Below are 288,358 nucleotides of genomic sequence, written 5' to 3' on the forward strand. Positions count from 1 at the left end.
TAAAAGAGAATGCAAAATGTGATCTATGTACATGTATGAAGAATCAACTCTTAGAAAACCTGAAGTCAATCAAACTAGATAAAACTCAAAGGTTCAAGTTTGGTCAATTACTAATTGGTTTATTTTTCTACTTTCAAAGATACTTTCCTAGAGTTAGTGTTGTTGAATGGTCAACTGATCTACTGGTTACCAGAAAAAATAAAGGAGAGTCTGCAAGTAGTAGGAACTGCATATCCAGAGACTTTGAACAAGTATTTTGGTGAATTCAAACTAAAAATGAACTAGAGAATGATAATATCTGGTGATTTAGTTAAAGAATATGAAGATGACATCTGTTTCACCATCAAAATAGATGAATGCATAATGGAAGCAGTTGAACCCAGAAAATATGTAGTTGGGCCTATGGCCTATGAGGTGGTAAATGATATATCGACATGATACACCTCAACCCTACTAGCCTCACCACTGGAACCCAAAAAGAAGAGAACTAGTACTTATTTCTGGGGAATCAAATCTAGTGAGGAACCGAAGGAGATAAAAGGTAAAGCAACACCATCAGCATTGGCACTAGTTACATCTACTGCTAAACCCAAAGTGACAAAAAGGTCACCTGCTAAAAAGAAACCGAAGGCTATTCCGGCAAAGGTGTTCAAACAAACATGGAAAACTAGGAATCACTCACCAGATCCAGAAGACTCTAAATCAGAGGTAGAAGTAAAGAAGACAAGGCAATCTACCAAGAAAATGAAGTCAATCGGTAATGTACCTACAATCTCTGCACCTGTAAACTTAGATATTTCTTCTTACAAGCCTATGACACATTGTCAAAGGACCATAAAGAATATTAGAAGAAAATTCCTTGATGATTTAAAGGATTATTTTGATGATTTCAATGATAATGAAAAGTAGGAGGTTGAACAAGAACTCATTAAATATCTATGGATAAATGATCGGTCACCTTCTGAGATTAAATCTGTTACATCTAAATCCTTGTATGATTCTTTGGACAACAAATGGCACATTGCTATTAACAAGGAGCAAGACATTAGGGAGAAACTTTTTTCTCAATATTTTCCAGATGTCTCTAATTCAAAATTGTTTGAACTCATTGATAAGAAAAAAGGCATTTTATTCATGCGAAGAAGAAGACTTTTGCTACTTGAAGGCAAATTTTCTAAAGTGGAAAAAGACACCCATTTGAAGGTGAAAACTATTGTCGACATGCAAAAAGTACAAGCAGCTAATCGACTGGCTGAACAAGAGCCTGATCTATCCACAACCAAACCTAATGTAGTCTTTGATTGCATGGGTGAAATAATAGCATAACAAAATGACCCCATTGATGTTGATGCACTAGAAATAGAAGATATCACTGCACATAAGGAGCAAGCTGAAAAAGAAAGATTAGAGAAAGAAAAGGAAGAGAAAGCGGAAAATGAGAAACTTGAAAAGGAGAAAGAAGAGAAAGAACAAGTGGAGAAAGTGCGACAGGAAAAGAAGAAAATGGAAGAAGAGGAAAAGAAGAAAAAGGAGGAAGAGGAGAAGAAGAGAAAGGAAGAAGATGCAAAAAAGAAAAAGGAAGAAGAAGAAAAGAGGAAAGAAATAGAGAAGAAGAAGGAAGAGGAGAAACAAAGAGAAGAAGAGAGAAAGAAACAAGAGGAGAAGGCTGTCAAGCTAGCCCAAGAAAGAGATGAAGAGGAGAAGCGAAGACAAGTGGAGGTCAAATCCAAAGAAGGAGAACATATTCCTAAGGCAACTGGAGATCAAGAAAAAATAGGATGTCATTAAGTTTTTCGTTGACACCCTCTCTAATATAATCCCCAGTACTAATCTCCCCAATACCAATTCCTCGTTGGCTGAGCTCAAACTACTCTGCACAGTAGTTGATGACCAGGTACAATGTTTGGAAGATGTTGGCTAGGCCACTACAAAGAAAAGCCATGAAAAGGCACTCATAGTTACCCTAATACAACACATGAATGATGACCAAGCAAAACTGGTTAAATAGAAAGATAATATAAGGTCACCTACTCTTGAGTAAAATCTGTCAACCTCACCTGTTCTATGAAGATGCTCTGAAGTAGAAGACACTATTACAAACAGAGTTGTAGAAGTACATCAACAACTTCAAACTGCCCTATGATCTGTTCATAGCCTGTGGACACTCCGTTCATCATTATCAGCTTCAAATTGCCAAGCTTGACTCAGAAGTCTGCAATTGGACTTGAGATTTGCAGGAGCTTCAATTGCTCCTATTGCCTAAATTGTAGGTACTCCAGAAATGCTTTCTGAACCTAGAAGCTATCATTGTGACACAGGAGCTTAGCACAATAGATGTGATGGAAGAAATAGCCTTCCAAATGAAGACCGAGAGTGAAATTGTTGCCTCACTTCTTGAGTCATGGTCCTCAAATATGAAGGACTTTCGGCAACACTTTATATCTCTTTTTGAGAAATTTTAATCTTTGTTGTCATAAACACATACTTTGTTTTTATGTTATGCAAACTGGCAATATTTTGTATTTGCTTTGTCATTGTTGGCAAAGGGGGAGTATTGCATCTATCTTCAAATTTTAACGAGTATTTTTGCACATACTTGTAATTTTTGCAAAGGGAGTGGTGTATATGCTTAGGGGGAGTAATTCTGCTTATGACATTTTCTTTTGTGTTAAAGCACTTAGATGTCAAAAATTTTCCTAAGTGTTGCCATCAATGCCAAAGGGGGAGATTGTTGGTATTTTCATGATGTTTAGTTGTGATTGTCATTGATGGACACACACTTATTTGATGAATGTATTATTCTCAACTGGTAGTTGTTCTAACAAGTATTGTATGTATAGTCTCTATTTGATTGAAGACTATCGGTGTTTTAAAGAAGAAGATTATTGGTCAAGTGGTATGAAGACCTCAAGTGGAATGGAGACCCTGAGTGGTAGTTAATCTTTTGATTGGATTGACTATGATCAAGTTTTCCAATCTTCACCTGTTAACCGGTGATTGGTATATGTAATTAACTAGTATACATGTAATGTGTGATGAGTTATCATCCACCGACACTTTAGCAATGTTTCTATGTCGTGTTACCAAATGTCTCTAGATGCACTGTAACTAGGATATTGTAATCTAATCCTATTGGACCGACATGAAATCAAGTTCCTATTTAAGGACATCATGTCTAGGGTTTTAGTAGGAGAATAGAAGTTGATATGTGTGAGTCTTTAAGAGGAATGGTATCTCATGACTAAGATTGAGAGTGCAAAGCATAGAAGACTGACGTAATGCTTGAATGCATTAACAAGGAGTTATCAAGGATCTAATCAAGAATTTTGTGCTACTATCTAGATCATTCACGCATTGATTACTAATATCTTTGAAAAGTCTGAAACCCTTAACTGGGTAGGCCCAGCCAAGCCTATTGTAAATCCTCTAACAAGGTGGTTCATAGTCATGGATCTAAAATCCTTTAACAGGGTAGTCTTTAACAGGACTTATCTCCTAACAGAGATCTAGATTCCTAATAGGATCTATTCTGGTGAATAACATTGTAAGGTGTTAACCAGTCTGACCTTAACCGGTCTAGTTACTATTTTGTAGATAGTTGAGTTGTGATTTTTACTCACCATGGTTTTTCCCATTTGGGTTTCCATGTCAAAATATCTTGTGTTATGGTGATTGTGCTTTTATGGGTGAATTATTTATTTGCTATTTGGCTTTTTTTTTTTTTAACCAGTTTATTGTTTAAACTACTACACCAGTCTGCTGGAATTTTTTTTAAGAGTTTGGTTAAGTTCTTAGGCATACTAATTCAGCCCCCCCTCTTAGTATTCATCAATGCAAGAGTTTGAACCCCTTTGATGAGGATCCTGCACAGTCTCATGGATTGACAGGTATAAGTCAATACACCCTATAGAAATAGTTTATTTTTAAAAAATTATTTGGAAAACAAACTTCCTCAGTTTTTCAAACCTCGACATTAGCAACAAATCTAATACAATTATCAACACTTGAGGCCCTAATTGGACTTATTCAAATTTTAATCTCAACATCAACTTTAGGTCTGACTTCTTCATCAACATTACCCTCATTTGCAAAATATCTCTCTCATTACCAACTAACTCTCTCATTTGATGGAGTGCAGGTACCACCAAATAGGTATTTTTCAAATTTGCCTTCCTCAAGTGAGGGAAATGCAGGAATAGAAAATGAAAGTGAGACATGTAGTAGGTCTACAATAGGGAGATCAACTAGAGATCAAAAGATTAGAAGAAAATTTAATAAACGTATGAAATTTTTCCTTGCTCAAGGGGGGTCATGTTCTTATGATGATGACACCAAAGATGACATTGAGGTGCCCTTGAGGTACAAACATCTAGAGAAATAAGGGTACCCAAGGAACTTCCTCCAATAAACACTGATTTTTGTGTTAACGATAGGATATATCGCATAGAACCTTTGTCGTTACATGGTTTGGGCCTATTTTCCATGGACGACATAAAGGTCTATTACAACAAAGTTGTTGAATTGATGGAGTTTGTCAGACCTTGTTACAATTACAATAATTGGATGCAGATTGTTTGATATTAAAAAAGTATGCGTAGGTATGTATTGTCAGCAAATTATATACAATAGAAAGATAATGCTCAAAGTAAACTAGTGGTTGTATACATTGATGGAAGGCCAAAAGAAACAAGGAATATTGCAAGTTTTATAAATAGTACATGACCTGGGTCAACTAATAAACAATCCAATTGCATATTTGAGGTGCGCAAGGGAAATCATGTATTCGTATGGCAATAAAATCAATAAATGCAGGGGAAGAGCTGCTAATCGATTACAATTTAAATCATATAGATACAAACAAAGTTACTATCATGGGGGTGGTACATACTATATACCATTTAAATTAACCAACCTCCAATTAATGACTCCAATATACCATTTTATTATGAAGTTTTTTTTCTAAGTCTATTGGTTTAATTTCACCAACGTTTTTATATTTTTTCTTTGTCACAGGGCAACATGGATCCATCACATAGCGTAGATAGGGATGTCGGTCATGACACTTCTACCAAGCAGGTAAACCTCATTGTAATTGTACAAATTAGATAGAAGCAAGCTGTTACATTATTATGTTCTTTTTTTTAGTGTTTTAGACTAATTTTGTAATTGTTAATGATATTCTTGTCACAAACAGATGTTCGGGGAAAGGGAAAGGGAGCTGCAGTACCTGAGCACCTCTCTAGGGATGTGGACTCAATAGGATTAAGCGATGATGACCCTAGAAATTCCAAAAACCTTATGGAATTGATAAAAAAGTCTATTAGAAAAATTAGTAGAGAGATTGTTGCTTTGGCATCTGTGGAGTCTCACACTGATGAGATACGAGAGAGGGTGCAAAAATTGATTTGGGCAGCAAAAAACATGCAAGTAGTATTGAAAGCTTTAATTATAACAAAAGTTGAATAATGGTTTATATTGTATACTCTTTTATGTCATTAACTAAAATATGTAAGTGTTGTTTTTACAACAATTTATGTGTCCTCATGAAACTAGTGGCCATGATCAAGGTGTTGTAGGTAGTTCAGGTGATGACAATTTTCTTGGCTTATCACTAGCTTGGATTATCACTTTGAGTACCCAAAATACATCATACTTGATACTGTCAATGTTCATAATAAAGGTTCATCCTTGTTTACAATTCTTGCAAGTCATATATTTAATGTTTTATATATTTAATATATTAATCTTCAAGTGTTGTCAATGTTCCTGTGCAATTATCATCGGTGCCTCATCAGAGGCTAGCCCCACCTGTATTGCCGACTATAATGTCGGCAACACGCAACATGAAAACATCCTCTACTGCACATTATATTGACCTGTCCACTATTGGTAGATCCCTATTTTGCTCTATCTTCTGTTATGTGTTTATTTCCCTTCAAGCATTCTTTCTTGGGGGCATTTCATAGTGGATTCATTTTCTACAGTAGGAGATGCACATGAGGATGTGCCAAAGGTGACTACTGTTGATAACATACCATCATTCCCTAGATCTTCTCATATTGCTAGTACATGAACATTGTACACCACATTGGTGGTGAACGGCGAAGAAATGATTCCCTTAAAGATACAGAAGGTTCCAGGTACTTTAAAATTATTATTATATAGTCTAATTGTAATTTACTTTCTGATCACTTGTTTTGGACTACTGATCCCATGAAATTTTTGCAGTAAATGATATTTTTTATAAAAAATCTTAATGACATTACATTGCACATATTTGGGCCCACCATACGTAAAAGGTGGAACATCATATGTGAACTAACCATAATCCACTATTTTGATTTCATATCATTGCTAGAATAGTTTTTCTTTGATCCATTTATTGAACTATAATAAATGTAGCTTCAGTTTATTTCTGAATCTAATAGGTTTGTTTTTGCTTTAAAAGGTGGAATGATCAAGAAAAAAGGCTAAAAGATGAATTGACAAACCATATGGTTGAGTGGTTTGGAAATGACACCTTTGACAAAACCAAGCTCCTTGAAAAAGTTGGCACATATCTAAAGTATGTGAGGGACCAATACAAGACCCATTTAGAGAAGAACGTAAAGTACGAGCATCCCCCCATGATTCCAGAGAGGGAGTGGAAGGACCTTATTTTGGATGCCAAGGAGAGGATTGAAAGGAAAAAAGGAAATACACTACCAAATGCCAAAAGAAGGTATGGGATACTATTAAGAATGTAATTATGTACTAATTAATTACTCTTTATATTTATATAATCTAACATATTTCAAAATTTTCATAGACTGAGTGACACGACAAAGGAAACCAAGGCAAGACAAGAAAAGCATGGGCAACACAAACTCATCTCTGGTGGTTATATGAAACTTTCCGCATGAATTGTAAGTATCTGTAAGTGAAATATCGCATCAAAATATTTATAAATTGCAAACGATTTTTTTTTCATCAAACAATGCAAGAAAAATTCATGATACCAAGCAAAAATACAGGGCTCTGAATTCAATAGAGCACCCACAAAATATGACAAGAGAATTGCCTACCAACAAGGCTATATAGTCATGGTTGATCGGCTATGAGAATTTAGTGGGCAAACACAAGATTTTGGTGCATCCATCACAGAGGTAAATAAGCTCAATGAAAATTATTTCAAATTGAATACTTTACTTGCAATAATCTAATTGATGTTGATTTCCAACATAAAGTGACTATATTTGTTTTAAATAAGCAAGCAATGATAACAATTTGCATGACATTGGAATGTAGCCTGCTAATCGTGAAACACCACCTACACATGAAGGTCTGGATGTGCATCCTAGTAGTGGAGGTATTCATTTGCTATTCAAATTTATTTATGTAAATATTAATACAATTAAACATCTTAATTTGTTATTAGAGTAGTAATTAATGTAACCTTTTTTGTTAATATTTTAGAGCATGTAGTTGGTGGTGTGAAGCATGATCCGGGTACACAACATGAGGAACCTAATGTTCCCTAATGAGGTAAAGAGGACCACTATTATTCCTTTAAATAAATTTAATTGAAATTGGTGTTCAACATTAATGTAACCTTTAGTATTTCAACTACAGAGGATCTAGAGGGTGTTCAACATGTTGAGGTTGAGGCTAGACAAAATGATGTGGCCCCATCAGGTAAAGAGCGCAATAGTTATGTTCGCTAAATTAATGAAATACTTGTAACAATAATAAAAAATGTTTTGAATTTAACCCATTTCTTTGTTATTGAAGAGGACTCCCCTTCGCTTCAGTGTCCTCATCCTCGGTATAGGACTAGGCATACATTGAGATCACGAGCAAAGGGCAGAACAACATGAAGAGGTGGGAAATGATGAAGAAAATGATGATCCACTTAGTATTTTCATAGTTTCAAAGAAATGATTGTAATCTACCTTATTTGATAATGACTGATTTTTAGGTGTTAATAAATGTAATTATGTGCTAATGAATGGTTATGAATGACATGTGCTAATTAATATTGATGAATGTTGTGTGTTAATTAATGTTAATCAATGTTATGTGTTAATGAACATTATGTGATATTAATGAATGAATGTTATATTTTATTAATGGTAGAAAGAATGAATGAGTGAATGTTAGATGTTAATGGGGAATTTAGAGTGATGTTAGGGGGGGGCAAGGGGCCAAATGAGCATCCACCTTCATGTGGTTGGCCCTGTTAAGTAGAGAATATTAAACTTTTCTCGAAACCAATCAAAGCTCAATAAGATAACACACTTTTCAATATTTCACTATGTTGCAAAGTTAATCTTATTGAATAATGTATATTGAATCTTAATTACAGGGTCCAACAGAGCCAACACAAACAACAACACCACAAGTTGTTGGGTATAATGACCTCCCATATTGTCTTGTATGTACACTAACAATATGAGTTTCTTCTAGTGTTGATATCCATGGCGGGACTAGAAAAGTTATGAATATGCCTCATCCTTGTAAGTTTTTTAATTACTTGACATTTTCTTTAGCATTTTTAAATTTTACTTATCATTTTAAGTCTAACCACTTTTATATGGAATTTATTGTTCTAGTTTTTATTACTTGACTCCATGGTTGCTCTGTGTGAGGATTATTATGACTATATGCTGCTATTACTTGGTGATTCATATGGACTATTATTTAGGCATTCTCCTTATCACTGGTGTATGATCTACATGGTTGCTATCTTATATTTGTCAACCAATCTTAGATTTTCCCTCGATGATCATGTATTTTATTGCTATTTGTATTCCCCATAATTTGTCTTTCTCATACTATTTTTTATACACTTTCTCATTGCCTAGACTAATGTATAAAGTTATATCATAAGCTAGATAGTCCCTCATTGTTGAAAACAAAACCTTTGAATAATAGCATACTATTTTACCATCTTATAACAAGATGGCTCCCATGACATCCTTAATAGAATTTGTATATTCTTCAATGAGCAACAAAGAATTAGGTAAGGTCAACATTGAAGCAATGTGATGTAGAGCATGAAAATTATATTGTCAAACGTAATTGACAATATTCAGAGCATGATTCTGCTGGCCTGTTAGATGAACCTGCTTTAACAGCTACTTAGTTAGAACTAATGATTCAACCCTCTTCTTAAATAAATCAAAAATTGAATTGATCTGGCCAGCATTGCATTCTTATGAGTATGCCTTTAACTGCTAAGTGTCTAATATATTTTGAGCATGCCTACTCCATGGGTGTTTTATATGTACACTTCCCTTGTGTGTACCTTGTGCTTGCACCATGTCTGTCATGTGTCTGGCATATGTGTTTTATATCGTATGTGTATTTATGTTACTTCATGAATGAGATGTTTTCAGATGTCTATTCCATGAATATCTCTCTCTTGTATGCTTCATGATCAATGTGTCTTCAGCATGTCCACTCCATGAGAACCTTTCTCATATATGCTTGTACCTTATGTGTATTTATGTATTACTTCATGGTTTACATGTATGATTCATTCCTTTCATGTATTCATATGTATGGTTTGTGATTTACATAGCTCCTTCATGCCTTATGATCATTACTTCATGCCTTGCATATATTCATGTATGGTAATTCTTTTCTTACATATATCCATTATCTTATGCCTTATCTGTATACTTCACATCTTATGGTATTTATATATACTTTATGCTACGTGTATGCACATCTTACGGTATTTATGTATACTTTATGCTACGTGTATGTTGCATGCCTTAAGTGAATTCATGTGTACACTTCATGCTTTACATGTATTTGTGCCTTATGTGTACACTCTATGTTTTGCATGAATGCTTCTTGCCCCAAGTATATTCATGTGTATGCTCTATATGTATTCTTTATGTTTTATGTGCATAATTCATTCTTTAAGTGCATCCATGTGCCTCATGTATATTTCTCCTAAATGCATGTTTTATGTATATGTACCTGATAAATTATGGATATTAATGTGTTTGTTGTGTCTTCAACATGATTTCCTCATTATATGATTTATATGTGTGCTTTTTCATATATGCATTGTACCTTAGGGGGTATTTGTGTGTATTACTTCATGTCTTGTGTGGACGCTTCATTCTCCTTCCTTGCATGTAACAATATGTATGTTTCATGTAAAGAGAATGCATGCTCTACATATATTCAACTATATGCTTTATGACTGAAGTGGATTCATTCAGATGCCTCATGATTTATGTATGCTTCCTTCTTTATGCGTTAGGTATATTCACGAGTATGCTTCATGATTTAATTATTCATTGTATGCTTCATAATTCAAGTATATTTGTTTGTATGCTTCATTCTTTAAGTTCCAATTATATGCTTCATGCTTTATGTGCTCATTGTATGCTTCATGCTTCAAGGTATTCATTTAATATATGTCTTATGACTCATGTGTATTCATTTGTATTCCTCAGTTTTTTAGTGTTCTTCATGCTCCATGTACAACATGTGTGCTTAAGTGAATTCATGGACACTCTACGTGATACAATGAACATCCCATGCTTTATAAAATACATATATTCACATGTATGATCCTTATTGAAATCATGCCTTAAATATATTCATGTATTTATGGAACCATCAATTCCTAAATTTGGTGGTATAGTTTGTATATTTCTAGAACCATCAGTGAGGATGACCTCATAAATTTGGTGCATCCATGGAAGTTGCCACATCTGATTTACTTAGATTGTCTTGTGCCACTGCAAATGTGCATGAAACATGTAATGAAAGATAGATTTGATGATCTTGAAGATAATGTAGACTTTGGGAGGGTGTTTAGCAATATAGTAGATGATAAACCATGGGCCAACATTACTATAGGTCATAAGAATGGGTATTAAAGTATTGTTGGAGTTGTATTTGGGAATTTGTGTGAATAAAAGACACGGGTCTTCAAACAATCCAAGGTCAAAGGGGTCTAGGATTTTTATTTTGTATGACGCATATTTTCTACCTTTTTGACTATGCAAAAATGAGATTCTATGATCTCAGTTTATAACTTTATACCTATCATATAATATGTTCTTCTTTATCTAAATAGGGAACTTGTGAATTCTTAAACAAATCTGCTATGCTTGTCTTTCTAGAACTCAGTTAACATGCTATTTTGAAACTCGTCATTCAATCAACTTTTTTGTTCAATTATAAAATAATTTTAACTCATACCATGTTTAAACATTGACATAGTTTGACTATGTAGCAAGCTTACAATGGAATGGTATGTTGGTTTAGAATTATCTTCAATGTAGTACCATTGCATCTCAAGTTTACTATTAGTGCTTTTTAGTTTCTTTTTCTCTAAGATTTAAAATCTACACATTACATATAAAGGCTACTCCTTTTCATATTTATAGGAGTGCTAATTTGTGTTTGCTTGCTTCACAATTAATAAGATTTCTAAAAGGACTTCAAATAATTTAATATCACTCTTTGAAGAATGAACTGCTCTTTGTATCCAAGTTATTGGAGTACAAGTGAGGTGGAGAGTTCTTTATTGAGGAGTAAAAAGTTGGCATGTTCTAAAAAGTAGTGTCTAGATTTAGGAATGTGCTCAGTTTGACTACTATGATGAAATGTGACTTATAAGAGAGCATCCAGTGTGCTTGACCATGAGTATTGGGATGTTCGAGCTTCTATATGGCTCATGGTTTTGACTTAGTTTTGGATACCACTTGTTTTTTTAGTTTCATTTTTTATACATTGGAGGCATGGGATAAAGGTTTGTAATCTCCTTTCATAGGTGCTCTTATGTTGTTGGATTATTGTCAAGGGAATAATTGATTGTATTGGCAATTTGGCATACACATCTTATTGTGATTAATACAATCTTGGGTCTCTTTGTTGGTGGAGTTTTTTTTCTATAAGAGTATCTCCATGTATATATGGCATTTGTATGGTTGCAATTTTAATGTTTGCTTCTTCATTAATACATGGATCTTATTAGTTTAATTAGGTTAAATCACTATTTTGTTAATATTTACATTGTGTCATTTACTTTGTTAATGCACCTCTGCCACTTTTATTTTAAACTTTGAAGTCTTTTGTCTTCAATCTCATTTAGTCACTAGCCCTTCGTCAATAAAATTGTGGCTCTAGTATCAATAAGAATTATCACCCTTTGCCCTTACGAAATTCCTCTGACATGGAAAGTATGATATCTACATGCCCCTGATAGTACTACAAGTGTGATTCTCACCTCCTTGTTCATCATTCTCATCCTCCACCAGAACTATCTTAGGTTTAGGCTTATCATCCTCTATATCCTTATTGGAGACCACCTCTATGTAGTGCATTTGTCCCTTTCCCAAACACCTATTTCTAGGTTGTCATAGCTTTTTTCTTTGGAGTTTAGTCTTAGATACCTCAATTTGGTTTGTCTTGGGGGGTAATGTATTAGGTGGAGGCATACTTTTCAGATGAAACATTTTTGGCACAATAGTAGGTGCCTTCTTGGAATATAATTTATCCTTAGCCACTGAATCCTGCAAGTTTAGAGCTCTCTTGATGGCTTCTTGCAATGTACTTGGATCAAATGCCCTTACCAATTATTTGAGGGGTTTAGATAGGCCCTCTACAAAAATGACTATGAGCCTCCTTTTATCATGTCTAAAACCATCATCAAAATCCTCTATAATTCTGCTACATAGTTTTCCACTATGCCCTCTTGATTCAGTTGTGCTAGCTTTTTGAAATGAATTTCTCTATCCTTTCTATCGAATCACTTTATCAATGTCTCGCTGAAATATTCTAAGGTAGTGATTGAATCTTTCCCATGGGCCATCATGCCATGATACCGCCATTTGTGAGTCATCCCCTCAAGATGCAAGTTCGAAAACTTGATGACCTCTTCTTCAAACTTGGGATTCAAAAGGAAACATGCATCCAATTTTTGCAACCAAGCTCTTGCTGAAGAGCTATCGGATATAGTAAAGGTGGGAATGGTGATATTTCCAAAGAAGTGTTGAATGTCCTCTTTGGGCTGCTCATCACATCTCCTCCTCCTATGCCCATTCCTTGTCTTCATCTCATAGTATTTTGTAAAGGAAGTGTCTCTTCATATGGCAGCGCTTAGGGCATTGTATTTATCATGAAATCTTGTCATTTCATCTCCCTAATTGGGTTGCTCTTCTTCCATTGGTGTTGTCCCTTCCTTTTCCAGAAAATTGGCTTTAAAGGCTCTTGTATTTGGGTTAGCTAATTCCCCACCAGCACCAGAACTGCTCTCTTTGATCCCATTTTTAACAGGTTTACTAGTACTCAGTGGTTGATTCAGTCCTCTTAGGAGTTGGACCATCTCAACCATGGTCCCCCTCATATTAGCTTGAAACCGATGCCCTCATATGTGTATTCTTTTATTTTTTAAAATAAATACCCATCGAAATTCAGATGGCAACACAACTTTGTACCGATGGCCAAACCATCGGACCAACAACATCCTCATCAATGCAAAGTTTTTGGCAGCTGTCAAAATTGTGATGCCAATTGAAGAAACATACGATGAGGATGTTGTATGTTTGATGACACTTTCTTGTTGGATGGTCATCAATTCATATTCATGGTGATTGTCAAAATTCCAATGTCCATCTGACAACATTTTGGGCTAGAGGAGTGATCATGGCCACCATGGGAAGAGTTCACGATGTCATCCAAATTTTGACGTTAGATGGCATCATCGAAATGTTTGACAAGTTTTCGATGACTTCATTTGACAACAGTCCGATGAAAAGGAGTCAAAATTCTGATGATAGGCCATTGGAAATTAGCCCTGCATGTACTAGTGACTTAAGGAACAATGTCAAAAATTGAGTTGGGAGAACATGGTTATGAAAAATGAAATGCAAGTGATAACTATGAGAATGTCTATGGAGATTGAGGACTGAAATAAAAAGGAAGAAAATCTTGTTGTACCCTTGAAGAACAAATTTGATGAATGTGGTAGGTTGGTTCATGAGAATGATATGTTGAGAACTGATTTAGTACAATCCTAGAGTAATGAACAAGAGCTTGAGAGACAAATGATAATTTTGAGAGAAGACTTAACTACTACAAGTGAGTATAAAGAAAAATTCAAGATTATCTCAGCACAACTAGATGAGTTTTTGAAGAGACAAAGGCAGATTGGAGATCCTAGTGGACTTGGATTTGAGCAAGGATAGAATTTTGATATAGCTAATGAAGATAAAAACCATAAGGCACTGATAAGGCAATTTAATGCTTATAAATTTAATGGTAGATGTTTTGTTTGCAATAGATTTGGTCACATGGCTAGACAATGTAGAAACAAAGCAAATTAGAACCCTGATTCTACTCCCAGTAAATGTTCTAAATGCAATAAGTATGGTCATAAAACAAAAGATTGTAGAATGAATGTTAAATGCTATGTATGTGGAAAGTTTGGACATATGGCGAATTAGTGTAGGTCAAGCAATTTCACCAGTTTTAGCAAAGCAATTGAAAGGAAAAATGTTACATGCTATGCATGTAATGAGGTTGGACATATTGCTAAATTCTATAGAAGTAGAAATCCACCGGTTGGTAATAGAGGATCAAATGAGAAAGGGAAAGAGAAGGTTAGTGAAATCCAGAAATATCATACTCACAGATAGGTTAGGAAGACTGAAGAACAATCATCAGATGGAAATGTTCCGATTACTTATCCGATAGAAGAGGCTGCTCTAGCACATGCAGGTAGCTCATCCGGTAACTAACATAGATGCCTTAGGGGTAGGCAAAATTTATGAAGATGTTGCATATGCCCCAGGAAGAGGTTCTGGAAGATGTTCCAGATATTGGAGATGATTATTCAACATGGATATGTTCTGTGAAAGATCCAGTATCTTTCACTGGTAGCCATTTATGTCAATGGAAGATTACGGTTTTTCTCAAAGGTTAAAAGGTCTAATTGACCTAATTATTTATCACCTTGCATTCAAAGCGATTTCAGAGTGATTAAGAGTGACTAAGAGAGATCAAAGGTGATTCAGAGCAATCAAATTTCTTCTTGAGCGATTTCATCGGCATCTGGAAGAATTTGTTGGAGGTTTTCACCGAGAGTGATCAAAAGGTATTTATCTTTAAACATGGAAGCGGGATCATCATCTATTCCTATTTTTGTTGTAAAGATGATTTTGGTAGAGGTCATGGACCGCCCCAGGCCAATTTTTAAGTGATATCCACATGTGGCTACCCTGGAAGATTTGGTTGGAGCATTTTCTCGCATTCCGGAGGGAGTTGTCTATGTACAAGATGTTAGGGCATATATGCACTATCACATTGAGGACTTGGGAACTTCTGATATTAAGGTTATGTATATCAATGAGTTGATGGGAGAATCTGGAAAGATCAAACTGGCATGCAAGCATATTGAAGACTTACGGTTTACTGACATTCTCGACATTCTAGAATTTGAAGATGAGATAATCAGATATGTTTTAAGCAGAGTACATGGGGAATTTATAAGGTTAGATAGACCTTACAAAATTACCAAGTAATTTGGGCAATCACTGGTTTACCATCGATTGGGCAACATCCAAATAAGAAGGTTTCAAATGATTTCATGAACAAGATCACCAACGCGATATCAGACGAGAGATCTATGAGAGTGAGCACTATTATCGACATGGACATCAGAGTCGGTAGGATGATCATTAGGTATAAGGTAACTCAGTCAAACTGACTGAATTCTATTTCTAGTTCTTGCATTTTAGCTACATACAAAATGATGAGAGAGAATTTGAAATTGGGTCTATGTGGTTAGATGCTAGATGAGTTGTTAATAAACCTAGGAAAAATTAAGGGTGAAAAGAAGGGTACCTTCTGGTATGGAAACTTGATAGTTTTCTTGATTTTATTTTTCATGAATGATACACCCAATTTTGGTAAAAGGCGATGGGAATTTGACATCCCGGTAGGGAGACAACTGAAACAATCAATTTTTACTTTAGGAAGTTAGAGAGATGATAAAGTTTGGGGATATTTCGAGGAATTTTAGAAATCTATAAGGTCTAGAATAAGGGTACCTGAGCATATTGTAGAAAAATATTCAACTGACATATGCTTCATGGTGAAGAAGGATGAAACACTTATGGAAGAAGTTAAGCCCCAAAAGATTTGGATTGAGGAATGGGCTATGAGGTGGATGCACAAATTCTTGATGCCTATGCAAAAATGTTTATTGATGCACCTATTAATGAGGCGGAGAAGCCCTGTAGTACTGCACAACAGAAAACATATGAGGTTGAAATAGAGTTCAACTAGAAGAAAAGAGAGAAGCCGGAAGAAAAGGCTAGCAAATTTGTTAAGAAAGTCTCACAGGACATCACAGCATTAATTGATGTTGTCCTGGAGAAAGGTAGGAGAGGAAGAATCACGAAGTACACATTGAGCCTATTAGTGCAGATTCTGAATCTAAGGATGACACACCATTGGCATTCAAGAGGGTTGTAAGGAAGAAAATAGAGGAAGCAAAAGTAGAAGCTAAAAATAAACTGAATAGAAAGGTTACACTCAAAATATTGGCACAAAAGCAAGCACCAAAGGCAACACCTTCAGCTGCATCCAGTACTACAAAGAGGAAGAAGAAGAGTGACATCAATTTAGCAATTCAATCTAGTAATGTGACTATCATACCACCTAAAAACTTGTGTAGATTTAGTAGATGATATCACAAAGGATGACATATTGAAGAATGTATAGTTTTACTATGAACATTTAGAGGATGATGAACAAAGAGGTAGAGGAAGTAGTCTTATTATACTTGGATATTTATAAGAAAGCCTTAATAGAAAGAGAAAATCAAATACCGGCTGAGTTGTATAATATGTTAGATGCTAGAAGACTGTCAGCTATGTAAGAAGATAAACATTTTAAAATTCAAGAGCTATTATTTATTTATGTCACTATTGCTCCAGATGAAATGGAAAAGACACTTGGGGTGGTAGATAGAAAAGTCTTTAATAGAAAACATAGGATAACTAGTCTAATGCTAGGAAGGGTAAATTAAATAATAAAGGAGACTAAAAAAGCATGGGTTAAATTCCTTGGAGAGAACAAAGGATTCTTTACTTCACCGAAAACCAAGACAGACACTGTAGATGCCCTAATTGAAGGAAAAGAAAAGGGGATTATGGGTACTTCACCCCCAGTTTTGAAAAATATTAAGATAGTGGAAATCCAGCCTGGTAAACACAGATGTACAAACAAATATTGAGATACCAGTTAACATAGAGAGTGAACTAGTTAATGTTGTACAAGATACTAATATTGAGGATAATAGTCCTCCAGATACAAATGTACAGGTTGAGGTTATAGTTCCTACAAAGGAACTGATAGTTACGCAGATTGCACCAATGGCAAAGCCACTGGTGCAAGTGAGGAAGCTATAAAGGATAAATCTTCAGAGGATAAGAAAGGTGAATCCAGTAGGGAACCGGTAGTTGTTTCATCATTGTTGTCAATTCACACCTCATAGGTTGAAAAGAAAAACATAAAAAAGATGAGTCCTACTGAACTCATGATGATGGAAGCACAAAAACTAATAAAGGAGGGATTTGCAGATAAAGGGATTATTGATCAGTCAATCACGGTTTTACACAGACTAGTCTCGAAGTGAAATATTGAAAATGAAGTGAGCCCATCCAACAAGCTTAAGATAATTACTAAGCATATTTCAAAGGATTTTTAATCCTTACAATAAATTTCAAACCGACAAGCATTGGAGAGGTTTACTTAGGCTAAGAGAGCTTCATTTGATCAAGTAATTGAATTTAAGAAGAAGAAGATTGATGAGAAGTTGAAACTAATAGAAAATTATTTGAAGCAATGTACAAATATTTATATGGTATGTTGTAACACTGATATACTTACAACTAATGTGGATAAGAAGATAAAAGAACTTCAGGAGAAAATTGCAAATATAGCTAATTCTTTTGACAGATTGATTTCATTGACTACATCCATTAATGGTCAAATTTTGATTTTGGAAAACCAAATTTTTGTTCTTGAGAAGGAAAGAGACAAAATAATAAGAAGAGCTAGATGTTTGAGAGGCTTGATGAGTCTCTAATTGGATTCACTCAGTATACATAACAAAGAATGCATGGATATGGTGGGAAAGCCCACATAGACAGAGGTAAATGAGAAAGAGTCATTTGCACATATACTAAGTGGACATGTATCTATTTCTGGCACATTCAAAATAGGTTGGTATACCTATCTTGAGCTACTAGAGAAGGCTTATCTAGAAATTTTGAAATTTGTCAAGCTCCATTAAGATATTTTTGGGATATTCATTGTACAGTTCTTTTTCTTTGACATTATTTTTAGAATTCTTGATGGAATTGATGTCAAAGGGGGGGTGGTATAGATGTGAAAAAGGAAAGAAGGAGTTGTAAACATTAGGGGGAGTTATTGAGATATGGGAGTTATAGATATTGAGATATGGAATGGATATCCAACTTAGGGGGAGCAGGGCAGGTTGAAACCGACAAATGAAACCTTGACCCTTTTTCACATGAGTATTGCCATCAATGCCAAAGGGGGAGATTTTCATTGATGGCAACATGATATTGTGTTTCAACTTCATATTTTGGTTCAGTTGTGTACCGGTAGGCACTTCACAAATACTAAACTGACACTGACACTGGCACCGATAGGACAAAAGGATTTCTTTGGTTATTGGCAATGTAGGTTGACATAGTTTAGTAAAGGTTATCAGTATTGGAGGTCGAGATATCTTGGATTCAGCATTGACAATTGATTTTAATATTTATGCATTTATGTTATTTGGCCGACATGTAATTTGATATTGGATATATCTTTGTAAGCCGACATAAGGCATGATTTTTTTTGTATAGGGTATATAGGTCAATTGGATTAGATCATTTTGATAAAGACATGAAGATAGGAGATTATGGATATGCAAATGTAATATGATGCGAAATATATCAGAGAGATTATGTAAGTGAGGATATTTATGTAAGGGTTATTCCAGTAAAGGGTTTAGGGTTACAAACCAAAATAGGTAGAGCTTAAACCAGAACTATATTTTGGCATAGAAGATGCTATCTTAGCAGTTCACACTTCTCCAGATTGTAGTCTAGATTTTTATGTAGTTAGTGAGGTTCCTTTTGTGATTGAGCAGTGTACTCTAGGCTGTAAGCCTTCCTGCAAGTGCAGGCCCCTCATCTTTTGTAATATATCTTCATACGGCTACTGGATTGATATTGTGGGTCACAAATCCCATCGTGGTTTTTCCTCTTTGAGTTTTTCCATGTATAATTTTTTGTGTTATGGTTCTCATTTATGTGATTGGCTTATTGGTTGCTTTACTTCTTTGAATTTTGTATGTACCAGTATACTGGTTGGTGTATGCATGTTTTAATAAGGTTAAAATTCATCATTCTCGTATAACACTAATTCACCCCCCCTCTCAGTGTTATTGGATTCCAACAATTCACCCCCCCATCTAAGTGATTTATAAGTCTATCACAACATGCTTAACCTTTTTGAGTTCTCTTCTTGTCTTAGTTAACTCTTGAAGAGCACTTATGATCTCACCTTCTAGATCCACTTCAGCTTCAATGTCTTCATCTTCCTTATCTTCAACAACCAATTCATCTAGTGTCATAAAGAGATTAAATTCTCTTTCATCCTCATGGAAGTCATCTTCTGATGCACTTTCTTCATCTATGACATCATCCTCAATGGTATATAGGTTGTTCTACTTTTGGTAGCTTCTTCTTCCTTGTCGATAAATTTTTTTCTCTTTGTCTTTACTAGAAGATCTACTAGAGCTCCTTCGCTCATCTCCATCGGTTTCACTATAGGGATATTTTGTAGCAAAGTGTCCTATTTTACCATAGTTGAAGCATTTGAGTGGCAGTTTTCCTTTATACTTACTGGATCCTCTCTTGAGCTTTCTAACAAATTTTTCCACCTCTGCATCCAAGTCTTCACTGGATCCTTTATGAGAAAACTCTTCCTTGCCCTTTTTGATGGAATTGAAAGAAGCCTCTTTCCTTGAAGATCCTTCTTTGGTTGTCCTCATCTCATAAGCAATTAAGGAGCCAAATAACTCATCCATTGTGAAGGTTTTTAGATCCTTGGCTTCCTTTATAGAAGAGACTTTAGTATCATACTTAGGTGTGACTGATCTAAGTACCTTTTTGACAATAACTTCATCAAAAACTTCTTCTCCAAGTCCCCTAATGGTGTTCATAGTTTCATCTACCCTATGAAGATAATTTGCAATATTTTCTTCATCTTTCATCTTCAAACCTTCTAGATGACCTCTTAGTGATTTCATCTTGGCCTCTTTGACTTTGGCATCTCCTTCAACTAATCTTTGTAATTTATCCCAAGTCTCCTTGGCAGATGAGTAGTGCATAACCTTAACAAACTCATTATCTAGCAGCCCACTAAGAATAGCATGTTTAACCTTTTCATTGTTCTCATACTCCTTCTTAGCATTTGGGTCAGTGGGAGGAACACTAGGAATAATATACCCATTCTTTAGAGACATCCAAACATCAAATCCTAGAAAGGAAAGATATGTTTCCATTCTTCTGCACTAGAATGCATAGTTGGTTCCATCAAACATGGGAGCTTTAGAAGTGGAGGACTCATTTCTTGCCATTATGTTCTAAGACTAGAATTTACCCAAGCTAGAAAAAGCTTATCTGACCGGGAACCTATGCTCTGATACCAATTGTTGAACACAATGTACTACTAAGACGGGGGTGAATCAGTGGTTCCCAATATTCTAAACCTTTGAAACCTAACTCCTGGTACCAGTTAGAAAATAAAACACAAGGAGGATATACCAATGAGATAAGGAAAGTGATCAAATGCAAACACACAAAGACACACAACACATAACATCAGATATATGAGGAAAACCCAATGTGGGAAAAACCTCAGTTAGAAATGTAGCTGGAGTCTACTACTCCAATCTTGCCTCATAATAAACATGGTTACAATGTTCAGGACACCAACCCAAGGAGCACCAACCCCTACACTGAGCTTCAACTCGGTGATTACAATAACATATATCAAAACAATAGTAATAACCTTGTTACAAATGAGTTTTGTAACACTTGCAATCAAAATACTTCATTGGTTTAACTCTTCTCAATCGGTTTTACTCTCCTTAGTTCTTTGTCAGTTCACTATCCTCTATTTATCCCCTTTCTACCCTAATTTTGTCTTGCATAACCTCCATCGGTTCAATCTCTTTTCTCCTTCACCTTCAACAACTTTTTTCTTGAATCTCTCTTGCCGACTCACACAACTTTTATCCTTTTTTGCAGCTTGACCGTTGCTCTAACCTTACTGATAAAATCTTTGATAAACCCTCTATTGGAATTACGGAGGAATTAATTATGTGTTACATTGATGTTTTGTCATTGATGTCAACACTAGCTATTATGGCTGGTTACCGATAGAAGAAACTATCGATTGGACACTTCTAGCATGTTTGGATCAATGGTGTATGTTTGATTTTATGTGTTACATGCTTTTGGTGCATATTTTGGTCAATTGGTATTGACTTGGTGATCTAATGCTATCATACACTCTTGTAAACCCATACCGGCATTAATTTAAGGTTTAACTGGCAGAGCTTTTACTGAGAATTCTTGATAGGATGCATAAGTGGTGTTGGTGCGACTTCTAGATGGATTTCAGGATGTTGAAGATGTTCCTTGATCGTGATTCAACTACTTGAAGATATTGCCATGGCATGGTGGACCTAGAATAGGTTTGGTACCTATCTAGGTTATGGACTGGTATCATGTTAATGTGTACTCTACACATTACTGGGATATTTCAAGATGTTTTTGGATTGCTTATTATTGTTTTGGTCTTAAGCCGACATGGAATATCATTGTAATATGGATTTATGTAATGATCTTATTGTAATATCTTTTAGGTGGCCGACCTAATTGGTTTAGGCCTTAGGTTTGGTATAAATTGATGTAATATCTCATTGTAGATCATGTGGAATATGTATCGTGGTCATGAAATGTAATATCATATGTGAAGGAGATTTGGTTGATCATAGGCGATCAAATTGATTTTAAGGAAGAGGTCAAAGGGCTCTAGTATTGAGCTTAACCAGGACTATAATCAGACATGGTAGATGCTATCACTGTAAGTTCACTCTATTAGATTGTTGTCCAATTATCTTGAGGTGGTTATAACCTCTATGTAGTTAGTGAGACTCTTTTGTAATGAGTAGAATGCTCTAGGTAGTGTTCCTTCCTGCATGTGTAGGGGCCTTATTGTATCACATACTTTCTACAGAAGTATCATCTGACTATGGGTAGGATTCCCACCATGGTTTTTCCCTTTCCATGTTTTCCACGTACAAATCATGGTGTTATGTGGTATGGTTGCATTGCTTACCGGTATTTGTTTCTGCCATTCTGGTACATAATGTTTATATGCTCTGGTTTAAGGTTGTAAAGTGGGTTAATTGATATAATCTGTTAACAACTAATTCACCCCCTCCCTCTTAGTTGTTCACTGGTTATCCTAACAATTGGTATTAGAACTTTGGTCCTCTTTTGTAGATGGTTAACCGCTTGAGGTAGATCCTATGATAGCTAATACTTCTAATCCACTGACAACTATTTTTAGAAGAGAAGTCCCTAAGCTTGATGGAATAAATTATGGGCTATGGGAAATCTGAATGGAGTCTCATCTTAAATGTCTTGGCAAGGATATTTGGGAGATCAATGAGAAAGGATACACACCTTATGATCTAGCATCTGGCAATCCTGCTCCTGTTGACCTGGACAAGAATATTGAAAATGATTGTAGAGCTAGAGAAGCCCTCTCGTGTGCACTTACTGATCAGAAAATTATGTGATTAACTGATAATTCATCGACAAAGGTTATGTGGGATAAATTGAAAAATTTGAATGAAGGTGATCCTACTGTCAAAATTGCTAAACTTGAAAATGGAAGATAATGAAAGAATTGTTGTATTTATGGAAAGAGTAAATGAGATTGTCATGGTAATTCAATGTTGTGGAGGATCTTTGAGTGAAGATGAAATAGTTTCCAAAGTCTTGAGAGCCCTTCCACTGGCTTACAAGATGAAGGCAACAGTAGTTAATGAGCTGAGAATAATGGAAAACACTTCAGTGAACAGAGACATTCTGATTGGGAAATTATCTACTTTTGAGCTTGAAGAATTTGGACCCTCTGGAGCTGCAAAATCTAAACTTGCTTTTCATGCATCAACTATTGGCATTATGGATGAATTGATTATGTGTAGCATTGATGTTTTGTCATTGATTTCAATACTAGCAGTTACCGATAGATAGGTTACTAGTACAAGATCTAGTGATACCAGCAGAAGAGATTATCTGTTGGACACTTCCAGCATGTTTGGATCAGTGAAGTATATTGGATTTCATGATTTATATTCTCCATGAGAATGTTTTGGTCAATTGGTATTGTCTTGGTAATTATATGTTATCATACACTCTGGTAAACCCTTACCGACATTGGTTTAAGACTTTACCGGCAGAGATTTCATTGAGGAATCATGACAAGATGCACAATAGGTGTTGGTGCAGCTTCTTCGAGGATTTCAGGATGCTGAATATGTTCATTGATCATGCTTCAATTGCTTGAAGAGATTATTTTTGGCATGGTGGACCCAGAATAGGTCTGGTACCTATCTAGGTTATGGACCGATATCATGCTAGTGTGTACTCTACACGTTACTTGGATGATTCAAGATGTTTTATGGATATTTTATTATTTTTTTGGTCTTAAGACGACATGGCATATCATTGTAATAAGGAAATATGTAATTATATTATTATAATATCTTTAGGTGGATGACCTAATTGGTTTAGGCCTTAGGGTTTGTATAAATAAGAGGTATCAGAAGAGGTATCATGGTTATTGGAAAGGTCATGGTCAAGGAATGTAATATGTGAATATTGTAATATCATTCAGGCATAGGAGTTGATCGATCATTGGTGATCGGATTGGATTCAGAAGAGGATTTAGTACTCCAGCATTGAGCTTAACTGGGACTATAATCAGGCATAGTAGATGCTATTTCCAGTAGTTCACTCTATTGGATTGTTGTCCATTTATCTTGAGAAGGTTGTAGCCTCTCTATAGTCAGTGAGACTCTTTTGTAATGAGAAGTACGCTCTAGGCAGTGTGCGTTCCTGCAAGTGCAGGCCCCTCATTGTAACACATACTTTCTATAGAAGTATCATCTGATTGTGGGTAGGCTTCCCACCACAGTTTTTCCCTTTTTGAGTTTTCCACATACAAATCATAGTGTTATGTGGTATGGTTTCTTTTCATTTATTATCTGGTTAGTTACTAAATTGTATTGTTTACCGGTATCTGTTTCTACTAGCATCTATTTGTGGTTTACCGGTACTTGATCTGTTTAAGGTTATATTGTGGATTAAAAGTTATAATATGTTAACAACTGGTTCACCCCCCCTCTTAGTTGTTCATCGATTATCCTAACAATTAGTTTCAGATCTTTGGTCCTCTTTTGCAGAAGCTTAACCACTTGAGGTAGATCCTATGGTAGCTAACACTTATAATCCACCGACAGCTATTTTTAGAAGAGAAATCCCTAAGATTGATGGAACAAATTATGGGATATAGAAAATTCAAATGGAGACTCATATTAGATGTCTTGGAAAATATATTTGGGAGATCAATGAGAAAGGATATACACCTTATGATCCGACATCCAACAATCCTGCTCTTGTAAACCTGGACAAGAATATTAAAAATGATTGCAGAGCTTGAGAAGCCCTCTTGTGTGCACTTACTAATCAGTAGATTATGGGATTGACTGACAAATCATCGGCTAAGGTTATATGGGACAAATTGCAAACTTTTAATGAAGGTGACCCTTCTGTCAAAATTGCTAAACTTGATGGTTACCGAGTAAGGTATGAAAACTTGAAAATGGAAGAAAATGAAAGTATTGTTGTGTTTATGGAAAGAGTAAATGAGATTGTTATGGGAATTCAATGTTGTGGAGGATTTATAAGTGAATATGAAATAGTTTCCAAGGTCTTGAGAGCCCTTCCACCAGCTTACAAGATGAAGGCAACTGCAATTAATGAGCTAAGAACATTGGCTAACACTTCAGTCAACAAAGACATTCTGATTGGAAAATTATCTACTTTGGAGCTTGAAGAATTTGGATCTTCTAGAGTTGTAAAGTTTGAACCTTCTTTTCATGTATCATCATCAACATAAACTTGCAAAAGTGATTAGAGAGTGCTATATGCAAAAGAACTGGAAGACATGAGGAAAGAAGATGAAGAGCTTGAGCAACTTGAAGCCTTACTTGCTAGAAGAGTACCTAAAGGTCCAACTAGAAGTAAGTATGAAGGAAAAGCACCTTTTAAATATTTTTCATCTAATAAGATTGATCATTTTGAATCTAGATGTCCTGAATGGAATGCAAGGTTTGAGGAAAGAGTTAAGAAAACTTTTAAGCCTAACCCAAACAGATATAGATTCAAGAAAAACAAACAATGCTACATAGCTAATGAGGAAGGAGTATCTAATGACTCTGGAGATGAATCGACAGAAGACTCTGGTAGTGGATCTGGAAATGGGAAGGAATGGGTGTTCTATGCTTTGAAAGAAGATGAACTAGAACCAGCTATCAAAAATGAAGAGAAGGCCCTATCAGCAAAAGTTGAAGATAAGGATGAATGGGTAATTGATAGTGAATGCTCACATCATATGACTGGAGATAAAAGAAAATTTCTTTCCCTACAAGAATAAAATGGTGGTCAAGTCATATTTGGAGATGACAAGGCATGTATGATCAAAGGTAGAGGTATTATTTCTTTGGATGACAAGCATAACACTGATAATGTCTATTATGTAGAAGGTTTAAGGCATAATCTTTCGAGTGTTGGTCAATTAGTTGATAAGGGTTTTCAACTTCAGTTTAAAGATAGATAATGCAAAATCATTGACAAGACTGGTTTGGAAATTGCAACCGGTATTCAAACAGGAAGTAACATCTTCACCTGAACACTAGTAATAAGACATGTTTTATTGCTCATATTGATGAGATTTGGCTATGGCATAAGAGGTTGTGTCATGTTAATTTAATTTGTATTGTTAAGATCAGTTCAACTAAGGCAGTTAGAGATATACATAAGATTATGAAACCTCATAATTCGGTATGTAAGGAATGTTGGCATTTTGGATATGTTGATATGGTTTTGTCATTGATGTCAACACGTGTCATCACTTGTCAACACTTATCAGCACTTGGAGATTTTGGTTATGTTCACCGGTAAGTCAAAGACTAATGCAAAGTCACTGGTATTTGGTTCACCAGCCGATTATATTGTTCACCGGCAGTTGGAATGACTTGGAGACTACTTGGTTATGTCAAAGACATTATTCGATCACTAGGTTTTGGCGATTTGGTTAATTTTTTATTTAGGTTTGCATATTTGTTGTTACCGACAAATAGGTCCAGGATAAGCACCGACAGACATATCTATTCTAGATTAGCACGACATGTTATTGAGATAATTTATTATTATTATAAATGCATTGAGCTGACATCATGCATCAGATATTGATTTACTTGTAATTAATTTTATTGTAATATCTTTTAGTGAGCCGACCTATTCAATTGGTCTTAGGTTATGGTATAAATGTAAGATCTCATTTGTGAGATTAATATGGGAATGCGGAAAGGATTGCAATAAGGTATATGTGAAAATAAGAAGATCTATACACATAGACGTCATTTCAAGGTTGAAGGAAGGATCTTGTGGAGGCAGTCAGAACTAAACTAGTATTGAATCTAGGATATGAAGATGCTATTTTATGTAGTACATTATCATTGGATTTAACAATCTAATTGTAGTCAATGTGACTCTCATTTTGTGATTTAGCAGTGAGCTCTAGGTAGCTGGCCTTTCTGCATGTGCAGAATCCATATTGTAAACACATACTATCTACAGTAGTATCATTTGATTGTGGGTAAGGCTTCCCATCATGGTTTTTCCCCTTATAGGATTTCCATGTACAAACATTTGTGTTATATGTTGTGGATGTTATTGTCTTTCTATTTCATGCATTAATCTTTACCAATATTGCAATTAATTGTTAAGACTATTTACCGCCATAAAGTTTGGTTTACTGGTATTAAGCATTAAGTTTTGGTTAAGTTAATTTTAGTTGAATTTATTTAACAACTGATTCACCCCCCCCCCTCTTAGTTATCTTTGAGACCTAACAATTGGTATCAGAGCATAGTCCTCTTTTTGGAGAAGTTTAACAGCTTGAGGAGAAACAATGTCTTCTAACTATTTCAGGAAGGACAGTCTGAAACTTGATGGAACTAACTATGGCATATCGAAGATCAGGATGGAGACACATTTGAATTGTATTGGAAAGAACATATGTGATGTTACAAATAATGGTTATACTGCTCCTATTCAAGGTCAACCTATTCCACCTAACTTGACTATAGATGAGGAAAATGATTCCAAAGCAAGAGAAGCACTTTTGAGTGCATTGTCAGATCAGCAAGTCATGGGATTGTCAGATAGATCTACTGCTAAAGCTATTTGGGACAAACTAGAAACATTGAATGAAGGAGATTCCACAGTCAAAATTGAAAAACAAGAATGCTTCCAGGTCAGGTATGAAAGTCTAAAAATGGAAGAAGATGAAAGAATTTCTTCTTTTATGGAAATAGTAAATGAAATTGTTTTAGGTATACAATGTTGTGGAGGAACCTTAAGTGAAGATGAGATTGTTTCTAAAGTTTTAAGAGCTTTGCCACCAGCATATAAAATGAAAGTTACTTCTATAAATGAATTAAGAACAATGCCTAATGCATCAATATCTAGAGACACTTTGGTTGGAAAACTTTTAGCTTTTGAGCTTGAGGAATTTGGTCCTGTTACTACTATCAAGACAGATCTAGCTTTTAGGCATCATCATCAACTACAAAATCATCATCATCACATGATAAATCTGATTGGAAAACCTTCTATGCAAGAGAACTTGAATAAAGTAGGAGACAAAATGAAGAACTTGAAGAACTTGAAGCACTATTTGCAAGGAAAATGCCTAAAGATCCAATTGGAAGTAAGTATGAAGGTAAAGCACCATTTAAATATTTTAACTGTAATAAGATTGGTCGTATGGCTTCTATATGTCTTGATAGACATGCAAGACTAAGAGAAGAAGCTAAAAGAACATATAAGCCTAACCTTGACTATTAGAAATACAAGTTTAAGAAGAATAGAGACAAATCTTGCTATTATGTTGATGAAGGAGTTATTGATGATTCTAATGAGGATCCGACAGATAATGGATGGGCTTTTGTTGCTCTAATAGAAGATCAATTGGCACCTATTGTTCAACCAGTAGAGCAGGCCCTGGTAGCTAAAGTTGAAGATAAGGATGAATGGATTATTGATTCAGGATGCTCACATCATATGACTGGAGATAAGAGTAAATTCTTAACCTTTCAGGATGACAATGGAGGTCTAGTAAGATTTGGAGATGAAAAAGTTTGCTTGATCAAAGGAAAAGGCACTATATCTTTTGATGGTAAGCACAATACTGATAATTTTTACTATGTTGAAGGTTTGAAGTATAATCTTTTGAGTGTTGGTCAATTAATTGAGAAAGGATTTTAGTTACAATTCAAGAATGGTAAATGCAAAATCTTAAACAGAACTAGTTTGGAAATTGCAACTAGTAATCAGACTAGAGGTAATATCTTTCATTTGAACAATAATGAGAAAGCATGTTTGATTGCACATATTGATGAAAGTTGGTTATGGCATAAGAGACTTTGTCATATAAATTTTGATTGCATTGTGAAAATCAGTACTACTAAGGCAGTTAGAGATTTACCTAAGATTGTTAAACCTCACAATCTGGTATGTAAGGAATGTCAATTTGGAAAGCAAGTTAGAGAAACCTTCAAGAGTATTCTGGAGAAGTCTAACAATGTTCTTGATCTAATTCATACTAATTTATGTGGTCCAAAAAGAACTAGAAGTATACAAGTTGATAGATATTTTATGATAATCATTGATGAATATTCTAGAATGTGTTGGGTTACTTTTCTCAGGGAAAAATCTGAAGCATTTGATAAATTCAAACTATTCAAGGTGATGGTAGAAAATTAAACTGGCAAGAAATTTTTTTTTTTGAAATTAGATAAAGGAGGTGAGTTCACATCTAAGGAATTTAATATATTCTGTGAAGTGAATGGGATCAGAAGACAGTTATTAGCACCCTGGACACCCCAGTAGAATGGAGTTGTGGAAAGGAAAAACAAAACTATCTTGGATGCAGCCAGAAGTATGATATTAGAAGAAAATATACCTCATATATACTAGAGAGAAGTCATCAATATAGTTGTTTATACATTCAACAGAGTTCACATCAGAGGAGAAACCAGTAAGACCCCACATGAACTATGGTTTGGTAATACTCCTACTCTTAAATATTTCAGAATATTTGGAAGTAAATGTTATATTAGAAGACATGAGTATATTGGCAAATTTCATCCTAGAAGTGATGAAGGAATATTTCTTTGTTATTCATCTAAGAGCAAGGCATATATATGTTTTAACAAGAGATTGCAGAAAATTGTTGAGAGTACAAATGTGAAGATTGATGAACAGTTTAGAGGAAATTTAAGGTACATAGACTTTGAACCGGCAATAGAGATAATCACAAATGAACCTATTATGAATACACTGGTACAGAATGGTGATCTAGTTACACCGACATCATCTGGAGATTCAACAGTCATTGAAGAACAAAAACAAGTAAAAACACCCCGGTATGTAAGATTGAATCATTCTGAAGATCAGATAATTGGAAACAAATTTCAAGGAGTTATGTCTTATTTCTCAAATTGAACCTACATCAATTAATGAGGCATGTGAAGATAAATATTGGATTAAAGCTATGGAAGATGAATTGGAACAAATTGAAAGGAATAGCACTTGGTCATTAGTTCCCTGGCCTAAAGACAAAAATGTAATTGGAACTAAATGGGTTTTCAAAAATAAACTTAATCAAGATTGCATGGTAATCAGAAAAAAAGCAAGATTAGTGTGTAAGGGATATTCTTAGAAAGAAGGAATTGATTATAATGAAACCTTTGCACCAGTAGCTAGAATTGAGGAAGTTAGACTTTTATTGGCTTTTACAGCACACAAGAACTATAAAGTATATCAAATGGATGTTAAATGTGCATTTCTGAATGGAGATCTTGAAGAAGAAGTTTACATTGAGAAACCTGATGGATTTTCTTTAACAGATAGCAAAGACATGGTTTGCAGGTTAAGGAAAGATTTATATGGATTGAAACAAGCTCCTAGAGTTTGGTATGCTAGATTGGACAAATATATTTTGAAGCTTGGTTACACTAAAGGTAATGCTAACAACAATATATACTACAAAGTGACTAATGATGACATCTTGGTTATTGAAGTTTTTGTTGATGATATAATCTTTGGAGGAGAAGATGGTTTGTGTAAAGACTTTTCTAACAAAATGTAGCAAGAATTTGAAATGTCTATGATTGGAGAGATAAAATTCTTTTCAGGATTGCAAATTTCACAGATTAATAAAGGTATATTCCTATGTCAATCAAAGTACTTAAAGGAATTGCTAAATAAATTTGGAATGGAAAACTGTAAACTGGTAAGCACACCTATGACTACAAATGATAAATTATCTTTGAAGGATGAATCAACACCTGTTAATCCGACTAGATACAAGTCTATGATAGGAGGTTTACTATATTTGACACAAACAAGACCTGATATTATGAATGTAGTATGTATTGTTTCAAGATTTCAGAGTAATCCTAAAGAAAATCATGATTTAGCAGTGAAAAGGATTTTCTGGTACCTACAATGCACTACAAATCTTGGTTTATGGTATCCTAGAGATGAAAATTTTGACTTATGTGCATACATAGATGCTAATTGGGCAGGAGATGTGGATGACAAAAAAAGCACCACTGGCAAAGCATTTTTTCTTGGTAGTAGACTAATTTCATGGTTGAGCAAGAAACAGAGTTGTACAAGTCTATCAACAGTAGAATCAGAATATGTTGCAGCAGCAACTAATTATACATAGGTATTATGGATCAAGAAAATGTTGAAGGACATAAAGGTAAATTTCAAGGAACCTATAACTATTTACTATGATAATACAATAGCAATTGATATATCTAAGAACCCAGTTCTTCACTCTAAAACTAAACATGTTTCAAGAAAATAGATTTTTCTAAAGGAGAATGTCAAAGCAAAAGAAGTGAAATTGGTTTATGTGAATACTAAAGGGAAGATTGAAGATATTTTTACAAAGCCCTTGCCTAAGGAAACATTTGAGCATCTCAAAGAGAAACTTGGAGTCCTACCCCCACCGATAGAGACTTAGATAGTTGATGTTTGTCATCAACCGATAGAATTAATAGAGAAATCTATTATTTCGGCTTTGATGAGGAGAGCTACTTCTCAGGGGGAGTAGTTGCTATAATAAGTTGGTATTTTGTATTTACTTTTGTATTGCTTTGGCATTTGTTGTCAAAGGGGGAGAGATTGATATGGAAAAACACATTATCTTTTTCTTTTTGGGAGACATTATTCCTAAGGGGAGAGATATTATGTACTTTTGATTTCTGGTTAATGATCTCTTTACGAGATTGTTGGTTTTTGGTTTTTGGCATTTCTATTTTTGCACTTTGATGGTTTTTCCATCTTGTGTTGCCATCAATGCCAAAGGGGGAGATTGTTGGCATTTTGGATATGTTGATATGGTTTTGTTATTGATGTCAACACTTATCAGCACTTGGAGATTTTGGTTATGTTCACTGGCAAGTCAGAGACTTATGCAAAGTCACTGGTATTTGGTTCACTGATAGATTATATTGTTCACTGACACTTGGAATGACTTGGATACTACTTGGTTATGTCGAAGACATTATTCGATCACTTGGTTTTGGTGATTTGGTTAATTGTTTATTCGGTTTGCATATTTGTTGTTACCGACAAATAGGTCCAGGATAAGCACCGACAGACATATCTATTCCAAATTAGCATGACATATTATTGAGATAATTTATTATTATTGTAAATGCATTGAGCCAACATCATGCATCAGATATTGATTTACTTGTAATTAATTTTATTGTAGTATCATTTAGTGAGTTGACCTATTCAATTGGTCCTAGGTTATGGTATAAATGTAAGATCTCTTTTGTGAGACTAAGATGGGAATGCGGAAAGGATTGCAATAAGGTATATGCAAAAATAAGCAGAGCTATACATGCAGACATCATTTGAAGGTTGAAGGAAGGATATTGTGGAGGCAATCAGAACTAAACCGGTACTGAATCCAGCATATGAAGATGCTATTTTATGCAGTACATTATCATTGGATTTAACCATCCAATTGTAGTCACTGTGACTCTCATTTTGTGATTGTAAACACATACTATCTGTAGTAGTATCATTTGATTGTGGGTAAGGCTTCACACCATGGTTTTTCCCCTTACAAGGTTTCCACGTACAAACATTTGTATTATGTGTTGTGGATGTTATTGTCTTTCTGTTTCATGCATTAATCTTTATCGGTATTGCAATTTACTGTTAAGACTATCTACTAGCATAAAGTTTGGTTTATTGGTATTAAGCATTAAATTTTGGTTGAATTTATTGGACAACTGATTCACTGCCCCCCCGTCTTAGTTGTCTCCAGGAACTAACAAAGAATTCCAATTGGGTAAGCAAGTTAGAAGTTCTTTTAAGAGAATACATGATAAATCTAATGATGTACTTGATTTTATTCACACTGACTTATGTGGTTCAACAAGGACTAGAAGCTTTCAAGGTGATAGGTGTTTCATGGTGATTATTGATGACTATTCTAGAATGATGTGGGTGAATTTTCAAAGGGAGAAGTCTGAAGCTTTTGAGAAATTCAAGATATTTAAAGCGAAGGTTGAAACATAAACTAGATTGAAAATTAAATTATTTAAGATCAGATCATGGCGGCGAGTTCACTTCTCATGAATTTAGCAGGTATTATGAGACAAATGGAATCCAGAGATAGCTATCTGCACCTAGGACTCCTCAACAAAATGGAGTAGTTAAGAAAATAACTATTTTGGATGCAGCTAGATCTATGATGATGGAAGCCAAATTGCCTCATATCTATTGGAGAGAAGCAATGAGTACAATAGTCTACGCATTCAATAGAGTTTACATTAAAGGTGAAACCGGTAAGACCCCTTATGAACTATGGTTTGGACATACACCTACAATTAAGTATTTCAAAAATTTTAGATGTAAATGTTATATCAAAATATGTGATTCAATTGGAAAGTTTGATCCTAGATGTGATGAAGGAATATTTCTTGGTTATTGAATTCAAAGCAAAGCATATAGATGTTATAACAAAAGATTGCAAAAAATTGTGGAAAGTGCTAATGTGAAGGTAAATGAATAGTACATAAATCATTTTATATCATATGACAGGAATCCGGTAGTGGAAATGATCATAAAAAAACCAGCAATGCCTCAACCGATACAGGAAGCTGAAATAGTTACACTGGCACTATCAACAAATTCAACTGTGATTGATGATCAGAATGGTGCACTTGAAGTTCAAAAGACTCCAAGGTATGTAAGATTAAATCATTCTGAAGATCAAATTATTGGAGATAGAAATAAAGGAGTAATGACAAGAAAAAAACTGGCAAATGAAGAGGTATATCTTATTTCTCAAATTGAACCGACAACTATTATTGAAGCTTGTAAGGATAAACATTGGTTAAAGGCTATGGAAGATGAATTAGATCAAATAGAGAAGAATAAAACTTGGTATTGAGTTCCCTGACCTTAAAATAAGAATGTTATTGGAACTAAATGGGTTTTTAGGAATAAACTGAATGAAGGTGGTCAAGTTGTAGGAAACAAGGCTAGATTTGTTTGTAAAGGATATTCTCAAATGGAAGCAATTGATTATGGTGAGACATTTGCACTTGTAGCTAGAACTGAAGTTGTTAGACTATTTCTAGCCTATGCAGCTTATAAGAACTATAAGGTTTATCAAATGGATGTCAAATGTGCATTTTTGAATGGTGAACTTGAGGAAGAAGCTTACATTGAGCAACTTGATGGATTTTCACTAACAGATGACAAAGACATGGTTTGTAGATTGAAGAAAGATTTATATGGTTTGAAATAGGCTCCTAGAGCTTGGTATGCAAGGTTGGATAAATATCTTTTGAAGCTTGGTTTTACTAAAGGCAATGTTGATAGTAATTTATATTATAAGATCGTTGATAATGATATTCTGATTATTGAAATTTTTGTTGATGATGCCATTTTTTGAGGAGAAGATAAATTGTGCATGGAATTTGCTAACAACATCAAAAATGAATTTAAAATGTCCATGATTGGTGAGATGAATTTTTTCTTAGGTTTGTAGATTACTCAAACTGACAAAGGCATTTTTATCTATCAAACTAAGTATCTGAGGGAATTGTTGAAAAATTTTGGTATGGAGAATTCCGAACTAGTAAGTACTCCTATGGCTACAAATGAGAAATTATCTATCAAGGATACTTCTTCATCGGTAAATCCAAAAAGGTATAAATCTATGATTGGTGGTTTGTTATATCTAACTCAGACTAGACCTAATATTATGAATGCAATAAGTATTGTTTCAGGATATCAAAGTAATCCTAAAGAAAATCATGAATGTGCAGTGAAGAGGATATTCTGGTATTTGCAAGGAACAACAGAGTATGGTTAATGGTATTCCAGAAATGATGATTTCACTTTATGTGCATATACTGACTCAGATTAGGTAGGTGGTACTGATGACAGGAAGAGCACTTATGGTGGAGCTTTATTTCTTGGAAAGAAATTGGTTTCATGGATAAGAAAAAAACAATCATGCATTTCTTTATCTACTACATAAGCTAAGTATGTTGCAACAACAACTAATTGCACTCAAGTTTTGTGGATGAAGCAAATGTTGAAAGATATTAGGGTAAGTTGTAGTGAACCGGTAGTTATATACTGTGATAATTCTACAAATATTGACATGTCTAAGAATTCGATATTTCACTCTAAGACTAAGCATATTTCAATTATGTATAACTTTATGAAGGACAAGGTAGAAGCAAAAGAAGTCAAATTTGTTTATGTGAACACTAAAGAACAGATTGCAGACATATTCACTAAATTGTTGTCTAAGGAATCATTTGAGTATTTAAGAGACAGGTTAGGGGTTTCTTCCCCTCTAGCAGAGACTTGATTGATGAAGTTTGTCATCAGCCCAACATGTATTATTAGAAACATTATTCATTCTGACACTGATGAGTGGTGCTACTACTCAGAGGGAGTAGTCAGCTTTGAGATTCAGAGGTTTATATCATTGCTTTGATATTTTTTTCAAGTTTCTAGCATTGATGTCAAAGGGGGAGAGATAGTAATGTGAAAAATCATTCCGAACTTTACAAAAATATCATTCATAGGGGGAGGAGCTATTGATTGATTGGTTGTCTTCCATAGGGGGAGACTTCTTTCACATCTGTTGGTACTTAGATGTTTTTCACATCTAGTGTTGCCATTGATGTCAAAGGGGGAGATTGTTGGCATTATGAATGAATTTATTATCTGTGACATCGATGTTTTGTCATTGATGTCAACACTAGTAGTTACCGGTAAATAGGTTACTGGTACAAGATCTAGTGTGACCGACAGAAGAGATTATCTGTTGGACACTTCCGACATGTTTGGATCAGTGAAGTATATTGGATTTCATGAGTTATATACTCCATGACCATGTTTTGGTTAGTTGGTATTGACTTGGTAATTGGATGTTATCATACACTCTAGTAAACCCTTACCAACACTGGTTTAAGGCTTTACCGACAGATCTTTCATTGAGGAATCATGACAGGATGCACAACTGGTGTTAGTGCAGCTTCTTTGAGGATTTTCGGATATTGAATATGTTTGTTGATCATGCTTCAATTACTTGAAGACATTGCTTTGGCATGGCGGACCTAGAATAGGTCTAGTACCTATCTAGGTTATGGACCGGTATCATGCTAGTGTGTACTCTACACATTACTTGGATGATTCAAGATGTTTTATGGATTTAGTATTATTGTTTTGGTCTTAAGCCGACATGGCATATCATTGTAATAAGGAATTATGTAATGATATTGTAGACACCTAAAATTGTCCTATCTAATTAAATTAATATTTTATTTATTTAATTATTTTAAACCTAATTCTTCTATTAATTAAATAAATCTTTATTTATTTAATTCATTCATTTACCCTCTTCTAGCCTTTTTCCTCATTTAAATAAATACTTTTATTTATTTAAATTATCCTTTTCCTAAATTCCATAAATATTTTACATATTTAATTGATCCCACTTCTTCTATTAATTAAATAATTCTTTATTTATTTAATTAATTCATTACCCTTTTCTATCCATGACACATGTCATTCATCTCTTTTTTCCTACACTACCTACCCTCTCATTATTTTCTTATTTCTTTTACCTACTCTCTAATCCTAGCCGACCATTTATCTTTTACTCCTCTCAATCTTATAACTCCATTTATTATAGTGTCTTCTATATAAGGAGATACTTCCTTCATTATCAACCCCCAACTACACTTTCGAACTTTCATATGCGATCAAGCCTACTTGCAACCATATTTTCGTTCTTTGTTGAGCTCTTGTGCACACACAAAATCTGAGAGCAAATATATCAAGCAAGATCAATGGAGATAGGAAGAATGGAGATCCAAACCCTATCGGACATGTGATGGAATTGTTTTATACAGGTTTGGATGGATATCACGAGTTTCTAGTAAAAATTTCAAATTTTTTGGATCAATTTTGCATTTTATATGAGTTTTTTATGATTTTTCATAAAATATTAATTTTGGGAGAAAATTATCAATTTTTTTGGATTTTCTTACATTTTTGGAAATGTCTTAAAATTTTATAGGTGGCATTTTTTTATGATGCAAAAGAACTCATGGAAAAATCAGATCTTTGAATCTATCAAAAAAACGTCCTGTCGAAGGCCCCTATTTCACAAAGTCTTTTGGATCTAAAATTTACCTAACTTGTGTGCTTGTAGGAGAGGTATTATTGAAAAACTACTAACAAATATTTATTGTAGAATTTTGGCAAGGGTTTTTTATCTTTATTTTGTGCCTTGTTTTCATAGATGACCAAACACTTCAATTGGTGTGCTAAAATTGAACCAGTGTCTTTTGTGTCTTGAGAAATAGGTTCTTTTTATTTAATCTCTAGAGGGTCTGTCTCCCCGTGTGGTCATTAGGACTACTAGTGAGGAGAGAATGATCCAAGCGGTAGTGAAGAAAACCACCTCTTCCAAACCACTATAAATAACTGTATCCATGGTGAAAGCCATGGGTAACATGTGCTGATTAGTTCATACCGACACTATGTCTCCCCATAAACCCATTTGATCAAATTTATTTGATCAATTGTAGGGCGTAACCCCTACCGGCTGGGATCCTTCTGTATTTACAAAGCTGAAAGTTTCGCATGCATGACCACACGAGTGAATGCCCTTACTAGCACCTTTTTGTTTTAGAAAGCCAAAATCCTTCTAGTTGTTGGGGCAAGAGGTCAGACCTCTGGAGTGGCCCACACACATACGGTTCTTAGTAGAGATACAAAGTTCACCATGGGGAGTTTTTATGGGGATTGATTCTTGGCTTCCCCGGAGAAGTGAGTGCCGAGGGTGGAGCCAGTGGGGTCAATCATCTAAGTATCCACTCTTAATAGCGTAGCCTTGGGGGAAACCCCATGTGGGATCAACAACTATTGTCCTTGCCAACCATAGGAATTGTGCTTGTCTTCTTTTAAACATTCAAACATTTAAGACAAAACATCAAAACATTGTGTCTTTTGTGTCTTCAAATGTATGCAAAACATTTTTACATAAAACAACACACTTTCTTTTGAGTCATTTTGAGTCCAAACACTTGCAAACATAGAGTCCTTGTCAATATTGTGTCCTCTTGTCACAAAAAATGGTCACAAATTTAGATTTGGTCACAACAACAACTTCACGAATTGGAAAAAAATGCATTCAAGTTTTGTAAACGCGTTCGTGTTATCATAGTAAACTGCATTCACAAGATTCTCAAAAACATATATGTGTAGTATCCATTCAAGTCTATGTTGGGTAACCATGTCTCTAAAGTATACAGGCATGTCTGTGTTCAGTATTGGAAAAAATCTACAGTCCAACAAACAAGAGCAATCAGTTTCTGAATTCTTGAGCTTCCTAGGTTATTTCTCTAGGTTTTCATCTAGAATTCAACCTATTTTTGGGTCTCACAAATTTCATCATTACTTTACACCTTGCATTACATTCACATTTGTCTAAACTTGTGTCAAAAGGTCACTTGCTTGTCCTCCTCTTACTTTGTCAACACACTACATACAACAACATTTTGCTAAGTGGTCCCTCATCAAGGTCTATCACCTTTGGGTCTCATTTGGTCTTACTTAGAGTCAAGTTCAACTTACCTCATCAAGAAAAACTATCATCTCTTTGGAAGACACACCTACTCTACTATATACATACTTGGTCTTACACTTTGGACATTGCAAGTAAACCTCAGATTCATTTACATTCCATCCAAATCTTGGTCTTCCATACTCTTTCCATTTTCATCTAGTCTCACACATCTTGGTCACAACTTAGTTCATGGTTTAAACCCGTTCCCAAAAATCAAGGAGAGAAGATAAAGAGGCTCAAGAGTCCGCAAACATGAGTGCCTATGAGTATGACAATGATGTCTTTCTCAATTCTGATCATACCACATTACCTAACATGGATGCTTATAGAAACATTCAAAATGTTGAGAACATGGATAACACAAACAAAAATGATACACACAATTACAATATGGGCATCTTTTCCATGCATTCAACAAAAGTGGAAGACTCCATTATGGATCCCCATTTTAATCGATTGGCTGAGGAAACAATGGGGAGAGATAGACAATATTTTCTACAAGTAATGGCACAAAGTGGAGCCAAGATTCCTCATGATTTTGACATGTCTCAAATAATGGAACATCAACCTTTGCAAGAACCTCAACTCAACACGGATCAAAGGAGGCCTAATAGTGGAGGTAATAAAGGACCACATTTTGTGCCTGAATCACCATCATCTTTGTTTCAAAAACCTGAGGTCCCACATACACATGGTCAAGCTTATGATACTCACCTTCGCAGACCATTATGGAAGTCCTATGTAGAAAAATATACTCAATCACATACCAATGCTAAGGACCAACCACCAAAGAAATTGGATATCAAAAGGCATGTTCAAAATTTGGACATAAGGAAACCCTGCATCAAATTTGGGGGCAACACACTAGAACAAACTCATGACATGCCTGTAGAGTATGGTATACATGGACAAAATAGTTATTCCATTCCTCACCACGATGTTGTTCTCAAGAATGAGAAAAATAAGTTCACCTATAATTGATCTATGAAATAGCCAATTTCAATCTATGAAACATTTTAGGACTTGGACAACATAACAACGATCTAAATCCTTCTACTCTTCAGGCTCTGCAAAACCTAGGTGGGTGTACCTTTGATGCATTGAATCAAACCCATGACACACAAGACAACATCAACAGAAGTAGATAGATCTCATTAAAGGTTCAAAAGCAAGGAGGGTACTTTAGATAGGCTAAATCTACATTGACAACTCAATAGGTTTGAACATGAGATAATTGGAAAATTTCTGCAAAATAGAAAAGAAAGATATTCTGAGTTGATTTTAAAATTGATGTTATGACAATCCTTCAACATTATAAAAGACTAATGCCTAATCTTGGCCACGAAGTCATGCATAAAACTGGAAGAGAGATCTCAATTACAAGTTACTTTCTACATTAAAATCTCATGTATTAATGCATTACATCGATACAATCCTCTGCTCTATCACAAAATCATACTTATATATATCCAATATACACACTCAAAATCATTAATGTTGGGTTTCAGGATTTAAGTCCTTCCTTGAAGAATACCCAAAAGACAAACAATACAGTTTCAGAGAAGACTGAAAGAGACAAATCCAAATTAGCCTTGATAAAATGAAATTGTATAAATTCAAATGGTATTTTGGAGAAAATTTTGTGGAAACTCACACATGCCTTGCATATGTGTAAACCTACAAACTAAAACAAAACTTACAGCAAAGACAACACTGAAAACCAAGAAGAAACACCCTGTCATTTGCAAAAACTGAAAAATGCCATCACTGGAACCTAGAATTTTGGAGTATTCTCACAAAATTTTTGGAACCCTTACAAATGAGAAGAATTGAGAATATAAAGAAGAGGGAAAAGATCAAATTTGCATCACAAATTGCCAAGTGTCCTCTTTCCCGAATTGAAAAATTTTCCTTGCATCCTTCCCATGGAAACTACTCTCAAAATATCTAATATTTGTTGAAATTGATAGTAAAACTGAATTCCTCATTTTGAGAGCTTTCCAACAGTATATAATACTTGTATATTTGTGCAAAAATACCCCTCTAGTGAATTAATCCTAGATGTAGACCAATCATTTAAATTTTTGAATTTTCCACTATAGCTGAAACTATACATTTAATTTTCATTTATATTTGATTTTCCCTCTGCGCCCCGCCATGTGGCACCTTGTGATTTGCTTGTGAGTCCACCTCACCTGCCACTAGACCATCACCTCACCTGCCACTAGACCTAGGCCCGCCTTGTCGCCAAATCGCGATGATTAACCGACGAGCTATTTCTCATCGCAGTATAGCGACAGCCGTTGGATCTTCTAGGACTTGCTCGATCTTTAACTTGCCTGAGTTTCTCTCTTGCCAAGTCCCACCATTTAGTCACCAAGTCGCAATGGTTAACCATCAAGCATTTTCACATTGCGGTATAGCGACGGTCGTCAGATCATCTACAACTTGCTCGCTTGTTAATTTGCCTTTCTACTACAAAATATAGTTGCCTTGGGATGTGTGTGCATGCGTGGGGTTGACTGGGTCGCTGAGCTAGCTCCTTGTCAAAAGAATTTTAAGCTTTGACACTATGAATGTGTGCAACTTTACATTTAAATACTGAAAAGTCCCTCCCCACTGTCAATATGGGATAAATTCTTTTGCCTGGCACTTGCATTTGTTTGAAAATTTCATGAAACTTACCAATGTTTTCAGCCTTGTTTGCCACACAACCCCTTCCATTGCAATTTTCTAAAAGTTTATAACTTCTCAAATGCCATCTACCAGGGAAATTTTATTTTCTTAAAAGTTTTTGTTTTAAAACCCTCTTCACCCAATGCAGGGGATGATTGGGCAATACACCTGCCAATTGAATTTTCTTGAAACTTTCTATGACCTAATCTACCACATGACCCCTTCTAGCTCATGGCAGGGAGGATTTTGGTTCTACGCCTACCCATTGCATTTGTTTGAGAATTTTCTTTTTAAAACTTTTTAAAACCACATAGGCCATACACCTTGGATTTGGCTTAACGCCTGTCAACTTGCATCTATATGAAGGCTTCTTCTGGCTACCACACAGGGGGAGATTGGCCTATACATCTGCCATATGCATTTGCTGAAGGTTTTAAATGGCTACTATTTACATTTGCTTTAACATTTCTCAGCCTCTTCATCCAGTGCCATGCACAATAGGGAGGAGCTTGGCTTTCTGCCAACAACATTTGTAGAAAAGTTACTCAAGCCTCTCCTCAGCCACCATGCCACTCACAACCAAACCTCACACGATGGGAAAGAAGACTATACTCCAGCCAATAGCATTTTGTTTGAATTTTAAAGCCTATTCCACACCATGCATTGAAGACTTTGGCTTTAACACTGCCAATTTCATTTAGCTAAAAACTTCATATCCCTTTAAAATCTCAATTGGTGCTCAAGAGGAAATCAGTTTACATATGTCAACTACATTTGTTGAAATTTAATGGGCCTCTCCAAACAGCACACACAACAGGGAGAATGCTACCAAATTTTGAATACTTTGGTTTTACAACCTTTCAGCTACCAAATAGCGAGGCATCTGCTTCAATGTACCATTAATGTACATAGTGCTCTTATAATATTCTCTAGCTTTTTCTGAATCTCTTAAATCATATAACTAATGATTTAAAATAACGATTTAAACTTTGCCTGAAAAGATACATGAAGCTACAAGTTAGGTCGAGCCCCAAAGTGGGTTCGGCTAAAAAAAATTTCGTTTTCATTCAACTGACCCTTGAAATGCCTCAGGAACCTTGAACATACTTCTAGAATTGGTCGACACAGTTTACTGATCACTAAAACTCAATTTGCAACTGCCAGGCAAATGTGTCACATTTTTACATTTAAACCCAAAGAGGCATTTCAAAAACTGGTCAGAACACCTTTTTGGACTTCACAAACTAATAGGCGTGTACTCTGATATGTTAACTTTCATCCTATAAAACCATTCCTCATGAAAAATCCTGGGTGAAGAAATATTAATTGTCAAAGATGACCATTTGGCTTTGTTAGCATTTGAACCTGGTAAAATCAATGTGCAGGGACTACAAAATGCCTTTACTAAAAATATCAAATGATCTCTATGGATCCCCAAATCTAGGGCATAGATACTTTGAGGTACAAGGAAGACCATGTAATGTTCAGTTTAACCGGGAATCTAATAGGGTGCAAATGGTGAGCTCGGGAAAATAGCCACTTTAACAGATGCAACAATTAAAGTGCAGAAAACTGAATAAAATGGCAATTATTTTGGAAAACTGGTCAAACAGACTGGTAGGAGCCTCAAACTGGAAACGTAGCTTTTCTTTCATACCAAAAATAGCCTGGAATAAACATTCTGTTATGAAACTCACCAGGGCATCTTTTACACGTGCAAAGTGAGGCTCTGACTAGCTGTTGAAATAGGGACTTATGCAAATAGTACAAACTGCAAATGGATTGGGCTTACCAAACTAAGCAAATAGATTCATAGGGACTTGAAATTTGGCATGTGGACACATCTATATGCATAAAATTCAATGCACTTTGAATTTCAACATGATGATCTACTGGTCATAAAATGCAAAGTCTCAAAGTAGGCCACTTGATAAAATCTGAATTTGCACCTATGAACAACTTTTTGCTTACCCCTTGAAATAGGTACTTGATAAACTAATCCAAACTAAATTTTGAAAGTTTTAGAACACTTCATAGGCCAAATGAAAGGTGTACAACAAGTTTCCAAAGCCTTACCACTTGATAATCAAGTAGCTCCATTTTACATGCCCTCAAAGTGGGCCTCTCAGGCTAACTCATTAGGTGGTCCTTTGAAAGTGCAGATGCAAATTATTGAAATGGGCCTGTCAAAATACTCAAATTTTATGAGTCCCAACAATGGCTCTGACTAGGGATGAGATCAACATAAGAATTCAGAATCTTTGGTTATCGAGACCACCCAAAAACAAATCACTTCTCTTCTTCTCAAAAATAGGGGTTCCTTATTCTACCCGAACAATAGGGCTCCGTATTGAAAACCACACAACTGAAAACAGAGCAACTGTACAATAGAAATTATTTACATATGTCCTCAGGCCACCAAAATTGAAGTCAATTCTTACCCCTATCAAACACATGATTCTCATTTCCATAAACTAAAGGTAAGCTGGAATTTTCACTGTCATCTGCCTGATCAATCACACTTCCATTTCTAATCAGCATATCATACAAAAAATAATCAGCATACTGGTAATCACCAAACAGTTGGAAATCCAACAAATGCTGAAAGTGGTGATCACTATATGACATAAGAGTGTCATATTCGTTACAATTATTTCCCAGCTAAAAAGAAAAGTAATCCAACTCCCTCTGAAAGCTAGGAACATCAGGAACATCTTGATCGCTAGTTTGCACAAGAGGAAAACATTCATCTGCAGCTTTGGCTTGCACACTAGAAAGAAACATTTTCAAATAAAATGATTGCACTTCATCTTGCTGATCACAATTTCTATCAACACTTTGCACAAGTAAAAACAAATGATCATCATTTATCAATGGTTCCTTTGCCACTTGTAGATCTTGGAAAATTACTTCAAATTTGTCATTTCTTGTGAAGGCAAGATCCACACAATGCATATCAAATTTTGAGTTCATATCAGCATATGAATCCACATTATCGCATCTATCAACCTTATATGCATTTTCACCTTGTCTACTTTTCAAATAAAATGTAGGGAAAGAATCAATAGCATATGTATCACACTTCACACCCTCAAAAATATCACCAGTATCAAAATGTATACTGATTGGGTACGAGAGATTGGGGACATTTCTGGATGCATACCTCTTAAGATCAGCAGCTAAGAGTTCTGAGATTTGTTCACTACTTAGTGAACCTTCCCCATTATTTTTATTTTCCTTGGCTCTACCTTTTGTGTTGTAAACATTGTCCCAATCTGATGCATGCATTAAATTTGTAGTGCTCATGTCTTCATGCACATTTATTCTATCATCACAACAACTTGTATTTGCATCATAACCTTTATCATGTTGATCATAAAGTGCTACTATATGTTGCAACATAGTTTCATAACCTTGGTTGCAAACACTTTGTGGATTGAAACTAACAACAAGATTATCTATATTGTTCAAATCTAAAACCTCAATAGGCTCACTATTATTTGAACAATAACTTATGTTCTCACAATTTTCTTCTTGCTCTGAATACACATCTGCACTGTCATGCTGAGAATAAGAGTAATCTTCAACATCATAAGAGATATATCAAGTCATGGATTCATCTCCATCACTATACTCAATACTATGTGCATTTTCAAATTTAGTCATTCCATTCTTTAATAGGTGCAACACTTTCTTCTCTCAAGGTTGTAGACCAATTAATTGAGTCGGGCTCATCAAGCTCTAAGAATAACTCAATCCAAATAGACTCATGGGGTCTAGCATCAGTTGGAAGCTCATTTAATGCAGCTATAAATCTTTCATAAAAGCCATATGATGACTCTTCCTCTTTCTTCCCTACTTTCTTTCTTAAAAACAAGATGGATTTATCTTGGATCTTTTGAAAACATATCTCAATTTCCCTATCAATTTCTTTTAGATTTGAAAACGGATTTTTAGATCTAGGAACCACATCTACTGAACCATTATTATGACCATTCATCCTTACTATTTTACAAACTCCTTTCAAAACACATGTAGTCATAATTTTCACAACCACATACTTCTCCCATCACTTAACTAAAATTTATTTCAAAACATGAAGTATGTAAACTGCAAATTTCTTTTCCTTTCTATGGTGACTTTTTCACCTTATAAGGAACATGAATTGTCTCATAAATACTTTGAGGAATACCTAGTAAAATAAATCTACTGCTGCTCTTCTTATTTCTCCTTGACTGGGACCTTCAATCTTAAAAATCCAAGCATATGCTAAATCTTTGCTACAAGCTCACCAAATCTTTTAAATTTTTGACAATAATGCACACTGGTGCAGAGATGTTTCAGAGTCGCCACTCACTGATGTGAGAATTTATAAAATCATTTATAGAACATGAGCAGATCTGGATTTACACAAAGGTAAAAGGATAACAAACTTCCAACACTTGGCACACAACACTACCAGGCAAATAACTACTGATCTGAAAAATACATTCAGATTTACAACACTTTAATGACTCTTTCCTCAAATGGACATGGCTAGACTAACTGGCTTTAATTTGACAAAAAATTTACATCATTCTCCCCAGTAGAGTCACCATTTTTATTGTTCTAAAAAATGAGAAAACCAAGTTCACCTGCAATTGACCTATGCAATAACCAATTTCAATCTATGAAACATTTCAGGACTTGGACAACATAACAAGGATCTAAATCCTTCTACTCTTCAGGCTGTGCAAAACCTAGGTGGGTGTACCTTTGATGAATTGAATCATATCCATGACACACAAGACAACATAAAAAAAGCAGATAGATCTCATTAAAGGTTCAAAAACAAGGAGGGTACTGTAGATAGGCTAAATCTACATTGACAACTCATTTGAACATGAGATAATTGGAACATTTATGCAAAACAGAAAAGAAAGATATTATGATTTGATTTTAAAATTGATGTTCTGACAATCCTTCAACATTATAAAATACTAGTGCCTAATCGTGGCCACAAAGTCATGCATAAAACTGGAAGAGAGATCTCAATTACAAGTTACTTTCCACATTAAAATCTCAAGTATTATTACATTACATTGATACAATCCTCTGCTTTATCACAAAATCATACTTATATATATCCAATATACACACTCAAAATCATTAATGTTGGGTTTCAGGATTTAAATCATTCCTTAAAGAATACCCAAAAGACAAACTTTACACTCTTAGAGAAGAGTGAAAGAGACAAATCCAAATTACCCTTGATAAAATGAAATTGTATAAATTCAAATGGTATTTTGGAGACAGTTTTGTGGAAACTCACACATGCCTTGCATATGTGTAAACCTGCAAACTAAAACAAAACTTACAACAAAGACAACACTGAAAACCGAGAAGAAACAACCTATCATTTGCAAAAACTGAAAAATGCCATCACTGGAACCTAGAATTTTGGAGCCCTCTCACAAAAATTTTGGAACCCTTACAAATGAGAAGAATTCAGAATATAAAGAAGAGGGAAAAGATCAAATGTGCATCACAAATTGCTAAGTGTCCTCTTTCCCCAACTGAATTTTTTTGCTTGCATCCTTCCCATGGAAACTACTCTCAAAATATCTGATATTTGTTGAAACTAACAACAAAACTAAATTTATCATTTTGAGAGCTTTCCAACAATATATAATACTTGTATACTTGCGCAAAAATACCCCTATAGTGAATTAATCCCAAATGCAGACCAGTCATTTAAATTTTTGAATTTTCCACTATAGTTGGAACTATACATTTAATTTTCATTTATACTTGATTTTCCCTCTGCACCCTGCCACATGGCACCTTGTGATTTGCTCATGAGTCCACCTCACCTGCCACTAGACCATCACCTCACCTGCCACTGGACTTGGGCCCGCCTTGTCGCCAAGTTGCGATGATTAACCAACGAGCTATTTCTCATCATAGTATAGCGAGAGTCGTTGGATCTGCTCGTACTTGCTTGATCTTTAACTTGTCTGAGCTGCTCTCCTGTTGGGTCCCACCATTTAGTCACCAAATCGCAATGGTTAACTGTTGAGCATTTTTGCATTGCGTTATATCGACGACCATCAGATCATTTGCAACTTGCTCGCTTGTTAATTCACCTTTTTACTATAAAATATAGTTACCTCGGGATGCATGCACATGCATGGGGTCCACTAGTTTGTTGACCTAGCTCCTTGTCAAAAGCCTTTTAAGCTTTGACAGTATGAATTTATGCAGCTTTACATTTAAATACTGAAAAGTCCCTCCCCACTATCAATGTGGGTTAAATGCTTTTGCCTAGCACTTGCATTTTTTTGAAAATTTCATGAAACTTACAAATGTTTTCAACCTTGTCTACCACATGACCCCTGCCATTGCAATTTGCTGAAAGTTTATAGCTGCTCAAACGCCATCTACTAGGGAAATTTCGTTTTCTTAAAAGTTTTTTTTTAAAACCCTCTTCACCCAACGCAGGGGATGATTGGGCAATACACCTGCCAATTGAATTTACTTGAAACTTTCTATGACCTAATCTGCCATGTGACCCCTTCTAGCTCACGACAGGGAGGATTTTGGTTCTACTCATGCCCGTTGCATTTGTTTGAGAATTTTCTTTTCAAAACTTTTTAAAACCACGCAGGCCATACACCTTGGATTTGGCTTAACGCCTATCAATCTGCATATGTATGAAGGCTTCTTCTGGCTAACACATGGGGGGAGATTGGCCTATACACCTACCATATGCATTTATTGAAGGTTTTAAATAGCTGCTATTTGCAATTGCTTTAAAGTTTCCGAGCCTCTTCATCCAACACCACACACAGCAAGGAGGAGCTTGGCTTAATGCCAATAACATTTGCAAAAAAGTTACTTAAGCCTCTCTTTAGCCACCATGCCACTCATAGCCAAATCTCACATGTGGGGGAAGAAGACTATACTCCAGCCAATAGCATTTTGTTTGAATTTTAAAGCCTGTTCCACACCGTGCAAAGAAGACATTGGGTTTAACCCTGCCAATTTCGTTTAGCTAAAAACTTCATATCCCTTTAAAACCCCGATTGGCACTCAAGAGGAAATCAGTTTACACATGTCAAATGCATTTGTTGAAATTTAATGGGCCTTTCCAAATACCATGCACAATAGGGAGAATGCTACCAAATTTTGAATACTTTGGTTTTACGCCCTTTCAGCTACCAAATAGCGAGGCATCTGCTTCAATGTACCATTAATGTCCATAATGCCCATAATATTCTCTAGTTTCTTCTATATCTGTTAAATCATATAACACATGATTTAAAATAACAATTTAAACTTTTCCTGAAAAGATACATGAAGCTACAAGTCAAGTCGGGCCCCAAAGTGGGTCCGGCTTAAAAAAAATCATTTTCAGTCAACTGACCCTTGAAATGCCTCAGGCACCTTGAACATACCTTTGGAATTGTTCGACACAGTTTTCTGATCACTAAAACTCAATTTGTAACTGCCAGACAAATGTGTCACATTTTTACATTTAAACCCAAAGAGGCATTTCAAAAACTAGTCAGAACACCTTTCTGGACTTCACAAACTGATAGGCGTGTACTTTGATATGTTAACTTTAATCCTGCAAAACCATTCCTCATGACAAATCTCGGGTGAAGAAATATTAATGGTCAAAGATGACCATTTTGCTCTATCAGCATTTGAACCTAATAAAATCAATGTGCAGGGACCAAAAAATGCATTTACTAAAAATATCAAATGATCTCTGTAGATCCCCAAATCTGGGGCATAGATACTTTGATGTACAAGGAAGAGCATAGAATTTTTAGTTTAATCGGTAAGCTAATACGGTGCAAATGGTGAGCTCAGAAAAATATCCACTTTAACAGATGCAACAACGAAAGTGCTAAAAACTAAATAAAATGGCTCAAGAAATCATTTTTGGAAAAATGGTCAAACGGATTGGTAGGAGCCTCAAACTAGAAAAATAGCTTGTCTTTCATACCAGAAATATCCTGAAATAAAAATTCTGATATGAAACTCACCGGGGCATCTTTTACACATGCAAAGTGAGGCTCTGACTAGCTGTTGAAACAGGGACTTATGCAAATAGTACAAACTGCAAATGAATTGGGCTTACCAGACTAAGCAAATGGATTCATAAGGACTTGAAATTTGGCATGTGGACACAACTATATGTCTAAAATTCAATGCAATTTGAATTTCAACATGACGATCTACTGGTCATAAAATGCAAAGTCTCAAAGTAGGCCACTTGATAAAATCTGAATTTGCACCTATGAACAACTTTCTATTTACCCCTTGAAATAGGTACTTGATAAAATGATCTAAACTGAATTCTAAAAGTTGTAGAGCACTACATAGGCCAAATGAAAGGTGTACAACAAGTTTGCCAAAGCCTTACCCCTTGATAATCAACTGACCCCATTTTACATGCCCTCAAAGTGGGCCTCTCAAGTTGACTCATTAGGTGGTTCTTTGAAAGTGCAGATGCAAAAAATTGAAATGGGCCTCTCAAAATACTCAAATTTTATGAGTCCCAAAACATGACTCTATACCAAGTGGTTCCTATATGCAACATCACTATAGACCTCCTCCATATGAACATGTGTCCCAACACATGACTCCATACCAAGTGGTCCCTATACGCAACATCACTATAGACCTCCTCCATTTGAATTTTAAAGCCTGTTCCACACCATGGAGAGAAGAAATTGGGTTTAAACCTACCAATTTCATTTAGCTGAAAACTTCATATCCCTTTAAACCCCAATTAGCACTCAAGAGGAATTTAGTTTACACATGTCAACTGCATTTGTTGAAATTTAATGGGCCTCTCCAAACACCATGCACAGTAGGGAGAATGCTACCAAATTTTGAATACTTTGGTTTTACACCCTTTCAGCTACCAAATAGTGAGGCAATAGCTTCAATGTACCATTAATGTCCATAGTGCTCTTATAATATTCTCTATCTTCTTCTATACATGTGAAATCATATATAACATGATTTAAAATAACAATTTAAAGTTTGCCCCAAAGTGCGTCCGGCTAAAAAAAAAATCGTTTTCATTCAACTAGCCCTTGAAATGCCTCAGGCACCTTGAAAATACCTCTAGAATTGATCGACACAGTTTTCTGATCACTAAAACTCAATTTGCAACTGCCAAACAAATGTGTCACATTTTTACATTTAAACCCAAAGAGGCATTTCAAAAACTGGTTAGAACACCTTTTTGGACTTCACAAACTAATAGGTGTGTACTCTAATATGTTAAATTTCATCCTGTACAACCATTCTTCATGACAAATCCTAGGTGAAGAAATATTAATGGTCAAAGATGACCATTTGACTCTGTCAACATTTGACCTTGATAAAATCAATGTGCAGGGACCACAAAATGACTTTACTACAAATATCAAATGATCTCCGTGGATCCCCAAATCTGGGGCATAGATACTTTGAGGTACAAGGAAGACCATGGAATGTTCATTTTAATCAGGAAGCTAATAGGGAGCAAATGGTGAGCTCAGGAAAATAGCCACTTTAACAGATGCAACAACAAAAGTGCAGAAAACTGAATAAAATGGCTCAAGAAATCATTTTTGGAAAACTGGTCAAACGGATTGGTAGGAGCCTCAAACTGGAAACATAGCTTGTCTTTCATACCAGAAATAGCCCAGAATAAACATTCTGATATGACACTCACCGGGGCATCTTTTAAGCATGTGCAAAGTGAGGCTTTGACTAGCTGTTGAAACAGGGACTTATGCAAATAGTACAAACTGCAAATGGATTGGGCTTACCAGACTGAGCAAATAGATTCATAGGGACTTGAAATTTGGCATGTGGACACATCTATATGCATACAATTCAATTCACTTTGAATTTCAACATGACGATCTACTGGTCATAAAATGCAAAGTCTTAATGTAGGCCACTTGATAAAATCTGAATTTGCACCTATGAACAACTTTCTGCTTACCCCTTGAAATAGGTACTTGATAAACTGATCTAAACTGAATTATGATAGTTTTAGAACACTGCATAGGCCAAATGAAATGTTTACAACAAGTTTCTAGAGCCTTACCCCTTGATAATCATCTAGCTCCATTTTACATGCCCTCAAAGTGGGCCTCTCAGGTTGACTCATTAGGTGGTCCTTTGAAAGTGCAGATGCAAAAAATTAAAATGGGCCTCTCAAAATACTTAAATTTTATGAGTCCCAACACATGAATCTATACTGAGTGGTCCCTATATGCAACATCACTATAGACCTCCTCCATATGAACATGTGTATGATCAATACCATCCATATATGCAACATGCTCCTCCTCCACCTGGTGGCGTAGGCATGGGATATGGTCCAAGAAGTTGGTCTCCACCTAAGAACAATTTGGAACAGCAAATTAAGGACTTGCAAAAGAAAATGGAGGACATAAATACACCAAAGTCAACTTACACAATGAGAGACATATGTCCCTATCCATTTGATAAAAGCATTACAGTGCCTCCTTTTCCTACACATTTCATGACACCAAAGTTTGATAAGTACAGACGCAAAGGAGACCCTAAGGCACATATAAGACAATTTTTCACAACTTGCATTGAGGTAGCATCAGAAGAAACATACTTGATGGGACTGTAGATAGGAAAATGGAAATGCATCAAAGCAATATTAAACTAGCTCAACCACAAAAACTAGATTGCAATGATAAGAAATCCTAATTACATTCAATAAAGGCATGAAGATGAAATACTACAATAAAAAAGAAAACCAAAGGCTGTATCTCCTTCATTGTTCCTCCATTGTCCTTCTTTCTCCTTCAAATTATCTTGTTTGTGGATCTCACCTACAAGTGCAAAAGCATACTATGAAAGCAAGATTGATAAGATGAAATGGCAGCATAAGGATACTAGAAGCGTGATTGATTCTGAAAATGTGATTTTTTCTGAAAATGTGATTGATCCCCTAATTGAAGAAAAATCATCCAATTTATAGACAAATTGGAGAGAGGACAAGATTAGCATGAAGAGATTTGAAAGGAAATTTCAAATCAAGGATGACAAATATGACAAATTATGACAAAATTGACATTTTCTATGCAAGATTGATTGATTGACAACAATTATGACAAATTATGACAAGATTAAAATGCCATTCCCATGACAAAAGGGAAGAGAGAAAATAGCCTCCATGATTGCAACAAATGGAAGCATAATCAGAGGAGAGAATGAGGGAATGAAATTAGGGGGAAAAATTAGAGAAATTGAAGAAAATAGGAGAAATAGAAATTAGGAATTAAGAGAAATTAGTAAATTGGAAAAATTAAGGAAAAATATGAAATAGAAATTAGGTGAATTAACTAATAGGTTTTCATCCATTAATTAATTCATGAAAGAGACCTAGGACTAAATAAATAGATTTATTTAACCCACAAAGAAGAAGAAAAGGATTAAATGAACAAATCATAAAACCCTAGAAATAAGAGGACAAGGAATTAGGTCAAGACAACAAGAAATTAATGTAGGTTCGATCATGATTCTGATTGACAAAGGACCAATGTTGATAAATGATTGAGACTGGTTGACAAAAATCGATGAGAAATTGACCAAGATTGACAAGGAGATCAAATTGATAGGCACCAATTGACGAGGAACAATGACTAATTGATCCAAATTGACATGATTGAAAAGGACAAGGATCGATGACAAATCGATCACAAAATGATAAGATTGGCAAGGACAAGGATCGATGACGAATCAATCACAAAAATGACGATATTTGACAAGGACAAGGATCGATGATGAATCGATCGCAAAAATGACAAGGCTGATAAGGACAAGGATCGATGACGAATCGATCGCAAAATGACAAGATTGACAAGTTGATAATCACAAATGATTACTAAAAGATGATTGAAAGATTGACAAGAGGACAAAACCCTAATTCTATCATTGATTAGGATTGATGATGTCCAAAATGATGATAAATGAGCACTCACCATGATGCGATAGGATAAGATCGACCAAAATCATGACTAAAGATTGCTATCGACAAGACCTAATTCGAAAGTGATAAAAATGAGGAATGTAGAAGAAAGACTCGATGCTCGCAAATGATAAAGACCAAGTGCGCAACATAGAAGAAATGTTAATGCGATGCAAGAACCCTAAAATAAGGCAATGTGCAAATGTTAAAGTATGATTTTGCAAGCATTGACCATTTTTAGACGTCTACAAAGACTGTTCCCACAAAGCCTAGGTGATCAAGCTATGGAATGGTTCTCCCAACTCCCACCTAGAATTAAGTCATGGGGTGATTTAGCAGAAGATTTTATCCAACATTTCTCATACAGCATAGAGACAGACATATCAGTCACTACTTTGTGCAACACCAAGAAAAAGGATGGGGAGTCTTTTTCATCATTCTTGCAATGATGGAAGAATTTAGCTAGCAGATGCTCTTGTGAAATTCCACAAAAACAAATGGTAGAGATGTTCACCCAGAATGTCAACAAAGACATTGGTTATGACTTGAGAAAATCTTGTTTGTCCACCTTCATGGATGTCATTGAAAAAGGCTTAGCAATAGAAAAGGTCCTAATTGAGCAAGGTGTCATCAAAATATTCAAAGAAAACAAAGAAGACTTTAAAGGAAAAGACAAGCCAAGATTTCGGAACAAAAACAAGAACATAGTCAATGATGGTGTTGTTGATGGTAATATAGTATAACCCAAAATCATTCTTTCTAGATCAATCTCTACAAACAACCAAGTGAATACTCAAACAACTTCCAAACCATGAAGGAAACACACTCCATTGGAAGAACCACTTGAATCAGCTTTCAAGAAGCCAGTGGCAAACAAGATCATAACAATTTCAGATGTGCCTCCATATGAGCCAAAGGTCAAACCAAATTGGTGGAATGATGATGAGTACTATGAGTATCACAAGAGCAAAGGACATAAAACAGGAAACAATCATCGCTTGAAGAACATCATACAAGATCTTATTGATAGAGGTGACATTGAGATCGAGGGACATTCATACAATCAAGAACATGAGATGTTTAAGGAACCATTCCCAAAACATGAAAAGGGAAAAGAAAAAGCCACATATGAGCAGACCAACTATACCAGAGCATCCTATAACTATGATTCAACTATCAATCACATTTCAATGGACAATTATGTCTCTACCATTATCATCAAGGACAAAAATGCCTAAAAAATACTGCTCAAAGACCTTAAATTGTCTTAAAAGGAATTGGATCTTCGTTTGAACCTACCTTTGAATGTAATGTTACAACTCGTCGAGGTAAATTAACCTTTCAAGGTTCTCTAGCTAAAAACACCACTTCCTCAGCAACCAAGCCAAAGTACAATCTAGTAGAACGGTTAGGGAAGACACCTGCACTTATCTCCATCCTTGAGATTTTATGCATATCTCCCGCACATAAGTCCATCCTTGAAAATACTTTGAGAGAAACTTTTGTCCCTACTGATCTAAACGTGGACCAGTTTAAAGCTACGGTGGGATACCTTTCCGTTTTGCACTCTCTTACATTCACTGAAGCTGATGATGCCTCTGTGAGCCAACCACATAATGCACCTTTACACATTGAATAAAATGAGTCCTGATAGATGGAGGAGCTGGTCTCAATATCTATACTTTGAATACAATAATACAATTGGGATATTCTAATAAAGTTGTGAATGCTACAAACAAAATTACCATCAAGGCATATGATGATAAAGAGTGTTCGTCCAAAGATACAGTCACCTTACCTCTTAAACTTGGGCTAGTTACAAAGGATGTGGATTGTCAAGTCCTAGACATGGATCTCACATACAACATATTGCTAGGACGTCCTTAGATTCATGAGATGAGAGAAATCCCATCTACATACCATCAATGCATTAAGTTTCCACACAATGGAGTTGAAGTAACAGTTAATGGTGATCCTAATCCATTTATATACTACAATAACTGGAGACCAAAAGCAGAGACAATCAGTCCAATTAATAGAGAAGTTATCCCTTCTTTTGCATACATTGATCCTGAATCATTAAATCCTTCAACATCAAAGCAAGGTGAGCTTAAAGGGAAATATCAGGACAAAGGTATGGATGAATACACTTTAAATCAAACCATGTGCTTACGAAAAGTTATGAGTTCATCAAAAGGATATGGATGACCACATCCTTCCAAATAGGTATCTATCATTACACTAAAATGGGAGCCTACTATCTTCCAAAAGTGGGGTGAAATGGAAGAAGAGGACTTATACAAAATGCTTTACAAAGACCTTGGAGATGGTACACAAAATCATATCAACATACCATGTGAAAAATATGGCAAAGGATTCAAGATCCTGCAAAAGTTTGGATATGATGGCAAAAGTCCTCTTGGCTTAAGAAAAGAAGGTATCACTCAACCTTTGCAACCAAAATTGACATTTAAAAGTCAATGGTCAAAAGGGCTTGGTTTCGTATCCTCTAGGGTAAACATTCACAAATAAGAAGAAGCATTAAAAATCATGATGTCCAATGATCAACAAGAGAACCACTATTCCACCAACTCTAATGAATGGGAATGGGGTTCAGACAAATCCTCCAGTGACTATGAACTCACTAAGACATTTAGAGAACTAGGTGAACCCACAAAAGAAGAGGAATTTCATAGAAAATTCAAAGTTGGTCAAGAAACAACTCCCGAGGATCCCACATAGATTGTGTCTCTAGGTTCTAGGTTGAAATCACAAAGGATGAGGACACCAGTTCCAAAATGTGCTTTTGGTAATGACAATTTGGACAGATGAGGAGAGTGCCAATCATGATCTCGACAACTACCTTGACATACCTGAATATAATGGTATTTGCACCCTAACACCTGCCAACTTTGAAAACATTGAAGGACTTCCCTTTGTTCGCCACCAGCTTATTGACTGTGACCATCAAGGACTTGTACAGTTTGACACATTCCAAAATGATGAAGCCTTTAATGACTATCTAGGCATATGAGATGATCTTCCGCTTGGGGACCATAAGGTAGGATACACTATAGAACTCAACAGCGTGGCATATTTTGGTGAGGGTGGGGCCTTCTAGTTGCAAAAATGTAAAAATAAAAACAAATCAAGGGTTTTACGGTGAAAACCACATTGTGGCACTGTCTAACCCCAAAAAAGTAAAAGGAAAGGACGTATCTGAGGGTGAAAACCTCTCTGAGGCACCTGAAGATGGAAGGCTCGACATTCTCTTGGCATCATATGAAGAAAAATCATCTATGTTAGTAGAGGAGACCATAAAAACAAACATTGGTACAGAAGAGATTCCACATAACATATTCTTGGCACAATCTCTGACAAAGGGAGAAAGATCAAAGTTCATAAGTTTCTTCATAGAGTGACAAATCAATTTTGCATGGTCATATGCCGATATGCCTGGACTGGATCCGGATTTAATAATGCATCATTTGACAGTTACACTGGGGGCAAAACCAATAAAACAAAAATTAAGAAAAATGCATCCACAAGTGGCATTATTAGTCAAGGTAGAGCTTAAAAAATTATTAGATGTTGGATTCATACACCCAATTGATTATCTTGAATGGATCTCCAACTTGGAACCAGTCAGCAAGTCGGATCATAGCATCAAAATATGCACAGATTTTAGATATATTAACAAAGCTTGTCCTAAAGATGAATTTCCATTGTCAAACATAGACCTAATTGTAGATCTCATAGCAGGTCATGCGATGTTATCTTCAATGGATGGATTCTCTAGCTACAATCAAATCAAATTCACATTCGAGGATTAGCACAAAGAAACATTTATTTGTCCCTGGGGAACTTTATGTTGGAATGTCATTGTTGGTATTTTGGTATGGTTTTGTCATTGATGTCAACACCTATCAACACTTATCAACTTTGGCACTTTGGAGGATTGGCAATGTTCACCGGCAAGCAAGTTACTTTATGCACAGTCATTGGTATTTGGTACATTGGTAGGATATATTATTCACTGACACTTGGAATGACATGGAAAACATCTAGCTATGTTGAAGACATCATTTGGAAACTTTGTCTTGGAGATTTATTCATTGGCATATTCATATTTGCATATTTGTTGTTATTGACAAATAGGTCCAGGTTATGCGCCAACAATCTTATCTATTCCAGACCAGCATGACACCCTTTTGAGATGATTTTGTTGTTATTGTAAATGCATTAAGCCAACATGTTGAACCAGATATTGCATCGGTTATTGATTTACTTGTAATTGTTTTATTATAATGTCTTTTAGAGCCAACCTACTAAAATTGGTCTTAGGTTATGGTATATATGTAAAATCTTATTTATAAGATTGATATGCGATTGGGATAAGAAATTGTAAGAAGGTATATGTGAGATTAAGCAGAGCTATAGATGCAGACATCATTTGAAGGTGAAGCAACATTTTTGTAAAGACAATTAGAACTACACTAGTATTGAATCCAACATATGAAGATGCTATTTTAAGCAATACATTCTTATTGGATTTAACTATCCAATTGTAGTCAATGTGACTCTTATTTGTGTTTGAGCAATGAGCTCTAGGCGCTTGGCATTTCTACATGTGCAGACCCCATTTGTATACACATACTATTTGTAGTAGTATCATCTAATTGTGGGTAAGGTTTCCGACCATGGTTTTTCCCCTTACAGGGTTTCCACATAAAAATATTGGTGTTATGTGTTGTGGATGTTATTGTCTTTCTGTTTCATGCATTAATCTTTATTGGTACTGCAATTAATTGATAAACTATCTATCGACATAAAGTTTGGTTTATCGGTATTAAGCATTAAGGTTGGTTAAGTTATTTTGGTTTTAATTTATTTGACAACTGATTCACACCCCCCCCCCCCTCTCAGTTGTCTTTGAGACCTAACAATTGGTATCAGAGCTTAGTCCTCTTTTTGCAGAAGTTTAACAGCTTGAGCAGATCCAATGTCTACTAACTATTTCAGGAAGGACAGTCCTAAACTTGATGGAACAAACTATGACATATGGAAGACCAGAATGGAGAAACATCTAAATTTAATTGGAAAGGACATCTAGGATGTTACAAAGAATGGCTACATTTCTCCTACTCAAAGTCAGCCTAATCTACCTACCTTAGGAAAAGATGAAGAAAATGATTGCAAAGCAAGATAAGCACTTTTGAGCGCATTATCTAATCAGAAAATCATGGGATTATCAGATAGGTCTACTACTAAATCTATTTGGGATCATTTGGAAATATTGAATGAAGGAGATTCCATAGTCAAAATTGCAAAACTTGAAAGCTTTCGGGTCAGGTATGAAAATCTGAAATTGGAAGAAGATGAAAGGATTTCTGCTTTTATGGAAAGAGTAAATGAAATTGTTTTGGGTATTAAATGTTGTGGAGGAACCTTAAGTGAAGATGAAATTGTTTAAAAATTTTTAAGAGGATTTCCACCGGCATATAAAATGAAAGTTACTACTATAAATGAGTTGAGAACAATGCCTAATACATCAGTAACTAGGGATACATTGATTGGAAAACTTTCAGCTTTTGAAATTGAGGAATTTGGTCCTGTTGCTACTATAAAGACAAATTTAGCTTTTAAGGCATCAACATCATTTGCACCATCTTTTGACAAATCTGATTGGAAAGCCTTTTATGCAAGAGAACTTGGGAAAGTAGGAGAGAAAATGAAGAACTTGAAGAACTTGAAGCACTATTTGCAAGAAAAATGCCTAAAGGTCCAATTGGAAGTAAGTATGAAGGTAAAGCACCCTTTAAATGTTTTAACTATAATAAGATTGGTCATATGGCTTCAAGATGCCCTGATAGACATGCTAGACTAAGAGAAGAAGCTAGAAGAACATACAAGCCTAACTCTGAATATCAGAGATACAGATTTAAGAAGAATAAAGATAAATCTTGTTATCTTGCTAATGAAGGAGTCACTGATGATTCTGATGAAGATCCAACAGACAATGGATGGGTTTTTGTTGCTATTATAGAAGATCAACCGCCACCTACTATTCAACCAGTAGAGCAGGCCCTTGGGAGCTAAAGTTGAAGTTAAGGATGAATGGATCATTGATTCAGGATGTTCACATCATATGACTGGTGATAAAGGTAAAATCTTGAACTTTCAGGAATATAATGGAGGTCTGGTAAGATTTGGAGATGATAAAGCTTGTTTGATTAAAGGAAAGGGTACTATATCTCTTGATGGTAAGCATAATACTGACATTGTTTACTATGTAGAAGGTTTAAAGCATAATCTTTTGAGTGTTGGTCAATTAGTTGAAAAAGGATTTCAGTTACAATTCAAGAATGGAAAATGCAAAATTTTGAACAAAACTGGTTTGGAAATTGCAACCGGTAATCAAACTAGAGGTAACATCTTTCATTTGAATAGCAGTGAAAAGACATGCTTGATTGCACATATTGATGAAAGTTGGCTATGGCATAAGAGACTCTGTCATGTAAATTTTCATTGCATGGTAAAAATCAGTACTACTAAGGCAGTTAGAGATTTACCTAAGATTGTTAAGCCTCACAATTTGGTATGTAAGGAATGTCAATTTGGAAAACAAGTTAGAGCATCTTTTAAAAGTATTCTAGAAAAATCCAATAATGCTCTTGACTTAATTCACACTAATTTATGTGGTCTAGCTAGAACTAAAAGCTTACAAGGTGATAGATATTTCATGCTAATCATTGATGACTATTCTAGAATGTGTTGGGTTACTTTTCTCAGAGAAAAATCAGAAGCACTTGGGAAGTTCAAACTATTCAAAGCAATGGTAGAAAATGAAACCGGTAAGACCCCTCATGAACTATGGTTTGGTATTACTCCTCTTAAATATTTCAGAATATTTGGAAGTAAATGCTATATTAGAAGAGATGAGTATATTGGCAAATTTGATCCTAGAAGTGATGAAGGAATATTTCTTGGTTATTCATCTAAGAGAAAAACATATAGATGTTTTAACAAGAGATTGCAGAAAATTGTTGAGAGTACAAATGTGAAGATTGATGAACAGTTTAGAGGAAGTTCAAGGTATATAGACTCTGAACCAGCAACAAAGATACTGACAAATGAAACTACGTTGAATCCACTGGTAAAAAATGAAGATCCAGTTACACCGGTATCATCTAAAAATTCCACTGTAACCGAGGAACAACAACAAACGAAGACACCCCGGTATATAAGATTGAACCACTCTGAAAATCAGATGATTGGGAACACGTATCAAGGAGTTATGACAAGAGGAAGACTGGAAAATGAAGAGGTATGTCTTATTTCTCAAATTGAACCATCATCAATTAATGAGGCATGTGAAGATAAACACTAGATTAAAGCTATGGAAGAGGAACTAGAACAAATTGAGAAGAATAACACATGGACATTAGTACCCCAGCCTAAAGACAAAAATGTGATTGGAACAAAATGGGTATTCAGAATCAAACTTAATGAAGATGGTAAGGTAATCAGAAATAAAGAAAGACTAGTGTGTAAGGGATATTCTCAGAAAGAAGGAATTGATTATAATGAAACCTTTGCACCGGTAGCTAGAAATGAGGCAGCTAGATTATTCTTGGCTTTGTAGCACACAAGAACTACAAAGTATATTAAATGGATATTAAATGTGCATTTTTTAATGGAGATCTTGACGAAATTTTTTTAACAGATAACAAAGATATGGTTTGCAGGTTAAGGAAAACTTTGTATGGGTTGAAGCAAGCTCCAAGAGCTTGGTATGCTAGATTGGATAAATATCTTTTGAAGATTGGTTTTTCTAAAGGTAATGTTGACAACAACTTATAATATAAAGTGACTAATGATGACATCTTGGTTATAGAAGTTTTTGTTGATGATATAATCTTTGGAGGAGAAGATGGATTATGTAAAGACTTTTCTATTGAAATGCAACAAACAAGACCTATTAATCCGACTAGATACAAATCTATGATAGGAGGCCTACTATATTTGACACAAACAAGACCTGATATTATGAATGCAGTATGTATTATTTCAAGATTTCAGAGTAATCCAAGAGAAAATCATGAATCTACAGTAAAAAGGATTTTTTCAGTACTTACAAGGCACTACAAATCTTGGTTTATGGTATCCTAGAGATGAAAAATTTGAATTATGTGCATACAAAGATGCAAATTGGCTAAGAGATGTGGATGACAGAAAAAGCACCACCGGCAGAGCATTTTTTCTTGGAAATAGATTAATTTCTTGGTTGAGTAAGAAACAAAGTTGTACATCTTTATCAACATCAGAATCAGAATATGTTGCAGCAACAACTAACTGTACATAGGTATTGTGGCTTAAGCAATTGTTGAAGGACATAAAGGTAAAATGCAAGGAACCTATAACTATCTATTGTGACAACACTGCAATAATTGATATATCTAAGAATCCGGTACTACATTCTAAAACTAAACATGTTTCTATCAAATTGAATATTTTGAAAAAGAATGTTGAAGCAAAAGAAGTAAAAATGGTTTATGTGAATACTAAAGAGCAGATTGCAGATATTTTCACTAGGCCTTTGCCTAAGGAGACCTTTGAATATCTCAGAGACCATCTTGGGGTCATAGCCCCACTGGTAGAGACTTAGATAGTTGATGTTTTTCATCAACTGATAGAATTAATAGAGAAATATTTTACTCCAGCTTTGATGAGGAAAGCTACTTCTCAGGGGGAGTAGTTGGCATACTGAATTGGTTGGTATTTTGTATTTGAACCTAGCTTTTTTATTAACTTTGGCATTTGATGTCAAAGGGGGAGAGATTGATATGGAAAAACACAAGGAAAACACATGTTACTCTCAAGGGGAGAGATTGTTACTTTGGGAGAGATTGATTACTCTTTGTATCTGAATTTTGATTTCTGGTTATAATCTCTTTTGGGAGATTGTTGGTTTTTGGTATTTGGCATTTTTATTTTGGCACTTTGATGGTTTTTCCATCTTGTGTTGCCATCAATGCCAAAGGTGGAGATTGTTGGTATTTTGGTATGGTTTTGTCATTGATGTCAACACCTATCAACACTTATCAACTCTGGCACTTTGGAGGATTGGCAATGTTCACCGACAAGCAAGTGACTCTATGCACAGTCACCAGTATTTGGTACACTGGTAGGATATATTATTCACTGGCACTTGGAATGACATGGAAAACATCTGGCTGCGTCGAAGACATCATTTGGACACTTTGTCTTGGAGATTTGTTCATTGGCATATTAGTATTTGCATATTTGTTTTTACCGACAAATAGGTCCAGGTTATGCACCGACAAGCTTATCTATTCCAGATCAGCATGACACTCTTTTGAGATGATTTTGTTGTTATTGTAAATGCATTAAGCTGACATGTTGAATCAGATATTGCATCGGTTATTTATTTACTTATAATTGTTTTATTATAATATTTTTTAGAGCCGACCTACTAAAATTGGTCTTAGGTTATGGTATATATGTAAGATCTTATTTATAAGATCGATATGCGGATGGGATAAGAAATTGTAAGAAGGTATATGCGAGATTAAGCAGAGCTATACACACTGACATCATTTCAAGGTGAAGCAAGGTTTTTGTAAAGACAATCAGAACTACACTAGTACTAAATCTAGCATATGAATATGCTATTTTAAGCAGTACATTCTTATTGGATTTAACTATCCAATTGTAGTCAGTGTGACTCCTATTTGTGTTTGAGTAGTGAGCTCTAGGCACTGGGCCTTTCTGCATGTGCAGACCCCATTTGTATACACATACTATCTATATTAGTATCATCTGATTGTGGGTAAGGTTTCCCACCATGGTTTTTCCCCTTATAGGGTTTCCATGTACAAATATTGGTGTTATGTGTTATGGATGTTATTGTCTTTCTATTTCATGCATTAATCTTTACCGGTGCTGCAATTAACTAATAAACTATCTACCGGCATAAAGTTTTGTTTATCAGTATTAAGCATTAAGGTTGGTTAAGTTGTTTTAGTTTGAATTTATTTGACAACTGATTCACCCCCCCCTCTCAATTGTCTCCAGGACCTAACAGTCATGCCCTTCGGGCTAAAGAATGTAGGTGCTACATATCAAAGAGCCATGACTACTATCTTTCATGATCTCATGCACGTAACTATAGAAGATTATGTTGATGACCTCTTGGGAAAATCAATAGATAGAGATACATATTTGGACATCCTTTTAGTTGTTTTTGATCAGTTGGAAAAATACAAAGTAAGACTAAACCCCAAGAAATGTGTCTTTGGAGTAACCTCTGGGAAGCTCCTAGGATTCATTGTCTCAAAAAGAGGAATCAAAGCCAATCCAGCAAAAGTCAAAGTGATCCTAGAAATGCCACCACCACAAAATATCAATCAACTTTGATCTTTACAAGGAAGACTCTAGTCAATACAATGGCTCATAGCACAACTTGCAGATAAATGTCATCCTTTTCAGCACTTGCTACACAAAAACATCAAATTCAAATGGGATAATAATTGTCAACAGGCATTTCAGATACTCAAAGATTATCTTTTGAATCCACCAATATTGATGCCTCTAGTCCCAGAACAACCCCTATTACTCTACATATCAGCTACATCAACAACACTGGGGGCACTCTTAGCATAACAAGATGCTAAGGGCAAAGAAAAGGCAGAATATTATATCAGTCATACTTTAGTTGGTTATGAGCTAAACTATACACCAATTGAGCATGTGTGTCTCACTGTGGTTTTTGCTTCGCAGAAATTATGAAATTACATGCTAACTCATAAAACTAAGCTAGTCGCAAGGATCGATCCATTAAAATACCTTCTCAATAAGGCAACGCTTACTGGCAGACTAGCCAAATAGGTTATGCTCTTGAGTGAATTCAACATTGAATATGCTGACAAAAAAGCAATAAAGGGACAAGCTATTGCAAATTAGTTAGTAGATGCTTCCATGATAGATGATGCTCCTCTAGATTCAGAATTTTCAGATGAATCCATTTTGACAGTATCACACACAAAGCCTTGGCAATTGTACTTTGATGGCTCATACACACAGCATGGTGTAGGAGCTGGCATCCTCTTTATCACACCTCAAGGGGACTCCATTCCAAAATCATACCGATTGTCATTTCCTTGCACTAATAACATAGCAAAATATGAGGCATTAACAACTAGATTACGGATTGCAATTCAGTGGAAGATCCAGGAACTTCATGTTTTTGGGGACTCTCAACTAGTAATTTGTCAAGAAACTGATGACTACCAAACAAAGGACAAAAAATTAATGCCTTACAAGAAAATGGTAGATGAATTCAAGCAACATTTCGTGAAGTTAGCCTTTGAGTAGATACCAAGAGAGAAGAATCAAGCTGCAGATGCCATGGCTACTATTGCTTCACTGATTGATCTACCATAGAATGAAACCCGCTATGAGTTCTTGGTGGATAATCTTTTGGTTCCCCCATATGAGATCACTCCTACTAAGATGATATGTGTTGTTGGTCTTGATTCTTAGTTATATGGTTCCATTTTCACATACCTTTGTAACAACACCCTTCCTCCTAACTTATCTAACAACCAACGTTGCACTTTCATTTGCCAATCTTCCTAATACATCATTTTAGCCAATATCCTATACCGTTGAGGTCTAGATGGAACTCTCCTTATATATTTAGAAAGGGACGAAGCTCAGATTATGTTACACAAAGTTCATGAAGGAATATGTGGTCCACATTCTAGTGGTCTTACCTTAGGTAAGAAACTCATCAGGACTAGTTATTACTGGCCCAATATGGAAAAAGACTCATATTGGTTTGTTAAGAAATGTAAGCAATGTCAAATTCATGGAGAACTTATTCATGCACTAGCACAAGAACTTCAACCGATTGTGACTCCTTGGCCTTTTTGTTAGTGGGGACTCGATCTCATAGGCAAGATTCACCCTCCTTCTTCCAATGGCCACAAATTCATTATCACTACCACAGAGTATTTCACAAAATGGATTGAAGCCTTGCCTCTTACACAAGTCACTGAAAAACAGATTGCTACATTCATTCTTAACTATATCATTTGCCGATACATTATTCCTCTCTCCATCATCACTAATAATGGACGTCCCTTCAAAAACCAAGATGTTCATGAACTTTGTGATCGCTTCCATATTAACCATCGTTTCTCCACTCCCTATTACCCCCAAGGTAATGATCAAGTTGAGGCGTCTAATAAAACTATTCTTAAAATCCTCAAAAAGATAGTCAATGACGCTGGCCGAAATTGGCATATCCAACTCAATCACGCACTTTGGGCTTGTTGCAAAGTGTTCGCACACCTATAGGAGCCACACCTTATTCACTTGTCTATGGCATTGAAGCTATCTTGCCTATTGAGGTTGACTTACCATCTTTATGAGTCTCTTTGCAAAATATTATCAATGATGAAGACTATAGGGTCTCTCACTTACAAGAACTAGAACTATTGGATGAACGAAGACAATTTTATTTTAATCATCTCAAGGCTTATCAACAACGGATGAGTCGCAAGTTCGAACCAAATTGGCTTGGTCCTTACATCATTACAACAGCCTATGGATCTGGTGCATATTAGCTCTCAACCATAGAGGGTGAACCTTTGGAGGATCCTATCAACAACATGCACCTTCATAGGTCTTACACATAGCTCTTTAGAGTATCCTAATTCAAAAATACAAAAAACAAAAAAAAATACAAAAAAATAAAAAAATTCAAAATACAAAAAAATCAAAAAATACAAAAAAAATCATAAAACATAAAAAATTGTTACTTGGTGAAAACCTGGCAAACAGGCACCTTGTGACACAAAAAAAATTGAAAAATCAAAAAAGTAAATTTTTTTTTTTTTTTTCATTCAACGGTGAAAACCACTTTGGTGGCACCCTGGGCAAGTACCATGGTGAAAACTGGGTCACCAGCACCATGTGTAGAGACATTTATCCTACCTCCTTTGGGATTCAATTCCATCCTTTCACTTTGCACACACTCACAACCTTTCCATCCATAATAAATCAACTCCTATCTATGGCTAAGGCAAATCCTATGTCTAGTGATGGGTGCGGAGCTGAGACTATCCCACGTTTTGAGGAGTACAATTTCTTCTGTTTTTCTCCAGTCTATCCATGCACAATCTACAATAAAGTAACACTTACATCGCCAATCCGTAATAATTTTTGTCTTCTCTGCAATAAAGTATCAACTTCATGGATTCAGTCAGTTTCAGATGAGACACAACAACAGCAATGGGCTTCCACAAATCAATCTTTCAATAGACTCAGACAACATTATTGTTCAGTGCTATCTATCCTTTTGTGAAAGTAAACATTGTGACCACAATCAAATAGACTTATACAAGTGACAAGAGACACTACACTTGAGGACTATAGTGGGCGTCGAGTCTTGGTTTTCTTTTGATTTTATCTTTTTGGTGACATGTCTTTTAGCTTTTCCGGGATGTCTCTGACTAGAGATTTTATCTCCAGGATGTCTTTGACTAGAAAGGCGAGGATGGGGTATCGTCAACAATTTTTATTTGTTGTTTGTGGATTGTCTCTTAGTAATTCTAAGACTTGTCGAAGGATATGAGGATGTTGTGAGTCTAGTGTGAAATGGGGCATTCCTTGTTTGCAATTGTCTGATCTTCATGCAAATGGGTACAATGACTTTCTGGGTCAAACATATACCTAGATTGTCATAACCTATTTTCCATAATAAATCTCAATGATGATAATAGCACAAGAAGCTCTTTCACTTCCATATCTTCTATCTTCCATCCCCCTTTCTTGATTGACCTCCATCGTCCTTCTTGAGTCGATGTAGCCTACTATCACATTACTGAGTATAATGACATGCCAAAAACATTTGCATTTCATATAGTTTGCACCTCCATTATCACATGTTAGCATTTTTCATTTCATACATACATATAGATATCACAATTGCACCATATCCTGCACACAACACATGTTAGCACATTTTACATTTTCATCATGTAAATAGTTATTATCATTTCATACATTCACATTTGCATAACATAAAAACATAAAAGAACAAAAATATTGCATTTGTACATATTTGTTAGGTCCCAGAGACAACTAAGAGGAGCGAGGTGAATCATTTGTCCAATAAATTCAACCAAAATTAACTTAACCAAAACTTAATGCTTAATACCGGTAACCCAAACTTTATGTCGGTAGACAATCTTAACAGTTACTTGTAATACTGGTAAAGATTAATGCATGAAACAAATAGACAATAACATCCACAACACATAACACAAATGTTTGTACGTGGAAACCCTATAAGGGGAAAAACCACTATGGGAAGCCTTACCCCCAATCAAATGATACTACTACAGATGGTATGTGTTTACAATATGGATTCTGCACATGCAGAAAGGCCAATTGCCTAGAGCTCACTACTCCATCAAAAAATGAGAGTCACACTGACTACAATTGGATGGTTAAATCCAATGATAATATACTACATAAAATAGCATCTTCATATGCTAGATTCAGCATCGGTTTAGTTCTGATTGCCTCCATAAGATCCTTCCTTCAACCTTCAAATGATGTTTGTGTGTATAGCTCTGCTTATTTTTGCATATACCTAATTGTAATCCTTTTCGTATTCACATCTTAATCTCACAAATGAGATCTTACATTTATACCATAACCTAAGACCAATTGAATAGGTTGGATCACTAAAAGATATTACAATAAAATTAATTACAAGTAAATCAATATCCAATGCATGATGTCGGCTCAATGCATTTACAATAATAATAAATTATCTCAATAACATGCCATGTTGATCTAGAATAAATATTGTATGCGGGAAAAGTGGGTTGATAGAACTTGAAATGCAAAAAATGGAGTTCTAGGAAGACTTGTCCACACACCCGTAGGACTTCTTGGTGCAAGCTATGGAGTCATAAAGTATGGCTCAGCTTCCCAAGGTTGGTTCCATGGTTCTCTATCTCACAAGGTCCCTTAAACCAATGTTTTTGCTCTCAGATCACTGAGCAAAATGGTTTAGGGATGACAAATGCAAGAACAAGGGATGCTTTGATAGATTTTAGAATGAAATGCATCCTAAGCTATGCATGATCTTAAAATGCCATAATGGTAAAAAGAAGTCTAGTGAATTTAATTTAAATAAATTGAATAATTTACTTAATTTAAATAGAAGATTGTGGGTGATTTAATTAAATTAGATTTAATTAAATAGAGAAATGAACATAAAATATTCATTTAGGAATATGGTCATTTTTATACGTCTACAAATATGTCGGTCGGTGCTTATCCTGTACCTATTTGCTGGTAACAACAAATATGAAAACTCAAATAAACAATTAACCAAATCGCCAAAACCAAGTGATCGAATAATGTCTTCGACATAACCAAGTAGTCTCCAAGTCATTCCACGTGTCGGTGAACAATATAATCTGCTGGTGAACCAAATATCGATGACTTTGCATAAGTCTCTGACTTATCGGTGAACATAACCAAAATCTCTAAGTGTTGATAAGTGTTGACAAGTGATGACAAGTGTTGACATCAATGACAAAACCATATAGAAATATCCAAAATGCCAACAATCTCCCCCTTTGGCATTGATGGAAACACGAGATGAAATGCCAAAAACCAAAAACCAACAATCTCCCAAAGAGATCATTAACTAGAAATCAAAAGTACATAATATCTCCCCCCTTAGGAATAATCTCTCCCCAAAAGAAAAAGATAATGTGTTTTACCATATCAATCTCTCCCCCTTTGACATCAAATGCCAAAGCAATACAAAATACCAACTTATTATACCAACTACTCGCCCTAAGAAGTAGCTCTCCTCATCAAAGCTGGAATAATAGATTTCTCTATTAATTCTGCCGATTGATGACAAACATCAACTATCTAAGTCTCTACCGGTGGGGGTAGGACTCCAAGTTGTTGTCTGAGATACACAAATGTTTCCTTAGGCAAGGGCTTTGTAAAAATATCTGCAATATGCACTTTAGTATTCTCATTAACTAGTTTCACTTCTTTTGCTTCAACATTCTCCTTTAGAAAATTCAGTTTGATAGAAACATGTTTAGTTTTAGAGTGAAGTACCGGGTTCTTAGATATATCAATTGATGTTGTATTATCACAGTAAATAGTTATAGATTCCCTACAATTTACCTTTATGTCCTTCAACATTTGTTTGATCCATAATACCTATGTACAATTAGTTATTGCTGCAACATATTCTAATTCTGTTGTTGATAGACTTGTACAACTTTGTTTCTTGCTCAACCATGAAATTAGTCTGCTGCCAAGAAAAAATGCTCCGCTGGTGGTGCTTTTTCTGTCATCCACATCTCCTACCCAATTAGCATCTGTGTATGCACATAAGTCAAAATTTTCATCTCTAGGATACCATAAACCAAGATTTGTAGTGCTTTGTAGGTACTAGAAAATCCTTTTCACTGTTGATTCATGATTTTATTTAGGATTACTCTGAAATATTGAAACAATACATACTAAATTCATATATTTAGGTCTTATTTGTGTCAAATATAGTAAACCTCCTATCATAGACTTGTATCTAGTCAGATTAACAGTTGTTGATTCATCCTTCAAAGATAATTTATCATTTGTAGTCATAGGTGTGCTTACTGGTTTACAGTTTTCCATGCCAAATTTCTTTAGTAATTCCTTTAAGTACTTAGATTGACATAGGAATATACCTTTATCAGTCTATGAAATCTGTAATCCTAAAAAGAGTTTAATCTCTCCAATCATAAACATTTCAAATTCTTGCTGCATTTTGTTAGAAAAGTCTTTACACAAACCATCTTCTCCTCCAAAGATTATATCATCAACAAAACCTTCAATAACCAATATGTCATCATTAGTCACTTTGTAGTATAGATTATTGTCAACATTACATTTAGTGTAACCAAGCTTCAAAAGATATTTGTCCAATCTAGCATACCAAGCTCTAGGAGCTTGTTTCAATCCATATAAAGCTTTCCTTAACCTACAAACCATGTCTTTGTTATTTGTCAAAGAAAATCCATCAGGTTGCTCAATGTAAACTTTTTCAAGATCTCCATTCAAAAATGCACATTTAACATCCATTTGATATACTTTATAGTTCTTGTGTGCTGCAAAAGCCAGTAAAAGTTTGACTGCCTCAATTCTAGCTACCGGTGCAAAGGTTTCATTATAGTCAATTCCTTCTTTCTGAGAATATCCCTTACACACTAATCTTTTTTTTTTTTTATTACCAAGCCATCTTCATTAATTTTATTTCTAAAAACCCATTTAGTTCCAAATACATTTTTGTCTTTAGGCCAGGGAACTAATGACCAAGTGTTACTCCTTTCAATTTGTTCTAATTCATCTTCCATAGCTTTAATCCAATATTTATCTTCACATGCCTCATTAATTGATGTAGGTTCAATTTGAGAAATAAGACATACCTCTTCATTTGCCAATCTTCCTCTAGTCATAACTCCTTGAAATTTGTTTCCAATTATCTGATCTTTAGAATGATTCAATCTTACATACTGGGGTGTTTTTACTTGCTATTGTTCTTCAGTGACTGTTGAATCTCCAGATGATGCCGGTGTAACTGGATCACCATTTTGTACCGGTGTATTCATAATAGGTTCATTTGTGATTATCTCTAATGCCAGTTTAGAGTTTGTGTACCTTGAATTTTCTCTAAACTATTCATCAATCTTCACATTTGCACTCAATAATTTTCTGCAATCTCTTGTTAAAACATCTATATGCCTTTCTCTTAGATGAATAGCCAAGAAATATTCCTTCATCACTTCTAGGATCAAATTTGCCAATATATTCATCTCTTCTAATATAGCATTTACTCCCAAATATTCTGAAATATCTAAGAGTAGGAGTATTACCAAACCATAGTTCATGTGGGGTCTTACCGGTTTCTCCTCTGATGTGAACTTTTTTGAATGTATAAACAACTTTATTGACTACTTTTCTCCAGTATATATGAGGTAGATTTGCTTCTGATATCATACTTCTTGGCTCCATCCAAGATAGTTTTGTTTTTCCTTTCCACAACTCCATTCTACTGGGGTGTCCAGGGTGTTGATAACTATCTTCTGATCCCATTCACTTCACAGAATATATTAAATTCCTTAGATGTGAACTCACCTCCTTTATCTAATTTCAAAAAATTTGTTTTCTTGCCAGTTTAATTTTCTACCATCACCTTGAATAGTTTGAATTTCTCAAATGCTTCAGATTTTTCCCTGAGAAAAGTAACCCAACACATTCTAGAATAGTCATCAATGATTATCATAAAATATCTATCACCTTGTATACTTCTAGTTCTATTTGGACCACATAAATTAGTATGAATTAGATCAAGAACATTGTTAGACTTCTCCAGAATACTATTGAAGGTTTCTCTAACTTGCTTTCCAAATTGACATTCCTTACATACCAGATTGTGAGGTTTAACAATCTTAGGTAAATCTCTAACTGCCTTAGTAGTATTGATTTTCACAATGCAATCAAAATTTACATGACAAAGTCTCTTATGCCATAACCAACTTTCATCAATATGTGCAATCAAACATGCTTTCTCATTATTGTTCAAATGAAAGATATTACCTCTAGTCTGATTACTAGTTGCAATTTCCAAACTAGTTCTGTTTAAGATTTTGCATTTACCATTCTTGAATTGTAACTAAAATCCTTTCTCAATTAATTGACCAACACTCAAAAGATTATGCTTCAAACCTTCAACATAGTAAACATTATCAGTATTGTGCTTACCATCAAAAGATATAGTTCCTTTTCCTTTGATCAAGCAAGCTTTGTCATCTCCAAATCTTACTAGACCTCCATTGCAATCTTGAAAGGTTAAGAATTTACTCTTATCTCTAGTCATATGATGTGACCATCCCGAATCAATAATCCATTCATCCTTATCTTCAAATTTAGCTTCCAGGGCCTTCTCTAAAGTATATCAAAAAGGGGAACATAGTCCCCTTTTTGCAAAAAGGGGACTATACTGATCTTCCATATTCCATAGTTATTTCCATCAAGTTTCAGACTGTCCTTCCTGAAATAGTTAGAAGACATTGTATCTCCTCAAGCTGTTAAACTTCTGCAAAAAGGGGACTATGCTCTGATACCAATTGTTAGGTCCCAAAGACAACTGAGAGGAAGGGGGGGTTGAATTAGTTGTCCAATAAATTCAACCAAAATTAACTTAACCAAAACATAATGCTTAATACCAATAAACCAAACTTTATGCCGGTAGACAGTCTTAACAATTAATTGCAATACCAGTAAAGATTAATGCATGAAATAGAAAGACAATAACATCCACAACACATAACACAAATGTTTGTACGTGGAAACCTTGTAAGGGGAAAAAACATGGTGGGAAGCCTTACCCACAATCAAATGATACTACTGCAGATAGTATGTGTTTACAATATGGATTCTGCACATGTAGAAAGACCAACTGCCTAGAGCTCACTACTCAATCACAAAATGAGAGTCACACTGACTACAATTAGATGGTTAAATCCAATGATAATGTACTGCATAAAATAGCATCTTCATATGTTGGATTCAGTATCGGTTTAGTTCTGATTGCCTCCACAAGATCCTTCCTTCAACCTTCAAATGATGTCTGCATGTATAACTCTATTTATTTTTGCATATACCTTATTGCAATCCTTTTCACATTCACATCTTAATCTCACAAATGAGATCTTACATTTATACCATAACCTAAGACCAATTGAATAGGTCGGTTCACTAAAAGATATTACAATAAAATTAATTACAAGTAAATCAATATCCGATGCATGATGTCGGCTCAATGCATTTACAATAATAATAAATTATCTGAATAACATGTCATGTTGATCTAGAATAGATATGTCTACCAATGCTTATCCTGGATCTATTTGCCGGTAACAACAAATATGCAAACCCAAATAAACAATTAACCAAATCGCCAAAACCAAGTGATTGAATAATGTCTTCGACATAACCAAGTAGTCTCCAAGTCATTCCAAGTGCTTGTGAACAATATAATCTGTCAGTGAACCAAATACCGATGACTTTGCATAAGTATCTGACTTTCCGATGAACATAACCAAAATCTCCAAGTGTTGATAAGTGTTGACAAGTGATGGCAGTTGTTGAAATCAATGACAAAACCATATCAACATATCCATGATGCCAACAATATTTGCATCCATATCATAAGCATTATCAAACTTGCATCACATAGAAGAAAGATCACATAGGTACACATGCATATAGCTACTGCAAGGATGAATCATCTCATATATATATCAAAATCATATGGCTACAATCACTTGAAGGTGTTTGTAACATTATACAAAATGGTACAAAACTCATACATAGGGAGCCCTCTAAGGCTATGATGAACTCCCTCCCTCTGATCCAGCTGGCCTTGATGGAGTTTGAGCCTTGAAATTCCCCGCCCTAGGATCATATCTCCTACCCCCTCTATCTAGTGGTGGTGGAGGACCCATGACCCCACTGCTAGACATCTGTCTCCTGTCTCTCCCTCTAGTGGTCATCACAATTTGCGATAGTCTCCAAAAGTTCCTAGCCCGCTGATCTAGAGGTACCACTCCATAATATAGGTCTCTCCAGTAAGCTATATCATCCCCTGCCTACAAAACATAGGCGTATCTAGCCCCTATGTCATCTACTACCTATCTCTCTGCCCTTAATGTTGTCTTAGCCTCTGTATAGCGCTGAATAGACCAATCTATCTCCTGCACAGTATCCCTCAGTTGTCTCCTGAGTCTAGATGTATCCCTCTCCAGATCCTGGATCTCATGTGCCTACCTGTAACAGATCTCCCTCAAGGCTAGTAGCTCATCCTCCTCCTCCCCCCCCCTCACCCTTTCCCTATAGCTACTCCTATGGTTGCTCCTATCCCTGTCTCCATCTAGGAGCCTATACCTATCTGGGAACATGTGCTGCTAGCACCTATAACAACAATCCACCTCTACTCCTCACTACATGAGCCTGTTGAGCCTATCTCTCCTCTCTACCCTCTCTCCTCTGATCCACTCTCCTCTCTATCATTGGGCCCCACTTCCATCATCAGCCCCTATCCCCACCATCTCCACTATCATCTCCATCTTCTCCACCATCTCCATCTATTGGCTCCCTTGGATCCATTAGCCATGGAAATGGAGGCTCTCCCCAATATGCGGTGTACTCTGCATCTATCCCTGCATCCTCCACATCTGCCCATATGTCCCAAGGCATGGGAAACATCCCCTATAGTTGTGTCACTACTTGATCATAAGACAATAACGGACCCAAATGCACTTGATCCCTCACTGTGCATGCATACAATCCCAAACCCCGTGGCATCCGATGTATCTTGCTGAACTGTGTGCATACCCTGTCTATCAACTGCCACTCAATAATATAGGGTGTCCTCCCTATCAGATATCTACTTTGGAATACGTATGGCAGCTCCACTACGTCATCCTCCCACTCCTCATAGTCTCAGTATGGCCTCCATACCACACTGTCTATCTCATCAATAACCCGATGCTAATACTCGAGCCTCCCAATTTGTGGTTGTGATCTAGTCATATCATAAAGGTGTACATAGTTGTGCCCATGTTCTCTGCCTCTAAAGTGTATCGGACATGTAATTGGAAGATGCTCATATGCCCATACCTACAACAGTGTCACTCCACATCCCAATCCTATTGATCTATGGTATACAAACTGATGCAGCTCATAATACAAGTGTGCTAGTAGACACGACCCCCATGCAAACCTGGTGTGCTCAGTCACTAATGTCTCCAGTGTCCTCCCCCATCCCACAACCAACCCTCATGTCGCCCTGTCCCAACATAGGAACCCATTGATCACTCCCACCAACACTGCTAGTAGTGCCAATCCTGTAGCTGTCATAGTGTCCCTCGCCACATGTCCTGTCCTCATCTCCAATCCTAGATCCTAAAACAATCATCTCAGTGCATCCCTATCTCTATCTCGATCATAAGGAACTAGCTCCCCGATGATCAATATCCTAAGTATCCTATATACATCCTCTAAGGTGACTGTCATCTCACCCATCGACAAATGAAACGTACATGTCTTTGAGTGCCATCTCTAAGCTAAAGCAGTCAAAAATCCCATGTTCACCCAAAACTCAAGCACATACATAATGTATCACAGTCCCATGACATCAACTGCTGCTCTATCCTTGAATGTTAGCTCTGCTCACAAACTCTGAGTTGAATGGAATCTCTTCTGTGACTCTAGCATAGGTAAGTCCTCCTATAGTCAAGAAAATCAAGTGTGTTAATCCTAGTAGCATTCCCTGTTCATCACAAAGTGTTGCTTTCTATCCTAGTGGTAATCCCTGTTCATCACAAAGTGTTGCTTTTTATCCTAGTGGTACTCCCTGTTTATCACAAAGTGTTTCTTTGATCCTATCTTTTAGGGAACCTACTTGAGTGTATCCTCTTGAGTAGCTTATCCAATTGACAACGTTTGTTCTATCACATAATTGTCAATTTCAGCCTAATCCAATTGGCAACATATGTTCTATCACAGAATTGTCAATTTCTATGGTACTCCTTGTTCATCACAAAGTGCCTCGATCTATCTTATCCTAGGGCCTCTGCTTGAGTGTACCCTCTTGAGTAGTTTCCTTATTGGCAACGTATGTTCTATCACAAAATTGTCAATCCTAGCCCTATCTGCTATCTTAGTCTTCCCTAGAGGACCTACTTGAGTGTATCCTCTTAGCAGCTTATCCAATTGATAGGCTATGTCTATCACAGAACTATCGATTTGACCTTGAAGACATAAACACGTTTGCATACTTCACAAATGTACCTGCTCTGCACAGATGTGCCTGAATCACACAGATGTGCCTCTGCTCTACCTAGACACGCTTGTCCTACATAAACGTGCTTGAAAGACATAGACATGCTCACATCTAACATAGATGCTTTTTAAATCATAGACACACCTACACTCGAGATAGACATGCCTACACTCGACACAGATGCGCCTAGCCTACCCAGACGCACCTAGCACCAATGCAGATGCACCTTGGCATTTTCCCCCCCGCTTCACATTTTTCTAGACCTACCTAGAGCGCATTTATTACCCTACTTAGCATGCATTTATGACAACAATTAATGCAACAAAGTACAAGGAGGTTCTACGGTACTAACCGGCTCTCCTCCATCTACTGGCCTCTGATATCAGTGAACGTGATTGAATCTATGCACCAATGCCATTGCTGCTAAATGCTCTCTGCCCTCTTTGTACTTTGATCTCTTAGATGTGTGGATGAAAATGAGGATGTTTTCCCTCATAGTCTATCTTATAGACTACCCTATCCCTTATTTCTCGAGTCAGTCTTCTTTATCTCATGACTCTGTCACTCTATCTTATCTTGTCAGTCCTTTCTCACCTTTCTTTCTTATCGAGAGATTGTCTGCGATCTTTTCAGACAAATTCATCGAATCTCTCGAGGGGGCATATCATTCCCATCTTGGGGCAACTTTGTATCAGTTCATCTTATCTTCTTTGAAACAACGCGACAAGCTGCATTGTCTCAAAGAGGGACAAAATGTAGACACCTAAAATTGTCCTATCTAATTAAATACATATTTTATTTCTTTAATTATTTTAAGCCTAATTCTTCTATTAATTAAATAAATCTTTATTTATTTAATTAATTCATTTATCATCTTCTAGCCTTTTTCCTCATTTAAATAAATACTTTTATTTATTTAAATTATCCTTTTCCTAAATTAAATAAATATTTTATTTATTTAATTGATTCTTCTTCTATTAATAAAATTAATATTTATTTATTTAATTAATTTATTATCTTTTTCTACCCATGACACATGTCATTCATCTCTTATTCCTACACTACCTACCCTGCCATTATTTTCTTATTTCTTTTACCTACCCTCTAATCCTAGCCGACCATTTATCTTTTACACCTCTCAATCTTATCCCTCCATTTCTTATAGTGTCTTCTATATAAAGAGATACTTCCTTCATTATCAACCCCTAACTATGCTTTTGAACTTTCATATGCAATCAAGCCTACTTGCAACCACATTTCCGTTCTTTGTTGAGCTCTTGTGCACACTTTAAATCTGAGAGCAAATATATCAAGCAAGATCAATGGAGATAGGAAGAATGGAGATCCAAACCCTATTGGACATGTGATGGTATAATCTTTGTGATTTCATTTGATTTTCATTGTCTTAGGTAATCTTCATATGTTATGGTGGATCTTTGTTGTTGTTAGTCTAGGGTTTTGGGGTTGAATTCATTTATTCTTTCAATATTGTTGTTTCCATTTTTACCATAAACAAATATTATTACAATATCTTTAGGTGGCCAACCTAATTGGTTTAGGCCTTAGGGTTTGTATAAATAAGAGGTAGAAACTCTTTGTAAAAGTATCATGGTTATTGGAAAGGTCATGGTCAAGGAACGTAATGTGAGAATATTGTAATGTCATTTAGGGAGAGGAGTTGATCAATCATTGGTGATCGGATTGGATTCAAAAGAGGATTTAGTCCTCCGAGGTTGAGCTTAACCAAGACTGTAATCAAACATAGTAGATTCTATTTCCAGTAGTTCACTCTATTGGATTGTTGTCCAATTTTCTTGAGAAAGTTGTAGCCTCTCTGTAGTCAATGAGACTCTTTTGTAATGAGAAGTACACTCTAGGTAGTGTGCCTTCCTGCAAGTGTAGGCCGCTCATTGTAACACATAATTTATGTAGAAGTATCATCTGACTATGGGTAGGCTTCCCACCATGGTTTTTCCCTTTCCAGGTTTTCCAAGTATAAATCATAGTGTTATGTGGTATGATTGCTTTGCCTTGATTATCTGGTTAATTACTAAATTGTATTGTTTACCGGTATTTGTTTCTACTGGTATCTATTCATGCTTTACTGGTACTTGATCTGTTTAAGGTTATATTGTGGATTAAAAGTTATAATCTGTTAACAACTGATTCACCCCCCTCCCCCTCTTAGTTGTTCACCAGTTATCCTAACATCAACTACCAGCAAGAGTAATTGGAAAGCTTTATATGCAAATGAATTGGAAGATGTGATGAAAGATGATGAAGAATTTGAGAAACTTAAAGCCTTATTTTCTAAAAGAGTACCTAAAGGATTGACAGGAAGTAAGTATGAAGGTAAAGAACCTTTTAAATGTTTTGCATGTAATAAGACTGGTCATTTTTCATCTAGATGTCCTGAAAGGAATGCAATATTTGAAGAGAGAGTTAAGAAAACATTTAAGCCTAATCAGAACATATATAGTCTCAAGAAAAGTAAACAATGCTACATAGCGGATGAGGAAGGAGTACATGATGACTCTGAGGATGAATTGGTAGCTGACTCTACTAGTGGATCCATCAATGGAAAGCAATGGGTGTTCTATGCTTTAAAGGAAGATGAACCAGCACCAACTTTAGAGAATGAAGAAAAGGCCCTGGTAGAAAAAGTTGAAGACAAGGATGAATGGGTAATTGATAGTGGATGCTAACATCATATGACTCTAGATAAAATAATTTTTTGTCCCTACAAGAATACAATGGCGGTCAAGTCAGATTTGGAGATGACAAAGCATGTATGATCAAAGGTAGAGGTATTATTTCTCTAGATGGAAAGAATAACATGGATAATGTCTATTATGTAGAAGTTTTAAAGCATAATATTTTGAGTGTTGGTCAATTGGTGGGCAAGGGTTTCCAACTTTAGTTTAAAGATAGAAAATGCAAAATCATTAACAAGACTGGTTTGGAGATTGCAACCGGTATTCAGACTGGAGGTAATATCTTTCACTTGAACACTGGTAATAAGACATGTTTGATTGCTTATATTGATGAGAATTGGTTATTGAATAAGAGGTTGTGTCATGTTAATTTTGATTGTATTGTTAAGATCAGTTCAAAAAAGGCAGTTAGAGATATACCTAAGATTATGAAACCTCATAATCCGGTATGTAAGGAATGTCAATTGGGAAAGCAAGTTAGAATTTTTTTAAGATAATACATGATAAATGTAATGGTGTACTTGATTTAATTCATACTAATTTATGTGGTCCAATAAGGACTAGAAGCTTTTAAGGAGATAGGTATTTCATGCTGATAATTGATGACTATTCTAGAATGACGTGGGTGACTTTTCTTAGGGATAAGTCTGAAGCTTTTGAGAAATTCAAGGTCTTTAAAGCTAAGGTAGAAATAGAAACTGGATTGAAAATCAAATGTCTAAGATCAAATCAAGGTGGTGAGTTCACTTCTCATGAATTTAATAGTTATTGTGAGATGAATAGAATTAGGAGATGGTTATCTGCACCTAGGACTCCTCAATAGAATGGAGTTGTGGAAAGAAAGAACAGAACCATTTTGGATGCAACAAGAACTATGATGATGGAAGAAACATTGCCTCACACCTACTGGAGAGAAGCAATGAGTACATCAGTCTACACATTCAACAGAGTTCACATCAAAGGTGAAACCGGTAAGACCCCTTATGAACTATGGTTTGGACATACACCTACTATTAAAAAATTTCAGAATTTTTGGAAGTAAATGTTATATCAAAAGGGATGATTCAATTGGAAAGTTTGATCCTAGATGTGATGAAGGGATATTTCTTAGTTATTCAATTCAAATCAAAGCATATAGATGTTATAACAAAAGATTGCCAAAAATTGTGGAGAGCGTAAATGTGAAAGTGGATGAGCAATACAAAAATCAATCTATATCATATGATAGGGAATCGGTAATGGAAATAATCATAATTGAACCAACAATGCCTCAACCGGTACAAGACACTGAGACAGTTACAATGACACAATCAAAAAATTCAATTGTGACTGATGATCATGTCAGTGAACCTGGAGTCCAGAAGACACCAAGGTATGTAAGATTAAATCATTTTCAAGATCAAGTCATTGGAGATGGGAACAAGGAAGTTATGACAAGAAGGAGATTGGAAAATGAAGAGGTATGTCTTATTTCTCAAATTGAACTGGCATCTGTTATTGAATCTTGTAAAGATAAACATTGGTTAAAAGATATGGAAGATAAATTAGATCAAATAGAGAAGAATGAGACTTGGACTTTAGTTCCCTGACCTAAAAATAAGAATGTTATTGGAACTAAATGGGTTTTTAGGAATAAACTAAATGAGGATGGTCAAGTTGTAAGAAACAAGGCTAGACTAGTGTGTAAAGGATATTCTCAAATGGAAGGAATTGACTATGGTGAAACATTTGCACCTATAGCTATAATTGAAGCTATTAGACTATTCCTTGCCTATGTGGCTTATAAGATATAAGGTCTATCAAATGGATGTCAAATGTGCATTTTTGAATGGTGAAATTGAGGAAGAGGTATACAGTGAGTATCCTATTAGATTTTCACTAACAGATGATAAATATATGGTTTGTAGATTGAAGAAAGCTTTATATGGATTGAAACAAGCTCCTAGAGCTTGGTATGCAAGGTTGGATAAATATCTTTTGAAGCTTGGTTTTACTAAAGGTAGTGCTGATAGTAATTTATAATATAAGATTACTGATGATGATATTATGATTATTAAAGTATTTGTTGATGATATCATTTTTGGAGGTGAAGATAAATTGTGCATGGAATTTTCTAATCATATGTAGAATGAATTTGAAATGTTCATGATTGGTGAGATGAGATTTTTCTTAGGTTTGTAGATTACTCAAACTAACAAAGGCATTTTTATCTATCAAACTAAGTATCTAAGGGAATTGTTGAAGAAGTTTGGTATGGATAATTCCAAATTGGTAAGTACTCCTATGGTGACAAGTGAGAAATTATCTATTAAAGACACATCTACATCGGTAAATTCAACAAGGTATATGTCTATGATTGGTGGCTTGTTATATCTAACTCAGACTATACTAGATATTAATGTAAGAAGTATTGTTTCAAGGTATCAAAGTAATCCTAAATAAAATCATGAATGGGCAGTAAAGAGGATATTCCGGTATTTGAAAGGAACAACAAAATATGGCTTATTGTATTCTAGAGATGATGACTTCACTTTATGTGCATATACAGATTCAGATTGGGTAGGTGATACTGATGACAGGAAAGAACTTCTCGTGGAGCTTTTGTAGACGTATAAAAATGACCATATTCCTAAATGAATATTTTATGTTCATTTCTCTATTTAATTAAATAATCCACATTCCTCTATTTAATTAAGTAAATTACTCAATTTATTTAAATTAAATTCATTATACCACTTAATGAATAAATCATTTTATTCAATTAAACCCCCCTATCCACTTTTAATTAAATTCAAATTTAATTAAATAGTTATCCCAAATTGAATAAATCTAATTTATTTAATTTCTCAAATTGCAACCAAATTGAATTAAATTATTTCAATTAAATCCTACTATCTCTCCATCCACTTGCAAAATCCCAAACCGCTTTCTAACCCTTCTAGAATCTTCTAATTAACCTAACCCCTCCTCTAAACTTTGTCACATCCCTAAGCAAAGAGAAGTCACTTCTCAAAACCCTTAAAGCCTTTGATAACCATTAAAGGTTTTCAACCTTCAACCACTAAAATCCTCAAAGTCTTTGAAAACCATTGAAGGCTTCCAACCTTCAACCACTTAATCCCCAAAGTCTCCAATAACCATTAATGGTTAATTCAAACCCTCCCACATGGTTAAAACATTTGTTTTGACTCAACCTCTATCCAACCCAAGGGTCTCATTAGGCCATTAATGCTTTGACCATGATTATCTCTTAATCATTTGCACAAAGGTTTATCCTTGGATTAACTCTTAATCTAGTGGGTAAGCCTAACTTAGACTTAACCCTTAGCCTTTAGATAACCACGAGGTCTTCTCAGGCCTTTAATGCCTCCAACCTCTTCTCTTAACCCAACCCTATGTTGACACTTGTCACCATTTCATTGGTGACAATTGTGCACATGGATCCCCAACTTTCAAACCTGGCCCTTGATTAAACCTTTCAATCTTGACCATCCATTGCCCTGTTTATGCTATAAATAGAGCTCTCATTCTTCCATTCTCAACAATCATCTTTCAAATTTGAAGCATTATACTTATGCTCAAATTCTTTCAAGCTTTCATATCATCTTTATGCTCCTCATTTAGCCTCTTTTAGATCAAGAATTAGACTAAATATGCATGTTTAGAATAATTTCTTTATCATTTTAGCTCAATCATAGACTAAATATAGTATGCTAGGATAGTATTCATACTAACCTCATCATCTTATCATCTAGTGTATTGCATTGTAGAGTCATACATAGCTTAACCTCTATTTCATACTGAAATCTATCAAAGCATCTCTCGTTCTCGCATTTGCCATCCCTAAACCATTTTGCTCAGTGATCTGAGAGCAAAAACATTGGTTTGAGGGACATTGTGAGATAGAGAACCATGGGACCCTCCTTGGGAAGCTGAGTAATATGTTATTACTCCATAGCTTACATCAAGAAGTCATGTGTGTGTGTGTGGACTAATTTCTAACCATATTTTCACAAATTAAGTTTTATTCGCCCACTTTTCCCGCATGCATTTTTGGTGCCCACCGTGGGGCATGACCCCAAATAAAAAATCGATTTTTGAAATTAATCATTTTTGCAGGTCCGCGAGAAACAGGAATCGGCGCGTGGGAAACATTCCCTAGCGCATCCAAATAATAGTCTAGCGCATCCCACTCACTGTTTAGCGCGTGAGGGCTATACTTTAGCACGTAAAAGCAATCATTTAGCGCACAACCCCCACTGATATATTTCCTGTAGGTCTTGATGCAGGCAAAACACAGAGTAGTGCATTCAATAACCAGAATAGTGCATACGATCCCCAGTTTAGCGCTTATAGTCCATAATCCAGCACATCATATTTCAAATTTCTTGCAGGACTCAGCACGGGAAAGAAAAAAAAAAGACAAAACAGCGCTTCCAACACACAGAGTAGCGCATTCAGAAAATAGAGTAGCACGTTGATCATTAATTTTAGTGCATCTGACTTTTATTGTAGCGCGTACAGTCCATTCTGTAGCATATCGCAGACAGAGGATTAAAATTTTTTATTATAACCGAATTGAAATTTTAGACTTGTAGAAGTCCCCCAAATCACCTGACATTTTATCTCTTTTGTTTGCTTGCAGGATTCTAACGGTTTCTTGCAGGTAGAGCGAGGACTTTTATTTTAAAAAAAACAATTTCTTTTGTTGACCTCCAAATCAAAAATTTTGCTTTGTTGACCATTTCCTTTTTATAGATCAGAAAATCTTTTCTTTTAAAGGTTAAAAAGAATATCATGCTTGTTGGAGCAACATCTCCAAATAGAAGTTAGAAAATCATTGTCTTAAAAGCTAAAAAGAACCTTGATTGCTTTGTCTCGAAAGTGGTAGGAATATGCTCTCCCCTTAACTGGGTGATCAAAAATCCAGACCATTCTTACACTTTATTTCATTCAAGCAATAAATCCTTTAGTAGGCCTGCCTTTCTGAGGAGTTGCAATCAACTCTTAAAGCCATTTATGGCCGGTGTTAAGGGAACGACCTAAGTGGGGAACGACTCTGATGCCAAGAATTCCAACCCACTATAATCAAATGTGGAAGGTGACGAAAGTCCTTTTCAATGGTTGCGCGCAGTGATTAGCCTTCCCCCAGTATCCTTGAGATATGTAAAGCCTTTGTTCTAAAGGTTGGGAAGCCTCCTGAGGGAGTTTATCACTGACGGCCGAACGGGAAGCCTGATTATGAACCATAGAATTAGAAGCTTTGAACTGAGTCAGTAACCAAACATTTATAACATCATAGTGCAAGGGTGGGGAAGAATCTTCCCCCAAGATTACTCACCATATATTTCCCACGATAACTACTCAACTGTGAAGCGATTCACTTTGGGTTAATTTCTGGCAAAAGGCAAAAAAATGAGCACCCTCTAGGGGGTGACATGGCTGTTTGAGCTGATGGAGTATCGAGACTAGTGGGCTATGATGTTATTTATGACCCTTGAATAAAGAGTCTTTCTGAAGTGTATTACTTGTATCCAAACCTGTTAAAACATTGGGGATTTGAACACATCCTCACAGAACATACACTTTTTGTTAGATTAGGCAAAATGGTTGTACTTTTTATGTCGTGCTTGCATTTATTACTTCAGAAAATCATCCTTCACACTTGAAAATTTTTCAACAAAATTCAAAAACTTCAAGAAATCACCCAAACAGAAAAATCAGGGCAGTCTAGCACATAAGAACAACATCTTAGCGCGTGGAAGACTTCTGTCAGCGCATCCAAACCTCAAATTAGCACGTGAAGTTAAAACAGTAGCGTTTTATCATAGGCAAAATAGTATACAATCCTTTAGCGCATCCGAAATACAGTCTAGCGTGTGGCAACAACATCTTAGCGCGTAGGTGCCAAGAATTAGCGCATAAAGTCAAACAGTTAGCGCGTATCAGGCCCAGTATAGCGCGTAGCTTTTCCAAACAAATTCAACAACAATTTTCAACAGCCTGAATTTTAGCGCGTGAAAGAAACAGCTTAGCACGTGGCATAGAAAAATTAGCACGTAGTAAATCCAGGTTAGTGCATAAACTTTTTCAATTGTTAGACCACCATTTTCACAAAATCCGAACTTTAACACGTGTCTAGGGGTAGATTAGCACGTGGGCCCATTATTTTAGCGCATCAAGAAAATTTAGTAGCGCATGTAGACTCTGTTCTAGCACGTGATCCAAAATAGGAAAACAAAGAGCAAACCAAGAGAAAAATTTCAAAATTTCAAAAACATTTTTAGAAGCCTTTTTCGTCTAACATCAGTTTTTATCAAACCAGAGTGACAAACGAACCACTAAAAACTATTTCTTGAGCTCAATTTGTGTTAAAAACCAAAGTTGTCAAAATCCTAAACAAATCACACAATAGAGGACGTCTCTCCTATCATAATCCGGAAATTTCATCATCAGTATCAACAAAATCCCTTACCATCTTACGGATTTCTATCTCAAAACACTTGTTTAAAATTCTCAAATCATCAAATCCAGTTTCCAGATCGGGAAGCTTTTATCCATATCATTTGACACGCTTTATCGTGAAGGGACATCTAAACCTTCACTCTGATAAAGTAAGATTTGAAAATTTCCAAAACAAGAATCAACTGAATCCAAACCAATCAAAAGAAATCATTGATCACTCATGCATGACTAATCCCCTTATTCTGAGAAGAAAGAACCTCTATCGTAACATCACGTTGAAGAAACAACAACCTAGTTTTTCCAAATTCATCAAGAGAAACAAATTTTTATACATCAATCGTCAACTCTTCACATCTCATCGGGTATTCCTTCATCACGTCAAACATTATATCCAAAACAAATCTAGCGAATTTGACAAAGAACCTTTGAAAACAAGAGCATACTGTCAAAAGTCTGCTTTTAATCAAACCATAAACCGCGGCGGAAAAATCAATCCAGCATTCTTGCTCGACGAGTGCATCACATATAACACATCTCGACCAGAACCACCAACACCTGAGCAACACATTGAAGAGGCTTTTGTCCCTTTCATCACTGAAAGCTTCTACTAAAATGCCTATTACTCGCTCTCAAAGTAACAAACAAAGCGAGACACCCGCTGAATCCAGTATGAATCGAAGATTATCAAATCCTTTTGAAGTTCCACCCATAGAAGAACCTGAAATTACTGAAGCACTTCTTCGGGAATGTCAAGAAAATCCTTCCTTCCAAAAACTTGTAGAAAAGCTCATGGAAAATGACAAATAAAAATATTTGTTGATGCTCACACGCAAGGGCATTAAACTTCCCGAAGATTTCAACCCAAACATTTTTCAAACCAGATCTTAGCAATATGCATATCAAGAACAACACAGAGAAGAAGAAACTCGCATACCTGAACAACATAACTTTGAACAACACATTCTAGAACAGCGCATACCAGAAATGCGTATACCTGAGCTAGAAACACTAGAACAACATATACCATTTACCACACCTTTTCAGCTGAGAACCAATACAAGGCAAAAAAAATTTCCTCGGCAAGACAATGCACCTTTGATTGCTCTTACTCAACAAATGCAAATGTTGCAAAGGCAAATACAAGATACGCAACAAGGGACAACAGTACGGTATTCTTTAAATGAAATCTGTCCTTATCCATTTGACAGAAGCTTGAACATGGTGTCTTTTCCTTCAAACTCAGACGTTCCCAAATTTGATAAATATGATGGGAAAAGTGATCCCCGGGATCATGTTCTGGAATTTTACACACTGAGCCTTGAATTTTCTTATGATGACACCTATTTGATGAGGTTATTCCCCAGAAGCTTGGGAGGGCAAACCATAGAATGGTTATCCAAAATCTCACCACCTGTCAGATCATTTGATGAGTTGGTTAACAAATTCATAACCCACTATTCCTACAACATCCAACATGCCATAACCATGCTAGATGTTTGCAATACCAAACAAAAGAACAATGAAACATTCATGGTGTTTCTTCAACGTTGGCGACACATGGTATCTAGATATCCTCGAGATATTCCTGAAAAGGAGAAAATGGAAATCTTCATCGATAACTTGAATGGCGAGATGAGTTACAGACTAAAACTTCAATGCATACCGTCATTCGCGAAATTGATTGAAAATGACATCCAAGTAGAAGAAGCCTGTGTCAAAAAGGGCACACTCAAGTTCTACAAGGAAGGAACAAACTCATCAAACTACAATAACCAAAACAACACCAACCTTGACAAATCTCGATTTTGGACTCGAAACAGAAACGAAGGCAACAACGAATCACATGATCCTAAATCAAAGCAACCAGTGCTTGCATTATCTGGAAATCCTCAGAACACGAAAAATCTTAAAAATGCTGCACCAAATGCTAACACATATGCACAAAACACTGATCAAGGACAACTCAATACAAACAACACCAATGATACTCAAAGCAAAAACATGAATCCAGGACCTAACAACAATTCACGCAACAACACAAACAATTTCCAAAAGTGTATCTTCACACCATTGGGACAATCATTAGAATCAGCATTCAGAGAACTTGTGGCAAACAAGATTCTTTCTTTGCCTCCAATCAAAAATTATGAACCCCCAATCAAACCACCTTGGTGGAATGATTCACACTATTGTGATTTCCATCGCAACAAGGGTCATAGAACAAATGAATGTATGACATTGAAACATATAATACAGGACATGATTGATCGAGGTGACTTAATGGTGGATGGTCTCAAAACAAATGGTGATCACGGAGCCTTCAAAAATCCTCTCCCAAATTACAACAAGGATGGAGCATCAACTTCAAATGATACACGCGGAGCTTGTATTAATCACATCTACAATAACACTATCAACCATATATCAGCTGAAGATCATCAAGTAAATGTCATCACCATCCGAGATCAACGTGATCATGAATCGGTCAATGTAACAACCCGCACTCAGAAATATGTCTTGAAGGGACATACTGCACCTACAACTGCCACACCAAAAATCCAATATGACTTGGTTAGCCAACTACGCAAGACTCCAGCTCAGATATCTATCCTGGAATTATTGAAACTATCACCTAAGCACAAAGACATATTGGCACAAGCACTATTGGAAACCAATGTACCTCAAAACCTGGATACAGATAGATTTCAAGCCATGGTCGCCCATATGATAGGACCTCATAACCTCACCTTCTCCGAGCATGACGATGCTTCCTTGATCCATCCACATAATACTCCTCTCCATATTGAAGTCATTGTTTGCAAACACCGAGTCAAAAGAGTCCTAATAGATGGAGGAGCTGGCCTTAATATATGTACTTTAAAGCTTATCCGTGCATTAGGCTTCTCATAAGAATCTATTGACCCTTGCAAGAAAATTACCATAAAGGCATATGATGATGAGGAAAGGTCCTCTAAAGGCACAGTGATATTACCTATTCAAGTAGGACTAGTACAAAAGGATACTATATTTCAGGTCTTAGATATTGATCTCACCTACAATATCTTATTAGGATGACCCTGGATACATGAAATGCAAGCAGTGCCTTCTACATATCACCAGTATGTCAAGTTTCCTTATGATGGACAAGAAATCTCCATATCCGCTGATCACAATCCATTTCAACATTGCAATGGGGGCAGCCCAAGACAGTTTGGTTCCTCATAATAGAGAAAAGCAGCAATCCTTGACATTAGATTTGCAAACAGCAAAGCCCAACTCCTTATGGGGAGACTTCAAGAAGAAAATGCACATCAAAGACCAAGGCATGGGAGAATACTCTTTGGAGCCTTTATGTTTGGCAAAATTGCCAACCTCACCTAGATCGCATGGTTTTCCTACTACATCAACACAACTGGCTACTCAGCCCATCACTAAATTTGATGGTACCTTCATCCAATTGGGTACTCTAGCACATGAATCAGAAGACAAGGACATTCTTAGCTGGTTATACAAAGATGAAGAAGAAAATCATAGAGCAACCGCTCTGGACATTGTTCTACCAACACACCTATATGGAAAAGGCTACTTAATCATGAAGCAAATGGGATATGGCGGTAAACAACCTATTGGCAAACGCAAAGAAGGAGTCACTGAACCTATAGATCTTCCTTCACAACCTAGTAGAAACAAAGTAGGATTGGGTTCTAAACTCATATTCCTATTAAAACGGCCGCCACACACAACTACGAAACCTCAATGGAAGGAAAAGAAGAAGTACAAAGAAGAATCCTAGTAGGAAGCACTTTTTGAATCAGCAGAAACAATCCGCAAGGCACGGGAACGTCAAGATCAGAAGTTACATCAAGAAAAGCTTCTAAGTCACAAAAAGGCCCTATCTGCAGCAGTAGCTCATATTCAAACACCAATATCTCAAGAACAAATCAGGTCATCTCCAGATACCATTATTCCTCCCCGAGGAAGCACAGTCTATGAACAAATCCAGCAAGTAGAAGACGGATCTGATACAGAATCTACAAAAACTGTCAAAATGGTATCCATCATCAAAGATTTGTTTTCACCATACAACACACCTGTTTACAGCACAGATCGAATCTGGGATGATGCCTATGAGACAGATTCCAATGCTACTACTGATATCCTGGATGATACTGATTCTATATCCCTTTCTCAGGAAGAACCTAATGCAGAAGATAGACCTCTTGAATTTGGACCGCAAAATATCTATGACGCCCAGGAAAGTGAACAGAAACATTATGAACAAGTCTATGTGGAAGATGATGCCATCGAGGACCTCGATGAAATCCTAAATTTCTTTAAACCCAAGACCCATCATGATGAAAAATCTATCCTAACACTTACAGTAGCCAAACTTGATCCACCCAACGATTCCTTACCACTTGTCTTTCCAGACCTCATCGACTGGGACGAACCTGAAACAAATGATATACCAATTTTCCCAGATGATGCATCTATTGTCCATTACCTATGTATTGTAAATCCAGAAACAAGCTCTACCAGTGAACAAAATAATGATATCTGTCAATCAGGGAGTGCCAAGTCTCTCAGTCGCAAAAATGAATCAAATAAAGAATCTAATGCTGAAAACCAATCAATGGCAGCTCTAGATCATAAAAAAGTAAAAATAAAGGATGCATCAGAGGGTGAAAACCTTTTTAAGGCACCTAACGATGGGAGACTTGACACTCTTCCTGAGCACTTTCATGAGCGATCACCCATTTTGATTGAGCCCACTCAATCAATCAACATTGGTACCACAGAAGCAGCCCGAAACATACACCTTGCAGAATCTTTGACAGAGGAAGAAAGATCAGCCTTCATCATCTTCTTTAAAGGACAGCAAATCAACTTTGCTTGGTCATATACTGATATGCCTAGAGTGGATCCACACTTAATCATGCATCATCTGTCCATTTCTACAGGAATTAAGCCAGTCAAGCAAAAGCTACAAAAGATGAATCCACAGGTGGCACTCATGGTCAAAACTGAACTAAAGAAGTTATTAGACGTAGGATTCATCCGACCCATTGACTATGCGGAATGGATTTCCAACATCGTTCCAGTATCAAAACCAGATGGTAGTATCAGAATTTGCACTAACTTCAGACACGTCAACAAAGCTTGTCCAAAGGACAACTTTCCTTTGCCCAGTATCGACATCATTATAGATCTCACAGCAGGCCATGCAATGCTCTCACTAATGGATGGTTTCTCAGGCTACAATCAAATCAAAATAGCACCTGAAGATCAAGATAAAACAACATTCACCTGTCCTTGGGGAACATACTGTTGGAATGTTATGCCTTTCGGCTTAAAGAATGCAGGAGCCACTTATCAAAGAGAAATGACCATAATATTCCATGATATGATGCACACATTTATGGAAGACTATGTGGATGATTTACTAGCCAAATCCTTCACTAGAGCTGAACATCTTGGCATCCTAGCAAAAAATTTTAATCGATTGGAGAAATTCCAAGTCAGGCTTAACCCTAAGAAGTGTGTCTTCGGGGTTACATCAGGCAAGTTACTAGGCTACATAGTCTCAGCTAAGGGTATTGAAGTTGATCCAGCAAAGGTACAAGCCATTATGGAAATGCCACCACCATAGAATATCAGTCAACTCAGATCTCTACAGGGACGACTTCAATCAATCAGGCGATTCATCGCTCAACTAGCAGATAAAAGTCTACCATTTAACCATTTGCTACACAAAAATGTACCATTCAAATGGGAGGCTAAGTATGCAGAATCTTTTTATCAAATCAAACAGTACTTGATGAATCCACCAGTTCTAGTACCACCAGTCACCGGAAAGCCACTTATTCTATATATCTCAACAACAAATATTTCACTGGGGGCATTATTGGCACAAGAAGATAAACAAGGAAAGGAACGCGCCATATACTACATCAGTAGAACATTGAATGGCTATGAACTCAACTATACATTCATTGAAAAGGCTTTCTTAACAGTGGTTTTTGCATCTCAGAAGTTTTGACATTATATGCTAGCACACACTATAAAGCTAGTAGCAAAAATTGATCCTCTCAAATATTTACTCAGCAAGGCAGCTCTTACAGGTCGATTGGCTAAATGGGTCATGATTCTCAGTGAATTCGACATCCAATACACAGAAAGACGAGCCATCAAAGGACAAGCAATTGCAGATCAGTTGGCTAAAGCACCACTCCCAGGCAAACACACCATGGAGATCGAATTTCCAGATAGGGACGTTCTTGCTCTTTCTACATACTCAACATGGTTCAGGGGCTGGCATTCTATTCATCACTCCTAAAGGACACACCATACCAAGATCATACAGACTTATGTTTCCATGCACCAATAATGTCGCTGAATATGAGGCACTGGTCATAGGCATCAAAATGGCAGTCGAATGGAAAATCACAGAGTTAATAGTCTATGGAGACTCACAACTAGTCATCAATCAAATCAACAACAACTATCAGACAAAGGACGACAAGCTACTACCCTACAAATGAATGGTGGATGACTTCAAATAGTATTTTATGCACATCACCTTCGAGCAAATACCAAGGTTGAACAACAAAGCAGCCGATGCAATGGCTACTATCGCTTCACTACTACAAATTCCAGAGCAACAGAGTCGTTATGAGTTCCTGGTAGAGCAACTGTTCTCCCCCGCCTATGACCACTCTGAATCCCATGTTATCTATGCCTTGACTGGTTCAGATTCTCCGTTATATGGACCAATATACAACTACCTCAAACATAATATCTTACCCCTTGACCAATCCCGTAACCAAAAATGTAACTTTATCCGATAAGCTACCCATTATATCCTTACCGCTGATACTTTGTATCACCGAGGTCTCGATGGTACTCTTCTTCGTTGTCTTGATCGTAATGATTCTGATTCTGCTTTACACGAGCTTCATGAAGGTATTTGTGGCACACATTCAAGTGGCACTACTCTTGCTAAAAAGCTTCTAAGGATGGGATACTACTGGCCTACAATGGAGAAAGACTCATATCATTTCGCCAAGAAATGTCCTAAATGCCAAATTCATGGCAATCTAATACATGCACCAGTGCAGGAACTGCAGCCCTTTACAACATCATGGCCCTTTTGCCAGTGGGGACTGGACCTAGTTGGCAAAATTCACCCTTCATCATCAAATGGACACAAGTTCATTATAACAGAAACAGAGTACTTTACCAAATGGATAGAAGCAGTTCCCATGACCATAGTGACCGGGAAACAAATTGCCTCTTTTATCCTAAATTATCTGATCTGCAGATATGGTATTCCAAGTTCAATCATCACAGATAATGGATGGCCCTTCAAGAATCAAGATGTCCAAGAACTATGTGAAAAATTCAAAATCCAACATAGGTTCTTTACACCATATTACCCACAGGGAAATGGTCAGGCAGAAGCATCTAACAAAATAATCCTGAAAATCCTCAAGAAAATAGTGAATGATGCAGGAAAAGATTGGCATGTGCAACTCAATCCAACACTTTGGGCATACAGGACCAGCATTTGCACACCTATAGGGGCAACACCATACTCATTGGTATATGGATCAGAGGCTATTTTACCACTGGAGGTAGAGATCCAATCTCTCAGAGTCTCTTTGAAAGGCTTAATCCCAGATGAAGAGTATCAAATTAACCAACTACAAGAACTTGAGCTACTAGATAAAAGATGCCAACATGCTTATACTCATCTCAAAGCATATCAGCAATGCATGTGCAGGAGCTACAATCACAAGGTCATTCCTCGCAACTTCAAGGTTGGTGACCTAGTACTCAAAGAAAATCCAAGAAATCAGCAAGATCGAGAAAAGAAAGGGAAATTTGAGCCTAACCGGTTGGGTCCCTCTGTTATCATATCAGTTTATGGATCAGGTGCTTATCAGCTAACAAATTCTAAAGGAGATGTGCTCGATGAACCAACTAACAGCATCCATCTAAAACAGTACTATACTTAAAGTAGCCTAGTGCACGAAAAAAGCCCAAAACAAACAAAAAAATAAAAAAAATCCAGAAAAAGCAAAAACAAAGGGTGAAAACCTGGTAAACAGGTACCCTTGTGAAAGCACGGCTCCTCCATCTATCTCCATACCATTTCATCCATCAAAACAATATCGGCCATTGCCCGACACTTAGCATATATTCATTCAGGATATACTTAACGTAGTCACTATCCTAGGTTATCCATCTATATCTATTCTCTTACCGCAATCCACCATGGCTTGGTAATCACTGTACATGGTCATATCGAGGGGCACACTCAGCTAGGGGCATTCATTGGTTCAAAAACTTACAAACATTCCAAACATCACAAAATATCGCCAAAATCAAAGGCATGACATCCAACAAACAACACTACGCTTCATCGCAAAAACCAAAATAAAGACAATTCACACAAATATCAAGGATGGATGATTTTCTAAAGTACTAGATGTTGCATTCTTGCATAAAGTTTTGACTTGATTTTGCATTTTGAACTTTTTGAATTATTGGATTCTCTTCCTTGTCTCACTACATGCTTCACAGCTGGAGGTCAAGAGGAATTTCCAATATTTTTTGAGTCTTCTGTCTGGGAGGCGATCACTTGTACTGTGTGAATACATGCCTCGAGACGTGATACGTCGAATATCACTGAAGGCCTGATTCCACTTCACGCATATAAATGATCTAATCTTGTCTGTTTACACAATGCGCACTCAGGTCGTCCTGGTTCAATTATACCTTGATGCTTGTGCTATCTTGCAAAATCAAACATCATGTAAATTTTACTCAGGTCATTATGGTTCAATTATACCATTATGCTTGTATAAATTTTCAACATATCCAAAAATCAATAAATGCTCAATGATGATATTTACAAAGAAAGCAAAATGGCTATATCGGATGGCAAATACAGAATGAGGATGCTACCAAAAACATAAGTTGCATATCATTTTACAAATAGTTGCATATCCTTTTACAATTTAGTTGCAGATCATTTTACCAGTAGTTGCATATCATTTAAGCATGTTTGCATATCATTTTAGCATCATTTACATATCAAGATTACATTTAGTTGCATATCAAAACATACATCTCATTTTCAAGATACATCTCACAGCATATAAAAGCATACATCTTGCATCATACATTACATCATATATTTAAGCATTACATCATCACATAAAATAAATGCATCCATATCAACACATCACATGATCAAAAATGGTGCCATATATATATCTCTCAAAACTAATCAAAATATACAAAATGTGTCCAAACACTGTGTCCAGTCCAACAAATAACAACTGCTCAAAAATACAACAGAGACCCTGTCTCTCAAGTATGACTATCTCTTGACGGAGATGGTCTCGCTCCAGATAAACCCGCCCCTGGATCTCCAGGAGGGTCCTGTCTCGCTGGCCCCATCACACCTCGGCTCTCAGATCATGACCAAGTGGCTCAAGATCAACTCGATCTCAACTACGCAAAACTCTCCACTCACCGCTCCCAGGGTACTACAGCCTCATAATGCCGCCTATAATACTCTACCTCCTGCACTCTCCATGTCAGCTCTCTAAGGGTGTCTCTCATCGGACCACCTGCCACTGCTCTCTGCACACTCACCAACATCTCCTCTACTCATCCTCGCCACTCTATCTCAGTATCTCTCTCAGTGGTCAACAGAGAAATCTGCCACTGATAGGTCAAAATCTGCGCCTACAGCTACTGAACGGTAATCTGCAAAGTCCGGATCTGCGCATCCTCCACATGACCTGGCACTCGAACCCACAGCGGTACCTGTGCTGGAGGAACCCCTCCCACTCGCCCTATCCTCAGTGCTGGAGGGGGGAGTACATCTACCCTCCTCCTCTGTGCTATTCTCCTCAGCTCCTCCTCACCACCCACTGTAGCTAACACCTCCCCCACTCTCCCCTCTCCACTAGCTCCGATAGCCAATCCACCTCTCCCCCTGTCTATCCTCCCCTGTCTGACTACTCTATCCACTCCTCTCCTCCCTCTCTCTCCCCACCTCCCTCTAGCTCCTCCTCCTCCTCCATCCTCCCCATCATCTGCATCATCTCCCCCATCTCCCTCCTCCTCATCTGAGTCAAAAGATGGCCTCATCTCCTCTGGATCTGAGATCCTAGCCATCGCCCGCACCACAAACAATCGAGCGAACTCGTCTGTCATCCCACATCCTAGATCTCTGGGGCATAGTCCTAGATCTACCTGGCCAACCCCACAAACTCCTCCACTACCACGACACTATCAATAGTCGGCCCCCAATCGGCCACATCCTGCTGCCGCCATGCATAAAGGCATGCTCCTTGTGGAACACCCTGCTGGCGCCCGAACTGCCTCAAAACTCAGGTCACCACAAACCGCTCAATGATGAATGGGGTCCTCCCAATCAGATACCTCATCATAAATATGAAGGGCATCTCCAGCCCATCCTTAGCCCATACCTCACAACCTGTATACGGTCTCCAGGTGATCGTATCTATGTCATCAAAAACCCTCCTCCAATGCTCTAGTTTGCCCAGCTTACGCAAGACAACTAGACCTCTATATTCGTAGGCATATGCTGCACCTACGGGCCTGTCTCTATCTGCCAATGGCCTCGCTGCTGGAATGTGCTCCCAGCACCATACCTATAATAGGGTCACACCAGCTGACAAACTGTCGTACCCGAGGTATACTACCTCATGCAAACTCCGGTATAAATGGGCCAACATTGCTGACCCCCATGCAAGTCTCTGGCCCTGTGTGACCATCTCCTCCAACACTAACCCCCATCCCACCGAGAATCCCTTTGACCTACGATCAGGATAAAGGAATCTCCCAATGAATCCTGCCAGTATAGATGGCAGCGGTGCATAACCCAAATCCAGAAACTCCTGCCAGGGGATCTCATAGCCACAAACTATGTCATCCTGAAATATGCGGCACAGTGCCTCTGTGCCACCCTCCTCTGACTGCTCATAGGGAAGTAGTGCCCCTACTACAGGAATCCACAAAATCTGGTAGCAATCCTCTGGTGTCACTGTCATCTCTCTAGTGGCAAAATGAAAGGTGTTCGTGTCACTATGCCACCTCTCTGCCAATGCTGTCAAAAGCCCCTAGTTCACAGTGAACCGAGGCATATCCAGAAGAGAGGTCAATCCACATCTCTCAATAATATCCAAATCTGTCTGCGACAACCGCGGTATCAACGTCCACGGTCTCGGGAATTTCTCCCTCGACTGTACAACACCCAATTGCTCCTGTCAACAAACAAAACATATCCAATATCAGTTTCCACATCAACACAAAGATATCAAAATACAATTTACATCAACAACATGAAACAATTTGCTCATCTACATCAAAGTTCAAAATCCTATCATTTCATATCAACCTGTAAAACAACTCAAGTTCTCAAAAATCATATCAAAACTTGTAATACAACTCAAGTCTCCACAATCACATAAACTTGTAAAACAACTCAAGTTTCCCACCCATATCAGCTTGTAAAACAACTCAAGTTTCCAACCCATATTGGCTTGTAACACAACTCAGGCTTTCACACACATTGAACTTGAAACAGAACACGCAAATACATCATATTTTGATCAAAACAATAGATTGATATCTATATATAACTTGAAAACTCACAAATCAAAACAAGTTATACACACACTCATATTGGAAAAATTCATCAAAACACGACAAGCACACAAAACAAATTTTCAAATTGACCAATTCTGCAAAAATTTTCAGATGCGCTAAAACAGATCTTCAATGCGCTAAAACATCCCCACACGCTAGGCTACTTTTCCTACGTACTAATCTATCTGTCCTATGCACTAGACTCTGTCTACGCACTACTCTTTTCCCCCATTTCACTACCTAACCCACCCTATGCGCTAGACTCTATCTACGCGCTAATCTATCCCTCCTAGGCGCTACCCATTTAGCCCTATGCGCTAGGTTAGTCCTACGCACTAAACCCCCTTCCCTATGCGCTAGGTCACCCCTACACGCTAACCTACTGACTAGAAGTGCTACCCAACACTTTCTATGTGCTATTATCCATGCACGCGCTAACTTAATAATTTTATGCGCTAACCTATCTTTTTCGGACACGACCCCTAAAATTGACCTCGATGCGCTACTTCACACTTCGTATGCGCTACTGTGGACCCTAGACGCGCTAAACTGAAACACTCAAACTTTGAAATTCAAAAAATGCCTAAAAATGACAAAATAAAAAATCAAAAGAGGGTCAAAAATGTTGACTTACTGGTTGTCCACGCGCTACAGGTCTCCAGTACCTCCGAACGCGCTCGAAACGGTGTCTGTGATAGGGAATAGGCATTTTCTCTCCAGAGCCAATTCTCTTTCTTCAAAGTCAACAAAGCACAAATGAACCTAAATCAAGCCCTTTTCCCCTTTTATAGGAGGAAAATGAAATTAGGGTTAACCAAATGGACCCGTAATATGGTCGTGGTCTCCCCTATATCAAAATAGTTGTAACTTATCGGGAGATGAATCAATTTGCACACTTTTTACATGCATGAAATCATACACATCATACGAACTTCATCAAATTAAATCAACAATTTCCCAACAAAATTGATTCATCTCCTGAGGGGGCATCACCATCAAATATCAAATCTGGGGCATCACGCATCAAATCAAATCTGGGGCACAACTGGCAAATCAAAAGAGCGACACAAAAATTGCATTAGATCATAAATCATGATAAAGCATCATTTTCTTTGAAATAACATGTGCACACACGTCACTTCAAAGAGGGGCAAAATGTAGACGTATAAAAATGACCATATTCCTAAATGAATATTTTATGTTCATTTCTCTATTTAATTAAATTATCCACATTCCTCTATTTAATTAAGTAAATTACTCAATTTATTTAAATTAAATTCATTATACCACTTAATGAATAAATCATTTTATTCAATTAAACCCCCCTATCCACTTTTAATTAAATTCAAATTTAATTAAATAGTTATCCCAAAGTGAATAAATCTAATTTATTTAATTTCTCAAATTGCAACCAAATTGAATTAAATTATTTCAATTAAATCCTATTATCTCTCCATCCACTTGCAAAATCTCAAACCCCTTTCTAATCCCTTCTAGAATCTTCTAATTAACCTAGCCCCTCCTCTAAACTTTGTCACATCCCTAAGCAAAGAGAAGTCACTTCTCAAAACCCTTACATTCTTTGATAACCATTAAAGGTTTTCAACCTTCAACCACCAAAATACTCAAAGTCTTTGAAAACCATTGAAGGCTTCCAACCTTCAACCACTTAATCCCCAAAGTCTCCAATAACCATTAATGGTTAATTCAAACCCTCCCACATGGTTAAAACATTTGTCTTGACTCAACCTCTATCCAACCCAAGGGTCTCATCAGGCCATTACTGCTTTGACCATGATTATCTCTTAATCATTTGTACAAAGGCTTATCCTTGGATTAACTCTTAATCCAGTGGGTAAGCCTAACTTAGACTTAACCCTTAGCCTTTAGATAACCATGAGGTCTTCTCAGGCCTTTAATGCCTCCAACCTCTTCTCTTAACCCAACCCTATGTTGACACTTGTCACCATTTCATTGGTGCCAATTGTGCACATGGATCCCCAACTTTCAAACCTAGCCCTTGATTAAACCTTTCAATCTTGACCATCCATTGCCCTGTTTATGCTATAAATAGAGCTCTCATTCCTCCATTCTCAACAATCATCTTTCAAATTTGAAGCATTATACTTATGCTCAAATTCTTTCAAGCTTTCATATCATCTTTATGCTCCTCATTTAGCCTCTTTTAGATCAGGAATTAGATTAAATATGCATGTTTAGAATAATTTCTTTATCATTTTAGCTCAATCATAGACTAAATATAGTATGCTAGGATAGTATTCATACTAACCTCATCATCTTATCATCTAGTGTATTGCATTGTAGAGTCATACATAGCTTAACCTCCATTTCATACTGAAATCTATCAAAGCATCTCTCGTTCTTGCATTTGCCATCCCTAAACCATTTTTCTCAGTGATCTGAGAGCAAAAACATTGGTTTGAGGGACATTGTGAGATAGAGAACCATGGGACCCTCCTTGGGAAGCTGAGTAATATGTTATTACTCCATAGCTTGCATCAAGAAGTCTTGTGTGTGTGTGTGGACTAGTTTCTAACCATATTTTCACAAATTAAGTTTTATTCGCCCACTTTTCCCGCATACAGCTTTCTTTCTTGGAAAGAAACTGGTTTTATGGATCAACAAAAAATAGTCATGCATTTCTTTATTTACTACAGAAGCTGAATATGTTGCAGTAGCAACCAATTGCACTCAAGTCTTGTGGATGAAGCAAATGTTGAAGGGCATCAAGGTAAATTGTAGTGAACCAATAGTTATCTATTGTGATAACTTTGCAACTATTGACATGTCTAAGAATCTAGCATCTCACTCTAAGACTAAACATATATCAATAAAGTATAACTTTCTAAAGGACAAGGTAGAAGAAAAGGAAGTCAAATTAATGTGAACATTAAAGAACAAATTGCAGATATATTCACTAAACCTCTATCTAAGGAATCATTTGAGTATTTGAGAGCTGGGTTAGGGGTTTCTACCCCTCCGACAGAGACTTGATTGATGTCGTTTGGCATTGGTCCAACATACATTTTCAGTGATACTATTCATTCTCGCATTGATGTGTGGTGCTACTACTCAGGGGGAGTTGTCAGCTTTGAGATTCAAAGGTTTATATTATTTCTTTGATATGTTTGTCAGACTTCTGGAATTGATGTCAAAGGGGGAGATATAGTGAAATGAAATATAAATTCAGAAATTTATAGAGTATTATTTAAAGGGGGAGACTTGTTTGGTATTTCTTGGTACTTAGATGTTTTTCACATCTAGTGTTTCCATCAATGCCAAAGGGGGAGATTGTTGGCATTATGGAGGAATTGATTATGTGTTGCATTGATATTTTTTTATTGATGTCAACACTAGATGTTATGGTTGGTTACCGACACTAGTTGTTACTGGCAGAAGAAACTATTTGTTGGACACTTTTGACATGTTTGGATCAATGGAGTATGTTTGATTTAATGTGTTACATGCTTCTCGTGCATGTTTTGGTCAGTTGGTATTGACTTGGTGATCTGATTCTATCATGCACTCTTGTAAACCCATACCGGCATTGGTTTAAGGTTTAACCTGTAGAGATTTTAGTGAGAATTCTTCACATGATGCGTAAGTGGTGTTGGTACAGCTTCTAGATGGATTTCAGGATGCTGAAAATGTTCTTTGAACGTGCTTCAACTGCTTAAAGACATTGCTTTGGCATTGTGGACCCAGAATAGGTCTAGTACCTATCTAGGTTATAGACCGGTATCATGTTAACGTGTACTCTACACATTACCAGGATGTTTCAGGATGTTTTATGGATTGGTTATTATTGTTTTGGTATTAAGCCAACATGACATATCATTTTAATATGGATTTATGTAATGATCTTATTGTAATATCTTTTAGGTGGCTGACCTAATTGGTTTAGGCCTTAGGGTTGGTATAAGATCTCATTGTAGATCATATGGAATATGTATCATGGTTATGAAATATAATATCATATGCGAAGGAGATTTGGTTGATCATAGGTGATTGAATTGAGTTTAAGGAAGAGGTCAAAGGCCTCTGGTATTGAGCTTAACCGGGACTGTAATCAGGCATGGTCGATGGTATCTTTGGTAGTTCACTCTACTTGATTGTTGTCCAATTATCTTGAGGTGCTTATAACCTCTCTTTAGTTAGTGAGACTCTTTTGTGATGAGTAGTATGCTCTAGGCAGTGTCCCTTCCTACATGTGCAAGCCCCTTATTGTATCACATACTTATTGTAGAAGTATCATCTGACTATGAGTAGGCTTCCCACCATGGTTTTTCCCTTTCTTGGTTTTACACGTACAAATAATGGTGTTATGTGGTATGGCTGCGTTGTGTTGATTATTTTTTTTATTTTTAAGTTGCATTTCTTACCAGTATCTATTTCTACCATTCTGGTACATAATGTTTATATGCTCTGGTTTAAGGTTGTAAAGTGGATTAATTGATATAATCTGTTAACAACTGATTCACCCCCCCTCCTCTCATTTGTTCACTAGTTATCCTAACACCCTCTTACTGGTTCAACTTTTCTATCAATAAGCTCCAACATTTAGATGCTTTTGATCTTCTCTCGTATCACTCTCTGCTCTCTCAGTTACTCTATCTTTTTCAGCATCTAGCATCACAATATTTCATCTTTGGTCTACATATTTATACTTGGCTTTCTCGCTGAGACCAGAGTTCAAATGGTGGCACACTAGGGATTTTCTCCACCAACTCAATCCATATTAAATCTGATTGGATCTCATCTCCTCAATTGATGATCTGTAGTAGATCAAACATCACCACCATTTCTAATGACATTTGTACACGCTTTCTATATTTAGCAACCTGCAACTTGTTTTTCGGCCTTTCTCTATCAATCACCATTAATGCCTCAATTATTTCCTTCAACCAATGAGCATGTAGATCAGATTTTCCTGCTTGATTTACATCACCAAAAATCTTCTGCATCATGATCCACCTTGAGTCGCACTTCTTTTGTCATTGACCTGTGATTTAAGGGTTCTTTATTTAAAGTCCACCTGCTCATCACCTACCACGTCGATGGACACTTCACTGACTTTTAGATTCTTGCCACTTGGTATCCACATGTTATCCTTGTCAACATCCACCTCTGCTCAATCCATTGAGTCATTTTAGATTCATTCATCGACCAGGACATACTATTGGTGCTTGCTAGTCGGTTCACTAACTATACATGTACATGTCACCTTACTGGTTATCCTTCATGCCTTCTTTCCTTTGTTTTGTTGGTGGGTCAGCCTGACTTGTCATCAAACACACTGATTCATCCACTAAGTCTATTTACCTATGATATTACATCTGCCTTCATACCAGTATTATCCTTGAGTAAAATATGTCATTAAGGCACATCTTGATAATCATGCCTACCAGTGGATTACACTCTTCTTTGTTGTCTTTTTCTTGCTTACTGGTGGTCATGTTTACTTACCAGTGAACATCCATTCTAGTAACATATCCTTCTTGCATCCTGCATACACCTTGCATAGTGGTAACCATCCATACATGTGACATGCTATACTTACCGATTGACATCAATGATAATACAATGTCAACAAAACTAATTTTCTACTGGTTACTGTGTTCCACCTTCCAGACTTATGTCTTATGAAAAAAATGGCTTCTGATAAACTAATTCTATGCACATCGAATAGGATCACTAGGCTAAGTTTCCATCAATGACAACCTCTAAGTTATCTCCATGCATCTAACATCACCAGAATAATGTCTCTTGCCAACACCCTTATAATCAATACCTTCCATTTGAGAACATCCTTTACATACCAATCTTGCATTATTTCTCACCACTTCATGTTAGCAATTCACACTCTATAGGTTAGGTTTCATTATGTTGTCATTGATGGCAACATGATTTTGGGTTACAACTTCATATGGTGTACTGATAGGCACTTCACAAACTCTACACCGGCACCTGGAAGATAGAAGATTTCTTTGGTCACTAACAATATAGGCCGACATGGTATAGTAAATGTCATCGATACTGGAGGCCGACACATCTTGGATCCCGCATAAGCAGCTTGTTTTAATGTTTATTCATTTATGTTATATGGCTGACATGCAATCTTATATTATGTATATCGCTATAAGCTGACATAAGGCATAAATTTATATAGGGTATATAGGGGAGATTGATTAGATCATTTTGTAATAGAAAGAGAGATAGAAATATGGATATGGTTATGGACATGGAAATGTAATATGATGTGAAATCATTCTAAGAGACTGTGTATGTGAGGAATTAATTGTAAGGGTTATTCTGGTACTGAGGTTTAGGGTTTTTACTGGAACAAACTGAGCTTAAACCAAAACTATATTATGGCATAGGAGATGCTATAGTAAGCAGTTCATACTTCTCCAAATTGTTGTCTGGATTGTTATGTAGTCAGTGAGTCTCCTATTGTGATGAGTAGTGTGCTCTAGGTTGTAATCCTTCCTCCAAGTGTAGGCCCATCATATATTGTAATATCTCTTCATATGGCCAGTGAATTGATATTGTGGGTCACAAATCCCACTGTGGTTTTTTCTCTTTGAGGTTTTCCACATATAAATTTGTTTATTATGTTTCTCATTTGTGTGTTTAGCTTATTGGTTGCATTACTTCTTTCAATTTTGTTTATACCGGTATACCGGTTGGTATATGAATGTTTTGTTAAGGCTAAAATATACTATTTTGGTATAACACTGATTCACCCCCCCTCTCAGTGTTATTGTTTTCCAATAATTGGTATTAGAGCCTTGTGCCTCAGAGGAAGTTTAACAACTTGAGGAAGATCCTAAAACCAAAATCATTGGATATGGCTTTGGAGAAGCAGCTTGAGATGGCACTTGAAGATTATGATATTGAAAGATTGAAGAAATTAAAGCTACAAGATGAGTTGAATTCTACTAAAGAATTTATTCTTGTCCTACAAGAGAGGCTATCATCTGTTCAAGATAGGAGAAAGAAACTTTTGCAAAATTAGGATGATGAAGAGAAAAATACACTTAAGGAACAATGTCAGAAATTGAGTCAGGAGAGCATGGTTATGAAGAATGAAATGCAAGCTATGACTATGACGATGTCTAAGGAGATTGAGGACATAAAGAAAAAGGAAGAAAATCTTGTTGTATCCCTAAAGAAAAAATTTGAAGAATGTGGTAGGTTGACTCATTAAAATGAGATATTGAGGACTGATTTGGCACAATCCTATAATAATAAGAAAGATCTTGAAAGACAAATGATAATATTAAGAGATGATTTAACTGTTGCAAGTGAGTACAAAGAAAAATTCAAGATCAGCTCAACACAACTTGATGAGTTATTGAAGAGACAAAGGCAGATTGGAGATTCCAATGGACTTTGATTTGAGCAAGGATAGAGTTCCGGTAGTGCTAATGAATATCAAAACCATAAGGCACCGATAAGGCAATTCAATGGTAGATGTTTTGTTTGCAATAGATTTGGTTACATGGCTAGGCAATGTAGAAACAGAGCAAATCAGAACCCTGATTCTACTCCCGGAAAATGTTCTAAATGTAATAAAATTGGTCATAGGGTAGAAGATTGTAAAATGAATGTAAAATGCTATTCTTGTGGAAAAATTGGACATATGGCTAATCAGTGCAGGACAAGCAATTTCACCATTTTTAGCAAGGAAATTCAAAAGAACAATGTTACATGTTATGCATGCAATGAAATTGGACATATTGCTAAGTTCTACAGAAGCATAAATCCACTAGTTGGTAATGGAGGATCAAATGAAAAAGGCAAAGAGAAGGTTAATGAAGTCCAACAAGATCATACTCAGAGATGGGTTAGAAAGACTGAAGAACTATCATCAGATGGGAATGTCTTGGTTACCTATCTGACAAAAGGGGCTTCTCCTGTACTGATAGTGAGCTCATTTGGTAAGTAAGGCAGACGCCTTAGGGGTAGGAAAATTTCATGGAATATGATACATGTGCCCTTGGAGGAGATTCTAGAAGATGTTTCAGATATTGGAAAGGATTATCCAGAATTGATATGTTCAGAGTGAGATCTGGTATCTTTCACAGGTAGTAATTTATGTCAACAAATGATTAGGGTTTTCTCGATGGATAAAAGGTCAATTACACTTCATTGTTAATCACCTAGCATTCAGAGTGATTTCCAGGCTATTCAAAGGTGATCAAATTTCTTCTTGAGCAATCACACCAACATTTGGAAATAATTTTTGAGGGTTTTCACCAGTGGCGTGATGGTATGATGAAAGAATAAGTATTTGATAGATTACTCAGAGGGGGCATGAATTAGTAAATAGAAAAACTGATACAAAACTTCCCAAACTCAAACTCAATCACTCAAAGTAAACTTATCAATTAAATACCACTTGTCAAAACTCATAAGAATACTCAACATCAACCAGTTAACTGTTATAGAAAATTAACAATAAAAAACATTCAACTTGTAAACATCCAAATGCTTCACCATATGTCAATACTTCATTTCTCAATGCTTTCAATTATCATGACTTATCATAAATAGGTATGTTGATAATCAAATTAACAATAAGATCATAACCAAAAAAAATTCACCACATGACACAAGTATTTATACGTGGAAAACCCAAATAGGTAAAACCCACGGTGAGATGGGACTCACAAAAAAATATTTGAACTCTTCTGAAGTTCGCCCTATTAGGAGCCAAGCCTATTAAAGCTTTTACAAAAGTCCTGTTAAGAACTGATCTTGTTAGGAATCACCCGGTTAAGGGATTGACTACAAATGCCTTGTTAGAAGCAAATACCCTATAAGGAGTAACCTCAGTAGAGGATTTCAGAATCCAAACTAATGGACCACCTTGCTAGAGGATTTAATAAGTAACCAGGCTTGTTAGAGCTTATCTGGTTAGGGGATTTCAATTCTACTATAATTGTTAGAAAACAATAGGAGTTTCTTGATCTATTTGAATAGCACTACATTTCCTTGATCAGATCCATTTAAGCTTCTATTTGCCTTTACTCAAACTGCAGACTCCTTGTCTGGTTCGGCAACCACACACTGAACTGATTTCTGTCAATTCTTGCCAACACATAAACAAAACAAATTCATCGACCTTAAATACAAATCAATTAGGTCGGTAACATAACAAAAATCTAATCTTCTCACATCGAGATTACAAACAAATCGGTACAAGCATGACCATTGGATTTCAAAGCAATCTCTACAGATCAATCAAGACAACCTCTACCGCTCCTTGATTACCGCTTCATCGAGCTCAGTAACTCATCATGCACTTTGTATTAGATACAATACAATTTGTTCATTTTGTAGACAAATAAACAAACATGCCAAAACAATCAACCTTGTCTTCATACAATGACCATGTGTGTCACCATCATTACCGCTCAACCAATTCAACAACCTTAATTAGTTAGGTTTTATCAAAAACAACTGATAGGGTTTACCGGTTACATAACATACAAAGGGTTTAATCTTATATACTGATTACCGGTTCAAATCACAAACTTATATACCGATTTACAATAACCTTAAAAAATTTCTTCCTACCGATTACAAGACAATATCAACCATAACAATAATATCAACAATATCATTACCAGTTCAATTGACATCAATGACAACATAACATATCATTAATGCAATCTTCATGCAAATGCCAACAATCTCCCCCTTTGGCATTGATAGCAATACAAATATCAATGCCATTACTTGCTTGTTATGATTGTGAATAGGAATCTTGGTTACATTACCAATTATCACAAGCTTTGTCTGTCTTCAGTCTGTCATTGGTTTTCCTTCCCATAATCACATAATTCTTCTCCCCCTTTGATAGCAATGCCAAATTGAAAGTAAAACATGTACTGTCAAATTTTCACTATGCATCAACAACATACTGCAACTTGATGCTCCCCCTATGGAATACATCCACTTCTACATCAACCCTTGTAAAATTTTGCAAGTAATTCAAGGACTGATGCAATCAGCATCATGCACAACTAACTTCATGAAGAGGGACAACCCCTCATTGACTTCTAAGATACTCAAAAGTAGTCTTAGGCAGTGGTTTGGTAAAAATATTTGCAAGTTTCCCCTTGGTAGAAACATGCTCTAAGATAACATCTTTACTTTGAAATTTTTCCCTCAAGAAATGATACTTCGATTCAATGTTCTTGGTTCGTGCATGCAAAACAGGATTCTTAAAAATATTTATGGCACTTGTATTATCACATAAAATCTTTATAGGTTCTGAAATCTTCATCTTAAAACTTTCTAAAATGTGTCTCATCTAAATAGCATGTGTGCAATTCATATAAGCAGCAACATACTCAGCTTCAGTAGTATATTGTGAAGTACAACTTTTCTTTTTACTACTCCATGAAACAAGCCTTCCTCCAAGAAAAAATTATCCACCGGTTGTGCTTTTCTAGTCTTCAACATTTCCTGCTCAATCAATATCTGTGTATGCCTTCAATCAAATTTTCCTCCATATGGATACCATAATCCATAGTTAACAGTACCTTTCAAGTATCTAAAGATTCTATTGGTTTCTATCAGGTGTGTTTCCTTAGGATTCTTTTGGAATCTAGAAACTATACCAACCGCATGGGCTATATCTGGTTTGTTGTGAAAAACATAGTGCAATTTTCCAATCATTGACCTCTATTCCTTCTCATCAATATACTTAGATTCATCTTCCTTGGATAACTTGCAACCTGTAACCATTGGTGTCCCAACTAGTTTATAGTCACTCATTCCAAATATCTTCAAAACCTCTTTCACATTCTTAGACCATGTAATGAAAATACCATTCTTCATTTGTTGTATCTGCAAACCTATGGAATTTTTTATTTCCACTACTAAAGACATTTCAAACTCATTTTTCATTTCATCTGCAAAACTGTTGCTCATGAAATCATTACGTCCAAATATAATATCATCAACAAATACTTCACTGACTAGTATTTCATCTCCTTCAGACTTGAGATATGTGTATGAAGCCTTTCATACCATGCTCTGGGTGCTTTCTTTAAACCATATAAATCCTTATGCAATCTGCATACCATGTCTTTCTCATCAGTCAAAGCATAACCATCTGGTTGCTCTATGTATACCTCTTCTTCCAATATCCCATTCAAAAATGTAGATTTAACATCCATTTGATATACCTTGAACTTCGTATGGGCTACAGATGCAAGTGAAGTTCTAACACCTTCAAGTCTTGCTACTGGTGCAAAAGTTTCACCATAATCTTCTCCTTCTTGAGCATAACCCTTGCAGACAAATCTTTCCTTGTTGCAAACTACAACACCATCTTCATTCAACTTGTTCATGTATACCCATTTAGTACCTATAACATTCTTATTTACTGGTCGGGGTACTAGGGTCCAAGTGTTGTTTTTCTCAATTTGATCCAATTGTTCTTCCATAGCCTCCTTAGAAATTATTGGTTCAATAATGGAGATCATGCAAGAATTCTCTATGATTCTTCTTCTGGTTACTACTTCAGCATCCTTATCTCCAATAATCTACTCAGGATTGTGATTCAGTCTCACATATCTAGGAATAACATGATCATTATCTTCAAGTTTAGCTTCTTTGTTGTCATTATCTTCTTCTGAATTTATCCATTCCAGTTGGATTGGTGCATCAGAATTTGCTTTGTCGGTTTTAGATTTCACAATTTCTAGTTCCAAAAACAAAATGCAAGGATCTTCATCCTTTTTCTCAAAATGGGTTCCTTCTGAAACTTCAGAAAATTTATCCACTTGAACTTCAATACTCTCCACAATTCTCTATGCCCAGTTGTTAAAACATTTGTAGGCCTTACTCTTGGTGGAATAGCCAAGAAATATACCTTCATCACTCTTAGCCTCAAAATTGCTAATGTAATCACCTCTCTTAATAAAAAATTTTCTTCCAAATATCTTAAAATAGCTAACATCAAGTGATCTACCATACCAATATTCATAAGGAATATTTTCCTTACCTCTCTTTACCAGAACCCAGTTAATTGTGTAGACAGTTGTACTAACAACTGTTAGGGTTTCAAGCAGATCCAAAGCAAATATGAACTAACAATTATATGCAGATTTAAATACAAAAGATAAAGAAATAAAACAGGACATAGATAACACAGAGATTTAATGTGGTTCACCCAGAATGGGTTACGTCCACCATACACAGTCGTCCAATCTTTCTTATTATCCAGAAAAAATAGTACATCAACCTTACAATGCCTTAAGCATCCTAGCCACTTATAACATGCATTTTTTAGGGCAACAAACAAAGTTAGCCTTTTTAGGGTTTTATTACAATGTCAATTTTCATCAATGAAAAATGGTAAAAAAAAATTTCTCGAGGGCTCCTGCCCCCGAACCCCCACTTTTCTCTGGGATTGCTGCCCCCGAACCCCTACCCGTGGCCCAACCTGACCCTCGACCCCAATGAGGATATGTGCTGAGTGTATAGTACTTTGCTGATCAGTCGCCACATTTCAACAATCTCCCACTTGGAGACTAATACTACATGACACCACTGTACATGCAGCATCCACTGGATAAAACACCAGGACTTGACTGGTATAAATTCCACAATTATCAATCAAGAAGACCAACAAAAACTGATGAAGAAATTAGCTTCTCCTATGGAACTACCTTCGTGAACATATCGGCAGGATTCTCACTTGTGTGAATCTTCTCAAGCCGTAACTAACCCTCCTCCAAAACAGTCCAGATGAAGTGGTACCTGAGCTGAATGTGCTTTGTCCTTGAATGAAAAGCAGAGTTCTTCGCAAGATGAATGGCACTCTGGCTATCAGTATACAATGGGCTATCATCTTGTGTCTGACCCATTTCCTCTAGAAAACATTGCAACCAAATCATCTCCTTACTGGCTTCTGTAGCAACAAAATACCGAAGAATCCATTTCACAGCATTCCAATGTTCCATACCTGAATTACTCATAAACCTGCTCACAACTCCCACTGCATGTGCAATATCTGGCCTTATGCATACCATTGCATACATCAAACTACCAACAGCTGATGAATATGGGATGTTAGACATTTTATTAACCTCTTCCCGTGCCTTTGGGCACATCTCCTTAGTCAATTTGAAATGACTAGCCAAAGGTGTACTAACTGCTTTTGCATCCTGCATGTTAAATCTTTTCAACACCTTCTTTATATACTCACTTTGGGACAAATTCAAGGTTCTATTTTTCTTGTCCCATGTAATCCTCATACCGAGAATTTGCTTAGCTGCACCCAAATCCTTCATAGCAAATGACTTGGCTAATTTCTGTTTAAGATCATTTATATGTTGCATGTTAGACCCAACAACAAGCATGTCATCAACATAAAGCAATAGGATAATATAACTGCCATTATCAAATCTCTTAAAATATACACAATGATCAGAATGATATCTATGATAACCGTGCTCAGCCATGAAACTATCAAATTTTAAATACCATTGTCGAGGTGCTTGCTTTAGGCCATACAGACTTTTCTTCAACTTGCACACCAAGTTCTCCTTACCTTTGACCTCATATCCCTATGGTTGCAACATGTAAATTTCCTCCTCCAAATATCCATGGAGAAAAGTTGTCTTGACATCTAATTGTTCAAGATGTAAATCATCTGTAGCCACAAGACTAAGTACAGTTCTAATTGAAGTCATTTTTACAACTGGAGAAAATATTTCATCATAATCTATACCCTTTTTCTGTGCAAAACCTTTTACCACAAGTCTGGTCTTATATCTTTTCTAACCTCCTTCCTCCTCCTTCACCTGATAAACCCATTTGTTAGGCAAGGCTCTTTTTTCTATAGGTAAAGGGACTAAGTCCCAAGTCTTATTTTTCATCAAGGAGTCCATCTCCTCTTTCATGCCTAGCTCCCACTGTTATTTGGAATCTACCTGCATTGCTTCTTCATATTCTTCTGGTTCACCATAATCCGTTAATAAAATAGAATACAAAGAAGGAGAAAATCTTTCAAGGGGTCCACCTGTCCTAATAGAATATCTAACACTTGCAGGAGTTTGTGGGACAATCTGTTGTTGTAGAGCATCAGGTACCTGTGGCATTTCATTTTCAGGAATCTCATCCAATACGATATATTCTTGTTTGTCTTGTTCATGCTTCTTTTCCTGCATCTGTTCTTTATACATAACCTTCTCATTGAATATAACATCTCTACTTCTAATTATTTTCTTATTTTCAAAATCCCATAACCAATAGCCATATTCATCTATCTCATATCCAATGAAGGTACATTTCTGTGATTTAGCATCAAGCTTGGTTCTGTTTTCTTTATCAACATGGAGAAAAGCTTCATAACCAAAAGTTTTTAGAAAAGAATAATTTACCTTTTTACCAGTCCATGCCTCCTCTGGAATACCACCATCCAAAGGGGTTGAAGGTCCTCTATTTATCAAATAGACAAGAGTATGTACAACATCTGTCCAAAAATGTAAGGGCAATCCAGCATGCAATCTCATGCTCCTCGCGTGTTCCATGATAGTCCTATTCATTCTCTCTGGCACACCATTTTCCTGTGGAGTTCCTAGAATTGTCTTTTGCTTTCTAATCCCATTTAAGGAGTAGTAATCTTCAAATGCTTTGCTGCAATACTCACCTCCATTATCTTATTTGAGACACTTCAACTTTTTTCCTGTCTCATTCTCAACCAAAGCTTTCCATTTCTTAAAAGTTTCAAAAACATCTGATTTTTGTTTTAGGAAATATACCCATGTTTTTCTAGTTGAGTCATCAATAAAAATAACATAATAACAAGAGCCACCAAGAGATGATACCTAAGCCGATCCCCATACATCTGAATGTACAAGCTCTAACTTCTCACTCTTCTTCTCTTTCCCAACCTTGAGAAATTTGACTCTTTTTTGTTTGCCATAAACACAGTTTTCACAGAACTCTAAATCAATCTTCTTTAGTCCTGCCAATAGATTTTTGGAGTGAAGGATTTTCATCCCTTTCTCACTCATGTGCCCAAACCTGTGGTGCCACATTATCGAATCTGTTCTTGCAACATCTATTGTTGTTGTCCCTATAGTAACTTTATCTGTAGAAGCTAAGGTAGAGTAAGTGTTACCAGTACACAAATATAATGTGCCTACCTTCGCACCTTTAGCTACTACTAATGATCCTTTAGTGACCTTCCACATACTGTCTGAGAGGGTAACTATGCAACCTTCACTACCTAGTTGCCCTGCAAAAATTAAATTTCTTCTTAAATTAGGAACATGTATTACCTCCTGCAGAAACTAGTCATTACCATTCTGCAACTTGATCTTTATCTTTCCTTTTCCAACAATTTGACATAGCTCATCATCACCCAAATATACCTATCCAAAGTCACCTTGAACATAATCTAGAAAATATTTTCTATGGGGTGTAGCATGAAATGAAGCCCCAAAATCTATTACCCAGGAATCATTAACATTATCCAAACATAAGATTAAAGCATCTTGTAAAGTATTACTTGCAATATTAGCTTCCTTACTGTCATTTTCATTTTTGTCTCCTTCTTTGTTTTTCTGAGACCAACAATTTTTCTTTAGATGACCAGGCTTTTCGCAGTACCAGCAATCTTTCTTTCCTCTAGATTGAGAGCGTCCTTTCTTTGACTTCCCTCATGACTTCTCATTCCTAGGGCCTTTTCCTCTTTCCTTTGATCTTCCTCTGTTCTCCACATTCAAAACACTACCCGATGATGTTGGAGTCTCACCTGTGTTTTTCCTTCGCATTTCCTCACTTAGGATAACACCAACAATATCATCAAATACCAAAGTATTTTTACCAGAGACAGAGTTACTTACAGTCATAACCAAGCTATTCCAGCTTTCTGGCAAAGAACACAAAATCAAGAGAGCCCTAACCTCTTCTACAAAGGTAATTTTTACCAAAGACAGTTGACTGGTAATTGTATTAAATTCATTTAAGTGCTCTGCTACAGATCCTCCCTCACTCATTTTCAAATTAAACAAACGCTTCATAAGAAATACCTTATTCAAAGCTGAGGGTTTCTCATACAACTTTGCCAATGTCGCCATCAAATCTACAGTTGTTTTTGATTTTGTTATATTGAATGCTACAGACGGTGCAAGGCACAATCGAATGGATCCCAATGCCTTTCTATCTAAAATGTCCCACTCTTCATTTGACGTTGTGGTCGCTTTCTTTGCCTTTCCTTCCAATGGCCACCACAAATCCTTTTGATACAGGTAATCCTCCATCTTTATTTTCCATAACTGATAGTTCTGGTCGTTAAACTTTTCAACCTTGAATTTGGAATCCTCCATTGCTCCCACTCAAATCTGAAAGTCCTGCCAATTTATAGAAAACCTGGCTCTGATACCAATTGTTAGGGTTTCAAGTAGATTCGAAGCAAATATGAACTAACAATTATATGTAGATTTAAATACAAAAGATAAAGAAATAAAACAGGACACAGATAACACAAAGATTTAACGTGGTTCACCCAGAATGGGTTACGTCCACCATACACAGTCGTCCAATCTTTCTTATTATCCAACAAAAATAGTACATCATCCTTACAATGCCTTAAGCATCCCAGCCACTTATAACATGCATTTTTTTGGGCAACAAACAAAGTTGGCCTTTTTAGGGTTTTATTACAATGTCAATTTTCATCAACGAAAAATGGAAAAAAAAAATTTCTCGAGGGCTCCCGCCCCTGAACCCCTGCCCGAGGCCCGGCCTAGCCCCGGACCCTGGTGAGGATACATGCTGAGTGTATAGTACTTTGCTGGTCAATCACCACATTTCAACACCAGAACCCGGTTCATTGTGTAGACAGTTTTACTGACAACTTCTCTCCAAAAGGTTTTCGCTACACCTCCTCGTATCAACATTGTCCTAGCAGCTTCAACAACTAACCAGTTGTTTCTTTATATGATACCATTCTATTGTGGTGTCCTTGGTATAGAAATTTTCCACTTGATACCATTCTCTTCACATTATCTAGTGAATTCCTCAGAAGTAAATTCTTCGTCTTGATCTATCACATTTTATGTTCCTATCGCTCTCTTTCTCAGCTAAGGCCCTGAATGCCTTGAACTTACCAAAAGCTTTAGTCTTATCTTTCAGGAATGTGCCCCATATCATCCTTGAGCAATCATTAGTGAAAATCATAAAATATATGTCACCTTGAATGAATTTTGTTCTTATTGGTCCACAAAGATCTATATGAACCAAATCTAACAAGTGTCCTACTAAAAAGGATTTTTTTTTGAAAGTTGAAGAAGTCATCTTTCCTAACTGACATTCTTTGCAAAGAGAATTAACCAGTTTGTCTAACTGAGGCAAACCTCTCACTATCTTGGACTTACTCACTTTAACAATGTTATCAAAGTTTATATGACAAAATATCCTATGCCAAAGCCAGCTATCATCTATTTTTGCAATAAAATAGTTGCTAACTTTAGAATTAAGATGAAATAGGTTACCTTTAGTTTATTTCCCAGTTGCAATCAATTAACCTTTGTTGTCAAGATTTTGTACCTACCATATTTAAACTCTAGTGGATATCCTTTGTCATTGAGTTGTGCCACACTCAAAAGATTGTTCTTTAGTCCTTCAACCTAGTAGACATCATCTGCACTACTTTTCACATTAAGAGAAATAAATCCTTTACCTTTAACCATGCAGGGTGAGTCATTGCCAAATCTGACAACACTGCCATCAAATTCATTCAAGGAAAGAAATTTGCTTTGATCATTGGTCATATGATGTGAACAACCACTATCAATGATCCTGTTGGGTCTCAAATCAACAAATTGGATAGGTTCTAAGGAAATGCCAACTCCTATGCTCAAACCTTCCAATTGACTTGGCCAACTTATAGAGTGAACCTATTTGGTTACTAACTCTCTCACTTTAGGCTCTGGAGGACCTAGGCAGGTATACCTACTCACTAGTTGTTTTCAATGACTAATTCTTTTTATAGTAGATTAAGTATCTTGATCTTTCTTCCTCCTATCTCAGAATGACATAAATTCCTAAGATGGAGATATAGTAGATGAGTTCAAGATTGTTGTTGTAGAAACTATTTGGTCTTTGTGCTTGAAATTTATATGTATAAACTATTGCTAATTTACTCTATATTTCCTACTCAGCTACTCCTATTACTTTAAATGTGAAATATGAACCGATGAGTTGTATTTTATAGATGACCAATGCCTTTCTTTGTTGTTTGGGCTACAGAGTCTTTATATTTCTTTAGGACTTATTGTGTAAACTTATGAGACAGTTTTTAAACCCACCCCGTCTTTGCGAGTCTACCAGTTACTGTTTCTTATGAGCTCTACTTCAATGTCTATATTGTAAACCACTTGAATGAATTTAACCCTAACTTTAAGAGACCATCCAAGGAAGAAATACAAGGAACAATTACAATTCACAAGTAAATCTTTTTTTATTCAAATCTATAATATGAAACACAGAATTTTACTGGAAGAACACAAATAACCTTATCTCCTTTAGATAATATCACAAGCAATTGCCTGCAGCAAATGCAGTAATCCACAACACATATGCAAAGGAAAAATGACTGATTATTTTATATATTTTCTTTAAAATAGTACAATGGTAAGCCAAAGGCTATAATCTACTTCTTGTATAATTATCCCCCTAATATTACAAAAGTTCCCTCATTTATATGAGAGTATACATCTTCACCAAGAGGTGTGAATTTTTAGTACATAGCTACTAACTACTGCTTTTGTTAACAAACTAAAAGATAAACAAATTTAGCATCCCTACATGTTCTATGTAGTTGTCATCCTTGTACATCACAATATCATTGTTCATCTTTCTCATGTTGGTTTCTATCAAGAAATAAATGGAGAGAATATGATTCACATAAGGTGACAAGTCTTTATCCCGATCCAATCCTGCCATTGCTCGATCCTTGTCATTAATGAACTCTTGTTTCCATTTCTCTAGCAACACCAGTTCACCATAATCGTAAAAAGAGGGCACCCTAGGGGTATTCCCATCATCCAATCTCTAAAGCTCTTTTCTCAATTGATCTACAAACCTATCATGAGACTTCAAGTAGGTCTCGGCTTCAGTCTTCTCACCAAGAGTCATCAAACTGTTATCATTCATCATTTCTTGCAACCGTGACCTGATCCTTTCATGCTCCCTCAAAGCTTTGGTTGTCCCAATGTATGTCTTCCAATAGTTCTCTGCGACCTACAACACACTTCTGAATCTATGGTCAATGATTTCATGAACAAACTTATCCATCTTTTGTTGCATTTTTTCTATTTGTCAACATGACCTTTCTGCCTTGCTCCTCCAATATATTACATCTGTCCAAGCATCCATAGCATCTCGATCCATACTGTGTCGACTTGAATTTCATCCTCAGAATGTTACTTGCAATAAGTTAGTTTCACAAAATACAAATTTAAATACTACAGAAAATCCAAACTCAACCAATGCAACTATATGAAGTACATATTAAATAAAATACTAATATCACCTCCATGGCTTATGTCTCATTGTGTCCTAACTCCACTATCCCTGGTTGTAGATGGTGTGCTCTCAGACAATGCACTAATGGATTCCAAGATGGCATATGAAGAATGGACTGATAACTTGTAGTTAACTGATAGTATGATATACAATACTACATGATTATGCTAAAATGATTATGCTATTACTATTTGCTTCAAAATTAAAACTCATGGATGCATATGATTAGCTTGCAAAATGCACTTGAAGTCTCTTGAAGTCTAGCTCTCTCTCAACTGAAGCTCTTGATTTAATAGACTTTGAGAGGATTAGATGATGTGGCTTAGATCAATGGTGCTAATCAGATCTGTAGATTTGGATGGTTGTGAGAAAAAGTGAAGGTTGAGAGAAAGGGGGAAGGAGAAGACAAGTGTCACTCATCTCACCTTGACTGGGTTCCTAACTGAGAGAATCTAGGGATGGTTGGAGGAAATGTAGGCATGATAGGATAAGTGGGCTCAAGTCCTTCCTAAGATGTAGGGGTGTTGGAGAGAATATAGAAGATGGTTATGAAATATGTGTATGTACACAACATCCATTAATTTTGGTGGTTGGAGATAAATGATGAATTAATATTTAAGAAATGTTAATTTCCTTAGCCACATGTTTGATGAGTTGGCAAAGGGAAGATGAAGTGGAGATGGAGGGTGAGTTGGATAAGAAAGATTAAATAATTCAAGAAATTATTTAACATTTGAGACTATAGGATAGGAGAATAAATATTAAATATTAGATATTTAATTGTTTGGAGAAGATAATTAAATATTAGATATTTAATTGACTTGGTTAAAAGGATAATTAAATATTAGATATTTAATTAATTAGAAGAATAGAATAGATGAATTAATTAATAAAATATTAATTAATAGAAAGAAACGAAAATGAATTAAATAAAGTAATCTTTTCAAATTAACTATTTAATAGAAGAAAAATCATTAAATAAATATAAAATATTTATTTAATTGGTCATAGCCATTTTTCTTGCACCATAGCAGGAATTGCCAGAGTAGGATGCACCACTACATGATATACCAAAGCATGATGTGCCATAGTAGGAGACCATTGACAATCTTAGAGCACAGATTGATCAGCTTCGAGCATAGGTGCAAACTCTTATGGTTGAGAGAGATAGAGCTGTTAGGAGACAACAGGATACTCAGGGTCTTCTTGATCATATTCAACAGGTTAGATCAGGAACTCTCTTTGTTGACACTGTTAGAGCACTAGTTCGGGCCGAGAAGGAGACTTCCCACTAGCGACGATGATATGAGGAGGTAGTTGCAGAGAGCCAGAGAGTAGGTAGTTATCATACCACTGTGTTGATGGATACTAGTAGTGGTGGGGTCATGGGACCTCCTCAAAGGAGTGGTGAGCATGGGAGACCAACATCTAGAGGATCTTCTCACCCATAGCCACAAAGATGGACAGAGTCAGGTGGTAGTGGTACAGGACAGCCGTGACTTGATTTGGAGTATTTGTATTGTTTATCTGATATCATTGTATACTTGGACTTTTATTGTTTTATAATGATCTATATGTAGACATGGATTCTATATGATGATGATTCTTATATGCTTTGATTATATGGATGATGTTCTATATGCATGTTACTCTTTTTGATGATGATGATGCTTTATATGATGATGCAATGATAAATGTTTTTATTTTAATTTTTGATTTTGATGACCTTGGATGCAAATGAAAATGATTACTTAACTTCAATGATATGTAAATGATGCAAATGCAATGATCTATATGGAAATTCAAATGAATGATTGATTTGGTTTTGTTTTATGATGATATAAATGCAAATGATCTACATGAAATGTTTTTGATTTTATATTTAATGCTTATAATGATTATGAATCTAAGTGCAAAGATGCAACTAAATGATAGTTAATGGAATGATAATGCAAATAATAATGATGATACACTACATGATGAATGAAATGCACTTAATAAAATGGAAACTAATGCAATGATAAAATGCAACTAAATGAAATGGATAATGATTAAAATGATTCTAAAAATGAATGCACCTATAATGATTAAATGCAAATTGTTTTTGTTTGTCCAAGTATACTCAATCTTTATTTATGACCATTGATTTGTTAATGAAATAAAATGCTTATAATGTAACTGACAATGAATGCTTATAATGCAGACGAATAATGAGCTAATGAAATGATCTAACTAAAAATTGTACTACCATTCTTCATTTGCTATCTTGTAACAGTGCTTTGATTTCATCATTGAGTTTTAAAATGTTGTAAGAAAATGCAAGCAACTTGACATAATGATTCAAGATGACTTGAGTATTCATTATATGGATTTTGATATAGCAAGTTAATACAAGCAACTTGATATAATGGATCAAGTTGACCTAAGTATTGCTTGCAGAACAAACAAGGATTATCTCCTTTCATGCATGACTTGGAATGTCCTCCTTGATCTTTTGCCGATCATATCCTGAGACAAGTTCATACTGTAGTAAGAGATAAACCACAGACAACAATTAAAGAAAAATAATCATGCCTCATCATAGCTTCTCTAGTCATGGGCATCCTTGAGTTGCATAGAGTACATGATTAGCAATAAAATCAAGATAGAAACATTGAATCTTGCATGTCATTCACATGTTCTAATGATCATTAACTGATATAATCATCTTAATGAATTATCTTTGATAGTCCCGTATTACTTGTTGATTGATTCTTCATTTCCTAAGTTTCATGATTCGGTTGTTATGAAATGCCTTGATTTTCTTTGCTTTGTTGCTTGTTATCTGTTTCAAAATCCTAGGTGTTTTTGGATTTTTCTAAGTTTTATGAATGTTTTGGGATTTTCAAAGATTCAAAAGATCACCTTAGCAAAAGGAATTAGGATTTTTCCCTGAGTGGAAACAAAAATTTATTATAAATATATGAATTGATCAAGATCCAAACCATGGTAGGATACAAATGCAGATATGATCGATTTTGATAAAATCTAAGATAGGGACTATGACAAGTATGTCAAAGATTGATAACTGTTGGTAAGCTGCATATTTCTTGCTAAATGGTTTAGATCAAATGGATGCAAAAAATGGAGTGGATAAGCTAAGATAGATGGAAGCGATAGATGTGGTAGGATGGAGTGTATAGGTGTGCAAAGTGATCTCATAGATGGAGGAACTTACTTTTTAGATAGTGCTTGTTTACCAGGTTTTCACTGTCTAAATTTATTGCATTTTTTCCATATTTTGATTTTTATATGCTTTTTGTTGATTTTTTCAGGACTTTATATCTCAAGCATAGAATTTCTTAAGATGGATATAATTAATAGGTTCATCAAACCAATCACCATCAAGGGTAGATAACTTGTATTCTCCTAATCCATATGCTGCTACTATGAAAAAAGGTCCTATCCAATTTGGTTCAAATTTTCGCTTCTTTTCTCGATCTTGCTGATTTCTTGGATTCTCCCTTAGAACTATATCTCCAATCTGGAAAATATGTGGCTTGACCCTGTGGTTATAGCTTCTTGCCATTCTTTGTTAGTATACTTTCAAATGTTCTATTGTATTTTGGTGACGTTCCTAAATTAATTCTAGTTCCTGGAGTCAAGAGACTCATTATTCTTCTTCTAGTATAAGACCTTGCAAGGGTACTCATAGAGAAGGTATCTCTACTTCTATAGGTAGTATGGCTTCTGATACATAGACCAAACAATATGGATTTGCCCCCGTTGGAGTACGGATGCTAGTTCGGTATGCCCAAAGAGGAGGATTTAGCTGAATGTGCCAATCTTTTCCAGCTTCATTGACTATTTTCTTCAAGATTTTCAAGATAGTTTTATTTGATGCCTCAGCTTGACCATTACCTTATGGATAATATGAGTAGAGAACCTATGTTGGATATGAAACTATTCACATATCTCTTTCACATCTTGATTTTTGAATGGTCTTCCATTATCAGTGATAATGGTCATAGGAACTCTGTAGTGACAGATTATATAATTCAAAATGAATGATGATATTTGTTTTCCTCTCACTGTTGTTAAAGGCACTTCTTCAATCCACTTAGTAAAATATTCAGTAGCAATCAGAATAAACTTAAGTCCATTAGAAGATAAGGGATTGATCTTTCCTACCAAATCAAGGCCCCATTGTGAAAATGGCCATGATCTTGTCATAGGATATAACTCTTGTGCTGGTGCATGAATGAGATTTCCATGGATTTGACATTGTTTAAATTTTCTAGCATATGTGAATGAATCTCTTTCCATAGTAGGCCAAAAGTAACCCATATGAAGAGGTTTCTTAGCCAATGTCAAACCACTTGAGTGTGTCCCACAAATACCTGCATGAATGTCATTAAGAACTCTCTCAGATTCATCTTTTTCAATACATCTCAACAAAGTACCATCTAGACCACACCTATATAAGATATCAGCAATAATAGTATAGTGAGAGGACTGACGGATAAAATTCCTTTTCTAATTATGAGATAAGTCAAGAGGAAGGATATGTTCTTTTAAATACTGTTAAGTTTGACCATATAAGGATTGATCGGTTCCTGATATATGTCAAATTCGGTAGGAATGCTGGAATTGAATGGTAGGGGTTAAGATATCTTCCACGAGACATTTGTAACGTTGTTGATTCTCCTTATTTTGCAAGAGAGATTCTATTGTAGCCATTGCATTTGCTACTTTATTCTCATTTCTTGGAATCTAGGTGAATGATATTTCTTTAAAGTGTCCTTTAAATTCCTCCACTAGCTATTTGTATGGCATAAGCTTATCATCCTTTGTTTGATATTCATCATTTACTTGATTGATGATAAGTTGTGAATCACCATAGACATGTTCTTTGACATTCCATTCAATGGCCATTTTAAGCCCTATAGCTAATGCTTCATACTCTGCAGTATTATTATTGCATGGAAACCATAGTCTATATGATTTCGGAATTTTGTGTCCTTGAGGTGTGATGAAAAAGATTCCTGCACCTGATCCATATTGTGTATACAAACCATCAAAGTACAATTCCCAAAAGTTTGTACTTACTGTCAAGATATTTGCATCAAGAAATTCAATGTGTAAAGGCATGTTATTTTGTAAAGGTGCATCAACCATTTGATCAATGATGACTTGTTCCTTGATAGCTTTCTGGTCAATGTATTCTATGTCAAATTCACTCAATATCATAACCCATTTGGCTAGTCTCACTGTTAATGTTGACTTGCTCAACAAAAATTTGAGAGGATCTATCTTTGCTATTAGTTTTACAGAATGAATCAACATATAATGTCACAGCTTCTGAGTTGCAAATACAACTTCTAGACATGTCTTTTCTATTGAGGAATAATTTAATTCATAACAAACAAGTGTTCTACTGATATAATAAACTTCTCTTTCTTTTCCTTCATCATCATGTTGGGCTAAGAGGGCTACTAATGATACATTTGTTGCTGAGATATAGAGCAATAATGGTTTCCCTTTGGTTAGTGATATCAGTACTAGAGGACCCATAAGATATTCTTTTATTTGCAAAAAAGCTTCTTCAGATTTTAGATCCCATTTGAATGGAACATTTTTATGTAGAATATGGGTAAATGGAAGACATCTATCTTCTAACTGAGATACAAATCCCCTGATTGATTGCAATCTTCCCTGTAAAGATAACAATTGACTTATGTTCCTAGGTGACTCCATCTCCATGATAGCTTTGACTTTTTCAGGATCTACTCCAATGCCATGAGATGATATAATGTACCCAAGGAGATTTCCAGAGGTTACCACAAATGCAAATTTCTTTGGATTTAATCTCAATTGATATCTTTCCAGCCTGTCAAAAAACTTGCTTAAAATGTTCAAATGTTCTTGTCTTGTATGATATTTTGCAAGTATGTCATCGACATAATCTTCCATAAATGTATGCATCATGTCATGGAAAACTGTTGTCATAGCCCTTTGATAAGTTGCTCCTGCATTCTTAAGGCCACATGGCATAACATTCTAGCAATATGTTCCCCATGCATAGGTGAAAGTTGTCTTTTCTTGATCTTCAGGTGTAATTCTTATTTGATTATATCCTGAAAAGCCATCCATTAATGAAAACATCTCATGTCCTACTGATAAGTCCACTATGATATCAATGTTTGGTAGCAAGAAATCATCTTTTGGACATGCTTTATTTAGATCTCTAAAATCGATATAGACCCTTATGTTTTTATCTAGTTTTGATACTGGTACAATACTTGAAACCCATTCTGGATAAGCAACAGGTCTTATAAAACCCACTTCTAATAGTTTCTTCAGCTCAGTTTTTACAAGAAGAGCAATGTGCGGATGCATCTTTCTTAACTTCTACTTATCTATTTTTGCTTTTAAATCCACATTAAGATGATGCATGATAAGATCTGGATTAAGTCCTGGCATATCTGCATAGGACCAAGCAAAATTTATCTGCCTTTGATTAAAGAATTCCATGTATTCATTCCTCTCTTTTTCTAATAACGAGGCAGCATATTGAAGTATTTTAGGATCATTTGATGTACCAATGTTTACTGCTTCTGTTGGTTCTATCAGGATAGCACATCTCTCCTGAAAATATGCAGGAAGAATGTCAAACTTTCCATCTTCTAGCACCTCAAAGAGGTGTTCACCATCAGATACGTCCTTTGTTTTCCTTTTTGATTGATCTAGTGTTGCCATGAAATGGTTTTCAACAATAGGTCTCTTTCCTTTTTTTATTTCACTTTTGCAACTGGAAAGTTTTGCGTTCTCCTGACTATAAGAAACATCACTTGATTCTGCAATGGAAGATATCTTAGGTGGGATGGGTTCAACATCGTTAAGGTACACAACTAAGTCATGATCATTGGAAAAGACATTTAGTTCAGGATGAAGAAGGGGTAAATCATAATCACTGCCATCATTAAGTGTTTCAATGTTCATGACATAATGATCATAACTTGGCATAGAATAGGTAGTGTCATAGATTAAATGTTTTTGAGATTTGTCTTTCTCAAGCGTCTCCAAATTAGTTCTAACAAAATCAATGTTAGCATTTTGTAGTTCACACTCAAGTGGTTCTTCAACTGACGTTTGTCCCTTAAATGAATGGATTATATCAACACACACATCTTTAATACTACAAATTCCTTCTTGATTGACCTCATTTGCATTTTGGAGTTGACATCCTTGTGTACATGATAAAGAGGATTCTTTTGCTAAATTTTGTCTCCTTTCAAACTCAACTTCTTCTAGACTGATAGTCAATCCAACTTGACTATCTCTTAATTCTTCTATGGTTTTGCCATATCTGGATACATCTTGTTCCTCTTTTGATGAAAATATTGTATTTTCAAATGCTTGATCTATCCTTGTTTGTACTTCTTGTGGAATTGCTTCTTTGTCTTTATCATTTCCTTTCCTTTTTGTATATGCCTCTTTTCTCTGAATTCCGAGTTTTTCTTGTCTTGTTTCTAACTCTATCTTTTGTTTTGCAATATACAAGTCTTCTTTTGTGATAGCTTCTTGGTCTTCATTTTGTTCCTTACTTGATGTGGTAGATAAGACATTTGGACCCCACTCATACTCATTTGAATCTATCTCTGAATCATGATCTAGGACTACTCAACTATACCATACAGGAATGTTATCTGGTGCAAAAAGTTCTTTGATTTCCGCCATCTCTATTTTTACTGCTTCTGGAATATCTTGTTCAAATTTTGCATTTGTTTGTATTTCCAGAACTTGTTGACAAGATTTCTCTTTACCCTTGATGGTAATCTCCTTGTCTTTCTTTTCATGTTCTTCTTGCTTCTTTTGTTTATTTGTTACTATTTATGTTGCTTGATGTAGCTTTTCTTACCAATTTTCTTCTTTAGGAACAAATTTCTTTTTCCAATTTTGTTGTTGATGATTATGTTTCTTTTGATTGGATTTTAGATATCCAAGCCCAGATTTATCTTCTTTGGATTGCTAGTGTGGACAAATAGGTTCTAAAATACCTTGATGTCACTCACCAATTGGTCCTTTTCCTTCATATCCCATTTTTTGCATGATTTCATATCCTTTGCCATATTGTTTTATGGGAATATTGACTTTTGCTATTGTTGCTATAGTTCTATCTTCATCCTTGTACAACCAACCAAGAATGTATTTGTCTTCATTTTCTTCTTCATGAGTTCCAACACTAACAAATTTCCCTTTAAACATATGTTTTGGTCTTTCTGATGTCTTTGATTAAATATCTATAGGCTTTCCATATGACTTAGGGGAAACTGGAAAATTATTCAAAGAATACTTTCCCATTCCTTCATCATTTAACTTGAGATTTTCTTCAAAAGTTTCCCATAACCTTGCTTGAATTTCTTTGGTAGGATATATTGATTCTCTATTATGTGGAACTCTTGTATCTTGTGTTGGCTTTAAATTATTGCAATATTGACTAGAATCTGCAATTATAGTGATCTCTTTTCCTTCATGAGGAAATTTCACACATTGATGATATGTAGAAGGAACTGCTTTCATCTTGTCAATCCATGGTCATCCTAGAATAATGTTGTAAGAGAGGTTCAAATCTAAAACCTGACACAATGTATCCCTTTCCATAGGTCCTATTCTTATTGGTAGTACAACAGTTCCTTTAGAAGAATGTTCTGCTTCATCATAAGCCTTGATGGTTATTTTCTTTTTCAGTTCCACTGCATTTTTTGAATATCCCAAAGCTTTTATCAAACTTAATGCACAAATATTTAAGCCAGCTCCTCCATCTATGAGCACACATTTGACACAAGTTTTATTAATGGAGACTTCAACATGTAAGGGAGCATTGTGAGGATGTTGTAAGGATGCATCATCATTTTCAGAAAATGATAATCAATGAGGAGCTACAAGGTATCCTACCATATTTTGGAATTGATCTACATCCAAATCTTTTGAAACTATTGTTTCCACTAAAGCTTTCTCTAAAATTTCCTTATGCATAGGTGAAACCTTAAGAAGTTCTAGAATTGATATTTGAACATGTATTCTTTGTAATTTCTCTACTAAATTGTATTGTTGTGAAGTGGATGTTGGGTCTTTTGTTATACCTCGAAAGGTAACTTTTGCTTTTCTTCTCGTGATAACATTGATTGGTTCTAAAGATGAATTATCTTTAACAATGATCAAATTTACCACATCATCATATGTATAAGTGTAATTCACTTTGGCTTTTCCTTTCATCTTTTAATTGGGATGATTCACCTTTGTCATAATTTGGAAGTGGAGTTTTGAAAGCCAAGTGTGATTCGTTTGTCTTATGGTTGTCCACTGTGATGGTTCCATTATCGATTAGATCTTGAATAAGGTGTTTCAATCTCTGACAATCATTTGTTAGGTGTCCTTTATTCCAATGATAATTGCAAAAATGATTGTCATTCCACCAATTGGGCTTGACCAATGGTTCATAATTTCTTGCTTTTGGTAAAACAATCAATTTGTTGGAAAGCAAAGTTTTTAGAGTTGATTCTAAAGGTTCCCCAATGTTTGTGAATTTACTCTGAGGATTGGAGAAAAAGGACTTGGCTTTATTATTTTTTGGATTGTTATTGTTCGGGATTTGACTTGATAGATTAAAAATTGGTTTTTGTTGTTTTGTAGTACTATTATCGTCATTTCCTTCATTGCTGACATTCCTATTCTTTGACCAGAACTTGGGTTTGTCATTGTTGTTGTTGTTGTTGTGGTTGTTGTTATTGTTGTTGTATGAATTATTGTAAATTTTTAGTTCTCCTTTCTTTACCATTGTGTTCTCTATTTTCAGACCATTCTGGATCATTTTGGCAAAAAAGGGATAACATTGCATCCTTAGTCGACAACTCCTTTCACTGATAAGATTATCAATGAATATGACCATTTTTTATTGATCAGGTACATCTCAAGGATACCCATTAAAAATCCATTTCCATCATTGCAAGAAGATCATAAAGGATTCACCATTCTTTTGTTTAACATTGTAGAGATCCAGCATTGTTATTTCATTCCTTATATTGTAGGAGTATTGTGAAATAAATCTATTCACAAGTTCTTCAAAAGATTTGATTCTGGATGGTAATCTTGCAAACCACTCCATTGATTGTCCATTAAGACTCCTAGGAAAAAGATGCATAAGGTAACTTTCATCATGAACAAATTCCATGCTCATAGTACAAAACTCCCTAATGTGATCTTGAGGATCAGAGTTTCCATCGTATTTGTCATATTTAGGAATCTCGCAATGTTGCAAAAATGGTATCATATTCAGTTTTTTATCAAAAGGATATGGGCATATATCTTCTAATGAATACTTCTTAGAGCTTGTTCCATTTTGCATGTCTTGCATCTGTTGTTGTAGAGTTTGTATTTGTTGACTAAGGTTTGACAATGGATTATCCACATAGTTTCTCCTTGTTTCTTTGTGAGTTCTCTAATCACTATGCTCTTTTCTTTTGTCATCCCTTTCTTTCCTTGTTTCTTCATTGCTTTATTTGTTCACATCTTCGTTATTTGGCTCATCTATGTTTTGGATGTTACTTGCCTCCACATCTTGTTTCAAGCTTTCTATGTTGAAGTCTTGTGGTAGTTTAGCTCCAGATTTTGCCAACATCAAGAGATATTTCTTTTTTTTCTTTGCCAACAATTTTTCCATTAGCCTATCAAATTTGAAATCTTGCTCAAGGTCTCTAATGGTGCTATTGACTGCTTCTTTGTCAATAGCCGTAAACCCAAAGTTTGAAATACATGATTATATTCTTCCCCCATTTGTTGTTGTTTTCTAAGTTGTTCGTATTGGGCTCTAGTCCAAACTGGCATGTGATTATTTCAAAGTTGTTAAAGTGACCAAAGGACTAAGTCAATAGATGATTATTGGTTTAGGAAGATATGCTTTGTTGATTTTACCACTATTGTTTGTTTGTTGCGATAAAGCGTCTCTTTGTTGGAAAGCATGTCTTTGCAAAATTTCACCATCAAATTATGTACTGTAGCCACATAAGTAGTGACGAAAATGGTGTAGGAATGTCCTATGTTTCAATAAGATCTTCCGATTGATATACAAGAATCTTATCCTTTTCTAAGTAGCTTTATAACTGGGTTTTCTTTTCTTAAGGTGATACTTAAAAGTCATATAAGCATTTGGCAATTTACAAGTTTGTTTGATTCCAATGTTGGTGCAATTCTAATTTTGATATAACCTAGGTTCAAAATAGGAAAGATATATCCAAGATTATGAACCTAATATAGATTGATCAAGCTTCATGATAGAGGATTTGATTATCCTGATGAGAGACTAGATAATGATGTTGATTTTTTTTTGCACTTAAGATGTTTGAATCAATAGCTTGTTGAATGTTGATGCTTATAGAACTTTTTGGGAATAACTTGTTGGATTAGTGGCCTAGTTGTTGAGCTAGTTTGAAAATATGTGATGGTATAGAGACAAACCTACTTCAAGAATAATTTTGATACTGACGTTTTGAACTTCGGTTTTGATCTGGTGTTTCAAGTGTTGGAAAGCTTTCGTATTACCCTTTTGATCAAACTTTTCAGTGATTTGTTGGATTTTTGCTCACTCTTAGATGATAATTTTCTTCAATTTTTGACCATTGGGAACATGTTACAAACATAGAAGACATAATGTCTAATAAACAAAATGCACAAGCAAGTACAAATCTTCTGGCAGGCTAAGACAATAGTTGTTGAATCTCACATGGGGTTTCCCCTGAGGCTACGCTATTCAAAGTGGATATTTAGATGCTTGAACCCACTAGCTCCACCCTCGACACTCACTTATTTGGGGCAGCCAAGAACCACTTTCCATGAAAACTCCCCATGGAAAACTTTATATCTCTACTAAGAACTATATGTGTGTGAGCCGCTTTAGAGGTCCGACCTCCTGTGCCAACAACTAGAAGGATTTTGGAAACTAGTACATGTGGTTTTTAGTAAAGGCTTCGGGTCATGTGGCCATACATGTGGCACTTTCAGCTCTATAAATATAGAAGGTTCCGAGCCTATAGAGGTTACCCTCCATAGGGTTTATGGGGAAACATAGTATTGGTATGAACTTATCAGCACATGTTGTTTGGGACTTTCATCACAAACACAATTTATTTATAGTGGATTGGAAGGACTCGATATTAGTCTGTTTCCACTTTAGGTCATTCCCCTCTCACTGGTCCCCTCAAGGAAGCTCAAGAAGGAAGACCCTCTAAAGGATTTAATTGCTTGAAAGTAAAGAAAGCATAATAGAGTGGGTTTGGCTTTTTGGTCACCCAATTAAGGGGAGAGCATATACCTACCACTTTCGAGACACAAAATATAAGTGTTCTTTTTAATCCTTTCAAAGCAATTGTTAGCTAAGTCCTATTTGGAGATGTTGCTCCAACAAGCATGGTGTTTATTTTAGCCTTTTTTAAGAAGCCTATGTGCAACTATTTTAGAGAAGTTAATAAAAATGCAAGTTGCATGCTGTCAATTCATCCTCTTAGTTAAACTAAATGAACAAGATATGATATGTTACTTCCCAAAATAAGGCTTTTAATTAACTAGATGATGAAATGCATAGAATTTGCCTTAAATACCATCCTACACATGCATGTTAGTAGTCTGAAAAATCTGATTTCTTAGACATTCAGACCTGCAAGAAATTTTTTTGTTAGTTTGTAAACATAAGCGCTAATCAAACATATGTGCTATCTTTTTGCTCAAAAGTGCTAACCTGTAGGTCAAAAGCACTAACCTAGACTGCAAAAGCGCTGCTCTGTGGATACAAAAGCATGATTTCTTTTATAAATGTGCTAACTTAGGACATAAATGTGTGAACCTGTGATGCAAATGCGTAGACTTTAAGACAAAAGTACTAACCTAAAATTCTTATGCGCTAACCTATGGTGCAAATACGCTAACCTAGAATGCAAATGCGCTAACCTGTGGAACAAAAGCGCTATCAGAATTCACACATGCATGAATCTGCATTACAAATGCGTTAATTTTACTTTTTGCAAGATTTTTAAAGGCCCCATGGTGGGTGCCAAAATGTGTCGACTTGAATTTCATCCTCAGAATGTTACCTGCAATAAGTTAGTTTCACAAAATACAAATGGAAATGCTATAGGAAATCCAAACTCAACCAATGAAACTACATGAAGTACATATAAAATAAAATACAAATATTACCTTCATGGCTTATGTCTCATTGTGTCCTTACTCCACTATTCTTGGTTGTAGATGGTGTGCTCTCAAATAATGCACTGATGGCTTCCAAGATGGCATTTGAAGAATGGACTGATAACTTGTAGTTAACTGATACTATGATATGCAATACTACATGATTATGCTATTACTATTTGTTTGTGCTATTACTATTTGCTTCAAAATTAAAACTCACGGATGCATATGATTAGCTTGCAAAATGCACTTGAAGTCTAACTCTCTCTCCACTGAAGCTCTTGATTTTATAGACCTTGAGAGGATTAGATGATGTGGCTTAGATCAACGGTCTTGATCAGATCTGTAGATTTGGATTCTTGTGAGAAAAAGTGAAGGTTGAGAGAAAGGGGGAAGGAGAAGACAAGTGTCACTCATCTCACCTTGACTGGGTTGCTAACTAAGAGAATCTAGGGATGGTTGGAGGAAATTTAGGCATGATAGGACAAGTGGACTCAAGTCCTTCCTAAGATGTAGGGGTGTTGGAGAGAATATAGAAGATGGTTATGAAATATGTGTACACACACAATAATCATATATTTTGGTGGTTGGAGATAAATGATGAATTAATATTTAAGAAATATTAATTTCCTTAGCCACATGTTTGATGAGTTGGCAAAGGGAAGATGAAGTAGAGATAGAGGGTGAGTTGGATAAGAAAGATTAAATAATTTAAAAAATTATTTAATATTTGAGACTATAGGATAGGAGAATAGCTATTAAATATTAGATATTTAATTGACTTGGTTAAAAGGATAATTAAATATTAGATATTTAATTAATTAGAAGAATAGAATAGATGAATTAATTAATAAAATATTAATTAATAGAAAGACACAAAAATTAATTAAATAAATTAATCATTTCAAATTAACTATTTAATAGAAGAAAAATCATTAAATAAATATAAAATATTTATTTAATTGCTCATAGCCATTTTTATGTGTATACACATACCACATGACATCCCTGTTTCACTGGTGCTTGTATCAATCTGCAGTAATCTTGCTTGCAGTCTTTGCTTCTCTTCATCGGCTTTTTCATATAGGCTCTTGTGTGTAGAGTTCTCTCTGACAAGAAACTCTATTTGATCTTGATTCAGTTTAGCCACATCCAAATTTAGTTTGGCAGTGGGATTAGTCTTTCCAACTTGTTGTATCATCAGATGTCCAAAATCTTCTTCTGTGTCAACCAGTGTGGGTCTTTTATCTTTTGGATAAATAGCTCATTGTAGAAGATCCTTTTGATCTGGATCATATCCTGATCCTTTGAAGAGTTTATCAATTTCATCTGGCATCATTTGCTTGTTTGGATCTTGTTTCTTGAGAAAGCCATCAAACAACAGGGCAGACTTCATGTCCCATCCAGAGTACAATAGCACACTAGCCTCCTTAAGCAATTGCCTCCCCTTTTCAGGTGTCATTTCTTTCATCACGAGATCCATTTCCTCATATAGATTTTGGACATGTTGATCTTCATCGCTATCCTTCATGATGTTTCTAATCTGCAGTCCCTTATGTTGATAGAGGAATGTGGTGAACTCTTTAGAGGCAATAAAGTCACTATCAACAATGAAATCCTCATGTTCCAGGAACCTAACATCAGCAACCACTTGAACATTGAACTGTCCTGTTGTCAAATCCATATGTCTGTCCCTTTCATAACCAGGCGGGTAGTCTTCTCTAGGAGTAAATGGAATAACACCAGATGTAGAAACATGGGACATATGAGCCAAAGGCTCTGTACTCCTAATGGTATCAATATACTCCCCAAAGACATGAGGTGGAACTCCTTCAAGTATTTTCAATTCATGCTCCATAAGTCTGTTGGCCAACTCCAAAGGGTCCTCAATATTTTGTAATACATTTACATCCATCTTACCCCTAAAAAGTTTCCATTTGTGGGCTTGCATTACCTTCTCAAATTTTATGCTTTTTGATCTAACCTCTTCTCTATCAATGTTCTTAATGAAATCATCTGACAGATATGACTTATGTTCTCCATCCTTTAGCCTCTATGATGATCGGGTTGTTCTTAGATATCCCTCAGGATCACAATTTGGCCTTGGGTCCCCCATTACCATGCCATAATAATCCAACTTTGTCTGTAGCAAGCCATAAATTTTGGAACTCTTCACAAGAAAGTCTAAAAAGACTAACAATCCAAGCACAATTGACTGGTACCCATGGTTTGTCAGATGCTCTGCACTCACAATTGACAATTGCCTCACAATTTCCAGGCAGACCACTTTGTTAGGTACTATAAGTGATAATAGATATGGTCTCCCTTCGAACGCATACACCCTAATTTGTGTGCAGTCTGAAAAACAATACCAGTCTCCCCAATTATGGTTAATTAAGGAATCTTCGCCAGAATCCTTAGGCCTCAAGAATCTCTGGTGCAAGGGCATGGTCATATGGACATCCTAAGAATTTGTACAATGTTTTAACAAAGAACTCCTGAAAGTTCCAATACTGATTATTAGCATATCTCTAGTCCCATGAGGAAACCCATAATTGAACCGGTTTTCTCACTCTAGCTTTGTCATAGGCTATGACACACAATTCTTCTAGCCATAATCCTTCATCTTGGCCAACATATAACAACATATGCATAAGAAGGGAATAATGCTTAAAGTGCACATTAATCATATCCCCTTTCAACTTCTCCAACCCATGGTTCAGGGATTCAACTAGGTAAGCAAAAAAATTGAAGAAGCGGGGGTCTCTAGATTGCAAATTAGCACAAATGACCATGGCTGCAATATCTATTAAAGGATGGGCTTTTATTCCTAAGACCTGAGCAATATAGTAATAAGTGTATTTTAAGTAAGGATGGAATGAGTTGACATCATAAGGGGCTTTTTCATCCTGGCCTAATGGCACTAAAGACCTTGCATTTCTAGGCCTTTGCATGGGGAGCCTCCATGTTTTGTAAATGTGTTCTAGATTGAAATATTCATTTGTTAGTTTCTTGAGATCAATTGGTTCCTCAAACCCCCAGTCTAACTCAAAAATAGTGTTGATAACCTCCCTTGTAATTGAAAGAATCAGCTTACCCATATAGTTATATATGGTTCTGGTTTTAGGATCATAGTTGTTTGCCAAGGCTTTCATGAGCTCTACATTTCCAAAGACATTAGCCACAACCAGTTTGCCTAGGTTTAATCACCATAAATTATTTATAGGTTGAGGGGCAACTCTTTTGTTGTATCCATATACAAACAATTCATACCCCCTTAACTTGGTCCATGTGTCTCCAAGATCCTCAAATCGGTCCTCCAGACCTTCCTCATCAGCTTTAATCTTTTTAGACCTTAAATTGGATGATGGCCATTGGTCAATCAAATCTTGGACCAAAGAATGCCCTTCCTTTTTCTGTCTCTTGGGTTTTTCCTCTGTGGTAAGAGGCTCCTTCCCCTTTCTAGTTTTACTAGCCTTAGTTGATGACTCCACTTGAATTTATAAAGGAGCTCTGTGTATGGACAACATACTTGAAATATGTGAGCCTTCTCTATGAATTCGCCCAATTTTTGCTTCTGGTTCATTGCCTATGAATTCCTCAATACTGTGTCCTTTGATATCAATTCATTACTTATGGCAAATTTAAGAAGTTAGTAATAGCAGTTCAACAATGGTCACCTGGATACACTTTTGAATTAAATGGTGATGTGACTTCCCTAGGATTTGATTCTGATCTTCACGGCAATCAATAATCACTTAGATGAGAATATGTCTTTCGATCATTTATTTTTCCAGTCCATCGATCTCTTTGTTTCTATCGAAAACACTTTTGTTTTGAATATTGCGTCGATTAGGTATTTTCTCCCCTCATCGAAATGCTGCATTCAATGATAACGTTTGCATTTTCACCGATACATATCCGATGTCAATCGGGTTCCATGTCAAAGAAACCTTAGGATTCGATAACTTCCCTTATCTTTCCATTGAAACACATTTTTCTATCGACATCATTACACCCCTTCGATGAATGAGTATATCATTTCATCGAAGCCCTTCTTTCTTCGATGACTTACTTTCATCATCATCTCTCATTGATGAACTCATTAGTAATCTCCTCGATAAAATTTCATCAATGAAAAAATACGTATTGGTAACTTGTCTTTTGGTCTCCTCGAAACTCATATCCTATAGATATCCTTTATCGATGTAACTTCCTTCTATTTGATTGACATTATTCTTTCGATAAGAATGTTTCTTTTGGTGAGTCTCCTATGTGTTGGGCCAACAACATTATTTCCTTGAAAGTTTTTTCCATTGATGAGACCATTTTTACTTTCTTCAATACTCTTTTGTTGATGGAATCATTTCTTTCGGTGAGTCTTCTTTTAAGTTTATTATTGTTCCCTTTCCCTTCGACAACCCTTTTATATCGATGAGAGATCACTGGGTCTCATCGATACCATTTGATTTTGGATTTTTCGATAGGATGCCATCATATTTGTTCGACAACTTATAGGTTATTTTAATTTGGAAGGAAAATGATGATTTTTTCTTCTAAAAATGGAGGATTTTATGATTTAATTCCACAAATCAAGAGGTTTTATTTGATTCAGATTTGGTGCTCAACAGATCCAATCATCAGAGTTATCCATCTTGGATACTAATGCCTTCTGGTCTGATATCTCTTCCTTAATAGCTATAAACAAAATATCTTCACTAGCATCACCAGCAGATTCTTCATCAGTGATACCATTATCAATAGCAATGAGACAATCTCTCTTGCCTTTACCCTTATACTTCATGAATTTATCTCTCTTGTGTTCATTTTCACCATTAGGACAATTTTCCACTATATGACCAATCTTGTTGCATGCAAAACATTTTAAAGGTAATTTACCTCTGTATTTACCAGTGCCTCTAGGCAACTGCTTTGCCAACAATGCTTCAAGCTCCACTAGACTGTCTTCATCATCAGCATCTCTATTGGATCTAGATTCATAACCATGACTAGTATCTCTACTTTTTCTCATAGATGGGTTAGAAACAGAAGCTCTAAATGCAGAATCAAATTTCTGTACACTACCATCATAACCATTTAGTTCAAAAGCAGTAAGCTTATCAATGATGGAGTCAAGAGTTACCTTTGTTTTGTCAATGGAATTTAGCTCCTGAGTAATTGCAACTTGAATAGCATAGACCAATAGTAGGGTTCTCAATACCTTACTAATCACTCTGACATCTTCCACTTTCCCTCCTGCACTCTTAATTTTACCAACTATCTCTTTTATCCTTTGACCATATTGCTGGATATTCTCACCTTCAGACATCCTCATTTCATCAAATTTTACTCTTAGACTCTCCTCTTTATAAATCTTGACATGTTCATCACTGCTATAAATCTCTTCAAGTTTTTTCCACACTATGCACTTTCAATACCATAAACATCTACATATTCAGCATCAGACAGGGAACTGATAATAGCCTCCAATGCTTGATGATTTTCTTGTTGTTCTTTCTTCTAATCATCAGTCAGAATTCTAGTAGGTGCAATATACTTAGTCTCTACATGATCCCAATACTGACGTCCTAGACTCTTGATGTAAATCTTCATTCTATCACTCCATATCCTATAGTTTTCTTTGTTCAACTTTAGACCTTCCTTCTTCATCATGATCTAGCAGATATTTTCCTCAAGCTGTTAGACTTAAACCTTAGAGGAGCTTAAATGTGCTCTGATAACAATTGATGGTATGATGAAAGAATAAGTATCTAGTAGATTACTAAGAGCGGGGGTGAATCAGTAAATAGAAAAACTGATAAAAACTTCCCAAACTCAAACTCAATCACTCAAAGTAAACTTATCAATGAAATATCACTTGTCAAAACTCATAAGAATACTCAACATCAACCGGTTAATAATAAACAACATTCAACTTGTAAACATCCAAATTCTTCACCATATGTCAATACTTCATCTCTCAATGCTTCTGGTTATCATGCCTTATCAGAAATGGGTATGTAGTTAATCAAATCAACAATAAGATCATAACCACAAAAAAATTCACCACATGACACAAGTATTTATACGTGGAAAACCGAAATAGGTAAAAACCATGGTGAGATGGGACTCACAAGAAAATATTTGAACTCTTGTGAAGTTCGCTCTATTAGGAGCCAAGCCTGTTAAAGCTTTTACAAAAATCCTATTAAGAATTGATCTTGTTAGGAATCATCCAGTTAAGGGATTGACTACAAATGCCTTGTTAGAAGCAAATACCCTATAAGGAGTAACCTTAGTAGAGGATTTTAGAATCCAAACTAATGGACCACCTTGTTAGAGGATTTAATAAGTAACCAAGCTTGTTAGAGCTTACTTGGTTAGGGGATTTCAATTTTGCTATAATTGTTAGAAAACAACATGAGTTTCTTGATCTGTCTGAATAGCACTACATTTTCTTGATCAGATCTATTTAAGCTTCTATTTGCCTTTACTCAAACTACAGACTCATTCTCTGGTTTGGCAACCACACTCTCAACTAATTTATGTCAATTCTTGCCAACACATAAACAAAATAACTTCATCGACCTTAAATACAAATCAATTTGGTTGGTAACATAACAAAAATCTAATCTTCTAACATCAAGATTATGAACAAGTTGGTACAAGAATGACCGTTAGATTTCATAGCAATATCTACACATCAATCAAGAAAACCTCAACCACTCCTTGATTACCACTTCATTGAGCTCAATAACTCATCATGCGATTTGCATTAGATGCAATACACTTTTCTCATTCCCTAGACAAATAAACAAACGTGCCAAAACAACCAACCTTGTCTTCATACAATGACCATATGTGTCACCATCGCTACTGCTCAACCAATTCAACAACCTTAATCAGTTAGGGTTTATCAAAAACAACTGATAGGGTTTACTAGCTACATAACATAGAAAGGGTTTAACCTTATACACCAGTTATCGATTCAACTCACAAACTTACATACTGGTTTATAATAACCTTCACAAAGTTCTTCCTATCGATTACAAGACAATATCAACCATAACAATAATATCAACAATATCATTACCGGTTCAATTGACATCAATGACAATATAACATTTCATTAATGCAATCTTCATGCAAATGCCAACACAATGTTCTAAAGGTATTTTTATTGAATCATGGAATCGGGATCATCTTATGCTCCTATTTTTGTTGCAAATCCAACTGTAGTAGAATTTAATGACCGCCCCAAGCCAATTTTCAAATGGTATCCACATGTGGCTACCAAGGATGATTTGGTAGGAGTGTTTTCCTGCATTCTAGAGGGAGTGGTATATGTGGAAGATGTTAGAGCTTATATTCATTGCAATATAGAGGACTTAGGCACTTCGGAGATCAAGGGGATGTATATGAATGAACTCATGGGAGAATCTGGTAAAATCAAACTGGCATATCAACACGTCTAAGATCTATGGTTCATAAATATTTTGGATATTCCAGAGTTCAAGGATGAGATAGTCAAATATGTATTGAGCAGAGTACATGGGGAATTCATATGGCTAGACTAACCCTACAAAATTACTAAGGAATCCATCCGGGCAATTACTAGCTTGTCGTCGATAGGGCCACATCTAGATAAGAAAGTATCAAATGACTTCATAAGAAAGATCATCGATGCCAGATCAGACAAGAGATCGATGAAGGTGAGCACCATCACCAATACTGACATCAAGTTTGGAAGCATGGTTATAGGCTACAAGGTAACTCAATCTAACCAACTGAATTCAGTTTCCAGTTCATGTATTTTGCTTGCATATAGGATGATGAGATAAAATATCAAGTTAGATCTTTGTGATTAGATGCTTGAGGAATTATTAATCAATTTAGGGAAGATTAAAGGTGAGAAGAAGGGAACCTCTGGGCATGGAAATCTATTGGTCTTCATAATGTTATACTTTTTGAATGATACTCCCAGTTTTGGAAGGAAACGATGGGCTTTTGACATCCCCATAGGAAGACAACTTAAACAATCAATTGATCCATTGGTAATTCTTAGAGATGATAAGGTATGGGGTTACTTCAAAGATTTTCAGAAATCTATAAGGTCTATAATAAGAGTACATGAGCATATAGTAGAGAAATACTCTATCAACATATGTTTCATGGTCAAGAAAGATGAGACCCTTGTAGAGGTAGTCAAGCCCTAGAAGATTTGGATAGCTGAAATGGGATATGAGGTGGATGCATTAATTCTTGATGCATATGCAAAAATTCTACTTGATGTGGATATAGATGAAGCAGAAAAACCCTATGGAATATCACAACAAAATACTATTGAGATTGAAACTAAGTTCAATTGAAAGAAGAGGGAAAAACAAGAAGGTAAGGAAAGAAATTTTGTACAAGAAGTTTCTAAGGACATTAAGGCTCTTATTGATGTTGTCCTGGAGAAAGGGAGAAAGAGGAAGGATCTGGTAGTTCACATTGAACTTGTGACTGCATATTGTGAGTTTGAGGTTGACACACCATTATCATTCAAAAGGGTTGTGAGGAAGAAACTAGAAGAACCTAAGGTGGAAGCAAAGAAAAAACTGATTAGGAAGGTCACAATCAAATTATCGGCACAAAAGCAAGCACCCAAGGCTTCACCATCAGTTGCATCCATTACTACCAGAAGGAGGAAGAAGAGTGACATTGATCTGGCACTGAAGACTGGTAATGTAACAATTATTCCGCCTAAGACTTGTGTTGAAATTTTTGATAAAATTAATAAGGATGTGATGCTGAAAAATGTTAAGTTTTATTATGATACATTAGAAGTTGATGAACAAAGAGAGGTAGAGGAAGCAATTCTTCTATTTTTGGATATCTATAAGAAAGCATTAATTGAAATAGAAAATCAAATACTAGCAAAGCTATACAACATATTAGATGCTAGAAGGTTATCTAGAATGCAAGAAGACAAACACATTAAGATGCAAGAACTTTTAGCTATATGTGTTGCTATAACTCCAGATGAAATGGAAAAGACAATTGAGGTTGCAGATAGGATGGTATTCAATAGAAAACATAGGATAACTAGCCTAATGTTAGGAAGGATGAATGAGATAATAAAGGAGAGACAAAAGGCTTGGATAAAATTTTTGGGAGAGCATAGAGGATTATTCACCTTACTAGAGACCAAAAAAGACACTGTAGATACACCGATTGAAGGGAAAGGTAAAGGAATTATGGGTACTCCACCCTCAGTTTTTGAAGAATATCAAGATAGTGAAAATTGAGCCACCAATTAACACAAATGTACAAACAAATACAGAGACACTGGTTAATGCTGAGAATATTGTACAGCATACTAACATTGAGGACATGTGTCCTTCAAATATTAATGTACAGATTAAGGAGATTGTTCCTATAGAGGAACCAAAAGTTGCACAGACTGCACCAAGTGGCGAAGCCATCGGTGCAAGTGAAGAGGAAATAAAAGCTAAATCATCAGAGAAAACAAGGGAATCCGATAGGGAACCAGTTGCTAGCACATCATTATTGACAATTGACACTTCTCAAGTTGAAAAGAAAACCATCAGAGAGATGAGTCCCACAAAACTAGTGACAATGGCTTCTTAGAAAGTGATGAAGGAGGGAACCATAGATAGAGGAATTATAGATCAATCCATAACAATTTTGCACATATTGGTCCCAGAATGTAAGATTGAGAATGAAGCGAGCCCTTCCAACAAGCTTAAGATAATAATAGAGTACATCTCTAAAGATTTTCAATCATTACAGTAGATCTCTAACCGGCTAGTACTTGAAAAATTCACCTTGGCTAAGAGAGTCTCTTTTGATTTAATCATTGAGAGAGAGAAGAAAAATATTGAGGAGAAGCTAATTTTGATTGAAAATTCTTTGAAACAAGGTACTAATATATATAGGGTATGTTGCAATACAGATATTCTTACAGCAAAATTAGATGAAAAGATAAAGGAGTTACAGGAAAAGATTTCTAGTATTGCTAACTCTTTTGATGGACTAACTTCACTCACCACATCTATTGATGGACAAATTTTAACCTTGGAGAACCAAAGTTCTACTCCTGAAAAGGAAAGAGATAAGATCATTCAGAGAGCTAGAAGTCTCAGAGGTTTGGTGAGTCCAAGATTGGATTCACTTAGTTTACATAAGAGAGAATGCATGGATATACTTGGTAAGCCCACACCAACATAAGTCACTATGAAATAATCACTTGAATATTTATTAAGTGGACTTGTATCTATCTCAGGCACATTTAAAACTGACTGGGATACTTATGTATGTTGCTATTATGGATGACTTCATCATGTGTTGCATTGGTTTTGTCATTGATGTCAACACTTATCTTTCTGGAGGTCTACATTATTGATTTGGTATTCTAGTTATATTGGTTTGTTGATGAACCGACACATTGTGGTCCCAGTATGGATATTGTCTTATGCACAGTTACCAGTATATGTTTCACCAGTAGCAAAGGAAGTTGGTGATGACTTGTTATCATTTGGAGATCATTTGGTTATGTTGAAGACATGGATTGGATGTTTGCATTTGGTGTTTTGCATTTTGGTATGATTAGGTTCACATATTTGCCTTAAACGGCAGATAGGTCTAGGTTATGAACCGGCATAGGAAAACATGTTCCAGATCAGCACGACGTGATTTGGAAATAATTTATTGATTGAATAATGTGTAATTGTATTGAGGCCGATATATTGTATTGCACCAAGGATTAGTTTGTAATTGATTTAAATGTAATATCTTTTAGGAGCCGACCTAACCATTAGCTCTTAGGTTTTGTATAAATAATTGTAAGATCTTATTTGGAAGAAGAGTGTGCGTATGTGTTGAGATAATTGTGAAGAATGAAAAATAAGCAGATCCTTGTGCAAATCACACAGATATCATCTGTGATTGAGCAGTGAGCTCTAGGCAGTTGGCCTTTCTGCATGTGTAGACCCCATTATTGTATTCACTTACTATCTACAGTAGTATCATATGATTGTGGGTAAGGTTTCCCACCATGGTTTTTCTCCTTACAAGGTTTCCACGTCAAAATATTTGTGTCATTTGTTGTGGATGTTGTTTCTCTTCCTGTTTCATGCATTATGTTGTACTGGTAATACTATAACTATTAATCTATTTTACCAGCACTGAGTTCTAAGTTGGAATAATTTGTTTTGGGTTGCAATTTATTAACAACTGATTCATCCCCCCTCTCAATTGTCCTTCCCAATTCCTAACAATTGGTATCAGAGCCTAGTCCTCTTTTTGCAAAAGCCTAACAACTTTAGGAGATCCTATGGCATCAAATATCTTCAGGAAGGACAATCCCAAACTTGATGGAACTAACTATGGTATATGGAAGATCAGAATGGAGATACATCTAAACTGCATTGGAAGAGATATATGGGATGTTATAAAGAATGGATATGTTGCTCCTAATTTGAATAACCCTAATCCACCAACCTTAGCTAAAGACTTGGAGATTGATTGCAAAGCAAGAGAAGCACTTCTAAGCGCATTATCAGATCAACAAATCATGGGATTATCAGGCAGATCTATAACAAAATCTATTTGGAATAAGCTAGAAACATTGAATGAAGGAGATTCCACTGTCAAAATTGGAAAACTGGAATGTTACCGGTTCAGGTTTGAAAATTTAAAAATGGAAGAGGATGAAAGAATTTTGGATTTATGGAAAGAGTTAATGAAATTGTTTTAGGAATACAATATTATGGAGGATCTTTAAATGAAGATGAAATTGTTTCTAAATTTTTAAGAGCTTTGTCACCGGCTTACAAAATGAAAGTGACAACTATAAATGAGTTGAGAACAATGCCTAATACATCAGTATCTAGAGATACTCTGGTTGGAAAACTTTCAACATTTGAGCTTGAAGAATTTGGTCCTGTTGCTATAGTCAAGATTGATATAGCCTTCAAAGAATCAACATCATCATCATCATCTAACAAATCTGATTGGAAAGCACTTTATGCAAAATAACTTGAAGATATCAGAAGAGAAAATGAAGAACTTGAATAACTTGAAGGCCTATTTGCAAGGAAGATGCCTAAAGGTCCAACAGGAAGTAAGTATGAAGGTAAAGCATCTTTCAAATGTTTTAATTGCAATAAAGTTGGTCATATGGCATCTAGGTGTCCTCATAGACATTCAAGACTAAGAGATGAGGCAAAGAGAACATATAAGCCTAACCCTGAATATTAGAGATACAAATTTAGGAAAAATAGAGATAAGTCATGTTACTATGCAGATGAAGGTGTTACAGATGATTCTAATGAAGATCCAATAGATAGTGGATGGGCATTTGTTGAAATAAAAGAAGATCAATCGACACCTATTGTCAAACCAATAGAACAGGCATTAGCAGCAAAAAATGAAGAAAAGGATGAATGGATTATTGGTAGTGGATGCTCACATCATATGACTGGTGATAAAAGCAAATTCTTATCATTACAGGAATATCATGGAGGTCAAGTAAGATTTAGAGATGACAATGCTTATTTAATCAATGGAAGAGGCACTATATCTTTGGATGGTAAGCACAATACTGACAATGTTTATTATGTTGAAGGTTTAAAGCATAATCTTTTGAGTGTTGCTCAATTAGTGGAAAAAGGATTTCAATTACAATTCAAGAATGGAAAATGCAAAGTCATAAACTGAACTAGATTGGAAATTGCAACTGGTAATCAAACTAAAGGTAATACCTTTCACTTGAATACCAATGATAAGACATGTTTGATTGCTTAGATTGATGAAAGTTGGTTATGGCATAAAAGACTCTGTCATGTGAATTTTGATTGCATTGTAAAGATCAGTTCAACCAAGGCAATAAGGGATTTACTTAAGATTGTGAAACTCATAATCTAGTATGTAAGGAATGTCAAATGGGAAAGCAAGTTAGGAAAAAAAATTAAGAGCATTTACGAGAAATCCAATAATATTCTTGATTTAATTCACACTAATTTGTGTGGTCTAGGAAGAACAAGAACTCCTCAGGGTGATAGATACTTTATGCTAATAATTGATGATTATTCTAGAATGTGTTGGGTTACTTTTCTCAGGGAGAAATCAAAAGCTTTTGGAAGATTCAAGATATACAAGGCAATGGTAGAGAATGAAACCGGTAAGAAAATCAAATATTTGAGATCTGAACAAGGAGGAGAATTCACATCTAGGGAATTCAATGCATTTTGTGAAGAGAATAGAATCAAAAGACAACTATCAACACCCCAAACACCCCAGTAGAATGGAGTTGTGGAAAGGAAGAATAGAACTATATTGGATGCAGCAAGAACCATGATGATGGACAAAAATCTACCTCATATGTACTGGAGAGAAGCAGTAAATACAACAGTCTATACTTTCAATAGAGTTCACATCAAAGGTGAAACTGGTAAGACCCCTTATGAACTATGATTTGGTCATATTCATACTCTTAAATATTTAAGAATATTTGGAAGCAAATGCTATATTAGGAGAGATGAGTCTATTGGAAAATCTGACCCTAGAAGTGATGAAGGAATATTTCTTGGTTATTCAACTAGAAGCAAGGCATATAGATGTTATAATAAAAGATTGCAGAAAATCATTGAAAGTACTAATGTGAAGATAGATGAACATTTTAGAGGAGAATCAAGATCTATAGGTTCTGAACCGGTAGTAGAAATGATTATAAATGAACCAACACAAATTGTAGCAGAATAGAATGAAGAACCAGTCACACCGGCATCATCAGAAAAATAAACTATGACTGAAGAACAACAACCTGTTAATGGAAATCAGAATAAACCTAGGTATGTAAGATTGAATCATTCACAAAATCAGATAATTGGAAATAAAGATCAAGGTGTTATAACAAGAGGAAGATTGCCAAATGAAGAGGTATGTTTAATTTCTCAGGTCGAACTAGCATCAGTTGTTGAAGCATGTAAAGATAAACATTGGATAAAAGTAATGGAAGATGAATTAGAACAAATTGAAAAGAATAATACTTGGACATTAGTTCCCCGACCTAAAGACAAAAATGTAATTGGAACTAAATGGGTATTTAGAAATAAACTTAATGAAGATGGTGAATTAATCAGAAACAAAGCAAGATTAGTTTGTAAAGGTTATTCTCAAAAAGAAGGAATTGATTATAATGAAACCTTTGCATCGACAGCTAGAATTGAAGAAGTAAGACTATTTCTTGCATTTGCAGCTCACAAGAACTATAAGGCTTATCAGATGGATGTAAAATGTGCATTTTTGAATGGAGATCTTGAAGAAGAAATTTACATTGAGCAATCTGATGGATTTTCATTAACATATGATAAGGATATGGTTTGCAGATTAAGAAAAGCTTTATATGGATTGAAGCAAGCTCCCAAAGCTTAGTATGATAGACTAGATAAATATCTTTTAAAGAATGGATACACAAAAGGTAATGCTGACAATAATTTGTATTAAAAAATTATCAATGCTGACATTTTGGTTATTGAAGTATTTGTGGATGATAACATTTTTGGATGAGAAGAAGAGATATGCAAAGATTTTGCTAATAAGATGCAGGAATAATTTGAAATGTCTATGATTGGAGAAATAAAAATTTTTCTAGGTTTGCAGATTTCTCAAACAGATAAAGGTATATTCATTTGTCAAACAAAATACTTGAAGGAACTTTTGAAGAAATTTGGAATGGAAAACTCCAAACTGGTAAGCACTCCTATGACTGCAACTGATAAATTGACATCAAAGGATGATCCAGCTCCTATAAATCCGACAAGGTACAAATCTATGATTGGAGGGTCACTGTATTTAACACAAGTTAGACCTGATATAATGAATGAAGTATGTATTGTTTCAAGATTCTAAAGAAATCCTAAAGAAAATCATGAAACTGCAGGAAAAAGGATTTTTTGGTACCTGCAAGGCACAACAAATCTTGGTTTATGCTATCCCAAGGGTGACAATTTTAAGTTATGTGCATATATAGATGCAAATTGGGCAGGAGATGCAGATGATAGAAAGAGTACCACTAGCGGTGCATTCTTTCTTGGCAGAAGATTAATTTCATGGATCAACAAGAAGAAGACTTGCACATCATTATCTACAACAGAACTAGAATATGTTGTAGTAGCAACTAATTGCACTCAAGTATTATGGATCAAGAAAATGTTGAAGGATATCAAGTTAAAATGCAAAGAACCGCTAATTATTGACTGTTATAACTCAGCAGCAATAGATATATCAAAAAATCTGGTATTTCACTCTAAAACAAAGCATGTTTCTATTAAGTATAATTTTATGAAATAAAACGTTGAAGCAAATGAAGTGAGATTGGTTTATGTGAGCACTAAAGAGAAAATTGCAGATATTTTTACAAAGCCTTTGCCTAAGGAAACATTTGAATATCTCAGAGAGAAGCTTGGGGTAATCACCCCACCAACAGAAACTTAAATGATGCAGATTAGCATCAAACCGACAGGGACTAATAGAAAAACCTTTTTCCAGCTTGATGAAGGAGAGCTACTGCTCAGGGGGAGTAGTTAGCTATATGTTATGTTCTGATATTGTTTTTTTACTGCTTTGGAATTTGATGTCAAAGGGGGAGAGATGTCTATGAAAAAACATAGTACTTTGAAGATGTATTTTGGTTTTGGTTATAATGCTTTTATTTTTGGTATAAAACTTTGTGTTGACCTATTTAGGGGAGATTGTTGGCATTCTATTTTGGCACTTAGATGTTTTTCCATCTAGTGTTGCCATCAATGCAAAAGGGGGAGATTGTTGGTATTATGGATGACTTCATCATGTGTTGCATTGGTTTTGTCATTGATGTTAACACTTATCTTTCTAGAGGTCTACATTGTTGATTTGGCACTCTAGTTATATTGGTTTGTTGATGAATCGACACATTGTGGTCCCAATATTGATATTGTCTTATGCACAGTTACTAGTATATGTTTCACTGGCAGCTCAAGAAGTTGGTGATGACTTGTTATCATCTAGAGATCATTTGGTTTTGTTGAAGACATGGATTGGATGTTTGCATTTGGCATTTTGCATATTGGTCTGATCGAGTTCACATATTTGCCTTAACTGACAGATAGGTCTAGGTTATGAACTAGCATAGGAAAACATGTTCCAGATCAACACGACACTATCTAGAGATGATTTATTGATTGAATAATGTGTAAATGTATTGAGGCTAACATATTGGATTGCACCAAGGCTTAGTTTATAATTGATTTAAATGTAATATCTTTTAGGAGTCGACCTAACCATTAGGTCTTAGGTTTTGTATAAATAATTGTAAGATCTAATTTGGAAGTGTGCGTATGTGTTGAGATCATTGTGAAGAATGAAAATAAGCAGATCCTTGTGCAAATCATGCAAATATCATCTAAAGGTTGAAGGAAGGTTGTTAAAGGTCATGAAGGTGTATGGTCCTCATGCGCAAAGCCTAAATTGGTACTGAATCCGGCATTGAAGATGATAAATTGAAGTAATACATTGTTATTGGATTTAACCATCCAACTGTGTAGTCAATGTGACTCCTATTTTTGTGATTGAGCAGTGAGCTCTAGGCGGTTGGCCTTTCTGCTTGTGCAAACCCCATTATTGTATTCACTTACTATCTACAGTAGTATCATCTAATTATGGGTAAGGTTTCCCACCGTGGTTTTTCCCCTTATAGGATTCCACGTCAAAATCTCTATGTCATGTGTTGTGGATGTTGTTTCTCTTCCTGTTTCATGCATTAAGTTATACTGGTAATACTATAATTGTTAATCTATTTTATCGACATTGAGTTTTAAGTTGGAATAATTTGTTTTGGGGTGCAATTTATTGACAACTGATTCACCCCTCCCCCTCTTAGTTGTCCTTCCCGGTTCCTAACAATGTAGAGATATTAGAGAAAGCTTACCTAGAAATCTTGAAATTGTTGGCAATTGACACTCATTGGATTCATTTTGTTGTCATTTATGGCAACAAGGTATGATGGAAGTCATAAATCAGCACTTGGAGGCATATACTGGTAGATACTGGCTTTGGAGCATTCAGGACTATACGGACACTGACATCGACATCATTACTTCTTTGGAAGATGACACCAAGGAGGATTTACTTAAATCCTTTTTTCAAGGCCGATATTGAATATCTTTTGTAAATATATTGTAAGTCGACATAAGGAATATCATTTGTAATAGGTATATAGGTAAGTCTAGTAGGTTATTTTTATAAGGAAAAAAAAAGACATATGAAATGTGTGGATGTAGGAGAATATAGCACAACTATGTGATGTGAAATATATGTATGAAGATCATTTTGTATGTGAATGTTATATCATATAATGGTCTATAGATAGCTTGGAAAACATTCTTGGAGGAGAAGTGTTACCAGTAGTATTTCAGGGTTTATGAACTGGTATAGAGCAGAACCAGAACCAGAACTCTATTTGGCATAGCAAATTCATTCTTGAGTTCATTTTTTAGTAATTTACTTTGGAAGAAATCTTGTAGCTAGTGAGGCTCTTTAGTGATGAGCAATATTCTCTAGGCAGTGTGCCTTCCTATAAGTGCAGGCCCTTGCTATATGTAATATCTTTTCATATAGCTAGTGAACTGATATTGTGGTTACAAATCCCACCATGGTTTTTCCTCATTGAGGTTTTCCACGTATAAATTATGTGTGTTATGGTTTTCATTTATGTGGATGGTTTATTTTCTTCTTGTTATTTGTTTATTTGTTTACCAGTTTATATATGCATGGTCTAGAAAGTTAAAAACTATTAATTCCGACAGAACACTGATTCATCCCCCCCTCTCAATGTTCTTGGATCCCAACAATTGGTATCAGAGCCTGGTACCTTAGAAGAAGTTTAACAACTTGAGGAAGATCCTAAAACCAAAATCTTTGAACATGGCTATGAAGAAGAAACTTGAGATGGCTCTTGAGGATTATGATGCTAAAAGGATGAAGATCTTGAAATTGGAAGAAGAATTGAATTCTGCAAATGAATTCTTTTTATCCTGCAAGAAATGTTATCATCTACTCAATCCAAGAGAAAATAACTTTTGCAACAACCAGATGATGAGGAGAAGAATGCTCTTAAGGAACAATGTCAGAAACTAAGTCAAGAAAACATGCTCATGAAAAATGAAATGGAAGATTTGACTATGAGGTTATCGAAAGATATTGAGGATAGAAAGAAGAAGGAAGATAATCTTTCTATATCTCTAAAGAAAAAATTTGATGAATGTGGTAGATTGACTCATGAGAATAATTTGTTGAGAACTGATTTGGCACACTCCCAAAACAATGAACAAGAACTTGAAAGGCAAGTAACTACTCTAAGAGATGATCTGACTACTGTAAGTGAGTATAAGGAAAAGTTTAGGATCAGTACTGCATAGATGGATGACTTATTGAAAAGACAAAGACAAATTGATTATTCTAGAGGACTTGGATTTGTACAAGGTGAAAGCTCTGTTATTGCAAATGAAGATTAGACAACCGGTATGCAGAACTCATCAGAACAAAGAAAATCGGTAAGGCAATCTAATGCTTATAAATTCAATGGTAGATGTTTTGTTTGCAATAAATTTGGGAATATGGCTAAACAATTTAGAAATAAGGCAAATCAAAACTATGATTCAGTTCCTGGTCAATGCACAAACTACAAGAAATGTGGTCATATATCAAAAGATTGTAGAATGAATGTTAAATGTCATGCATGTGGAAAGTTTGGACATTTTGCTAGTCATTGTAGGTCAAGAAATGATACTAGATATGTCAAAGAAATTCAGAATAACAATGTTACATGTTATGCATGCAACAAAATAGGTCATATTGCTAAGTATTGTAGAAGCAAGACTCAACCAGTTAATAATGACAAAGATAATGAGAAAGGAAAGTAGAAGGTAGATGAAATACAACAAGATCACACCAAGAGATAAGTTAGAAAATTTGAAGAACCAAGTGGAGATGGATCTATACCGACAACTCCACTAGTAGAACAGGTATTCCTCCACCAACAAGAAATTCCACTGGTAACTGAGGCATAAGCCTTAGGGGTTGGCAAAGTCATTGCTAAATTTTGCATATTACCCCATAAGAGATTTAAGGAGATCTAGAAAGAGATCTGGAGAATTGTGTTCATCATTGATGAAGGTTCACCCAACACATAATTGTGAAACCGACATCTGTAGGGTTGTTGGTGAAGCATTTATTACAAAAAATTAGGGTTTTTATTCACTGATAAAAGAGGGTAAGTGAATTTATTTTCACTCATCGTGCATTCAAAGAAATTAGAGCAAAGTAAAGGCAATTTAAGAGTGAGAAAAAGCATTGTGAAAGGATTTCAAGTAGTTATGTGAAGCACTCAACCTTCTACTAGCATTCACCTTCAGGTATTTTTTGACATGGCATCTGGATCTTCAGCTCCTACTTTTATTGCAAATACCACTATTGTCAAATTCAAGGATAGGTTAAGGCCAATATTTAAGGAGGTTCTTGAAATTTCTAAAAAGGAAGACTTTGCGGGATCATTTTCTAGGGTTCCTGACAGTGTATGTATGTCGAAGATGTAAGGGCATACATTCACTGCACCATTGAGGATTTGAGCAATGAAGATATCAAAAATATGTATCAATCCATGATACTAGGAGGCTCTTAACCATCAAACCATAATTCAAAGCTATTGAGGATCTAGGGTTAATCAATATTCTATACTTACCAAAATTCAAGGATGAGGTTATCAGATACGTTCTGAGGAGGGTTCACAATGAATTTATTTGGATAGATAGACCTTACATGATCACAAAGGAGGTAATTCAAGCTATCACCGGTTTACCCAGGGCTGGAAAAGAACCTGGCAAGAAAATTTCCAACACAGAGGTCGAGAAACTCACTAGTTCTACACTTAATAGCAGATCAATGAGGATAAGCACAATCACTAACATGGATATAAAGTTTGCAAGCATGATCATAGGTTACAAGGTAACTCAATCCAACTGATTGAATTTTGTTGCTAGTTCATGCATTCATGTTGCATATCAGATGCTAAGGAACAATGTGAAATATGAATTATGTGAATGGATGAGGAGTGAGTTGATGCTAAACCTTGGTAAGATCAAAGGAACAAAGAAAGACACTTTTAGATGTGGAAACTTGATTGTTTGTTTAATGCTTTACTTCCTGCATGAGCTACCTGATCTAGGGAAGAAGCATTGGGCTCATGACATACCAGTAGGTATGTAGATCAAGGAATCTATCATTAGTCTTGGTACCAACAGAGATGAGAAACTTTGGGGATATTTTAAGACATTTCAAGAAAACATGAGGCAAAGGGAGAGAATTTCAAAGAGAATTATGGAGAAGTATTCCACTGATATCTGTTTCATCATAAAAACTGATGAAACTCTTATGGAAGCAGTTGAACCTAGGCAAATCTGGATTAGTGAGCTTGGATATGAGGTGGATGATAGAATTTTTGAACTCTATGCAAAGATGTTGTTAGATGCCCCATTTAGATGATAAGACATAACATTTTGGCACAACATGAGAGAAGGCTCTTGAAATGAAAACTAGCTTTAACAGGAAAAGAAGAGAAAATAAAATAGAAAAGATGTTTGCATATGTACAAGATGTGATCCATAAGATAGACACCCAGTTGGGCTCTAAATCTAAACAAGTAGCTAAACCGGTAGAGGTTGGTACTACAGAAGTGAAGAATCCACAAGTTCACATTTCCCCTATCACTTATGACTCTGATTCTAAGGATAATGAACCTTTGGCTTTCAGAAGGGTACAAAGGAAGGATGTGGTATAACCACCGATAGAGAAGCAGAAGGTAGAGCCTAGTAGGAGACTTGTTAGAAAGGTAACTACACCTACTGCACCTCCTCCACTGACAAGGAAGCCTATGAAGAAGAGGAAACTAGTCACACTAGCAACCACAAGCAAAAAGAAGAAGGGTGATGATACTGGAACCAGTAAGACCACAATGACCTGTGCTGAGCTTATTGATGAAATTACAAAAGATGCAATATTGAAAAATATATCAAAATATTATGAAGATTTAGAAGAGAATGAGAAAAATTAATTAGAAGAGACTATTTTGTTATATATAGACATCTATAAGAAAGCCTTAATTGAAATTTTGAAGGAGATACCTTTATCCTTGTATAATAAACTTGAGGCTAGAAGACTTGACGATGTCAAGAGGGATAGGGAGATTAAAGAAGTTGTACTTTTAGAATTATGTGGTGCTGTAAATAATGAAGAAATGAAAAGATGTATTGACACTGCAAATAGAACAATTTTCAATAGTAAATCCTGACAGATAAGCCTTATGATGGGGAGAGTAAATGAGGTGGTAAATGAGACAAGTAAGGGATGGACCAATTTTTTTCAGAAAAAACCCAAACTTTCTCACATATCAAGAAGAATTTGCAAGGGTAACTACTTCCACCATTCCTAACAAATCAAAAGGGAAAGGTATTTTGGGCAGTCCAACTCCAATTTTGACACAACCGGCAATTAAGGAGAGTGTATAGTCTATACCGGCATAGACCATTTTTGAGCAAGGCAATGTACAAGAAACTAGAAATAATGTGGATGATACTCCACTAGTAGTAACCAACACTGCACTAAGTGGTGAAGCTATCGGTGCAAAAGAGGCTGAGATGGACAAGGAAAAAGCAACTAAGTCCATACTGGTAGGTAAAACTGATTCCCCAACAAAAGTTTTGAAAATTGACACTTCTTAGGTTGAGAAGAAATCAGTCTCTGAGTTGAGTCCAACTGAATTAATGATGATGGCTACTTAAAAATTATTGAAGGAAGGTACTATAGATAAAGGATTAATTGATCAATCAGTCTCTATATTGCATAGACTAATACCTGACTGTCAGATTGAAGATGGAGAAATCCCTTCTGGTAAGATCAAAACACTAACAGAGTATGTATCCAACAATTTTCAATCTCTGAGATAGATTGTAGACCATCAGGCTTTGGACAATTTCACAGCAGCAAAAAGAACAACTTTTGATTAGCTTATAGAAACAGGGAAGAAGAAAATTAAGGACAAACTTATTCCTATTGAGGTTTGTTTAAAATAATGTACTAATATCTACAGAGTGTGTTGTAACATAGAAAGTCTTACAGCTAATGTAGATAGAAAATTGAAGGAGTTATATGATAAGATGGCTAAAATTGATAACACTTTTTTTATGGATTGACTACACTAACCACATATGTTGATGGACAAATTTTGTCCTTGGAGAACAAAATTTTTTCTTTTGAGGAGAGAGATAAAATCATGAGAAGAGCAAGAAATCTAAGAGGACTGGTAAGTCCTAGACTAGATTCATTGGGTGTTCACAAAAGAGAGTGCATGGATATGTTAGCTAAACCCACACTGACAAATATCCAAGAGAAGGAAACACTTGCCCACTTACTAAGTGGACTTGCATCTATTTCTAATACATTCAAATGTGGCTGGGATACATATCTTCAATTATTACAAAAGGCATACCCAGAAATCCTGAAGATGACTAAGCTCTAGTGAAACTAATAGTATTCTTTTATTCTTTCAATTCTTTCACCAGTCTTTGGCATTAATGTCAAAGGGGGAGTATGTACATATGTGAAAAATATCAAGCATATCAGATGGAGTGTATTGCTCAGGGGGAGCATACTGGTAGGGAATCCATTTTTCACATGAGTGTTGCCATCAATGTCAAAGGGGGAGATTGTTGGTAATTGACACTCATTGGATTCATTTTGTTGTCATTGATGGCAACAAGATATTATGGAAGTCATAAACCGACACTTGGAGGCATATACCGATAGATACCGGCTTTGGAGCATTCAGGGTTATACCGGCACTGACACTGACACCAACACTGGCATCATTACTTCTTTGGAAGATGACATCAAGGAGGATTTACACATCTTGAATCTGACATCAACAACTTGTTTTAATGTTTATTCATTTATGTTATATGACCGACATGTAATCTGATATTGTATATATCCCTATAAGCCGACATAAGGAATAAATTTGTATAGGGTATATAGGAGATATTGATTAGATCTTTTTGTAATAGAAAGAGAGATAGACATGTGGATATGGTTATAGACATGGAAATGTAATATGATGCAAAATTATTCTAAGAGACTATGTACGTGAGGAATTCATTGTAAGGGTTATTCTGGTACTGAGGTTTAGTGTTTTTACTAAAACAAACAGAGCTTAAATCGGAACTGTATTCTGGCATAGGAGATGGTATATTAAGCAGTTCATACTTCTCTAGATTGTTGTCTGGATTGTTATGTAGTCACTGAGCTTCCTATTGTGATGAGAAATGTACTCTAGGTTGTAAGCCTTCCTGCAAGTGCAAGCCCGTCATATATTGTAATATCTCTTCATATGGCTAGTGAATTGATATTGTGGGTCACAAATCCCATCGTGGTTTTTCCTCTTTGAGGTTTTCCATGTATAAATCGGTGTGTTATGTTTCTCATTTATGTGTTTGGCTTATTGGTTGCATTACTTCTTTCAATTTTGTTTATATCGGTATACCGGTTGGTGTATGAATGTTTTGTTATGGCTAAAATTTACTATTCTGGTATAACATGTTGGAATTCTACACTCTTATGAGAATAGTTGATGTTGTCATTAATGGCAACCAACTGGCACCAACTGGCAATAGGTTTGTGATGCACTGGCATCACAAACTTCATGCACCAGTAGACACCAACATCGGCATTCAGATTACATTGGCAACAAAGCACACTGGCACTCAAGCTGACATGGGATGAACTTTTGTTTATTATAATATAATTATCTATTGTAAGCCAACATGGTATATTGTAAAGACTCATATAATTATTAGATCTCTTAGGTCATTCTGGTGTGAGAAAAGAAAAAATGTAATAGGAAATTTGTATAAAGTGATATAGTTGACAGCAAAGGTTTTGGTTAATGACTAAGCTTAAACCGGTACTGAACTTGGCATTAGAGATGTTGTTTTGAGTAGTAGATTGTATTGGATTTAAATATCCATTTTGTAGTTAGTGAAACTCTTCTTTGAGCAGTGAGCTCTAGGCTATTGGCCTCCCTGCATGTGCAGGCCCCTATTGTAAGTAGTATTTATTCATTGACCAGTGAGTAAATATTCTGGGTCACAAATCCCACCAAGGTTTTTCCCACACCGGGTTTCCTCATTAAATATCTTGTGTTATGGTGTGCTTCTATGTTGTCTCTATTATTTTTGTTTACTGCATTAATTCTTGTTTACCAGTACACTATTTTGGGTGGCAAAGTTATAAATAAGTTTAAATATTCAACTAACCGATTAGACACTGATTCACCCCCCTCCTCTCAGTGTCAGTGGGATTGTCATTGAATCTAACAATTGGTATCATAGTCTAATCCACTATTTGCAAAATCCTAACAGCTTGAGGAAGATTATGAAACCGATACAGATGGAGAAATTAAGAAAATAGTTGGAAGGAGTTGTTGAAGATTTTGATCAAGAAAAATTGAAGAATATCAAACTTGAAGATGATTTGAGGACTGCTAAGGAATTAATTAAAGGACTTCAGGAGAACCTGGTTATAGCACAAAATAAGAGAAGGGAACTTCATGACAAAATTCAGAATGATGATGATGAAAAGGAAACTCTTAGAGACATTGCAAATAAGTTAAGACAAGAGAACACTAATATGAAGAATGAAATGCAAGATATGACTATGAGGATATGTAAGGATATTGAAGATAAGAAGAAGAATGAAGAAGACTTGACTAGGAGAGTTAATGATGCAGGAAATGAAAATTTGAGACTTTGTCATGAAAATGATATGCTAAAGATAGATCTGATTCACATACAACATGATAAGGAGGTGTGTTGTCTTCAAAATCTGATTCACTTCAATATCCTTATAATAAAATGATTAAACTCCATGCAGGAGAGATGTTAAAGGGAAAGAAACTCTTAGGACAACATATGACAAGGTTTGATTTAACCTTCTACACTTTGAACCTACTCAGAGTCTAGGTGGGTATACCTTTGTGAACTAAATTCACACTTTCAAAAGATAAATCCACAGCAAATCAGTGGATCTAATCACCTTGAAACTAACTAAAACAAAGGAATGAAAATTATACTCATATTCAGTATTTTGACCTACAAAACATGTAATAGACAACTTTGATCTATACCAGTGCCTTATCCAAGGTCATAGAGTCATCTAAATGCAAACAATACTCCCCAAACAAAATATCTTTACACATCCCATTGGCTCGGTTTCTGTTAATCCTTATATATGCCTGACACACACAAGAATTTATGCATACCAAATCAAACTATGCTCATCAAGATTCAAAGTATCCTACAGAGAATTTACTGGTAGAAGTGATCCCCGCATATTTAATTTCCCTCCTAAAGAGAAAAGATAGCAAACACATCTACTGAAAGTTGCCTTACAACCCTATTCAAACAAAATAACCCTAGATTATTCAGAATGAAACAGTAAACAATTGCAAACACATTTGAAGACGACACAAAGTTTTACTCAAAACTAATGGTCTGTATATTGATATATTCTTCAAGAAAGTATTACAAAAATTTTTGAATATTCTCCATTAAACTTATACAAGTTCAGATATTAATTTCTGCAACATTTTCTTACAATTCTTTTGCGATCTTTTTTCTGTTAGTCCTGGTATCCATTTATAACAATATGGATGCACATAGCTTCAGACTTTCCTAGGAGAATTTGTTACAATCATTTCTTTTCCAAAAGAAGTTACAAAGCCTTTTACAAAAACAGTTACAAGTCTTTTTCAACCTTTGCAGCTTCTTCTACTTGCTGTCTGGTTGCAACCTCTTCTAACTGTTCAGGAGCGCCCGCTAACTACTCTACAACCTGGATGGTATATTTTCTTGTCCATTCATTGTACACATCATCAGTTGGCCACGCGAAATTAATCACTTTTGTCTTAGCCTTGGTCAACCTTTTCCAGGAATTTCTCATCTTGTTGACTTCTGAATTGAGAAAACCATAATGAGATTTGATTTTCTCTATCTTCTGAACTATTACAACAAAAAAGGAAGCATCATCTAAATCAACAATTCCTTTTATTCTAGCTGACAGTTTGGCTTCTAATTCCTTAAGCCATACTTGTTTGTCCTTCAATTGATCTGGGCTGACAAAAACTCTTGGGAGCAATTCAAAAACCTACTCAGCATACTCCTTTTTGTACAAGTTGATTTTTCTATCAGCATTATCCACCCCTTCTGCTAATTTTACTAAGTCCTTGGCAGTGTCACAAGTGGATTTGATGATAGGATCAGCCCCTGCTTCATCATAAGATGCACAAATAAGCTCCAAGTCCTTCTCTCTAGGCTTCCATCTGTCAAAAATAGGTGTCAAAATGGCTTTATCTCCATTGAGCTCATTCCACATATCCAAAATATTGCTTATGTTGTTATGTAATAGTGAACCACTCATTATATCTGCAAAACTTGAAATAGTAGCCCTTACTCTTTCCTCATACTTCTTTGCATATAAGGCCTAGGCCTGTTTTAAATTCTCTAACTCTTGAGGAGTGATCTCAATCATTTGGGAGCTAAAAGGTGTTGGAGATGGTGGGAACTCAATGATGGGGCTGCTAGGTGGAGGTCTTGCGAGAGAGGAGGAGATCATCAGTGTTGAAGACTCACCTTGATGGTACTGTCCTGTCAACTGGCTCTTGTACACTACCAATCTGTCTGAGAACTTCTGCAATTCCCACTTTGAGAGGGACCTGATAGGGCAACAAGAATGGAGTGCCTTGGAAACCAAAAACTCTGAAAACTATTGAGACTGGGTATAGGTAAATATCACCCCAATTATGAACAATCTTTATACTCTCTGCAAATTCTTTTGGTCTAACAAGTTCCAAAAGAACCTTGGGGATTCTTGGGTTTTCTGAGCAAAGGAGAGTCCTAATCTTTGATGCAAAATATTTATCAAATTTTAGGAAACTGGCATCATCTCTGTCCCATGACATCACAGTGCTCCATAATTGCACTGGCATCTTTTCTCCCTCCTTCTCTTTTATGAGGTCTAATCCACTAGCAAAGTAATCACCACCTTTGAACAGAAATAGATGCATGAGAAGTGAATACCATCCGAAAGGCCTATCCACCTTCCCATTTTTTATTCCTATCAACCCTCCATGGATAGCATCAGTAATGAAAGAAGCATAATCAAATGTTACCACAAGAGAAGGATTCAAAATCTGAGCAATCATTAGCAAGTAGTGATTGGGCATATTTGCCTCAGCATCTTCTCCCAAAATCTGGCAAAGTGACCAATACATTCCCTTAGCCCTGAGGGTGAATAGACTCAATGAGAAGGGATCTTTAGTGTTGGGTCCTACAACTATCAACCCACCTATCTTCACAAAAAATTCCTTAAGAGGCCCACTCCTAAGGTGGTTCCTTTGTGCACCGTATACTTGAGCTAATGATTTGAAGTTAATGGGTTCCAGAAAATTTTTAAACTCATTGAGCCCCAAAGTACTTCTAAACTCTTCATTATTGATTTCAATAAGGGCTTTCCCATTTATGTCTCTAATGCTTCTTGTGACTGGATCATAATTATGTGCAGTTTGAGTCAATAGATCCATGTCCATGAATACTCCTGGAACTACCAACTTCCCTACATCTAACTCCTAGATGCTATAATGCGGGGCTGGAGAATTTCTCATTGTGAATCCAACTTTGAATAAACCTAACCCAGACATCCCAACCTATGGATCTCCAACCAATTACCCTTATCATACAACCCTTCACCTATCTTCAAATGAGGAGCTTTAGGCACTAATTCTTTTACTTTTGATGCCTGATTAGTTGACAACATCAACTGCTCAAGAAAATCATCACAAATGGCTCTCTCCTGATAATTAACCTTCCTGAAAAATTCTCTCTTAGGTGCCATTTTTAAAATGCAAGCGATTAAAATACTACCCCCAAAAAGTTCAGCGACAAATCAAGACCTTAATTAAAACACCACAAAGAAATTGCCACACAAGAGTACAAGAAAACCTATTTTAGCTCAATGGAACCCGCTCTGCAACTGAATTGACTCACTCTATATTTGAAGACAATAGCTCTGTATCTGCTCTCCTGCAACAATTCTTTTGAATGATACCTTTACTCAATTGACAGGAGATCATATATGGTACCCAGCATCTTAACTGTGACATTGATACCGCATGCTTCGGCCGTCCCTTCATAATTGAATTCCTGAGAGAATTCAAATTTTTGCTCCAACAGGTCACAACATTCCTGCACATTCTTTCCTTTCGCTCTTTCGCTGTTTCATGAAGCATAACCTTCAGGCAATTTCATTAAATGAAATTACGCCAACTGTCCGATCAAAAGAAACTTGATCAGTCGTTACACTGACTTAACAGTCTTGCCTTTGTGCTGGGCCCCACCTCCTTTTTGCCATTTCACAGACTTTATCTTTCGAGCACTTCTCCTTCGTGAAGCCGCGCCAGTTATTAGATGGAATTCTAACTGCTCGGTGTTTACCTCTTACCGAAACCGTCAACATCTTCATTAACCGCGCCTTTACCTTGACTGCTAGCGGTCTTTCGTTATTTCATAAAGCTTAAACAACTTTCAACTTTAGGCCACGAAACAACGCGAAGCACTAGATCAGATCAGAGATGACCATCCTTTAAGGGAAACCTTTATGCTCACTTTACTTATGTCTCCTTTTCATTGGTTACTGGCTACTACGTGGCAATCAACCATTGGTTTTAGAAAACCGTTCAAGCCTAGTTCAATGTCAGCCACATGTCCTTCCCTTATAACTGTTGGTTACACCTTGGCAGGCCCTCAACTTCTTTTGAAACCATGTGTCCATGGACATGTCACCATCTAGCTTGACACCTAGATACCTTTTCATCTTTTCGCCAGTTCGTGAAGCATATCCTTTGAGCACTTTGCAATCGTGAAATAATGCCAGTCGTTGGATCAAAACGAAGTTGATCCTCCTTTAACCTCATGTTTTATCTGTCTTTGGGGACAAAAAACCTTTTCACCATTTTGCAAGGCATAAAGCATGAGCATCTTACCCTTGTGAATTCACACGGGCCGTTAGATTATTTTTGACTTACTCGATGCTTAACCATTTGAATTGACTCCAGCAAATGTGGGCCCTCTGACTCAACCTCAAACACCTGACATCTAGTCACTTTCAAAGCTGACATGTCAGTCTTTCATTTGCTGAGAGAAAACACTGGGTTCCACCTCATCCTTGCCACCTGTATCTGCTAGGTCACCTCTTACCCTGCGGCATGACTCACCTCTGGGACCCACCTTTTAACCCTTAGTCCCACCTTGCTAACTATTGTGGCCTCTGCCATGTGCCATCATCCTACTCACCCTCTCGACTAGCTGGACCGTCTACTTGGAGTGCCATGTCATTTTGCCACTTTGCAAAAACTAACTGTCGAGCATCTTCATCCTGCGAAACAGCGCAAACCATCAGATCAGATTGGACTTGATCACCTTTTAGTCACTTAGAAAATCTTCTCTACAGGGTCCCACCAGACACTTTCACCATTTTGTGAAAGGTATTTCACTTGCAAGTTCAGGTTGCGAAATAGCACCACCCGTTGGATCTTGGACGAGATGAAGCCTCTTTAAACCAGACCAAAAGAACCATTTAGAACGCTTCTCCCTTTCGCCATTTCATGAATCTTAAACCACGCACAACTTCGCCTAACAAAATAGCGAAAACCATAGATCTACCTGAGAACTGTGCACAACTTACGGGCCCTGACAACATTAGGAAGAAAATACATAAGGCGTAAAATTTTATGATTAATTCAAATGACTGCCTAGGCAAATGACAAGGGGGGACACTTCCTACGACCCTGAGACCCATTACTTAAGTGGATAAAGTAATGAAGAAATAGAAACCATAGAGTCTTTTGATAAAACATTGAAAGATTTAAAATTAAAACCCTAAACCCCTAGGACCTAACATAGAGTTGAAGCAATTGATAGCGTGTCTAATTCAAAATTTCAAAACCTTGGCGGATTATGGGAAAGGAAAACCCATTTTTTAAACAGTGATAACAAGGTGCTTACAAGACAGGTTGGAATTCTAGAAAATGAGTTGATCACTGCAAATGAACACAAAAACAAATTCAAGAAAAGTTCAGAAAGGCTTGATGATATGCTGAAAAGAAAAAAACCTGACGGAGATATGGTTGGACATGGTTTTGAAATTGGAGAAAGTTCTGGTACTACAAATAATCAAGATCAGAACAAACTGGTAAGACAACCTAATGCTTCTAAATTTAATGGGAAATGCTTCAATTGCAACAAATTTGGTCATAGAGAAAATCAATGTAGATTTAAAAATAATCAGAATACAAACTGACCCACCAGTCAATGTTCCAAATGCAACAAAGCTGGTCATAATTCAGAAAATTGTAGAATGAATGTGAAATGCTATGTTTGTGGTAGATTTTTACATTTATCTAATCAATGCAGATCACAAACCAGTCAAGGATATGGAAAGGCTATTCAGAAGAATAATGTAACTTGTTATGCATGTAACAAGATTGGACATATTGCAAAATTCTATAGAAGCAAGAATATACCGATGAACAATAAAGGATCTAGTTGAAGGGAAAAGAAAAGGTAGATGAAGTAAAGAAAGAATTTTCAAAACAATGGATTAAGAAGAGTGATTAGAGAATTGATGAAACTATCTCTGCACTGGTAGAACAGATTAATCCTCCACCGGTAGGAGATTCTTCATTCAACTGAGGACTAATCCTTAGGGGGTATTGCAGCAAGTTGAAAATCATGCATTCTACCCTCGATTGATGGTGAGAAGATACATTTCTTCTTTACCGGCAGATGTGTTAAGTTTTCACTTAACCGATGAGAATTTAATGTGGTTTTAAAGAACATTTTTGGCTATAAAGCACCGAGAAACCCTCATTTCGACTCACCAAATAGTCAAACAATCAAAGAGCGTGAAACTGAGCAAGGGCATTCTAAGGCGAAGCTACGAAGAGTTTTTCAAGCATTCAGAGAACTTCAGTTGAGAGGTATTTATCTTTTGAAATGGCAACGTCATCTTCTTTTCCTGAGTTTATTTCAAACCTTACCATTGTTTAAAAAATCAAATGCCCTAGACCTGTGTTTAAGATTATCCCTAAGATTGCAAAGCGGGATGATTCTGTCGGAGCTTTTTCAAAAATTCCGAAGGGTGTAGCATTTGCTGAAGACCCTAGAATCTACATCCATTAAAACATAGAAAACCTAGCGACTGATGATTTAAAGAAAATTTTTAATGAGGTTATTACCGATAGAAATGGTGTGATTAAACCTGAACATAAGATTGTGGAAGACTTAGGTTTTGTAGAAATTCTGAACATTCCCAAATTTCCAAAGGAAGTTGTAAGACTTGTATTAAGCAGAGTCCATGGAGAGTTCATATGGTTAGATTCAGTTTGCAAGATAACCAAGGAAGCAATTAAGGCAGTTACTGGTTCACCTTCAACCAGTAGTAGGCCTGATAAAACCAAGAAAATACCTAACAAGGGAGTTATGGAGTTAACCGGAGCCACATTTGATAGAAGATCACTTAAAGTGAATGATTTTAAGGATATAAATGTGAGATATGTGAGTATGGTACTTGGATATAAAGCAACACATGCAAATAGACTGAATTATGTTTCTAGCCTTTGTATTCATAGTGCATATGAGATGGTGAACAATAATGCTAAGATTAATGTTTGTGAATGGCTTAAAGATGAACTAATTGACAATCTGAAGAAGATTAAGGGAGACAAGAAAGGTACTTTCTATTTTGGGAACCTACTAGTATGCTTGATGCTATACTTTACCAAAGAGATACCCCACATAGGTCACAAAGATTTTGGTTATGACATCCCAGTAGGAAAATAGATACAAGAAGCTTTCACCAATATGGGCACTGACTATGATAAGAACATTGAAGATTACTTTAAAACATTTCAAACTAAGATGAGAGCAAGAGAGAGATTATATTAGAGCATAGTTGATAAGTATGACAAACAAATATGTTGTTTCATTAAGGGAGATGAAACTTGGAAGCAAGCAGTAAGCCCTAGAATTATTTGGGTTACTGAGATGGGTTATGAGGTAGACCTATCTATTATGGAGACATATGCTAAAGCTCTACTTGATGCACCAAGGGAGCCATCTAAGAATTTCTTTGGTAGTGCAGAAACCATTGAGAGTAATGTATCTATGCAAAAGAGGAGAAAAAGGAGAGAAAAGTTTATCAGAGGTGCCTCCAAGAAAGTCAAAGAAATCAGAGAAAATGTCATAAATATCAGTGGTATATCAGCAAGTGAGCATGAAGGAATGCAACCTGATGCACATGTTTCACTGGTTGTAACATCTTCTGATATTGATAGTGGCAAGGCTACTGAGTTTAAGAGAGTGGAAAGGAAAAGGAAAACCTCACCGATACCTTCTCCTCCTCCTAAGAAAACCAGGACACTAAGGAAAAAGCAGCAGGTAGTTAGGGAACTGCAAAAGAAGCTTACACCAAAGAAGAAATAGACACTGGTTACTCCTACACTAGATGGTCTACTAAATGAGATTACACAAGAAGGTAATCTAGTAAATGTAAATAAATGGTATAATTCTTGTAAGGATTCTGACAAACAAACCATTGAAGAAAGCATTATTCTACATTTGGATATTTACAAGAAAGTTTTGATAGAAGTAATTGATGAGTTGCCCAATGATTTATACATGAGATTAGAATCCAAAAGACTATTTGTGATGGAACTGGATAAGAAGTTGAAAGTTGAAGCACTCTTGGTTGTTCATCCGGTAAACTCTAAGGAAGAGATAGATGAGCTTATTTTTGAAGCTAATCGATCAGTATTTGTCAGTGGACACTAGCAAGTGAGCCTGATGCCTAGAAGGGTTAAAGAAATTGCTGATGAGACTATAGATAAATGGGACATATTTTTTGTTGAGAAGGAAAAGCAAGAAGAAAGAAATAGACCAAAAGTGGAAAAGAAATTCAAGGTATATAAGAAAGACAAGGAAAAAGGTAAAATAGGTGGTGTACCTGCTATAAAAGTAATAGATAACATCCCTCCACCGGCTCATGACACCCCTCCATTAACTTCAACATCACTGGTACACATAGCTAATCCACTGGATATAGCTACTGAAGGTATAACTCATGATGATACTAACCTGGAGTCAGAAATACTTTTTACAATGAACGTGGATACACAGAATATAAACATTATGGTGGACAAAGAAACTACAGAGGTTAAGGCAGATAGTGTTGAGGACAACAAGATCTCAGAGAAACTAGCACAAACTGTTGACTCTCAGGAAACTGAGATACTGGATCAAGAAAAGCAACCAGAGACTGAGAAACCAATAGAGGACAAGGTAACTAACACAAAGCAACTGGAATCAAAGAAACCGATAGCTGTACAGACAAAGAAATAATCTGAGGCAGAGGTTCATGTTGAGTCTAGGAAACTGATAGTTATAGAGGTGCTTAATCAAATTGAGAAACCATCAAAGGAAAAGGCACATACATAGATAGATCCATTAGAAGAAAATGTAAGTAAAGTAGAAGCATCTAACGGGAATAAAGAGGACATAGTAAAGGTAATTGGACAAACATCTATTGAGAAGAAACCCATAGTAGAATTTATCACATCAACAAGAGAATTCAGACCTACTCACATAATAGAGGTTCTATTGGATTATATTAAGAGGATAATTGATTGCAATGCCTTAGCATTTAAGGCAATTGATAACACATTACCTATTCTGAACATGATTGCACCTAGTTGTAAGATAGATCACATTAATGATTCTTTAGGGAAATTGGACACATTGTCCAAATTCATTGTTGATAATGTAATAACCATAGATAAGGTGAATGAGGATACTATCAAGGAGAGAGTTGACAAAGAGAAAAACACATTCTTTGAAAACACTATAAAGAAATCTACTGATCACTTAGACACACTTTTACTGGTACTTAATTCTACAATTTTGGAGTATAAGGAGTTATATAGAGAAGCCTGCAAACATCATTGTTTGATAGAGGATATTGATGAGGAGATCAAAAAGACACAAATTGAAATTAGAGGACAACATGATAGGTTCATCTAGACTTCTATCATTTTTTGAGAAGGAAATGACAGTTTTTGAGAAGTTGGAGAAACTTGAGAAAGAGAAGGCAAGAATAAGGTCCAATGCTTGGGAACTCAAAAGTAAACTTGATCCAAAGTTGGATAGTCAGATTACTCAGAGAGTTGAATTATCTAAGGCAACAGTTCAAGGAGAGCGATCACTGAAGCAGAAAATGCACTATCTCACCGGTATGATCCAGCAGACTAAGGCAACTCTAACTTACAGCAACAAGTTTATGCAGAGTTTGAATCTAGTTTTGGTAGACATATTTGAGATAGTAACCAATCGGTTACATACCTTGAGGTAGAATTTTTGTACTCTTTTGATTATTTATGACATCCTTTGTCATTGATGTCAAAGGGGGAGTAGTGGAGAGAAAAATGCATGTACAGAGGATATTACTTTCTCAGAGGGAGCACATCTTTTTGGATTTCAGTTTTGGATTTTTCTCATGAGTGTTTCCATCAATGTCAAAGGGGGAGATTGTTGGAATTCTACACTCTTATGAGAATAGTTGATGTTGTCATTGATGGAAAACAACTGGCACCAATCGGAAATAGGTTTCTACATGCATCGACATCACAAACTTCATGCATCAGCAGACACTGGCACCAATAGGCACTTACACTGGCATTCAGATTACATCGACAACAAAGCACACCGACACTCAAGCTGATATGGGATGAAATTTTGTTTATTGTAATATAATTATCTATTGTAAGCCGACATGGTATATTGTAAAGACTCATATAAGTTTGAGATCTCTTAGATCATTTTGGTGTGAGAAAAGAAAAGAATGTAATAGGAAATTTATATAAAGTGATATAGTTGATAGCGAAGGTTTTGGTTAATGACTGAGCTTAAACCAGTACTGAACCTGGAATTAGAGATATTGTTTTGAGTAGTACATTGTATTGGATTTAAATATCCATTTTGTAGTCATTGAAACTCTTCTTTGAGCAGTGAGCTCTAGGCTATTGGCCTCCCTACATGTGCAGGACCCTATTGTAAGTAGTATTTATTCATTGTCCAATGAGTAAATATTGTGGGTCACAAATCCCACTGAGGTTTTTCCCACACCGGGTTTACTCGTTAAATATATTGTGTTATGGTGTGTTTATATGTTGTATCTATTATTTCTATTTACTGCATTAATTCTTGTTTACTGGTACACTATTTTGGGTGGCAAAGTTATAAATAAGTTTAAATATTCAACTAACTAGTTAGAAACTGATTCATCCCCACCTCTCAATGTCTCTGGGATTGTCATTGAATCTATCATAATACCAATTCACCCCCCCCCCCAGTGTTATTGGTTTCCAACACTTCACTGACTTCATTCAATTTATTTCATAACAAGCATTTAGTATGAATCAAATTCTTTTTTTTAGGTCTTAGAACAATCTCCCATGTATTATTATTTTCATTCCGGTTCAACTCTTCCTCCATATCTTTTATCCAATTCTCATCCTTACATGGTTCAACAACATCTTTAGGTTCAATTTTAGAAATCGGGCATATATCTTTAGCAGAAAGTATTCTCCTAGTCATCACACCTTTGTTTTTATCACCAATAATTTGATTCTCAGAATGAATCAATCTCACATACCTTGAAGTCTTCTGCTTATTCTGATTATTAGGATCTTTATCTTCTTCACTAACAACAACACTATCTAGATTAATTGTCTCTATTGGATCATTATGCTTCAGGATCTCAGTCTTTCTAGGCTTAGAAACAATATCTTGGTTATTAATCTCATATCTACATGCTCTGATCTACTTCCCATGACATTCATCAACCTTCACATTTGCACTTTCCACTATCTTCTTCAACCTTATTGTAACATCAGTAGGCCTTGCTCTTAGTGGAATATCCCACGAATATTCCTTCATCACATCTTGCATCAAACTTCCCTATTTTTGGTTCCTTTTTATGCTGAACAACAAAATTAGCAACCAGTATATTCTGCAACCAAATTTTGAAAGGTAGCTAACCTCAACTATGATTTCAAAAGACTAACTGGACCAACTTAACAAGGATATTAATCCTTCTTCTCTTCAAGCTCTGTAAGGCCTGTTGTCTTCAAAATCTGATTCCCTTTAACATCCTTAAAATAATATGGTTTAAAGCTTGGTGCAAAAGAGACATCAAAGATAAGGAAATTCTCAAGACAACATATGACAAGGTTTGATTAGACCTTCTACACTTCGGGCTTACTCAGAGCCCAGGTGGGTATACCTTTGTGAATTAAATTAATGCTTTCAAACATAAACCCATAGCAAACCAGTCCAGAAAACTAGTGGGTCTATTCACCTTGAAATCAACTGAAAACTAAGAATGGAAATTGTACTTAAGTTCAGCATTTCGATCAACAAAGCATGCAATAAACAACTTCAATTAATACCAGTGCCTTATCCAAGGTCACAGATTCATCTAAACTCAAATAAGACTCCTCAAACATAACATCTTTATGCTTCCCGTTGGCTTGGTTTCTATCAATCCTTGTATATGCCTAACACCTACAAGAACTCAAGCATTCTAAATCAAGCTATGGTCATAAAAATTCAAAGCTCCTTCCAGAGAGTTTACTAGTATAAGTGATCCCTGCCTCTTTAATTTCCCTCCTAAAGAGAAAAGCTAACAAACACTTCTACTAAAATTGCTTTGCAATTCCGTTCAAACAGAACAACCCCGGATTATTTAGAATGAAAATAGTAAATAGATTTGTGAACAAACTCAAAGACAACATAGAGCTATACTCAAAACCGATGGTCTGTATATTGATATTCAATTCAAAAAATATTACAAGAAATTTTGATTCTCCATTAGACTTAGAAAAGCTCAGATAAATTTCTGCAGCATTTTCTTACAATTTTTGCGATCTCTTTTCCTCTAGTCTTGGTATTGATTTATAACAACATGGATGCACAAAGCTTCGGACTTCTTGAGGAGATTTTGTTACAATCATTTCTTTCAGAGTAAAGAGGTTACAAACTTTTTGCAAAAGTGGTTACAAACTCTTTTTAGCCTCTGTAGTTTCTTCAATAGTTTGTTTGGTCGCAACCTCTTCTATCTTTTCAGGGGCGCTCTCCAACTGTTCCAGATCACGGGTGGCATATTTAGTTGCCCACTCACTATATACCTCTTCTGTCAGCCATGAGAAATTAATCACATTATCTTTAGTTTTAGTCAACCTTTTCCAAGAATTTCTCATTTTGTTGATTTCTGAATTGAGAAAACCATAATGTGATTTAAATTTCTCTATCTCCTGTATTGTCACAACGAAGAAAGAAGCATCATCAAGATCAATAATTCCTTTAACTCTTGCTGACAATTTATCTTCTATCTCCTTGAGCCATATTTGTTTGTCTTTTAACTGAGCCGGGCTAGCAAAAACTCCTGGGAGCAACTCAAAAAATTGGTCAGTGTATTCCTTCTTGCACAAATTAATCTTCCTATCCATATTATCCACTTCTGCTGCTAATTGTATTACGACTTTAGCGACATCAGAAGTGGACTTAATGATGGGATTAGCCCTTGCTTTATCACAGGATACACACATGAACTCTAGATCTTGCTCCCTGGGCATCCATCTGTCAAAATGGCCTTGTCTCTCTTGAGCTCATTCCATATTTCCATAATTTTACCTACATTGTTGTAGAGCAATGAGGCATTTATTGTATCTGCAAAACTAGAAATTGTAGCCCTTACTTTCTCCTCATATTTCTTTGCATACAAGGCCTGAGCTTGTTTCAAATTTTCTAATTCTTAGGGAGTGATTTCAATCATTTGAGAGCTTGAGGGTGCTGGAGATGGTGGAAACTCAATGATAGGGCTAGTAGGTGGAGGTCTTGCAGGAGAAGAGGAGATCATCAGTGTTGAAGACTCACCTTGATGGTATTGTCCAGTCAACTGGCTCTGCAGCTTGGCAATGATGCTATCCTTACCTCTTATCTCCTCCTTGGCACTGTTATAGGCCTTTAAAACTGTTTCCAACTTGATTTGGAGGGCCTCTTTCTCTTTGGCTTCCTTCTCTGCTATTGCAACACTAAATTTTGCACTCTCTAACACAGTGCTAGCAGCCTCCACTACCCCTATACTCTACACTCTCTTCACCATCATTCCACCAAGGTAATTTGACCCTAGGGTGTCTTTTCTTTTCTTACTCTCATTTCTCTTGAGAGACCACATGACAAGTACAACATTGTCCTTATTGAAAGTAACCCCCTCCATAGGTTTAGTCTCTTTTCTTACTGCATCTAATACCAGGGCATTTGCAATATCCCATTCAGGTAAGATAAGCACTCCGGCTTGTGCTACCATATCTCTTCCCTGCTCAGGGGTGATGGTTTTGAATTCTTCCATCATCTCTTGCTTTATTTCCTCTTCCACCAAGGCTGGATCTTTATTGGGCTACTCAGCCTTTCTTGTTTCACATCTAGCATTATATATATCTATGTGATGTTTCCATATAAACTACATAAATGCTTCTGATGTGACAAAATTGTTATCAGCTAGAAAGGCACTACTTGCCTGCTTTATTTCAGGATCCCACTCCTAACCTTTAAGTTCAGTGGAGGTAATATCCATTCCAGTAGCAATGGGTTCTTCTTGCATCCCTTCCTCCAATTCATCATATGTGTATGCAATTTCCCCTAGACTACCCAATTGTATGAGTTGCTCAGCTGCTGCTTGCTCATTTCCTATATGGATAGAGGATTGGGATGGGGAATACAAAGGTGTATCTGATTTCTTAACCAGTGTGTAATCACCAGGAGGGATTGGCTTGCTAGAAGCTGACCTACTAAGGATCATTCTGGCTTTCTCAGGGTTGCTCTTGATTACAGCTTCCCTCTTCTTTTTCAATGTTTGCATCACATCTTCAAAACAAACAATCAAAAAATTTATTTTCTCTTCCAGTGGGAAAAAGCTAGACAATGGGTCATAGCTAGCATCAAACTGATGCACAAAATCCACGGCTTTCTTATAAGCCACCCACTTTTCTTTCCTTAGCTCCTACTCATCTAGATCAAATTCATTTCTGATGAGGTCTTCAAGAAACTGGAATTGATGAGGCCTACCTCTGCATGCTACCTTCTTCCTAAACATACCATTGAAGAAGTCCTCTGGATCGGCACACTTGGACACTACAGTGGATAAATGATGAGGTTTGAGGAAATCCTCAAAGCAATTCTAGCCTCCCTTTGTTATTACAAATTGGTGGGCTATGGTAGTTGCAGGGAAAATAGTCCCTTTACCTCTGCCTGTCAACTCTGCCTCTTGCAAGCCACCAATTTGTCTAAGGATCTCCGCGATTCCTATTTTGAGAGGGACCTGGTAAGGTAACAAAAATGGGGTGCCCCTGAAACCAAAAACTCTGAAAACTGTGGAGACTGGATATAAATAAATGTCACCCCAGTTATGAACAATTTTTATATTCTCTGCGAATTCTTTTGGTCTCATGAATTCCAAAAGAACTTTGGGGATTCTTGGGTTCTTAGAGCAAAGGAGAGTCCTTATTTTTGATGCAAAATATTTATCAAACTTTAGAAAACTGGCATCCTCTCTATCCCATGACAACACAGTACTCCATAATTGCACCGACAGTTTTTCTCCTTCCTTCTCCTTAACCAGGTCCAGCCCACTAGCAAAATAATCACCACCTTTAAAGAGAAAAAGATGCATCAGGAGTGAGTACCATCCAAAAGGCCTGTCCACCTTTCCATTCTTGATTCCTATCAACCCTCCATGAATAGCATCAACAATATATGCAGCATAATCAAATGTGATTGCAAGAGAAGGATTCAAAATCAGAGCGATCATTAACAAGTAATGATTCAGCATATTTGCTTCAGCATCTTCTCCCAAAACTTGGCAAAGTGCCCAATACATTCCTTTAGCCCTCAGGGTGAACATACTTAATGAGAAGGGCTCTTGTGTGTTGGGTCCTACAACTGTTAACCCTCCTATTTTCACAAAAAATTCCTTAAGAGGCCCATTGCTGAGATGACTCCTCTGTGCACCATAAATTTGGGCTAATGCTATGAAGTTTATAGGTTCTAGAAAGTTTGTAAACTCAGTAAGCCCAAATGTTGTCCTAAACTCTTCAGCATTAATTTCAACAAGGGTTTTCCCATTTACATCCCGAATTCTCCTTGTGACTGGATCATAGTTGAGTGCAATCTGGGTTAACAAATCTGTGTCCATAAATACTCCTCGGACAACTAATTTCTCGACATCTAGTTCCCAGATACAATTTTGCGGGGCAGGAGAATTTCTCATTCCGAATCCCACTTTAAACAACCCCAACCCAGACAGTCTAACCTGTGGGTCTCTCAACCAATTACCCTTGTCATATAATCCTTCTCCTATCTTTAGATGAGGAGCTTTGGGTACTAGTTCTTTTGCCTTTGATGCTTGATTAGTTGACAACGTCAACTGTTCTAAAAAATCATCACAAACACTCCTCTCTGAATAGTTAACCTTACCAGAAAATTCTCTTTTAGGAGCCATTTTGAAAATGCAAGAAATAAAGGCCACTCTTAAACAACTCTGCGAAGAATCAATTATCTAATTTAGAACACTGCACAAGAATTGCTACACAAAAATACGAGAGAACCTATTCTTTGCTTGAAGGGATTTGCTCTGCAACTGAACTGACTTGCTCTATATCTGAGGAAAATAACTCTGCGTCTGCTCTTCTGCAAAATCCTTTAAAAGATATCTTTACCTGGTTGTTAGAAAATCAAATATATGTACTCAGGGCCTTAACTATAACATTGATTCCGCATGCTTCGACCATCCCTTCAAAATTGAATTCATATAAGAATTCATATTTTTCACTCCAACGGGTCACAACATTCCTGCAAGTGTTTCATTCTGTTCTTTCGCAACTTCGTGAAGCATAACTATTGGGCAGCTTGGTCCTGTGAAATAACGCCAACCGTTCAATCAAAAGAAACTTGATTGAGCATTAGGTTACTTGACGGCTTTGGCTTTAATCTGGGTCCCACTCTTCTATTGGCTACATGATACCACGTGGCGTCCAGCCATTGGCCTTGAAATTCCCTTCGCATTCCACTTGATACTGGCCACGTATCTTTCTTTCATACCACCGGTTCCACCTTGGCAGGCCCACACTTTCTTCTTAAACCACGTGTCATCATGACATGTGGATGGCTCGCGTTCACTCTCGCTATTTCGCAGGGTATAAAGGACGAGCATCTTACCCTTGCAAAATAGCGCGGGTCATTGGATCATCTCTTAAGCTGATCAGCTTTTAATCCTTTGAAAAGGCTCTCAGGAGGGGTGGGCCCACTGACTCATCGTGGACACCTGGCACCCAGTCACTTTCGGAGCTGACTTGTCACTCTCTCATTTTCCAAAAGGAAACCACGGGGCCCCACCTTTTTCATAACAGCTATATCCTCCAGGTCATCATCATGACACGTGGACGGCTCGCGTTCACTCTCGCTATTTTGTGGGGTATAAAGGATGAGCATCTTACCCTTGTGAAATAGCGCGGGCCATCAGATCATCTCTTAAGCTGATCGGCTTTTAATCCTTTGAAAAGGATCTCAGGAGGGGTGGGCCCACTGACTCATCATGGACACCTGGCACCCAATCACTTTTGGAGCTGACTTGTCACTCTCTCATTTGCCAAAAGGAAACCACGGGGCCCCACCTTTTTCATAACAGCTATATCCTCCAGGTCATCTTCACCTACGACCTGACTCACCTCTGGGGCCCGCCTTTTAGCCTTTCATCCTGACCCGCTGACTGTTGTGACCTGTGCCACATGTTGCCAACTTAATCGCTTTCAACCACCAGCTGGACTGTCTATGTGGCATGCCATGTGTTTTTTGCAACTTCGCTGGTTTTAAACTACGCGCAACTTCGCCTAGCAAAATAACGCGAGCCGTGGATCCATCCGCGAGATGCGCACTAGTTACTGGGCCTGACAACTTTAGAAGAAAATCATATAAGGCATAAATTTTTCGATTAATTAATGTAACCGCCTAGGCAAACAACAAGGGGGGACACTTCCTACGACCCCATGGCCCTTTACTTAAGTGAATAAAGTAATGAAAGATTATAAACCAGAGGTTTTAGAATGAAACACAAGAGGATCTAAAATAAAAAACCCTTAAACCCTTGAGGTCTAAAACAAAGCTGAAGCATTTGGAACTACACCTTATTCAAAAATTCAACAAAACCATAGCCAATCATGGGAAAAGAAAAACCCATTTTAATCCGTGATAACAGCGGTTCTGACTGGGGATGGTTGATCGCAAGGTCAACACAAGAAAACTCAGAAACTCAGGAGAAATAGATCAAAACACAGACCAAAATAGAAAAGCAGGAAAGAATCAAAATATGTACAAACAAAAGACCTACCGTGCATGGACATTTAAGAGAAATAATGCTTCAGGAATTGTCCATGCACTGGAAATTCTTGCATTTTATCATCCATATTCTTCAAGAAATATGAATCCTTACCATTTAAGTTACAAACCACAAAAGGGCCAATCCATAGTGATTCAAATTTCTTATGCTTTCCCTTATCCTGTCCTTTTGCATTCCACTGAAGAACCATGTCATCAATTTGAAACTTCCTTAGTGATGTCCTTTTATCAAAAAGATACTTTGACTGCAACTGGATCTTTTGATTTCTCATATGGGCAGAAGCCCTAAGCTCCTCCATTTCTACAATTTGGATCATTCTATTTTCCATTGGTTCAGATACCTCCATGTCCTCATTTTGCAAAAACTGATACACTGGAAGAAGGTTATTTACCGGTAATCTGGCTTGGGCACCATAAACTAATTCAAAAGGTGACATTCCAATTGACTTCTTAACTGTTATTCTATCTGCCCATAGAGGTAACTTCAACTTTTGATCCCAAGATCTTTTATTCTCTTCTAGGATTTTCTTGATGATATTCAACAGGCTATTATTGCTGGATTTTGCTTGTCCATTCCCTTGAGGGTGATAAGGTGAAGAGTATGACATGAGTATACCGTGACTAGTACAAAAGCCTACAAATTCTTCTGATCTAAAGCACATGGCATTATCCATCACCAATTTTGCAGGTATCCCAAATCTAGTTACAATATTATCCATCAGGAAATCAATGACAATTTTACTAGTAGCTCTTCTTGTAGGGATGGCTTCTATCCATTTGGTGAAATAATCAGTGGCCACTATGATCCATCCATGACCTCTCCCTGACTTCTCAATAATTTCTCCAATAAAATCAATACCCCACTGAACAAAAGGAGCTTCTATAGAGACTGGATTTAGGGGCAAGGCTCCTTCATACTTGAGTTTGGATGAGAATCTTTGACATGGATCACATCTCCGAACATATGCATGGGTATCTTTAAATAAGGTGGGCCAATAATACCCAGCCTGTATTATCTTACCAGCGGTAGTCTTAGCAGAATAGTGACCTCCACATACTCCATCATGCATTTCAGTCAACACCTGTTTAGCTTGAAACTCATCCAAACACATTAGTAACTCTCCATCTCTGTTTCTCTAGAAAAGATCACCCTGAATGAGCACATATCTTTGGGACTTGAGTTTCAAAGTTCTTTTCTGATTGTATGTCATTTCTTCTGGGAGTATATCACCTCTCAAAACTTGGATTATCCCTGTGTACCAGGGTTGCCTCACAATACTAGTGACCAAAGCATCTCCAACCTCAACATTGTGTATTTCTACATTCATGAGATTTGACTCAGTCATGAGCTTAGCCAAACCTAAACCTCTCACCAATTTGGTGATCTTTATCTCCAAGTTGAACTCCTAAATTCTATTAATCCATCTGCATCTCTTCCTAGTAACCTCAGACTGAGACAAAATATCTTTAACTGCAATATGTGGGACATAGGCAATGATGTTTGCATTCACTAGATATGGCCTAAAATCTTTAACAGCTTTAACTAGGGCATAAGCTTGTTTCTCCATGGTTTCATATTTTAATTCTACTGCTTGCAAATATTTACTGTAGAAGGCTATGGGATGTTCATATCCTTCATTGTCCTTTTGTAGTAATACTGCAGCCACCATATGATATGAAGCAAAAGAAAACAGAGAAAAAGGCTTACTATAATCAGGGGATTTTAACACTGGTGCCTCCTAGATTGCCTTCTTAATCTCAGCAAAATCTTTTGAAGCTTCTTGATCCCAATGAAACTTTGTGTCTTTCTTAAGCAATTTGACAATAGGCTTCACTATCTCTGTGAAGTTTGCAATGAATCTCCTGACAAAATTTACTTTACCTAAAAAGGATTGGATACCTTTTACATTTTTAGGTTCAGACACCCTATTGATTACTTCAATTCTCTCAGGGTCTATTCTTACCCCTTCCTTAGAAACTATGTGTCCCAGTAACTTTCCTTCAGTGACCCCAAAATGACATTTCTTGGGGTTCAGTGATACACCAAATTCCAAGGCTTTATTGAACACCTTCTCTAGATGTCCACAATGATCATCAGCCCTTTTAGAGAAACAAGTTAGATCATCTTGATACACCACCATGATGATGTTTATGAATTCTTTGAAAGCTACATCCATAGCTCTCTGAAATGTAGCTCCTGCATTTTTTAATCCAAATGGCATTCTCACATATACATAAGTTCCCCATGGAGTAGTAAAAGTTGTTTTAAACTGTTCAGACTCCTTTACCAACACTTGATTATATCCTGAGAAACCATCCATCATGGATAAAAGGTCACATCCTGTCACTCTTTGTAGCATGGCTTCCATATTTGGGGATAAGTAATTATCTTTCAAAGAAGCAACATTTAGATTCCTAAAATCTACACACAATCTGATGTCTCCATTCTTCTTCCTTACTAGGACCAAATTGGAGACCCATGAAGAATGCCTTATTGGTTTGATAATCCCCCCTTCTCTCAATTTGGTCAACTCTTGTTGCATTTTAGTTTCTAACAAGGGATTGATAGGTCTCTGTTTCTGTCTGAAAGGCTTAGCATCTAGAAGTAAAGGAACTTCATGCTAAAAAAGATCTTGTCTATACGCCTTTAAGTCTTCATAAGACCAAGCAAAGACATGCTTATACCTTTTCAATAAATTAATAAGGTTAGTCCTGACATGAGGGGGTAATTTCTTTCTAATATATACCAACTTAGGGGATGATTCTGTCCCCAGGTTTACCTCCTCTAACTCTTCCAACTTGGTGGTAGACTGTTGATGTAAATGACTATCATTATAACTAAACACGCTCTCCAGCTCTACCAGCCCTTTAGGTATTTCATTTGCTTCCAATTGGACAACATCATTTCCAAACACTATCTCTCTGTTGTCTACCACTTCCACCAATGCATTACAATCAATCTTTTGTCCATCATAATCATCAACACATTGGATAAACCTGAGAATGTCTTCATCATCAGCAAAAACTTGCCAATTGTACACATTATCAGGAATAGCAGGCCTAGATTTTATTTCCATAGTGGAAATACCTGTTAGCATTGCATCATCATTTTTCAAAGCAACATTAGCTAGGAAATCTACCATAATATTTTTTTCTCGCTCTATCCAATTAATAGAAAATGCATCAAAATGCTCAATAACATCCCAAACAGCATGCTTATACTGCTTCAATCTATCATTTTTGGATGCATATTTAGATCTCACCTGAGAAACAACCAATTCTGAATCCCCCATTACTTTCAATAGTTGGATTCCATGTCTTTTTGCATCCTCAAGTCCTAGTAACAGGGCTTCATACTCTGCAATATTATTTGTGCACTGGAATGCCAATAAAAATGAGTATTTAAAAGTTATACATGACGGGGACACAAAAAGAACGCCTGCTCTAGATCCTTCTTTGGAGCAAGCTCCATCAAAATACATCTGCCACAACCCATACTACTGTGCTTGTAGCTAGACTACAATGGGGTCAGTATTCTTCAATTGAGGTGAAATTGGTTGAAGTCTAAAATTATCTAAATCTACATCAATCATACAATTAAGCATACTAGGGTCTACATTTTCAATTACCCTAGGAGCTCGTGGCTCTCTGTATAATTTGACCTGATTACCACCAATAGGAATGGTAGCATAAGATAAGTCCAGTTGAACATTTCCCCCTACTGCTGCTGCCCATTGTCTGGAAAGTAACATACCCTAGTGGGGTTTAGTGTCAGTAACAATAACATCCATTTTGTAAGTGGCTTCAGGAAATGCTGCTATTTTTACTTCTACATTTTTCATTGTACCTATCACAGGTACTTCTCTGTTATCCATGGCATAGCATTTCCCATACACAGTGGTTACTAATAACCCTAATTCTTTCATAACACCATAGGGCATTACATTAGTAGCAGCTCCTGAATCTATCATGCAGTTTTTAATCAACCAGTTATTGACTAACAAAGTAACATAGAAGGGATCTACCTAATAAGGCTCCTAAGTGATAGTGGTTCCAACATAAACTTCTGGAGTTCGGAACTCATGATCCTTTCTGACTTTAGCTAAACCAGTGGGTAATACTATGTCACTATCAGATATACTAGAGAATAAAGACAAAACTGCATCCTTATGTTCTTTAATCTTTAGCAATTCTATTAATGGAATAGTGACTTTCATTTGAGTTAAAGCTTGGGCCATATCAAATGTAGAATTATTGCATTTTTCAGTATTAACCCTAACTTTTTCTATTTTGGATTGATTTGTCTTTTTCATGGTCTCTGCTCCTTGCACATCACCAACATTTTTATCATCTATGCCTTTAGGTAGATCTTTAACTTGTTCCTCTTTTCCTTGACTAACTTTAGGAAAAGTAGTAGCACTGCTTGATGCCCCCCTTTTTGTGACTTCTTTTACAAACACAGAACCCGACTCACCTTGATCAGTATCTCTCTTGGTGCTTCTCAAATTATAGTTATGTTTTGCTTTGGCAATTGCAGCCTTAGTGAGATTTCTAACTTCTTCCTCACTAGGCCTCCTAAGATGAACCTCTTCATCTTCAATTGTTACCACATTTAATGTGGGATGCCAACCTAAGGCTAACTATCCTTGCACTAACTTTTTATTGTCCAGCACATCACTGTATTCACTTTGCATAGATTCCTCATCACTTTCTATGGTGGTTTCAAACATATTAATGTCAGGCTCTACTTTTGGGCTCATAGATTCTTCCAGAGCTTGAGCCAGTGCACACTGATGAGGGGAATGTGGTCCATCACAAGCAATACACCAAGGAGTATTTTCTATATTGTGAACAGTTTTCCCTTTCAAGGGATCTAGTGTGTCTTGACTTTGGGTAATTTTGGGCTTCTCCATTTGGGGTTTACCATCCTTCCAATTGGTATTATACGGCATATCATGTAATCTAGGGGGTCTATCTTGCCAGTTATAATGAGGTTTATCATATTTGTTTACCTTAGCAGTCAGATCTTTCATAGCAGTAACCAATTTCTCTATTTTATCATCCTCTTTAGCAACTTTATTAGGTTGTTGTTTGGTTTCTTGCCATAATCTACCATATGTCCTTCTTCCTAATTTTCCAGATGCTTTTCTGTTACTCTCTACATTTATGGCAATTCTAAAAGTATCTCTCAAATTATGGGGGTTTTTATCTCTTAAGATATAGGCCATCTTGGAATCAAATGCATTGTAATATGTATTAAGACACATGTTGTCATCTAGCCTCATCACCTGATACAATCTGTGCATAGCTTTCTGGAATCTGGCATTGAAATTGGTGACCATTTCATTTTCAGATTTTCTAATGTTGTTGAACTCATTTAGCATGAAACTCACATTAGTCTTGTCACCATACTGCTCTTGAAAGCAATTTTTAAAATCTTCCCATGAACCTATGCTATTTATTGGAAGACCTCTGTACCAATCTCTTGCATCATCAACCAGGGATTGAACAAACAGTTTCATAATAACATCTTCATCTGCTATCTCATAATCATTTATTAAATTCCTGAAAGATTTCAGATGTTCCTGAGCACTAATTGCATTATTCCCAGCAAATTTATGGAGTCTGTCTCTTAGCTCAGTGGGAACATGATTTGGATATCCTGGGATCCCATCAAAGAACAATTGTCTATATTGTTCCAGATTGATGGGCCTTCTTTGAAAATGGGTTATAGCACTATTATTTCCCATGGTCATTCTAACTTTTGGGATTGAAGATTGAGGTGCTGGGGTGCACTATTTACTCACAGGTAGTTGGCTTACTGAGGCAATATTGGCCTGTACTGCAAGTTGAGCATTAACCTAAGGAAATGAAATGTGTTGGGGATTAGGCTTGCTAAGATCTTCTGATGGGAATGCAATAGGGGGAGCCTTTAAGTAGTTAATCTTTCTTTTTACTTCTTGATTCACTTCTTCTAACTCAGCCTTTTCCAGTTCTATTTGGAGATCTTCCTTTTCCTTCCTCATCCTTTCCATCTCTCTCTCATGTGCTAGAATCCTATGAGAGATTTTTTCTGCAGTTTTAGACTCTATTCCATCATCTACCCATTTTTGTTTTCCTTTATCTAAATTGGCTTTAGGAGGCTGGGAATCATTTAATACTTCCCTAATTGGCGAGGCTACTGACTTACAAGCTTGTCTAGTTTTAGGGATTAGAATTTCCCTAATCACAGGGCCTTCCTCATCACTTTTTTCTTTTTCCTTAGCAAGCATTTCAAGATTAGCTATCTGTCTAAGAAGCCTATCTCTTTCCATTAATTTGGCTTTAACTTCCTTCTCCTTATTTGCATCCTTTTGTGATCTTAGGGAGATTAAATGATGGACTCTTTTGTTTAAATCTTCAATCTCTTGAGACACTTTATCCTCATCAGGGAAGTTTTCTTCAGATTCTGATGCATTAACTTGATCTATGTCAATCAGACTAATGTTCCCATCAATTGTCCTAGGAACAGAGTGCCTAATTACATTTGAACTGGTTCTATCTTTTGCAGAAACACTAGCATGAGATAGATCTTGATTTAAAATAGGTGCATCATCAATATTTCCAAACAATCCCGAATGAAAACCTAAGATATCATGCTCTGAATCTCTGGAAGATGAATTAGACTTTGCATAAATAGGTCGGTCAAGCATCTTACCAGTAGTAGTGTTTTTCTACACCCAAGCAGCATTTGATTGCTCATGCAACATGGATCTCTTCTGGCCTCTCCGTGACTGTTCTAGTAGACCTTCTTGCAAATTTTCGCGAGGATGTTTCTTCATGAATGATCTTGTGTTTTTTGCTCCTTGCATCTTGCTTGTCTTCTTTTCAGAAAGATTTGTATCTCACAAGGACTGGTTCAAAGTAACAGAGTCACCACCCACAAAACTATGGGAAAAATGAAAACAAGCAATCTTATCCGCAAACACACAATAATTTTCTTTACAAACCTCAACACAGATCTATGCTTATATCTTTATTGTAACTCTCCCCAGCAGAGTCGCCACTTTTGTTGTCTTCAAAATCTGATTCCCTTTAACATCCTTAAAATAATATGGTTTAAAGCTTGGTGCAGAAGAGACATCAAAGATAAGGAAATTCTCAAGACAACATATGACAAGGTTTGATTAGACCTTCTACACTTCGGGCTTACTCAGAGCCCAGGTGGGTATACCTTTGTGAATTAAATTCATGCTTTCAAACATAAACCCACAGCAAACCAGTCCAGAAAACCAGTGGGTCTATTAACCTTGAAATCAACTGAAAACTAAGAATGGAAATTGTACTTAAGTTCAGCATTTCGATCAACAAAGCATGCAATAAACAACTTCAATTAATACCAGTGCCTTATCCAAGGTCACAGAGTCATCTAAACTCAAATAAGACTCCTCAAACATAACATCTTTATGCTTCCCATCGGCTTGGTTTCTATTAATCCTTGTATATGCCTAACACCTACAAAAACTCAAACATTCTAAATCAAGCTATGGTCATCAAAATTCAAAGTTCCTTCCAGAGAGTTTACTGGTATGAGTGATCCCCGCCTCTTTAATTTCCCTCCTAAAGAGAAAAGCTAACAAACACTTCTACTAAAATTGCTTTGCAATTACGTTCAAACAGAACAACCCTGGATTATTCAGAATGAAAATAGTAAACAGATTTGTGAACAAACTTGAAGACAACATAGAGCTTTACTCAAAACCGATGGTCTATATATTGATATTCAGTTCAAAAAATATCACAATAAATTTTGATTCTCCATTAGACTTAGAAAAGCCCAGATAAATTTCTGCAGCGTTTTCTTACAATTTTTGCGATCTCTTTTCCTCTAGTCCTGGTATCCATTTATAACAACATGGATGCACAAAGCTTCGGACTTCTCGAGGAGAGTTTGTTACAATCATTTCTTTCAGAGTAAAGAGGTTACAAACTTTTCGCAAAAGTGGTTACAAACTCTTTTCAGCCTCTGCAGTTTCTTCAACAGATTGTTCGGTTGCAACCTCTTCTATCTTTTCAGGGGCGCTCTCCAACTGTTCCAGATCATGGGTGGCATATTTAGTTGCCCACTCACTATATACCTCTTCTGTCGGCCATGAGAAATTAATCACATTATCTTTAGTTTTAGTCAACCTTTTCCAACAATTTCTCATTTTGTTGACTTCTGAATTGAGAAAACCATAACGTGATTTAATTTTCTCTATCTCCTGTATTGTCACAACGAAGAAAGAAGCATCATCAAGATCAATAATTCCTTTAACTCTTGCTGAAAATTTAGCTTCTATCTCCTTGAGCCATATTTGTTTGTCTTTTAACTAATCTGGGCTAGCAAAAACTCCTGGGAGCAACTCAAAAACTTGGTCAATGTATTCCTTCTTGCACAGATTAATCTTTCTATCGACATTATCCACTTCTGCTACTAATTGTATTAAGACTTTAGCGACATTAGAAGTGGACTTAATGATGGGATTGGCCCTTGCTTCATCGCAGGATACACACATGAACTCTAGATCTTTCTCCCTTGGCCTCCATCTGTCAAAAATAGGTGTCAAAATGGCCTTGTCTCTTTTGAGCTCATTCCATATTTCCATAATTTTACCTACATTGTTGTAGAGCAATGAGGCATTTATTGTATCTACAAAACTAGAAATTGTAGCCATTACTTTCTCCTCATATTTCTTTGCATACAAGGCCTGAGCTTGTTTCAAATTTTCTAATTCTTGGGGAGTGATTTCAATCATTTGAGAGCTTGAGGGTGCTGGAGATGGTGGAAAATCAATGATAGGGCTAGTAGGTGGAGGTCTTGCAAGAGAAGAGGAGATCATCAGTGTTGAAGACTCACCTTGATGGTATTGTCTAGTCAACTAGCTCTACGGCTTGGCAATGATGCTATCCTTACCTCTTATCTCCTCCTTGGCACTATTATAGGCCTTTAAAACTGTTTCCAACTTGATTTGGAGGGCCTCTTTCTCTTTGGCTTCCTTCTCTGCTATTGCAACACTGAATTTTGCAGTCTCTAACACAGTGCTAGCAGCCTCCACTACACCTGTACTCTGCACTCTCTTCACCATCATTCCACCAAGGTAACTTGACCCTGGGGTGTCTTTGCTTTTCTTACTCTCATTTCTCTTGAGAGACCACATGACAAGTGCAACATTGTCCTTATTGAAAGTAACCCCCTCCATAGGTTTAGTCTCTTTTCTTACTACATCTAATACCAGGGCATCTGCAATATCCCATTCAGGTAAGATAAGCACTCCGGCTTGTGCTACCATATCTCTTCCCTGCTCAGGGGTGATGGTTTTGAATTCTTCCATCATCTCTTGCTTTATTTCCTCTTCCACCAAGGCTGGATCTTTATTGGGCTGCTCAACCTTTCTTGTTTCACATCTAGCATTATATATATCTATGTGTTTTTTCCATATAAACTGCATAAATGCTTCTGATGTGACAAAATTGTTATCAGCTAGAAAGGCACTACTTGCCTACTTTATTTCAGGATCCCACTCCTGGCCTTTAAGTTCAGTGGAGGTAATATCCATTCCAGCAGCAATGGGTTCTTCTTGCATCCCTTCCTCCACTTCATCATATGTGTATGCAATTTCCCCTAGACTACCCAATTGTATGAGTTGCTCAGTTGCTGCTTGCTCATTTCCTATATGGATAGGGGATTGGGATGGGGAATATAAAGGTGTATCTGATTTTATTTCTTTCCCCACCCTTTTCTTCTTTGGGCTCTCTTGGATGTTGATGACATCTTGTATCTTCCTCTTTCCTTTGGAGGTAGAGGGCTCCCTTGTTGTAGGCACCAGCACACTATAACCTGATTTCTTATGCAGTGTGTAATCACTAGGAGGGATTGGCTTGCTAGAAGCTGACCTACTAAGGATCATTCTGGCTTTCTTAGGGTTTCTCTGGATTACAGCTTCCCTCTTCTCCTTCAATGTCTGCGTCACATCTTCAAAACAAACAATCAAAAACTTTATTTTCTCTTCTAGTGGGAAAAAGCTAGACAATGGGTCATAGCTAGCATCAAACTGATGCACAAAATCCAGGGCTTTCTTATAAGTCACCTACTTTTCTTTCCTTAGCTCCTGCTCATCTAGATCAAATTCATTTCTGATGAGTTCTTCAAGAAACTGGAATTGATGAGGCCTACCTCTGCACGCTACCTTCTTCCTAAACATACCATTGAAGAAGTCCTCTGGATCGGCACACCTGGACACTGCAGTGGATAAATGATAAGGTTTGAGGAAATCCTCAAAGCAATTCCAACCTCCCTTTGTTATTACAAATTGGTGGACTATGGTAGCTGTAGGGAAAATAGTCCCTTTACCTCTGCTTGTCAACTCTGCCTCTTGCAAGCCACCAATTTGTCTGAGGATCTCCGCGATTCCTATTTTGAGAGGGACCTGGTAAGGTAACAAAAATGGGGTGCCCCTGAAACCAAAAACTCTGAAAACTGTGGAGACTGGATATAAATAAATGTCACCCCAGTTATGAACAATTTTTATATTCTCTGCGAATTCTTTTGGTCTCATTAATTCTAAAAGAACTTTGGGGATTCTTGGGTTCTCAGAGCAGAGCAGAGTCCTTATTTTTGATGCAAAATATTTATCAAACTTCAGAAAACTGGCATCCTCTCTATCCCATGACAACACAGTACTCCATAATTGTACCAGCATTTTTTCTCCTTCTCCCTAACCAGGTCCAACCCACTGGCAAAATAATCACCACCTTTGAAGAGAAAAAGATGCATCAGGAGTGAGTACCATCCAAAAGGCCTGTCCACCTTTCCATTCTTGATTCCTATCAACCCTCCATGAATAGCATCAACAATATATGCGGCATAATCAAATGTGATTGTAAGAGAAGGATTCAAAATCAGAGCGATCATTAACAAGTAATGATTCGGCATATTTGCTTCAGCATCTTCTCCCAAAACTTGGCAAAGTGCCCAATACATTCCTTTAGCCCTCAGGGTGAACATACTTAATAAGAAGGGCTCTTGTGTGTTGGGTCCTACAACTGTTAACACTCCTATTTTCACAAAAAATTCCTTAAGAGGCCCATTCCTGAGATGACTCCTCTGTGCACCGTAAATTTGGACTAATGCTGTGAAGTTTATAGGTTCTAGAAAGTTTGTAAACTCATTAAGCCCAAATGCTGTCCTAAACTCTTCAGCATTAATTTCAACAAGAGTTTTCCCATTTACATCCCGAATGCTCCTTGTGACTGGATCATAGTTGAGCGCAATCTGGGTTAACAAATCTGTGTCCATAAATACTCCTGGGACAACTAATTTCCCGACATCTAGTTCCCAGATATAGTTTTGCGGGGCAGGAGAATTTCTCATTCGGAATCCCACTTTAAACAACCCCAACCCAGATAGTCCAACCTGTGGGTCTCTCAACTAATTACCCTTGTCATATAATCCTTCTCCTATCTTTAGATGAGGAGCTTTGGGTACTAGTTCTTTTGCCTTTGATGCCTGATTAGTTGACAACGTCAACTGTTCTTAAAAATCATCACAAACACTCCTCTCTGAATAGTTAACCTTACCAGAAAATTCTCTTTTAGGAGCCATTTTGAAAATGCAAGAAATAAACGCCACTCTTAAACAACTCTGCAAAGAATCAATTATCTAATTTAGAACACTACACAAGAATTGCTACACAAAAATACGAGAGAACCTGTTCTTTGCTTGAAGGGATTTGCTCTACAATTGAACTGACTTGCTCTGTATCTGAGGAAAATAACTCTGCCTCTGCTCTTCTGCAAAATCCTTTAAAAGATATCTTTACCTGATTGTTAGGAAATCAAATATATGTACTCAGGACCTTAACTATAACATTGATTCCGCATGCTTCGGTCATCTCTTCAAAATTGAATTCATACAAGAATTCGTATTTTTCGCTCCAACGGGTCACAACATTCCTGCAAGTGTTTCATTCTGCTCCTTCGCAACTTCGCGAAGCATAACTATAGGGTAGCTTGGTGCTGCGAAATAACGCCAACCATTCGATCAAAAGAAACTTTATTGAGCGTTAGGTTAACTGACTGCTTTGGCTTTACTCTGGGTCCCGCTCTTCTATTGGCTACATGATACCACGTGGCATCTAACCATTGGCCTTGAAATTCCCTTCACATTCCACTTGATACTGGCCACATGTCTTTCTTTCATACCGCCGATTCCACCTTGGCGGGCCCACACTTTCTTCTTAAACCACATGTCATCATGACACATGGATGACTCACATTCACTCTCACTATTTCGCGAGGTATAAAGGATGAGCATCTTACCCTTGCAAAATAGCGTGGGCCGTCGGATCATCTCTTAAGCTGATCAGCTTTTAATCCTTTGAAAAGGCTCTCAGGAGGGGTGGGCCCGCTGACTCATCGTGGACAGCTGGCACCCACTCACTTTCAGAGCTGACTTGTCACTCTCTCATTTGCCAAAAGGAAACCACGGGGCCCCACCTTTTTCATAACAGCTATATCCTCTAGGTCATCTTCACCTACGACCTGACTCACCTCTGGGGCCCACCTTTTAGCCTTTCATCCTAACCTGCTTACTATTGTGACCTGTGCCACGTGCCACCAACTTACTCGCTTTCAACCACCAGCAGGACCGTCTATGTGGCATGCCATGTGTTTTTCGCAACTTCGCTAGTTTTAAACTACGCGCAACTTCTCCTAGCGAATAACACGAGCCGTGGATCCATCCGCGAGATGCGCACTAGTTACTGGGCCCGACAACTTTAGAAGAAAAACATATAAGGCATAAATTTTTCGATTAATTAACATAACCGCCTAGGCAAACAACAAGGGGGGACACTTCCTACGACCCCATGACCCATTACTTAAGTGAATAAAGTAACGAAAGATTAGAAACCAGAGGTTTTAGAATGAAACACAAGAGGATCTAAAATCAAAAACCCTTAAACCCTTGAGGTCTAAAACAAAGCTGAAGCATTTGGAACTACACCTTATTCAAAAATTCAACAAAACCATAGCCAATCATGGGAAAAGAAAAACCCATTTTAATCAGTGATAACAAGACCTAGGTGGGTTTACCTGTGATGCACTTCAAATGCAGTCTAAAAATCACACACAACATCACCATTAAAGAAGAAATCTCAGACATAGCTCAACAATAAGGAAAGTATTGCAAACTAGCTATATTCACATTGACTCTCAATTACATTTGAGCTTGGGATAGGTAGAACCAACTACAACTGCAAACATAAAAGTAAATGGATATTTGATTTTTAAATCTCTTAGAATCCCCAGAATCTGCAAGAACAGTGCCTTATCCAAGGGCATGGAGTCATACATTAAACTGCAAATGAAAACTTCTACTGCAAATCCATCTTCATCATTGAATATTCCTGCATTAATGCCTTACATAAATGCATTACTCATCTCATTCATAGAAATATCAGATCTGAAATATTAACCCATTTTAATGATGTTTGCTTACAGAGTTTCAATTCTTCCTTGAAGAATACCTACAAACAAGTATTACACTCACAGACACAACTTCTATTGACAATCTTGATCCTCCTTGAGAATCTGATTTGAATAAAATGAAAATACATCTCAGAGATAATTCTGTGTGAATTTATGCATGCCTTACATACATAGAAACCTGCAACTAGAAACACCTACAACAAGAATCATACTCCATTACTGAAAGAAAGCACTACACTCTACAAACTTGGAGGAAAAACTTAGAGCTGGAAACACAGAATTATGGAGCATCCTCACAAAAATTTGGAACCCCCACATATGAGAAGAAACTCTGAAAATGAAGAAGAGGGAAAAGACCAGATTTGCATCACAAATTGCCAAGTGTCTTCTTTCCCCAACTGAAAATATTCTTTGCATCATTCCCGTGGAAAATTATCTCAATATATTTAACATGTGTTGAAACTAATAGCAGAAACAAGCTCCTCATTTCGAGAGCTTTCCAGTGACATATAGTATGTCTATATTTGGGTAAGAAATAACCTGTCAACTAATTAATCTCAAATGCAGACCAGTCATTTAAATCTTTGCATTTTTCACTATAGTTGGAACTATACATTTAACTTTGATTTTCTCCTTTCCTGTACATCCATCCATGCCATGTGTTAGCTCCTAGTTTGCTCGTGGGTACACCTGGGTGCCACATCACCTGCCAACTCACCTTAGACTAGACCCACCATTGGACCTGGGCCCGCCTTGTCGCCAAGTCACGATCGGTAACCAACGAGCATCTTCCCTTTGCAGTCAAACGACCACCGTTGGATCAACTACAACTTCCTCACCCGTTAATCTCCATTTTTACTTCAAATTATAGGTGCCTCAAGATGCATTCTCGCGAGGTCTACCGATTGCAAGCTGCCTCTTCTTTGCCAAAAGCCCAGGCTTTTGACACTTATATTACAAGTATTTTTAGTTTTAAATACTAAAAACATTCATCCCACTGTGAATGTGGGATATTGATTCTACACCTGCCAATTGAATTTGTTTGAAATTTTCTAGAGTCTTCTCCATAGCACCATTCTGGTGTGCAAACTAGAGGAGCATACTGGCAGGGTGTATGGCATGTGAGGCCGAGATTGTTGGCCTGAGCATTTACTTTAAAAGTTTTGAGACCCTTCTTTGATGGCTCCACGCATAGGAAAGAGAAGGCGGAAACTTTAAAGTATTTGGAAATACACCTGCCACTTTGCACTTGCTTGAAGGTATCTAATTCATTTTTGCCAGTCCACTTCTTTGTGCAAGCTTACAACAGGGAGGAGCTAGTCAAAGGTTGTTGAAATTGGTTTTAAACATTGCCAAATACCACATTGAAAGCTTCCAAACAACTTTTTCATCATTTATGTCACATTGCATTTGCTAAAAAGTTTCTAATGTCATTTCCTTATTTCCACCTCATGCACACGCAAAGAAGAAATGGCAGTGGTATCATGGAAGGTAGCTTAATGCCTGTCGATTGCAGTTGCTTGATAGTTTCTAAAACCTTTTCCTCTTTTAACCATGTGCTGGGGAATGTTGGGCTTCATGCCTAGCAATTGCATTTGCTCTAAGTTTCTAAAACCTTCACCCCACGCAGGGAGGATGCATGCTCGTTGGTTTGGAAGTTTCTAAGCCTTTAACATCCCCCACCTTGTGGCAGGGAGGAGACTGGTGAAGGTCGTGGAACTGGCACAATACCTACCAATTGCACATTGCATGAAAGCTTCCACATTCTGCGTACATGTCTACCATTTGCATTTACTTGAAACTTTCCAAAGCCTTATCAACATGCTTTTCACTTCTTTATACTTGATGACACGTATCAAGAATTTCAAATCTTCACTCTAAAAATGGCTTTCTCAGTAGCATTTCAGATATATATCCATTGGTCCATATATAACAAGTCAAGTGAAGTTGCCTCCTCTTTCCCATTGGCAAAGAAATCTTCCTCTATTTTTTATCCAGTCACAAGAATGAAATGAAATCATCTCTCAATAAATCAAGTTACCAATGTGGGTCGAGCTAGTATTGATATGCATTACTATGAAAATTTTGCCATAAAATCAACACTACAAGGGCATGAACCAGATTGGGCCCCAAAATGGGCCTGGCTAAAAAAAAATTCGTTTGAATCCAGCTGACCTTTGAAATGCCTCAGGCACCTTGAACATACCTCGGGAGTTGAGCTGCACAATTTTCTAATCATTAAAACTTAACTTGCAACTTTCAAGCACTTGTGCCCAAAGTACTGAAATGGCCTCAGGAACTCATTCTGAAAACCGATTAAAACATCTTTGTGTATCCCACCATCTGAAGGACAAGTAGTCTGATATATTGACTATCACCCTGCAGAACCACTCCTCATGACGAATCCCAGATGATGAGATATTAATCGACAAAGTTGATTAAATGGCTCTGTCAGCATTTGGACCTGATAAAATCCATGTGCAGGGACCACAAAATGCCTTTACTAAAAATATCAAATGATCGTTGTGAATCCCCAAATCTGGGGCATAGATACCTTGAAGTACAGAGAAGACCATGGAATGTTCAGTTTGACTAGAAAGCTGACTGGGTTCAAATGGTGAGCTCATGAAAATAGCCACTTAATAGATGTAACAATGAAAGTGTAGAAAATTGAACAAAATGGCTCAAGAAATCATCTTGGAAAACTAGTCAAATGAATTGACCATGACTTGAAATTGCATATGGAGGTTGTCATATATGCATACAATACCATGAAATTTGAAGTTTGACATGACACTTATCTGGGCAAAAGTTAGAAGCTCTCAAAGTTGACCATTTGGAAAAATTGAAAACTACAACAAGCAGATTAACTAAAATTGCAAAAGATATGGCCTTTGAAAATAGGTCAAATGGATTGGTAAGGGCCTCAAACTAGAAATATAGCTTGTATTTCTTACTAGCAGTACCCTAGAATAAATATTCTAATATGAAACTCATCGGGCCATTTATTACACATATGCAAAGTGGTGCTCTGACTAGCTATTAAAACAGGGACTTATGCAAACAACATAAACTGCAAAAGAAATGGGCTTACCAAACTGAGAAAATGGATTCATAGGGACTTGAAATTTGTCATGTGGACACACCTATATGTGCACAATTCAGGGGTATACTTTATTTGATGTGACAACCAACTGGTCATAAAATGCAAAGCCTCAAAGTGAATCATTTGATAAAATCTGGATTTGTGCATAGAACAACTTGCAATCCACCCCTTGAAATGGGTACTTGACAAACTAATCTAAATTGAATTCTAAAAGATTTAACACACTGCATAGGCCAAATGAAAGGTGTACAACAAGTTTCCAAAGCCTTACCTCTTGATAATCAAATCGCTCCATTTTATAATTCTTCAAACTAGGCGACTCTAAAAATGCAGGAGCAAAATTTTGAAATAGGCCTCTCAAAATACTCAAAACTTATGAGTCCCAAAAGTGGCTCTGACTGGGGATGGTTGATTACAAGATCAACACAAGAATTCAGTTTCTTTGGTTACGCAGACCACCCAAAAACAAATCATTTCTCTTCTTTTTAAATTTTGGGGTTCCTTATCCTACCCAAACAGCATGGTATTTTATTCCGAACAAACCACACAACTAAAAACAAAGCAACTGTACAATATAGATACATTATTCACAAATGGCCCCGAGCCATAAAAAATGGAGTCAATTCTTACCTCTATCAAACACCTAATTCTCATTTCCATAAATCAAGGGTAAGCTGAATGTTTTATTTACATCTGCCTGATCACAAATGCTGCAACTTCTCATCAGCTCATCACATAAAAGATAGTCAGCATGTACATAATCATTCAATCTTTGAAAAACAAAACCCACTTCAAAATGTTGATCATCAAATGACACATATTTGTCATATTGTTTACAATCATTTCCTAGCTGAAAAGAAAAGTAACCCAACTTCATCTGAAGGTTGGGAACATCAGGCACATGCTGATCACTAGTTTGCACAAAAGGAAAACATTCATCTGCAACCTTGGCTTGCAAACTAGAAAGAAACATTTCCAAATAGAATGATTGCACTTCATCTTGCTGACCACAATTTCTATCAGCATTTTGCAAACATGGAAATATATCATCAAGTAATGGTTCATTAACAACTTCAGATTTGTCTTTCTCTTTAACACCAAGATCAACATAAGATTTAAATTTTGAATTCAAATTAGCATATGAATCCACATCATTACATCTATCAATCTTTTATGCATTTTCATCTTGCCTACTATTTAACTCAAATGTAGGGAAACAATCAATATCATATGTATTGTACTTCACACCCTCAAAGATATCATCAATATCAAAATGTATACTATTAGGTATGAGAAATTGGGGACATTTTTGGATGCATACCTCTAAAGATCAACAACTAAGAGTTCTGAGATTTGTTCACTACTTAATGAACCTTCTCCTTCATTTTCATTTTCCTTGGCTTTACCTGTTGTGTTGTAAACATTGTCCCAATCTAATGCATGCATTAAATTTGTAGTGCTCATGTCTTCATGCACATTTATTTTGTCATTAAAATAATTGATATTTGCATCATAACCTTTATCATGCTAATCATAAAGTGTTGCCATATGTTGCAACATGGTTTCATAACCTTGGTTACAAACACTTTGTGGATTACAATTAACAACAAGATGATCTATATTATTCAAATCTGAAACCTCAACAGGCTCATGATTCTTTGAACAACAACTTATGTTCTCACAATTTTCTTCTTGCTCTAAATACACATCTGCACTGTCATGTTGAGAGTAAGAGACATCTTCAGCATCATAAGAGATATCTCTAGTCACGGATTCATCTCCATCACTAAATTCAATACTATGTGCATTTTCAGATTTAGTTACCTCAATCTCATTTATCCACTCTGTAGGATTTTGCCAAGATCAAGGGCACAATGAAAAGCATAAAAGAAACAATAGAATGACAAGAACAAATTGTATTCTCATCAATATGCAAAATGATCAACTAGATTAACCAATACAATGAATATAGGCCTGCTTATATAGGCAAGGCCATATGGATGTATGAGCACACAAATATGACATGTGGCTCAATGAGAAACAAGGGTAGGTAAGAAATACTAGGGGTAGGTAGGAGAAATAATATAATATTCCACAAGAGGTGGATGACCCACCGAATGTGGAATGTAACAACAAAATAAGACCACAAAAGGTGAAATTTCTCCTACAAGCTCTATCCCTATGTGCACACTTCCCTAAGTGTCTCAAATCCAAACTACGAAGAGATGCATTATCCTAAGTTAACTTAAGTAAGTGTAATAATATCCAAAATGAATATTTATTTACACCAACACCCCCCCTTAAGTGCAACTTAGGGGAATGAAGACTCAAGTCAACAATGCAAGATGGGTCCCAGCTACTAGGCCATGATAGGTACCCATGTACAATATGCAAATGCAAGCAAAACTATGCAATGCAATCTCTCACAAACGAAGAAAGGGAGAAAACCTAGCGGGAAAAAACTCCCCCCAAAAGAGAGAAGAAGAGACCATGAAGCCCCCCCTCAATGTCAAATCTCCTGCAAAGATGGTCCAATGATGATGACCAAAATACCTCCCCATAAGGAAGAAGGAGAGCCAATGCTGCACAAATAATGTCAAAGTGTAACAAAACCAGGTACCAAGTCGATGACGATGAATCACTTGCTGCAACAAAATGAAGATCAGGCATGGAGACAACCTGCTGTGAGCATCATCTAGATACTTAGAAATAGCAGAAATATTGGTACAATCCAAGTCTCATAGGAGCCATGCACAAATGTGTACAATCTAAGTCTCAACTAGAGCCATGCACCAAGTCTCACAAGATATTCCTAATCTATGTATACAAGAGGATTTCATCAAATATGTCAACAATGACAAGATACAAAGAGGTGTGGCACTTTATGATAGTGCGAGTACAACATTGCTCATGTAAGAGCATACAACATGATAGTGCAAATCTGGAAACATGAAGATGATGCCACCAAGAAGCCCTGTAGAATATTGCAGAAAAAGAAGCCTCTGATTGGGATGTGGCCAAGAGATATAAAGGAGCAAATCAACCCCCCCCCTTGACTGCCGGTTGGAAGCACTGCAAGACAGGTGTGAAGTGACAAGAAAAAGTGTTCCCAATTTGACTTATTAAATGATGTTTGTGTTTTTAAAAGATGTTTAAAAATCTAAATAAAAACAATTATTATGCCCATGCAAAAAAACTTCATTAAAAAATTAAAAAAAAAGTGATAGCCATTTTTTTGAAAAAAAATGAAATCAAAAAAAAATTTAATATAAATTTATTAAAGATCAAAAAAAACTTTTATAAAAAAGTTTATTTTTTAATTACTAAAAAAGCTTATTTTTTAAACAAATAAGAAAAAGTGAATTTTTTTTTATTTATTAAAAAAAATTTTAAAAAATTTAAAAAAAAAATTACCCCCCCCATACGGGGAGGGGTCCGTAGACAACTGCGATACCACTGCAGGTACACTGTGGGGCCGCAATGACTGTGGTTACCCGCAGCTACATTGTGGGGCCGCAATGCCTATGGGTACCCGCAGTGACTACGAGGCCGCAGGTACTGCAGGCCACAGTACTGCAGTGACCGTAGCCTGTGTCACTCGCAGTACTGCGATGACCCCCAAAAAAATTTTGCCCCCCCTTTTTTGAATAATGAAAAAAAAAAAAAATGCACCCCCCACTTCACAAATTTAATTAAAAAAAATGTATTTTTAATTTCCGAAAATAATTAAACGGAAAAAATTAAAAAAAAATCAGACCTATACTTGCAAGTCCGTACAGCAGGCTGGGAGGGGAGATTTTTTCAACTCGGGGTGACAGAGGCTGATTTCGACAAATTGACAGTCGATCTTGGGGTTTTTGGGCCTTCTGAGCGCAATGGCGATGATGGATTTGACAAAAAATGCTCCAAAATTGCAGATCGTTGTCGGGATAAATCACCACCCTCCACCGTCAAACGGCTCCAGATTTGGCCTCGGATGTCGGATTTGGGTGAAATAAAAGATGATTCTTACTTTCTCAAACCTCCTCAATCCAATGGTGACCTCAGATCTGACCCAAGAAGCTCCAATAATAACTTGCAATAGAAAGCTCCAAAATGCAAACCCCAAAATTCTCTCAATTGGCAAACCAATGGAACTCTAATAGCTCTGATACCATGTAGGATTTTGCCAAGATCAAGGGCACAATGAAAAGCATAAAAGAAACAATAGAATGACAAGAACAAACTGTATTCTCATCAATATGCAAAATGATCAACTGGATTAACCAATATAATGAATATAGGCCTGCTTATATAGGCAAGGCCATATGGATGTATGAGCACACAAATATGACATGTGGCTCAATGAGAAACAAGGGTAGGTAAGAAATACTAGGGGTAGGTAGGAGAAATAATATAATATTCCACAAGAGGTGGATGACCCACCGAATGTGGAATGTAATAGCAAAATAAGACCACAAAAGGTGGAATTTCTCCTACAAGCTCTATCCCTAAGTGTCTCAAATCCAAACTACGAAGAGATGCATTATCTTAAGTTAACTTAAGTAAGTGTAATAATATCCAAAATGAATATTTATTTACACCAACACACTCTTTAATGTGCTCAACACTTTCTTCCCTCAAGGTTGAAGACCAATTGATTGAGTCGAGCTCATCAAGATCTAAAAATAACTCAATCCAAACGGACTCATGGGGTCTAACATCAAATGGAAGTTCATTTATTGCAGCAATAAATCTTTCATAAAAAACATATGATGATTGTTATTTTCTCTTCCCTACTTTCTTTCTTAAAAGCAAGATGAATTTATCTTGGATTCTATGAAGACATATTTCAATCTCCCTATCAATTTCTTTCAGATTTGACAAAGGATTTTTAGATCTAGGAACCACATCTAGATCCATCAAAATTGAAACATCTACTAAATCATTACTTGGACAATGCATCTTACCATTTCACAAATACATTGCAAAACACATGCAGTCATTAACTTCATAAACTGACATACTTCTCACAATATTTCTGACTGAAATTTATTTCAATGAAGTATGTAACCTAAAACCAACATTCCTTTTCCTGGTGACTTGCTTCACCCTATAAGGAACAAAGTTATCTCATAAAATTTTTGAGGAATACCTACGTATATTTGTTGATGCTCACTTTACTTCTAATTGAAAATATGAAGGGGATCTCTACATCTTAGGTTCATTCTTACAGAGTCACCACTTCCCTGAGGAGGAATAGAATTTCAACTATTGATCTTCACTCTTGAAACAATTTCAGATTTTTGGGTCATTCCACACAGCAGAGTCACATAACATTTTCAAATTTCATAGCACCAAAAACCCTCCAAGATACATTTTCAAATCTGAAAATAACTTTCAGATTTCTAAACTTCTAAGAATCTTCCCCAAATGAAGTTTGTCTAGACTCATGGGTTTAACTGCAATCAACAAGGTGAATACAACTTCTCTCAACCTTACTAAAAAATGCAATTACAAGACACTGTTAGTCCTCAACAGAGTCGCCATTTTTGTTGGTTCCTTTTTATGCTGAACAACAAAATCAACAACCAGTATAATTTGCAACCAAATTTTGAAAGGTAGCTAACCTCAAATATGATTTCAAAAGACTAACTGGACCAAATTAACAAGGAAATTAATCCTTCTTCTCTTCAGGCTCTGCAAGGCCTAGGCGGGTTTACCTATGACGCACTTCAAATATAGTCTAAAAATCACACACAACATTACCATTAAAGCAGAAATATCAGACATAGCTCAACAATAAGAAAAGTACTGCAAACTAGCTATATTCACATTGACTCTCAATTATATTTGAGCTTGAGATAGGCATAACCAACTACAACTGCAAACATAAAAGTAAATGGATATTTGATTTTTAAATCTCTGAGAATCCTCAGAATCTGCAAGACCAGTGCCTTATCGAAGGGCATGGAGTCATACATCAAACTATAAAAGAAAACTTCTACTGCAAATCCATCTTCATCATTGAATATTCTGGCATTAATGCCTTACACAAATGCATTACTCAGCTCATTCACTGAAATATCAGATCTGAAATATTAACCCTATTTTATTAATGTTTGCTTATAGAATTTAAATTCTTCCTTGAAGAATACCTACAAACAAGCATTACACTCACAGACACAGCTTCTATTGACAAACTTGATCCTCCTTGAGAATTTGATTTGAATAAAATGAAAACACATCTCAGAGACAATTCTATGTGAATTTATGCCTTACATACATAGAAACCTACAACTAGAAACACCTACAACAAGAATCATACTCCATTATTGAAAGAAAGCACTACACTGTACAAACTTGGAGGGAAAACTCAGAGATGGAAACACAGAATTATGGAGCATCCTCACAAAACTTTTGGAACCCCCACAAATGAGAAGAAACTCAAAAAATGAAGAAGAGGGAAAAGACCATATTTGCATCACAAATTGCCAAGTGTCCTCTTTCCCCAACTAAAAATATTCTTTGCATCATTCCTATGGAAAATTATCTCAAAATATTTAACATGTGTTGAAACTGATTGCAGAAATGAACTCCTCATTTTGAGAGCTTTCTAATGATATATAATATGCCTATATTTGACAAGTGTTGAAACTAATTACAAAAATGAACTACTCATTCTAAGAGCTTTCCAACAATATATAATATGCCTATATTTGGGTAAAAAATAACCCGTCAGCCAATTAATCTTGAATGCAAACCAATCATTTAAATCTTTGCATTTTTCATTGTAGTTGGAACTATACATTTAACTTTGATTTTTTTGATTTTTTCCTTTGCTATGCATCCATCCATGCCATGTGTCAACTCCTGGTTTGCTCATGGGTACACCTAGGTGCCACCCCACCTGCCAACTCACCTTAGACTAGACCCACCACTGGACTTGGGCCTGCCTTGTCACCAAGTCGCGATGGGTAACCAATGAGTGTCTTCCCTTTGTGGTCCAGCAACCACCATTGGATCAACTCCAACTTGCTCACCCATTCATCTCCATTTTTTCTTCAAAATATAGGTGCCTCGAGATGTGTGCTCATGGGGTCCATCGTTTGCAAGCTACCTCTTCTTTGCCAAAAGCTTAGGATTTTGACACTTATATTGTTGGTATTTTGGTATGGTTTTGTCATTGATGTCAACACGTACTAAACTCTTATCAACTCTGGCACTATCAACAATATTCATCGGCAAGCAAGTGACTCATGCACAGTCACCAGTATCTGGTACACCGACAAGATATAATGATCACCAACACTTGGAATGATATGGAAAACACTTGGTTATATTGAATACATCGTGTGGACACTTTGTCTTGGAGTTGTTTATTGGTATATTGATATTTACATATTTGCTATTACCGGCAAATAGGTCCAGGGTTACATCAATAGGTTTATCTTTTCCAGATCAGCATGGCATGCTATGGATATGATTAATTATTGTAAATGTATTAAGCCGACATGTTCAATCGGTTATTGCATCGGATATTGTATTGATTGTAAAATATTTCTTTTAATATCTTGTAGAGCCGACCTACTAAAATTGGTCTTAGGTTATGGTATAAATGTAAGATCTTATTTGTAAGATCGGATGTAGAATGTGAAAAAGGATTGTGTGAAGGTATATGTGAGAATAAGCAGAGCTATACATGCAGACATCATTTGAAGATTGAAGGAGGGTTTTTGTGAAGACAATCAGAACTACATTGGTACTGAATCCAGCATATGAAGATGCTATTTTGTGTAGTACATTCTTTTTGGATTTAACCATCCAACTGTAGTCAGTGTGACTCCCATTTTGTGATTGAGCAGTGAGCTCTAGGCGCTTGGTCTTTCTTCATGTGCAGACCCCATTTATGTACACTTACTATCTGCAGTAGTATCATCTGATTGTGGGTAAGGTTTCCCACTGTGGTTTTTCCCCTTAAAGGGTTTCCACATACAAATATTGGTGTTATGTGTTGTGGATGACTTTGTCTTTATGTTTCATGCACTAATCCTTACCGGTATAGTAATTATCTGTTAAAACTGTCTACCGACATATTGAACTGGTTTACCGATATTAAGCATTAAGTTGGATAAGTTCTTTTTGGTTTGAATTTATCTGACAACTGATTCAACCCCCCCTCTTAGTTGTCTCTGGAACCTAACAATTGGTATCAGAGCTTAGTCCTCTTTTGTAGAAGTTTAATAGCTTGAGGAGATCCAATGTCTACTAACTATTTTAGGAAGGACAGTCCTAAACTTGATGGAACCAACTATAGCATATGGAAGATCAGATTCAAGACACATCTAAATTGCATTGGAAAAGACATTTGGGATGTTACAAAGAATTGTTATATTGCTCCTACTCAGAGTCAGCCCACTCCACCCAACTTGACTAAAGATGAAAAAAATGATTGCAAAGCAAGAGAAACACTTTTGAGTGCATTACTAGATCAACAAATCATGGAATTATCAGATAGGTCTACTGCTAAAGCTATTTGGGATCATTTGGAAACACTGAATGAAGGAGATTCCACAGCCAAAATTGCAAAACTTGAAAGCTTTCGGGTCAGGTATGAACATCTGAAAATGGAAGAAGATGAAAGACTTTCTGCTTTTATGGAAAGGGTTAATGAAATTGCTTTGGGTATAAAATGTTGTGGAGGAACCTTAAGTGAAGATTAAATTGTTTCAAAAGTTTTAAGAGGATTGCCACTGGCATATAAAATGAAAGTCACTGCTATAAATGAGTTAAGAACAATGCCTAATACATCAGTTACTAGGGATACATTAATTGGGAAACTTTCAGCTTTTGAAATTGAAGAATTTGGTCCTGTTGCTACTATAAAGATAGATTTGGCCTTTAAAGCATCAACATAATCTGCTCCATCATTTGACAAATCTGATTGGAAAGCCTTTTATGCAAGAGAACTTGAAGAAAGAAGGAAAGAAAATGAAGAACTTGAAGAACTTGAAGCACTATTTGCAAGGAAAATGCCTAAAGGTCCAATTGGAAGTAAATATGAAGGTAAAGCACCCTTTAAATGTTTTAACTGCAATAAGATTGGTCATATGGCTTCAAGATGCCCTGATAGACATGCTAGACTAAGAGAAGAAGCTAGAAGAACATACAAGCCTAACCCTGAATATTAGAGATACAGATTTAAGAAGAATAAAGACAAATCTTGTTACATTGTTGATGAAGGTGTGACTAATGATTCCAATGAGGATCCAACAGACAATGGATGGGTTTTTGTTGCTATAACAGAAGATCAACCGACACCTACTGCTCAACTGGTAGTACAAGCCTTAGCAGCTAAAGTTGAAGTAAAGGATGAATGGATCATTGATTCAAGATGCTCACATCATATGACAGGAGGCAAAGGTAAATTCTTGAACCTTCAAGAATACAATGGAGGCTTAGTGAGATTTGGAGATGAAAAAGCTTGTTCAATCAAAGGTAAGGGTACAATATCTCTTGATGGCAAGCATAACACTATCAATGTTTACTATGTTGAAGGATTAAAGCATAATCTTTTGAGTGTTGGTCAATTAGTTGAGAAAGGATTTCAGTTACAATTTAAAAATGGAAAATGCAAAATCATGAATAGAACTGGTTTGGAAATTGCAACTGGTAATCAAACTAGAGGTAATATCTTTTATTTGAATAACAATGAAAAGACATTCTTAATTGCACATATAGATGAAAGTTGGTTATGGCATAAGAGACTTTGTCATGTAAACTTTGATTGCATGGTGAAGGTCAATACTACTAAGGTTGTTAGAGATTTACCTAAAATTGTCAAACCTCAGAATACAGTATGTAAGGAATGTCAATTTGGAAAACAAGTTAGAGCTAGTTTCAAAATTATTCCAGAAAAATCAAATAGTTCTCTTGATTTGATTCACACTGATTTATGTGGTCCAGCTAGAACTAAAAGCTTACAAGGTGATAGATATTTCATGCTAATCATTGATGATTACTCTAGAATGTGTTCGGTTACTTTTCTTAGAGAAAAATCAGAAGCACTTGGAAAGTTTAAACTATTCAAAGCAATGGCTGAAAATGAAACTGGTAAGAAAATCAAATGTCTAAGATTAGATCAAGGAGGAGAATTTACATCTAAGGAGTTTAATACGTTCTGTGAAGTGAATGGAATCAGAAGACAGCTATCAACACCTTGGACACCACAGCAGAATGGAGTTGTTCAAAGGAAAAACATAACTATCTTGGATGCAGCAAGAAGTATGTTATCAGAAGCAAACCTACCACATGTATATTGGAGAGAGGAAGTCAGTACAATGGTCTATACATTCAACAAAGTTCACATCAAAGGTGAAACCGGTAACACCCCTCATGAACTATGGTTTGATAATACTCCTACTCTTAAGTACTTCAAAATTTTTGGAGGTAAATATTATATTAGAAGAGATGAGTATATTGGCAAATTTGATCCTAGAAGTGATGAAGGAATATTTCTTGGTTATTCATCTAAGAGCAAAGCATATAGATGTTTTAACAAAAGATTGCAGAAAATTGTTGAAAGTACAAATGTAAAAATTGATGAACAATTCAGAGGAACTTCAAGGTATATAGACTCTGAACCGGCAACATAATTTTGACAAATGAACCTACACTGAATCCACCAGTATAGAATGAAGATCCAATTACCTCGGTATCATCTGAGGATTCCATAGTGTTTGAGGAACAACAACAAACAAAGACACCTCGGTATGTAAGACTGAATCATTTTGAAGATCAAATTATTGGAAATAAGTTTAAAGGAGTTATGACAAGAGGAAGATTGGAAAATGAAGAGGTATGTCTTATTTCTCAAATTGAACCATCATCTATTAATGAGGCATGTGAAGATAAATTTTGGATTAAAGCTATGGAAGAAGAATTAGAACAAATTGAGAAAAACAACACTTGGACATTAGTTCCCCAACCTAAAGATAAAAATGTAATTGGAACCAAATGGGTTTTCAGAAACAAACTTAATGAAGATGGTAAGGTTGTCAGAAATAAAGCAAGACTAGTGTGTAAGGGATATTCTCAGAAGGAAGGAGTTGATTACAATGAAACCTTTGCATCGGTAGCTAGAATTGAGGCAGTTAGATTATTTTTGGCTTTTGCAGCACACAAGAACTACAAATTTTATCAAATGGATATTAAATGTGCATTTTTGAATGGAGATATTGAAGAGGAAGTATACATTGAACAACCCGATGGATTTTCTTTGACAGATGACAATGATATGGTTTCTAGGTTAAGAAAAGCTATGTATAGATTGAAACAAGCTCCAAGAGCTTGGTATGCAAGATTGGATAAGTATCTTTTAAAGATTGGTTTTACTAAAGGAAATGCAGACAACAATTCATATGATAAAGTAACTAATGATGACATCTTGATTATAGAAGTATTTGTTGATGATATAATCTTTGGAGGAGAAGATGGATTATGTAAAGAATTTTCTATTAAAATGCAGCAAGAATTTGAAATGTCTATGATTGGAGAAATAAAATTCTTTGTAGGATTGCAGATTTCACAGATTAATAAAGGTATATTCTTGAGTCAATCCAAGTACTTAAAAGAGTTACTTAATAAATTTGGGATGGAAAACTCTAAACCTATAAGCACACCTATGACAACAAATGACAAATTATCATAAAGGGATGAATCTACATCTGTTAACCCAACTAGATACAAATCTATGATAGGAGGTTTACTGTATTTGACACAAACTAGACCTGATATTATGAATGCAGTATGTATTGTTTCAAGATTTCAAAGTAATCCTAGAGAAAATCATGAATCAGTAGTAAAAAGGATTTTCTGGTACTTACAAGGCACTATAAATCTTGGATTATGGTATCTTAGAGATGAAAACTTTGAATTATGTGCATACACAGATGCAAATTGGGTAGGAGATGTGGATGATAGAAAAAACCACACTAGCGGAGCATTCTTTCTTGGAAATAGATTAGTCTCTTGGTTGAGTAAGAAACAAAGTTGTACATCTTTATTAACAGTAGAATCAGAATATGTTGTAGCAGCAAGTAATTGTACTCAGGTACTATGGCCTAAGCAAATGTTGAAAGACATAAAGGTAAAATGCAAGGAACCTATTACTATTTATTGTGATAACACTACAACAATTGATATATCTAAGAATCCGGTATTACACTCTAAAACCAAACATGTTTCTATCAAACTAAATTTTCTAAGGGAAAATGTTGAAGCAAAGGAAATAAAACTGGTTTATGTGAATACTAAAGAGCAGATTGCAAATATCTTCACTAAACCTTTTCCTAAGGAGACTTTTGAATATCTCAGAGATCATCTTGGAGTCATACCACCACCGGTAGAGACTTAGACAGATGATGATTGACATCAACTGGCATAATTAATAGAGAAATTTTTTATTATGGTCTTTGATGGGAAGCTAATTCTAAGGGGGAGAAGTTGGTATATTGAATTGATTGGTATTTTGTATATGAACTTGGTTTTTATTGTAACTTTGGCATTTGATGTCAAAGGGGGAGAGATTGGTATGGAAAAACTTTGAAAAACAGAGATTGGTATGGAAAAACTTTGAAAAACACAAGGAAAACACATGTTACTCCCAGGGGGAGAGATTGTTGTTTGGGAGACATTATTACTCTTTGTATCTGAATTTTGATTTCTGGTTATGATTTCTTTTTGGAGATTGTTGGTTTTTGGTATTTGGCATTTCTGTTTTGGCACTTTGATGGTTTTTCCATCTTGTGTTGCCATCAATGCCAAAGGGGGAGATTGTTGGTATTTTGGTATGGTTTTGTCATTGATGTCAACACCTACTAAACTCTTATCAACTCTGGCACTATCAGCAACATTCACTGGCAAGCAAGTGACTCATGCACAGTCACTGGTATGCAGTACACCGGCAAGATATAATGATCACCAGCACCTAGAATGATATGGAAAACACTTGGTTATGTTGAATATATCATGTGGACATTTTGTCTTGGAGTTTTGTTTATTGGTATATTCATATTTACATATTTGTTGTTACCGGCAAATAGGTCCAGGGTTACACCGGTAGGTTTATCTTTTCCAGATCAGCATGGCACGCTATGGAGATGATTAATTATTGTTGTAAATGCATTAAGCCAACATGTTCAATTGATTATTGCATCAGATATTGTATTGATTATAAAATGTTTTTTTAATATCTTGTAGAGCTGACCTACTAAAATTGGTCTTAGGTTATGGTATAAATGTAAGATCTTATTTGTAAGATTAGATGTAGAATGTGAAAAAGGATTGTGTGAAGGTATATGCAAGAATAAGCATAGCTACACACATAAACATCATTAGAAGATTAAGGGAGATTTTTTGTGAAGACAATCAGAACTACACTGGTATTGAATCCAGCATATGAAGATGCTATTTTGTGCAGTACATTCTTATTGGATTTAACCATCCAACTGTAGTCAGTGTGACTCCCACTTTGTGATTGAGCAGTGAGCTCTAGGTGCTTGGCCTTTCTGCATGTGCAGACCCCATTTATCTACACTTACTATCTACAGTAGTATCATCTAATTGTGGGTAAGGTTTCCAACCATGGTTTTTCCCCTTATAGGGTTTCAATGTACAAATATTGGTGTTATGTGTTATGGATGACTTTGTCTTTATGTTTCATGCACTAATCCTTACCGGTATAGTAATTAACTGTTAAAACTGTCTATCAGCATATTGAACTGGTTTACCGGTATTAAGCATTAAATTGGTTAAGTTCTTTTTGGTTTGAATTTATCTAACAACTGATTCACCCCCCCTCTCAGTTGTCTCCAGGACTTAGCATATATTACAAGTATTTTTAGTTTTAAATACTAAAAACATTCATGTTGTTGTGAATGTGGGATATTGATTCTACACCTGCCAATTGAATTTGTTTGAAAGTTTCTAAAGTATTCTCCATAGCGCCATTCTGGTGCACAAACTAGAGGAGCATACTAGCAGGGTGCATGGCATGTGAGGCCAAGATTGTTGGCCTAAGTATTTGCTTTAAGAGTTATGAAACCCTTCTTTGCTGGCTCCACACACAGGAAAGAGAAGGTGACAACTTTAAAGTATTTGGCAATACACCTGCCACTTTGCACTTGCATGAAGGTTTCTAATTCCTTTTTGCGAGTCCACTTCTTTGTGCAAGCTTATAGAAGGGAGGAGCTTGTCAAATGTTGTTGAAATTGGTTTTAAACTTTACCAAATGCCACGTTGAAAGCTTCCAAACAACTTTTTCATCATTTTCACCACATTGCATTTGCCAGAAAGTTTCTAACACCATTTCCTCATTTCCACCTCACACATAGGTAGGGAAGAAATGGCAGTGGTAGTGTGGAAGGTAGCTCTATGCCTATCAATTGCAGTTGCTTGACAGTTTGTAAAACCCTTTCCTCTTTTAACCACGTGCTAGGGAATGTTGGGCTTCACGCCTAGCAATTGCATTTGCTAAAAGTTTCTAAAACCTTCACACCATGCAGGGAGGATGCATGCTCATTGGTTTGGAAGTTTCTAAGCCTTTAACATCCCCCAGCTTGTAGCAAGGAGGATACTGGTGAAGGTTGTGGAACTGGCACAACACCTACCAATTGCACATTGCATGAAAGCTTCCACATTCTACATACATGTTTACCATTTGCATTTACTTGAAAATTTCCAAAGCCTTATCAACATGCTTTTCACTTCTTTGTAGTTGATGACATGTATCAAGAATCTCAAATATTCACTCTAAAAATGGCTTGATCAGTAGAATTTCAGATATATATCCATTGGCCAATATACAAAAAGTCAAATGAAGTTGCCTTCCACTTTCCCACTGGCGAAGAAATCTTCCTTTGTTTTTTATCTAGTCACAAGAATGAAATGAAATCATCTCTCAATAAATCAAGTTACCAATGTGGGTTAATCTTGTATTGATATGCATTACTATCAATTAAGAACATTTTGCCATAAAATCAACACTGCAAGGGCATGAGCCAGATTGGGCCCCAAAATGGGACCGGCTAAAAAACAAATTGTTTCAATCCAATTGACCTTTGAAATGCCTTAGGCACCTTGAACATACCTCTAGAGTTGATCTGCACAATTTTTTGATTATTAAAACTCAACTTGCAACTTTCAAGCACTTGTGCCCAAGACATTGAAATGGCCTCAGGTTCTGAAAACCAATTAAAACATCTTTTTGTATCCCACCATCTGAAGGACAAGTAGTCTGATATATTGACTATCACCTTGCAAAACTACTCCTCATGATGAATCCCGAGTGATGAGATATTAATCAACAAAATTGATTAAATGGCTTTGTGAGCATTTGGACCTGATAAAATCCATGTGCAGGGACCACAAAATGCCTTTACTAAAAATATCAAATGATCGTTGTGAATCCCCAAACCTAGGGCATAGATACCTTGAAGTACAGAGAAGACCATGGAATATTCAGTTTGACCAGAAATCTGACTGAGTGCAAATGGTGAGCTCATGAAAATAGCCACTTAATAGATGTAACAATGAAAGTGCAAAAAACTGAACAAAATGGCTCAAGAAATCATCTTGGAAAACTGGTCAAATGAATTGACTAGGACTTGAAACTACATATGGGGGTTATCATATATGCATACAATACCATGCAATTTGAATTTTGACATGACACTTATCTGGGCAAAAGTTACAAGCTCTCAAAGTTGACCATTTGGAAAAACTAAAAACTGCAATAGGCAGATTAACAAAAATTGCAAAAAATATGGCCTTTGAAAATACGTCAAACGGATTGGTAAGGGCCTCAAACTAGATACACATCTTTTCTTTCATACTAGAAGTACCTTGGAATAAATATTTTGAAATGACACTCATCGGGGCATTTATTACACATATGCAAAGTGGTGCTTTGACTAGCTGTTAAAACAGGGACTTATGCAAACAACATAAACTGCAAAAGAAATGGGCTTGCCAAACTGAGAAAATGGATTCATAGGGACTTGAAATCTGGCATGTGGACACACTTATATGTGTACAATTCAAGGGTACACTTTATTTGATGTGATAACCAACTGGCCATAAAATGCAAAGCCTCAAAGTGAGTCATTTGATAAAATCTGAATTTATGCATAGAACAACTTGTAGTCCATCCCTTGAAATGGGTACTTGACAAACTGATCTAAATTGAATTTTGAAAGCTATAACACATTGCATATGCCAAATAAAAGGTGTACAACAAGTTTATAATTCTTCAAACTAGCTCCACTTTATAATTCTTCAAACTAGGCCACTCAGGTTGATGAGTCAAGCGCCACTCTGAAAATGCAGGAGATAATTTTTCAAATGGGCCTCTCAAAATACCCAAAACTTATGAGTCCCAACACCTATATCCTCATCTCTTTTGATATAATATTTACTTCCAAAAACTCTAAAATATATAACTGTAGGAACATGACCAAACCATAGCTCATAAAGAGTCTTACTAGAATCACCTTTTATATGCACCCAGTTGAATGTGTAAACAACAATGGTAACATATTCTTTCTAAAAGGTTTGCATAATGTTTCCTTCAATCAACATAGTTCTCATGGTATCCAAAATTGTTATGTTCTTCCTTTCAACAACTTCATTCTACCGAGGAGTTCTACGAGCTAATAACTATATTCTAATTCCATTCCTCTCACAAAATGTATCAACCTCATCGGATGTGAATTCTCCTCCTCTATCAAATCTCATATACTTCAGCTTCACTCATGTCTTAGTCTCCACCTTAGCTTTGAAGATCTTGAATTTCTCCAATGCTTCTAATTTTTCCCTTAGAAAAGTAACCTACAACATTCTAGAGTAGTCATCAATTAGCAAAATTAAATACTTATCACCCTGAATGCTTCTCACTCTTGTAGGACCACACAAGTTAGTATGCACATGATCTAACAGTCCATTAGATGCATACAACTTACTCTTAAATGAAGCTCTTGTTTGCCTTCCCAACTGACATTCTTTACATATCGGATTAGAGAGCTTCACAGTCTTAGGCAAATCTCTAACAGCTTGAGTAGAACTTATCTTTATCATGCAGTCAAAATTAACATGACACATCCTTATATTCCATAGCCATCTTTCATCTATTTGAGAAATCAAACAACTTTTGTCACCAGCATTCAAGTGAAAGCTATTACCTTTATTCTTAGTCCCTGTTGCAATCTCTATACTGGAGGAATTTAGAATCTTGCATTTACCATTATCTAATTACAAATCATATTCCTTGTCAACCATATGTCCAACACTCGAAAGATAATGCTTCAAACGTTCAACATATAAGACATCATTAGTATTATTCTTACCATCAAAAGATATAGAACCTCTACCACGAATCACACAAGCTTTATCATCACCAATCTTACTATACCATAATCATACCTCTCCATATTCACAAATTTTTTCTTATCACCTATCATATGATGTGAACAACCGCTGTCAATTACCCATTCATCTTTATCTTAAATATTAGTAGCTAAAGATTTCTCCTCAACAATGCAACTTGTAGGATTCACTAGTACTGGATCATCTTCCTTGATAGCAATAAATACAATTTCATCTCCTCAATTCCTATTCTCTAATTCCTCATCCGTCACACCTTCATTAACATCATAATAGCATATCTTCTAATGTTTTTACTTCTAGTTAGTCTTATAGGGATTATCATACTTGTCATGCTTCTCATATCTATCATGTATTTCATTCTTATCATACCTAGACATTATTCCAGGGCACCTAGAAAAAAATTGTCTTATCTTATTACAAGAGAAACATTTCAAAGGTAACTTTCCATCATACTTACTGACACCCTTAGGAAATCTCCAAGCAATAAGTGCTTCAAGCTCATCCAACACTTTCTCTTGCTCTTCTATCTCTCTCATTTCTCTTTTATATCTATAGATCCTAGATGAACTCTCTCCCAAATCATACAATTGCTTCATAGATATAGAGGCTTTAAATGTAGTCTCATATTTACCATGTGATTCTCCAAATTCACTTAACTCAAATGCAACTAGCTTACCTGTTAATCCTATGAGGATCCGGTTAACACTAAGAGGGGGGGTGAATCAGTATTAAGAACAATTGACACTTTAAACCCAAAATCAAACTTATATCAGATCTGAAACCCTTTAACAAATATCTCAACTTCTTTAATCCAATCTAACAACCTCTTTATCAGATTTGCTTAATACATTAATCAAATCATTTACCACATCTATCAATTATTTCATCACTTAACCAATCATATAGATTTGATCATTTACCAACTTATCAACCTCATCTATCAGATCAAATACTTTACTCTAGTAACTCTTATCAGTGCCTATGATAAAATTCTGATAAAACATCATAACCGGTGTCACAGAAATAATGCATGAAATGAAACATAAATAAGAACATCACATGAAAAACATTTCACACATGAAAATCATCGGTTTTTGATGTGGAAACCCAAATAGGGAAAAATCATGATGGGATTTGGCACCCACAAATATTTTTACTCTTTTGAAGTACGCGTTGTTAGGAGCTTACAATACACCCTATTAGGAGTAGACCCTGTTAGGAGTCACCTGGTTAAGGGATTTTCTTAGCATCTTGGTTAGGAACTTGATGATCTATTATGATCAACCTCAATAGAGGATTTAACACTCTTTTGAGAGATACCCTATTAAGGGAGTTAATTGTTTAAGGCTTGTTAGGACCTACCCGGTTAAGGGATTTAACTTGCTACAACTGTTAGGGAAAAACAGTAAGAAAAAGATTTGTTACTTGCACTTATCTACTTGCTTGATCAGATCCATTTATGCTTAACACTCTGCAACTCTCACGAAGATCTCACACTTCACCTGGATGGCTCAACACATTCTCTAAGACCACCAAAATTATAAACATCAATTGTGCCATCCTAAATAGCCATCTCAACTAGGTCGGCAACTAAACCCTAATTACATCTTGAATTTACAATACAAATCATAAGAGATCATCCCAAATCAATATACAGATCATTACAACAAATGACAATGCAATATCAACCATTACTTGATTGTAACCCATCACGAAAATTCAACCTGTACCAAAGTCAAACCCTCAAAACACTCTACTATATGTTTCATGGATTTCCAAGAAATTCTTCTTTGAATCATGCCAAAACAATAATTAAATCATTCACATAGGTTTTTTCATATTACTACCTTCATGTAGACTCACCATCGATCACCGCCATAACAAAAATCATACTAAAACCTTAGCAAAACTTCATCAGATATTTGAAACATGCCTTATAGTAATAATCACAAGTTTCATTTCTGGTTAGATACTCCTTTCCATGATAGAATCTCACCATCCAAACCGCAAATCACCAATCATCGTCGATCATCAAATTCAATCAAAACATGTTTTCTTTATCGGTTAAATTCCTATTTCATAGACCTCAATTATCTGTCAATAAACCGTGTCTTCTGGTAAACCAAATCACTTAGATGACAAAAAAATACATTAGGAACATCCTTTGAAATCAGTTTCCATCAATGATAACACAAATAACTGATCATGTCATCTAATCACAAAATCTCAATCTCTTCATCACAAATAGAAATATATCCTTTACCAGTGTAGTCATCCATTCTCAACTACATCACCTCATCTATATCAGTTATAACAAATGCCAACAATCTCCCCCTTTGGCATTGATGGCAACACCAATCAAATATACAATCAAAGTAACATCATCATCTGAAACTTGCTTGCCAATATCACATGATCTGCTGGTTCAGATATACAATTAGAGTAACATCATCATCTGAAACTTTCTTGCCGATATCACATCATCTATCAGTTCTCCTCCTTTTTTCATCTCCCCCTTAAGGAATGCTTCTCTCAATCTGATCTTTTGATCTTCAACTTCTCTCATATCTGATTTCTTTTCTTCTCCCATATCTGATTTGTTTCCTTCTCCCCCTTTGATAGCAATGCCAAAGGTATAAATGCATCACTTGTCTTCAATTCTGTTGTTGCTGCTTCCATCATCTCTGCTAATCAAATCAGACTAATTATCAGAGCATTAAATCAAAACTTTACATGAGACTTGATCCCCCAAGGATTATCCCGTACCTTATCAATCCTTAGTGAAAGATAATCATGAAATCCACAGCATTGATGCATCTCTAGCATTCATTTCTTCTGATGTAGGGGTCTAACCCCTAGTTTACCTCTAAGAAACTCAAAGGTAGCCTTCGGTAAGGGCTTAGTAAAGATATCAACTAATTGATCTTTACTCTTCACATATTCCATCTTCACCTCTTTTTCTTGAAGTCTTTTCCTTAGGAAATGGTACTTCAATTCAATATGCTTGTTTCTAGAATAAAGTACAAGATTCTTAGAAATGTTTATTGCACTTGTATTATCACAATAGATAGTCACTAGTTCAGACATATCTATCTTGAATCCTTCTAGCACATGTCTCTTCCATATTGTTTGCTTGCAATTCATGGATGCAGCTACATACTCTTCTTCAGCTATAGATTAAGAAACATAAGTTTGTTTCTTTCTCGTCCATGCCACTAACCTTCCACCAAGTAGAAAATATGCACCGGTTGTGCTTTTCTGATCATCAACATTACCTGCCCAATCAACATCAGTAAAGACATCCAAAGTAAAATATCCTTTATAGGGATACCATAAACCATAGTCTATTGTGCCTTCAAGATACAAAAAAATTCTCTTCACAGCCACCATGTGACTCTCCTTAGGCTCCTTTTGAAATCTAGCCACTAATCCAACAACATGAGAAATGTCCAGTCTTCTATGAACAACATAGTGTAGCTTCCCAATCATAGATTTGTACTCTTTTTCACTAACTGTAAGGGAATGATCTTGCTTTGACAACTTGCAGCCTGTCACCATCGGTGTTCCTACCAGTTTGCAGTCTTTCATGCCAAAAGTCTTCAACACCTCTTTGATATAATTGGTCTGACAAATAAAAATGCCACCATCCAGTTTTTGGACCTATAAGCCAATAAAGAACTATATTTCACCGATTAGAGACATTTCAAATTCCTTTTTCATTATATCAGCAAAGTCCATAAACATATCATCATTTCACCAAAAATCATGTCATCTACAAATACTTCTGCTATCAACATCTTGTCTCCATAAGTCTTCAAATAAATGTTGTTTCCCTCACTAGTACATTGGAATCTAGTTTTGATTAAATGTGCATGTAATCTCTCATACCATGCTCTCGGTGCCTGCTTTAGACCATATAGTTCTTTATGCAATTTACACACTATATCCTTATCATCAGTCAAGAAAAATCCATCTAGCTATTCAATGTATACTTCTTCTTCTAGAATCCCATTTAGAAAGCTTGATTTGACATCCATTTGGTAAACTTTAAATCCCTTATATGCAGTAAATGCTATCTGTATCCTTACACCTTCTAATCAAGCAACAGGTGCAAATATTTCACCATAATCCTCACCTTCTTCTTGAGCATACCCTTTCCAAACTAACCTAGCCTTGTTTCTTATAATTATTCCTTCTTCATCCAAATTATTCCTAAAGACCCACTTTGTTCCAATTACATTCTTATCCTCTAGTCTAGGAACAAGTGACTATGTCCAATTCTTCTCAATTTGATCTAATTCTTAATTCATTGCATTCACCCAATCATCATATTTTAGTGCTTCATTAACTTTCTTGGGTTCAATTGTAGATATCAAACATGCATTCTCTTAGATATTTCTCCTGGTTTTCACACCTGCATTATTATCACCAATTATTTTCTCTTGTGAATGATTCAGTCTGACATATCTTGGTATCACCTATGCAAGTTCTACAGCTTCTTCCTCACTATCATCGCTTATCGGTTGAGCATCTAATTCTGCATTTGTTGGTTCTTCATTATTCTTTGTCTCTAGTTCAATAGATCAACAACTTTTACATTAGCACTTTCAACAATTTTCTTAGTTCTCTTATTGTAGCATTTATATGCCTTACTCTTAGAAAAGTAACCAAGAACAATTCCTTCATCATATTTTGCATCAAATTTCTCAGTGTAGTTATCTCTCTTAATAAAACATTGACTTCCAAAAACTTAAAATAACTTACACAAGGAGTTTTTCCATACCATAGCTCATAGGGTGTCTTTTTGTTACTTCTCTTTACTAGTACCCAGTTTAAAAGGTATACAACAGTACTAACTGCTTCTCTCCAAAACATTTTGGGTACATCACCCTATAATTACATGGATCTTGTAGCTTCAACTATTGTTCTATTCATCCGTTCTTCTATGCCATTCTGTTGTGGTGTCCTCGGAGTAGACATCTGTTTCTTGATACCCTGTTCATCACAATACTTAACAAATCCATTAGATGTGAATTCACCTCCTTGGTCTGATTTTAAATACTTCAATTTCTTACTAGTTTCCTTCTCAACCAGAGCTTTAAATGATTTAAATTTACTAAATTCTCCCAATTTTTCTCTCAAAAATGTCACCCACATCATTTTAGAATAGTCATCAGTGAAAATCATGAAATACCTATCACCATAATAATTCTTTGTTCTCATAGGGCCATAGAGATCAGTATGTATCAAATCTAAAGCATTCTCAGAAATACAATTCTTTCTCTTGAAACAAATAGTCACCGTCTTACTGATTTGACAATCTTTGCATATCACACTATTCGGTTTGACAAGTTGGAGTAATCCTCTTACAACACTAGACTTGCTTATCTTGACCAAATTATCAAAATTAACATGACAACATATTTTATGCCATAACCAACTGTCTTCCATTCTTACAACCAGACAATTATTAATATTACTATTAAAATGGAATCAGTTACCTCTAGTTTGCTTCTCGATAGCTTTCAGTTCACCATTACCTCCAAGAATTTTGCAAACTCCACTTTTAAAATTAAGAAAATAACCTTTATCATTGAGTTGACTATTGGCATTATGGATGAATTGATTATGTGTTGCATTGATGTTTTTTCATTGATGTCAACACTAGCTATTATGGCTAGTTACTGACAGACAGGTTTTGGTTACCAGTAGAAGATCTAGTGTTACTGGTAGAAGAGACTATCTGTTGGACACTTCTGACAAGTTTGGATCAATGCAGTATGTTTGATTTTATGTGTTACATGTTTCTTGAGCTTGTTTTTGTCAGTTGGTATTGACTTGGTAATCAGATTCTATCATAGACTCTTGTAAACCCTTACCGGCATTGGTTCAACGTTTAGCTGGTAGATCTTTCACTAAGGAATCTTGAAAAGATGCATAAGTGGTGTTGGTGTGGCTTCTACATGGATTTTAGGATGCTAAAGATGTTCTTTGATTGTGATTCAACTAGGTGGAGTTATCGCTTTGGCATGGTGGACCTAGAATAGGTCTGGTACCTATCTAGGTTATGGACCGGTGTCATGTTAGCGTGTACTCTACACATTACTAGGATGTTTTGGGATGTTCTATGGATTGGTTATTGTTTTTTAGTCTTAAGATGACATGACATATCATTGTAATATGGATTTATGTAATGATCTTATTGTAATATCTTTTAGGTAGCTGACCTAATTGGTTTAGGCCTTAGGGTTGTATAAAATGATGTAAGATCTCATTGTGGATCATGGGGAATAAGTGTCATGGTCTTGAAATGCAATATCATATGTGAAGGAGATTTGGTTGATCATAGGCGATCAAATTAGGATTGAGGAAGAGGTTAAAGGCCTCCAGTATTTAGCTTAACTAGGACAATAATCAGGCATGGTAGGTGTTATCTCTGGCAATTCATTATTCTGGATTTTGTCCATTTATCTTGAGGTGGTTATAACCTCTCTGTAGTCAGTGAGACTCTTTTGTAATGAGCAGTGCACTTTAGGTAGTGTGCCTTCCTACATGTATAGGCCCCTCATTGTATCACATACTTTCTGCAGAAGTATCATTTGACTGTGGGTAGGCTTCCCACCATGTTTTTTTCCTTTTTGGGTTTTCCACATACAAATCATGGTGTTATGTGGTATGGTTGCATTGTGTTGATTATTTGTTTCATTGTTAAGTTTTATTGCTTATCAGTATCTATTTTTGTTTTACCGACACTTAATCTGATTAAAGGTTATTAAGTGGATTAACTGATATGATTTGTTAACAACTAATTCACCCCCCCTCTTAGTTGTTCACCAGTTATCCTAACACTGACCAACACTTAAAAGATTATAATTTAGACCATCAACCCAAAACACATCATCAGCATTACTCTTCCCATTTAGAGAGATTGAACCTTTACCTTTCACCATGTAAGGAGAGTTATTTCCAAATATAACTACACCTCCATCAAATTCATTAAGGGTTATGAACTTACTTTTATCTCTGGTCATGTGGTGTGGGAAACCACTATCTATAATCCATTCATCACTATTCTCCATATGAGATACTAGTGCCTTTTCATCTGATAGTTCCTCCTTCATGGCTACAAACACAATTTCTTCATTGTCATCTTCATCTTCAGCCTCCTCATCGATCACACTTTCATCTACTGCAACATAACAAAGTTTTTTTCTCTTTCCTTTGAATCTTCTAAACTTCTCTTTCTTATTGGTGTTAGGGAAGTTAGCAGCAATATGACCAATTTTACTATAAGAGAAACACTTCAAAGGTATCTTTCCTTTATACTTATCAGTGCCTCTTGGAATTTTCTTTGCTAATAGTGCCTCAAGTTCCATCATTTGATCTTCATTGTCTTCATTTCCCTGGTTACCTCCATGACTTGTCTTGCATTTAAGATTTTGACATATATCTTTTCCTTTTCTAGCAGATGAAGTGGTAACAAAATCTTTAAAGGTAGATTCAATAGATTTTGTCACACTATTGTCAAAACTATTTAACTCAAAAGTTGTAATCTTACCAATCAATGAGTCAACAATTACCTTATCCTTTGAAATAGATCTAAGTTCTTGGATTGCCGATACTCTTATAGCATACCGAGGTTGAAGAGTTCTAAGCATTTTACTTACTATTGCATCATCTTCCATTTTACCTCCAACACTCTTTATGTTGCCAACAACCTCTTTGATTCTCTGACCATACTATGCAATATTTTCTCCTTCAAGCTTTACTCTTTGGCTCTTTGAACATGTTCATCTCCTCCATAGATTGCTTCTAACTTTTCCCAAACCTCACCTATAGTTTCCAATCCTTGAACATCAATATATTTTCTAAATCAGATAAAGTACTTACAATATCTTCTAGGGCTTGCATGTTATCATGCTTCTCTCTGAGTTCATCCGGTGTCAAGGGAGTAGTGGTAGGAGAAACATATGTTATTTCAGCTTGCTTCCAATATTGTGCACCAAGACCTTTGATGTAGATCTTCATTCTGTCTTTCCAAATCTTGTAGTTATCCTTGTTGAACTTAGGACCATCTTTCTTCATCATCTTAACTTCCTCATAATCTTTTCCTCAAGCAGTTAGGCTTTCTACAAATAGAGGACCAAAGCTTTGATACCAATTTTTATTCCTATGAGGATCCAGTTAATACTGAGAGGGGGGTGAATCACTATTAAGACCAATTGAAACTTTAAACCCAAAATTAAACTTATATCAGATCTGAAACCTTTTAGCAAATATCTCAACTTATTTAATCAGATCTAACAACCTCTTTATCAAATTTTCTTAATACACTAATAAAAAAATTTACCACATCTATCAATTATTTCACCACTTAAGAAATCATATAGATTTTATCATTTACCAACTTATCAATCTCATCTATCAGATCAAATACTTTACTCTATCAACTCTTATCAGTACTGGTAACCTCTGATAGACTTTTGATAAAATATCATAACCGGTGTCACAAAAATAATGCATGAAATGAAACATAAACAAGAACATCACATGAAAAACATTCCACACATGAACACCATAAGTTTTTGATGTGGAAAACCAAATAGGGAAAAACCATGGTGGGATTTGACACCAACAAATATTTGTACTCTTTTGAAGTATGCCCTGTTAGGATCTTAGCCCTGCTAGGAGCTTATAATATGCTTTGTTAAGAGTAGACCCTATTAGGAGTCACTCGGTTGAGGGATTTTCCTAGCAGCCCAGTTAGGAGCTTGATGATCTATTAGGATCAACCTCGTGGATTTAAAACTCTTTTGAGAGCTGCCCTGTTAGGGGACTTAAATGTTTAAGGCCTTTTAGGACCTACCTAATTAAGGGATTTAACCTGTTGCAATTGTTAGGGAACAACAGTAAGAAAATGATTTGTTACTTGCACTTCTCTACTTGCTCGATTAGATCCAGTTATGCTCAACACTCTGCAACTCTCAGTTATATCTCACACTTCACTTGGACACCTGAACACATTCTCTAAGATCATTGTCATCATAAACATCAATTGTGCCATCCTAAATAGCCATCTCAACTAGGTCATCTACTAAACTTTAATTACATCTTGAATTTATAATACAAATCATAAGAGATCATCACAGATCAATTTACAGATCATTACAACAAATTACAATGCAATATCAATAGTTGGTTGATCATAACCCATCATGAAAATCTGATATGTACCAAAGTCAAACCCTCAAAACCCTCTACTAAGTGTTTCACAAATTCCCAAGAAACTCTTCCTTGAATCACGTGAAAACAACAATTATATCATTCATGTGGTTTGTGTCGTGTTACCACCTTCATGTAGACTCTTCGTCGATCACCGCCATAACAAAAATCATTACCGGTTTGAAGATAACTTCACTAGTCTTAAACCCCACTAAAACCTTAGCAAAACTTAATTAGAAATTTGAAACATACCTTCTGGTAATCATCACAAGTTCCAGTTCCAGTCAGATACTCCTTTCCATGATATAAGCTCACTATCTAAACCACAAATCACCAATCATCACCGATTGTTGGATTCAATCAAAACATCTTTGCTTTACCAGTTAATGTCCTATTTCACAAACTTTAGTTCTCTGCCAGTAAACCCTATCTTCCAATAAACCAAATCACTTAGATGACAAAACAAAACATCAAAAACATCAAGAACATCATTTGACATCAGTTGCCATCAGTTGCCATCAATGATAACACAAATAACTAATCATGTCATCTAATCACAAAATTTCAATCTCTTCTTCACAAATACACTTCTATCCCTTACCGATGCAGTCATCCATCTACAACTTGTTGGCATTTTGATGATGTTGTGATTGTCATTGATGGACACAAACTTGCTTTGCATTTTGCGTACACTTTCTTGATGTATGAGTTATGCTCAACCAGTATTTATTCCAACAGGTTGTGTGTATTATAGTCTTTAGACTATCGGTGTTTTGCAGAAGATGTTTCCCGATCACAAATTGACTGAAGACCTAAAGCGTTATGAAGACCTCAAGCGGTTCGAGGATCTCAAGCGGTACGAAGGAACAAAGCAGTAGTTAACATTTTTCTAGTCTTCACTTTTGACAAATGGTAATCAGTAAATTGTATGAACCGGTATTACTCTGTGATGAGTTACCAACCGGTATTTCTGTGATGAGTTATCATCCACTGACACTTTGGCGGTGATTTTGTGTTGTGCTACCAAATGTGTCTAGATGCACTGAACCTAGGAACTTGTAATGTAATCCTATTGGACCGACATGAAATTGGACTCCTTTATAAGTGTCTAGGGTTTTAGATGATGAGATTTTGTATGTGCGATCATAGAAGAGAAGATTAGGTCTGTGTGAAGAGTAGGAGTGTGGAGATATTGAAGACTAAAGTAATGCTGAAATGAATTAACAATGAGCTATTATGGATCTAACCAATCTTAGTGAGCTAGTATCTAGATCACTCACTTGTTGATTACTCACATCTTCAAGAAGTTTGAAACCCTTAACTGGGTAGGCCTAGCAAAGCCTTTGTAAATCCTCTAACAAGGTGGTTCACAACTGTGAATCTGAAATCGTCTCACAAGGTAGTCTTTAATAGGACTTATCTCCTAACAGAGATCTAGATTCCTAACAGGATCTGTTCTAGTGAACAGCATTATATGACCTTAATTGGTCTAACCTTAACCGAGCTAGTTTCTATTCTACAGATAGTTACTTGTGAGTTTCTGTTCGCTGTGGTTTTTCCCATTTGGGTTTCCACATCAAAACTTCTTGTGTTATGGTGATTGTGCTCTTGTGGGTGAATTCTTTGTTCTCTATTTGGTTTGCATTTATCTTAACCAATTTATTTGCAAATCTGTCATACCGATTATCTGATAAACTGTTTAAGTGTTTGAGTTCAGTTTTTTTGGGTATACTAATTCACCACCCCCTCTTAGTATTCATCAATTGGTATCAGAGTCTACCTTTCTATAAGTCTAACCACTTGGAAGGAGATATGATAGAATACACTATGAGGGAACTTATTCATCATCTCACTCAGACTGAGAAAGCCTATGATGAACTCAAAGTCAAGTATAAAGCCTCTCTGGCAAAAAGAAGAGAGCATGCTAAGAAACTAATGGAGCTTACTGAAAATAGTTCTTCTGATGAAGCAAACATGGATGACCTAGTTGAAGAAGTTGAAAAACTGAATAAATCCAATGCCAACCTAAGAAGGAACTGGAAGGGCTGACTATCAGAATGTGTCAAGATCTTGAGAACTAAAGGAAAGCTGAAGATCTGGTAAAAGACAAAGATCATGAGATCTCCAAGCTAAAGCAAGAAATTAGTGCCCTTACCACTCATCTTCAAGAGAGTAAAGTGGAAAAAGAAGAAATGCAAGGTGAACTAAACATGGCTATTTTGAGAATGCAACCTTGAAGGAATCCAATGCTGCTATTTCCAAGGAACTCACTGAGTCAAAGGAAATACTTGCCAAATTCAATTAGAGTACTGTTAAGCTAGAGAAAAAGCTTGAATCAGCAAAACTGGTAAAGAATACCATTGGACTTGGTTTTTCTGATTATGAGGAAGGTGAGACCTCTGGAACAAAAGATGTAGCATCAAAGAAGAAACCAACATCAAAGGATAAAGGTAAGAAAAATTTTAAACCTATTTTCTTTAATTGTCTTAGGGAAGGACATACTACTAATGTGTGTAGAAATAAGGCCTACAATAATTTTCCTTATTTTCTAAACAATAAGCCTAGATCTAATAGATTTAGTGGAAACTATTATGCATGCAACAAGTTTGGGCATAAAGCATTTGAATGCAGGTCTGTTGTACACAACACTAGGAGATACCCTCCAAGGACTCAAGGAATTATCTCGGAACCCACTGTGAATTGGAATCCAAACTGGTACAATGCCTATGACCATCAGTTACGTGGTGGTGGCTATCAAGCAGAAACTAGTTGGAGAGCAACCTATTTGATCTGTCATGGTAGCGATCATAGTGCTACAACATGCAGAAGGAAGAATGGTAGAATGAACAATGGACCATGGAGAACACTTGCAATGATATGCTATCATTGCAACAAACCGAGACACCCCACCAGAACCTGTAGAATGAGAAAGAACCTATCAGATGATATACCGATCACTCCAGAAGGGAAGATTGATGTTGAAACTATTCAAGCAAGAATGAATAAAACATGGAAAAAGAAACCTGAAGAAGTGTCACAAGATGAACCGGTTTCTGCACCTAGTGTGAAAGTCTCTGAACCATCAAACTAAGCTTTAAAAAAATCTTAGGGGGAGCATATCGGTAAAAACCTTAACTGGTATACGTTACCTGTCAATCAGCAAAAGATTGTGAAGTGGTAAAAGGCAAAATTAGGTTTTGTACCCTAGCAGTGGAGCATTTATTATGGTAGGTGAAGAATTCATTTAAAAGGAATTTTCAAAGTCATTTTCACTTATCAGTTTTCGAGCGAAGAATTTTTCAAGTGCATAACGACAAAGTGCGATTCAACTTGTGATTCAAAGAGAATTCAAATCTTGCAGGAGAATACAGAGACATTTTCAACCTATCGGTGAAGAACTCTAAGCGGTAACTGTGCAGCCAAAGTGGTGTGTCGTGAGCTGCATTGGCAAACCCTAAATTTCAAAATTGTGAAGGTATTTCTCAAAATTCCTGTTAATCATGGCTTCTACATCACACTCCAACTCTAGTGTACCCATGGACTCAGTTGAATTTATTCAAAGGAAAATGAAATACAATGCCCTATCCCAAATACCTGCTAGAGTCATTGTTGAAGAAGATATTTTAGGGTACATTGACTGTAAATTGGAAGACCTAGGATCCCTAGCAATTCACTCCTAGCTAGGTTTGTTCTGTGGGGATGACAAGAAAATCAAACTGGAATACAACATCCTAGAGAGGAAGAAACTACATAATATTGTTTATTTTCTTGAAGAGTTCATAGAAGATCACATACGCATCATCTTGAGCATAGTACACAGTGATAAAATGTACCTAGAGCGGACTCATGACATAACACCAGAAGCAATTTATGTAGTCATCAATTTTTGCAACATTGGTGAGGTGCCAGCCCTTAGGAAAGTCATCAAGACTGAAATGACTAAGCTCACTGGTTCTCTGAGCGACCAAAGGGGAATGACTGTCAATCCCATCAAGGATGACTTGGTTAAGTATGCCTATATGGTGATCAGCTACAGAGTGTTTTATGCGAGCCAAATAAACTCTGTCCCTGTTGCTATGATGAATGACTCAAGAAGATGCCTCTTTTGATTTGTGCACCTATTTGCAAAAACAACTTCTACTGAATCTAAAGTCCATCAAATGGGACAGTGCTGTGAGGTTCAGATTTGGACAACTTTTGGTCGGCCTATTTTTCTACTTCCAAGGCTATTTCCCAGGAGTTGGTGATATTCAATGGTCTGCTAATGAACCGGTCACTAAACAAATTAGGGAAAGTCTCCAAGTGGTGGGAACTGGATATCCTGAAGTCTTGACTAAATACTTTGATAAATTTAAGTGAAAGATGAGTCAGAGGATGAGGATATCTGGAGATATTGTTAAGAAATATGAAGAGGACATCTACTTTACCATACAAGTAGATGAATGTATAATGGAAGCGGTAGAGCCTAGAAAGGAAAAAGTAGAACCTATGGGTTATGAGGTGATGTATGACATGTTGGATGGGTATGCCTCTACCCTGATTGCCTCTTCTTTAGATGCAAAGAAAAAGTGAACCGACACCTACTTGGAAAGGGTAACACTGGTTGAAGAACCTTCAGTGAAAAGGGAAAGGCAGTGCCATTGATATCGACACCGATTACCTCAGCCAGCCCAAAAGTGACCAAGCGGTCACTTGCCAAGAAGAAACCAGAAGTTGCACCTGCTAAAGTATTTGAGAGGAAGCGAAAGACCAAAAACAACTCATCAGAGTCCGAGGATACCAAACTGGAAGTGCAGCCTAAGAAAACCAAACAATCAAGCAAGAAGGCTAAGTCTACCAGTACTGCACCTACATCATCAACACCAATAAATATAGACATCTCTTCTTACAAGCCTCTGACACATTGTTAAAGGACTTTAAAGAATATTAAGAGAAAGGTGCTTGATGACTTGAAAGAGTATTTTGATGATTTTTCTAATAATGAGAAGGAAGAAGTAGAATAGGAAATGATAAAATATCTATGTATGAATGACTGGTCGCCATCTGAAATTATATCGGTGACACCTGATTCTTTGTACAATTCTTTGGACAATAAATGGTGCATTTCCATTGAGAAAGAACAAGAAATAAGGGAGAAAGTATTTGCTTAGTACTTTTCTGAAGCCTCCAATTCTGAATTATTTGAGATTATGGACAAAAATAAAGGTCGCTTCTTCATGAGAAGAGGAAGACTCAGGCTACTAGAAGGCAGAACCTCTGAAGTGGAGAAGGACACTCATCTTCATGCCAAATTTGTTGTCCGGTTGCATCAAGTGTTTGAGGCCAACAAGAAGGCCGAATAAGAACCTGACCAATCCTCAGCCAAACCAGATGAGGTATTTGATGGTGAAGGAGAAAGAGTTACAAAATAGGTGGACACTATTGATGTTGATGCATTGGATGGTGAAGATGTCACTCCAAATGCAAAGAAGGAAAAGGATGATAAGGAAAAAGAAGAGAAGGAAAAACTGGACAAAAAAAAGGCTGATAAGGAGAAAGCAGAGAAAGAGGTAGAGAAAAAGAAAGTGGAAGAGAAAGCGAAAGAGGTAGAGAAAAAGAAAGAGGAAGAGAAAAAGAAAGAGGAAGAGAAAAAGAAAGAGGAAGAGAAAAAGAAAGCGGAAGACAAGAGGAAACAAGAAGAGGAGAAGAGGAAACAAGAGGAGAAGAGGAAACAAGAAGAGGAGAAGAGGAAAGAAGAGGAGAAGAAGAAAGAAGAGGAGAATATGAAAGAAGAGGAGAAGAAGAAAAAGGAGGAAGAAAAGAAGAAGCAGGAAGAAGAAAAGAAGAAGGAAGAACAAAGGAAAGAAGAAGCAGAAAAGAAAAGAGCTACAGAGAAGGAGGAAACAGAGAAAGCAAAACAAGCGGAGACTCCAAAGGCAACCAGTGGTCAAGCCAAACCGGTTGACATCACCAGCCCTATCGACCTCCAATCTGTAGATGAATCGGAGCTATTGCAAAGCATAAAGCTTGCACAAGAAAGATTGGAAACATTGAGGAGGAAAAAGGAACAAGATGTTATTCAAACTCTGGTTGACACTCTTACCAGTTTGATTCCAAGTACTAACCTTCCTAGTACTAATTCCTCTTTGTCAAAGTTGAAACTTCTATGTACTGTTGTAGAGGACCAGGTTCAATGTCTGGAAGATGTTGCTAAAGAAAATTCCAAGAAGAAGCATTAAAAGGCACTAAACACTGCCTTGGTCAAGAAACTGAATGAGCTCCGGTCTCAACTTCAGAAACACCAGAAGGATATAAGAGATGCTATGGATGAGGGAAAACTACTATTGAGCAAAATCAGTCAACCCCATCTATTTTGCGATGATGTGCTCACACAAAAGGATAAACTCCAATCATATTTGCAGACGTACATAAGCAACTTCAAGATGCCATATGATTCTTTCTACATATGGGCAAATAGTTCACCGATATCAGCTTCAATCTACCCGGATAGAGCTAGAAATCAGCAACCGGTCAAGAGATTTGCAGGAGCTTCAACTGGTTTTATTTCCCAGACTGCAAACTCTTTAGAAGTGCTTTCTCAATCTGGAAGCCCTAATGGTAACTCAAGAGATGAGTACTATTGATGCCATGGAAGAACATGTATCTTAGATGTAGACAGAAAGTGAGGTTGCTACCTCATTACTTGAGTCATGGTCATTAGACATGAAGACTTTTTTGTAGGATTTTAAATCGGTTTTTGACAAGTTTCATTCCTTATTGTCATAAACATTTACTCCATTTTTTATGTTAATGAGAAACAGGGGTTATTTTGCAGTACTTTGTCATTGTTGGCAAATGGGGAGTAGTATTTAAAATTTTGGTGAATGCTATGTATACTTTCATGTTACCACTTTAAGGGAGTAGTATACATTGTAATTTCTACAAATGGGATAGTGTATATTCTTAGGGGAAGTAATTTTGCATATGGCGTATTTTTGTTGTAAAAAACACTTAAATGTCAAAATTTTCCTAAGTCTTGCCATCAATGCCAAAGGGGGAGATTGTTGGCATTTTGATGATGTTTTGATTGTCATTGATGGACACACACTTGATTTGTGTACACTTTCTTGATGTATGAGTTATGCTCAACCGATATTTGTTCCAACCGGTATTATGTATTATAGTCTTTAGACTATCGGTGTTTTGCAAAAGATGTTTCCCAGTCACAAACTGGTTGAAGACCTAAAGCAGTATGAAGACCTCAAGCGGTTCGAGGATCTCAAGCGATATGAAGGAACAAAGCGGTAGTTAAAATTTTTCCAGTCTTCACTTTTGACAACCGGTAATCGGTAAATTGTATGAACTAGTATTACTCTGTGATGAGTTACCAACCAGTATTTCTATGATGAGTTATCATCCACCAATACTTTGGTGGTGATTTTGTGTCATGTTACCAAATGTGTCTAGATGCACTGAACCTAGGAACTTGTAATGTAATCATATTGGACTGACATGAAATCAGACTCCTTTATAAGGACATCATGTCTAGGGTTTTAGATGATGAGGTTTTGTATGTGCGATCATAGAAGAGAAGATTAGGTATGTGTGAAGAGTAGGAGTGTGGAGATATTGAAGACTGGAGTAATGCTGAAATGCATTAACAATGAGCTATTATGGATCTAACCAAGCATACTGTGCTAGTATCTAGATCACTCAGTTGTTGATTACTCACATCTTTGAGAAGTCTGAAACCCTTAACCGGGTAGGCTAAATCCTCTAACAAGGTGGTTCACAACTATGAATCTGAAATCCTCTCACAAGGTAGTCTTAACAGGACTTATCTCCTAACAAAGATCGAGATTCCTAATAGGATCTGTTCTGGTGAAGAACATTGTATGACCTTAACTGGTTTGGTTTCTATTCTGCAGATAGTTACTTGTGAGTTTTTGCTCACTGTGGTTTTTCCCATTTGGGTTTCCACATCAAAACTTCTTGTGTTATGGTGATTGTGCTCTTATGGGTGAATGCTTTGTTTGCTATTTGGTTTGCATTTATCTTAACCAGTTTATTTGTAAATCTGTCATACCAGTTATCTGCTAAACTATTTAAGTGTTTGAGTTCAGTGTTTTTTGGTATACTAATTCACCCCCCCCTCTTAGTATTCATCACAACTGCCAACATTACCAACCAGCATATCTCTTGTCATAGTAGTCACACTCTAGATCTCATCAATAGCAGAAACTTTACTTTATAAGTAGAAGGCAAGGATCTCAGCACCTTAGCATAAATTTCATTTTCCTCAAGAGTTCCACTAGCACATCCAATGTTCATAATAAGTTCATTCACTTTAGCCATAAAGGATGTTATGTTCTCATCTTCTCCCATCTTCAATGTCTCATACTTTCCCTTCAAACTCTACAACTTAACAAATTTAACTTGTGTCCTTTATACAAGATCTCTAACTTTTTCCACATCTCACGTGCATTCTAAAGTCCCATCACATTAGTCATCTCTGAATCAGTCAAGGCACTCAGCAATGCTTCTTTAGCTCTTATGTTATGCTCATCTTCCTTGATTTCATTAGCAATAACTGGTCCATTCGGAGGAACATTGTAAAAAATCTTTGTAATCTTACAATAATCTTCTCCAGGACACTTCAAGTGAACTTCCATCCAGTCCTTCCATATAGTATAATTATTTTCATCAAATCTAGGACTCTCCTTGAGAAAATAGGTTGTCATCCTAGATCTCCTCAAGTGGTTAAGCTTGTACCGGAGGATTTAGCTTTGATACCACTTGTTGGTAATAGAAAGGAAGGAAAAATTAGAGGGGGGGTGAGTCAGTTCTCACTGGAATAACAATCTAAGTACAATCTCAGATTTGATCAACCACAGCAAAAGGAAAGATAACAACAATAATAGAAATACACATAACACCAATATTTTTGAAATGGAAAACTCAGTCAAGGTAAAAACCACAATGGGAACCTACCCACAATGAGATGATACTCTATAGTAGTATGTGCAAATATTACAATGGGGAATGCACATGCATTCAGGAACACTTCCTAGAGCTCAATACTCAAAATACAATAACCCAGAAAGCTACAAACCTCAGGAAAGGTTCACTACCTTACACATATATTCAAACTACAATTCGACAAAGATGAACTACAAAAATAGCATTTGCTAATGCCTGATGACAGTTTTGGTTAAGCTCATATGTCTACCCTACAACACTCTCACCTCAATACTATTGGCATTCTACACTCTAATGATAAATGATGGTGTTGTCATTGATGGCAACCACCTGGCATTCATCTGGTAAAGCCACCGACAGGAACCGGCACCGGCATAGACATCTACATACACTGACAGACACTTCACCCACATCGGCTACAATCCATACTGACACCCCAGCTGACAGGAATAAAATTTTATTTAATTATAATTATCTTTTGTAAAGCCGACATGGCATATTGTAATAGACTCATATATGTATGAAATCTTGTAAATCATTTTTGTAATAATAAATGGAATAGGAATGAGCGAATAAGAAGGAAGATATATGAGGATGCATAAGGCATATTTTGTATAAGGGTTATGGTTATAGTATGAGCTTAAACCGGTACTGAACCTAGCATAGTTGATGCTGATTTGAAGCAGTACATTGTATTGGATTTTCATAATCTTTTTTGTAGATTGAGCAGTGAGCTCTAGGCAGTTGGCCTTCCTACATGTGCAGGCCCCTCATTGTAATTAATATTTATTCATTGGCCAATGAGTGAATATTGTGGGTCACAAATCCCACTGAGGTTTTTCCCACACCGGGTTTCCTCGTTAAACATCTTGTGCTATGGTGTTTTTTCTGTGTTGTCTTTATTGTTCCTATTTACTACACTAATTTTTATTTATCGGTACACTATTTTGGAATGCACAATACTTAATAAGGTTAAATATTTTGTTAACCAGTTAGATATTGATTCACCCCCCCCTCTCAGTATCTTTGGGACTATCATTAATCCTAGCAATTGGTATCAGAGCTTGGTCCTCTATTTTCAAAAGCCTAACAACTTGAGGAAGATTATGACACTGGTATAGATGGAGAACATGAGAAAGCAATTGGAAGGAGCTCTTGTAGACTATGATTCAGAGAAGTTGAAGAATATCAAACTTGAAGATAATCTAAGGATTGCATAGAAATTAATTCAAGGACTTTAGGATAATCTTACTATTGCTAGAAATAAAAGAAAAGAACTTCATGAGAAGATGTAGAGTGATAATGATGAAAAGGAAACTCTTAATGAACTTGTGAGCAAGTTGAGACAAGAAAACAATATTATGAGGAACGAAATGCAAGATATGACTGTGAGATTTTGTAAAGATATTGAAGACGGGAAGAAGAATGAAGATGACTTGATTAGAAGACTCAATGATGCTGGAAATGAAAATCTAAGACTTAGTCATGAAAATGATATGTTGAAGACAAATCTTATTCACATGCAACATGATAAAACTGAACTTATGAGACAAATGGGAATTTTGGAAAATGAGTTGGCTACTACAAATCAACACAAAGAGAAATTCAAGAAAAGTTCAAAGGAACTTGATGATATGCTGAAAAAGTCAGAAACCTAATGGAGATACAAATGGACTTGGATTTGAAGTTGGTGAAAGTTTCGGTACTGCAAACAATCATGATCACAGTAAGTCGGTAAGACAATATAATGCTTACAAATTTAATGGGAAACGCTTTAACTATAACAAGTATGGTTATAGATAAAATCAGTGTAGATCTAGAAATAATCAAAACATTAATGCACCCACCGGTCAATGTTCCAAATGCAACAAAGTTGGTCATAATTCAGAGAACTGTAGAATGAATATAAGATGTTATGTTTGTGGAATATTTGGGCACTTATCTAATCAATGCAGAACACAAACCGGCATAGGATATGGAAAGGCTATTCAAAAGAATAATGTGACTTGTTATGCTTGTAACAAAATTGGACATATTGCAAAATTTTGTAGAAGCAAGACTTCACTAGCAAATAATAAAGGACCCAGTTTGAAAGGCAAAGAAAAGGTTGATGAGGTAAAGCAAGAATTTTCAAAAAAATGGATTAGAAAGACATATCATAATGTTGATGAGACTATTCCTTCACCGGTAGAATAGAGTATTACTCTACCGAAAGGAAATTCTTCATCCAACTAAGAAGTAACCCTTGGGGGTATTGCAACAAGTTGAATATCATGCAGATTACCCTCGGTTGATGGTGAGAAGATAGATTTCTTCTTTACCGGTGAGCATTTAATGCGGTTGTTGAAGGAAAAGTCATTATATATCATCAGTTTTCCCTCATTTTTGATTCACCGAGAATTCAAATTAGCAGAGAGCACAAAATCTAAGCAAAGGCATTCAAGGTGAAGGTGTGAAGAGATTCCTTTCAAGCATTCAAACTTTATTAGGCAGCTAAAGGTATATTTCAAATGGCTTCTTCTTCTGCTCCCGAATTTATTGCAAACCCTACTATCATGGAAAACATAAAATGCCCTAGGCCCATATTCAAAATTATTCTCGAGATAGCTAAGCAAGATGATTCCATAGGCACATTTTCAAAGATTCCTAAAGGTGTAGCTTATGTTGAAGACCCTAGGATTTATATTCACTGCAATATTGAAGAATTAGGTTCTGAGGAAGTGTTAAAGATGTCTAGAACCATAATTTATGATGAAAATGGCATTGTCAAACCTGAGCACAAGGTTATTGAGACTTTAGGTTTTGTGGAAATCTTGAACATCCTTGAATTTCCAGAGGAAGTAGTGAGAATTATCCTAAGTAGGGCACATGGAGAATTTCTTTGGTTAGATTCAGTTTGCAAATTCACCCGGCAAGCAATTAGGGCAGTGACAGGTCTACCCTCAACCAGCAGCAGACCTGACAAAACTAAGAAGGTTCCTAATAACAAAGTCATGACCTCAACTAGAGTAACATTTGATAGTAGATCTCTGAGAGTAAATGACATCAAGGACATCAATGTGAGATTCATAAGTATGATTTTAGGCTACAAGACTACACATGCAAACAAACTCAATTCAATTTCTAGTCTTTGCATTAATAGTGCTTATGAAATGGTAAACAATAATGCAAAAATAGATGTGTGTGAATGGCTGAAGGATGAACTAATAGATAACTTGAAAAAGATAAAAGGTGATAAGAAAGGGACATTTCATTTTGGTAATCTCTTGGTATGCCTTATGTTGTATTTCCCAAAAGAAATTCCCAGTATTGGACAAAAAGACTTTGGATATGACATACCGGTAGGCAAACAATTGCAAGAAGCTTTCATCGACATGGGTACTGCTAACGAAAACACTATAACTGAATATTTCATAGCTTTCCAAACCAAAATGAAAACCAAAGAGAGACTACAACAAAGTGCAGTAGATAAATATGATAAGGAAATCTGTTTTGTAATTAAGAAAGATGAAACATGGATGGAAGTTGTATTACCTAGAACTATATGGGTAACAGAAATGGGTTATGAGGTAGATCTGAACATTGTTGAAACTTATGCAAAAGCTTTGTTAGATGCACCTAGAGAACCATCAGAAGAAGTTTTTGGTAGTGCGGAAACAATTGAAAGTGGTGTACAAACAATGAAACAAAGGAAGAGAAGAGAAAAGTATATAAGAGATGCTTCTAAACAGGTAAAGGAAATAAAAGAAAATGTTATGAACCTTATTGGTATAAAGGAAAGTGAATTGGAAGGACTGCAACCGGAGGCACACATTTCACCAGTTGGCACATCATTTGACAATGAGATACCTGCAGAATTCAAGAGAGTTGATAGGAAGAGAAAAACCTCACCAGTACCCTCTCCTTCACCCAAGAAAACAAGAACCTTGAGAAAGAAACATCAAGCAGTAAGGAAACCAGCAAAGAAACTTACATCCAAGAAGAAACAAAAATAGGTTATACCACCATTGGATAATTTACTGAATGAAATCACTGATGACAGTAATTTGGCTAATGTGAGTAAATTGTACAACACATTCACTGATTCAGAAAAGGAAAGTATTGAAAATGGTATAATTCTACATCTGGACATATATAAGAAAGTGTTAATTGAAGTTGTAGATGACCTACCAAATGGTCTATATAGGAGGTTAGATGCAAAGAGGATTGCAGTAATGGAGTTGGACAAGAAACTTAAAGTTGAAAAAATTCTAGCTGTACATCTAGTTAACTCTAAAGAAGAAATTGATGACCTAATCTATGAAGCTAACATATCATTTTTTGCTAGTGGTCACTGGCAAGTGAGTTTGATGGCTGGTAGAGTTAATATGATTGCTGAGGAAATGGCTGATAAATGGGATATCTTTTTTGTGGAAAAATAAAAACAAGAAGAATTGAACAGGTTGAAGAAAACATTTAAGGTTTATCAGAAGGATAAGGACAAAGGGAAAGGTAAAGTTTGTTTAATACCAAATATCAAAATAACTAACAACTTACCACCACCTATGGACACTGCACTAGTACATACTATTGATACACCAGCTACTGACAGTGTAGGTATAACACATGATGACACTAATCCTGAATCCAAAATCCTGTTCACCATGAATGTGGATACTCAGGAAGTGAACATTGTTGTGGATAAGGACAACACAGAGGTAAATAATGACATTGCTGATAGTGGAAACATTGCTGAGCAACCAGCAGAAAATGTTGAGGTTGAGACACAAACAGAGCATACACTACAAATAGAACAACCATTAGACACTGGTATGAATACTGAAGGTACAAAGATTGGCACTGAGAAACCTACTGAGACAAAGATACCGGCAAGTGAGCACACAAAGAAACCGATAGTCACTGAGAAACCCAAACCATTGCTAGTAGAAATGCAAACTCAAACTAATCCACTGAAGGTTGATACAAGAAAATTGGTTACTAAAGTTGGAAGCACTAAAGTGATTAAGGCAGTTGGTGGGACATCTGGTACTTCTTTAAGTGAATTCAGGCCTACCAATGTGACAGAGGTACTCCCGGACTCTATTAAGAAGATAACTGACTGTAATGCATTGGCTTATAAAGCAATTGATGATACAATACCTATTCTTAAGATGATTGCACCAAAATGTAATATAGATCATGTAAAGGATTCTTTAGGTCAATTGGACACATTGTCTAAATTTATTTTTGGAAATATAATAATGATTGATAAGGTGAATGAGGACACCTTCAAAGAGAAAATGGAAAAAGAAAAGGAAAAATTATTTGAGGACACAATAAAGAAGTGCACTGAACATATTAACACACTTTTACCGGCACTGAATACAACAATTTTAGAAAATAAGGAACTATACATAGAAACATGCAAGCCACATCTGTTGACACAAGACATTGAAAAGGAAATAAGTAGAGTACAGAAGGAAATAGATAATATAGCTTATAACATTATTGGTTCATCTGAACCTATATCAGTTATTGAGCAAGAAATAGCAGGATTTGAGGAAAAGTTGGAGAAGTTTGAGAAGGAAAAAGAAAGGATCAAAGCAAATGCCAGAGAGCTTAAGCATAAACTTAGTCCTAAATTGGACAACCTTATCTCTCTAAGAAATGAGATCTCTAAGGCATTAATTCAAGGGGAAAGATCACCGGAAGAGCATATGCATCATCTCACTAACATGATCCAATAAACTGAGGCAACCATGAATGACAACAATAGATTCATGCATAGTTTAAATTTGATTTTGGCTGACATATTTCAGATTGTAACCAACTGGTTACAAACTTTGAGGTGAAATTTTTGAAATCGTTTGACAATTTTTGACAACCTTTGTCATTAATGTCAAAGGGGGAGTAGTGGACAGAGAAAAATGGCTATTCATAGGAGATCATCTGCTCAGGGGAGCACATATTTTTGGTAAATCTTTGGACTTCACTTTTTGGAACAGTTTTTGGATTTTTCTCATGAGTGTTGCCATCAATGCCAAAGGGGGAGATAGTTGGCATTCTACACTCTAATGAGAAATGATGGTGTTTTCATTGATAGCAAGCTTCTGGAAACCATCTAGCATTCATCTGGTAAAGCCACCGATAGGCATCGACACCGACATAAACATCTACATACACCGGCAAACACTTCACCGCCAGTGGCTACAATGCATATCGACACCCTAGTCGACAGGAATAAACTTTTGTTTAATTGTAATTATCTTTTGTAAAGCCGACATGGCATATTGTAATAGACTCATATATGTATGAAATCTTGTAAATCATTTTTGTAATAATAAATGGAATAGGAATGAGTGAATAAGAAGGAAGATACATGCGAATGCATAAGGCAGATTTTATATAAGGTTTATGGTTATAGTATGAGCTTCAACCAGTATTGAACCTGGCATAGTTGATGCTGATTTGAAGCAGTACATTGTATTGGATTTTCATAATCCATTTTGTAAGTCAGTGAGACTTCTATTTTGTATATTGAGTAGTGAGGTCTAGGCAGTTGGCCTTCCTGCATGTGCAGGCCCCTCATTGTAAGTAATATTTATTCATTGGCAGTGAGTGAATATTGTGGGTCACAAATCCCACCGAGGTTTTTACCACACCAGGTTTCCTAGCTAAACATCTTGTGTTATGGTGTGTTTTCTATCCTGTCTTTATTATTCCTGTTTACTGCACTAATTTTTATTTTCCTGGTACACTGTTTTGGAATGCACAATACTTAATAAGGTTAAATATTCTATTAACTAGTTAGATATTGATTCACCCCCCCCCCCTCTCCCTCTCAGTATATTTGGGACTATCATTAATCCTAACAAATACACCACATTGAAAGATGAATTCACTTGTTTTCACATACACCACTCTCTAGCAATGCACACTCAACAACAACACCCAAATTACATGAATATTACACCCATTTATACAAATCATCAAGCTTGACTACAAGGTCAGGTAAAGCCTTAGCACCTAATTACAAAATTACATCTCGAGATACATAATTAAACTATCGGACTAATAAAATATCATAGACAACATAGCATGGACCTAAATTAAGTCCTCAAACATGCACCACCACTAGAAATCTCACCAAGATCAACCACAGCATGTTACACCACCAAAAATACCGCATAACACGAAGAATATCACCAGACCCATAAGATCATCAAGAACACGCACAACGATCAATGCAAACCATTAAAACAAACAAAACATGATTAGGAAACACCAACAAGCATATTGGAACCATCTGCAATAGTTACTCCAACACCACTTAATCAAATCTTCATTCAACAACATGCTGACACTAAGAACACTTAATAGAAGCAACTTCGAACAAGAAAGATAGCTTGTAGAGCATAAATTCATGAACCATCTGAAATGAAGATACACACAAACATCTCAAACACTCTCCCAAATCAACAACACAATATATTATCATATCGGAGCACAATAAATCAAACAGTACAACACTACAACACTTAACATTGATGACCAATCTCCATACTAGAATCTTCAACTCGATCAAATCATCACAAAGCATCATGGAATCAATAAAGAATCAGGTATCTCTAGTTGATTCAACATAGCAATCAGATAAACCAATTAGATCAACTCAATACAAACACCGGGTCACCAAAACAATTCTCTGGAACAAAAAAATACAGGAATATGTTGACATCAATGACAACAACATATCCTAGCAGCAGCAATATCCAACACTAGCCTCATAGTCTTGTAATTTTGAGCATAAATTTTAGGCATAGGTTCCTCTCTGGTTTCCATTTCTATATCTATACTTAGGTTTTGCATATATGATCTAAATATTTCTATTTAAATGCTAATCATTGTCAATTTTACATCATTATCCCTAGTTCACATTATTTCCAATATCAAATTCAATTCAACTAAGAGGATATTTTTAGGAGTTCCCATCTCCTTTTCAATAGTTTTAAGTAGAACCTATTGAAATTAAATCTCCCAAATGTATTGAGGTGGTAAATGTGTTTGATTCCTATTTTACATAATTAGACTAGTGGATCCCATTGTAGACATCCAAAATTAATAAAATTAAATATTTAATTAATTTTATCCTTTCTACATAATTAATTAATTTAATTATGTTAGTCCTTATTCTTCTCAACATTAATTTAATTTAATTTAATTTAATTAATCATGTCACTATGGTCTAGATAATTGATTTATTCAAATCAATTATTTCCTATTCTTATAAGGTTATCTAATTATTTATTTCTTCTAAAAAAACCCCTTAGTTAATTAATATAAATTAATTAACTAAATCAAGTGATTCCTACAAATCACTCTATCTAATTCCTCATTAGCCTAGTTAATTCTTCTAGAATCCCTCATAATCATGCTTAACATTATTCTTTAATTTTTAATTCCTCCACTCATTCTCTCTCCTCTTGTCAAATCCTCCTACAAATCCCACTTGTCTTTTAATCCCTCATTATCTCACCTAATCACCTTCTTAATCATTTTCTAGTGGCTAATCCTCATGATTAGCCACCAAGTCAACTCATAGCCATAAATGGATAAATCCACTTGTCCTCTCCTCACCTTCCGCCTTAAATGCACCCAATTAGGTCATTTCAAGGATTTAAAAATTTCACATTCTCCCATGCATCTCACCTTCCCCAAGAATTTTAAATTCCTTTTCTTGTCTCATTCCCCCATACATCCAATATTTTGGGAATTTTTAATTCCCTCTTCATCCCCCAAGGAATTTTTAATTCCTTTTTGTCTTCCCAATGTACTTAGGGATCTCTTCCCCATGTACATTGTGGAGTGTGGAGACAAGAAATGTCTTTATGAAAATCTCTTGGTCTCCACACTTGTCACCTCATGTCTTCTCAATCTGTGTGCTCCCTTTCCTTCAATCTCAACCCTTCATTTATATTCAATTTTGACCATCCATTCTTTCTCTCTCAAAAATATAAATTGGGATCTCCTCCCCTTCATTCTCCATCTCCAATTGCGTAATCTCATATTGTCTACATAGCTCTAGAAATCCATCAAAAAGAATCGTCATTATAGGCAAAAATCTATAACATCCATATCCATCACTTGAGCATCCATCATTCAATTCCCTTTTATCCATCATTGTTGTGCAACATTGGAGAGAAACCCACATCCCATCTTGGAGCCAATCCAATCAAGTGGAGCATTTAGGGCGCATTCCACTTCATCAAAGGCTCAATCTGAGGGGCAAGAGAAGATTTGTGAAGGTATAATGGTGTTTAGTCTTGTTTTGAAGGTTGTTTGAATGTTTTAATATTAATGTGGATTAAACTAACCATTAACCCTCACTTAGATTTTCCCTTGGTTCATTTTGGCACACCTGGTGGGACCCATGTCCCTTGAAACTAATCATTATTGTAAGTTTTTGTGGTTTTAGTATGTAGGTTGATGCTTCAACATCTCCGCCTTCATTTTAATGTTTCTTCCTAGTTGCTTCGACATCTCCGCTATGAATTGGCATTTGCATTTTTAAAATTTCAATTTTGACCAGCATTTTTTGCAAGTTTCATTGATCGACGCATGCACTCTAAATCAACATTTCTACAGTGTCTATAGACACTTTCATCTAGAGCTTTAGTTTAGCATTTATTTCTATTTCTAAAAGGTTAAAAATTAAAAAGGAGTCTAAAAGAAAAAAAACAAACAAATACTTAGCATTTAGTTCAGGTTTTTAGTAATCTTTTAGGCATTTTAGTTTGGTTTCTCAGGTTTCTAGAAATCAATGCCTGTGTAGATGCATCAACATCTATGCTTTGGTTTGACACTTGCACTAGACTAGATCTCCCGCTCGAGTTTTGAAATTCAAATTTCAAATTTTGATTAATGAAATAATCATTATCGGTATTTAGCTTTCTATTTTGACATCTGTGCATACACATCAACGTGTGTGCAAGTCATCAACGTTTGCCAAAGAGGTAAAATCCCAACCAAAAATTTGAATTTGAATTTAAATTTATATTTCCTACTTTACTATTTTTTGGTGTGCGGGGTTACTTCAAGGTTTGCATAGACAGATCAACATCTGTGTAGATGTTGTAGTGTCTATGCCTGTGGATCAACATTTGCATTGTATCCTTACGATTTTTTAGTTGTTAATAAAATTTTGAGTGGTTGCTAGTAGTTTCGTGTGTCCAAGACATAATCTTTGAAACTACTCATATATTTTCTTGCAACATGTATGTCAAAGGCTTTATTTTCTTGCAGCACATATGTTATTTCTAGATAGAAAACCTTATTCATGTGGGATTAAAATAAATAATTATCTTTTGTGTATTGTGCGCTTGCACACTTTATGTTGATTGGACCCACTGTTTCACTCTAGTATCCTCTCCCCTTGCCTTCGTGGATCTTGGGTGTATGAGAACGAGTGATCAACAACACTCCTTTTATTTTTAGTAGTTGAGGGGTATTTCTTGATTGGGGATTTCATCACCCCACAAGAGTATCTTGAATTGAGACACGTTGGGGATATCAACTCTGCCAATGCAATCTCGAGTGGGTTTTTCAACCCGCTATATAAATAAGCTAGCTAGGCGGTTGGAGTGTTGAGTGAATTCTATGTATGTGGGGGCCTTCCTTGCACTGATAAGATTAGTTAGATACTTAAGTGGCTTGCTTTGAGAATCCATCGTTGGATTGGTGATCCCTCAAAAATTACACTAGACACCAGTTTTAGTAGCCAAAATCCTACATTTGATAGTGCAGGGGATACAGATCATACCTCAAAGCTACTCCTCATGTATCTTCTTAGGATGAGACACAAATGCCCCATGTAATAGATCCTTGGATCTTTGGGGTAAGAGAATCTGGTATTCCCAAGAAGTGAGTGTCGTGGAGTGGAGCCAGTGTTACCAGAATCTCTATGTGTCCGCCTGAGTGAGGTATTTGTTATGCGAGGGGCCTATCAATTGGTTTCCACTTTCTAGCCTAAGTTGTGCTGTCTACAAGTGTTTTCATTTGTGCTATACTCATAAAATCAATCTAGTCTAATCTGGCCCCTTATCATTTTCCCACTCATTATTGGGTGGTACACTTGGCCAATGTTCTTTCTATGCATGATGTTTTCTTGCCAAGAGTAGATTGACAAACAACTTCCTCATCCTCCACATTTGACCAACATTCCAAACACATAATTCCACACTTGCATAAATAAGGTCCAAATCTAGTCCACCTAATTTTCACCTCATGTTTCATAAACCTAAGTTGTACAAGAATCCCAAGAAGTCTATCCATTGTCCAATCAAAAATAAGAAGCTCACCCAAGCCCAACTCATTAGACATTGAAAGTTTTGGTACACCAATCGCAAACTCTTGCTCAAACATAGGACCTTCTTGCACTGATATAACAATTATACCCATAGTCATATCAACGAGTTTGATGCTAGTGACAAAATAAGAGTCAGTGCCCTACATCAAGGATCAAGTTGTCTTTCAATACCTACTATCATCAAAATCAAGGTGGTTGTATCCCTTCATACAATTTTCCGCCTGAACCTATCACTTATTGAGTCTTTTCCTTCCCAAGGATAACCTAGTCACTATTTTCTTCTAGTCATCACTATCATCCCTCTTTTGATCTTTCATCATCCACCTTTCCTAAGGACTTAGCACATCAATCAATCCAACAATCAATCATCAAATCCTTCAATTATCCAAATCAAATCAACCTCACTCTAAGGTTTATACCTTGTGAAGTTTTATTTAGACCTCATATTTAATTAATTAATTATTTAGATTTTTGTACTTGGGAAAGAATCTCCCTCAAGTATCCTTTGCCTTATCCTTTGATTCAATCAAGACTCACAATCCCACATATGCTTAGGATCCTTAATCAATCCCTAGTAGAAAAAGGCTTTGTGATCACCATTTTAAGGTCTAATTTAATATCAGAGGATGAAATCCTCTTACACAAACCCAATTTGATCTCCAATGATTGTCCAAATCCTCTGTCTGAATGATATTACATTATTTGAACATTACATTCCTTGACCATGACCTCTTAAATTAACCATGATGATCTACAATAAGATCTTACATCTTATTTATACAAACCGTCAACCATAAACAATAAGGTCGACCACTAGACAATAAACCAATTAGATAATTACAAACCATGTCTGCCTTAGACCAAAACATATAATATCCAACACATAAGACATCCCAAAAATACAACAATAGGTCCTATCGCACGTTACATCAATGCTAGTCCATAACCTAGATCAATCGGGACCAAGTATAGGTCCACACGCTTCAGCAATGACAATGATCTCCAAATGCCAAGCCTCAAACATGATCACCAACAACATCCTGGAACTCCATCAGAAGCTGCACCAACATCAATTATGTAGTGCATCAAAGATCTCCACCAAAACCTCTTCCGGTGAAACCCTCGCCGAAACCAGAAACCAATATTCATAGCATGCAGGATAGAATCCAATCACAAGACCAAAATCAACTGACCAAATATGAGTATAAGCACTATGAACAAGACAATTCCATCACAAGATTATACCAGAGTCAACCAGATCATGTCGGATCCAAGTTAACCAAAAACTACTCAACCAACTGGGACTAGAAGGGTGTCGGTAAAGCATCCAAATAGCTAGTGTTGACATCAATGAAAAAACATCAATGCAACACATAATCAATTCCACCAAATGGCCAACAATAGTAACTTATATTATAAGATCACTAGTTATGATATTTTGATTATTGAAGTATTTATTGATGATATCATTTTTGGAGGTGAAGAAAAATTGTGCATTGAATTCTCTGATAATATGAAGAGTGAATTTGAAATGTCTATGACTGGAGAAATAATATTTTTTCTGGGTTTTCAAATTACTCAGACTAACAAAGGAATCTTTATCTGTCAAACTAAATATCTAAGGGAGTTATTGAAGAAATTTGGTATGGAAAATTCCAAACCGGTTAGTACTCCTATGGTTACAAGTGAAAAATTGTCAATTAAATATGTATCCCCTCCAATAAATCCTACAAGATATGAATCCATGACTGGTGGTTTGCTATATTTAACTCAGACTAGTCTGGACATAATGAATGTAGTTAGTATTGTATCAAGATTCCAAAGTAATCCAAGAGAAAATCATGAAAGTCCAATAAAAAGGATATTTCGGTATTTGCAAGGAACGACTGAATATGGTTTATGGTACCCTAAAGATGATGAATTTAATTTATGTGCATATACAGATGTAGATTGCGTAGGTGATGTTGATGACTGGAAGAGAATATCCGGTGGAGCAGTATTTCTTGGGAAGAAGTTGTTTTCATGGATCAACAAGAAGTAGTCATGCATTTCTTTATCTACTATTGAAGCTGAATATGTTGCAACTGTAACTAATTGCACTCAATTTCTATGGATATACAAATGTTGAAGGATATACAAGTGAGTTCTATGGATGAAGAAAAACTTCAACAACTTAGCCACTATCTTGTTGGATCTCCTCTATAACTCTCTGCTCTCTTCCTCACATTGCTGTTGCTTACCGATTCCTTCTTCACTCAGCATATTCCCTCTTCTCTTCCATTTTACCTCTATCTTGTCCAAAACTATCTATCACTATCAGTTCTCTATCATTTCTTCTTGCTTGACTAGGTTCCTCTGTTTCTTCATTCAACTTGCATTCACTCTCTACCACCTTCTCACTAGTACCCTTGACCTTACTAGTTAGACCCTCTTACCAGTTCACCTTCTAATACTCAGACACTTAAGATCTTCGCCAAGAAGACTTAGATTGATTTCATTACTCATAGAAGTATACCAACACTCTGTCTAGCATAGTCTTCCCATGCAACATCATTCAACCAACACCCCTCATTGATTTTGGCTTTCGTATATATAAACAGTTATTCCCGCCAAAAAGAAATTCAAACTTCAGTCAGTTAGGGTTTCTTCCACTTCTCAAATCTTCATCAGATCCAATCCAATCTACCTTGGATTGATCACCTACATTAGAGGAATGCTTATGTACGCATTTTCCATCATCTAATGCATATTTGCTAAAAATACCAAATCTAACCATGTTCTTTAGCCTCGAAATCAGTCGACACATTTATGATCTAGCTGTTTCCTTCTCGAGGTCAATCTACAGTCGGATATCAGACATCGATAATGGCACTAGCAGATCCCTGATCTTCCTCTGTTATTCATCTTTCATCGAGCCGCACACTCTGCAACTCCTTCATGATTGTCGTAATCAACATTTAATGTCGACCAATCACAGCTACCTCTTTGAAACCAAACATCACCGACCTCTAAGTATTCATTACCTCAGCTTCGCATGGCATCACAATTGATATCCACCTCATCACACTACTCTGTCGGTTCATCTTGGTCACCAACCACACACACAACCGTTACACCCATACTGGTTCACTAACCCTACCGACACTAACCACCTTGCCAGTTATCCTTCCTACCATCACCTTTTCTAACCTGTTAGTGTAACCCTTATGTTTGCACTTCACTGCTCTACTGGTGAAACAACTCTGTAAATATGTTCACTTGTCAGCACCATAGCTACTTTGACAACTCTCCTTATCTTCCAGTTTGCTGCACTTATCTTTATCTCGTGAGAGCCTTATCTTCCTTATCTCTTCTCTGATGTTTCACCGGTTGACAAAATATTTCAACTATCACCAATGTAGATTCTAGTAGATGTGTCTGCCGGTGGACAACACACTTTCCTTCTTGCCAGAGAGACACATTGATAACACCAAGTCATCACACTCCAACTATTTTGCATCAACCTTACTTCAGCATCCCAGTATCACCATGTATATTCCTATAGACTCACTAGCATCCTTCTTCATCAAATTGGTTTTTTCAAGACCGGTAGCACTCCTTGTTTTCACTTGCTTATCCAGTGTGTATTTCTAATCACACTCTCTAAAGACTTAATTGATCTTAGACTTTGGAAGCATTCTCATCTTTTGCTTGATCATATGGTATGTTCATTCACTCACCTGCCTTCTGCATCCGATATTGTACAAACATGACATAGTTGTCATTATGCAGATGTATCTCCAACTTGACATATGTCTCGGTGGTTTTCCATAAGTCAACCTGCACTCAAAGACAACATACTTCGTTAACCTATCACCTAGCCTGTGATAGCTTCTTCAACCGGTGGGAGTCCTGCTAGTTAACCTTACACTAGGAATCTGGTGGCCTGCTCATACTTCTCCTCTGGTGTTGATGTGAACCAAATAGCATTCCACCACTTCAACACAATCAATGCTCAACATGTAATCTCTTCATTCTGGTTGTATGCAACACCATATCAACAACCCTTTTATAGAGTGATCACTTTACTTCACCTCTAGCATACCGGTACACACCGGTTCTACCTTTTGCATGAAGATGGTCACCTGGTTTTCACTAATGACAACACATCAACTCTTCTCCCATACTAGTCCATCTTCTATTCCGATTGACATCAAACTCTAATGCCAACAACTTCTTGTTCACTAGTTGACATCAATGTCAGTGATACCAGTAACATCCTATACCAGTTGACATCAATGACAACACAATGCCAACAATGTGTTGCATTGATGTTTTGTCATTGATGTCAACACTAGCTATTATGGTTGTTTACTAGCTTCTAGTAGAAGGATTGGATCGGGAAGATTATCATTTGATTGTCACCGGTATGATCTGGATCATGGAATAAGTTTGTATGAATGGTTCATATGCTTTTGAAGTATGTTTCAGTCAATTCATATTGACTTGATGATCGGATTATATCTTATGTTCTAGTAAGCTTGCTTTGTAGGTCCGGTAAGGGTTTCACTGGCAAAGCTTTATTGAAGATCTTTGATGTATTGCTAAGTGGTGTTGGTGTGGCTTCTAGAAGGGATTCGGGATGTTGATGGTGATGGTGATTGTGTTCGTGCCTTGACTGATTGGTGTAATTGTTTTGGCATGTGTGGATCTAATTTAGGTCTAATGCTATCTAGGTTATGGACCAGTTTCATGAAACGTGTTGCTGGATCCTTCTGTTGCGCTTTTCGTGATGTTTTATTGATTGGATGATGTTTTTTTGGCCTTAGGGCGACATGTTTTATGATTTTATTTCAGGATTATGTAAGGATTTATTTAATTATCATTTGGGTGGGTGACCTAATTGTTTAGGTCCAAGGCTTTAATAAATATTTTTAAGATCTCATTGTAGATTGTATGTATAGGAAAGGAGGGAATAATGTAATAATCATTTGTGAAGATGATTTGGTCGATCATAGGTGATCGAGTTGGGTTTATGTAAGAGGTTTTAGATCTCTGGTATTAAGCTTAACTGGAATTGTAATCTGACATGTTTGATGCTATCATAGGCAGTTCTTCTTTCTAGATTAATGTCCAAATATTTTGAGGTGGTTGACCTCTTTTGTAGTCAGTAAGACTCCATTGTGATGAGCAATGTGCTCTAAGCAGCATGCCTTCCAGCATGTATAGGCCCCTATTGTAATCATATACTTTTTGCAGAAGTATCATTTAACTGTGGGTAGGGTTTCCCACTGTGGTTTTTCCCTTTACCGGGTTTTCCACGTACAAATCATGGTGTTATATGTTATGGTTGCATGGTATTGGTTCTCTGGTTTTCAATTATGCTTTAATGCTTTATCAATTATTTAAGTAAAAGGTTTTAAGTGCTTTAACTCACATAATCTGTTGACAATTGATTCACCCCCCGCCCCCCACTCTCAGTTGTCCACCAGTTATCCTAACAATTTGATGATGGATACCTCTTTTAAAGCTTTCAAAATATATGATAACTCATGAAATATTGAAAATCATGAAGTATTCATTTTGTATAGTTTTATTAATTGTTTGATGATAGATACTTGGGAAAATATATACATGCAAAATGAATATCTTACAAAATATACATGTCTAATACTTTTATTAATTCTATCTTCATATAAGAAAAAATAAAATAAATATGGTAACTTCTTGGGAGGTGGGAAATTATATCAAATTATTTTAGGGAATTAGTGAAGTGCGGCAAGGAGATGGAAAAATTGTGCAGGAGATAAATTTGCAATGTAAGAGAGTGCCCACACATAGAGATGTCATCGTGCAATGGGTATTAATCAAAATGCCAACACCTTTTATAGAAGTAGAAGACAAAAAAATTGTGATAGAACGTCCTCATGATGCCCTTAATCAATTACTTTTCCCCATTATATGCACATTTCTTTATTTCTTCCCTCAAATTAATCTTGAAGAATAATCTTTATAATGGTAAATGTGATTATAGTATGTTCTAGTATGTTCTCTCTCACACACACACACACACGTGTGTGTACATACCTACATACATACATACATGTATCTATATATATGTGTGTGTCTATATGTATATGTAATGTGTGTGTATGTGTGTGTATGTATATGTATATATGCATGTATGTATATATACATATACATATATATATATATGTATATGTATGTATATGTATATATACATATACATATACATACATATGTATATGTATATGTATATGTATATGTATATGTATATGTATATGTATATATATATATATAGATAGATACATATAAATATGTATATATACATACATACATATATACATATACATATACACACACATACATATACATATATATACATACATACATACATACATACATATATATATATATATATATATATATATATATATATATATATATATATATATATATATATATATATATATACATATCCATATATATGTATATATATGTATATGTATGTATATGTATATATATATAAAAGATCCATTATCGTAGCTAATAGATATTTGTAAGGAATAGGCAATAAAATAAATTTAAATAATAAAAGTATGTAAGACTTGTCTTATGTTCCCATGCCACTGCTTAAATCTATTTTCTGCTTAAAATAAGTAGTTAGAGTGTCCCCATACAAATCTTTAACCATGAAAAAATGATAATTTGGAATCTTTTCCTATTTTTGTGGATCAGTCATGGCTTGAAAAATGAAAATAAGTTGTGGAAAAAAGAAGGGGTTGAAAATAAGCAGCCACTGCATATTAAAAAAAATGTCACGTGGCAGCACAAATTTTTTGTGAATGGGACCACCAGGTCCACAAATTGCTCCTTCAAATATTAACTGAAAATTTCTCTTAAGAGTTTCAAATTTGTAATCTTCTTTATATGAATTTACGTGGATGCTCAATGTAAAGAGTTGATTTATAAGTAAAGGACGAAAGTCCCATCCCATCTGTGTCCCTAAATCAATTATACAAACAACGCGTTGCACGGCCAAGTGAATCTGGTGAAAGCACTTCATTTTGTAGCATTCGTTTGGTTTTCTCTCTTTCAATTATTGAGAAATGATATTACATTTGGTCATATGCTGTCTGATTTTATAGATATTCAGATTAATAATTCTATTCTTTTATATTGTGTATTAAAATTTAATATATTATATATAAACAAAAAAAGTGGTGTACAAGATTTATTGAGAAATGATATTAGATTTGGTCAGATGTCTGATTTCTAACTATCTAGACAAATAATTCTATTGGTTCATATTGAGTATTACAATTTTGAATAATAGACAAACAAACAAAGTGGTGTACAGAAATTATTGGGAGTTGATACTACATTTGGTCGGGTATCTAGACTAATAATTCTATTGGTTCATATTCAGTATTACAATTGAATCATGCACAAACAAAGAAAGTGGTACACAACCAACTGAAGATAGAGAAAACAAGTGTATTTTGTAGTATTCATTTGGTTTTTTCAATTATGATATTACACGTTCTTTATATTTATTCATATAACTCATCTATTTTTTTGAATTTCATGACTCTAATTTTGTTCCTTCACTTTAAACACAATAATTTTGATTCATACAAATAATAAAATTGGTGTACAAGTAATTTAAAGATAGAAAAAACAATTGTATCTTGTAACACTCATTTAGTTTTTCTTTTTTAATGATCAGAGAATAATATCTTGTAACATTCATTTGGACTTTTCTTAGTTTCAATTTCCAGAGAATATTGTTACAATTGAAGTGTACTAATATTTTCTATTCTTAGATTTGAAACAGAAAATGGTCTTTTCGTTCACTTTCATTTTATAATGAAATGTCATTTCATGGTGTTTGTGCAGTAGTGATTTGGAAGTATCGATTATCTGGTGAATGAGGACAATGGGTTCTCCATAATTGATGATAATGTTGAGCTTCCAATTATGTAACAGTAAAGTGTTGCTTCTTTTGACCTGTAATTTGTTATCCTCGCCCACAGGATTCAATCATCATAGTTGTCATCAGTTTGTTTTTATTCCAAAATTGACTGCTTATCTCTTTCAACATTGATTCAAGGGATGTGTTTCATAGATTTGGATTATTGCTTGATATTGTCTCTGCCATTGCATTCACTTGGATTGCTAGTTTTCAAGCCTTTGTCATTTAGCTTATGTAGTTTTCTATTTCATGGAATTTTCATGCTTCAAATCCACAATCTTCATTTGTTTAGCTACAAAAGAATACTTGTTTTAGATTTACTGAAGTTCTACTTGTAATTTTACATTTTAAGGATTCTTTACTGTATTATGCTTAAAAGACATTCAGAAATATTTTTGTGATCTTCCTATTTCACCCACTTACAGTTTAAGAGGAAATGCATATTACTGTTGTTGTACTTCTGTAAAGGATAAGAGTTATAAAGACAGTATCATGTGAAGAGCGTTGTATAATGTTTAGGATATATTTTTATTTTAATAATTAGAAATAATCTAAAAGTAATTTAAACAATTATATTATAGAAATATTATTATGATAAAGTTATTATATTATTTTAATATTTTTTATAGAATTAATAATTAATGCTGATTGTGGTATGATGTGATGACTAAGTTGTTGTGTTGTTATTCTTGCTATCGAAGTTCTTTAAATGGGGATGGGGTCCCCTTTTGTGACCCCACCGGTTCACAACTTAGAATCAAAAGTGTTTACTTTAAAAATGAAAAATAAAAGAATTGATAATTAATAGTTTTAAAAATATGATTTTGTAATAAGTGTTTTATAGTATTTAATACATGTTTTTATTTATATTTACTATTTGTTATAGAAATAATATCTTAATATTTTATTTATTTGATAAAAGTGGATGGAACCACTAAAAATTATATTAAATATTTAGGTTTTTACAGGTGTCTGGTTCAAAGAGCACTGAAGGGAAAGAACCAGTAAGAAAACCCTTCAGTATTGCTGAAGAGAACATAAGCCTATCTACCCAATACAAAAGCCCATAGGCATCACAAATAAACCCCCCAGTTACATAGCCAACCGCATTAGATATAAAGGAAACTGTGAAAACCAGTATAGAAGAGAACATCTCAAAATGGAGCCAATGATGTCCAACCATAACCAGTGTCGTCACCCCAAAGCTAACCTATCTACACACCACATGAGTTGAAGGCTCTGAAAAGAACAAAACTCAAAGCCAAAAGAGAACCAAGAATAAGTGATCCTGCCAACACAAAAATGGTGAGCAAGCATATGCCAATCCAGATAAAAAGAAAAGAAGGGTGATGAAGACCCTCAGGAAGTAGGATGAGACCGATCCAAAGGATGATCCAAAGCAAAAGCCAAAGAAATAACAGCAGAATAAGAAACCATCTGCAACACCATGCAAACTGCTCTTTCCAATTCCTCAAAAAAAACCACCAGCCACTGATTTTGACAAGAACTCTCCATAAAAAATAGAGCATTTTGTGTTAGTAAGAAAAAATGCAAAGACAGAATGGATACCATAACTGCATGCCACCAAGAATATAACAGAGAAAAAGATAACCAAAATATGATTAGCCGTCCATCCTAAGAAAAAGCAGTGAGCAAGAAGCTGCACAATAGATGATGAAACAAACTCATGCCTCACAACATCCTCAATCATTAAATTGCAACTCCCAAAAGATAAGATCAACCACGATGCCAGACGATTAAACAGAAAGGGCCAACTCATGTCATCATGATACGAAGCCCCTCCAAAAAGTCACCAAATCTCGACCACAAAGTATAATGATTGCTAAAAAGTGTAGAGGATCGAACAGACATAACTAACATACCCAAGCTGAAAAGACAAAGCTTAACATGTAATGAGTAGCGATGAGTAATGCCCGATACCAATCAGTACCCAATACAAAACCTCTATGCCATCAAAAGGAAATCGAGATACCCACCAACAAGGTAACCCCAATGAACAAGCACGCAACCAAACAGGGCAAACAGATGACAAAGAAAGGCCCCTTCGGTGCAAAAAAAATATCCAATCAAAAGTTGCCCCTCCATCCTTCATACTAAGTGAGGAGATACTGCCAGATATAGCTACAACAAAGATGTTTCCATAAGGCAGGACAACATCCCCCCTATAGCCATATAGGGAAGTAGAAACCACACTCACCAAGGAGATGGGAGAGGACAACACCATCAAGAGGATCTCAACCCAGTAGGAGAAGCCACAATAATCTCCCTACTCCATGAGGAAATTCTAACTGAAAATATCAACAACAAAGATATTGTCCCGAAGAGACACACCCTCACTGCAGATAATTATGAAAGAAAACCACATCAAGCATGGAAAATGAAGGAAGTTTCTGAAAAGAGATCTTGCTAAGAAAGAAGCTCCATGCAAGAAACTGGTATGTCCAAAGGAGAAACCTCTAAGAAATCAACACCCTCAGCAATAGCCTTATTCGCCAAGAAATCTGCAATGACATTGATCTCCCCAAAACAGTGAGAGATAGAGAAAGTGGAAAAGCACTTTAATTGCACAAGAATGTGATCTAAAAAATACTCTAAATGCCAAGAGAGACATTTTTTGCCAACAACTACCTAAAAACCCACCATTGAGTCTCCTTCAATAACAATATCTTTAATATTCAATGAAATAGCACGGTCAAGCCCAGAGGATAAAGCCTGAAACTCAGCCACATTATTAGTACCCTGACCAATCTGTTTTCCCACAGCTTTGATGATCTTAGAAGAATGATAAAAAATAACTACTCCAATACCGAACCTTCTCGGATTCCCCTTAGAAGCCCCATCAAACTGTAGTTTGAATGAAGAGAAGGGGGGAGGGATCCATTTGGCCATCTTACGTTTAACAAGAGAAGAGAGGCCAGCTAATATAGTCCCATGGGAAGGCATTAGACAAAGTGAAGACCATTTCCAAGTGACCCAATTGTCCCAATGAGAAAAAGACCTGAGGTGGTCTAAATTTTTATGGATGAAAGAAAGCACCACCTCACAAATGGAGGTTTGTATTTTACCAATCACGTCAGTCAGAGTAGCAGATTTATGTTTGAAAATCCTAGAATTCCTTTCTAGCCAGAACCTTATTGAAAAGTTGAAAACATGAGAAGATTGGCTAGGTTAAGGGAAAGAACCTTGAAAAAAATAAAATCCCAAAAAATAGGCAAAAGAACTTGTTGTTCGATGAAATGGGGGATATCAGTGTACTAGAGGACTATAATGTACCAACAAGATGCTATTGTCTAGGGAAAAAATAACACACCATAGCTACACTAGCACAAGTTAATGAGTTTCTTGATCTAGCATTATAATTTGAAGAATGTGTTATAGTCAAGTCTCTTGCATTGGTGTCCTAAACATGTGGTAGAATCTTAGCCAATGAGCCAATCAAATCACCCATTTGGACCATCATGCCAATAACAACGTTTAGGATGCATAGGAAAATCTTTAAAACATAATTTAGAATCCAAAACAATGTATATGAATGGGATACTAAAATGAAAACAAACACACAATCTACAAAAATCCTTAATCAATGAAGGAAATAACTCCCAAGGGCTTGGGAGTCAACAAAGGAATCCAAAAAAAAACAAAGAGATGGGGGATGGGAGGGGCATCAAATACATTTTATTCAACCTAGTTACCCCAAAGAAAACCCTATAAAATGTCTCAACCAAGTAGTTTCTCACCAACAAACACACTAAGAGAGACAAAGGAAACTAAAGCTTTTAGGATTACCAAGAAAAATATTTTCTAAAGAGTATGAAAGAAAGAAAGAAAGGGTGCAAAAAAACACTTCCTAACACTAATATAATAGGGGAGGTTATGCAATTTTTTTATAAAATTATTAACTATTACAAAATAAGAAACACATTCAGATAGAGATAATAAGCATGCAAATAAAATATCACAATGAACACATGATATACATGGGGAATAATCTTCTATGCAAAAAAACCCACACTCCAAAAGAATAATAGTTTAAATTTCTAGTAAACTTATTAATTACAATATAATATCAACACTTAGCTTCTTCAACATGATTATTCAATCAACAACCCACAATCTAGATTAATTATGATAGCAAAACACTTCACCTGCAAAACATAACATACATATTACTCTCTAAGACAACCTTATATAGAGAAATATAACAAAGGAGAAAGATTATAGACCAATCTGGAAAAGGGATGGGTGTCCACATCCATTTGGGACATCTTCCAACCACCTATAAGTATGAAAATGATAGGTGTACATCATCCTTTGACTCTTCTTTCACACCTCTAAAGTTGCAATCCCAAAATTTTCTATAATTAGGTATGACAAATGTTCTTACACATCTTATAGCTATCATAATTACTATAATAACTAACAAAACTTACATCTATAAGATAATCTGTCATAATTAACTCTTAGTAGTTAATTTTGTTATAGCCTATCACTACCCAACTTGGGTGACCACCTTCTCCATGTAAAGTTGTCTACTGACACTTGTCAATTCTATGATATAATGCATCATAGGCTATTATAATCTATCATAGGTAGGCGTGTCATAATATCTATAGACACCTATTTCTATCCAACCAATTAAATAAATGATATATTTTTTTATTTACCAACTATTAATAAGATTAATGTTTAATTAATTCATCCTAACTATGTTCTTCTATTAATTAAATAAATTATTCAATTTATTTGATTTAACTCACTTAACCATATTCTGACAATTAATTAAATAAATAAAGAATATTTATTTAAATCTGTTGGTGTAAATAAATATTCATCATGGATATTATTACACTTTACTTAAGTTAACTTAGGATAATGCATCTCTTCGTAGTTTGGATATGAGACACTTAGGGAAGTGTGCACATAGGGATATAGCTTGTAGAAGAAATTCCACCTTTTGTGGTCTTATTTTGCTGTTACACTCCACATTCGGTGGGCCATCCACCTCTTGTGGAATATTATATTATTTCTCCTACCTACCCCTACTATTTCTTACCTACCCTTGTTTCGCATTGAGCCACATGTCATGATTGTGTGCTCGTATATCCATATGGCCTTGCCTATATAAGCAGGCTCATATCCATTGTATTGGTTAATCCAGTTGATCATTTGTATATTGATGAGAATACAGTTTGTTCTTGTCATTCTATTGTCTCTCTTTATGCTTTTCATTGTGCCCTTGATCTTGGAAAAATATCATTCTATTGTCTCTCTTTTATTTGGGAAAGTAGGAGAATTATTACAAAGCATTTGAATTGGAAAATTAGCAATGGAAAAAAGGCAAGGTTTTGGAGAGAATCGTGGAATGGAGATACCCCCTTCGCTGAGGCTTTTGAGGACCAAGATTGGGTCAATCAGGTGGAAGTCCCAATCGACCCATTTGTTGCAAACTATATGCAACACATGCCTAGTTCTACCACTCTAATAAACTGGAAAGAGGTGGGAGAATGGAATCAGGAAATAGAAAAGCATAATCTCATATTCCTCCAAGATGGCTTTGATTGTCTTTGCTTCCCTCTCTGTGGCTTCTCCAAAAAGAATAGTGTCTATTAAGAAATCATCTTCCGACATGCCATTAACAATAATTGAACTATTCAAGCTGTCAAGCTTCTCCTCTATTTTGATTTTCTCAGAAAATATGTTTTTGGAAGAGGCCACATTCCAAAGTTTTATTTTATCTTTGATAAACTTCATCTACTGAGAGAAACAAAAGTTGGGCATGCCGACAAAAATATTGCTCTCCATCCACCACTTCTCTAGATTATTGTGAAAATTAGGATCCCTCCACCACATTTTTAAAAACTTGAAATTACCTTTGACCTTGGCTTGAGAGACGTTGGAACAGATCTAAACTAGAAAATGATCAGAGAGGGAAAAAGGCAAGATGCTTGATTCCAAGGTAAAAGAAGATTAAACCCAGAACGGTCCTACAAAGAATCTATCAAGCCTCTCCAAAATGCTTGCAAACTTTGCTCTTCTGTTGGTCCAAGTAAAACATCCATTTTTGGGGACTACATCAAAAAGATGATTGTTGGAAACAAAGTCCCTAAAATCTTGCATGATTTGATTGGACATTCTTAAGCTGCCCTTCTTTTCATCAATATCAAGCAATGCATTGAAATCCCCCACCACCATCACTTTCTCCCAATCTGAAGTTTTGATTCTCTCCGTAATTTCAGTCCATATTTTGAGTTTGTCCTCTATTTTGGTAGGCCCATACACATTAAACAATGGAAACTCAATGTCTTCTATTAAAAATTTGACCCAATAGAAGATCCAGTTTTTACATTTCTGAATCAATTTAATTAAAACTTAATCAGGGTCCCATAAAGTTGTGAATCCACCCATAGAACCATTGGCTTCTTGAAAAAAACCATCCCAATTTTTGCGAGAAAGAAGAAATCATGAATCTTTGTCCATGTTTGGCTTGGTCTCCGGTAACAAAATAACTTCACTTGATATTCTAGCCAAAGTGTGTTTGACCAAGTGACTTTTGTGAGGGGCCAAAAGTCCCTTGACATTCCAAGTAGTTATTTTCATTTCGCACCAAGGGAGAATCCATCTCCCTTGGATTTTTTCATGCAATCCAATATGCTAATAATCCCTTTCTCATTGGCCTTGTCTTCTCTCTTCTAGCGATTGCGTTTCCTAACTCTGCCACCTTTAGCCTTACCCAGCAAAATGTTTGTTGATTGACTAATGCTTCTGGGATCAATGTTGTCCAATTCATCATCCAAATGAAACTCATCTTCTAATTCCAAGTCATAGTTGATTTTTTTATCTGAAAAACCTTTTCGATTGATAGGATCCGGTCTATAAGGAGACAATCTAACATTGTCCTCTTTTACATCTCTCGAGTGTGCTCCAGTGCACTTTGGGGATGGCAATTTAGATGCCAGAATTGGAATTTTAGCAACTTCATCGTCTTTGTTTGCATTTGTAACCGTTAACTACCTGTTCAACTTCGTAACCCACTTCTTGGTATTATTTGTGGGTTTGACAAAAACTCTGCAACCTGCACTTTGGTGGTTCTTTAAACCACGTCTCCCACAAGTTGGAAGTTATGCTTCAACTTCCACTTGCTATATCCAAACATTGTTCCCTAACAAAAGTGATAGATTAGAAGGAATCTTTTTCATAGCTACTATCTTAAGCCTTGCATACAAGTATGAATCACTTTCCATAATTTCATTATCAATATCAATCAGCGTGCCCAACGATCTTCCAATTTTTTCAAGGCATGAATCATTCCAATATTCTAAAGGAAGATTGTACAGACGAATCCATATAGGATGATTGTATACCGCCAAGGGTAAGGGATTAAAATTGGGTTGCCAAGGTTGTAAATATAACAAACTCTCCTCCACAAACCAATTCTATTGAATCAAAATTTTGTTTCACTTCTTCATCTGTAAAGATTACAATGAAAAAACATTTTGGCATGAATTTGATAACAACATTGGAATCCCAATTGCTATACACCCATTCTTTAATTATATTTCTGTTGAATCTGAGACCAATAAATTTGTCAATATCAGTATGTTTTGTTCATTGATCCAAATCTTCTTCAACTTCCTTTGAGATGTCTATTTCCACATCTACCGCTTCTGCCTTTGGTGGTACTTCTTTTTCACTCGTATTACTCAAATTCGAAGGTTCTCTTCAGCCATCGTTGTTTGATTTTCCGCCATTCTGAAACTAATGTTGAAACCCTCGAAACCTGCTCCTCACCATCTCTTTCTTAACTGATGGAGCTCATGTTATATTTAGGATATTTTTTTATATAAAAAAAAATAAAAAATAAAATTATTTCTAAAAATTCTTTTTTTATTTTCTGAAAAAAAGGGCATTTTTTTTTTAAAAAAGGGGTTTTTTTTCATTTTGAAAAAAAAAGAGGAAAAAAATAAAATAAAAAATATTTGTTTGGGGGCCATAGACCCCCCCCTTTGTCCCCACCGTACTGCTATAGGGTTGTTGCAAGTCGTGGTGGTTTTTGTGTAGTAGTGGCCACTGCGTCATCCCGCTGACCACTCCAATAGCCACCACTACCCCAGCGGCCTCGCCTCCTGCCAGCCCTTTGGCTCTGGTGTCTCCACTGCCAGCCCCTCTAGCTCTGAGCCCTAACCTCATCACTCTGGCCATAACCGCTAGCCCTTTGGCTTTGACGCCTCCCCTCAGTCCAGCCCCGCTGTCAGCCCTCTGACTGTCACCACCTCAGTAGCTGGGCCCACCTCCGTCTGCCACCTCAACAACTGGGCCCACCACCTACCACGTCATCCACAGGCCTAGTTAGTTGCCACGTCAACATTTTCTACCCAGTTAGCAGCACACAGTCAACGCCCAATCAACATTTTAAAAAAAAATTTAGACCCCTCTCCGTTGAGCAGTTTGAATTTTTGGGTCAACTTTGGAAGCTCATAACTTGCTCAATTTTTCTCCTTTTGGGTGCAATTTTTTTTTATTTGAGAAAAATTTACGTGCTCTTCGCAGTGGTGTGGTTATTTTCTATTTTTGGTGCATAGGGTTTTCATAATTTTTGGATTATCTCAGATGTACCTATCCAATCCTCAATTTTGGAACCTCAAAGGCTTTGTTTGAGCTCATACGACCTCCTTTTCAGGTGTCGTTTTTTTTTTAAAGTGCATATTTTTTTGTCTACTTTCATAATATATGATCTGTTTTTAGATATTTTGAGTGGATATTGTACTTTTAGATACTGGTCCTTTTTGGCCTACTTAGTACTTGTAATTTGATTGGATCTTAGTTTAGATCTCTTGCATTATTAGTTTGAGTCTCCTTTGGCCTCATTGAGGTAGTTGTAAAGTTGAAATCAGAAGTTCACTTTGCCATATTTTGCAAGTGGCCCATTGTACACGCACTAAGTATAAAGTGCCAAATCATCATTTTTTTATTTTTTTTTTGGGGGCGGGTTCTTTGATTGAGTGAATTTGGGGGTGTCTTGTGTGATTGCGCCTCTCTTTCCTTGTTCTCTTTCATTTTTGTTGCAATGAGTCCTCATAAATTTCCATCTTTAACTCCACATAATTATGCATCTTGGAAAATTAAAGTATGGATCAAATTAATGGAAAAAGGTCTCACACATTATATAGATGGAACAATAGCAGCACCACCTGATCCTAAGGCTGATCTTAATGCTTAGTTAGAATGGCTCACTAAGAATTGCATGGCTCTTGTAACTTTGTGTAAGTATGTATCAAATGACCTCATTTTTCACATTGAGAAGTGTACTACAATTAAAGAGGCTTGGGATATGTTTCAGAAATTGTATGGTCAAGTTGATGAAATCAAAGGTTATAAGATTGACAATGAGCTCACCAACTTGGAACTCAAGAGTTTCTAATATAATCCAATATTATGTCACCAAAACAAATGAGCTAAGAGCAAACCTTAAGGATTATGGAATTGACAAAATGGATGCTTAGTTGATATTCAACTTGTTGGACAAGCTTGCACCAGAATATGTAGCATTTGTTTCAAGCTTCCAAACTCATCGTTTGATAGTGGGGAGTTCCTACATTATGCCTTCATTTGACGCTTTCATAGAAATGTTGATATTGGAACAATCTAAGTTGTTGAACATGGGGCTTCTCAAGTCTTCAAAGTCCAAGGCTTTGGTGGCTAATCAAGGGAGCCAAGGGAGTAAAGGAAAAGATTCCAAGAAGAAGAAGAAGCAACCTAAGTCAAAGCCCCAATAGGAAAAAGGGCAATCATCATCTCCATCACAAGGCAATTTTTCATCCTCTTCCAAGAAGGGGACTCCACCTAAGAAGGATAAACCAACTTGTGCATATTGCAAGAAGTATGGTCAGGATGAGCATCGATGCCACACCAAGCAAGTTGATGAGTTGACAAATCTTCTTAAGAAAAATAACATCAAGTTGTCATCCGCCTATACAAAGAAGGAGTCATCTCCTTCCTCTTCCTCACAGTCTAAGGGAAAAGGGCAAGAATTTGTGGCTACAATAGGTTCTTCACAGTAGTGGATACTTGACTCAGGTGCCTCTTATCACATGGGTTCTACAAAAGAACAATTTTCTTCTTTGGAGCCATTAAAGGTACCTCACATTTACATAGGTGATGATACACAAGTTGAGGTTGAAGGGAAAGGTTCAGTTGACATGAATGATGGAACATTTGAGAATACTCTTTATGTTCCTAACTAGTCTACCAATCTTCTCTCTATCTAGCAAATCACTCACTATGGGAATGGGAAAAAGGTTGAGTTTACACCTGATTCAGTTGTGGTAAAGGAAATTGATGATGATGCCTTGGTAGAAGTGGGACAAGTCAATGACAACTCAAGGCTTTATTCATTCTCCCACTTTGTGCCAAGTTCTCCTTCGAGGGCCTTGCTGACTCATTCAAATTCAGAAAGTAAGCTATGACTTGAGCGGTTTATGTTAGATAATTGGTTAATCCCAAAGATACTGAGAAGGGGGGTGAATCAGTGTCTGACCGGTAGATGAAAGATTTCAACTTATTTGCAATTTTGTAACTAAATTTAATATACCGATAAGAAAACAATAATGAAGTAAAGAGAAACAAAAGAATCAGCATCAATGCACACCATAACACATATATTTTGGCGAGGAAACCCGATAAGGGAAAAACCTTAGTTGGATTTGTGACCCACAATATTTACTCACTGGCCAATATGAATAAATATTACTCAGTACAAAAGGGGCCTATACATGTAGGAAGGCCAACTCCCTAGAGCTCACTACTCAACAAAAAAGGAGTCACACAGACTACAATATCACACTAATGTAAACACAAAATTGAATTCTTACAACTTGCATCAAAATGATGGATGAGTTCTATGTTATGCTCTCTCTAATACTGGGTCTACCTTTGCCAAAAACCCTAGCCGGTATGCTGTCAATATTACCGCTTACTTCATATTTTCATTTCATACAACTTTCATACATACCAAATGACCTAGAAGAACTCATAAATATATGAGTCTTTACAATACAACATGTCGGCCATACAATTTATAATTTACATTACAATATATTTCGCATAAACAATACTATTGTCAAGTCGACCTAGAATGCCGGTATGAATAAACCTTATTGTATCTTTTGGTGCCGGTAGGTGAAGTCTATTGCCGGTTGAACCTGTAGAACCTTGTTGAGCCTTGTTGCCATCAATGAAAATATCTACCTTTCTCATCTGAGTGTATAATGCCAACAATCTCCCCCTTTGGCATTGATGGCAACACTCATGAGAAAAATAAAAATAAACATAAAATTAAAAACTGAGAGTGCTCCCCCTGAGCAAATGATCTCCTTCTGTTCACTTTTCACCATGCCTTACTGTATACATTTTTCTCACTATACCACTCCCCCTTTGACATCAATGAAAAAGGATGTCAAAAGTATCAAAATTCAAAAATTACCTAGATACTTGAAGTCTATTATGTACAATCTAAAAAATATCTGCAAGAACTAAGTTAAGACCCCGCAAGAACTTTGTATTGTTGGTAATTATTGCTTCAGTCTGCCTTATCCTCCTAGTAAGATAGTGCATTTTTTGTTCTGGTGATCTGTCTCCTTGAATTGTTGCCTTGGATAGTTCATTCCAGTGAGTTAATAGATTGTCCAATCTTGGACCAAGCTTATTCTTCAACTCCCATGTTTTCATTTTCAATCTAGCCTTTTCTTTTTCCATATTTTCAATCTTTTCCTCATATATAGCCATTTCCTAATCTAAGACTAATGTTAGTTCTGAAGAACCAATTATGTTATCTACAATATCATCAATCTCCTTCTGAGTTTTCCTAATTTGATCATTAATATCTTCAATTAAATGATGAGGTTTGCAAGCTTCATGGTATAATTCCTTATATTCCAAAATAGTGGAATTCAATGCTGGTAGCAATGAATCAATCTGCTAAGTACAATCCTTTATGGTTTTACCAAAGAATTCTTCCTTTTCTTTATTAACTCTTTCTTGAATAGTCTCCTCATTTATTTTGTCTAATGTTTGAATGTTAGTAGAAATGAATTTAGACAATGTGTCCAATTTACCTATTGAGCCAACAATATGATCTACCTTGCACTCCGGTGCAATCATCTGCAAAATTGGTAGAGAGTCATCTATAGCCTTGAATGCTAAGGCATTACACTCAGTTATTTCCTTTATGGAATCTAATAAGACATTAGTGACAATTGTTGGTCTGAAATCCATAATGGAAGTACTGGGAGAAGTGTTGGGTTCTGCATTAAGTTTCTTCTCTTCTCCTGTTATCTATTTAGCTACCTTAACCACTTCCTTATCCTCATTCTCATTCTTATTCTCTACCGATTTAGATGCTATATGTTCTTGTTCTTTATCTTCCGGTATCTCAACATTCTGCTAAGTGTAAACTACCTTGACCGATGAGTCAGAGATCTCAACATTTATAGATTCAGATTTCTTCTCCTCAAAACTTTCTAAAATAGAGATATTATCCATTACAATATTGATGTCCTGAGTGTCAAAATTCATTGTAAATAGAATATTTGACTCATGATCAACATCATCTATTTTTACTTCCTTTGATATCTTTTCTTTAGACTCATTCTATACATCTGTCGGTGTTTCTACTACCGATGGGGTGTCCTGAGCCGGTGGGGGTAAGTTATCTTTTATTGTGAAGTCAGGTACACTGCCAACCTTATTCTTTCCTTTATCTCCTTTTTGGTATACCTTAGTAAAATATTTGTTGACCTTTTGTCTTTCTTTTTCTTCTCTTTTCCCTTTCTCCACAAAGAAAATGTACCATTTATTTGCTGTCTCATCTGCTATTTTCTTTATTCTACTGGCCATGAGGCTTACTTGCTGGTGACCACTTGCAAAAATAGTTTTGTTAGCTTCAGCTATCAATTCATCAATTTCTTGTTTATATTTAACTAGATGAACAACCAATAGTGCTTCAATCTTCAATTTCTTATCCAATTTTATAGTAGACATTCTTTTAGCTTCAAGTCTCAGATATAAGTCATTAGGGAGAACATTAATGACTTCAATAAGAACTTTCTTATATATATCTAAGTACAAAATTATGCTCTCTTCAATAGTGTCTTTATCTGATTCTTTAAGAGAATGATAAACTTACTAACATTACTAAGATTTCCATCCAAAGTTATTTCATTAACAAGCTCTTTTGGGGAAAGAGTATCAAATACCTTTTGTTCTGGTTTATTCTATGTAACCTTCTTCTTCAGACCGCTAGGCTCTCTCACAATCTGTTCTTTCTTTCTAAGTGTCCTTGTCTTCTTAGGTGATGGAGCAGGTTCCGGTGAGGATTTTCTCTTCTTCCTATCCACCCTTTTAAATTCTGCAGCCTTGTTAGTATCAGAGTCGAATGAGGTAACAACAGAGGAAATATATGTTACTGGTTGCTGTTCAAATTTTCTTTCTTTTGTAGCAACACCACTCATCAGATCAAGTTTCAACAATCCCTTTGTAACAACTTCAACAAACTTTGAAGCATCTTTCAATATTTTATCTCTTTTCTTCCTTTGCTTCTGAATATCAACATCTTTTTCTATGGTCTCAGCCATACCAAAGATCTTTTCACTAGGTTCTGGTAGTGCATCTAGAAGTATCTTGGCATAAGATTCCAAAATGTTTGAGTCCACTTCATATCCCATCTCAGTTACCTAGACAGTTCTAGGTTTAACTGCCTCCATCTATATTTCATCTCTCTTAATAACAAAGCATATATGTTTGTCATATTTATCAACAATATTCTAAGGGATTCTTTCTGTTTGCTTCATCTTAGCTTGAAAGTTTTTTAAGTAATCCTTTACCTTCTTGTCTCCTTCTGAACCCATGCTGGTAATTGCCTCCTTAATCTTTTTTCCAACAGGAATATCATAGGCAAAGTCTTTGTGGCCTATACCGGGAATCTCCTTTGAGAAGTGTAGCATTAAACATACAAGTAAATTCCCAAATTTGAAGGTTCCCTTTTTGTCACCTTTGATTTTGTCCAAATTTTCTATTAGTTCATCTTTCAACCACTAACAAATGTCAATTTGAGCATTGTTCTTTACCATCTCATAAGCATTGCGAATGCATAGACTAGAAACAAAATTCAACCTATTTTCATGAGCAACCTTATATCCAATAACCATACTAGCATATTTAACATTGTTATCAGTTATGTCACTAACCCTGAGTGATCTATTATCAGATGTAGCGCTGGTCAAGTTCATAACCTCTTTGTTTGGAATTTTCTTCTTCTTCTTAGGCCTTGTGTCAATAGAGGGTAAACTTGTAATATCCCTAATTGCTTCCTTAGTGTTTTTGTAAATTGAGTCTAGCCATTAGAATTCACTGTGAACTCTACGAAGAACATATCAGACAATTTCATCTTCAAATTTAGGCATATGAAGGATGTCTACTAACCCTAAATCTTCCACAATCTTATGTTTAGGTTTGATTATACCTTGTTTGTTTGTGATGAAATTTATAAACATGTTCTTTATATCCTTAGACCCTAAATCTTCAATGTCACAGTGAATGTATGCCCTAGGGTCTTCTGCAAATGCAACTCCCTTCAAAATTTTTGAAAATGCACTAATAGAGTCATCCATCTTAGCTATCCTAGGGACTATCTTAAAAACTGGTCTAGGACGTTTGACATTCTCCACAATAGTAGGGTTTGTAATGAATTTAGGAATGGAAGATGAAGAAGCCATGTCGTAAAATAAAGACCTTTTGAAGTGAAAACCTTGGATGCCCTGAAAATATTTTTTGCTTCGCTTTATGAATGTTGGCGCTCTACTTCTGTTCTCTTCGAATACTTGAATGCTTAATTAATTGAAATGAGAAATTTTAATGCTTTATAACCAAGAAGTTAACTAACAATCGCATTAATTGCTTCGTCGATTAGTGACTTTCCATTGTAACTCAACATATGTGTCGGTAAAGAAGAATTATGACTTCTTACTACCATCTGAGGGTAAAATGCATGATCTTCAATTAGTTTCCTTACCCCTAAGGATTATTCCTTAGTTAGGTGAAGAATCTCCTGCCAGTGCAGGATTGCTTTGTTTTGTCAGTGCAGAGCCATATTCATCATTTCTTCGATCTCTCTTCTTGACCCATTGTTTAGAGAATTCTTGCTTGATTTCATTCACCTTTTCCTTTCCTTTGTCATTAGATCCTCTGTAGTTTGTCGGTACATTCTTGCTTCTGCAAAATCTTGCAATATGCCCAATCTTGTTGCATGCATAACAGGTTACATTGTTTCTTTGAATAGCTTTTCCATAACCTTGCCCGATTTGAGTTTTGCATTGATTAGATAGATGTCCAAATCTACCACAAGCATAGCATTTTACATTCATTCTACAATTGTTTGAGTTATGACCATGTTTATTGCATTTGGAACATTGACCGGTGGATGGGTTTGTATTTTGATTATTCCTATATCTACATTGATTTTCTCTATGACCAAATCTGTTGCAATTAAAACATTTGCCATTGAATTTATAAGAATTGGGTTGCCTTATCGGTTTGCTATGATCATGATTGTTTGCAGTTCTAGAACTTTCTCCATGTTCAAATCCAAGTCCAATTATTTCTCCATCAGGTTTTTGACTTTTCAACATATCATCAAGCTTGTTTGAGCTCTTTTTGAATTTGTCTTTATATTTATTTGCAATGACCAACCCACCTTCTAGAGTGCTAAGTTGTCTCATAAGTTCCTCTTTGCAATGTTGCATTTAAATCAACTCTATTTTAAGCATATCATTGTCATAACTAAGCCTTGTAGATTCATCTGATCTTTCATTAAGTCATCTAGCCAAATCTTCCTAATTCTTCTTTCTATCTTGAATATCCTTACATAGTCTCATGGTAAATCTTGCATCTCATTCTTCATGTTACTATTCTCTTGTCTTAGTTTCTCTGAAATATCTCTGAGAGTTTCCTTTTCTTCATCATCTTTTTTTTGCAGTTGTACACATAATTCTTTTCTCTTATTTTGTGCTATGACCAGGTTATCTTTAAGTGCTTTGATGAATTCTCTAGACGATATGAGTTCTTCTTCCAGTTTGATATTCTTTATTTTTTTGCATCAAAATCTTCAAGAGCCCCTTCCAACTGTTATCTCAAACTTTCCATTGGTACTGGTTTCAAAATCTTCCTCAAGCTATTAGGCTTATGCAAATAGAGGACTAGGCTCTGATACCAATTGTTAGATACTTGGTTAATCCCAAAGACACTAAGAAAGGGGGGGTGAATCAGTGTTTGATCAGTAGATGAAAGATTTAAACTTATTTGCAATTCTGTAACTAAAATTAATATACCAGTAAGCAAACAATAATGCAATAAAGAGAAAGAAAAGAATCAACATCAATGCACACCATAACATAGATATTTTGGCGAGGAAACCCGGTAAGGGAAAAACCTTGGTGGGATTTGTGACCCACAATATTTACTCACTGGACAATATGAATAAATATTACTTAGTACAAAAGGGGCCTGCACATGCAAGAAGGCCAACTACCTAGAGATCACTACTCAACAAAAATGGAGTCACACTGACTACAATATCACACTGATGTAAACACAAAATTGAACTCTTACAACTTCCATCAAAATGTTGGATGAGTTCTCTATTATGCTCTCTCTGATACCAGTTCTACCTCTGCCAAAAACCCTAGCTGATATGCTATCAATATTACTACTTACTTCATATTTTCAATTCATATTACTTTCATACATACCAAATGACCTACAAGAAATCATAAATATATGAGTCTTTACAATGCAACATGTCAGCCATACAATTTACAATTTACATTACAATATATTTCACATAAACAATACTATTGTCAAGTCGGCCTAGAATGCTGGTATGAATAAACCTTATTGTATCTACCGGTGCTAGTAGGTGAAGTCTATTGCTGATTGAACCTATAGAACCTTGTTGCCATCAATGACAAAATTTACCTTTCTCATATGGGTGTATAATGCCAACAGTTTGGTCACCTCAACTACCGCTATCTTTAGTAGCTTATCACTAAAGACATGGTCATAGGTCTACCTTGAATCAGTTTTTCAGAGGGTGTATGTTCAGGGTGTTCCATGGGCAAGCATCCTGAGGAGAAGTTTGATAAGGGGAAAGCTTGGAGAGATTTGGAAGTTCTTCAACTTGTTCACAGTGATGTAGCAAGTCCATTTCTAGCACCTTCATTTAGTAAGGCCCGCTATGTCCTCACCTTCATTGATGACTACTCCCACTTCACTTGGGTCTACTTTATTATTCACAAGAGTGAAGTATTTGATAGATTTCAGGACTTCAAGACTTGTGTGGAGAAGAAATCCAGGAAAGTGGTCAAGATTCTTCATATAGATAATGGAAGGGAATATGTGAACAAAAGACTTGAGGATTTTTGTACATTTGAGGGGATTGATCTTCAACATTCTGTTGCATACACTCCATAGCAGAATGAAGTTGCAGAGCAAAAGAATAGAACTCTCAAAGAAATGGCTAGTTGTATGGTACATGCACGTTCTCTTGATCCCACCTTTTGGATAGAGGCTATCAGTTATGCCACACACATCCAGAATATGATTCCTCACAAATATTTGCAAGGTATTACTCCTTTTGAGGCTTAGGCTAGTAGAAAATTGATTGTGAGACATTTCAAATTCTTTGAGTATCCAGCATGGGCTCCCATACCTCCACAGAAACGCAAGGCAGTGGAACCTCAGAGTAGGCCTTGTATTTTTGTTGGATATCTTGAGGGTGTTAAGGCATATAGATTGATGGATCCTAAGAAACATGAGGTGTTCATTGAGAGGAGTGTTCATTTTGAGGAAAGCTCTCCTAGCTTAACCTCTCTACCTCCTCCACCTTCCTCCATTGTGGATAGTGATGCTAGTGGTTTGGATGATGAGACTCCTTCAACTCTGACTTGAAAGGTTACACCTCTGCCATGTCCACTTGTAGTTGAGGAGCCTCATTCTCCACCTCCACCTAGACCTCGTTAGGCTCGATAGACACTTGAGTCAGTAGGTTCTCTTGTTGGGGATCCTTCGGATACATGGAGGAGTCGATCACAACATCAAGACCTTCCACATGCATTCATTGCTACCACTTCCAATCCACAGACATTTTGAGAAGCATTAGGGGTTCCTAAGTGGGACCATGCTATGGAGGAAGAGTATAGTTCCTTGATGAGGAACAACACATGGGATTTAGTCCCTCTCCCTAAGGGGAGAAAGATGGTTTGATGTACATGGATCTATCAGACCAAGTTTTCAGCAGATGGTAGTGTGGATAAGTATAAGGCTCGACTTGTTGTGAAAGGTTTCTCTCAGGTTCTAGGTGTTGACTATATTGAGACCTTTGTGCCCATAGCCAAGATGAACTCCATTCACTTGACACTTGCTATTATTGTAGCTCATGGTTGGGTTGTACATCAGATGGATGTGAAGAGTTATTTTCTTCATGGGGATCTTGATGAGGAGATTTATATGGAGTAGCCACAGGGTTTCATTCAGTATTCTTCCTTGGTTTGTAGACTAAGGAAATTTCTCTATGGCCTTAATCAAGCCCCCAGGGCTTGGTACACTAAGATGGATTCCTTTCTTCTCTCCACAGGGTTCACCAAGTGTGATTTGGATCTGAATGTCTACATTTTGTGACAAGATGAATCACACTTGATACTTGTGCTCTATGTTGATGATTTGATCATTATAGGGAGCACCACATCCATCATTAGTAGTGTCAAATCTACTTTGCATGACAGATTTGCTATGACTGACTTGGGTCTTTTGCACTACTTTCTCGGGATAGAGATTTCATAGTCATCTTGTAGGATCACTCTTTCGCAACCCAAGTATGCTCTTGATCTTCTTGTATGCTTTCATATGGTTGATTGTAATCCTGCACCGACTCCCTTTCTTTCAAGAGTCAAGCTTGAGGCCCGCTGTTCCTCTCCACCAGTTCATACCACATTGTATTGTTATCTTATGGGTAGTCTCATCTACTTGACTCACACATGCCCTGATATTCCATTTGAAGTTGGCATGGTTTCCCGCTTCATGCAAGAACCACATGAGCTTCCTTGGAAAGCTGCCAAATGCATCCTTCATTACATCCAGGGTACACATCACTATGGGATTCACTATGCAGTAGGCATAGGACTTCACTTGGTTGGTTACGTAGACTCCGATTGGGCTAACAATCTTGATGATCGTAAGTCTACTTCAGGTTGTAGGTTTCACCTTGGTTTAGGCCCCATTTGTTGGTAGAGCAAGAAGCAACATGCTATTTCCCTCTCTTCAACTGAGGCTAAGTATCGAGGAGCTGTTAATGCAGCGAATGAGACCATTTGGCTTCAGCAGATTCTCACAGAGTTTGGGTTCACCACTCCATGACCGATAGTTCTACATTGTGACAATTAGAGTTCTATTGCAATCTCAAAGAACCTGGTCTAGCATCAGTAGACCAAACACATCGAGATCCATATACACTACATCTGAGAGCTGATTTAGGACCAGGTCATTGATTTGTAGTATTGTCCTACAACAGAGCAGGTTGCTGACATCTTTACCAAACCTTTCACCGAGAGTAAGTTCCAGCAATTGCGAGCTCTCTTGGGGGTGTGGGACATCTCATTAGGGGGGGGTCAGATGACTTCTCCTTCCTCTCTTATGGGGGGCACTTTTTCCTCTTTGAGGTTTTGTCCTTCTTCTTTGAGAGTCTTTTGTACATTCATCTCTCTTTTGGGGGGGAGTTTTTTCCCACTGGGTTTTCTCCCTTTCTCTTTTTTGAGAGATTGCATTGCATAGTTTTTCTTGCATTTTCATTTTGTACATGGGTACCTATCATGGCCTAGTAGTTGGTACCCATCTTGCATTATTGACTTGAGTCTTCATTCTCCTAAGTTTCTCTTAAGGGGGGGTGTTTCTGTAAATAAATATTCATCATAGATATTATTACACTTTACTTAAGTTAACTTAGGATAATGCATCTCTTCATAGTTTGGATATGAGACACTTAGGGAAGTGTGCACATAGGGATATAGATTGTAGGAGAAATTCCACCTTTTTTGGTCTTATTTTGCTATTACACTCCACATTCGGTGGTTCATCCGCCTCTTGTGGAATATTATATTATTTATCCTACCTACCCTAGTATTTCTTACCCACCCTTGTTTCTCATTGATCCACATGTCATGACTGTGTGCTCATATATCCATATGGCCTTTTTTATATAAGCAGGCTCATATTCATTGTATTGGTTAATGCAGTTGATCATTTGTATATTGATGAGAATACAATGTGTTCTTGTCATTCTATTGTCTCTCTTTATGCTTTTCATTGTGCTCTTGATCTTGGAAAAATCTCACAAAATCCCATCTCTCACATTTAAATAAATAAATATTTATTTAAATTCCTAAAATCGCTCAACCACTTGCACACTTTCTAGAAAATATGGTGTAGGGGCACCTAAAATATGTTCAAATTTTGATTTAATGGGTTAAGTAGTTAGGGTCTAGGCATAAGAAAGTCATTTTGTGATGTAATAAGGTCTTAAAAGACCATTTATAATGTTTTAGGGTCATTTGGTTTCAAATTGGCAAAGTATGTAAAATGTTGTAAAAGAAATTGTAAGTTGTCAAAAATGAAAATTTGTCATGTTAAGAATATAAAAGTTCAAGGGTTGTTATTAGGTAGTTGAGTGGTTGGAAGGTGAAATTTTTTTTGGAAATCCTTGTAACATGGTTAAATATGTCTGGTGTGGTCATTTGAAAGAGAGAGTAGTATGTGGTGGAAGAAGATTCAATTCAAATAATGAAATAGTCCATGTTTCTTGTCATTTTTTCTATATTTTTCCAAGTTACAATGATTTGTATGGCTAGGTATGTCTTGATAATGACATAAAACCAATTGAAACTGATAAATATTTGAGTATTATTTCATTTTCAACTAGTTTGGTAAGATTCCATGGAGTTTAGACCAAGTTATGACCATTTTAGTGCAGGCTACTTGGAACCCTACCTAAGATTAAACCCATTTTGGGAAAAATGCCATAACTTTTGTTTCCACTGTAAGATATTTATGTAAATTTTGAAAACATTTTATACCTATGTTATCTAAAATTTTACCAAAGAGATTGATTTCATTTTGTGTTGCATGAAAGTTATGAATGACTGTTTGTTGAACTTCAGAGTGAAAATTTTGAGTTTGAACCCTTGTAGCAGCATTACCAATCAATTTTCTAGTCATTTTTTCCAAAATAACCCATATTCATTTCCATATATGTTGTTAAATGGACAAAAGGGTATCCAAGTATATTTTTTTTATTTTTGATATGAAGCCTATGTGGGAAGTTATGCCTTGTGAAACCCTCTTGAAGGGCTACTAGAAAGAAGACTTGATTTTGAAGGAATGGTTAATGATCTTTGTCCAAAGTACTAAGTGAGTTCTTGTTTGCATTTGTAAGAGTATTATAATCCTACCTCTGCATCAAAATACAATTTTCAAGTTAACCCTCCTCCTAATAATGTCCAAACCCCTATTATTTTCCTAATCACCCTTTAATGGTTTGCACATTCCTAAACCAAAGATTAACTCAAAACCCATCAGCTCAAGCCTTTAATGGATTCCTTTAAATTATTCAATTCTTTAATGGTTTCCTTCTAAAGTCTTAGATTAAGCTTTTAATGGCTTCCTTTAAAGTCTTCAAGCCTTTAATGGCTTCATTTAAGGTTTTCGAGCCTTTAATGGTTTCCTTCTAGAGTCTTCTTAAGCCTTTAATAGCTTCCTTCAAAATCTTCAAGTCTTGAATGGTTTCCTTCTATAATCTTATTAAACCTTTAATGACGTCCTTCAAGTCTTAAATCATTTTATGCTTTATCCCCCTCTCCTCTCAAGCCTTCCCTTGTTGACACTTGTCAACATGTGATTGGCTTAAAATAGAGCAAATGGAATGAGGATCAACACTTTCTCAATCAATTCTAACCCTTCCTCAACCAATTCAATCTCAACCCTTCATTTACCCATTTTATCTATAAATGGAGCTTATTCCTTCATTGTTAGGGGTTGCAAGAATTATCCAAAGGCATTGTTACTTTGCTGAGAATTTGAATATTTTTGTAAGAAGGAGTTGTATTATGTTTTAGCTCTTCCACTAGTTGGAATTGCTATTTGACATCTAATACTTCATTTACATCCTCATTCAACACTTCACATAATCTACCATCTCCCATCCTCCATTTGACATCCTTTTGTTCTAGTGCTCAAGTTGAGGGCATACTTCATGTAGTGACAAGATATTGGAGAGGAGGAGGACAAGGAAGAGTCATGCCATAGGGAGCATCAGAGAGAAGTAATATTTGTGTTTGTTCATTTTCCTAACTTGTTTCTTCTTTACTAATATTTCTTGATATGTTTTGAATGGGTTTTAGTTAATTATGTTTATGGTTGAACATGTTATTTAGATAAACTCATATTGATTTTCCACTAATCCTCATTTTTATTGCATTAATATATATCATAGATTCTATCATAAATTTGTTGTTACATGAAACCTGCAATCTACTTATCAATAATCCATGGGGGCTTCACTAGATAGGCAATATTATATCACATGCATTCATATTGGGGGGTTTAACATCCAAAAATAGTGGGTGCAATATATTTTATATCGGTGAAAATAGGGGGGTTTTTAATTTCGGCTATGAAAAAATACAATATTTGGTGAAAATAGGAGGTATTTTAATTCAAGTTGTATATTGGGAGGGGGTGACAAAAAAGTGATAATATGATGAAACTATAAATATCCGATCAATCACTAAGAAGGAAGGGTGAATCAGTAGTTGGAAAGTAAACTAAATTTTCACCAAAACTTATTTTCATCTAAGAATCAACTCACAAAGTATACCGGTTTAGACACTTTAACAAATCTGCAGCTGCACTGTTAAACGTTACCGGTTGACCTAATACTTCAGTGATATAATGCAATAGATCTGAAACTTAAGTATCCTTTGACCAAACCTTAAACTACTTCACTAATACCAATAATAACATATTTTAGATCATTTCCAATCATTTAAAATATCTATGCATATTTACCAATCATTCATATCAACCATACCAAAAACACATCCACAAAGTCATCCACCACTTGACACAATGATTTTTCACGTTGAAACCCAAATGGGAAAAACCATGGTGGGGATGATAACCCACAAGTATTTTGAACTCTTCTGAATTTTTCCCTATTAGGAGCCAAGCCTAGTTAGAAGCTTATACAAGAATGTTCTATTAGGAATAAATCCGATTAAGGACCACCTAGTTAAGGGATTGACTACAAATACCCTATTAAAGGTAACCTCAATGGAGGATTTCAAATCCAAGCTAGTGGACATCTGGTTAGAGGATTTTAACAACATGCCTGTTAGAGCTTACCCTATGAGGGGATTTCAAATTGTAGTAATGGTTAGAGAACAATAGGTTCTTTGATTGATATGGAAATAGAAGTTCCTTGCTGAGTCAGATCCTTTACCTCTCCTATCTGCCTTCACATCATTCTGTAGACACACCTCTTGGTTCGGCAACAATTGCTTTCACACATTCAAATTTTCCAACCACTCAGTCAATTAGTCCATCGACCTTGTGAACAAATACATTAGGTCGGTAACACAACACAAAGCCTAAAATTCTCATAGAGATTACAAACACATCGATTTAATCTTGACCGTTAGATTACATGCAATCAACTTTACATTCTTCTAGGCATCTACAACCACTCCTAGATCATCGCATTTTGAATTTTGTAACACATCACGTGTTTGCCACTTCATACTATGAATTTGATCATTTCGAAGAAACAGCTATCTTTACACACCAAAACATTTTCGAAGCTCATCACGTACAACATGCTTTCATGGCATCCTCATCACCGATCATTATTTGGTCATAAATCACCACAACTGATCACCATGCTTTATCGGTTAGGGTTTTACTTCTCAACTTGATAGGGTTATCAGTTGTCTTCACTACTTCATTACCAATTGCTATTGACATCAATGATAACACTATACTTCTTCAATGCAATCTTCATGCAATGCCAACATTCTCCCCTTTTGGCATTGATGGCAGTACAAATATCAATACCAATTAATTGTCATGATTGTGATTAAAACATATACACAAGTATAGGAATCCCAATTTACATTTGTCAACATATATTATCCTTCAAATGATTTAGGTATAGGAATCCTGGTTTACATTTTTAACATAAACTATCCTTCAACTGTATCTTCATGTCTTCAACTAGTAACTGGTTAGCAATATGTCTTCTCTACTTAACATATAAGGCTATCAATCATATACTATTCTCACCCTTTACCAATAATGCCAAAGTGAAGGTAAAACATTCTATTTCTTATCTATGCTTCACCAATCTACAATTAGTTTCTCCTCCCGTGGATTAGCTCTATTCTTCGCCAATCCTTCTTCATGATTTTCGATAGGCTCCGGGATCGGTGTCTTCCATATCTGCTTAATTGACTTCATGTAGGGGTACAACCCCCAACTCACCTCTAAGATATTCAAATGTAGCCTTAGGTAGAGGCTTAGTAAAATATATGCTAGTTGTTCTTTAGTGGAAACATGCTCCAATGATACATCTTTGCTGTGAATTTTATCTCTCAAGAAATGATACTTCAGCTCTATATGCTTTGTCCTAGCATACAACACCGGGTTCTTAGAAATATTTATAGCACTAGTTATATCACATAAAATTCTTACCAGTTCTGATATCTTCAGCTTGAAACCTTCCAATATGTGTTTCATCCAAATTGATTGGTTACAATTCATGTAAGTTGCAACATACTCAACTTTTGTTGTTGATTGAGAGATATAACTCTATTTCTTGTTGCTCCAAGACACTAATCTTCCTCTAAGAAAAATGCTCCTTCGGTTGTACTTCTCATGTCATCAACATTGCTTGCCCAATCTGCATTGGTATAGAATTTTAAGTCAAAGTCTCCTACATATGGATACCATAATCCATAATCTATTGTGCCTTTCAAGTATCTAAAAATTCTTTTTGTTGCAATCATGTGTGACTCCTTCAGATTTTTTGAAATCTAGCAACCAATCTGGCTATATGAGCAATGTTCGGTCTGCTATGGACAACATAATGTAGCTTACCAATCATGGATCTATACTCCTTTTCATCAACCAGTGTAGAATCATCTTCCTTTGACAATTTACAGCCTATAACCATTGATGTTCCAATTGGTTTACAATCTCCCACTCTAAAAGTTTTCAACACCTCCTTCACATACTTGGATTGTGTCATAAAAATTCCTTCCTTCATCTGTTGGATTTTCTAACCTATGAAATTTTTTATCTCTCCTACTAGTGACATCTCAAATTCATTCTTTATTTCATTAGCAAAATCATGACACATATCATCATTACCTCCAAAAGTGATATCATCAACAAATACCTTACTTACTAGTATTTTATCTCCTTATGTCTTGAGATATATGTTACTATCTTCACTAGTTCTTTGCAAACCTATCTTTACTAAGTGAGAGTGCAATCTTTCATACCATGCTCTTGGTGCTTGTTTCAATCCATATAGTGCATTATGTAGCTTGCACACCATATCTTTTTCTTCATTTAATGCATAACCATTTGGTTGTTCTATGTAGACTTCTTCTTCCAATATTCCATTTAAGAATGTTGATTTAACATCCATTTGATATACCTTAAATCCTCTATATGCTATAAATACAAGTAGAGTCCTTACTCCTTCCAATCTTGCTACTGGTGCAAATGTCTCACCATAATATTCACCTTCCTCTTGTGCATATCCTTTGCATACCAGTTTGGCTTTATTTCTGACCACTGCTCCATCTTCATTCAATCTATTTCTGAATACCCACTTTGTGCCTATTACATTCTTGTTTTCTGGTCTGGGTACCAATGACCATGTATTATTCTTTTCTATCTAATCAAGTTCTTCTTCCATTGCCTTGATCCAATCTTCATCTACAAAGGCTTCTTTTGTTGTTCTAGGCTCAATGGTGAAGATCATACAAGAGTTTTCTCTTAGCCTTCTCCTAGTTAACAAACCTACATTCTTGTCTCCAATAATCTGATCGGGGTTGTGATTGAGTCTAACATACCTTAGAATAACATGATCTTGGTTTTTAGGTTCCTCTTCTTCTTCACTTTCTTCACCTTCTGTCAGGCCTGCCTGTTCCGGTTGAACTGGGGCTTCTATGTTCAGTTATCCAACTTCTGGCTTTACTAGTTCCGGTTCCAAAAATAGTGTGTTTGGTTATTCTTCTTCCTTCTTCTTGTTGGTTTCTTCAAATTTTTTAGGAAATTCATCTACTCGGACATTGACACTTTCAATAATCTTCTTAGTCCAGTTGTTGCAGCACTTATAAGATTTTATCTTGGTGGAGTAACCAGGAAATATGCCTTCATCACTTTTGGCATCAAACTTTCCAATATAATCACTTCTTTTAATAAAACATCTACTACCAAAATTTTTTATGTAACTGGCATTTGGTGATCCACCATACTAGTATTCCTAGGGTGTTTTGTCTTTACCTCTTTTGACCAGTATCCAGTTCATTGTGTAAATGGTTGTTCTGATAGCTTCTCTCCAAAATGTCTTAGCTACACCTCCTTGGATTAACATAGTCCTAGTAGCTTCAACCACTGACTAGTTTTTCCTTTCTGTAATACTGTTCTAATGTGGTGTCTTTGGTGCAGATAGTTGCCTCTTGATCCCATTGTTTTCACAGTATGTAGTGAATTCCTCTGGAGTAAATTCACCACCTTGATCAATCCTTAAACATTTCAGCTTCCTTCCACTTTCATTCTCAACCAAGGCTCTGAATGCTTTAAATTTGCCGATTTCTTTTGTCTTGTCTTTCAAGAATGTGACCCACATCATCCTTGAGCAGTCATTGGTTAATATCATGAAGTATCAATCTCCTTGAATACTCCTAGTCCTTATTGGTCCACATAGGTCAATATGAACCAAATCTAGCAAATGTTCAACTGAGAAAGATTTTCTCTTGAAGGTTGAGGTTGTCATTCTCCCTAACTGACATTCCTTGCATAAAGCATTCACCGGTTTGTCTAACTGTGGCAATCTTCTTACTGATTTTGACTTCTTGACTCTTACAATGCTATCAAAATTCACATGGAAAAATCTTTGATGCCAAAGCCAACTATCTTCTACTTTTGCAATCAAACAACTATTGATTTTAGAGTTTAAGTGAAAAAGATTACCTCTGGTTTGTTTGCATGTTGCAATCAGTTCACCTTTGCTTCCAAAGATCTTGCAAACTCCATTCTTGAATTCTAACAGGTAACCTTTGACATCGAGTTGAGTAAAACTCAAAAGATTGTGTTTCAGACCTTCAACCTAGTAGACATCATCTGCATTACTCTTACCATTTAGGGAAATGGATCCTTTTCTCTTCACCATGCAGGGATAGTTATTCCCAAATCTGACAACACCTCCATCAAATTTGTCTAGTGTTAGGAACTTGCTCTGGTCACTAGTCATGTGGTGTGAACAACCACTATCAATAATCCAATAATTTGAATTATCCAAGTGAGAGACCAATGCCTTCTAATCTGATATTTTTTCTTTGATAGCAACAAAGACAATGTCCCCATTTGTATCTGCCTCGAATTCTTCATATGTAATACCTTCATCCATTGCAATGAAACAATTTTTTTTTCTTTTTCCTTTAAACTTCCTATATTTATCTTGTTTTCCTTGTAATCTTCATTAGGACAGTTAGCGGAAATATGTCCTATATGGTTACATGCAAAACATTTCAGTGGTAATTTACCTCTATACTTACTAGTACCTCTAGGTAACCGCTTGGCCAGCAGCTTTGAGTTCCATCAGGCTATCATCGACATCTACCTCTCTACTAGATCTAGATTCATGACTATAACTTACTTCTTTGCTTTTCCTTCCTAGTGGGGTTGAGACTAAGGTTTTAAATGCAGATTCTGACCTCTAAACACTTCCATCAAAACCATTCAATTTGAATGCAGTCAATTTACCAATGATAGAGTCAAGAGGTACCTTTGTCTTGTCAATAGATTTGAGTTCTTGAATGGGTACACCTCTGATAGCGTAGATCGGTAGAAGGGTTCTCAATACCTTGCTAACAACAGTGGCATCCTCCACTGTACCTCCAACACTTTTGATTTCTCCAACTATCTCCTTGATTCTCTAACCATACTATTGAATGTTTTCACCTTCAGCCATTCTCATATCATCAAATTTTCCTCTGAGACTCTCTTCCTTAGCTATCTTTATATCCTCATCACTGCCATATATTTCTTTGAGTTTCTTCCAAACTTCATATGTAGTCTTTAGTCCATGAGCATCAACATATTCTGAGTCTGACAAGGTATTGATGATGGCCTCCAATGCCTTGTTGTTCTCCTATTGCTCCTTCTTTTGATCATCTGTCAAAATTCCACTAGGAAAGTTATACTTAGTAATTGTTAGACAGTTCAGATAACCAAAAGACAATTGAGGGGGGGGGGGTAGTGAATCAGTTGTCACAGATTACATGAACATTCAATAATTAAAACTTTAATACCAGAACCCAAAACAATGATACCAGAATAGAAGTTAATCCAATTAAGCATATGTTGGCAATTGGCACTCTATTGGTTAGGTTTCATTATGTTTTCATTGATGGCAACATGATTTTGGGTTCTCACTTCATATGGTGTATTGATAGGCACTTCACAGACTCTACACCGGCACCAACAACAATAGGATATAAGATTTCTTTAGTCACCGGCTAGGTAGGCCGACATGGTATAGTAAAGGATATCAGTATTGGAGGCTGACACATCTTGGATCCAACATTGGGAACTTGGTTTAATGCTTATTCATTTATGTTATATGGCTAACATGTAATATGTAATTGTATATATCCTTGCAAGCCAACATAAGGCATAAATTTGTATAGGGTATATAGGGAAGATTGATTAGATCACTTTGTATATGTATGGATGAATGGATGAGGTTATGGATGTAATGTAATGCAAAATAAATCAAAGAGACTATGTATGTGAGGAATTCATTATAAGGGTTATTCTCATACTGAGGTTTAGGGTTTTAACCAGAACAAATAGAGCTTAGACCGAAACTATATTCTAGCATAGGAGATGCTATACTAAGTAGTTCACTATTCTCTAAATTGTTGTCTAGATTGTTATCTAGTCAGCGAGGCTCCTTTTGTGATGAGCAGTGTGCTCTAGGATGTAAGCCTTCCTACAAGTGTAGGCCCATCATGTATTGTAATATCTCTTCATATGCCCATTGAATTGATATTGTGGGTCACAAATCCCACCATGGTTTTTCCTCATTGAGGTTTTCCACATATAAATCTATGTTTTATGGTTCTCATTTATGTGTTTGGCTTATTGGTTGCATTACTTCTTTCAATTCTATTTATACCGGCATACCGGTTGGTGTATGAATATTTTGTTAAGGCTAAAATCTTCTATTATAGTATAACACTAATTCACCCCCCCACCTCAGTGTTATTGGTTTCCAACAATTAGTATTAGAGCCTTGTGCCTCAGAGGAAGTTTAACAGCTTGAGGAAGATCCTGAAACTGAAATCATTGAATATGGCTTTGGAGAAGCAACTTGAGATGACACTCAAAGATTATGATGCTGAAATATTGAAGAACTTAAAGCTACAAGATGAGTTGAATTCTGCTAAAGAATTTAGTCTTGTCCTACACGAAAGACTATCATTAGTTCAAGCTAGGAGGAAGGAACTTTTGCAAAATCAGGATGATGAAGAGAAAAATGTACTTAAGGAACAATGTCAGAAATTGAGTCAGGAGAACATGGTTATAAAGAATAAAATGAAAACTATGACTATGAGGTTGTCCAAGGATATTGAGGACAGAAAGAAAAAGGAAGAAAATCTTGTTGTATCCCTGAAGAACAAATTTGAAGAATGTGGTAGGTTGACTCATGAAAATGAGATATTAAGGTCTAATCTGGTAGAATCCTGGAGCAATGAGTGAGAGCTTGAGAGACAAATTACAGTACTAAGAGATGACTTAACTACTGCAAGTGAATACAAAGAAAAATTCAAGATCAACTCAACAAAACTTGATGAGTTACTAAAGAGATATAGGCAGATTAGAGATTCTAGTGGACTTGGATTTGAGCAAGGACAGAGTTTTGGTATTGCTAATGAAGATCAAAACCATAAGGCATGGGTAAGGCAATTCAATGCTTATAAATTCAATGGTAGATATTTTGTTTGTAATAAATTTGGTTACATGGCTAGGCAATGTACAAAACAAAGCAAATTAGAACCCTGATTCTACTCCTGGTAAATGTTCTAAATGTAATAAAATTGGTCATAAGACATAAGATTGCAGAATGAATGTAAAATGCTATGCTTGTGGAATATTTGGACATATGGCTAATCAGTGCAGGTCAAGGAATTTCATAGGCTTTAGCAAGGCAATTCAAAATAACAATGTTACATGTTATGCATGCAATGAAGTTGGACATATTGCTAAATTCCACAGAAGTAGAAAACCACTAGTTGGGAATGGAGGAACAAATGATAAAGGCAAAAAGAAGGTTAATGAAATGTGACAAGATCATACTTTTCATTGGCAGTGTTTAAAGATATTTTTCTTGAATCATGGATTCGGGATTATCTTCTGCTCCTATTTTCATTGCAAATACAACTGTTGTAGAAGTTAAGGACTGCCCTAGGCCAATTTTCAAATGGTATCCACATGTGGTTACCAAGGAAGATTCGGTTGGAGCGTTTTCTCGCGTCCCGAAGGGAGTGGTATATGTGGAAGATGTTAGGGCCTATATTCATTTTCATATAGAGGACTTAGGCACTTTAGAGATCAAGGGGATGTATATGAATGAACTAATGGGAGAATCTAGTAAAATCAAATAGGCATATAAACACATTGAAGATCTAGGGTTCATTGATATTCTAGATATTCTAGAGTTTGAGGATGAGATTATCAAATATGTATTGAGCAGATTACATGGGGAATTCATATGGTTGGCTCGACCCTATAAAATCACTAAGGAAGCCATTCGGGCAATTACTAGTTTTCCATCAATAGGACAACATCCAGATAAGATAGTATTAAATGACTTTGTAAGGAAGATCACCGGTGCCACATCAGATAAGAGATTGATGAAGGTGAGCACCATCACTGACATTGATATCAAATTTGGAAGCATGGTTATAGGCTACAAGGTAACTCAGTCTAACCAACTGAATTCAGTTTCCAGTTCATGTATTTTGGCTGCTTATAGAATGATGAGAGAAAATATCAAGTTTGATCTTTGTGACTGGATGCTTGAGGAGTTATTGATCAATTTAGGGAAGATTAAAGGTGAAAAGAAGGGCACCTTCTAGTATGGACTTCTGTTAGTATGCTTAATGTTATACTTTTTGAATGATACCCCCAGTTCTAAAAGGAGGCAATGGGCTTTTGACATCTCAGTAGGAAAATAAATTAAGCAATCAATTGCTGCATTGGGAAGTCTAAGAGATGATATGGTATGGGGTTACTTCAAGGCTTTTTAGAAATATATGAGGTCTAGAATAAGGATACCTGAGAAAATAGTAGAGAAATACTCTACCGACATTTGTTTCATGGTTAAGAAGGATGTGACTCTCTTGGAGGTAGTCAAACCCCAAAAGATTTGGATAGAGGAAATGGGATATGAAGTGGATGCATTAATTCTAGATGCATATGCAAAATTTTTACTTGATACAAAAATAGATGAAGCAAAAAACCTTGTGGAACAACACAAAAAAAGACTTTTGAGGTTGAAACTGAGTTCAACCGGAAGAAGAGGGAAAAAAAAGAAGGTAAGGCAAGAAAGTTTGTATAGGAAGTTTATAAGGACATTAAGGCACTCATTGATGCTCTCCCAAAGAAAGGGAGAAAGAGGAAGGATCTGGTACTTCACATTGAACCTGTGACTGCAGATTCTAAGACTGATGATGACACACCATTAGCATTCAAAAGGGTTGTGAGGAAGAAATGGGAAGAACCTGAAGTGGAACCAAAGAAACAACCGGTTAGGAAGGTTACCATCAAAATACTGGCATAGAAGCAGGCACCCAAGGCTACACCATCAGTTGCATCTGGTACTACCAGAAGGAGAAAGAAAAGTGACATTGATTTGGCAGTAGAGACTGGTAATGTAACAATTATTCTGCCTAAGACTTGTGCTGAAATTATTGATGAAATAACTAAGGATGGGATGCTAAATAATGTCAAGTCTTATTATGATACATTTGAAGATGATGAATAGAGAGAGGTAGAGGAAGCAATTCTTCTATATTTAGATATCTATAAGAAAGCATTAATTGAAATTGAAAATCAAATATCGGCAGAGCTATATAACATGTTAGATGCTAGAAGGTTATCTGCAATGCAAGAAGATAAACAAATTAAGATGCAATAACTTCTAGCTATATGTGTTGCTATAACTCCAGATGAGATGGACAAGAAAATTGAGGCTGCAGATAGGAAAGTATTCAACAACACACATAGAATAACTAGCCTAATGTTAGGAAGGATGAATGAGATAATAAAGGAAACATAGAAGGGTTGGATAAAAATTTTGGGAGGGCATAGAGGATTATTCACTTCACCAGAGACAAAGACTAATACTATAGATACACTGGTTGAAGGGAAAGGTAAAGGAATTATAGGTACTCCACCCTCAGTTTTGAAGAATATCAAGATAGTGGACATTGCACCACTGGTTAACACAAATGCATAGACAAATACAAAGACACCAGTTAATATAGATAGCATTGTACATGATACTAACATTGAGGACACTTGTCCTCTAAATACTAATGTATAGGTTGGGGATACTATTCCTATGGAGGAACTGACAGTTGCACAGACTGCACCAAGTGGCAAAGCCACCGGTGCAAGTGAGGAGGTAATAAAAGGGGAATCTGGTAGGGAACCAATTGCTGGCACATCATTATTGACAATTGACACTTCTCTAGTGGAAAAGAAAAACATCACAGAGATGAGTCCCATAGAACTAATGATGATGGTTGCTTAGAAACTGATGAAGGAGGGAACCATAGACAAAGGGATTATAGATCAATCCATAAATGTTTTGCATAGATTGGTCTCAAAATGTAAGATTGAGAATGAAGTGATCCCTTTCGGCAAGCTTAAGATAATAACAAAGCACATCTCTAAATATTTTCAATCATTACAACAGATCTCTAACCGGCTAGCACTTCAAAATTTCACTTTGGCTAAGAGAGTCGCTTTTGATCAGATCATTGACAGAGAGAAGAAAAATATTGAGGAGAAGTTAATTCTGATAGAAAATTATTTGAAACAAGGTACTAACATATTCAGGGTATGTTGCAATATAGAGATTCTTACAGCAAAAGTGAATGAAAGGATAAAAGAGGTACAAGACAAAATTGCTAATGTTGCTAACTCTTTTAATGGACTAGTTTCACTGAGAGTATCTATTGATGGACAAATTTTGACTTTGGAGAATAAAATTTCTGCTCTTGAAAAGGAAATAGATAAGATCATTCGAAGATTCAGAAGTCTCAGAGGTTTGGTGAGTCCAAGATTGAATTCACTTGGAGTTCATACGAGGGAAGGCATGGATATGCTTGGTAAACCCACACCAACAGAAGTTAATGAGAAGGAATCACTTGCTTATTTAATGAGTGGACTTGTATCTATCTTCGACACATTCAAAACCAACTGGGATAGTTATGTGGAGTTATTGGAGAAAGCTTACCCAAAAATCTTGAAATTGGTCAAGCTCTGGTAAGACATTTTTGGAGGTATTCAGTGTACAGTTATCATTATTTAACATTCTTTTTACAATTTTTTGGGCATTGATGTCAAAGGGGAAGAAGTATTCATGTGAAAAAGAATGAAGGGTTGCATACATTAGGGGGAGTTATAGATTTTTTGGAGTATTGGAGCATTTTGCATATTCAACTCAGGGGGAGTAGGGCAGGATGAAACTGACAATTGAAACCATGACCATTTTTCACATGAGTGTTGCCATCAATGCCAAAGGCAGAGACTGTTGAAAATTGACACTCTACTGGTTAGGTTTCATTATGTATTCATTGATGGCAACATGATTTTGGGTTCCGGCTTCATATGGTGTACCGACAGGAACTTCACAGACTCTACACCAGCACCAGCACTGGCAGGATATAAGATTTCTTTAGTCACCGGCAAGGTAAGCCAACATGGTATAATAAAGGATATCGGTATTGGAGGCCAACACATCTTGGATCCAACATTGGAAACTTTGTTTAATGCTTATTCATTTATGTTATATGGCCAACATGTAATATGTAATTGTATATATCCTTGTAAACCGGCATAAGGCATAAATTTGTATAGGGTATATAGGGGAGATTGAATAGATCACTTTGTCATTGTATGTGATTGAAGGTTTTGTCATTGATGGCAACCTTACAATCCTATGGCACCGGGAAGGCATTATATCGACAAGGCATTACACCGACAAGTTAGTGCACTGGCATCAACAGATCACACTCTACACTGGCACTCAGACCACCGGCCCGGCACAAAGAAAGGAAGCATACCGGCACAGAGGCCAACAGGATTTTTGGTATATTATATTTTGTTTATTATTGTAAAAAAATTGTAAGCTGACTTGGCAAGTTGTAAAATGACTCTTATATATAAGAGAGATCATTGTAAACATTTTGTAAGTAAGAAAGAAAGGAAGCAAAAAGAAGAAGATATTAGGCAGACCTATTATGCAAAATATAGGTTAGAGGTTTTATGTAAAGAATAGAGCACAAACTGGTACTGGATTGGGTATTATAGATGCTATTATAAAGAAGTAAAAGTTATTGGATTTGTATAATCCTCATTGTAAGTCAATGAGACTTCCCATTGAGCAATGAGCTCTAGGTAGTTGGCCTTCCTGCATGTGCAGGCCCCTATTGTAAGTAATATTCTCTTATTGGCGAGTAAGTGAATATTAGGGGTCACAAATCCCACCGAGGTTTTTCCCACATCAGGTTTCCTCATTAAATCCTTGTGTTATGGTGTTCTTTTCATGTGGATGTTTTTAATTATGTTCATTGCATTATTTCTTGCATACCGATACACTGTTGTAATATTTTTGCATGTTTTAAATTGAGAAATTCTAATTACCAGTTAGATAGTGATTCACACCCCCCCCTCTCAGTATCTGTGGGATTCTTAACAATTGGTATTAGAGCTTGGTCCTCTATTTTCAGAAGCCTAACATCTTGAGGAAGATCTTGACATCGGTAAAGATGGAAAATCTGATGAAGCAACTTGAAGTAGCTCTTTCAGACTATGATGTAGAGAAATTGAAAAATATCAAACTAGAAGATGATCTAAATGTAGCTCAGGATATCATTCAAGCACTCCAAGAGAATCTTACTATTGCAAGAAACAAGAGAATAGAACTTTGTGAAAAGATACAAAATGAGAATGATGAAAAGGAATCACTTAATGATATCTTAAGCAAGCTAAAACTAGAGAACATAACTACAAAGAATGAGATGCAGGATATGACTATGAGATTTTGTAAAGAGATTGAAGATAGGAAGAAGAATGAAGAAGAATTGACCAGAAGACTAAGTGATACAGCAAATAAGAACACAAGACTTAGCTATGAAAATGATTTATTGAAGACAGATTTGATGCACACTTAGAATGACTCCAATGAACTGATGAGGTAGAAAGAAGTCTTAGAAAGAGAACTAGAAACTGCAAATCAACATAAAGAAAAATTCAAGAAAAGCTCAGAGGAACTTGGCACCTTGCTGAAGAATCAAAAACCTAAAGGTGACACTTCTAGAATTGGCTTTGAAGTTAGAGAAAGCTCTGGTACTACAAACACATAGGATCACAACAAACTGGTAAGGCAACCTAATTCTTATAAATTCAATGGAAAATGCTTTAACTGTAATAAGTATGGTCATAGAGAAAATGAATGTAGATCTAGAAATTATCAAAACATCAACACACCCACCAGTCAATGTTCTAAATGCAACAAAGTTGGTCACAATTCTGAGAATTGCAGAATGAAAGTGAGATGTTATGTTTGTGGAAGATTTGGACATTTATCTAATCAATGCAAAACACAAACCGGCATAGGTTATGGAAAAGATATTCAAAAGAATAATGTGACTTGTTATGCATGTAACAAGATTGGGCATATTGCAAAATTCTGTAGAAGCAAAGGATCACCGACAGACAACAAAAGTTCTAGCTTGAAAGGTAAAGAAAAAGTTGAAGAGGTTAAGCAAGAATTCTCAAAACAATGGATTAGAAAAGTTGATCTAATTATTGGGAATACTCCTCCATCGGTAGAAACAATCAATGCTTCACCGATAGGATAAAGTGATGCTTCACTGGTAGGACAGAGTAATACTCCACTAGTAGGAAGTTCTTCATCGAATTGAAGAAAGTTTCCTTGAGGGTTTGGAAATCTAATGACACATGTGCTATTGTTCCCTCGGTTAGAGATAAGAAGTTGGAAATTACTTATTACCAGCAGATAATGTTAAGTGAATACTTAACCGGCAAGCATTTAATGTGGTAGATGGCAAAGTAACACTATAAATTTGAGGTTTTGGCTCCATTTCATTTCACTAAGATTTTAAACCTACGAAGAGTGAGAAGATTCTAAGCTAAGGCATTTCGAGCAAGAGGAAAGGACACTTCAAACAATCATCCATCCTAAAGGCAATAAAAGGTATTTTATCATGGCATCCACCTCTACACTTGAATATATAGCAAACCCTACTGTTTTCAAAGTTATAAAAAGATCTAGGCCCATATTTCAATTAGTTCCCGAAGTAGCAAAGAAAGATGATACTTTAGGTGCTTTTTCTCAAATTCCTAAAGGAGTTGTTTATGCTGAAGACCCCAGAATTTAAATTCACTGCAACATTAAGGAACTAGGAGATGAAGAGATTAAAACCATGTTTAAAATTGTCATATGTGATAACTCTAGAAATGTGAAACTAGAACATAAGATCATTGAAACCCTAGGATTTACAGAGATCCTTAGCATTCCTGAATTCCCCAAGGATGTGATTAGGATAGTCTTAAGCAGGGTACATGGTGAATTTTTCTAGTTAGATGCAACTCACAAAATCACCAAGGAAGCTATGAAAGTTGTCATAGGGTTACTAACCACCGATAAAAGGCCAAACAAAACTAAGAAGGTCTCCAATGACCTAGTTACTAAGTTAACTGGTGCCACATCTGATAAAAGGTCCTTAAGAGTCAATGATGTAAAAGATACTAATGTAAGATTTATTAGCAAGATATTAGGATATAAGGCAACTCATGCAAATAGACTCAATTCAGTGTCAAGTTTGTGCATTAAGGGTGCTTATGACATGGTCACAAATAATGCAAAGATTGATGTATGTGAGTGGTTGAAGGACAAATTAATTGACAACTTAGGCAGGATTAAGAAGGACAAGAAAGGAACTTTCAGGTTTGGAAATCTGCTAGTATGTCTGATGCTACATATAACCAAATAGGTTCTTAGTATAGGCTACAAAGAACTTGGATATGATATACTGGTAGGTAAACAACTAACAGAACTATTCAACAATATGGGAGAAGATAAGGATTAGAATATCCAAGACTATTTTCAAGCACTTAAGGCCAACATGAAGAAAAGAGTCTGATTATCACAAAAGATTGTTGACAAATATAAGGATGAAATATGCTTTGTAATCAAGAAGGATGAGATCTGGATGGAAGCAGACATCCCTAGGACAATCTGGGTAACAAAAATGGGTTATGAAAAAGATGATCATATAATTGAAACATATGCTAAAGCACTTATGGAAGCCCCTAAAGAACCTAAGGAAGAAGTATTTGGTAGTGCAGAAACTATTGAAAGCCAAATACAATCCCATAAAAGAGTGAAAAAGGTTGAGGCAATTGTGAGAAGAGGTTCCAGATAGGCAAAGGCTATTAAAGAAGATGTGTTAAAGCAAACCGGTATAACCAAGGATGAGTTAGCAGCTCCACAACCTGAGACTCATCTATCACCGATAGGCACTTCTTCGAAGAGTGACATGCCTACAACTTTCAAGAGAGTTGTAAGGAAAAGAGATCCCTCACTGGCAACCACACCCTCACCTAGGAGGACAAGACAAAAACAACCAGCAATGAGATCTCTAGTAAGAAAGGCTACACCAAAGAAGTAGAAATTGACACCCAAGAAGAAGAAGAGGACAAATAAGGACTTGGCCCCTCTTGACATACTATTGAATAAAATTACAGAGGAAGGGAAATTGAAGAATATAGAGAAACTATATGACACTCTAACAGCAGATGAAAAATAATAAGTAGAAAACAATGTTATATTACATATGGACATGTATAAGAAATTCTTGATGGAAGTTGTAGATGAAGTACCAGATGAACTATTCAAAAGATTAGAAGCAAGGAGACAAGAAGTAATAGAAATTGACAAGAAAATCAAGATAGAAAAGCTACTTGTTGTATATCTAGTGAATTCACCCAAAGAAATTGATGACTTAATTGCTGAAGCCAATCGATCAGTATTTTCTACTGCACACTGGCACATTGCTTTAATGGTTGGAAGAGTTAATGAGGTGACTGAAGAGATAGAAAATGCATGGGACATTTTCCTAGTAGAAAAAGAAAAACATGAGGAATACCGGAACCCCAAACCAATAAAGGTATATCAGAAGGAAAGAGACAAGGGTAAAGGAAAGGTTGGTGGACCTCCGAGTATATAAGTTAAAGATAACTTATCCCCACTATCTCCTTCTACATCACTGGTAAAAACTACAGAAGATCAACCGACAGTTGAAAGTATGGATGTAAAGGATGTTAATCCTAATCCTGAAGTCTTATATATAGTGGATGTTGATACTCAAAAGATCAACATTGTGGTAGACAAAGATATAGCTGATAAGACTGACATGGCTAGTGAGCCTCCAGTAGATGAACAAACTGAAAAACACACAAAAGAAACTGACAAATGACAAAGGGAAATAGGTAGAAACTCAGACTTAGACTCAGACAATGCAACAAACAGAGAAACAAACAGAGCAAAAGGCTCCGAAATAGGAACAACAATAGAAACAGGAACATGTTCATAAGGAAACAGTGCCACTAGCAACTGGTGAAGCACACAAACCATTGTTTAAGGAAATGCAAACACAAATAGACCTACCAAAGGTCAATACAATCTTGGTTACTTCCACCAGTGGTATTTTAAGAATGTAGGTTCCTCATCATCAAGCTACAAATCAACTAATGTGACTGAAGTACTATTAGATTCAATTAAAAAAAATAACAGATTGCAGCTCACAAGCTTACAAGGCAATAGATGACACCATACCAATTTTGAAGGTAATTGCTCCTAACTATAATATAGACAATAAAGATTCTTTAGGACAACTTGATACCTTGTGTAAATATATCTCAGAGAACATTGAGAAAATAAAGGAAGAGACACTAAAGGATAAATTGGAAATTGAAAAGCAAAGATTCTTTGATGAGAAGATAAAGAAGTGTACTAGAGATTTTGACACACTTCTACCAGAACTGTGTAATTTATTGAAAGAGTACAAAACTCTATACAAAGACACCTGCAAGACAAAATTTTTGACCTTAGACAAAGATAAGAAAATAAGAAAGGTACAGGATGAAATCAATAAACTTGCTGATAATTTTGTTAAGTCCCCTGATACATTATCAGTTTTTGAGCAAAAGATAACAAATTTTGAGGAAGAATTACTTAAATTGGAAAGAGAAAAGGAGAGAATAGTAAATAAGGCAAAGCATCTAAGATTAAAACTGAGTCCAAGATTGGACTATCTAGCATCATTGTCGAAGGAAATATCTGAGGCACTGATAAAGGGACAAAAAACATCGGTAGAGCATTTGCAACATCTCACCAGTATAGCTAAAAGGACAGAGACATCAATAAGAGATAGTAAAAAGTTTATGGAGAGTATAAAATTAATTTTGGCAGATCTATTTCAAATTGTAACTACCCAGTTACAAGGTTGAAACTACAAACTCTACTAACATCTTGACAACCTTTGTCATTGATGCCAAAGGGGGAGTAGTGGGATGAGAAAATTCAAATATCATAGGAATCATATGCTCAGGGGGAGCACACACATTTTTGGATAATTTTTGGATACACTTTTGAAATTTCTCATGAGTGTTGCCATCAATGCCAAAGGGGGAGATTGTTGGCATATGCACACTCCAATGAGACATTGTATGTGATTGAAGGTTTTGTCATGGATGGCAACCTTACAATCCTATGGCACCGGCAAGGCATTACACTGACAAGTTAGTGCACTGACATCAGCAGACCACACTCTACACCAACACTCAGACCACCAGCACCAGCACAGAGGCCGACATTATTTTTGGTATATTATATTTTGTTTATTATTGTAAAAACTTTGTAAGTCGACTTGGCAAGTTGTAAAATGACTCTTATATATAAGAGAGATCATTGTAAACATTTTGTAAGTAAGTAAGAAAGGATGCAAACAGAAGAAGATATTAGGCAGACCTATTATGCGAAATATAGGTTAGAGGTTTTATGTAAAGAACATAGCACAAACTGGTACTAGATCAGGCATTATAGATGCTATTGTAAAGTAGTACAAGTTATTGGATTTGTATAATCCTCATTGTAAGTCAGTGAGACTTCCCATTGAGTAGTGAGCTCTAAGCAGTTGGCCTTCTGGCATGTGCAGGCCCCTATTGTAAGTAATATTCTCTTATTGGCTAGTAAGTGAATATTGTGGGTCACAAACCCCACCGAGGTTTTTCCCACACCGGGTTTCCTCGTTAAATCCTTGTGTTATGGTGTGCTTTTCATGTGGATGTTTTTAATTCTATTCATTGCATTATTTCTTGCATACCGGTACACTATTGTAATATATTCTGCATGTTTTAAATTGAGAAATTCTAATTACTAGTTAGATACTCATTCACCCCCCCTCTCAGTATCTGTGGGATTCCTAATAGGCCAACACATCTTGGATCCAGCATTGGCAACTTGGTTTAATGCTTATTCATTTATGTTAAATGGCCAACATGTAATATGTAATTGTATATATCCTTGTAAACCGACATAAGGCATAAATTTGTATAGGGTATATAGGGGAGATTGATTAGATCACTTTGTAGATGAATGGATGAATGGATGAGGTTATGGATGTAATGTAATAAGAAATATATCAAAGAGATTATGTATGTGAGGAATTCATTGTAAGGGTTATTCTGGTACTGAAGTTTAAGGTTTTAACCTGAACTGTATTCTGGCATAGGAGATGCTATACTAAGAAGTTCACTATTCTCTGGATTGTTGTCTTGATTATTATGTAGTCAATGAGGCTCCTTTTGTGATGAGCAGTGTGCTCTAGGCTATAAGCCTTCCTGTAAGTGCAGGCCCATCATATATTGTAATATCTCTTCATCTGGATAGTGAATTGATATTGTGGGTCACAAATCCCACCATGGTTTTTCCTCATTGAGGTTTTCCATGTATAAATTTGTGTGTTATGGTTCTCATTTATGTGTTTGGATTATTGATTGCATTATTTCTTTCAATTTTATTTATATCAATATATCAGCTGGTATATGAATGTTTTGTTAGGTCTAAAATCTTCTATTTCGGTATAACACTAATTTACACCCCCCCCCCTCTCAGTTTTATTGGTTTCCAACAATATAAACAATAATAATAGAATAAAAGCCATCCACACAACACCAAGATTTGTATGTGGAAAACTCGATAAAGTGAAAAACCATGGTGAGAATCCTACCCACAGTTAGATAATACTTTTGCATTAAGTTTGTGAATTATAATGAAGGGACCTGCACTTGCAGGAAGGCCAGCAACCTAGAGCACACTGCTCATCACAAAAGGAGTCTTACCGACTACATATAAATCCAGACTACAATATAGAGAAGTGTTGAACTACAAAACATAGCATATCATATGCCAGAGTATAGTTTCAGTTAAGCTCAGTATTGGTGGACTAGATCCTCTTACATAAACCCAATTCAATCTCCAATGACCGATCAACTCCATTGTTTGAATGATATTACATTATTTATACATTACATTCCTTGATAATGACCTCTTACATTAACCATGATGATCTATAATGAGATCTTACATCTATATATACAAATCTTCGACCATAAACAATTAGGTCGACCACCTAGACAATAAACCAATTACATAATTAAAAACCATGTCTGCCTTAGACCAAACAAATAATATCCAAAAAATAAGACATCCCACAAATACATCAATAGGTCATATCCACACATTGCATCAAAGTTGGTCCATAACCTAGATCAATCAGGACCAAGTATAGGTCCACACACTTCAGTAATGATCTCCGACCACCAAGTCTCAAACATGATCACCAACCAAATCCTGAAACTCCATTAGGTGTTGTACCAACACCACTTATGCAATTCATCAAAGATCTCCATCAAAATCTTTACTAGTGAAATCCTCACCGGAACCAGAAACCAAGCTTCTAATCAAGAAGGATAGCATCCAGTCACAAGACCAAAACCAACTAACCAAATATGAGTATAAGTATCATGAACAAGCCAATTCCATCACCAGATTATACTGGATCCAAGTTAACCAGAAACCACTCAACCTACCGAGATCAGAAGGGTGTTGGTAAAGAATCCAAACAACTAGTATTGACATCAATGACAAGACATCAATGCAACACATAATCAATTCCACCGAATGGCCAACAATCTCCCCCTTTGGCATTGATGGCAACACTAGATGTAAAAAATGTGTAAGTACCAAGAAATGTCAAACAAGTCTCCCCCTTGTGGAAGATAGCCAACAATCACCTGCATATAGCTCTGAATATCAATATCTGTCCCCCTATGAATAATATCTCGGTAAAGCTTTGTATTTCTCTTTCTTTTTCACATCAATATCACTCCCCCTTTGACATCAATGCTAGACATCTGACAGAAATATCAAAGAAAAAACATAAGCCTTTGAATCTCAAAGTTGACTACTCCTCTTGAGCAGTAGCATCCCACATCAGTGTTAGAAGGAATAGTATCTTTGATAATTCATGTCGGACTGATACCAAACCACATCAATCAAGTCTCTAATGGAGGGGTAGAAATTCCCAATCTATCTCTCAAGTACTCAAATGATTCCTTGGATAAAGGTTTAGTGAAAATGTCTGCAATCTACTCTTTAGTGTTCACATAAACTATTCTAACTTCATTTTCTTCCACCTCCTCCTTCAAAAAGTTATACTTAATAGATATGTGCTTTGTCTTAGAATAAAATTTTGGATTTTTTGATATATCAATAGCAGCATAGTTATCACAATGAATAACTATCGATGCATCACAATCCACCTTTATATCCTTCAACATTTGCTTCATCCATAAAACTTGTGTACAATTAGTAGTAGTAACATCATATTCAGCTTCATTAGTAGATAAAGAAGTACATGACTATTTCTTGCTGATCCATGAAACCAAATTCTTTTCAAGAAAGAAAGCTCCACTGAAAGTACTTTTTCGATCATCAACATCTATGCACATAAAGTAAAGTTATCATCCTTAGGATACCACAAGCCATATTCTAATGTACCTTGCAAGTATTTAAAAATCCTTTGCACTGCCATGTCATGATTTTCTCTAGGATCACTCTAAAATCTTGAAACAATACAAACAACATTCATAATGTCAGGCCTAGTTTGAGTCAAATAAAGTAGACCTCCAATCATAGATTTGTATCTTGTAGGATTTACTAGTGTAGAAACATCTTTTCTTGTCATTTTATCACTTGTAACCATAGGAGTACTTACCGATTTAGAATCTCCCATACCAAATTTTTTTAACAATTCCTTAGCATATTTAGTTTGATAGGTGA

Source organism: Cryptomeria japonica, chromosome 7, assembly GCF_030272615.1.
Source record: "Cryptomeria japonica chromosome 7, Sugi_1.0, whole genome shotgun sequence".
NCBI classification, from domain to species: Eukaryota; Viridiplantae; Streptophyta; class Pinopsida; order Cupressales; family Cupressaceae; genus Cryptomeria; species Cryptomeria japonica.